The following is a 238,230-nucleotide window of genomic DNA, read 5'->3' as shown; positions in this document are numbered from 1 at the left end:
CCCAGACTCTTTCATTCTTCCTTCTCTGCTGTGTGAGATCACCTAAGCTGTCGCCGGGCCGCCATGACAGGCCCCACCGTGCCTGGAGGCCAGGGGACCAGGGGGCCAGGTTTGTCCCAGTCTTTACCCCCACGTGCCTCTTCTTCCTTCCACTCCGCAGCTAAACACACGGGCGTGGGGAAGGGGTGGACGGGGACCAGGGAGTACAATCAGTGTAGAAAACTACTGAGATGTTTGAGGATTCTTAGTAAGGTATGAGTAAACCTGACGTTATCTTGGGAATTAGAAAAATTATTAATTTTCTTCTGATAAGAGTAGCTCTCATTTGCTGAGTCCCCACTCTGCCTAGTACTGCTCCACCTCACAACAGCCTTATAAATTAGATGTTTACCCCATTTTACAGTCAAGGAAATTGGGGCTCAGTGTCATGGAGTACCTGGTACAACATAGGGCTAGTAATAGTGCAGTCAGGCTTCCAACCCAGAAGATTCCATCCTCACCATCCAGACTGTTTGAAGTGGTAATTACATTAGGCTCACCCTCTGAGGTAAGGCAACCCTACTCTGAATTCTTGGGTAGTAATTCTGTTTCTGCTCTTCTGGAAGTGCCCCCATACCACTGCACTATTTGGGATTTTCACGTGTTTCACACACTCTTTGTTCTTTGACCAAATTAGGTTAACATTCTGTCCCTGGCATCTGTTACACCAGGTTTTCTTAACCTTCACAACCTCTGCCCAGGGAAAGGCAAACACTGCCTCCTGAAGAAACTGGCAAAATCCCCTCCTCCATATCTGTGTGTTCACACACACACACACACACACACGCCCCTTGGCACCAACCACTGCTGACACCCAGGGTTTCCTCACCCCCAGCCTGTGAGAAACCTGGAGTACTCCACTGAGGCAGGAAATCTTTGAGTCAAAGAGCTTACAGAATCCAAGTTCTTCATTTTTCTGACGTCAAAATTAAGACCCAATAAAGAGCAGTACTGGCCTGGGTCACACATTGGGTGTGGTCTGCAGGACACTTTATACAATGCAATGGCTAAGCCCAGTAGTTCCCCTGAGGGCTAAAATCAGTACTACTAATCATTATAGCTAACATATTGATGTTGTGTGCCAGGCAAAGCCCTCATTCCCATCCCATTCCCTGAAGTATGGTCTGGATTCCGTATGTGGGTTTTAAGAGAGTTTAATGTAAAAGCATACAGATATGTTGAGGTCATTCCAGCAAAATAAAAAAGAGTCATGTATTTGCAGATAACTTGAGCTAAAGACATAAAGAAGTATACTTTCATCATCATGATCATCATCAATCATTCCTATTTTCATCCAAAAGTCCTGCAGGCAACCATTGCTCCTTTCTAAAAATGATATAGTTTGAGCATTCTAACAGGAAAGTGAATCAGTGGCTGGTGTTTATCCCCTCTCTCTTCTCAACAACTCTTTCTCCTTCTGTCTCTCATACACACACACACACACACACACACACACACACACACACACACACAGGGGGGGGGGGGAGAGCAGACAGTCTTTTTTGCCAGAGAAAAAGGGTAGGTGGAAACTGTATCTTTGGAATCACTGGGAATACTATTGCCCAGTAGTATTCCACTTCCCAGCATAAAGTTTTAACCTCGATAAAGAGTATTCATTGGTTAGAATGAAATCTCATTTGTGTCTCCCCTCTCTGGGCATTTTCTCATTTAGTGGAAATCCAGGGAGTATCCACTTGCAGGCTTTATGCTCCTTCTCTAACTTCCATGGGTAAAAATTGTTATACCTGTGGTAACTGGGGACAAAAAGAAAAAGAACAAATCTCTGAAGAATGAGAACCTAAATAATTTTGTCTTGTAGATTGACGTTAAGATTGAGTTTACTCCCAGACACCTTGAAGATCTATACCAAGAATGATAGAATTCCCTCATTCACATTTTTGAAGCAAGCCAACAAAAAAACTAGCTTTTGTATCCAGGAGGTCTACAAAAAAATGATTCTAAATAAAGAATTATGCAATATAAAAGGTGCAGAATACTACCAGACCTGGTACAACCTAAGAGAATACAGAGGCCTTTTTCTGTCAAAAGGAAGTTAAAAAGAGATTTTCCTTCCCATAACGAAGATATCTGAAACAATAAGGCAGATATCTTGGCACCAAAGAGCGAGTCCTCCCCTAGTGGCCCTTGTCCCTTTTGATTTGAGCCTGTAAAATGGCAAAGGAAGCAGTTTGATACAAAAATATCATCATAAAAAGATAAATTTGGCTATATTATATTAAGAACTTCTGTTTATCAAAAGATACCATTAAGAGATCTAAGATGTAAGACATAGAATGGGAGAATAGATTTACAAGACATAACATAAGGTAGGGCCTTCCTACCCCTAAGAAAAATATGTCCTCCTTGCTTTATTCTCTCCCTTTCTCATCAAATCAAATGGCTTAACCCTTTATACTGGGAAAGATAACACATGTACAGAAAAGAAGTTCACAAACAAAATTGTGTGATGAATTATCACAAGGGAAACACCGATGTCAGATCATGAAATGTATTATTGTCAGTCCTCCAAAAGTCCCGCCCTCCAATCCAGATTTTCAGAGTAATCAACTCATAGTTTAACCCATCCGTACTCACAATAGAGTAGGTTGTCTGGTTTGGAACTTTAAATGGATTCATGCAGTATGATCCTTTCGTGCTTGACTTGGTTCCCTTTACACGTTATTTACCATATTTTTCCATGTTTTTACAAGTATCTGTAGTTTTTCTAACTCTCCTATTGTACGTAAATACCACAATTCATGTATCCATTCTACTACTGATAAACATCTGAGCTATTTCCAGATTTGGACTGTTATTAGTATTGTTGCAGTGAACATTTTGCACCCTTCTCTTGGTGCACATATGCATGCATTTCTTCATGGCATGTATGCAGGAGTTGGCATTGTGAGGTCATGGTGTGTCTACGCTCATCTCCTGTAGATTCTGCCTGTTTCTCAGATTAATTGTACCAATTTTCACGACCACCAGCAATGCATACCTTTCCCCAGTTCTTCACATCCTTGACAATTGGAATATTATTAGAATTTTTACAAGAGATATTCTGGTGCACGTACAGAGATACCTCATGGTGGAATTTGACTTTTCTTGATGACTCATGAGGTTGAGCACTTTTTCACGTGATTATTTGCCATTTGGACATTCTCTTTTGCTAAGTACCAATTCTCCTGCCCATTTTATGATGAGTTGTCTGTCTTTTTTCTTATTTGTTTTATATTCAAGTTACTAGCTATTTTTTAGTTATGTCTTGTAAATCTATTCTCCCATTCTATGTCTTACATCTTAGACCTCTTAATGGTATCTTTTGATAAACAGAAGTTCTTAATATAATATAGCCAAATTTATCTTTTTATGATGATATTTTTGTATACTGCTTAGAAATTTTCCCTATATATTGCAGAAATTTATCGTTTTGCTTTTCACATTTAAATCTGTGATCCACCTGATTTTTTTTTCTAATAGTATGAAAGTGTGAAAATATAGAGGTTGTTTTATTTTTGTCCCCATAAATAGGTAATTGTTACAGGCTCATTCATTGAAAGGGTTATTCTTTCCTCACAACTTTACAGTGCCTCTTTTGTCTAATTCAGTTGTTCATCTATCCATGGGTCTTTTCTGGGCTCTTTCTTCTATTCCATTGGTTTATTTATCAGTATTTATGCCAATATCACATTGCCTTGATTACTATGATTTATAAAAGGTCTTAATATTCAGTAAAACAAGACTTTTCATTTTATTCTTCTTCAGTCTATTAGTTTTAGAATTAGATTCACAAGTTCTGCAAAGACCTGCAGGGATTTTGACTGGATTATATTAAATCTATAAATCAGTCTGGGGAGAAGTAATATTTTTAAAAAGGCACAATCCATGAAATTGCTATGTCTTTTCACTTGATTATATCTTTAATTTGTTGCAACGATGCTTCATGGTTTTGTTCATAGATACCTTACACATATATTGTTAAACATGTTCTTAGATATCTGATATTTTTACACTACTTTGGACACCTTTTTAAAATTTGATTTTCTATCATTTGTTGTTGATGAGAAAAACAACTGATTTCTGTGTATTGATCTTTTTTTACCACATAATTACTTTCACACATTAATTCTAGAAATTTTACTGAAAACATTCTTAGGTTTTCAATGTACATGACCATATTATCTGTGAATTATGACAGTTTTAATCATCGTCCTAATTTTTATATCTTTTATGTCTTTTTTTTAGTTTTACTACACTGCTTAGGAATTTGAGAACAATGTTGAATATGAATGTTGGTAGCACAGATTCCAGTCTTATTCCCCATCTCAAATGGATAGATACTAAATGTAATATTGTCATACCCTTATCATAAGGAAGGAGGGTTCCCTCATATTCCTTGTTTGCTAAGAATTTTTATCATGAGTGTATATTGAATATTATTAAACAGCATTTCTGCAACTACTGAGTTGATTATATGGTTTTCCTCCTTCATTCTATTGAAGTAATGAGTTATGTTGATTTTTTTTAATGGTAAACTAAACTTGCATTCATAGAATAAACCCTACTCATTCTTTCTTACATTTTTTTATGTTTGCTGATAATTGTTTATAATTTTTGCATCTATGTTCATGGATGAGATTGGCCTGTAATTTTTCTTTCTCATAATATTCTTATGAGGTTGGTATAAGGTTATGATGGCCTTATTATAGATGAGGAGTGTCCCTCTTTTTATCTTTCCTTAAAGAATGTATATATAACATTGGTGCTCTTTGTTCCTTAATAGTTAATACAATTTACTTATAAAGTAATTTGGCACCGTGGTTTTCTTTGCAGGAAAGTTTTTAATAAATGACTTAATATTTTTAATCATTATAGGACTACTCTAATATTCTTATTTCTTCTAGTGTCGATTTGACAAGTAGCATTTTATAGGAATTCATCTCTTTCATCTAAATTTTCAAATGTTTTAGCAGAAAATTATTCATATTTTCTTCTTAACTTTTTAATACCTAAAGAATTTATTGTGTTGGCCTGTTCCTTATTCCTAACATTGGATATTTGTGCCTTCTCTTTTTTTTCTTGATTATATTCACCATGAATTTTAAAGCTTTTCAGGAATGACCTTATTGTCTGTTTGTGTTTGGTCTTGTTTATGTCTATTCTTATCTTTTCTATTTCCCTCCTTGCACTTTCTTTGGGTTTATTTGCTATTCTTTTTCTTTCCCTAAATTTTTCATGTGGATGCTTATAGCTCATTGATATTTAGCTTTTCATATTTTCTAATATTCACATTTAAAGACATGTATTTCCTCTCAGGTATGACCATAGCTGTATCTCTCAAGCTTTAATGAGCTGTATTTTGATTATTATTCAGTTCAATGTGTTTTCCATTATGATAGAGTTTTTCTAGCTGTCTTTTTGTTTTGTTCTTTTTTTTTTTTTTTTGCGGTACGTGGGCCTCTCACTGTTGTGGTCTCTCCCGTTGCGGAGCACAGGCTCCGGATGCACAGGCTCAGCGGCTATGGCTCATGGGCCCAGCCGCTCCGCGGCATGTGGGATCCTCCCGGACCGGGGCACGAACCCGTGTCCCCTGCACCGGCAGGCAGACTCTCAACCACTGCGCCACCAGGGAAGCCCTCTTTTTTTAATATATAGTTTAATTTCCTTGTTGTCACAGAATATATATGATTTCAGTTCTTTGAAATTTGTTGAAACTTGCTTTTTGGCCCAGCATATGATCAACATTTATAATAGTATGTGTGTGCTTGAAATGAAGGTATTTTCTGTGGTTGTTGGATTTATTGTTTTACATATATATATAAAACATGTCAATTAGGTCAAATGTGTCAACCATGTTGTTTAAATTCTCTGTATTCATAATGATTTTTTATTTGTTTATTCTACCATATTCTGAGAAATGTTATATTAAAATCCCCCAGTATGATTGTGGATTTTTTTTTTTACTGTATACGTTCTATTTTGCTTTATAGGTGTTAAAGCTATATTTTTAGAAGTTAATTTTAGTATATTATTTTACAAATTTAGGATTAGTAGGTCTTCTTGGTAAATTGAAGCAGTGAGCATTTTGAGGTGTTCACCTTTATCTCTAGTAACTTTTCTGCCTTCACGTTTTTGTCTGATATTAATACAGTTTGGCTGATGTTTTATGGTACATCTTTTGTCCATACTTTGTGTCAACATTTTTTTTATCTCCATTTTTAGAAGTGTCTTTTGTAAATGACATATGATTAAGTCTCTTTGGTCATTTGGTTTTTATCCAAGTAGATGATCATTGCTTTCAATTGAAGAACATTTTGGGTTAAATCTCTATCCCAAGAAGTGCTATCTCCTTATCTAACCATTTCTGTCTTCCTTTTCCCCTTCTTTCGTATCTTCTCTTGGATTATTTTGTATTATTTCATGTTTTCCCCTCTGCTTATTCATTTGTCCCATCTGACTCATTCATTTTCCATCCTTTTCCACCTTGCCCTGGGACCCAGGAAGGTCAACTTTAGGGATGACATCAAAGAGCTTCCTTGCTTTCTGATTTCTGGTTGGCCTTGTTCAATGGAAGACACCAGTAAGAGATTGAAAAGTGGGAAGAATATGAAGTTGGGATATTTATTCTCTTTTTTCCCTGTCAGATGGCATGGTTCCTCTCCTGCAATGCAATCTACTACATGTGTAAGTGTTACCTGACCTCTTTATGTAACCCTATGGGAATTTCAGGCTCAGAGAACTGCACAAATGCTGATACTCTGGCTACTACTATTACTGTGAATGACAAACTCTCCTTTGTCTCTGACCCAGGAGTTTTGTGTCTTTTGCCAGCATCCTTGAAACTACAGCAGGATAATTTGTCAGCTTGCAAGCTGAGCAAAATCTCAGACAGTTCTTGACACAGTGGAGTTCTGCACTATCTCCTTTTGTTATATTTTATTTTGTTTTGTTTAAACTTGGTCACATCTTTATAAAGAGCTCCTTTATTAAGCTCTCTTGAAATTACCCAGCTTGAATGTGCCATCTGTTTCCTTCATTATTAACTTGGGACTGATGCACATTTTTACTATTCTTTTCGTGATTATATCAGTGATCACAGCATATATTCTTGACTTATCAAATTATATTTACTTAATTTTACCATCTTTCCAGATAACGCAAGGATATTAGAGCACTTTTGTATGAAATGTCCAGAATAAGCAAATCTATAGAGACAGAAAGTAGATTATTGGTTACCTAGGGCTGCATGGGTTGGGGTAAAATGGAGAGTGATTGCTAACGGGTTTGGGTTTCTTTTGGGGGCAATGAAAATGTTCTAAAATTAATTGTAATGTTGGTTGTACAAATCTGTGCATAAATTAATAGCTATTGGATTGTGCATTTTAAGTGGTGAATTATATGTTATGTGAACTATATCTCAACATAGTTGGATGCTCCCTGGTGAGAGCTTCATTCACCTAGCATAAGTTTTCAAGGTTCATACATGTTGTAGCACGTGTAAGTACTTCATTCCTTTTTTACTGAGGAAAAATGGTCTATCGTATGTGTATACATTTTGTTTATCCATTCATCATTTGATGGGTATTTGGATTTTTTCCACTTTTTGGCTATTGTGTATAGTGCCACAATGAACATTTGCATACAAGGTTTTGTGCAGACATATGTTTTCACTTCTATTTGGAATTGCAGAGCTATATGGTAGCTCTATGTTTAATCATTTAAGGAACTTCCAGAATATCTTCCAAGGTGTCTGCGTCACTTTGTTTTCCAACCAGCAATATAAAAGAGTTCTGATTTCTCCACATTTTGACTAACACTTATTGTCTCTCTTTTGAATATAGCCATTCCAGTAGGTGCCAAGTGGTTTCTCGTTATGGTTTTGATTTGCATTTCCCAAATGGCTAACAATGTTGAACATCTTTTATGTGGCCATTGGCCATTTGTATATCTTCTTTGGAGATACATCTATTCATTTATTTAGGTCTTCTCTGGCTTCTTTCAACAACGTTTTCTAGTTTTCGGATTATAAATGTTGTACTACTTTTTAAAAATGTATTACTAAGTACTTTATCTTTTTATGCTAATGTAAATGGAATTGTTTTCTTAATTTCATTTTTTGGATTATTCATTTCTACTTTATATAAATCAGATTGATTTTTGTATATTGATCCTGTATCCTGCAACCTTGCCAAACTCACTTATTAGTTCTAATAGGTTTTTAGGTGTTTTTTTGTGTGTGTGTATGATTTCTTAGAATTTTTCACACACAAGATCAGGTCATTTGCAAATAGAGACTATTTTAGTTCTTCGTTTCCAGTCTGGATACCTTTTATTTTGTTTTTCTTTTTTCTTTTTTTTCTTTTTGTCTAACTGCCTGACTAGAACCTCCAGTTCAATGTTGAATAGAAGTAGTGAGAACAGATATCCTTGTCTTGATTCTTATCATAGGGGGGAAAATTCAATCTTTCAGCATTAAGTATGGTGTTAGCTGTGTGTTTTCATAGACTTGGCTTTTATCAAGTTGAAAAAGTTAACTTCTATTCTTAGTTTTGAGTGTTTTTATTATGAAGACATATAGGATTTTGTTAAATGTTCTTTTCTGCTCAGCTTCATATTTAAATGTTCTTTTCTGCTCAGCTTCATATCCAGTTCAATGTTGAATAGAAGTAGTGAGAACAGATATCCTTGTCTTGATTCTTATCATAGGGGGGAAAATTCAATCTTTCAGCATTAAGTATGGTGTTAGCTGTGTGTTTTCATAGACTTGGCTTTTATCAAGTTGAAAAAGTTAACTTCTATTCTTAGTTTTGAGTGTTTTTATTATGAAGACATATAGGATTTTGTTAAATGTTCTTTTCTGCTCAGCTTCATATTTAAAGGATCTTTTACTACCTATAGAATTCTTGGTTGGCACTACTTTCTTTCAACACTTTGAATATATTCTTCCATTGCTCTGGCTTACTTGTTTATATTGAGAAATCAACTCAGTCTAATTGTCATTTATTTTGAAAGTAATTTGAGTCCTATTTACCTCCCCTTACTCTAAGGTTTCCTTTTACTTTGATTTTCAGCAATTGTTTTGTGTTGTACCTAGGTGAGGATTTCTTTTTACTTATTATTCTTGCAGTCTGTAAGTGCTCTTGAATCTGTGACATAACATTTTTTGTCAATTTGGAAATGTTTTTAGCCATTATCTCTTCAAATAGTGCTCTTTCCCCTTTCTCTGTTTTCTCCCTTTCTGGGATTCTAATTACATATATCTTAGACCTTATCACTGTGCCTTCCTTGTCTTTTACTCTTTCTCATGTGTTACCAAATTTTTTTTCATACTTTATCCTAGACATTTTTTTCCTGACATATCTTTCTTTAGCTGTGTCCAAGATATTAATAGATCCATTCATTCATACATAAATTCATGTAAAATTATCCTATTTTTAGTATCTAAATACCTGTTAAAACTCGCAATCTTGTTTCTTATCTCCTTGAAAGTAATAAGTGTTATTTAGAAGATGTGTCTGATAATGCCAATCTTTGAACCCCCCATGTGTCTATTATCTGCTATTCTTGTTATATTTGATTCATGTCTTATTGTCTCTTTAAACTCCTGGTTATTTATTTATTTTTGTTTACCTGACATTGATTTGCAAAATAACTTTTAGAAATAATTGGAGGCCTAGGACGATGCTAGCTTCCTTTTGAAAAGATTGTAATTGCTTCCGCCTGCTTCCAGGAAGCACTAGCACTCTGGAATTATCTCATCTGCTGATGATTCAAAACTGAGCTCTAGGTCCTCTAAAGACTTACTACTTCTGATTCACCATTACTGCTAGAGTTCATCCTTTTGGTGACCCATCCCAAATCAAGGGGTGTTAACCAGTATTCCTTTCTCTACCTTAATAGTGCTCTATTGTCATAGCTCTCACAAGAGTATAAAAAATTGCTCAGCCTTTCAGCTATCCTCTAGAACTGACAAATGAAGTTTCATCATCAAATCTTAGCCTATTCTATATTTTATTCCTTTAAAATAGGACTTTTGTAGCCCCTCTCCCCGCCGCCCCAACTGCTTACAGCTAGCTGTGCTAGCAAAGCAATTAGTAATTGTGGGAAAAGCTTAAGCATCTTCTCTCTGATCTAGGAGCCATACATTTTTTTCAGTAGCTTTTAGAAGAAAAAGTCTACCCCTGAGTAATATAAAGCACAGGAGAATAATAGTAACAATTTAAGTTCTTCTAAGATAGGAGGGTGGCACCATGGCCAGCCAGTGCAGGAACCTATTTTACAGGAGCACAGTCTACTGGAGATCCCATTATCTTCTGTTAAGAGGCCCTTTGCCATGAATGGCCATTTTGAATAATCTTTGTGCCTAATTAAAAATGAAACTTCTAGGAGCAATAATTGACTTAATATGCAAAGCTACCTTCACTTCTTATTAATGTATTCATTTATCTCTTACCAGAGCCTTCAAATGCTCAACCTGATTCATGTAAAATTTTTGGCATGCTTATAAGTTCCTATAATGCCCCAGTTAAGTCCCATTACTAAAAATGTTTCAGCAAATTTGTAATATTCCTGCCTGTGTTGCTCTTGCTTTGCAGAAAGAAATTTGGGGCTGCAAAACTACCAGTCTGACACTTTTATGTGCTACATTCCATACAGTATCATTTTTTTAAAATTTTTATTTATTTTATTATTTATTTGGTTGAGCTGGGTCTTAGTTGCAGCAAGCCAGCTCTTTAGTTGCAGCACATGAGCTCCTTAGTTGTGGCATGCAAACTGTTAGTTGCTGCATGCATGTGGGATCTAGTTCCCTGACCAGGAATCGAACCCAGGCCCCCTGCATTGGGAGCGTGGAGTCTTAACCACTGCACCACAAGGGAAGTCCCACAATATCATTTTTTTAAGTGGAAAAGAAAACCACAACAATACTCCAGGGAGCATACTTTTTTTTCCAGTCCTGGAAACATGACGTTTAGTGAGTGCCTACCAGCACACCTGTGCGTGCCTGCCTTCATTAGATCAAAAATATGCATGCTCTCAAACTCCTGAGCTCCAGATGGCTCACAGAGATTCTGCCAACTTTTTCTATGAACATATAAAGTATTTTATATTTCGATTTTTATTACTTTCAGTGGCTCAGTATAGTTCCCTTGTCATTAATTTTTTAAAAAATATAAACAAATTAGGTATTCTTATTTAAATAGCAATGCCAGCAAAGTGAAAGACTAGCCTCTGAATGAATGTCTTAAGCGAATACCAAGATTAGATTTTTAAAGGGGGGAAGGAAGGAAGGAAGGAAGGAAGGAGGGAGGGAGGGAGGGAAGGAGGGAGGGAGAAGGGAAGGAGGGAAAGAAGGAAGAAAGGGCAAAAAGATTGAGATAGTGGCAAGATAAAGTAGAAATGAAAATTCACTTAAGGAGCATTTTACAGGAATTGAAATCTCACGTAGTGGTTTTTAAACCAGCAGTGCACTGTGGGTTTAGACCTAATAAAATCTGACAGTATACCCTGAAGAAAGGCTAATATACTCTTCTTTCCCTAAAGATTCTTTTTGCTCATGTTCTAGAGAACTTGGATTTTCCAAGAAAATCAGAATATACCTGTGACATTCAAATGCTTGTGTAAGAAAGCTCAGTGTCACTATTATAGTCCATTTATAGCAGGTATACAGATCCCAAAGCCTGCATTCTCTGTATGAGCACTACCCATGGTTGTAGCTTATTTTCCTTTCCTTATGTTCAGCATTGACTTTGACTTCCTTCTGTATATTTTGGTTATTGCTGTTATATTTATTGTTATCTTGCTGTGTGTGTGCTAGCCACCTCAAATACCAATAGTTTTTGGAATGAACCTGGAGATGGGTAGATAGATAAATAATAATAATTAACAGTTTATTATGATTACTATGCACTCCACAGTTTGGTGAGGGGCTAAAAGTCCTGCAGAATGGGTGTAGACAAACCTCAGAAAAATGTTTTTTTGTTAAGGCTGTTTTGACTCTATATTTTCCATTTTATCATGCCCAGCCAATATGTCTTGGGGATCTCTCTTTTAACGGACACTCAAATATCAGAGGGATACAGGGAAGCTAGAGATAAGATTTCAACCTTCCTTCTGGTGCCAACCTAGTACTACTTAAGTCTCATGCCATCTAAAGCCTACTTCAATGTCCTCTTCCAATCACCAAAGATCTCTCTCATGAGCGGGTTTACCCAATGTGCAGATGATCCCTAGATTATATGTATGCCCTTTGTTTAAGGATAAGATGGGTCATTCATTCCTTTCTTAAGTATTGATGCAGAGCATATTATCTGTTGGGTATGGTGTTCTAATAGAAAGCCAAACCAGGCCTTGTATCAGCCTTCAAGAAATTGAGATAACACATAATTTTATAGGAGTACAATAACGACTTTTTTTTGGCTTGAGATTGAAATCTAATCTTTGACCCTGAGCTGCTATTTTGCCTAATGGCAGATACTCAGTTGAGTTCATCCTTGAGTTCATCATCCAGTGATTTCTCTTTGCCTTGTCCTCACATTCATAAGTTCTGCTCAGAATTTAGTTCAGAGTTCTATCCACTTCTCTCAGCATAACCCCCAGCTTCACCATAAGATAATACTTTTTGCAGAGATCTATGGCGAGCATTTTCATCCCTACCTTTAAGATCCATAGGAATATTTGGGAACCTTTTCTGCAAATTCTTTAGGAAATGAGGAAGGTAGGAGAGGTGTATTGTTTTGTAGCCTCTCTTGGACTTGATATGCCAGGTGTCATCTCTTAATACACATGTATTAAGAAAGAAAGTCCATCTTCCTGTTTTAGAGATTGGCCCATCTGGCCATCAGAACCCAAGCCCATGAAATATTTGAATCTTTTCCCCTTCTCATTCTGATTCCATAGCTAACTGGTTAGACCACGTTGAGGGGTCAGTTTGTTTGACAGTTACATATTCAGTATAAATAAGAAATTGTTTATTCTGGTTTCACATATCAGTGTTAAGCAAGTATCATATGCATTAATCTAATCAATTCCAGGTCATTTCTGAGTCTGAAAAGTAGAGGACTAGACTCTGGGCTGAGGTGAATTCAGACTATTAGCTCTGTGAAGGCAGAGACTGTGTTTATCTTCATCATCACCCTTTATTTTAAAGTGCCTAGTTCTTAGTTGGTATTTGATATATCTTTTATACATATATTAATTAATTAATTTATGTATTTATTTTTGGCTGTGTTGGGTCTTTGTGGCTGCACGTGGGCTTTCTCTAGTTGCCGCGAGTGGGGGCTACTCTTCATTGCGGTGCGCGGGCTTCTCTTGTTGCAGAGCACGGGCTCTAGGCGCACGGGCTTCAGTAGTTGTGGCTCGGGGGCTCTAGAGCGCAGGCTCAGTAGTTGTGGTGCACAGAATTAGTTGCTTCGCGGCATGTGGGATCTTCCCGGACCAGGGCTTGAACCCGTTCCCCTGCATTGGCAGGCGGATTCTTAACCACGGAGCCACCAGGGAAATCCCAAGTATTTGATATATCTTAATGAAGAAAAATTTTACCTTCTTAGGCTTACTGGTAGCCAGCTACTCAACTGGACTCCTTCTGGTGACATCAATCATACCACACAGGATTTCTTTTGAACTTCTTGCTAAGTTGTATTATTCTCATTTTATATATATGTTAAAACCAAGACTTAGTTAGATGACTTTCCTGTTGTCACAAAGCTAACAGAATGACTTTGGAACCTAGATGTAGAGAATTCCAAAGCCCATACCCTTTCCATTGCATCATGGTGCCTGTAGGAACAAATCAACAGAGATCCCAGCTAGCTAGAGTTATCAGGTAAAGCATCTTGGAAAATATTTAATTTGAACTAGGTTTTGAAGGTTGTGCAGCAGCACAACATCAGCCAAGGTGAAAGGGCAAGATATTGCATGTTATATTGGGAAAATATTAAGCAATAAAGTTCAACTTAAGTGTATAAGCTGTAAATTATATGATCATGGACAATGAATCTAGAAAGGTAGAACAGATCATGAAATTCTTGAATGGCAGACTGAGGAATTTGAACATTCTTTTATAAGTAAATAGGAAGCAAACACAGGTTTTTAAAGAAGATATGAAACACAATTAAACACACAAACACAATCATCAGTTAGAATGATGATTCAAGTTGACATGTTCCTCAGAAGTAAGGAGACTAGTTAAGATGTTATTGAAAATAGTGCAAGTAATGATAGTAAGGATGGAACAGTAAGGGAGAAGGCAAATAATTTAAAGAGCTTCGAGTCTCAAGGCAACATGGGTAGGGGAATGAAGCACTAACAGAAACAGAGGAGTTAAATTGATGATGTAGGAAGATGATGCTTTTAGTTTTGTAGACATTAGGTTTGTACTGCTTGTAGTATATCCAAATGTAGATGACCAGCAGGAAGTTGGGATATGAGACTATAGCTTGAAAATTTTCTGCTGGAGTCACCTTTTTGGGATTCTTCTGCCGGGAGGCAATAATTGAAATCATGGGGTAAATGAGATTATCAGAGGCAAGGGTCTGAAAAGCAAAAAGTAAAAACTTGAACAAACCTCAGGCAGGAACATTTAGGGGACAGAAGGAGGAAGAAGCAGCCTCAAAGTAGACAGAGAAGGTGCGGTCAAAGAGGTAGGTAGTTATTACTTCCCTCAGGAGGTTATTTCTGCTAGTTTCAAGACTGAGAACTACTGTCTTAGTTTAATGATAGAAAATGATGGAAATAGCTAGGAGGAAGTAAGTTGGTAAATATGGATTAGACCAAGGCAAATTTGATGAGCTGAATAGAATTTTTTTTTGCGGCCATTTACTTTTAAAGTTTTTTTTTTTACAATGCTACTTCAAAACTGGCTTATTTTCCCAGGCATTCCCTCCCCACCACCACCATTTTGAATAAAAGTAATAGGCAATACTAATGGATAAAGGATTCCTGGTAAATTCTTAAAACATTCAGGAATATTCTTCTAAGCCAAGTTTTCGACTTGATTTAAATATGAATTGAATTACTAGCAATTGATGTTATAGTCGGCTTTGAATTGAAAATAGTCAATTAATTGAATGACTTTATCCCAGCTATTAATGTACTCTTTTCTATTTCTAATATTTTGTCTCTGAAATACTAATCCCTGTTTGCCCTCTGGTTTCCAATCTTTGGTAAGTTAGATAATGTCATTTTACTTTTTTAAAAATTCCAACTTGACATAAGTAACATTTGCTTCTCTAACCTTTAATAATGCTAAAGCCACAGAAATACTGTTCTATATTTAGATTTTTGGGGGGGTTGATAAACACACAGCATATTTCTATTGTATAAGTATGTGATACTCATACAGAAAGCAGACAAAATGTGAAAAAATAACTATTGCTCAAGATCAAAATTTGTTTGCTCAGTCTTTTTTTTTGAAGTATACTTGATTTACAATATTACACTAGTTTCATGTGTACAACATAGTGACTCTATATTTTTATAGATTATATACCATACAAAGTTATTATAAAGTATTGATTATATTCCCTGTGTTTGCTCAGTCATAATAAGAATATGCATATTTCATAGCTTTCTGAATATTTTTTGCTGATGTAAGCTTTTTCTTTCTGAATAATGAACAGAGGCTTTGGAAAATTGCTTTTTAATCGGAGAAAGGAGTTTTTTCTTCAATTTATCTCTATTATTAATTTCAGCTGATATGAGAAACCCCAAAAAGAATCCTAGTAAATGCACGGACTGTTTAGAAATTGTCAGTAATCTCTGTATTTATTTGTTATTGTTACTTTTAAAGAACATTTTGATTGGCAAAAATTACAAAAAGGAACTGATGTCATAGTAAATATGTTAGGAGAAGACAACTAGAATAAAAAATTTTTTAAAGATGAGAAACACCCAATGGCAATTTTACAGAATGTTCTTCAAAGACAAATAATCCATGATAGTGCAAGATGAAAACATCAAATATATTTATTTCTTGCCTAAAAAAAAGTAGAAAAGAAATTCAGCTGTACTAATCATTAATATAGATATTGACACTGGCACCTCACTTGCTGTATGTATCAGGAGGTCATGGATCATACAATGAGGGCAAGGTACATGGAAAGCACACTGTGACAGCCAGCACTGCTCCACCCCTCCTGGGTTCCCTTTCAGCATTTTGCCATGTATTGCAATTTCCTTGTCCCACCAAGTGAATTTGAAAATGTATTATTTTAAGTATTACAACCTTTAAATACTTTGTAATGAGAAAGACAGTGACCACAAAATTGTGTACTACAAAGACATTCACTAGTTATCTTGTTGAAATACTTGAAGTGGTGGTTGAAATAAAAATTGAGTCATACATTTTTCTTTTACAAATTAGATAAGTGCTTCAAAGTTGCTGCACTTTTCTGCACTGGTAGGTGGGTCTCACCAGAATGCTACCTTGTAGATATTTTTTTGAAAAAAGACATGTTTTCATCCAGCGCATCAAAATAAAGTGGGTGTTTTAACAATGAGTGATTAGTAATTGTTTTTGAAACTCATTGATATAGAGAAAATATTTTTGAAAATATATGATTTTGCTTCATTTTAACAGCAGATGTAAATATGCCAACTATAAATACTCTCATGACTGCTCTTTATTTTAAAAAATAATTTTACAATCTGTTTAACAATCTTCTGAAGATTTCAGTGGATCTTGCTAAAAGTGTAACAATGCAACAACTTCTGATTAGGTGTCAGAAACAAGTGGCTTTTACTCAAGAAGACACCAAGTTGCTGAATTTCAAAAAATGTTTGTGTAATTGGTAGATGGAATTGAAAAATGGGTATCATGATTTCCTAAGTATTTCCCTTGATGTACTCATTTCATTGGAATATAACATTTTTTGTAAGTATCTTCTTCAGTTTTGTTAGCCTTTAAAACCAAGTTTAAAAAGTTGAACCTTTAACTTGACTTTCATATTACTAAATGTTAAAATAAAACTTTCATAGAATTTCAGCATGTTCAATTATATGGTTTTCACTAAAAATAATTATCAATAACTTTATGAGCAAAGATTTTATGTATCATTAGTAACTTGAAAATTATTTAAACATTATTTCACCTTTAATCTAGACTTTAAAAACTTTAAAATCTTCTATTTATATACTTATAACTATATGTTATATTTCATACAATATAACAGTACAGTAGTAGATAATATATATATTATAAATAAATGTACACCTATGGGATACACAAAATTTTTTCACTGTTACGGGTTTACTATTCAAAGAGTTTAGAGTCTATTAAATGATTAAACTAGAATGAACAAAATAAAATGTTTTTCTGTGCAAACAATAATTGTATTGAAGACTAAACAGTACGTTGGTATTTATTATCACATAAGCACCAACAAGGGCTGCATTGGACCCTAGACGCTTTGCCTTCATGGGCCTCTTCTTCCATAAAAATATTTTAAATTATATTTTATGATTGCATTGGCATAAAAATAAATATATTAATATTACTTGTATTCTCTAAGGTAAAAATTCATTTATTTCTTCTGATTTTTTAAATATATTGAAACATTTTTATGTTTTAAATAGAGTATTGTGGGCCTTAGGCACTGTGCCACATGGATAATTTGGCCCTGGCACCAACACCATAAGAGATGAAATGCAGCTTCTCACATTCAGATTTTAGTGCCATAACTAGTACACCATTTGTTGCAGAATAACCACACATGAGGACCAAGTATACTTTGTAAGGAAAGACTCATGCAAAACACAGGGTATGTGTTTTCTCCAAATAATCAGTCAAAGACATTAAGTCCTTCTGTTTGAAAGATGATGGAGTCCTTGGAACAGCAGCTAGGACAAGAGAAAGGAGAGAACACGGACCTGAAACTACAACGTAGGAGCAGGTGGAATATGATCAGGTACTACTAGCATCAGTAAAACAGTAGTGAGGGGTCCGATCTTTAATTAAACTAAAGCCCAACTCTTCCCCATGGCCTACAGGTCTGACCCATCCGCTTCATTCCTGTGTCCTTCACCAGGCTCCTATCACACTGGCCTGCCTTCTGTTCCTCAGACAAAAACATACTAAGCTCAGTGCAGCCTAAAGGGCTTTGCTGGGACACTCTTCCCCCACATTAAGGCAGCGCAGCTCCCCTGTGTCATTTAGGCCTCTGCTTACATGTCACCTCTCCAGACAGTCTTTCTTCGTCAACAATTCCCTCACTCTATTACAACACGCTGTTTTATTTTCTTCATAGCATCAATCACTGTCTGAATCTGTCTTTATCATTAATTCATTTATTGATTGTCTATCACCCCAAATGGAACATAAGCACCATGGTTGCAGAGGGTGTCTGTCTTGTTCACCTGTAGCTCCTCAGTGTGTGGAACAGTACCTGGCATATAAGAGATACTTTTGAAATGAATAAACTGAGGTCAATGTAACAGCTACTTCAATCCTTCCTTCCTCTGCTTCTACTCAAACCCCTCAGTTCATGGCTCTGTCTACCATGTGACCTTTCCTTTTTAGGAATGTGAAATCTAGTTCAACACCTGGTTTAACATAATATACCTGAAAACTACTTTCATAACAGGATACAGGATAGTACAGTACAACTAGGCAGCTGAGAAAAACCTGCCCAAACATCTTAAATATTTATTAGTATTTATTGGTGCTAATACACTTCACATAAGTATGTATCACAACATTATTAACTAACTGACACTCCATTGTTACATAAAACATCTTTGTGCTGTATCCATAACTTAGATGACAGTTTGGGTAAAATGAAATAGCACATACAGTATAGCCACTGATCATGTATCTACTTCCCAAAAGTGGAGATGACAGCGGAGAATGCAATGTCTAATGTTTAACATGGGAACAGTATCATTTTCAGGGCCTCTTTCTCTAGCCACCAGAGCTATTCCAAAGCAGGAAAGTTTTTGAAGTGCTTTATCGCCTGCTTTCATTTTCTGTGAGGCAGTTATCCTACTGCTCACTGTCCAATGGTCACTAATTGTTAATACTCAGCTTTAAACGGCTGCAGAGGATGATGTTCAAGCCCTCCACACACCCGTAGACACTAATTCTGACTTCTGTCACAAGTCCTTCTGTTGGAACCTCTTCAATTTTCTATCATTCTTCCTCAAACTGCATTACCCAACCATCTCCACATGCACTTACAAACCAATCAACCAAGAAGTATTTATTTACTGCTGATGGTGTGCTCAGTACTGTACCAGAGCTTTGAGGAGGTGGAGGTGAACTGTAAAAAACCATTCCTGTTCTTGAGAACCCATAGTTCGGATAAGAGACAAAATTACTAGCCATGCAAAGTATTGATGAATGTTAACTAAACTTATCGTGGTGATCATTTTGCAATATGTACATATATTGTGTTGTACACCTGACACTAATATAATGTTATATTTCAATTATATCTCAATTTTTTTAAAAGGTAAAATAAAAGCAAATCAATAAATTTTTTAAAAGCATTGAATCTTAGAGGACAGAATACAATTACAGGAAGCAGACCTAGAGTCCATTCTCCAAGTAAGAGAAAAGAGCATTTCAGGCAAATGGATAAAGGCATAAAGGAAGCATGAATATGGCTTGTTTGTGGACTCTGAGGAGACGATGAAAATGGAGTCTATGTTGGAAAAAAAAAAGTGGGAAATGCGGTTAGTTAGCAAATGAGAACATATCATCAAGACGTTGAATGCTAGGCAGGCGCATTTAGATTTGTTTGAGTGGAAAACTTGGAATTATATTTACTCTCATCTTTCTCCCCATGTCCCAGATTTGTAGAGAAAATAAAAGACTTCTTTTTGTTGAATAATGCCTTCCTGGAAGTCTTCTATTTGTAGTAATGACAGTCAAACCCTCTGAAGGTATGTTAAGAATAGTTGCCGAAACCTCAAGCTGGGATTTTTAGCATTTATATGTTTTTTCATAAGGTTCTTTTGCTATTTTTGACCTTAAATAATTTGGTTTGGAAGAATGAAAGAAATGATCTTTAATGAGAGGTGACTTTTTTCTGACAGCGAATGGATTTTTCATTTCAGCTGGTCTTAGGGCATAGTGACTTTCTCAACTATCATAAGCTGCTTTTGGTTTGTCTCAGAACCTGGAATAAGAATATATTACATGCAGCTGGGAAATTCATGCCCTAAATTTTATTTTTTTTTTTAATTTAAAGCTTATTTCTATCACCCTGTGCCCTATATTATTGTCAAAGGAGAGAAGAAAATTTGTGGAGCATGTATTATGGACCAGTGTATTAGTCAGGATAGACTAAGATCCAGGACAGGTAAAAGAACCAGATTCTGGTGGACATTAGTAAGGTCTGCCAGGACCAGGCATCAGCCCAGTGTGCTTCATAAGTTTTATTTAATCTTCACAAAAGCTTTAAGGAGTAATATTATCTTCATTTTTGCACATGAAGAAACCAAAGTGGTGTAGTGATGTAGAAAGACGTTTGGGTAAGAGATCCTGGGTTGGGATCTCAGTTCTGTTACATACTTAGTTGTGAGACAAATCAGCTGATATGTCACTCCTATACAATTAAATTGTGCACATCACAACTGGATGATTTTTCTGATCTCTCGTTGGTTTTAGGTGCCCCTCCTCTGTCTTCCCATAGCAATCTGTGCTACTTTCCCATCATCACCATTATTGTATTATAACTATTGTGGTAATGGTAAGTTTCTTAAGGAAAGAGCTGTTCTTATTCATAGTTTTATCCCTTGTACCTAGTCCGATATCTGGTACCTGGTAAGCGTTTAATATTTACTGAGGGAATAAATTCAAATACTTAACTTTCTAGTCATCTATTTGGCTGAAACATCAGATGAAAATAGAGATGCTGATAATGGTATGAAATAACTTGCCATATTCCAGAAAAGCATAGCCAAAAATATGTATTTTTACAAGTTCCTAGGGTTTTGTATCTGTAAGAAAATCACTTGATATTACAGAGTGGCAAATTATATATAAAACTCACAGTGCGTTTATTTACTATTCTATTAGGTTCCTAGGGCTGTTGTAACAAAGCAACACAAATTATGTGGCTTAATACAACAGAAATTTACTATCTTGTGCTTCTGGAGGCTAGAAGTCAACAAGATTGGTTCCTCTGAGGGCTGTGAGGGAAAATCTGTCCCATGCCTCCCATCCTGGCTTCTGGTGACAACCAGCAATCCTTGCTTTTCCTTGGTTTGTAGATGCATCATTACAATAACTGCCTTCTTCATATGGCCTTTTCCCTGTGTATTTCTCCCGTCTCTTTTTTTTTTTTTCTCTTTTTCATTGAGGAATAGTTGTTTTACAATGTTGTGTTAGTTTCTACTGTACAGCGAAGTGGAGTTCCCTGTGCTATACAGCAGGTTCTTATTAGTTATCTACTTTATACATATTAGTGTATATATGTCAGTCCCAATCTCCCAATTCATCCCACCACCACCCCCCACCCCCCACTGCTTTCCCACTTGGTGTCCATGCATTTGTTCTCTACATCTGTGTCTCTATTTCTGCCTAGCAAAACGGTTCATCTGTACCATTTTTCTAGGTTGCACATGTATGCGTTAATATACGATATTTGTTTTTCTCTTTCTGACTTACTCTCTATGACAGTCTCTAGGTCCATCCACGTCTCTACAAATGACCAAATTTCGTTCCTTTTTATGGCTGAGTAATATTCCACTGTATATATATACCACATCATCTTTATCTATTCATTTGTCGATGGGCATTTAGGTTGCTTCCATGACCTGGCTATTGTAAATAGTGCTGCAATGAACATTGGGGTGCATGTATCTTTTTGAATTATGATTTTCTCTGGGTATATGCCCAGTAGTGGGATTGCTGGGTCATATGATAATTCTATTTTTAGTTTTTTAAGGAAACTCCAAACTGTTCTCCATAGTGGCTGTATCAGTTTATATTCCCACCACAGTGCAAGAGAGTTCCCTTTTCTCCACACCCTCTCCAGCATTTTTTGTTGGTAGATTTTCTGATGATGCCCATTCTAACTGGTGTGAGGTGATACCTCATTGTAGTTTTGATCTGCATTTCTCTAATAATTAGTGATATTGAGCATCTTTTCATGTGCCTCTTGGTCATCTGTATGTCTTCTTTGGAAAAATGTCTAGGTCTTCTGCCCATTTTTGGATTGGGGTTTTTTTTTGATATTGAGCTGCATGAGCAGCTCATATATTTATGAGCAGTTTATATATTTTGGAGATTAATCCTTTGTTAGTCAATTCTTTTGCAAATATATTCTCCCATTCTGAGGGTTGTCTTTTCGTCTTGTTTATGGTTTCCTTTGCTGTGCAAAAGCTTTTAAGTTTCATGAGGTCCAATTTGTTTATTTTTGTTTTTATCTCTATTACTCTAGGAGGTGGATCAAAAAAGATCGTGCTGTGATTTATTTCATAGAGTGTTCTGCCTATGTTTTCTTCTAAGAGTTTTAAAGTGTCCAGTCTTACATTTAGGTCTTTAATCCATTTTGGGTTTATTTTTGTGTATGCTGTTAGGGAGTGTTCTAATTTCATTCTTTTACATGTAGCTGTCCAGTTTTCCCAGCACCACTTATTGAAGAGACTGTCTTCTCCATTGTATATCCTTGCCTCCTTTGTCATAGATTAGTTGACCATAGGTGCGTGGGTTTATCTCTGGGCTTTCTATCCTGTTCCTTTGATCTATATTTCTGTTTTTGTGCCAGTACCATAGTGTCTTGATTACTGTAGCTTTGTAGTATAGTCTGAAGTCAGGGAGTTTGATTCTTCCAGCTCTGTTTTTTTTCCCTCAAGACTGCTTTGGCTATTCGGGGTCTTTTGTGTCTCCATACAAATTTTAAGATTTTTTGTTCTAGTTCTGTAAAAAATGCCATTGGTAATTTGATAGGGTTTGCATTGAATCTGTAGATTGCTTTGGGTAGTATAGTCATTTTCACAGTATTGATTCTTCCAATCCAAGAACATGGTATATCTCTCCATCTGTTTGTGTCATCTTTGATTTCTTTCATTGGTGTCCCATACTTTTCTGAGTACAGGTCTTTTACCTCCTTTAGGTAGGTTTATTCCTAAGTATTTTATTCTTCTTGTTGCAATGGTTAATGGGATTGTTTCCTTAATTTCTCTTTCTGATCTTTTGTTGTTAGTGTATAGGAATGCAAGAGATTTCTGTGCATTAATTTTGTATCCCTCAACTTTACCAAATTCATTGATTAGCTCTAGTAGTTTTCTGGTGGCATCTTTAGGATTATCTATGTATAGTATCATGTCATCTGCAAACAGTGACAGTTTTACTTCTTCTTTTCCAATTTGGATTCCTTTTATTTCCTTTCCTTCTCTGATTGCCATGGCTAGGACTTCCAAAACTATGTTGAATAATAGTGGCGAGAGTGGACATCCTTTTCTTGTTCCTGATCTTAGAGGACATGCTTTCAGTTTTTCACCATTGAGAATGATGTTTGCTGTGGGTTTGTTGTATATGGCCTTTATTATGTTGAGGTAGGTTCCCTCTATGCCCACTTTCTGGAGAGTTTTTATCATAAATTGGTGTTGAATTTTGTCAAAAGCTTTTTCTGCATCTATTGAGATGATCATATGGTTTTTGTTCTTCAGTTTGTTAATATGATGTATCACACTGATTGGTTTGTGTATATTGAAGAATCCTTGCATCCCTGGGATAAATCCCACTGATCATGGTGTATGATCCTTTTAATGTGTTGTTGGATTCTGTTTGCTAGTATTTTGTTGAGGACTTTTACCTCTGTGTTCATCAGTGTTATTGGTCTGTAATTTTCTTTTTTTGTAGTATCTTTGTCCGGTTTTGGTATCAGGGTGATGGTGGCCTCATAGAATGAGTTTGGGAGTGTTCCTTCCTCTGCAATTTTTTGGAAGAGTTTGAGAAGGATGGGTGTTAGCTCTTCTCTAAATGTTTGGTAGAATTCACCTGTGAAGCCTTCTGGTCCTAGACTTTTTTTTTTTTTTGCAAAGAAAAGTTTATTAAAGCACACTTAAACTCTCAGAGGGAGAGCGGGCTGTTTCTGCGAAGTGAAACCAGCCCTGGTCCTAGACTTTTGTTTGTTGGAAGATTTTTAATCCAGTTTCAACTTCATTACTTGTGATTGGTCTGTTCATATTTTCTATTTCTTCCTGGTTTGGTCTTGGAAGGTTATACCTTTCTAAGAATTTGTCCATTTCTTCCAGGTTGTCCATTTTATTGGCATAGATTTGCTTGTAGTAGTCTCTTAGGATGCTTTGTATTTCTGCAATGTCCATTGTAACTTCTCTGTTTTCATTTCTAATTTTATTGACTTGAGTCCTCTCCCTCTTTTTCTTGAAGAGTCTAGCTAAAGGTTTATCAATTTTGTTTATCTTCTCAAAGAACCAGCCTTTAGTTTTATTGATCTTTGTATTGTTTTGTTTCATTTTCATATATTTTTGCCCTGATCTTTATGATTTCTTTCCTTCTACCAACTTTGGGTTTTGTTTGTTCTTCTTTCTCTAGTTCCTTTAAGTGTAAGTTTAGATTGTTTATTTGAGATTTTTCTTGTTTCTTAAGGTAGGATTGTATTGCTATAAGCTTTCCTCTTAGAACTGCTTTTGCTGCATCCCATAGGTTTTGGATCATTGTGTTTTCGTTGTCATTTGTCTCTAGGTATTTTTTGATTTCCTCTTTGATTTCTTCAGTGATCTCTTGGTTATTTAGTAGCATATTGTTTAGCCTCCATGTGTTTGTATTTTTTACGTTTTTTTTCCCCTGTAATTTATTTCTAATCTTATAGCATTGTGGTCAGAAAAGATCGCTGATATGATTTCAATTTTCTTAAATTTACCAAGGCTTGATTTGTGACTGAAGATGTGGTCTATCCTGCAGAATGTTCTGTATGCACTTGAGAAGAAAGTGTAATCTGCTGTTTTTGGATGGAATGTCCTAAAAATATCAATTAAATCTATCTGGTCTACTGTGTCATTTAAAGCTTGTGTTTCCTTATTAATTTTCTGTCTGGATGATCTGTCCATTGGTGTAAGTGAGGTGTTAAAGTCCCCCACTATTATTGTGTTACTATCGATTTCCTCTTTTATAGCTGTTAGCATTTGCCTTATGTATTGAGGTGCTCCTATGTTGGGTGCATATATATTTATAATTGTTATATCTTCTTCTTGGATTGATCCCTTGATCATTATGTAATGTCCTTCTTTGTCTCTTGTAACATTCTTTATTTTAAAGTCTATTTTATCTGATATGGATATTGCTACTCCAGCTTTCTTTTGATTTCCATTTGCATGGAATATCTTTTTCCATACCCTCACTTTCAGTCTCTATGTATCCCTAGGTCTGAAGTGGGTCTCTTGGAGACAGCATGTATATGGCTCTTGTTTTTGTATCTATTCAGCAAGCCTGTGTCTTTTGTTTGGAGCATTTAATCCATTCACATTTAAGGTAATTATTGATATGTATGTTCCTATTACCATTTTCTTAATTGTTTTGGGTTTGTTTTCATAGGTCCTTTTCTTTTCTTGTGTTTGCCACTTAGAGAAGTTCCTTTAGCATTTTTTGTAGAGCTGGTTTAGTGGTGCTGAATTCTCTTAGCTTTTGCTTGTCTGTAAAGCTTTTGATTTCTCTGTCAAATCTGAATGAGATCCTTGCCAGGTAGACTAATCTTGGTTGTATGTTCTTTCCTTTCAACACTTTAAACATATCGTGCCACTCCCTCTGGCTTGTAGAATTTCTGCTGAGAAATCAGCTGTTAACCTTATGGGAGTTCCCTTGTATGTTATTTGTTGTTTTTCCCTTGCTGCTTTTAATAATTTTTCTTTGTCTTTAATTTTTGTCAATTTGATTACTATGTGTCTTGGATTGTTTCTCCTGGGGTTTATCCTGCCTGGGACTCTCTGCACTTCCTGGACTTGGGTGGCTATTTCCTTTCCCATGTTAAGGAATTTTTCGACTATAATCTCTTCAAATATTTTCCCGGGTCCTTCCTCTCTCTCCTCTCATTCTGAGACCCCTATAATGCGAATGTTGGTGCATTTAATGTTGTCCTAGAGGTCTTTTAGGCTGTCTTCATTTCTTTTCATTCTTCTTTCTTTTTTCTGTTCTGCAGCAGTGAATTCCACCATTCTGTCTTCCAGGTCACTTATCCCTTCTTCTGCCTCAGTTATTCTGATATTGATTCCTTCTAGTGTAGTTTTCATTTCAGTTATTGTATTGTTCATCTCTGTTTGTTTGTTCTTTAATTCTTCTAGGTCTTTGTTAAACATTTCTTGCATCTTCTCGATCCTTGCCTCCATTCTTTTTCTGAGGTCCTGGATCATCTTCACTATCGTTATTCTCAATTCTTTTTCTGGACGGTTGCCTATCTCCACTTCATTTAGTTGTTTTTCTGGGGTTTTATCTTGTTCCTTCATCTGGTATATAGTCCTCTGCCTTTTAATTTTGTCTATCTTTCTGTGAATGTGGTTTTCATTCTGCAGGCTGCAGGATTGTAGTTCTTCTTCCCCCCTTTCTCTTCTTATAAGGACAGCAGTCATACAGTATTAGGGTTCACCCTAATGACCTTATCTTAACTGATTACATCTGTATAGACCCTATTTTGAAATAAGGTCACATCCACAGGCACTGGAGTGAAGAATTCAACATATCTTTTTAGTTGACAGATCAAACCATAACAACTATGAATAGTATTTTTTTAAATATTTGAGCCAATATCAATAAGGTCTGTAGACTTCAAATAAAAATCTAGATTTCTACTTCTCTTGAAAAATTTAAAGATCTTGAAAGAGAAAACTAGGTTTTGAAGGTTGTGCAGCAACACAATATCGGCAAAGGTGAAGGGGAAAGATATTTCATGCTATACTGGGGAAATATTAAGTAATAAATTTCAACTTTAGTATATAAGCTATGTTATAGGACTACTGAAGAGAATTTACTCAGGACAGATTATTTCAGAATGACTTATTTTAAAAGTCTGAAGTATAATCAGATAAAGGCCATGAGAAATAAAAAGGTAATGTCAAAGGAGAAAATAAAGTCAATAATCACTTTTCAACAAAAACAGCTGAAACAATGCAGAAACAATTAAGAGGAAGAGACACAGACAATGAATTGTATTATATGACCCACCCATGGGCAAGATAAAAAAATGTTGTATTGAGAAAAAAAAAATAATACTATTAAAAGTCATAATAGTCAACTTCTAAGGATACACAAAGAGAATTTATAAGTGAGAAAAGAAAATCCCTAAAGGGATTCCTGAGATGACTGTACAATGTTAATTCGTTCTCAAAGATGTTTTATTTATTGCTAAATAGAAAGTAGTAACTCTGTGCATCATTCAAGGACAATGGATTTAAGAAAAGGGAGCAACAGTGGATCTTTACAGCTAAATGGCCATGAATTTCTGTCTCCCAATCATTAAATTTTATGTGTTCAAAACTCACTTCATCTTCACTTTTCACTTCCCCCACCAAATCCAAACCTGCTTCTTCTGTTAAATTCCTGAGTTAAAAATAACCCTGTTTTTCAGTCACCTGATGCAAACATCCCTGCAAACATCCCTGCATGCCTCATCCTTTACCCTCAACCACATTCAATCAGAAATCTGGTCCTGTTATTTTTTACCTCATAAATATATTGGGAGAAATCTGTTTCATTTTCATCCTCACTATCCCCACCTTCATGAGGCCCTCTTCACCACACCCCATTTTCAAAACTGAGCTATGAATAATCAGATGAAAGAATTAAGGTAATTTAGGTCCTCATCATCCCCCACGTGGACTATTGCACTTCCTGGAAATTGGTCTCCCTGCCACATTCCTCCACCAATTTGCTATCTTTTCTTCAACACCCACGTCATGGCCATTCACACTTCTGTGTCCTTTATAAAATATTCCCTCTACTCATATGCATATAATGCCTCCCTTTTCAGTGGAGCCTTCCTGGTTGAGTTAGTTTCCTTTCTTCTGTGCTCCTTTAGCATCTCTCTGTTTATATCCCAATGAACTTGCTCCTCAAACTGTGGTCCATTGGTCCACAGTCTCTGTGCCTAGGAACCTGTGAAAAATATAGAATCTCAGGTTCTACCCCAGACCTACTGAATCACAGTCTGCATTTTAAGGAAATCCACTGGTGATTCTTATGCACATAAATGTTTGGGGTGTGTGACTAGAGATGATATTATCAGAGATCTGGATCTCTGTCTTTTACACTGAACTCTGAGCTACTCTAGATGAGAACCATGTATTTTATTTCTGAATCCCCTAACAAAGTGTCAGTATATGCTGAGCGCTTACAGTATGTAAATGAGTGAAAGAGAAAATGAAAACAGGTGGTTCAGTGGTCACCCAAGTATTAGTGGCAAAACCAGGACTCCCCAGGCATGTACCTATCAGAGACTTTCTACCACCCATGCTGTGCCACTTACAACATGTCTTTCTCTTCCATATCTAAACCTCAGAGATGTTGAATGACACACAGTCACAAGGCTATTTTAAGTGGCAAAGAGGGCACTAGAATACAAGGTTTTCTCTTGACACTTAGTTGAGGATCTTTCCACTGTGTCATTTGGCCTCTCTGTGTCAGAAGAACAAGTGAAAAACATATTAATTGAACTTCTGTTCTCACAATTCAAGTTTCAAAGAGCATCTGTCATGATGAATAAAAATATATTTGTATTTCCCCAGTGTGCTTCAACTCAGTCAGTCCTGGGTTACAGTCCAGTAAGCCAAGCTCAGTGAACATGTTGATCTCAAAGTTAAAGGAGAAACCCTAACTGAAAAACAAAAAGAAGTAAGAAATAATTATAAATAGAAATATAATTGGCCAATTTGATTTTTTCTATCTGGTTCAGTAATTTACAGCTTGTAACATTAAGTGTATTTTTATAGTACATTTTAAAAGTGCTTGATATATAATGATTAGAAACTTTCACTTAAGACATATTTATATGCCAAATGCCACATTTACTTATGTATTTCCAGTGTGCTTGAATATTTTGGGAAGGAAACAAATAGCACTTTTATATAATTGCCCCCAATATGCTTTGCTTTGTTTCACTTTTGAAGTAACAACTGTATTATGCAATCCTATTCACTCATGAAGGCAGCAAATATTTATTATAGGTGCATTATGTGCCAGGCACGGTCATAGGCTCTGCCCTCAGAAAATTCTGCCTCCAAGAATCTTATGGATAAATGGGGAGAAAGCCAAAGAAGCAAGCAGTTACAGTGAATTTTTAGGAAGGCAGGTGAATACACAGGGCATCTAGGCAGAAAGAGCAGCTGGTCCAGGCATGGGAGACCAGAAAAGTCTTTGCAAAGATGACCATGAAGCTATGTTCTAAAAAAGAATAGAATTTAATTAGGCAAATTACGCAAGATGGGACTTTCCAGATAGAGCAGCTACATGTGCAAAGACCCTAATCCAAGAGAAAGAATGGAAGGTTCAAAATAGCTGCAAGTAGTTCAATATAGCTCAAGCAGAGCTTAGCTGGTGCAAAGGAGGGAATGGTGTGGAGAGTGAAGAGGGTTAATGCTGGACAGAAGAGCAAGGGCAAGATCGTGAGGGGTGCTGAATACCCTACAAAGGAATTTGGATGCCATTCTCAATAATAAGAGTAACACGTAATGCATTTCTGCAAGTTTCAATTACAGAAATGTGGGCTCCTCATTGTTCTAAACTTATCTCACTTTGTCTTTGGAACTGGTATATACTCTAGGTACTGTTACTACTCCTGATTTTATATTGATAGATAATGAAAGTGTGGCAAGGAAACGTAAAAGTATATTAGCAAACTTGTGCAGCTGGGTGTTAATTGGAGCTGGGCTTTTAAAAGTGATGGGAAGGGGCATGAGGTAATTTTTGTTTTGTAAAGATCATTCTGGCTTCAGAGTGAAGAGAGAATTTGTGAAGATATTTCAGTAATCCAAGTGAAATAAGACAAAGACCTGAACTAAGTTGAGGCAACAGGGAGGAAAGAAATAGATGCGTAGAGAGATGTTTCAGGGGCTAGGACAGGACTTAGTGTTGGGTCGTTAAGGTGTGAGGCCAAGTATGTGACCAGATGGACTTCTCCAAACAGGCTTGAGTACCGGATTTGAGGACGTACACAACCAAATATGCATTTTCCATGACCATATTTTTCATTAAAATGACTAAAATAAACATCAACTAATCTCTAATTGATGACACATAATTTGAATAGTGACATACTTTAAATGAATAAATTGAAAGACCTAGGTTTCACTTTATAAAAAGTATGTACTCTAACTACGGTGTCGTTTCATTCTTATCTTATGTTGTTTAGAGTACAGCTCTCTCTCTCTCTCTCTCTTCTTTTCCTGCCATTCTAATTCCTCTGGAGAAGAACCTCATCTGTGACTATTCTCCCAATGCTGGTAGGAACTCAAAATTCAGGTTGTTCCCTGCAAGTTTCAATCTCTCTTTGATAGATGACTCAGATTCCAGGTTGTGAATATCTTCCTTGATCCCATTCCTCTTTCTACCTTGTCTCTAGTTTTCCTACTTCGTGTGCCAGTTTCTACACTTGGGCTTTTCACCATGCAATGCCTGCCATTCACATACATTTGAACCTTGGCCTCTCTAGCTAAGGATCCATATTACCAGCTGCCAAGCCAGTGTTATCAGCTCATTAACTTGTTCATACTTAGTGATCTTTTCTCTTCTGCTCTGAGGGTTTTTTGTGTTCTTTTGTAATATTGATAATGTTATGAGAAAACAAACATTTTTCAGACACTATGTTGTTTATGAATCTTACCCATAATCTGTATTAAAATGTCAACTAATTAGTATTCTTTAGTTTTGACCAGTGGCCTAGTCCATTTCTAAAAGACACCTTTGAACTTTTAGAACTTTTGTCACTTATTCTCGTGATGTGCCTGTCCTTTTTCCCTGGATGTATGGCCAACTTTGAACTCTCCTTCAATATCACATCTTCACCTCCTTATCATTAAAACAATTATCCTTGTGTGTTTCTATTTCAGGTCTTCACCCAGCTTTTAATCCTGCCTGTACTTTTGGTTCTGGTCTTCCATATTCTGACCAGTTCCACAAGGGCCAGTGTTCAGGGCCAATGTTATTAATAGCTATTAATCCCCATTTTAGATTACATCATTATTAGAATAGCCAAAATTATCATAGTACATCAGCATATTTTAAACATAATCTATCAGTAAAAAAAAATTTATATTAATAAGAAGACAGAGGAATACTTACTGCATTTATGAAAACCTAAAAACATACAAAATGACAACTTTCACCAGGACAAGGATCAAGAAGGAGCTAATATATTCTTTGTTATTAATTGTCTCAATAATTGTTATCAATTATTATAAATTAGAAGAATATAGCAAATCAGTGCACGTTTTGAAGAATACAGGATCAAGGGTAAAATGGTTGACCGATAGTAAAAAGAAAAGATAGTGGATTTAGAAAACACTGTAAATTCAGAAAGGGTAACAAAGAAGATGAAAATTCCTAGCAGAGATTAAAAGCAAAAGCAAATATACTAATTAAAATGCCACTATCTTTGTATCTTTATCATTAACTTTTTTTTTTTTAATTTTTGGCTGTGTTGGGTTTTTGTTGCTGCACACGGGCTTTCTCTGGTTGCGACGAGTGGGGGCTACTCTTTGTTGCGGTGCGTGGGCTTCTTATTGCAGTGGCTTCTCTTGTTGCAGAGCACGGGCTCTAGGTGCGCGGGCTCAGTAGTTGTGGCACACGGGCTTAGCTGCTCCACAGCATGTGGGATCTTCCCAGACCAGGGATCGAACCTGTGTACCCTGCATTGGCAGGCAGATTCTTATCCACTGCACCACCAGGGAAGCCCTTTATCATTAACGTTTAAAAAATCATTTCATTGGGAGATTTTTGTTATTCACCAATGTCTGATTTCACTGTTTATTGCAGGGGTTAGCAAACTACAGCCGGAGGGCCCACAATCTAAGAATGCTTTTCACATTTTTAAATGGTTGAAGAAAATCAAAAGAATAATATTATTTTGTGATACGTAAAAATTAAATTCAAAATTCAGTGTCCGTAAAGCTTTGTGGGAACACAGCCGCACTATTTGTATGCTTTTGCATTGCAATGGCAGAGTTGAGGAGCTGCAGCAGAGACCATATGGCCAGGAAAGCCTAAAATATTTACTATCTGACCCTTTACAGAAAAGTTTGCCAACCCCTGATTTTGCAATTAAAATAAGTTTCATCTTACTTGACAAGACCTTTTAACTAACATTATTTTGTAAGTATTCATTCTCCAAAGCACTAGATGCCTGATAATTGTATAATATATAAATATGTAAGTGAATAAAACAACTCACTTCCTATACAGATTATCAGGTCAATTACCAGTCTATATAAAAACGGTGACTTTTTTGGCATATGTGACAGTTGAACAGTCTGTAAAACTTATCTAAAATATTCTATTGCTTGCTTATTAATTCCTGGATGCTTCTCTGGAAAGTTCTTTTTAAGGGACACAATAAGGTTGGTTTGGATATAGGAAATAGGAAATAAAATAGGAAATAAAAATCCTCAGAAATCCTAAAAAGAAACAGAGAATAGTGGCAAATGAATAAAGGGGTCTACATAAAAAGACTGTCATTTTTATAGCACATAAGAATGTCACTTCAGCAATAAATGTGACCCCTAAAAATGACATGTATTTTTGGAACAAGTTTACCATGTTTGGTTGAACTTGATGCCAGTATGTAAAGGCCACTGAAACAGTCCCTTCAGCAAATCTATTGTATTTACATAGGTCATCAATGTACTCTGTCACTTCATTTAACCTTTTAAAAAATACAAGAGATTTTGTTTTTGTTTACATATACTTGGGAATTGACAACTATACAGTATATACATCAAAGGTCAACACAGTTTCATGTATAAAAAGTTAACACAAAGCAAGCTATGTCTATATTAACCAACAGACTTTATTAAAGTTTAGGAAGAATATTTTTGCTAAACTGAATTCGAGACACTAATAAAATAAATTGACAAAATTATAGGAATATAATAGGAATGAAGAGGAGGTTTAAAAAACTCATAATCCGAGGGCTTCCCTGGTGGCGCAGTGGTTGAGAATCTGCCTGCTAATGCAGGGGACACGGGTTCGAGCCCTCGTCTGGGAGGATCCCACATACCGCGGAGCAACTGGGCCCGTGAGCCACAACTACTGAGCCTGCGCGTCTGGAGCCTGTGCTCCGAAACAAGAGAGGCCGCGATAGTGAGAGGCCCGCGCACCGCGATGAAGAGCGGCCCCCGCTTGCCACAACTAGAGAAAGCCCTCGCACAGAAACGAAGACCCAACACAGCAAAAATAAATAAATTAATTAATAAACTCCTACCCCCAACATCTAAAAAAACAAAAAACAAAAAAACGCTCTGAGTACAGAAAGAGCTTTAGGAAAAAAAACCCTCATAATCCAAGAAGGCGTTATGTATTCTATAATTTCTGTGCTTAGTGTATTTATTTATTTTAAAAATATATCTGTTCAGCCTGCATCCATCACAAGCAGAGTAGTGTGGCTAAGCCCATGGGCTGTGGTAAGAAAAGACCTGAGTTCAAACGTCAGCCCATCTCTAACTAACAGGATGTACTTAGGCAATGTAACTTTTTTTTGTACCTCAATTTTTCTCCCTAAAAATAGATGTAATAATATGCCCATGTCGTAAAGTTAACTAACACAAATGTTAGTTCACTGTCATGATCATTTTATGCCAGGCCCTGTGTGAAGAATTTTAACACAGTACAAGTGTGAACATTTACTCTCTTCTTGATTTTTCTATCAGCTCATGAAGTAGATCATTATTACTGGTCCCTTCAGCTGTGATTTTTTTTTTTTTTGTAATGTTGGTGAGAAAATGAAAATGTTCCAAACAACACTGTGTCACTTGTGAAATTTACCCATCATCTGTTCGTATTAAATCTTCAACTAACCAGTAATCTTTGGTTACATCTATGTGATAAAATATAACAGCCATTGTCTGACATAATATGGGGATTTAATATAGCTGGTTGGAAGGCAACTTCTGAATGCATATTCCTGCTGTGCGAGCTTCCCTGTAGCCATGGAGCCAGCGCCACAGCAAGATTGAGGGAGCCAGTCTGACTGTAAGCTTCACTGAATAAGATCCTGTTTTGACCTGGTGCTGGCTTGAGGAGACTGGAGCACACCCAGTGGTCACATCCAGGACCTCACTAGGAATTTCCCTTACACAGACATGACTCAAGTCGGGTAAATAAAACCAAAAGTCCCCAAGTATGGCAACTTCATGTTGCTAGATGAGCAGCCATTTCTGAATGCCTATTCCAATTGTCTGATTTTTCTGTCATAACCCTGTTTGGAAATTTGGATCTATCCTATGGTATAGCAAACTGCAGAATTTTGGCCAGTCCTATTTTTGTCCAAAGTGCAAACATGCTTCTCTGAATTTACAAAACATTGCTCTGTTGTGAGGGATGGACTCTGGGAGCCACCACGAATTAAGTCTTCGAAGATTTGGTCTTGGTTCAGTACAGGCTGCCAAAAGATGGATGAAGGGGGATTCCCTATAAGCTTGAGAGATTCCCTAATAGAATCACTGTGAAAGGGGAAGCCAGACAGTCTGGAGTGTCATCATCTTTTCCTCCGAAGCATATTTGTGATCTTTCCCAAAGAGGATAGAAAAGATTCCGTGTTGTCTTGAAAAGGTTGAATCATCCTCAGAGGTGACATCTAGGCCACTGAAGGAATGACTCAGATGAGAGAATTCAATGGGAAGTACCCAAATTTCCTCATGGAGAACCTTGGAACCAAGTCTCTCATGAAAAGATTTCTATACCGAGAACCCACACTCTTTTGGGAAGGGTGTTTCTTGAATTTGCTGTTTTCCAGGCTATAGGCTATCTCCAGACGCTGAAACTGTGTTGGAGTTCAGAAAACAAAATGAGACCGTGTAAAAAAAAATTTTTTTTAATCCCCAAATTTCTGCACACACAATGGAAAATTGGATGCATAACCATTAAATTTCACAAAGCTTTGTTCAATAATCTTTCATTATATACACACATTAAAACAATCCATTTGTAACTTCAAAAAAATTAGCCAACTTGGTGTACTAAGAGTTTTCTTAATATTATAAAGCTAGTGCAGTGGGCACTGCCAAGTCCTAGTAGGCATATGGCTCCACCACGTGGATGAGCCTCTGCAAAGAACACTGACAATCATTTTTAAAAAGAAGTTAGTTCTAATGAAAATCAGAGATCAGAGGCCAAGCCCTCTTATTATAGATGAGAAAAAAGAACTCGAGAGGTTAAATGATTTACCCAGTCACACAGCAACATTAAGGCTAGAAGCTTGGGGCTCTTTTTATTAAAGTAGTTGCTTGAACTAATTAAGTCTTACTGTTAATTCACCCATTCATTCATTTTAATTATTAAATAATAATTATTATTAAATAATCAGATTAAGCATGTTCAATAGGTATATGCTTTATTTTTGCCTGCCCATAATCTAAGCCCCGTTTTTATTTGGTAGGATTCCTGTTGTGTAAGTGTGGTGAGGCAGAGTCCCACTTCCCTCTGGGGAACTAGAAGAAGCATTCATCCCCTCTTCTCACCCCAAGAGCTAAGAAGCAGACATGTCATTAAGTTTGGCTGGCAGGAAGCTCTATATGGGAATGTTGGATCTGTAGAAAGTGACAAAATCAGGGGTAGTTAGGGGTTGTTCTGGAGGTGACTGAACAGTTAAGTCAGTCACAGCGGTGGTAGGTCTTCACGTTAGCAGCAGCAGCCAGGATCCCAGTGGGGGCACTGTTAGTGGAGATGTTCTCTCCAGGCTGATCCTGAGATATGAGCTTAGCTACATTCTCTGCTTCCCAGCCTCTAATTCAGGGCCCTTTTCTGAGCTTGGTTCTTTAGCCCTCTTATGCACTGTCTGAGCCAACCTTTTTTCTTCCAGTGAAGTCCTTTTCTGCTTAGTAGGATCAGAGTCAGTTTCTGCTGTGCAACCAAGACCCCGATTTAAACAGAGATTGTTACTCGTAGTGAGTTGCAGCACAAAATCTTGGTGAAATTGGCAGGATCCAGGGCTTTTATCTGGCTTTGTTGAGGGTGAAGGAATTTAAAATTCTAGTCATTTTAGAGATAGAATTTAGATCTGCCTTATTCTACTATGAAAAAGTGAAACTGCTAATTAACTTATTTCCTGTGGTCACTGGGAGTGAAATACTATCACCCTGTGGCTGTCATGCTATGTGGTTGCCAAGAGAGGCCACATGTAATTACTTCAGTCACCAGTCCTCGTCCTCGAGTCAGCCCAGTGTAGGTACCAGATATGTGAGTGAAGGAGCTTTCAGATGCTTCCAGCCCATAGTCATTGAGTCATCCCCAGACTCAAGACTTCCTAGCTGAGGCAGCAGACATCACAGAGCAAGGGAAAGCCATCCCCAGTGTTCCACCTGAATTCCTTACCTACAGAATCCATGATCATAATAGAATGATTGTTTTAAGCCACTAAATTGTAGGTTAATTTTATATGCAGTAAAGATAATCAGAACAAGAACCTATACCAACTCAGTGATTAATGAACTAGCTGGACGGCCAGACAGTTGGGAAGAGTAGGGTTGGAGATTATGAAGGGAGTTTGGGGAAAGGGTATGTTGAACAGATAAGGTGACCCACTCAGTAAATATAGGTTAACCTCCTTTCTCAGCAATGCCAGCGGATTCATGAACCAAATGTTTATCATAGAGGGAATGAAGATTATCTGCGGTTACAACAACATGGAGTTCTCATCAGTGGCCATCCGGCTACCGTGAACACTCCATTTTCTAGTATCAGTAACTGATCATGGGCTTCTAAAAAGCATTATACCTAGAGAGACCAAAGAACAATTTGATATCAAGTTGTCTACAGGGAATACCTATCATCTTTATGGGATGGGGAGAAGTGAGCAGCAGTTTTTCCTTATTGCAGTAGGTATGTATTCTGAATTTGTTTTTGCTTTCCCTGATCATTCTTCTCTGTCATTATACCATCTGTAGATTAATTGGTTGCCTTATGCAAGGCGATGGTACCCCACACTAAATAGATTCAGTTTAAAGGAACTCATTTTTTTTTAAAGGAATAAGGAAGGCAATGGGTTAATATTCAAGGGATTCATTGATACTACTGCATACCCCATTACTAAAAGGAACTAGTCACTGAGTCAGATAAGCTTAACAGAGAGTCAACAGCGTGGGGGGTTGATGTGTTTTCTTGCAGGATACGGTTTACATTTTGAACAAACGATTGCCACATGGAGTTTTTTTTCCACTTGGTCAGAATATCCAAGTCTAGAATTGTAGGGTTTAAAACTGGAATGGAGGTTCTCAGGATTATATTTACTAACTCACTTGCCAACTGTTTGTTTTCTATCCTTTTGATTTTGGCTTCTGATGGAATAGTAACATGAAGGTTGGAATTCCATTGAATTGGAAGCTAAGGCTGCACCTGATCAGTTTGGGTTCTTCATGCCCTATGGAAGCAGGCAAAAACAAAAAGTAGAGAGAAAAGATTATTACTGTTGTTGCTGTGTTACTATGTTTGTCAGTTCCACTTAAGGGAAAGTAGACTTACTGCCACAGTTGTGGGTGGAAGAAAATGTCAGTGTACTGCAACCTGATTTAAGCAAGGCTACCAGGGGCTCAGATCCCTCACCATATTGGGTAAAGAATCATGACCCACTGAGATTCAAACTGAAGGCAAGGAAAGTGGAGTGGAGGAAGGGAGTCACAAAATCCAGTTAAGGCCTCAGCTGAAGAACCCATGGTTGATTACCTTTGCTGTATCATGTTGCTTTGTTGGTGCTGCTGTTTGTTTGTTTGCAGCCAAGAATTCTGATTGGTACAGTCTCCAGATTTGCCGTTGACTCATTTTTCTGGAAAATGATATAAAAATCATAGTCCAATTTAAGTTTATAACTATTAGAATAATATAAATTTACATCAATTTTAATTATATTACTTTAATTATAGTTCTAGGAAGAATTATTATATTTCAAGTAAACAGGTGTATAAAAATTTCAAAATAGAATTTATTCGATTTAAACATTTATTTGATTTAAACATTTCAGGTAATGAAGGGTAGTGACATGGGAAATTATTAATTTTTAGTATCATAGTATTTTTTATGATTAAAAATATTTATTTCTCAGCTTCATATAAAATCTTTTCTGTATTAACTATAATAATGACATTTCAACTAGTCTCCACCATGAAAATGAGCTCCTTTCTTAAATATTCTTTTCTTTAAATATTTTAAAAATTAATTTATTTTTGGCTTCGTTGGGTCTTCATTACTGCACGCAGGCTTTTTCTAGTTGTGGCGAGCAGGGGCTGCTCTTCGTTGAGGTATGCAGGCCTCTCATTGCAGTGGCTTCTCTTGTTACAGAGCACAGGCTCTAGGCGTGCGGGCTTCAGTATTTTTGGCATGCGGGTTCAGTAGTTGTGGCTCGCAGGCTCTAGAGTGCAGGCTCAGTAGTTGTGGCACACGGGCTTAGTTGCTCCGCGGCATGTAGGATCTTCCTGGACCAGGGCTCAAACTCGTGTCCCCTGCATTGTCAGGCAGATTCTTAACCATTGCACCACAGGGAAGTCCCTTAAATATTCTTAATAATAAAGTAATTGAGTATGAAATAGAGTATCACTACTTTAGTATATTAAATTAAGTAGCTTATTACTGGGGAAAAGAGTGTCAAATTTTTAATTCTAAGCATTTTTCATTACTGAAGAGACTATAGCTCACCATGATCTTTAGTATATTAAAATAACATAGATATTTTGAGTTTTAAAAAATGATAACCAAGCTATGGGATGGAAATAAGTGTTTCATGAATGCTAAAATTATTTGCTACCAGAAAGGAAAATAAATTCCTGAAGGATACAAGCTTAGGATCATACAAAGAAAATAATGATTTGGGGTTGTTGGAGTCTTTCAAAATAAATTGGTAGTTATGTAAGAATATTATTTCAGTGTTTACAGAGTAATTTATCACAGAAAAATGTTCAATTAAGATCCCAGAATGATTTACCACAGACATTTTAGGCATATCCAAACATTTCCACATAAATTAAACATGATGTAATTGAGTGTTACATTAGCAATGCACCAGTGTTGATTCATGTGGAAATCCCAGACGTTTCACTGATTACTATCCTTTCACTGTGTATTAATGTAGATGTCATAGGTATTTTCATGAGGATCATGTGGTAAATCAACTTTAATGTACTATTTTAAAGATTGAAGCAGTTTTCAAGGTGTCATAGTCTATTTATGCAGATTTATATACTGTTTAGAATTTAATTTGCAAATAAGTACTATTAGGATTACTTCAAGTAAAACCATGTATTTAAATAAGTCATTTACCCATGCTAACTCTTTGTGTTTACTAACACGTGACTTATTGTCTGTTAAAAAGTGATGCTTTTTTATGGCTATTCATTTTGGATATTTTAGCATAAACATAACTAAAGCAGTAGGCTATTGCGTAATTCTGGTCTTTTGGGTTTCCTAATGATCACACAAATTATTTAGCCCCTCTTTACTTATTTATATCTAGATGTTCACCCAAAACAATTTAGGGTAGATTATTGAGAGTTTTTTTCACATGTAAAATTTTTTTAACTTTTTAATTAATATGTGTTTTTAAACAAAGTAAATGAAAACTAAGAATGGAAAAATTAGATGGAGCCAGGAGTGAGGTTAATATCTAAAAAGCAGGCACTTGCGAGTGATGAACAGCAAATTTGGCTCCAAGCTCTCCAGCAGCCAGATGTTCCTTAAATAGCTTGGGGCCGTCTTTACACAGAAGCCAAAACCAGTGTGAATGACCTTGAGGCTGCTCAGCCTAGCTTAGTACGGTATAAGGAGATTACAAGTGGACCATGCTTTACACAATAGATTTGTTACCGAGAAACTGTGCAGAAAGGGAAATTTTGTACATGGAATCATGTTATAAATATACTCGTGGAGGGATCATAAATGGTTCCTTTTAAAGAAAACCGACAAATGACTCCTTGTGTAACGTGGAACTAATACACTTAGTTCTCTTATGAGTTTAGGATTTTTAATATTGGATTTTCTGAAGAGTCAGTGTGTAATATCATAAGGCTATCCTCTCATCTCAGTATCATGGTAGTAGAAATATTTAATGTATGCCCTGAATTTTTCAGGGAATGGGTTTAGTCTATGTGTAAAACCCTCTAACTTCTGTTTTGTTGTGTTTTGTTGTATTTACCATGTTTCATTGCTTTTGTTCAATTTTCTGAGTGCATATGGCAACCTACAATTTAAATTCCTTTGTGCAATACACATATATTTGAAAATATAAACACACACATCTATAGTGATATTCAGAGATAACCCTAACATTCACCAGTTATTGTCTACCATGGTAAACTCTAGATATTGAACCAGGTATCACTTAAAATATCTTCATTTTTTTTTAAGTTTTGCTTTTAGTAAAATGGATAATCTTTTATGATCTTTGAAATAAAAACAATCAATTAGAGACTTTACTCCTAAAAGGAGCCTTAAAAAGTATCAGTTTCCTATTTTGCAGGTGAAGAGCACAGGATGCGAAGAGGATACAGTCTTGCTGCCTGTTGTATCCTAGGGCCCCACATTGAGCCTAATACATAGTAGCTTCTCGGTGAGTATTGTTAAGTGAAGGTGAAGGATTTGCATATTATTTCATAATGACACTGCTCAAGTGTCACCTATCATGGTTAAATTAAGCCTCAGAAGTACCCTTACACGTTACTTGTGAAAACAGAGAAACATGACTTACATGTCACCTACGAAAACAGAGAAACAGAAAATGTAACAGTGTTACATTCCCATTTGGAGAAGCGTAAGTTTTTGTAATGATATCTGGTATTTTTAAATGCTAAAAGAACTAAGTTAAGAAAAGAGTCAAATTAGAGTTTTTGCCTATAATAAAAACTTCATAACAAAATGAAAAGTCCAATTTCTACTTATATTTATTAAGTTGAAAAGTGCTTTAGGGCAATGATCCACTTGAACTGAAAATGTTTCAATATGGATAACTCAGAAAATAAATCACTGGTAACACAAAATGATGATATAATCACTGCAAACAGACTAAGCAGCAGATACCTGGCTAGTTTACTCCACACAAATGAAAAATAGAAATACTATTCAACCATATGACAAACTATGTACACTAAGTGACCAAAACTATTTTAAAAACAGATGAAAAAGTATGGTTAATTTCCCCACAAGGCATTTATTTATACTGTATAAATATAAAGAAATTTAAAGCATTGACTCTGTTTACAACAGAATTTGAATAAAAGACAGGAATAATTAGAAGATGTTCTTAATGACGCAAAACCATTAACTTTTAGTTCTTCTGAGAAATTATTTAACCACAACCATAAACTTAGCCATAACCACTTAACCATAAAAGTGCTGTTTAAGAGCTGGAGTCAAGTTAACCTTCATTTATATCCACTACTGAAAATGCAATTATAACTAGTCAGCCAGGGAATCTTTAAAAGAAACACAAAACAGGGTGAGAGTAGAAGTGCACTAGTGGATTAACTGTAAATAACATATAGAAATAAAGGGTAAAATAATTATATAAAGATGGAAGGTAAAGAAAAAAAAGTACTAAAATGTATTGAAAAGGGGGCCTTAAAGCCCTATGATGATCAAGGAAAGAAATTTGTAAGAGGAAGGAGGAGAGGAGCAATATAAATGTCTGCTATATTTGAAGGAAGAAAAGGAAGAGAGGGAGGGAGGGAGGGAGGAAGGGAGGGAGGGAGGAAGGAAGGAAGAGAGGGAGGGAAGGAGGGAGGAAGGGAGGAGGGAGGAAGGAAGGAAGAGAGGGAGGGAGGAAGGGAGGGAGGAAGGAAGAGAGGGAGGGAGGGAGGGAGGGAGGGAGAGAGGAAGGAAGAGAGGGAGGGAGGGAGGAAGGGAGGGAGGAAGGGAGGAAGGAAGGAAGAGAGGGAGGGAGGGAGGAAGGGAGGGAGGAAGGAAGAGAGGGAGGGAGGGAGGGAGAGAGGGAGGAAGGAAGAGAGGGAGGGAGGGAGGGAGGGATAGAGGGAGGGAGGAAGGAAGGAAGAGAGGGAGGGAGGGAGGGAGGAAGGGAGGGAGGAAGGAAGGAAGAGAGGGAGGGAGGGAGAGAGGAAGGAGGCAAGAGAGAGGGAGGGAGGGAGGAAGGAAGAAAGAGAGGGAGGGAGGAAGGAAGGGAGGAAGGAAGGAGGAGGGAGGAAAGGAGGGAGAGAGGAAGGAAGGAAGAGAGGGAGGAAGGGAGGGAGGGAGAGAGGAAGGAAGGAAGAGAGGGAGGAAGAGAGGAAGGGAGGGAGGGAGGGAGAGAGGACGGAAGGAAGAGAGGGAAGAAGGGAGGGAGGAAGGGAAGAAGGGAGGGAGGAAGGGAGGAAGGGAGGAAGAGAGGGAGGAAGGGAGGGAGGGAGGAAGGAAGGAAGAGAGGGAGGGAGGGAGGGAGGGAGGAAGGAAAGGAAAGGAGGGGAGAAGAGTATGATCTCTTGAAGTGAAATCTTATTGCAAATTGAAGACCCTACTCCAGAAGTTTGTTCTTAGTCTCTTTTCTCACCAGAGTGGCTATTTCAGAGATGTAAACTCTAAACATGGCAGCTCTCCTTAAAGGCAAATGGCAAGGAGTTTCGTTTTTGATGTATTTGTTTGGTTGGTTTCTGACACTGGGGGTGGGAAAAGGAAAATCTACCTGCTCTTCTAATGACAAAGAAAACTCTTCATCCATTTATTTATCTTATTTGTCAGTTCTTTTGCCTATCTCAAGCAATATTTAAAGAAATTTAAGAAGAAAAAAATCACCTAGTCCTTATTCCTATTTTAATTCCATTATTCAACATTACCTTCTAGTTTATTCACATCACATAGTATAATCAAAGTAAACAGATCATCTAGTGCCCTACTTTTTAACGTCTTGTTTTTCTATATTATACAGTTCATGATTATAATTACTTCAGGGAACAAAATATTCCATGGATGTTTTACTTATCTATTTGTCTCTTGTTGAACAATCAGTATGTTCCTTAGGTTTTATTTATAATTAATGCTATATTTGACTTCTCTCTCCATTTATGTTTTTTTTCTTTATAATTATTACCTTAGAATAAATTCGCAGGAATAGGGGGAACTGTGCCAAATATTATGAATATTTATAGTGCGCTTCGTAAATGTTGCCAAATTGTTCTCTAAAAGGAATATACAAATTTACGCTTCCATCAGCAATATCTGAACATATCAGTTTTCCCCAAAAGTTGACCGCAATTTCCCTTTATCATTTGACCACACCCATGCTTTGGGATGTTTCTCTCACTATCCAAAAGGGATGAGTAGATGAGCTTGGAAAGCATGGAACTTTTCATTTAACTCAGTTTGGAATGACTGAAGGATCTTGTTTTCATTCAATAGCCACATCCACTCAATGAAATATTATGCAGGAATAAATAAGGATAAACACAAATGCTACACAGTAACATAAAAAACACATTCTGGAATTCAGTTCAAAGGAAAAGGAAGACTTAAAGGGTTTGGCTTGTCCACTTATGTTTCCAAACCCACACCATCTGAGAGACGGCTGTGTATACTCAGCCTTGTTTCATGCCAAAGACTTTCTTGCAACACACTGTTTCCAAGGGTAACACGAATCTATTTTTCCAAGAACACTGCTTGCTGCCTAACCATTTCTAGCTACCTACAAAGTTCAAAAGAAATGGATCGAATATGAGGCCCTGTAATGTTGCTGGATGGGCATAATAAGCCACTTGGGAACATTCTTTCTGAAAGAATAGGGCATCTAATTCTTTCCCTGGTATTTATCTCTGTGGTCCTTTTCTAATTAATTGCATTTAAATTGTTAAAATTTAAGTGCTTTTTAGAATGTTTGACTTAAACTGTACTATTTGCAAAAATATCTGCTCAATATTAAACTCTTCTGTATTTGTTTATGTATGGTCAGGCCTTTCAAGATGGCTGTTCCTCTTGCTCACTGATCAACTAGGCCCTGCTTCAACTAGGCCCTGATCAACTAGGCCCAGCTTCTCTCACATGACTCTCCAATCCTGTTAATTATAGGGCCTAATTAACTGCCTACCTGCTTGCACCATGCCCCAACTGCCGGTGCCCCTAGTAACTGAGCCAACCTGACGTCAATTCCCCTCCTAGATTGTGGCCTCCTCCTGGCTCCCCCCACCCGGGCCCCTCCTCCCGCCCTTGCTCCCGCCCCCAGGTAGCAAAGATGGCTGGCGTTTCCTGCTCAGTGTTTGCCGCGCACAGAACGCAGTGAGGTGTCGCTCCAGGACCTTGCTTCAGGCAGGTAAGATCCCCTCTCCAGTAAACCATTGGTGTCTCTGTCGCTGACTACGAACTTTTTCTTCCGTCTTGAGGCTGGCCGAGTGAGTACAAGGCTTGCAGCCTCACAATTAGTGAGCCAGCCAGGTGGCCGAGGAAACTCCCGTGAGCGCTGAGATGCCGGGAAATCAGGACGGGGAACAGAAAGTTGCGGGGTTAAGGTGGCTGGTCTCTAGCTTGTGGAGCCCCGTGGCAGCTGTTTACCATGAGAGATGTCTTTCTCTCCCCTTATGCTGATGAAATCCTGTTAACCTCAGAGCCTCTTTCCAGTTGAAAAGTAGCAGCCCCATGCTTGTGACTCATCTGAGTGCCCAGGGATGGCTGGTGAATACAGACAAAATGCAAGAACCTGGATTATCAGGTACCTGGCTGTTAGCTAGTTGGGTACGATGAGCAAATCCCTGAGCCACCAGCCCTAAGCAAGACACAGGCTTTAGGGATGTTAACTCAGGGACAGGCTTGTGAATTGGACATGGCCAGTTACTCGGAAGTGTTTGTTAGGGGCCTGTGACAATAGCAAACTAATAAGAGTGCCCTTGGGCCTCAGGTCCCAGCCATGGAAGGGGACGGAACAATGATGTAGTGTGATGGAACACCAGCTAAATGCAGTCTACGATGCGCTACAACAGGTAAAAGACATTACAAGAGGTCTAGCCTAGTCGTGTAGCAACCCCAAAACCATTATTTGGGATCTAGAACAGCTGTGCATGCTATAAGACCCCCCCCCGCCCCCTCCGCCATGGACATTGATAAGAACCAAGGGATCCACCTTCCTGGCCATGAAGTTCAGGAATGGGCCAGTAAAAATGACATCCACTGGCATTTCCACCTGCCTTACAACCCCACTGCTGCCAGGCTACTTAAAACAACCATTAAGGTGGGAGCAAACATCCCAGTGCTTACACCACGTTAACCCAGAGGCAGCTGATCCAACACAATCCGAGTTCGACTGTTGACTACCAAAGGACTGAAGGCCCACTGCCAGTTATTGGCCAGGACCCTAACTTGCTTTTGCCCTTGCCACAGGATCTAGACCCAGAGGAACACCTTATAAAATGGGCCTGGGACTGGCAGGTAAGGCCCTGGTGGTTTGGGTTTACCACCCCGTGGTGAATAGGACTAGAAAGGGACTTAACAGAGCTCACCTGTCTCCTGCCGCGCCCCACCTAGGACTACTAGAGTAGTTAATCCGGGCTCCCTACTGGAGGAAGGCACAATTATATTAACCATGTGGCCTGTTATGCCGCTTCTTCATTATTTAGCACCGGCTATGGGCAGTGAGGATGGACAGGTGGGATCCTGCAGGCCAGGATGAAAACCGCAGGTAGAGACGGTATTATCTCAGAAGGCTGTTACTGCTTGTATTTTGCTTAGTGGTCATGATTTTCCCTGTATTGTGCCTGTTAAACGTCTTATATTTTGTCCTTAGTCTGAGTGGAGGGAATCTGTTTGCGGACTGGGTGACTGTGGTGGCGTCACTGTGCAGTGAGTTTGTTGGGTTGCTGTAGCTAGAGGAGTAAATCATCCTCCTTTGGACTTCCATGAAAAATTGACCTGATAAGCACATGGCCCCCAAAGATTGTCCCTCTCTTGGACTCTTGATTTTCTTTAGCTGCAGTTGTCTATTCGGTATGCGGGGCATTTGATTGTAGTGTACCTCTACCTACCTGACCCCAGGCATATCAGGGAAGAGGGGTGGACCCAGATGGTAAGGGTCGTGTAGGGGTGGAATGCATGGAGGCCATTCAAGATGGCTGTTATCTCTGTACGTCCCCTGCTCAACCAGGCCCTGCTTCTCTCACATGACTATCCAGTCCTCTTAATTATAGGGCCTAATTAACAGCCTGCGTGCTTCCCCCATGCTCCAGGTGCTAGTCTCCCTGGTAACTGAACCAACCTGACATCAATTCCCCCTATAAACGGTAGCCTCCTTTCCCCCTGAGTAGTGAAGACTGTTGCCATGTCCCTCCCACCGTCTGCACACGGTGACGTGTATGACCTTGGATAAGATGGATAAGATCCCCCTGTCCACTAAACCATTGATGTCTCTGTCGCTGACTCTGGGCTCTTTCTGAAGTCTTAAGGCTGGGTAAGTACAGGGCTTGCAGCCCAGCAGTTTACAAGAATGGACTCTGGAACTAGATTGATTGCATTCAAACCCCAGCTTTGTCACTTAGCTGTGAGACTTTGCATATTATTGATACTTAACCCGTCTTTGGCTCAGTTTACTCATCTGTAAAGTTAAGATAGTAATACCACCTGTTTCAGGACTGTTGTGAGGATTAAATCAGTTATAATATCCTAGTGTCTGGAATCACATAGTAAAGCATTCAATAAATTGTCTCTGAGGTTGTTGCATGAGAAACCTTTCTGTACTGTACTGGCTCCAAGAGCTCAAGACAAAACAGCTTGCTAGTGACCTTCATTTCCTCTCCTTGAATTGTCATTTTTCCATTTTAAATAATACACAACAAAGAATAATCACAATGGCTGACATGACTGAATGCTTATTATGTATCATACACAGTACTGAGTGCTTCATGTGCATTATTTCACAAGTCATCACAATAACTCTATGAAGTTGATACCAGTTTTCAGATGCAGTGACAGATGCTTCAAGAAACTAATGCCCAACACCAACTAACTAGGAAGTGGCAGAACTTGAACTTAAAAGCAGTCCTGCTTGTCAGAATATGTGCAGGAAAAGAGAAAATGTACTCAAGTATCAGTGGTTTCTGGATCATAAAATTGGAGTGGTGATTTAAAATGTCTCTATAGCTATCTGTTATGTAATAAGAACATATTTCTCTGACAATAAGGCATTATTTAAATGTATTTCAAACCCTGTAGATATTAGCATTTCTACTTCACAATGAATAATAGTTCCTCTTATTGCTCACTCCTGTGAACTAAAAAGTAGTCTATCTTTGAATCAGTCTTTTTATCCTTTGCACAAAGCAGTTCTATTACGACTTTCTAAAAATGAATATAGTGTTTTAGAATCTGAATTCCAAATACTTGCTCTTAGCACAAACGTAACATGCACAGATTTTTTAAAAATCAAGTTAAAATCCAGCATCGCATTTAACTTGGCATCGTAAGGTCTCCTTGCTCTTACCCTTTATGTCCCTAAGGGAAATCCCCTGATAAGTTAGCATGGGGATCAGCAATAGACGACAGGCCAAATGGAAGCAGAAGCACAGCCTGGTGACAGAGGAGGCAGGTGTGTCCCACACTCAATCACCCTGTCTCGGAACTTTTACGGAATGGGGAAGAGGAAAGAAAGGCAGCATGTAGCAGATCAGATTCATGGTTAGTGGTCAACTAACACTTATGCTACTGCCTGCCAGGTCCTAGGTGCTTTTACCAATATTTTCCCATTTAATATTCCAAGATCAGCGTGAAATAGGTATTAGTAGTTCTTCTTACAGGTAAGGGCAATAAGCCTCAGATGGAGCAGCTTAACCATGCAGATGATAGGTAGCAGACAAGGGATTTGAACCCTGATCCGCAAATGGCCTACACTTGTCGTTATATAACGCCACCAACCCATTCATGATTCCTAATGCCCAGAGGCATAAGAGGCGGTAATCTTATAGAAGCATTATATGTAAGAACGTAACCATAAATTGGAATGCTGTAACAAAATTAGTAAATAAAGAAGTATGGGGCTATTTGCACACCAGTCTGTACTTCCTTTGCCTTTTTATGTAAGAACCTATTCCTTGATTAAATGTTTTAGCTCAGATAGTGTTTGCTAAACCTATGATTCTTGCTATGGAGTGCAAGGCAAAATTTTATTTAGTAATGTATGATAAATAGTAGATCTGATTTATAATAAACAAATACTTGGACCCATAATATTACTGTAACTAGAACCAGAGTCCACAGATGTGCTAATTATTCCCTCCTCTGAGGTCTCTGGGAGGATGATAACCAAGCCTGTGACCCATCTCTAAGGCTCTCATCATCTTCCACATTTCTGTCAGTTTATTATTCTATATATCTGTCAACAGGGAGATTAAACAGAAGAAGAGTGTGGACTTATATTGCTTTCAGAACTTTATGAGGATAAGGACATTTTAGACAATGAAATGTTACCGAAGCGTGTTTTGAAGATTTTATTTTCCAAGAGGCTGAGCTGTCATTTGCCTGGAATGGTTCAGGACAGTTCTGCCTGGAGGCAGGACTATGGACTCATTAACCTTCTAGCCCTGCAACTCTGTCAGTCTCGATTCTCTCCACGGTTTCAATCAGATACAGCTGCCTCTAGCATCATTCTGGTTGGTTCAGTGTGGCTCTGTGCTCTTGCAGTTTTCCATATGGCAGGGGAAAAAAAAGCATCTTCAACATGTGTAGCTGTGCATGAAGCAGTGTGCATGGTGGAACTTTCCTTACTGAAAGGCTCAGCATAAAATATATTGATAGATGAGCACATTGGTATATAGAAGAGCACCGTGTGCCAAATATAGAAGATTCTTATTTCTCTTTGCGTATAGATGAATACACAGCTGTGGTGCTCTCAGGAGGCCTAGGAGTCAACTTGGTCCAAAGGAATGACTGTGCTATTTTTGCACTTTCCCTCACATTATTTCTCAAGGCTTGAGGGAATTTAAATGTGACTTACTTGGCAATGACAAGTCTCTGTCCCCTCGGTACCTCCCAAATGAGATCATTTACACAAGTCACCTCACCATAGCTCATTCTATCTCTTCATAGAGAAACAGTATCACTTAGGTGGAATCTAGATTTCAAGAAAGGATGGGTTTTTTTCCCCTTAAAAATGACTACTTTAAAATGTTAAATTCATAGTACTTCTGTAATTTATTAAAATATATGTTCTCTGGAAGAGGCAAGGGTCATGTCATAGAACCTTAGTATTACTAATGAAGGAATTGAGGCTCTGAGAAATGACTTGGATAAGATCTCCCGGTAAGTTGGGAGCATCACCAGGACAAGAACCCAGCTCTCTGGTGTCCCGGTCCAGAATGCAACCCTTACTGCTTTCCTCAACACTCCTGAATGAAACTGATTTGAACAAAACCAATAAAATCTCTCCTTAGTTAAATATTACTGTACTTTTATCATGAAGTAGAGTTTTGAAACAAGCAAATGTATTTACTAGTACACGTATGTTATTATGATTCTTAAAGAATTTTATTTATGAAACAATGAAATTCACCTATTCCCTTGGAAAAATCTATTCAAATGGAGACAGGTAATAATCATTACAATGAATTTGAATTTGGAGAAAGTGTCTGTTCGAAGTCCTTCTCTATAGAAGGAATAATTAAAGGCCTTGGAAGAGGTGGTGACTTGATTAGAGCCATAGTACTTTAGAGAGTGGGCACCTAATGAGGGTTTTAAAAATCAATTAACTCATTTATAGAAATTTCTAAGTCTGTAAGCCACTTTACAAATACTGTGAAAGATTTCTGTGCCTCCTAATGTATTTGTGTGTATTTCTGGCAGAATATGTTTAAATGGAAATCAAGACAGGTTTAAGCAAATTTAACCTAAATGATCCACATTTTCTTGATGTCTCTTTAGAATTGGAGGGAATTCTACAATAGTTGTATCAGGATTGAAGTTTGGTTATTGTCATTATCATGCTATCAATACAGTTGGCTATAACTATTTTCTTACATTTGTAGGGAGGTGGATCAGTATTTCTAATGAGAGAGAAGAAAAATTTAAATGACCTGTTTCTCACCTCGTCAAGATTTTAAAAAGCAATTTACTGAATTGGTCATTCATTCTTTCAACAAATACTTACATCGCATGCTTAATATGACAGGTAGTATAGAAGAATGAGGACTCAGTGTCAGAGTACCTGGGTTTATGTTCTGGTTTTCTATTTACTAGATATGATCTTGGGTACTTTGTTCCTCAATTTCTTCATTTGTAAGAATGGATGTAATAATACCTGTTGTTGTAGATTAAATGATTAATATCAGTAAAGCATTTAGAAGAGCGAATGGTAAGGGCAAAATGTTAACTGCTGCTATTATTATGTATTATGGACTGTGCATGGAGGATAAACTAGGTATGTTTTTTCCCTCATGGAGAACAAAAGTTAGTAATGGGAAAATAATAAATAATTGGATAAATAACTTTTAAGGGAAGTATAATGTGAATAATATCACATGGATATAACATCTCTCTAAATGTTCATGTGTCACTTTCTTCTATTGCAACCAAGAGAAACCACACTTCACTTTGCTATTCCACACACTCCCTGGTGACTGAGTCTCAAAATCTTTGATATTTTTATGGTAAATCGTACCCTTTCAAGCGAGTAGCAAATGGAATTTCACATTAGGACCATTGTGTTGGACAGACATCCTCGGAATAATTTATTTTTCTACTTCTCTTTTCTTTATGACCACTTAAAGTTTCAAGAAAGCAATCTTGATTTCCAAATGGTTCACTGCATTTCTTAAGGCATAAATCTCTGTGATGCTCCAGAGACCTTTGTCCTAGTAAAGGCAAATTCTTCTGGGAGGAAATGAAAAGACCAACTGCCAGTGTTTGTTGAGGACAAGCCCAGTTGTTCCTCCCATTCTGCAGCAGATGGCATGGACAGCCTGAGTGCCAAAGAGGAAACGCACAACCCCATTCACCCAACCATCTTTGTCTCACTCCACAACTCCACGTCCTAATTACAGTCACTTCTTTTTCTGCTTGTACTCTCAGCCTTCGAGGAGTGAGCTGATTTGGATAACCTGCAACAATATTAACCAGATATCCCTAAATACACCTGGCATTTTGCCCCCACTGAGACATGTGAGGCAGATTTTAAATTCATATTTAAATGAAGGTCAGCTTGCTTCACAGACAGCTCATCTAGATAAGGGTTTAAAAAAGAAAAAGTTGTCAAAGATTCTGCAAGAAGTCAGGCTTTTGTTCAGCTTTTTTTCTTAAAGAATAAAACGATTCTCATAGTAGGATTCCCCAAATCAAGCCTGGACACAGTCAAAAGTCCTAGGATTACTAAAAATGATTTACTTGATCTTTGGCACTTGCATTAAATGTCTTATTTTTAGACAAGGTTTTTGAAGTCTCCTCTAAAATACAGGGTCATCAAAATAATTTACTGCTCTTTTTCTTCTTGCCACAAAATGGGTATTCTTTATGATTGGTAAATAGGAGAATTTAGACTCACCCTTTAAGTTGGAAGACACAGATGACATAAGCACAGGTCGCCTGCTAGGAGGGAAGGTGCAGAACTGCCATGGTTATACAGTGAAGTGTTGAAGCATTTCTGCCCGTGGTACTTGAGTGCACTAAAAATAGGCAACCCTGAACTATATTGCAGTTGAAGGACAAGATAAAAATAGGAAATAAACTTGAAAATAATTGTATAAATAGAGTACTGGGACTAACAACTCAACCCACAGGATTGAATTCGCTAATAAGATTTATTATTTTTATTGAATGTAGGAAATAGGATACCATTTAAATATTTAAGAGAAATGTTGGTTATGAAATTGTGTTCAGGATTTAAGAATGATTGACATTCAAGCAGTGACAACTTATCATTTGGAATAAGGTTTCTTTCAGTTTTTCAGCTGAGAAGTCCCTGTATATCTTTTAATGGTACCCCTCCCATATAGAAACAAAAATACAAAAAAAAACCACCCAAATTTGGATAATATGCATCAGCTAGATAGACATAACTGATTGAACGGATACAGCTAAAACCCAGCGGTGGTTTTGCGGTGTCCCAGCTTTACTCTTGAACTTAATTCCCAGTAAATAGGACTGGGAGAAGCCCAAGAAATGGAGGCATTCAGTTTATTTAGCATAAGTTTAGCCACTGTGGAGACAGCATCAAACAATTTAAAATTCTTCATATCTCCTTAAAAGACTGTATTTAAAATTCAGGCTTCAAAACCTGGAAAATTAACTCTTGGCCTCCTACTTCAGTCCTCTCTTGTTTTGGCCTTCTGTATTTCCACAAAGAATACTATCAATACTTATCCCTGTTTCTCTTCCTTCTGATGCCACTGCCATGACTCCAGGACCAGAATGCCATCAGTTCACAAAGGATCCTTCTGAATTTCTGCTTTTGCCCACTTCTGGCAAATTAACTTAAATGTATAGTTATTTCACTTTTCTGCTCAAAAACTTCAGAAGATGAGAGGATAAATATGAAACTCTTATCCTGGAATTCCAGGCTTCCTAAACCTGCTTTTATGTTTTAACATTAATCAATTATACATTTTTATTTAGCCGATCTATTAATTTTAGCCTCTTAATCCACCATCTAATTCATAACATAGGATGATATTACCAATAACCTACCAATGTCCTCCTTGCCTACCCTAATCTTACCCTTTTCCTCCCTCTTAGAGGTAACCACAGTCTTAAATTTGTTTTTGTCATGTCTCACTTTTAAAAAGTTTCAGCACATATAAATAATCTTCAGTTTTATAAAAAGGTTATCATGCTTTCTATGGCTTGCTTCAAAAATTTTTCCTCAACTTTTGGTTACTGAGACTCATCTGTGTTGCTGCATGTGTTATGGTTAATTTTCACTTTTGTATGATATTAGCTTGTAAATATATCACAATTGGCTTTGAGCCCTTCCCCCGCTTGGTTTTTGGCTTTTTGCTATTACCAAACTGTGCCAAGTCTGTTGCAAACATTCTTGAACATGTCTCCTGGAAAGCATTCCTGCTTTGGTTTCTCTTGGGTATGTGCCTAAGAGTGAAACTGTTAAATTTTAGATGGTACCAGTGAGGGTCCTGGCAGGAACAAGGTCAAATTGTATAACTGAGGAAAGTTAAATAAAGGAACTATTACGGACTAATGAAGCACATTAGCACTAGCAAGGGCAGGGAGCCATAAGCATCCCCATCTCTGAAGAGGCAGGGAGAGGGAGGAATTACTGGAACCTGAAGAGGGCAGCTACAGCTGTAGGAGAGTATTACCCAACAGAGCTCTAGCTTTTAGTAGAACTCAGCCAATCAACAGCCTGGCACAGAGGGAGCTGATCTCACTAAAAACCCTGACCTCACACTCAGCCCTTCTCTCCATTGTTTTGCCGGGGTCTTTCATTAGTTCAACCCAACCCAACCAGAATGCCAGGGAACCCACTGATTAAAGTCTCTAAAGATCAGCTTCCAAAAACACAGAGCAAAGTGGAGAAAGCTAGAGACTGCATCTAGAGAGGTAAAAAGATACATGCAAATGTTAAATATTATGTAATTCCATCCTTTTTTTTCCCCCAAAGTGTTTGTACCAATTTCTACTCCCACCAGAGTATACAAGAGATTCTGTGGGTCCATATTCTCTCTTTAGTATTATTAAACTTCTGAATTTTTGTCCGTAGGTTCAAATAATATCTCCTTGTGGTCATGATTTGCATTCCTTCAATTGCTGATGAAGCTGAGCTATTCTTCATGTTTATTAGCCATCTGGCTAATTAATTAACATTAACTCTTCCGTAAAATTCCCATTCAAGTGTTGCAGAACTTAAGTTTATTCTAAAATTTATATAGAAAAGCAAAGAGCCAAAAATAGCCAAGATATTTCTGAAGGAGAAGAAAAAGGAGTGACTTCCTTTCAATATATAAAGGCTTCTTATAAAGCTGATGTAATGAAGACAGTGTGTTTTTGGTGCAGGAATATACATTTTGACCAATGGAACAGAAAAAATAGACCCAAAATAGACTTATTAATTTAGGAAACTTCAGAAATGGTGGAGATGGTATATTAGGTCATTGGGGGAAAAGTATGGTTATTTAGCAAATAGAGTTGCAAAAAATTGACTCTTCATATAGAGGGCAAAAGGGGAAATAGATTACTATCTCACACCATACAAAAAAAATCAACTTCAAATGCATTCAGACCTTAAATTTAAGAAATGAAACTTTAAATTTTTCAAAATAAAATATCAGTGAATACCCCATTCTGACCTCAAGAGAGGGAAGGATTTCTTAAATATGATACAGAAAAGCTTAACTATAAAAGCAAATATTGATATACTCAATTACTTAACAAGAACTTTTCATTAAAAACACAAATAGGAAACAACAAGCTACAAACATGAAGAGATTTTCAGTGTATGTAACCACCAATGGGCTAGTATCAAAAATATATAAAGAACTCCCAAAAATCAAAAATAAAATGACAAATGACCTGGTAGAAAATCAGGCAACTTAATTTTCTAGTATAGTTTTCTTTATGACCATGTTTCATGAACTCTCGTTAGTTTATAATTCTTAGAGGACGAGAATTGTCTTAGTTGTCTTTGTTTCCTTATCACCCAGTACAGTGCCTGGTGGAAGGAAAATCATCAACATATACATGCTCATTGAGTAAAGGAACAAACTTGCCACTCTAGAATAATGTACACTCTGTTAACAAAACTCACCATAAGCCCACCACCCTCAGAGTCTATGCTCCTCTTCTTGGTGTAAACATTGTTCCTCCTGAAACACCATTGGTACGAATTATGTCAGAGAATGTTTTGCCTATGATTTCTTCTAGGGGTTTTATGGTGTCATGTCTTAGGTTTAAATCTTTAAGCCATCTTGAGTTTATTTTGTGCATGGTGTGATGTATGTTCTAACTTCATTGCTTTACATGCAGCTGTCCAACTTTCTCAGCACCACTTGATGAAGAGTCTTTTTCCCATTTTATATTCTTGCCTCCATTGTCAAAGATTAATTGACCATAGATGTGTGGGTTTATTTCTGGGCTCTCTGTTCTGTTCCATTGATCCATACGTCTGTTTTTGTGCCAATATCACACTGTTTTGATTACTGTAACATTGTAGTATTGTCTGAAGTCTGGGAGGATTATGCCTCCTGCTTTGTTCTTTCTCCTCAGGATTGCTTTGGCAGTTCTGGGTCTTTAATGGTTCCACATAAATTTTAGGATTATTTGTTCTAGTTCTGTGAAAAATGTCATGGGTAATTTGATAGAGATCACGTTAAATCTCCTTTGGGTACTATTGCCATTTTGACAATATTCTTCCAATCCAAGAGCATGGGATATGTTTTCATTTCTTTGAATCATCTTTAATTTCCTTTATTAATATTTTCTAGTTCTCAGCATATAAGTCTTTCATCTCCTTGGTTAGGTTTATTCCTAAGGTTTGGGGGGGTTTTTTGGTGTAATTTTAAAAAGTTTTTTTTACATTCCCTTTCTGTTATTTCATTGTTAGTGTAAAGAAATGAAACTGATTTCTAATATGTTAATCTTGTATCCTGCTACCTTGCTGAATTCATTTATCACTTCTAGTAATTTTTGTGTGGAGTCTTTAGCATTTTCTATATATAGTATTATGTCATCTGCATATAATGACAGTTTTACCTCTTCTCTTCCAATTTGGATACCTTTTATTCCTTTTTCTTGTCTGATTGCTGTGGCCAAGACTTCCAATACTATGTTGAATAGAAGAATTGAGAGTGGGAATCCTTGTCTAGTTCCATATTTTTGTGGGAAGGCTTTCAGCTTTTCACTTGAGTATTATATTGCCTGTGGGTTTGTCATAAATAGCTTTTATTACATTGAAATATATTCCCTCTATACCCACTTTGGTAACAGTTTTTATCATGAATGATGTTGAATTTTGTCAAATGCTTTTTCTGCATCTGTTGAGATGATCATGTGGTTTTTGCCTTTTCTTTTGTTGATGTGGTGTATCACATTGATTGATTTTGTGTATGTTGAACCATCCTTGTGAACTTGGGGTAAATCCCACTTGGTCATGGTGTATGATCTTTCTTATGTGTTGTTGGATTTGGCTTGCCAATATTTTGTTGAGAATTTTTACATCTATATTCATCAGAGATATTGGCCTGTAATTTTCTTTTTTTGGTGGTATCTTTGTCTGGCTTTGGTATCAGGGTGATGGTGGCTTTATGGAATGGCTTTGGGAGTGTTCCCTCCTCTTCAATCTTTCGGAGGAGTTTGAAAAGGATTGGTAAAATTTCTTCTTTGTATGTTTGGTAGAATTCACCTGTGAAGCCATCTGGTCCTGGACTTTTGTTTGTAGGGAGATTTTTTTGGTTTTTTGGTTTTTTGGGTTTTTTACAGATTCTACTTCACTTCTGGTGATAGGTCTGTTCAAATTATCTATTTCTTCTTGATTCAGTTTTGGTGGGCTTTATGTTTCTAGAAATTTGTCCATTTCTTCTAGGTTGTCAAATTTGTTGGCATACAATTGTTCGTAGTATTCTCTTATGGTTTTTTGTATTTCTGTGGTATCAGTTGATATTTCTCCTTTTTCATTTCTTATTTTGCTTATTTGGGTTCTCTCTTTTCTTCTTGGTGAGCCTGGTGACTTGGTTTGTCAGTTGTGTTTACCCTTTCAAAGAACCAGCTCTTTGTTTTACTGATTTTTTTCTATTTTTATCACTATTTTGTTTATTTCCTCTTTGATCTTTATTTCTTTCTTTCTGCTGATTTTAGGTTTTGTTTGGTCCTCTTTTTCTAATTCTTTTTGGTGGTAGGTTACGTTGTTTATTTGAGATTTTTCTTGTTTTTTGAGGAAGGCCTGTATCACTATGAACTTCCTTCTCAGAACTGTTTTTGCTGCATTCCATAGATTTTGTTTGGTTGTGTTTTCATTGTTATTTGTCTCAAGATATTTTTTAATTTCCTTTTTGATTTCCTTGTTGACCCATTAGTTTTTTTAGTAGAATGTTTTTTCATTTCCATGTAATCATTTTTTTTTCTCATTTCTTTTTCTTTGGTTGATTTCTAGTTTCATGCTCTTGTGGTCAAGAGAAGATGCTTGAAATAATTTTTATACTCTTGAATTTGTTGAGGTTTGCTTTATGCCCTAGTATGTGGTCAGACCTAGAGAATGTTCCAAGTGCACTGTGAAAAGAATGTGTCTTCTGGTTTTTTTGGATGTAATGTCCTGAAAATAACAATTAAGTCTAACTGTTCTATTGTATCATTTAGGATCTCTGTTGCCTTAATGATTTTCTGTCTAGAAGATCTGTCCATTGATGTGAGTGGGGTGTAAAATCTCCTACTATGATTGTATTCCTGTCAGTTTCTCCCTTTATGTCTGTTAGTATTTGTTTTATGTATTTGGGTGCTCCTATATTGGGTGCATATACATTGATGAGCATAAAATCCTTTTCTTGTACTGATCCTTTTATCATTATATAGTGTCCTTCTTTATCTTTCTTTATGGCCTTTGTTGTAAAGTCTGTTTTGTCTGATATGAGTATTGTGACCCCCACTTTCTTGTCATTTCCATTTGCATGAAATATGTTTTTCCATACCCTCAATCTTTGTGTGTCCTTTGCCCTAAAGTGGGTCTCTTATAGGCAGCATATTGTAGGCTCTTGTTTTTTTATCCAGTCTGCCACTCTATGTCTTCTGATTGAAGCATTTAGTCTGTTGACATTTAAGGTAATTATTGATAAATATGTATTTATTTCCATTTGAACCTTGTTTTCCAGTTGATTCTATGTTTCATCTTTGTTACTTTTTCTTTTGTTTTTCTTTTTGTGGTTTGATGATTGACTTTTATGCTTGTGTTCTCTTTTTGTTTTTTGTGAATCTATTGTATGTGTTTGATTTGTGGTTACACCATTTTTCAAGTATGTTAACCCCTTCCTATGTCTGCTTGCTTTAGACTGATAGTCATATAGGCTCAAACACATTCTTTAAAAAAAAAATCAACATTTTCTTACTCTCTTCCCCCACATTTTATGATTTTGATGTCCTTTTACATCTTTATTCTTTTGCTTGTGTTTATCCTTGTGTTTGTCGCTTCACAAATAATTTTTTTTCTTTTTGTATTTGATCTGTATTTGATCTTTTGATCTGCTTATTTATGTGATTTATTTTCCAGTTGTGATATTCTCTTTCCTATATCTTTTTGCTTCTTTTCTATTTAGAGGAGACCTTTCAATATTTCTTTTAGGATAGGTTTACTATTGCAGTATTCTTTTAGTTTTTGCTTGTCTGAGAAATTCTTTCTCTCTCCTTCTATTCTAAATGATAATTTGCTGGGTACAGTATTCTAGGTTGCAGATGTTTCCCTTTCAAGGCTTTGAATATATTTTGCCACTCCCTTCTGGCCTGAAATGTTTCTGTAGAGAAATCAGCTGATAGCCTTATGGGGGTTCCCTTGTAATTAACTCTTTGTTTTTCTTTTGCTGCCTTTAGAATCCTCTTTATTTTTAACTTTTGCCATTTTGATTATGTCTTGGTGTAGGTCTGTTTGGGTTCATCTAATTTGGCACCCTCTGTGCTTCCTGTATCTAGATATCTGTTTCCTTCTTTAGGTTTGGGAAGTTTTCAGCCATAATTTCTTCAAATACATTTTCAATCCCCTTTTCTCTTTCTTCTCCTTCCGGAATTCCTGTTAGGCATAGATTGGCTGCTTTATATTATCCTACAGGTCTCTTATATTGCTTTCATTTTTTTTCAGTTGGCTTTCTGTCTGCTGTTCTGATTGGGTAATTTCCATTATTCTTGTGTTTCAGTTCACTTATTCGTTCTGCATTATTCATTCTGCTATTCATTGCCTTTAGCTCAGCTTTCATCTTGGCAAACGAATTTCCTAATTTTTTTTGGCTCCTCATAGTTTCTAATTCCTTTTTACAGTAATCTGCATTTCTGTCAATAGCCTTTCTTAATTTCTTCAGTATTTTCATTACCTCCTTTTTGAACTCTGTATCTATTAGACTGAAGAAGTCTGTTTCATTGTTCCTTCAGTAGAATTCTCTTGGTCTTTTAACTGGGAGTGGTTCCTCTGATTCTTCAATTTACTTATATTTCTCTTACTCTGTGAGTTTAGGAGAAACAATTATCTACTGTAGTCTTGGAAGGCTATTTATATGCAGGAGCGTCCCTGTGTAGCTTGTGTGGGTTTAATATTTTTGGTGAGGGCTGTGTTTTAGTTTGGATGCCTTCCACATCTTTCTTCAGCATGTGCTGTTATCCCCTTGAAGGGCATGTACTGATGCGGTGGCCCATGTGCACTCCCAGGGCCTGTGCTTGTGGAGGCAGCGGCTGGCACCTGCTCATGGGTCTCTCAGCAGCAGTGGTGGCCCGCACCCGCCTCTAGAGCCCACGATGGCAGTGGCGGCTTGCACCTGCCCCTGGAGCTCATGTAGGTGGTGTCCTGTTGCCTGAGAGCACACACACAGGGAAAGAGGCACCTATAGGTCCCACCCCTCTCCTCACTTGCCCACCAACAATGGTGCCTTGCCTCTCTGGCAGGCCCAGGCTTCTTCGCGTACATCCTCAGTTGTAGTTGCAACACACTCCAGCCCCTTCAGGCTGTCTCCACGCGGCCAACCCCAGTCCTCTCTCTGGATCTGACCTCTGAAGCCCAAGCTTCCTCACCCAGCCCCTGCCCATACCAGCAGATGCACATCTCAGGCTGGGGAGTGCAGGGTGCCTGTACCAACTGTCTGTGCATGTCTCTCTCTGTTTTGCCTTCCACAAACCAGTTGCTGCACTCCCACCCCAACCCACCATCCCGGCTGATCTCCGTGACAGTGAGGGGACTTCAAAAGTGTGGGAACATTTTTCCTTTCACAGCTCCCTCCCAGGGGTGTATGTCCCCTCCCGATTCCTTTCTCTCTTTTTTTTTTTCTTTTTCCTTTTGTCCTACCTGACTATGTGGAGATCTTCTTGCACTTTCAGTAGTCTGAGGTCTTCTGCCAGGATTCAGTAGATGTTCTGTGAGAATCCTTTCAAATGTAGATTTTTTTGTTTGTTTGTTTGTTTGTTTGTTTTGCGGTACACGGGCCTCTACTGTTGTGGCCTCTCCCGTTGCGGAGCACAGGCTCCGGACACACAGGCTCAGCAGCCATGGCTCACGGGCCCAGCTGCTCCGCAGCACGTGGGATCTTCCCGGACCGGGGCACGAACCCATGTCCCCTGCATCAGCAGGCGGACTCTCAACCACTGCGCCACCAGGGAAGCCCTGTAGATATATTTTTGATGTATTTGTGGGAGGAGGTGTGCTCCATGTCCTACTCCTCTACCATCTTCATCACTCTCCCTTTTAAATTTTATTTTTCTTATTTCTGTCCTTCCTGTTACAAATAATGATGTCTTCAGTCAGATCTTGAAGTGTATGTTTTTTAGTTGAGACCTAGCAATAAAACCCTTCGAGAAACTTTGCCAACAGCAAGTTGCTTTTGCCAAATTAATACTTGCATCACAACATCCCCCCTGACTTGCCTAAAATTCTTCATTGGTAGAAGGGAAACAAATGACCATAAATTAAATCTCTCCCTCCCCACACGTGTATAGTGCAGCTGGTCACTATAATAGGAGTGTCTTAATAACTTATTTCCCAACTATATTATGAATAATTTTAAACATGCAGGGAAGTTTAAAAAATCATGTGTAATTATAACCCACATACCTCCTACCTAGATTTAGCAATTGTTATAATAGTTATCATAAAAATGATACTGAGGTTAATGAGGACATTAGCAGAATTTCTTTGTTTAGTTTTTTTAATTGAATAAAAGATTCTTTAAATTCTATAGTGCTTTTAAGCAATTTTCAAAACAGTTTTTCAAAACAATTTTCAAAAGTATCACACACATGATTTCATATAATCCCATAATAACCCTTTTTCCCTATATTGCCCTTCCCCCCTCTCTCTCCCCATGGGTAAACACTAGTTTGTTCTCTATATCTGTGAGTCTGTTTCTTTTTTGTTATATTCACTAGGTTGTTGTATTTTTTAGATTCCACATATAAGTGATATCATACACTATTTGTCTTTCTCTGTCTGACTTATTTCACTTAACATATTCATGTTGCTACAAATGGCAAAATTTTATTCTTTTTTATGGATGAGTAATATTCCATTTTATATATATACACCACATCTTTATCCATCATCAGTTGATGGATACAGGTTTTCTCCATGTCTCGGCAATCGTAAATACTGCTGTAAATGTTAACATGAACATCAGGGTGCATGTATCTTTTCAAATTAGTGTTTTTGTTTTTTTGGATACATACCAAGTAGTGAAGTTGCTGGATCGTATGCTAGTTCTGTTTTTAGTTTTTTGAGAAACCTCCATACTGTTTTCCACAGTGGCTGCACAGATGTACATTCCCACCAACAGTGTACGAGTGTTCTATTTTCTTTTTACTTTAATTTTTATTTTATGTTAGAGTATAGTTGATTTATAATATTGTGTTAGTTTCAGGTGTACAGCAAAGTGATTCAGTTATATATGTACATATATCCATTCTTTTCCAGATTCTTTTCCCATGTAGGTTATTACAGAATACTGAATAGAGTTCCCTGTGCTATACAGTATGTCCTTGTTGATTATCTATGTAATATATAGTAGTGTGTATATGTTCCAAACTCCTAATGTATCACTCCCCCACCTTTCCCCTTTGGTAACTATAAGTTTGTTTTCGAAGTCTGTGTGTCTGTTTCTTTTTTATAAATAAGTTCATTTGTTTCATTTTTTTAGATTCCACGTATAAGTGATATCATATGATATTTGTATTTCTCTGACTTACTTCACTTACTATGATAATCTCTGGATCCATTCATGTTGCTGCAAATGGCATTATTTCATTCTTTTTTATGGCTGAGTAATATTCCATTGTATATATGTACCACATTTTCTTTATCTCTTCCTCTGTTGATGAACATTTATATTGTTTCCATGTTTTGGCTATTGTAAATAGTGCTTCAGTGAACATTGAGGTGCATGTTATCTTTTTGAATTATGTTTTTCTCTAGATATATGCCCAGGAGTGGGATTGCTGGATTATATGGTAGTTCTATTTGTAGTTTTTCAAGGAACCTCCATACCGTTCTCCATAGTGGCTGTAACAAGTTACATTCCCACCAACAGTGTAGGAAGACTCCCTTTTCTCCACACCCTCTCCAGCATTTATTGTCTGTAGACTTTTTAATGATGGCCATTCTGATTGGTGTGAGGTGATACCTCATTGTAGTTTTGATTTGCATTTCTCTAATAATTAGTGATGTTGAGCATCTTTTATGGGCCTCTTGGCCCTCTGTATGGCTTCTTTGGAGAAATGCCCATTTTTTGATTGGTTTGTTTGTTTTTTTGATATTGAGCTGCAGGAACTGTTTGTATATTTTGGAGATTAATCCCTTGTTTGTCACTTCATTTGCAGATATTTTCTCCCATTCTGTGGATTGTCCTTTTGTTTTATTTATGGTTTCCTTTGCTGTGCAAAAGCTTTTAAGTTTAATTAGGTCCTATTTTTTATTATTTTTATTTTCATTAATCTAGGAGGTGGACATTGCTACAACTTATGTCAAAGAGTGTTCTGCCTATGTTTTCCTCTTAGAGTTTTATAGTATCCGGTCTTACATTTAGGTCTTTAATCCATTTTGAGTTTAATTTGTGTATGGTGTTAGGGAGTGTTCTAGTTTCAATCTTTTACATGTAGCTGTCCAGTTTTCCCAGCACCACTTATTGAAGAGACTGTCTTTTCTCCATTGTATATTCTTGCCTCCTTTGTCATAGATTAACTGACCCTAAGTTTGTGAGTTTATTTCTGGACTCTCTATTCTGTTTCATTAATCTATGTGTCTGTTTTTGTGCCAGTACCATACTATTTTGATTACTGACTTTGTAATACAGTGTGAAGTCAGAGTGTGTGGTTCCTCCAACTCTGTTCTTCTTTCTCAAGATTATTTTGGTTATTCAGGGTCTTTCATATTTCCACACAAATTTTGAAGTTATTTGTTCCAGTTCTGTGGAAAATGTCATTGGTATTTTGATAGGGATTGCTCTGAATCTAGATTGCCTTGGTTATTATATTAATTTTAACAGTGTTGATTCTTCCAGTCCAGGAACATGTTATGTCTTTCCATCTGTTTGTGTTGTCTTCAGTTTTTTCATCAGTGTCATAGTTTTCTGAGGACAGGTCTTTTGCCTCCGTAGGTATTTTATTCTTTTTCATGCAATGGTAAATGGGATTGTTTCTTCAGTTTCCCTTTCTCCTAGTTCATTGTTAATGCATAGAAATTCAACAGATTTCTGTATATTTATGTTTTATCCTGCAACTTTACTGAATTAGTTGATGAGCTCCAATAGTTTTCTGGTAGAGTCTTTAGGATTTTCTATGTATAGTATCATATGATTCACAAACAGTGACAGTTTTATTTACTTTTTCCTTTCCAAGTTGGATTCCTGTTATTTCTTTTTCTTCTCTAATTGGTGCAGAACTTCCTAAAATATGTTGAATAAAAGTGGCAAGAGTGGGCATCCTTCTCTTGTTCCTGATCTTAGAGGAAATGCTTTCAGCTTTTAACTGTTGAGTATGTTGTTAGCTGTGTGTTTGTGACATACGGCCTTTATTATGTTGAGGTGTGTTCCCTCCAGGCCCACTTCCTGTAAAGTTTTATCCTAAGTGTGTGTTAAATTTTATCAGAAGCTTTTTCTGCATCTGTTGATATGATCATATGGTTTTTATTCTTCAGTTTGTTAATGTGATATATCACATTGATTGATTTATGGGTATTGAAAAATCCTTGCATACCTGGGATAGATCCCACTTGATCATGGGGTATGATCCTTTTAATGTATTGTTGGGTTCAGTTTGCTAGTATTTTGTTGAGGATTTTTGCAGGTATGTTCATCAGTGATACTGGCCTGTAATTTTTTTGTGTGTGATATCTGTGTCATGTTTTGGTATCAGGGTGATGCTGGTCTCACAGAATAAGTTCAGAAGTGTTCCTTCTGCAATTTTTTGGAACAATTTGAGAAGGATAGGTGTTATCTCTTCTCTAAATGTTTGGTAGAATTCACCTATGAATCCATCTGGCCCTGGACTTTTGTTGGTTGGGAGTTTTTAAATTACTGATTCATTTTCATTACTGGTAATTGATCTGTTCATATTTTCTATTTATTTCTGGTTCAGTCTTGAGAGATCATACCTTTCTAAGAATTTGTCCATTTCTTCTAGGTTTTTCATTTTATTGGCATATAGTTGTTCATAGTAGTCTCTTATGATCCTTTGTATTTCTGTGGTGTCAGTTGTAAGTTCTTTATTATTTCTAATTTTATTGATTTGAGCCCTCTCCCTTTTCTTCTTGATAAGTCTGGCTAAAGATTTATTAATTTTATTTTTTCAGAGAACCAGCTTTTATTTTCATTGATCTTTTCTATTGTTTTTTATTCTCTCACTTATTTCTGCTCTGACCTTTATGATTCTTTCCTTCTACTAACTTTGGGTTTTGTTTGTTCTTCTTTCTCTAGTTGCTTTAGGTGTATGGTTAGATTGTCTATTTGAAATTTTTCTTGTTTCCTGAGGTAAGCTTGTATCACTATTAACTTCCCTCTTAGAAGTATTTTTGCTACATCACATAGGTTTTGGATCTTTGTATTTATTTGCCTATAGGTTTTTTTTTTTTTTTTTTTGGCTGTGCTGTGTCTTCGTTGCTGCACGCGGGTTTTTTTGGCTGTGCTGTGTCTTCGTTGCTGCGTGTGGGCTTTTCTCTAGTTGCAGCGAGCAGGGTCTACTCTTCGTTGCGGTGCACAGGCTTCTCATTGCGGTGGCTTCTCTTGTTGTGGAGCACAGGCTCTAGGCACGCGGGCTTCAGTAGTTGTAGTTTGTGGGCTCTAGAGCGCAGGCTCAGTAGTTGTGGTGCATGGGCTTAGTTGCTCCACAGCATATGGGATCTTCCCAGACCAGGGATCAACTCTGTGTCCCCTGCATTGGCAAGCGGATTCTTATTCACTGTGCCACCAGGGAAGCTCCTGTCTATAGGTATATTTTATCAATCATTTCCTCTTAGATTTCTTCAGTGCTCCATTGGTTGTTTAGTAGCATACTGTTTAGCCTCCACGTGTTTGTGGTGGGTTTTGGGGGTTTTTTTGCAGTTTTTTCTTGTAGTTGATTTCTAATCTCATAATATTGTGGTCGGAAAAGATGCTTGATAAAATTTCACTTTTTTTTTTACTGAGGCTTGTTTTGCGGCCTCAGTGATCTATCCTGAAGAACGTTCCATGTGCACTTTAAAAGAATGTGTATTCCAGTTTCAGATGGAGTGCTCTATATATCAATTAAGTCCATTTGGTCTAATGTATCATTTAAGGCCAGTGTTTCCTTATTGATGTTCTGTCTGGATGATCTGTCCATTGGTGTAAGTAGCATGTTAAAATCCCCCACCATTACTGTGTTACTGTCAGTTTATCCTTCTATGTCAGTTAATATGTGCCCTTATAAATTTACTTGCTCCTATGTTGGGTGCATATATATTGAGTTGGCCAAAAAGTTCATTTGGGTTTTTCCATAAGATGTTATGGAAAAACCTGAACGAACTTCTTGGCCAACCCAATATTTCCAATTGTTATATCTTCCTCTTGGATTTATCCCTTGATCATTATGTAGTGTCCTTCTTTGTCTCTTGTAACAGTCTTATTTCAAAGTCTGTTTTTTCTGATATAAGTATTACTCTGGATTTCTTTTGATTTCCGTTTGCATGGAATACCTTTTTCCATCCCCTCGCTTTCAGTTTGTGTGCGTCTCTAGATCAAGTATCTTGTAGGCAGCATATATACTGGGTCTAGTTTTTGTATCCATCAGCCATTCTATGTCTTTTGGTTGGAGTATTTCATCCATTTACATTTAAGGTAATTATCGATATGTATGTTCTTATTACCATTTTTTAAATTGCTTTGGATTTGTTTTTGTAGGTCTTTTTTCCCCCTTTCTTCTTCTTTTTGTTCTGTTCTCTGTGATTTGATGACTATCTTTAGTGGTATGTTTGGACTGCCTTTTCTTTTTTGTATGTATATCTATTATAGATTTTTGGTTTGTAGTTACCATGGGGTTTTTGTACAGCAGTCTATATATATACTTGATTGTTTTAAGTTGTTGATCTCTTAATTTTAAATACATTTTTAAAATTTTGCATTTGTATTCTCCTCTCCTCATGATTACTGTTTTTGGTATCATATTTTACATCTAATTATTTTGTGTATCCCTTAACTGCTTATTGTGGATATACAGAATCTTACTGCTTTTTTCTTTTACCCTCCGTACTAACCTTGTGTGTGGATGATTTCCTACTTTTACTGTAGGTTTTCCTTTACTGGTTAAAATTTTCATTTTCTAATTTTCTTGTTTCTAGTTGTGGCCTTTTCTTTTATGCCTAAAGGAGTTCCTTTAACATTTGTTATAAAGCTGGTTTAGTGGTGCTGAACTCTTTTAGCTTTTGTCTGTGTGTAAAGCTTTTGATTTCTCCATGAAATCTGAAGGAGAACCTTGCTGGGTAGAGTATTCTTGGTTGTAGCTTTTTCCCTTTCATTGCTTTAAGTATATTGTGCCAGTCCCTTCTGGCCTGTAGAGTTGATGCTGATAAATCAACTGATAGCCTTATGGGAGTTCTCTTGTAAGTTATTTGTTGCTTTTTCCTTGTTGCTTAATATTCTTTAACTTTTGTCATTTTCATTACAGTGTCTTGGTGTATTCCTCTTTGGGTTAATCCCGTATGGGACTCTCTGTGCTTCCTGGACTTGGGTGACTGTTTCCTTTCCCAGGTTAGGGAAGTTTTCAGCTATTATGTCTTCAAATATGTTCTCTATGTCCTTTTCTCTCTCTCTTCTCCTTCTGGGACCTCTATAATGCAAATATTCCTGCACTTGGTGTTGTCCCAGGGGTCTTTTAAACTGTCCTCACTTTTCATTTTCTTTTCTTTTCTTTTTACTCTTCAGTGGTAGTGATCTCCACTACTCCATTTTCCAGCTCACTGACCCGTTCCTCTGTATCATTTAGTCTACTGTGGATTCCTTCTAGTGTATTTTTCATTGCAGTTGCTATATTTTTTCATCTGTTTGCTTGTTCCTTATATTTTCTCTTTGTTGAAAACTTCTAACTTCTTGCTCTGTGGATCCTTTCTTCATCGAAGTTCTTTGATCATCTTTACGATCATTACTCTGAACTCTTTTTCGGGTAGATTGCCTATCTCCACTTCACTTAGTTCTTCTTCTGCAGTGTTATCTTGTTCCTTTGTCTGGAACATGTTCCTCTGCTGCCCCATTTTGTCTAAGTTGCTATTTGGATATTTATGTATGTGGAAGGTTATTAAATTTCTCGACATTGGAGAAGTGGCCCTCTGTAGGAGACATCCTGTGTGTCCCAGCAGCACACTCCCCTCTCATCACCCAAGCTATATGCTCTAGGGGTTCCCCCTAAGAGGGCTGCGTGGTTCCTTCTTTTGTAGTGGTCTGATTATGTGGGTGGTCTGGTAGGCTTGGTTGGCCTGTAGCCCAGTTGGTTGCCAGTTCCTGCCTGTTCCTGTGCAGATGCTGCTGGCTGCTAGTTAGTGGGGCCAAGTCATGAGACAGTTTGCTGCAGAACCCTAGGGGACCCCAGGCTAGTGCTGACTAGCTGGTTGGTGGAGTCAGGGTTCAGAAGACTCCAGGGCTGTTGCCTGCCCACTGTAGGGTGAAGCCAGATCATGGGTTAGTGCTGGACTACTGGCTGGCAGAGCCAGGTCCTAGAATCTGGCTGCAGGGCCCAGGGATCCCAGAGCTGGTATGTTAGATCATTGGTGGGGGAACAGAGGAACCAGTTCTTGACACAATTAGGTATGGGGTCTGGGGTGTCCTGAAGCTTATGTTGGCCTGCTAGTGGGCAGTGCTGGGACCCAGCTGGTCCCTGGGTAGGAGCTGGCCTGCTATAGGCTGGCTGGGTCTGCAGGCCACAGGATTACGGTTTTCTTATGTCTGGTTTCTGCCCCCTGGTTGGTGAGGCTGGTCTAGAGGCTAGTGCGTGCTTCCTGGAGGGCAGGGCCAGCACCTGCCCACTGCTGGGTGGAGTTGGTTTTTGGTCCTCTGGTGGGCAGGACCATGTCTAGAGGGATGTCTAGAGGTGACTTGGGCTCAAGAAGTCTTTAGGCAGCCTGTCTGCTGATGGGCAGAGTTGTGGCCTTGCCCAGTTAGTTGTCTGGCCTGAGGTGTCCCAGCCTATAGGATGTTGGGTGGGGTCAGGTCTTGGTGCTAATGAACTAGAGGGAGGGTTCCAAGATGGTCCCAAGATGGTCCCTAGCAGCAGTGTCCAAACTCCCAAATATGGCTCCTGTCTATGTCCCCAGGGTGATCCATAGCCACCCCCACCTCTCCAGGACACTCTCCAAGACCAGTAGGTAGGTCTGGCCCAGGCGCCTATCGAATTACTGCTTTTGCCCTGGGTCCCAGTGCACGTGAGATTTTGTCAGCACCCTTTAAAAATGAAGTCTCTTTTTCCCCCAGTCCTCTGGGGCTTCCAAAATTAAGCCCTGCTAGCCTTCAAAGGCAAATGCAATGGGGGCTTGTCTTCCCAGTGCAGGATGCCCAGGCTGGGGAGCCTGGTGTAGGGCTCAGAACTCTCATCCCTGTGGGAGAATCTCTGCAATATAATTATTCTCCAGCTTGTGGGTCACCCACCCAGGCGTATGGGACTCTATTGTATTGTGAGTCTGCTCCTCCTGCCTGTCTTGCCTTCTTTATGTCTTTAATTACATAAGGTCTTTCCTGGTAGGTTCTGGTTTTTTTAATTCATGGTTATTCTGCAAATAGTTATGATTTTGGTGTGCTTGTGAGAAGAGGTGAGCTTAGTGTCTTTCTACTCTGCCATCTTGGCCAATCTCTAGCAGAATTTCTTGAGTATATTATTTCCTGATGACTTGAAGGTATCTAAAACCCACCAACAGAAGTCATCCACAGGGTTTCTTCACTGTGAACTCTTCCATGAACCTTTTCCTATTCATTACATGAGGTTTTCTCTGATGGTGAACTATCAAAGAGAACAAAGGTTCCACTCTTTTCTGTAATGCCACTTTCTGGTTTCTTGATGTACCTGGGCCTGCTCTCTCCTTTTTCCCCCACATGTTGGATGCTGCTTCTTGCTTCATTTCCTCCTTCCAGATTTTCCTGAAATAGTAGGATTGCCAGATTTGGCAAAGAAAAATATAGGATGTCCAGTTAAATTTAAATTTCAGATCAATGATTATTTTTTTAGTGTATACATACGTACATATATATATATATATATATCCTAAATATTCCATGGGACATACCTACACTAAAAAGTAATTCATTGTTTATCTTTGAAATTCAAATTTAGCTGGGAAATCTGTATTTTATCTGGCAACTCTACGAAATAGACAAGTCCAAAGAGCTTTTAAGGGGGCTGTGGATCTCTTTGATATTTGGGCTCTCGTGTTCCCAGTTCTGAACATAAAACGAGAGAGGAGAAAGGGAAAGAAGATATTTCTGCACCACAAATAATAAAGGGATTATTACGTTAGAATTTTTTTTTTTTTTTGAGATAGCTGGGAGCTAGACAGAGAATCTGAAGTGTATTTGTGTTGGATTTAGTAAATAGTCTGTGGAACTATGGGGGAAATAGGGTATGTGGATCTGAACCAATTGAATGAATTTATAATTTGGGTTAGAGTCATATGTATATGAGTTTAAGAGGGTGTATTGCATCTGTTGCCACATTAATGCTGTATAACAATCAACCATGAAACCTCAGGGGCATTGCTAGTGGGTAAGCATTGATTGCTCTTACACCAGGGTCAGCTTCGGTTGGCTATTTGGCCCTGCTGATCTTGACTGAACTTGCTCATGTCTAGGGATCTGATTGTTAAATGCTCTAGGCTGACCTCAGTTGGGAGCCCTGCTCCATGCATCTCTCGTCCTTTTTTAAGGACTATTCAGCCATCCCAGAGATGTCTTTCTCACAGCAGCATTTCAGGCACAGGGAGAGCAAGCAAAAACATGCAAACTTTGAGATCTAGTCTCAGAATTGGCACTGTGTCATTTCATCTCATTCTGTTAGTCACAAAACCTGTTCCTGTGGGTGGGGAAATGGGTTCTGTTTCTTTAGTGAGAGGAAATGCAAAGTCATGTGGAAAAAGGTGTGGATGCAGGTGAGGTAAAGAATCAGGGCCATCACTATCGTCTACCACAAGGCGTGGGTAGGAACATAATAAGTTGGTAGGTAAAGAAATTTCTTGGTTTGAAAACTATAAGGTTGGAATTGTAGCACTTTTTCTTCAAGATGAGTAATCTGCAAGACTTCCAGATGAATTTCTCCAGTTTGTGACGCAGAAATGCCAACAGTGCTATACAGATTACCAGAATGTTTCACAATTTCTCTTGAAATACCTGTCAGAAAAGTTCTTTTGAGAGAGCACATGGTGGCATTTTTTCTTGCCATAAACAAAATACATCTACCCATATGAAGAGTCTGAGGTGTTAAGGATGAAAACTTGCAGGAAAGTGGTAACATTTAAGAGAAAAGCAAGACAGACTGAAGATCCAGAACAAGTAGGTTACTATTTAAGTGTCCCTTGAAATCTAGCACCATTTTCTCCATCATTTGCAAAGTTTGGCCAGGCAAAAGAGCAAACTAGAAATCAGATGTGGGATTCTGCCACTTGTCTGGTTGTGTGACCTTTGTAAAGTAGCAATTTCTTTGTGTACTTTTTTGTTCCACATGTGGATCAAATAATACAAAAGTTCTGTGTAAACTCTAAAACACCAAATAAATTAGCTATTTTTATATGAAAAATAATCTTAAAAAAACGATTCTATCCATGGAAATCTTCACTGTGACCCCCGATTGCAAGTTCCCTTTTCTTTCAAGTCATTTATCAAAGTCAATGGATAGTAAAAACTAGTGAGTTTGATTCTTAGCTCTTTTGTGTTTTTGTCTCTACCGGTAGTGGGTAGGAAAAGAACTGGCACTAGACAATAATTGTATCAATTGGGATTCTTTAAGTTTCAAGTACAAGCAACATTAGGTCTCAGGAAAATGACTGGTCTCATTCAAGGAATTGGGTCAAGTAGCAGAGTGTGGATTCTGTTATCTCAGGCCGAATTCTGTGAAAAATGCCAGTGGTAGTTTGTTAGGGATTGCATTGAATCTGTAGATTGCTTTGGGTAGTATAGTCATTTTCACAAGATCTGGTCTTAAAATGGGAGGGAAGGTCACTCTTCAGAAGGATGGGAAGTATATTAGATAAATAATGCCTGTTCACTAATAGTAGTATTAAAAATAGGTAGCTTTGTAAAATGAATTGTGCCAAACACTTTTAAAATTCATTTAATCCTCACAACCATCACCATAAGTATGTTAATTCAATTTTTCAAAGGTGAAAATGAGGTACAGATAAAATAATTTGCCCAAGATCCCATGACTTGTAAGTGGCAGACCTATGATTTGAACCCAAGTATCTTGACTCTAGGCATAACTGTGTACCACAAGAATGAAATTAATAATAGGAGAACAACAAACTGAAACATGATAAGGTTGATCTTTATGTTCAAGAAGGAACATTGCTGGTGCAAAGGCAAGTTGCTAAATAGTATTAGAGTGTGACTTTTTTTAATCTTAAAAACAACAGTAAAAACAAATCTGCAAAAATACAAAAGCCGAAAACAAACCTATAAATATGTATTGGATATAAATACATCTATATAGGGATTAATATCAAAACATTAACATTGGTTATCTCTGAAAAGGGGATTGGGATTGGGAGACAGAAAAGAGGGTAATTTCAAACCCTATAATTTACATAGAATCTGGATAATTTAAAAATAGGTATCATAAAGAAATGATGGGGAAAAAAAGGAAAAGCAAAATGCCTAGATGCCAAAAATTAAATATGAAAATTGAGAGTTGGTTCTAAATCATTCCTGTATCTTCATTTTGCTGTCACTTAAGGATATGACTAGTTTTCCTATCCTCTCCCAATTGGGTAGAGAGTGTAGCACATGCTTTTCTCCTAAAGTAATGTGGACAAGGCAACTTTTTCAGATTGTATGTGTACTAATGGTTCATATATATATCCCCCTAAGTCCTGTGTGATCTTTAAAAAAAATAACTACAAACTATTTCAAGTTTGCTAAAACCTGGAGTAAAACTTGTTTTCAAACACAATTGATGCTTCCTATAAATCTTCCCAATCCGATCTTCATTTCTTGATTCCCACCAGCAAACCTGTGTATTTTATTTTTTCTATATTTATAGCCATAATACATAGTATCACTTTGCATATTTTATTATTTTATATAAGCATCATAAAATAAGCATTGTTCCATTGTTTTCTTCCTTATTATTTTTGAGATGTATCCATGTGATATGCATAACTCTAATTTGTTCATTTTGACTGTTGTACAAAAGTCTATTATATGAATATACTATCAATGTTTAGCGCTGGTTAGGACTCCTTTCTGCTGTTTATATACAAGGCTGCCATGAACATTTTTACCCCTCCTTAAGCACACACATAAGTACTTCTTTAAGGTAACATGATAGAAGATCTTTAATTTTACTGGATATTGCAAATTCGATGGTTGTGCCAGGGTATTTTCCCACCACAGTAAAAGAGTTCCCATTGTTTCACTGCCCTTGACAACACTTGCTATTTTGAAACTTACATTTTTACTAATTTGATGGGTGTGATGTGGTACACTTCCTCGTGTTCTTGTGTTTCCTTGATTATTACTGAAGAGTATTTTTTTCCATGTTTGTTAGCCTTTCAGATTTCCTCTTGTAAGAAATACCCTTTGTTTTTTCAGTGTGTGCATATTTCTATTCAGTAGTCTTTTCATGAGTCTTAGAAATGTTTACATTTTATAAATTAACGCTTATATATATTAAAAACTTCTCGTGGCTTATTTTTTCATTTTTATAGTACTTAATGTACATATAAGTTTTAAATTTTAATATTTGTAAATGTATCATATCTTTTATGACTGTGCCTTTGTCTTATTTAAGTAATTTTCCTATGCTGAGGTCTGAAAAATGTTGAATATATTCATCTAAGTTTTAAAATACTGCTCTTAAAAGCTGTCTTTAACTCAAATATATTTGTTTATGGTTTGAGTTAGGAATCCAAATGTATTGTTTTCCAAGTGGATAATCAAACACAGTTTTTCAAAAAGTCACTCCTTTCCCTATTGGTTTATAATGACATAACTTAGGTTTCCATACATGAGGGTCTCTTCAAGTCTGATTCAAGGAAATAGCAGCAATATTTAACTTAATGTGTACTTGCCATGTGTCAAGAACTCTGCTAAGCATGTTATGCATTTTGGAGTTAGAATACATGGGCTCATACACACCAGGGAGCCCTGATAAATGGTCGGTCTTACTCTATTACTTATTTGTTTACTGGCTGATGGAGATGTGTTCATCAGGTGAAGTGCACAGATGTGCTGATTGACACAAACTGCATTTTAAAAAGAATCCCAAATATATAACTTGCTTTTATTAAACAGGGGAAAAAGCAACACATTTTCCAAAGAGGCAGATATCCCAGTAGCTTTAGTAAAAACCAACATAACATCAGTTTGTTTGACAAGGCTTTTAGAATAAGTGAGCAGTTAAATTTTTAAAGTAGGAATTGAACATCAACAAGCTCTAGACTCCAGAACAGTTACAAGCCAACAAATTAGACATTGTTTTGCTTAACAATTTTAGCTTTAATGTAAATATATATTACTATTTAGAATATTAGCATCTGAACTACATAATTACTATCACTTTAATTAAAGCCAGGATTTCTGAAACCTTAACGTTTATGTTTAGAGGATGGGGTACCCACCCCATAACATGTTATATCCATCAATGGAATATTTATTATGGGCTTTAATATAACATAAACATTTCCAATTATACTGTAACATTGAGGCAGCAAATGTCAGATCTATCTTTGCCTAGTTATTTATGTGTCATACAAATATAAGTCTATGAATCTTAATTTATCCCTTTGTCTAAGTCACGATTGCAGAGAATGTGTCAATAAGTGAAATCAACAAAAGGTGACTATTTCTCATTTGAGAAAAATGAAAGTCATTAACACCTTGTCTTAAAGTTCTAAAGCAGCATATTCAGTTCTTAAGGCAAAAAAGGCCAAAGATATTATTATAAATTATAAATTCTGGTAATTCTTCTTTTGGCATTAAAAGCCACAGCACAAGTTCTTATGCTTTAATAGATAATATATTAGTGTACATCTGAACATACATTTGCTAACATTCTCCATCAGTATGAAGTCGTTCTGTGCAATAGAGCTGGTGAAGTGTGGCATGGCAGGGCAACACTTAATGGCCATCCTGGGCATCAAGGGACATGGAGCGGCTGAATCTTGACCTTCCATTCACAGATACTGTATTTGATGGAACTGCAACCTAAGAGAAAGAAACACACTTTGCACCCATCAATTTAAAATGGGACAGCTGTCTAATTTTCAATTTTCAACAATTACCACATTTTAACTTCTACTTAATTGTAAATGCTAACATTTAGTATTTATTATTCAATATATTTCAAATAATCAAGAATAAATGTTCAATCTGCCAGGAAATTAAAAATGAGTTATTTCCACAACAAACAAGTAAAATAATCCGTTAACACACCTTAGTCTTTACAAAACTACCAAATCAACTCAAAGGACAAGAGCATAAGCAGACTGCAGGCCAAGTTGTTATTAAAGCGCATTTTTAGCTAGATTAATTCTGGCTCCCCCAAAGTACCTTGGCGAATGTAGAAAAATAAAGCAAATTCCACAAAGCAATGAATTCTATAATTTTCATATTGATGATATATATTAACTTGAAATTATTCTCCCAGGTACCCCTCATTTATAAGAAAAACTAGCTTTGGTTTTTAAAATGCCTTCATTTGAAGGGCTAAAAAAGTCAAACCTATGACTGTTTTGCCAAAACAAATGCAGAATGAAAAGGAGTTTATTCACTAGGGAATAAACTCCTAAGTTCCAAAATTCTATGGCAAAGTTTCCTATTTATAAACTGTAAGGGAATAAAACACACTAAAACAAAATTTCCTAAATAGCTTGAAATTCCAACGTTACTTACAGGAATGTAGAAGAAAGTTATCTGGATTCTGAATAGTAGGTATAATATTTTGAAATATTACATATAAAATATGACATTTTAAGAAAAATAGTTCATCTCTTGATTGTAATTTGACCAGTTCAGCTTTATAACCAAACATTATCCTCTTTTCATAAGAAGAGAACTGAAGTACAAAAGGCCACAGATTCTGCCTAGCAACAGAGTAAGTTAGTGAAAAGGAAAATAAAGTTGGCAAATTTAGGTTGGCTTTGGTTTCCTGGTGCTTCATTTCTTGCCTTTTACTAAACAAAGATAGATCATCTAAACTAATCAATTTTCTTGACTGTCTTATGAACACAGGATGGAGTAGAGTGGTTGACACCATCCACCTGAAATGAAATAGCTAAGCAGAAAAGTTGCCACCAAGGGAAGGAACACTTACTTATCTGCACCCTATTCAGTACTCATGTGGGGCTACTTTCCAAGTACAGCCAACAAACAGACAGGTAATGCAGGTAATGGCTTTTTGTTATGTAATCTTGGTCTGAAAAGTCTCTCTGTGTGTGAGGGGTTATTTTTGTAATTCTTGCCAAAATTGCAGTTCTCATATTCTTTGTAAAGTAAAAGAGAAAATTTGGTTTAAGCATTTAAAAAAACATACTAATGGTTCTAAATGTCTACAAGTAAAAGATGTTAATTGTAACATCATTTATAGAGTGAAAAACTAGAATCCAGTTAAATGTCTACCAGTAAGGAGCAAATAAGCTATGGTTCATTCATACAGTCAAATACTATGTTGTCTTTTTTTTTTTTTTTTTGGCCGCGCCACACAACATGTGGGATCTTAGTTCCCTGACCAGGGATTGAACCTGGGCCCTTGGCAGTGAGAGCTCAGAGTCCTAACCACTGGACCACCAGGGAATTACAAATACTACATAGTCTTAAAAGAACAGCATAGATATGTATGTAACAAAAGGGAAAGCTTCAAGAGATAGATATATATTTAACAGTGTTTTACAGAGGATTCCATTTTTGTTAGAAAAAATAAATGTTTATATATGACAAAAGTGGTCTGAAAGGTTACACTGTACTCTATCCAGAGCAGTTACTCTGGGGGGAAATGGTATTTTGTTATTTAAAAATTTGTTTACTTAAACTTCAAACATGAGAAGATATCATTAGAATACTATTCTATGAATTTTTAGGTCAGAGACCTTGTCTATTTTAATGCCACTTCATACCTACTTCACACTCATAGTTATTTTAGTGCCTGGTCAGTGTAACTCGATGACTATTTCTTAGATGAAATATGGTAACTTTTTACAAACATTTATGAAGTATAAAAGTATTGCTTGAAGTTTTTGAACAGTGACCACAGGACACTAGTAATAAAGATATCTTTAAAAAGTAACTTTAAGAATTTACTGATGTGTAAGCATCTACTAGTTGACTGTCTACCCTTGAAGTTCAAGAAATTTTCAGGAATATTCACATAGCTTTCTTACTGTGAAACCATCATTCATTTTTACTTTTAAAATACATGGAAAGAGGGCTTCCCTGGTGGCGCAGTGGTTGAGAGTCCGCCTGCCAATGCAGGGGACACGGGTTCGTGCCCCGGTCCGGGAAGATCCCACATGCCGCGGAGCGGCTGGGCCCGTGAGCCATGGCCGCTGAGCCTGCGCGTCCGGAGCCTGTGCTCCGCGACGGGAGAGGCCACAGCAGTGAGAGGGCCCGCGTACAGCAAAAAAAAAAAAAAAAAAAAAAAAAAAAAAAAAAATACATGGAAAGAGCTGCCAACCTGAAACACTTGGACTGTTCAAATTCAAACCAAGGAAATATGAATGAAAAGCAGACTAATTAAACAAAATAAGCCAGGAAGATCCTGGGTGACTTACCCAGGTTTTCTCTTCCCTCCAGATTTCTATCTAGCTAACGATAAGTTTTATTTTCTGAGGAAACACTTACTACCAAGCACTAAATATCATTCATCAGTTTATTTTCAGACTTTTATATTTACAAACCTATATTCTCCTTATAATAGTGTAATAACCTTAGTAAGTCGAGGCACCAACAAGAACCAAAAGCAGCCAAAGTTCTTGTGTCAACACAAGTCAATAATAATAGATGACTTAATCTCTTATTCTCTGAAAACAATTTGCTGTCATACATACATCTTAACATCAAACACATTTTATAAAATACTGTGCTAGATCTATTAATGCTTTATATGAAGACAAGACAAATCGCTTTGACTATATGTGGGTTGACTTGGGGGTAAGGCATGGGAAAAAAGCCTTAAGAAACATGAAAATTCACGACTACATTTACACTAGGGCAATCAACTAGATAATTGTTCTAATGTGAACCAACTACTTAATGAAGGTTAATTGCTCAAGTATGAACAAGAGCCATAAGGCAGGTTGGTACCTGGAGTAAAAGTGAACATTTGGGTGCCAAAACACGGAGCCAACTTTCTGATGAACAATCTAAACCCACTGTCAAAATCACTGGAGATTTTATTTGGCACTATAACTGTTGTTCTATAAAAGAAATGTTAGCATGTAAAACAAACCAGAAGAAATGTTCAGAACAGGACAGAAATATGGGACTTAAGCAAAGATCACAAGAAATTAGAGCCTTCTTTTGTCTATTTTTACCACCTTCTGCAATTTTTTGAAATATAATACATGTACAGAGGAGTGCACTGAACAGCCCAATGAAAACAAACACAGACATATATGTAGCCCACCACTCAGGTCAAGAGAATACTCCCTACTCCAGCTCCCTACTGATCTTGTTTTTATTTAAAATTTTGACTTTATCATGGATTTTTGCATTAATTTGTATATTTTTAAATATTGCGTTAAGATAATATTTATCTTGATTAATTTTTTTAGTTCCCTCTTAAATTGTGTGCCCGTCTTGCTCTCATACACCCCCAACAGCACTTCTTCTTCCCCTCTGGAAGTAACCCTATTGTGATTTTTGTAATTACTTCCTCACTTTTAAAAATAATTGCCACCTATGCACGCATCACTGAGTAATATAATTTAGTTTTGCATGCTGTCAACTTTACATATCTTTTTATGTCTCTATCTACATTGTTCTGTTGTGTGTATTTTATCCAATTTATTGCCATGCTTTGAATCTACCACTAGTCTACCATTTTTGGATATTAAGGTTATATGTATTTGGAGCTATTACAAACAATGTTCTTCTGAGTCTTGGTATATAAAAACACATTTTTAGCATATATAAGTAGAAGTGAAGGTGCTGATCATGGAGTGTAGATATCATGAACTCTACTAGACCCTGTGTCTTTCTTCAGAGGGAAGAAAAAGGATTATGTAAGGAATTTTCATTAAACAGAGTTTAGGAGCTGACACTATAGGGAGTCAGAGCTGTCAGTAACCTCCTACTGAGAGAGAGAATTTAGACTCAATAGAACCTAAAGTAATGAGTTATAAACAGGATACAATTATAGGATCATCATTTAGGGCCTGCTTTCCGTGTTGATTCACATCCAGCTCATTCTGGAAGCAATGAGAATTTTATACGTGAAGAGACTGCCAAATCGGAGCCCATGAGATACCAAGTATACAGCTGCCTGCCTGTAAAATTCTGTTGGCCTAGAAGGCATTTCCAACTTAATGCACTGTTTTCTGCAATTAGTTTACTGAAACTGATTAATATATCCACTGACTTAGTACAAAGGCACTGCGGTTATTTTCTGTTCTCCCATGAGCCTGAGGTACCACTGTTTCTCAGTTCCAGGCTATGAACACCCAGAAGGCAGAGGCTTCGTTTTATTCAATTTTGTATCCCCAGTATCTGTACAATGTTTGGTATTTTTCTGCTTTAAAAAAATATTTATCAAATTTATTGAATTGAGAACTTTGAAATTCATCCTTAATTTACAAGATTAGAAACAGAATTAGAAATAGAATTATTTTCATAAATAAGAATGTACAGTTTATTTACAGGGACATATTCCCGACCCCACAAAATATAGATGTCATGACCTGTGAAATACCAATTTCAATGTTCCTTTTGGTTTCTTTTGTTTTTTTTTGCTGCCTGGCACCTTAATTTAAACTCTACAAATAATCTACAAAATTCAAACCTTCTCCCCTGAATTATTCCTTCATGTTTCCTTCACTTCTGACAGCACACAATATTTTGCCTTGTCACCATGTGTGCCCAGATGGGCGCGCCAAGTCCTCTGTGGGAACGGCCGTCACCCAGGGCTCCAATGAAACCCATCCAGGAAGCTGGCTGACACAGGCAAAGCTGGCTGTGTAGACATGCGAGGATGCCTCCCCCTTTTTCTATCTTTGCAGCATTCCTGTTCCTTGGCAGATTTCGTTTTTGTTGAGTTCAGTGTTTTGCTCAACAAGTCTCTTACTCTTCTCTAAATAGCTTCTAAAATGATTAGAGAAGGAATTCACAAAATGAAATGCCTAGGGAGTCAGTGAAATAATGAGTACTTGTCTTGTCTTGGGTGTTGAGGAACTTGCAACCAAGATGACTAAGGGAAGAACAAGAAAGACATTTAGGGAAACTACAGCCTCTGGGAGGTCCAAGTGAGGATGCCAGGCTCAAGGCTGCACCACATCCTCTTTCAGCGGATGAAGGCAACAAAGGGAGGAAACTCATCTGCACATAATTCCCTGTGATGCTTTTTGGTGTTTGCCCAAGAAGGGGGCACACCTCCTTGCTCTCCTACATCCAGGAGAAGCTAGACTCTGGCAGGGCATTATTAAGATTGGAATTTCTGCATTAGTTCTCATCTAAATTCTCTAGATTTTCCCTACATTATTTTGGTTTAGCCTATAAAACTCCTCCCCCCGCCCAACCACCCAATCCCACGTATGGTAGTAACTGATTGCTGTAGGAGCGATGACTGAAAACTTGCAGGCTTCTACAACAGTGCAGCTTTTCTGGAATAAAGGAGGGACTTTCTTTCCAAAAGACTCTTTCTTGCTGTGCTAACACAATTTTTTTAAAATAAGAGTCCAAGGCACTTTCTATATATAGATACATAATAATGAGCAAAACTAGTGTTCTGCACCTGGCCCATGTTTAGGAAAACAGACCTGACATATTTTTAAGTACTCTCTCAGCTTATACTTCAAAAATGACCCCTGACATAAAAGAGTAACTTCTGGCATCTTCCCTATTCAGACTTAAAAGCCAGAAAACAATTTCCCCTAAGTATGAGTTTGACAATGTTGAAAATAAACCCACTGTCACCCATCTGATAAAGAAAACTTACCCTTTTCAACTTGGCAGCAGCCTCTCCAGAACGAATTGCAGTCAGCAGACTCTGTCGGATCTGTTCTGGGTCAGAGCTTTGGAATGTTGAAGAACTTTGTCTCTTAAGGGTGAATGATGGGCCGTCAGTCAGAGATGGCGTTTGGGGATTCTGTTCATTATGTGCAGAGTTATTTTCCTATAAAAATAAATGTGAAATATTTATATGAATACCACGTGAAGAATGGGCCATTATGCAAAACATTTTCATCATCAGTAGCTCTTTAAGAACCACCATTTGCCTCACTGGTGTTTTAGACTCAGCTCTGTTTCCTCATCCACTGAGTTATCTCTGCTGCCAGAGCTCAGCTGGAAGATGAGGGCATTACTTTCCCTCATCTTGAACTCAGGAGGCTAAGGAAGGAAAGTGATACCTCTTTTTGTTTCACAAATGCAGTGGTAATTTTACCGCCCTTGAGTAAATAGAATAATGCCGATTTCTCCAGTGGAGTTGGCTAGAAGAGCCAAAGTAAATAAAAATCCCACAGACAAAAAAAAAAAAAAAAAAATTTTCATAGTTCCAATATATTAGTGTTGTGAAATTATTTTTGATGGTACAAATGGACAAATGTTGGTAATTTCATACTTGTTGAACCTAATGTATCTTCTAATAAAGGAATATTAGTGACTAACAGCTTATTTTGTGTTTCTGGAAGTCACAGGGGCTAACTGATGGCCATGTTTTCTTTATTTTTCTCATGAGACTAAAAATAAATATTAGAAATTTCCAAATTTAAGAATCAAAAATTTAATTAAACTTCTTAGGAAGGAATATTTAGTAACTGACTGACTTAACTGGCAACTGTATTCAAACAATCTTAAAAATGTCTTTTTCAAACTGCCAGATAAGTATCTTTATAAAAGATGAGCTAAACAGAACTCAGGCAATGGCTCAAAAACTGTATTATATAAATCAAGCTTCTGTTGTTTAGAAATGGTATTCCATTCTAAGAAAAAAACTCAGGCTTTATTCCCAAGTAAAGAATTAATCTCTGCATCATATATCTCTTCCTGATATTATATCAAAGTAATAAACATAAATGTGAAAATATATGAAGAAATATTTTTCAAGGTAAATATTGCTTTAAAATTATGGAAAAGTCTTTACTTGGCAATATGGTTAATGTTCTTTTACTCTGGGAGTGTTTGAAAAAATAGTATAAAATGCTTCTGGAACAGTCATACAAATATGAAAGTATTCTTTAAACACTATGAGAGTAAAAGTACACAATGTATTTTTTAAAAATTGCATGGGGATTATCATAATTCATACTGTGAATTTCTTCCTGACTATACTACTTGAATCTAGCAAATTATATCATTAGTTGATCAAACATGAAGTCAACAAATCCCTTTTTTGTACACCATTAAGGTTAGATGGTGGTTAAGTGATATTTTGCTCAACATACGTATAACTGGAAAGTTGACACTGAATTAACAAAATGGGAAATTAAGAAAATTACCTATTTAAACTCTGGTTTTAATTTAAATTACATATAACAATGTTTGGTAAGCTCAGGTTGAGTGTATATGATAGAAAATACAGAGCTGAGAGATGTTTGGTTATTTTATCTGGTCTTTGATACTGCTTTTGTTTTTATGTAATTAAAACTTTTGCCATTATGGAGAATCGGAAAAGAAAATAAAGTCAACCAGACCATCCAGAAAAGTTATAAACAAATTGAGGTAAGCAAAACACAGAAAACTAGAGAGTCAGAACTATAAACTATTACACTATACAAATGTAGGAGCAAAGAGGCTTTAAATTTAAATATTTCCTAATGATACAATTATATGAGGATGATCTTATAGTAATATCTGATCAAGTTATATGAATTATAATAACTCTGAGAATAAATAATCAGATTCTGTGTATTACTACTCTTTTCTTCCTACAGTAGCTTGATAGTAGATTATGAATTCAGAGTTAAGTAACACACAAACAAACCGACATGCTTTGTTAACCCCATTGAAACCATGTTGTATAAGAATCCCTTACTTTTAAAAAGGTTACATTTACCTTATCTTTCACACCTGGTTGTGGGATGTCCACAAACGTATTTACGGAAGGAATCTTCCCTCCCTCTGTGTCAGTTGGAGCTCGGGCAGATGCACCTCTGACCTCCTCACTGCGTGACCCTGTACGACCTTTGCTGAAAGACTGTGACCGTTTCACCACAGCGAGGGCAAACGGTGAAGGAGCAGAGCTGGAATATGGTCGAGGGGCACCAAAAGTTTTCAGAGTCTTCAGGTTAAGTGTTGCTAACTGACTCTTGGGAAGAGGAACAGGTTTGGGGGCTATGGGAGGGGGAGAGGTTTCAGCAGGCTTCTGATTGCTGTCATCATCAGTGTTTTGAATGTGTGGCTGTGGAGGAGAGTGAGTTGTTTTACTTAAGGGAGAAGGAGCTGGCTCTGGAGGAGGTATTGTATCCCTTTCCACCTCTTTCTTTATTAGTTCCTTTGGAGTAGGATTAGGGGCAGCCTGAACACTCTTGGCAGCTGCAGATGTCACATAATGACCTGAAACTCTTTTTTGCATCTGCAAGAAAAAAGAACTTGGTTTGGAGTGGGGATTTGAAACCCGAGATTTAAGTTTTGACTCCAAAATACTGTTTATATCTTCCAAATTTGGCACAAAAGGAGCTGTGCCAGTGTCTCTCGTCATTTTGGGAGTAGGTTTCAGAGGATTCGACATTGTGCTGTGGGTAAGACTCTCCTCACTTTGCACCTGATGCTCTGTTCTCAGGGTAGGCTTTGGTTTCAGGTCTCCTTCTGGCTCCTTTGGGCTTTCAGAAATAACAGGATCTTCTGTCTGGATTGCAGTTACTTTCACATTCTCACGAGTGTCCTTTTCTCCTAAAGTATTTATCTCCTGATCATTTTTATACCCTATGGTTTCCAATTCCCAATCTTTCAATATTTCTAGGGATCTGGGAGGCACTATTTTGTAAGTAGTCATCCCAATTTTGGGTATGTACTCTCTTGTAATTTCATTTGAAGGTTTTGGCTTGGGATTATAGTCTTGTCTGTAAAATGGATAAGTCTTTATATAAGAAGCTGTTGAATTTTTATCAGTCCCATCTACAGGAGGCAAAAGATCATCATTACTGTGTGCACAAATTGGATCTTTTATGGTGAGTTGCTCTTCTGTATACGTAATTAGGGGGCCCTGACTCCCAAATTCTCTTGAGGTATCTAAAGAATCTTGTGGGCTTAAAGATGAGTGTTGAGTTGATTTGTTGTTGCTTGAAGTTTGCACACTTTCATCAACTTTGACATCAGACAAATTATGATCTTGGTGATTCCCATCAAAACTGTCACAGGAAGGGATTGTCTGAATTGCTGCATCTTGCATTTTTGTCTTTTCTGCACTAGGTTGAATCAGTTTTTGATCTGGTGCTGATGAAGCAGCAAGATGATTTTCCTTGTAACTTCTAGCAGTATCAGTTTTATATGCCTGATCATTTGATAGTCTGTCAACTTCCACATCCACATTGTTACTTTTGGCAACACCTGCTACACTGATTTCTGTTCTCCTCATTCCATTTTTCATACTGTCTTCTGTGTTTGTTGGAATGACAATTATTTCATTTTGATCTACTGAGAGAAAAAATATCATAAAGTATATGAAAAAAATAGGAAACCTCAAGTTTTCAATGCCTGCCTCCCCCAAACTGAAACAGATTGATTTGAATTCTATAGATAATTTTCAGCTACCAATTATACAAAAATTATACAGGTAGTGGCATACAGAGAAAACAGCATGGGCTTTGATATCATAGAGACCTGAATCTGGAATCAGCTTGACTAATTACAACCTGTATGGCCACATCATATTACTTACCCTTTTTGAGCCTCAGTTTGCTCAGATGTAAAAAAAAAACATGTATTATATATATCATTTATGTAACATGCTTATTAGGATAGTGTATTGCCCAAAACAAGTACTCATAGAAGATACCTATGATTTTTCTTTTAAATAAAGACTATATTTCAGTCATTGTTAAGAATGACAAGACATTGACAAATTTAAAAAATGTTTTTATTCTCTAATTTTTTTCCATTTTGACTCTCTGTCTTTTCTATAATCCCTAGTATATTTAAATTTTATACCTAACGTTAAAAGGGAAACAATCCCAGCAAATGCTATCAGTTTTAATTAAGGAAGACAACAAAACCTTACCTTTAAGAGTTGAAGTAAAAACAGAACCTAAGTTGATTGTCTTATTAATTAGGTGTCCTTGCTAAATACTTTTAGAGGACTTTGTTTTCAGTCAAAATATGGGTGATTTCAACTACATAAAAACGATCATGTGGGTTTTGATTTTTCTCTGTGAGAAAAAATAACTATTTTTCTCATGTCTGAATCCAGGTAGAGAAAACAACTTCCCTGTCCCCAGCACTACCTTTCCTCTTAATTTTAATTCAGACCTCCTGAAAACAAAAATCATTTTCCAGTGTCTAGGTTAACAAAGCAACAGTTGCCAGCCAACAGCATGATGACAAAGAGTTGGAATGAGGCATCTGGAAGAAAACACAGGCTTATGAATGTGTACCACGTGTCTTGTACTAAGCCAAGTGATTTATATACTGTGCTCCTCCAGTCAAATGCCATGAAGAGTCATTTCTTCTGAATAACCAGCTAGCCCTCATCTTCAAAACCCTCAGTGGCCTCTCCTTTCAGATATGATTGTTTGCACAGCACAAGTGAAATGTGAGCCTTGGAAGTCAAATTGTAAAAGGATGTCAAGTATTTCTCTGTAGTTTTATAATCACTCACTTTCATCTATAAGATAAAGTTCACTGCCTAAAATATATCATGAGCTATTTAAAATGGGTCCTCTGTGAAAAAAGAAAAAAAGAGAAAAGAAAAAAGAAAGATATGCATGCATGCAAAAAAAAAATCATGTTGCCAGGTAAATTTGGATAGTTTTGTTTTAAAATCTTTATATTTTTAAACCCTGCCTAACTGCACAATTATTTGATCATGGTGGTTATATTTTCTATTATGTTGCAAGGTTCCTATATTACATATATAATTTAAAAATGGAATTAATATTTATTCTTCCCACATAAAATGCAACTAGTTATTCGAATACATATTGTCCATTCAAGTGATTTCTTTTCTCAGTGACTAATAATTATTAACTTTTGTGATTTATAAAATTAAGGACACGTGATTAGGAACCACAGAAGAGACACATCTCTGCCTGTGTTCTTATTTACTTGGTTCTTAAGTGTTTTTAATATCTATATGAAAAGTGGTACTCTCAATGCTGATATGAGCACAAAAGAATTTAAGAAATGGTCCTGGCACCAGAAAATGAGCCTAAATGTATTTCCTTTTCTCTTTCTAATTTTTCATTTTCCACTGAATATAGGTATATCCCAGTTGCAGAATGGAAACATTTTCCAAAAGAAGGTAAATCAACATAAAAAATATATTTTAAATTAAATCCTCTCTAACCCTAATTTACTGGTTTTAGAACTCTAAGTTTCTATTTTTCACATTTTCTGTGGGTTACACCTACTTCACCATTATCTAACTGAATTTCTCATCAAAATTTCACAATTTCAAAATTTTCAATGATTGTCAGGCCTGGAAACCTAGAATCAGTCCTGAATTCATTAGCTGGTCCATCCTCCTACATATCGATGATACTGCCAATGAAATGCCAATGAATGGACAGGCCATTTTTCTAGAATAGCCAGTAGAGGGGGAAGGTTTATTTTGTACTATACTGTACTTCCCCCAACTCAACACTGACACCAACATCAACAACCTGATGAAAGGATGATTTAGATAAGTATACAGGGTAGGTTAAAAAAAAAAAAGAGAGAAAAGGAGAATAAAACTAGTTTAAGGATAACAAATTATTTTAAAAATCACCTAGAGTTGACAAGGGTCATTGTAAATCAAGTGCAAATCAAAATAAAGGTATTACGGAAATGTACTTGTGACCCTAGCACTAATATGATGCCAAAATCTTAGCAAAAATGATTTAATTTGACTATGATTTTTAAAAGAAGTAAACAGCTTTTAAATCATGACTTCTCAATAGAAATGCTTTTGCCGTCATAGCGTATGTTATAAAAAACTGAGTCAAGAAGAAAAAAGGGGGAAATCATATACAAGTATATAAGTTGTACACTTGTATCTCAGGATGGTACTGACCATGAGGAAAATGAGTCAGACATATATATTCAAATTAACCAACACATACCACAAATATAAAATGACATTATCTATATCTATCCATCTGTCCATCTTGTTTGTGACATTGGGATAATCCATGTATATATATATATATATATATATATATATCTCCCTATGTTTTCTATGAATCTTAACCTAGTTTTATATATTAACATAATAGATTGGACTATGAGAGTAAGCACTTTCTTCATACCCCCTTAAAATTCCCTGGTGGCGCAGTGGGAAGATCCCACATGCCGCGGAGTGGCTGGGCCCGTGAGCCATGGCCGCTGAGCCTGCGTGTCCATAGCCTGTGCTCCACAACGGGAGAGGCCACAGCAGTGAGAGGCCCGTGGACCGCAAAAAGAAAAAAAAAAAAAACTAAAAAAACCATTGTGTATTCCTTGCATCTTCTATTTGTATAGTATCATTTTTCTGAAATTCAATCCTAAATATATATTTTAACCATATCTCAGTATTCTCCTATAAGGAATTCAAACAAAGTAGCAGATATAATTTCTATGATCAAAGACTGTCCAATCCAATTGAGTAGTCGAGAACAGAAAACTACATGGCTTCTAGTAATCAAGTAACAGAATAAGTAAAGTGGCAGGATTTGGATAATAGTTGAATGAGTGAAGATAGGTGGAAAATTATTTTCCAGGCAAAGATAAAAATGAGCATAGGCCTAATGATAGAACTGAGTGAAATATATCATGAGAAAGAGAATAAACTGTCTTGATTGGGGGGCGGGGAGTGGGAAATACTGGTAAGCACTATTACATAATTAGATGGTTTGGGCCTGAAAAATCAAGCAGACAAGTTTCACCTTTGGTATAGCAACCCGACTATGAAATAAAACAGGCTTGGGTTAGGGAGTCAGCAGAAGGAAAAAAGAGAAGTAGATCATAAGTATACACAGAGTATACATCTTCAAGATCCAAGATCTAGGTGAGATAACCTCTAAGATTTAACAACAACAACATTAGAACACATGGTAGGTAGAAGCACATTTTGGAATCAACACGTATTGAACACATACTGCCTGAGTTCAAATTTGAGGTTCACCACTTACTAACTGTGGGACCTCAGGTGAGTTACATAATGTCTTTGTGGCTCTATTATCCGTAAGATGGGACTAAAGTAATAATACCCATAAATGAGTTAATATACAAGATTAAATGAGTTAATATATATAAAGTGTTTAAGAAAGGTCCTTGGCACATAGCAAGTGCTATGAAAGTGTTGGCTATTAGTGTTTATAGAACTCACCATTCTCCTGGTTTGGGCCCGGTGACCTCAGGTTTCTTACACTGTCAACCACCCTCGCTTTGTTGCTTGAATTACACACCATAATGTGTGGTCCTCTGTAAAATATGATATTGTATGTTATATATTGATACTATTGAAACACACACACACATACACGATGATAAAAGGCAATAATTTCCAAAGACAGATGGACTGGAATAATCATCTTTTTCTGCCAAATACTAGAAATTTAATAGCAAAGAAAGAATACAACTGAGAGGAAATGCTGCTGTGAAACATTAGCTTTCATATGGTGACCCTGTTACAAAGAAAGATGTAAGAAGCTTGGTAAAATGGACACTTTCCCCAAGACAGTGTCTTTTTGTTATTATCAATTATTATCTTTTAAAGAAAAAGGAACTAAATGAAATGTACTCTCATAGACATTTTCCTTGCATCTGGCAAGGTTACCTTGTGGCAAGTCAGGATGTGAACTGACTTCATTGGGGGGTTTATTGGTGATACAAGAGATTAATTTGGAGACAATACCATGCAAATTACAATAAAACTTTGATAAAATGGTTTATTTTGCCTACTTGATTTCATCTTTATTCATAGTGTGGCATTTCTAACAGAATGTAAGTATACTTTACTATAACTTTCGATTCCTAGGACCAAGGGGAAGGTAGGTGCATTCTCTGCTTCATAAAGTTGACTATAAAAATAATATTAGTGATTTAACATCATATTCTAAGAGGCAGAATTGTTTTATATAGCAGTTAGTAAAAATTCTTCAGGAGCATTTGGTGAAAATTGAAAATTAAATATTCCATTTAGGCCAAATAGGTAATAGGCAAAACAAATGCAACACAAACAAAAATGCTAATCTTCATACAAAATAACTACGTCATGGTTGGTCTGCCACAGGGATACCAGAACTGTTGGATTTGATTTTATTTAAAAACAATCACGTGTAAATTGATACTTTATGAATAAACATTTTTTTAAATGGTTGTAAAAGGGATAAAGTATAAGCTAAAGAAATGACTCTACTTGTGTTTAAAATATCAGTTCTACATTTCAGAAGACTAGTATCAATTAAACAAACCACCACCACCACGTCTGGCATACAGACTACTTACTGTCCATCTGTGTTTCTAGTTCCTTGTTTTTCTTCTTTGGAGTTTTGTGAGGACTCTCCAGTATCACTGCCAAGGGCTGAGTCAGGATCACTTTTCAGTGTATTTATTATATCAGTAGATACAGTAGGAATGTCTTGCGACTTCAGAGAAGTATTTTCAGCCTCATCTTTAGGCACTTCACTCAGTTCTTGCTTTTCATCTACCTCTTCAAGGCTGTAATCAGAGCTTATTCCAGCTACAAAGAAATGAAGATATAATCCTAAATATTAATTTGCCTCATTCATCCTGGGCAATCCTGGCAAGGAAGGAATTTTTAAAATAATAATTAGTTGGACTCTTTTAACTTCTGATTCAAAGCTAATAGTAAAATACTTTTCTCATGGTGAATAATTATGTTAACATATAATCAGATTATCTCAGACATACATTTCTAAAAATAATATGCTGTCTCTCTCAGTTTTATTCATGGTAGAAAAAAAGAGGTTATTTAAGCTCATAAACTTCAAGTTATATATTTCATTTAAGAATGTATCTTTCAATTTAAATGATTTTTACCTTGATGCAATGGCTTTAAATGTAAACAAAAAGAACACGAGATTTTTAGATTGGCTCCAAGTGTACTTATAAAATTGACTCGGTAATTATCAGTACTAACTATGATTGAGAATTATCTGAGCATCTTTTAAAAATACTGATGCTCACCTCTAATTCACATCTGTTAAATCAGAATCTCTGAAGGGAGGGACCAAGAATTTTTTTAAGGTTCTTTCAGGTGATTCTAGTGTGCAACCAAGGTGAGAAGCCATTTACTTAGATGCTTAATATAATTTTTAATATACAAATAGAATAAGTATTATGCAATGAAAATTAATTTTAACTCCTACTCAGTTTGATTCTCAGAGGCAACTTCCCTTAACAGTTTTTTTCCTCTATATTATCAGAAAGTATAATGAGCATATACCGTTTAAGCAGATATACATACATTTCCTTCTTTCTCTCACTTCTTGGTTTATTTAATATAAATGGAAGCATAATATACCTGATGTTTTTCACTAACTTTTTTTTCCTCCACTTAACTATGTCTTAAAGGTCTTCCCATATCAGTATGTGTGTGTGTATGACTCTCTTCAATAGCTGTGGTTAATATTTCATTGAATGAAATTGTTTTATTATAATTTCTTAGCACTAACACCAAATGGCCAACAGGGTAAAAGAGGAGACATCCTAAGCAACTGGTTTCCACACTAGCTGTGAAAGTAAATTTAAACCAAAGAATGAGGTTCTGGATTTTTGCTTATTTTAATACAATTCAGGGCTTCCCTGGTGGTGCAGTGGTTAAGAATCCGCCTGTCAGTGCAGAGGACATGGGTTTGAGCCCTGGTCCGGGAAGATCCCACATGCCGCGGAGCAGCTAAGCCCGTGTGCCACCACTACTGAGCCTGTGCTCTAGAGCCCGTGAGCCACAAATACTGAGCCCACGTGCTACAACTACTGAAGCCCACGCACTTAGCTCCACAACAAGAGAAGCCGCCGCAATGAGAAGCCCATGCACCACAATGAAGAGTAGCCCCCTGCTCGCTGCAACTAGAGAAAAGCCCGCGCGCAGCAACGAAGACCCAACGCAGCCAAAAATAAATAAATAATAAATTTATAAAAATAAATATAATTCAACATTTCCACTTACATAACAGCAGCTGAACAAAGTTTAATTTTACCACAATAGAGGGGTAAAAAGGGTAGTATAGCACTGGATGATAGTAATCAGCACATCTACAAAATTTAACAAAAAAATTTAACGTATTTGAAGAATATGTGAAATACTTAAAATGTATTTCTTTAATTGTATCTTTAAGCATATAGACAGAAAAGTATGCTATTTGTGCTTTTTAATAAATACGGGGAATTTTAATGACATTTTTATTGTAAATTAAAAAACAGATTACTTAGAAAAAACATTAAAGAATTTGACTTTAAGGGCTCCCTGGTGGCACAGTGGTTAAGAATCCACCTGCCAATGCCGGGGACATGGGTTTGAGCCCTGGTCTGGGAAGATCCCACATGCCGCGGAGCAACTAAGCCCATGTGCTGCAACTACTGAGCCTGCACTCGAGCCCACGTGCCACAACTACTGAGCCCACGTACCTAGAGCCTGTGCTCCACGACAAGAGACGCCGCTGCAATGAGAAGCCCAAACGCCACAACGAAGAGTAGCCCCCGCTCGACGCAACTAAAGAAAGCCCATGTGCAGCAACGAGGACCCAACGTAGCCAAAAATAATTTATTAAAAAAAAAAGAATTTGACTTTAAGTAAATTTATATATAAAAATATATGTAGGGCTTCCCTGGTGGCGCAGTGGTTGAGAGTCCGCCTGCCGATGCAGGGGACATGGGTTCGTGCCCCGGTCCAGGAAGATCCCACATGCCGCAGAGCGGCTGGACCCGTGAGCCATGGCCGCTGAGCCTGCGCGTCCGGAGCCTGTGCTCCGCAACGGGAGAGGCCACAACAGTGAGAGGCCCGCGTACCGCAAAAAAATATATATATATATATATTATATATATATATGTATATATGTGTATATATATATATACTTATATATATAAATCATGCTTTATCATGACATGAAATAGTTATTTTGATGCCAATGTACAATATTATGCCTTTACAATAGTATATTACATCTATACAGTAAGCGTATATTTACATAATTTGAAAACTGTGTATCAAGGAAAAATGAAAGGCCATTATGGTTTAGATGCAAGTATGTTTTATAGATGGCTCCTTGGTATATATTAAGCTCTTTTGGAAATTATATTAACTGAGGTAACATTTAGCAAATTATTGATCTTTCTCCCTATTTCTCTCTTTACCATCACATGTGTTTTATATAGATACACAACTTTTCTTTAAAAAGTCGAGGTCTTCAACTTTCTTTAAGTATGAGGTCCTCACTGAGAAACTGGTCTCAAAGTATGAAGAATGAGTCACATGTTTCAGAAATCTTTTCAAATTATTTTTTCTGGGGTTTTATAACTTAGTAGTTATAAGCATCATACAGGTTTTCTTAAATATATATATTTGAACTGCATTCCTGTCATTAAAAGTCTTAGAAAAGGCTGTGATTCTTCTTAAAAATTCTAACCAAGAGCACTTTCACACTTTGTTGTTTGACTAGTACAGATTTTTTCCAAGCTTTAAAAAATATTAAATCAAGTTTGTTTTGTATGTGTTAACAGACTTATACTATGGCCAAATTTTAGAACTACAGCAATAACAACAAAACGAAGTGGGGGCTGTGAACAGTGAATAATTTTCACAAATGTTAGATCACAACTATCATATTTCAGCTTCACATGTTCTAAGGGAAGAGAATTCACTTTCAAAGAACAGAGTATCCAAAACTTTAGTGTAGCTGTAAGATATAACAACTTCCACAATATGTTTAGAAAATTATAAAAAATCATTTGAAATTGTAATTGTTGAAATTTCTTTTACACTTACTTAGCTTTCTAATTTGAATATATTTATCTTAATATTTTCAGTCCTTCTAAAGATTTGCAAAATTGACTGAGACAAAAAATTAAATTATTTTAAATTCACGAAATATAATATGTGTAAAAGAAATTTAAATAATTAAACTTAGTTTGTAGCATCTTATAAGTTATTAAAGCTTAAAATTTCACTAAGCCTTTTGGGACATCTTGTGTATTTTTCCTGGAGATGGTCAAAGGGCAGAATTGTTTGACAGATACTACTCTTTGCTAAAACAGAACTGTATTAGATTAAATCTATTCTGGTGAACTTTTTTAAAAAAAATCATTTATTCAAAAAAGTGTTCACTGTGTCAGACACTGCTGTAATTTCCGACAGAGTTGTTTTCTCTTTCATTTTTAAAAACTGAGGTATAATTTCAGTAAGATTCATCATTTTTGGAATACATTTTGGAATGTCCAGTTTTGAAATCTATCTATCTTTCTGTGACCACCACCACAATCAAGATGTAGAACAATTCCATCAGCTTCCAAAATCCCCCAGGCTCCTTAGTAATCAACTCCTCTCTCTAACCCCAGCCCCTGGCAGCAATTATCCCTATAGTTATGCCTTTGCAAGAATGTCATATAAATGAAATCATACAGCATCTAGCCATTTAAGTCTAGCTTCCTTCATTTAACAATGTATTTAAGATTTAGCCATGTTGTTGCATGTATTAGTTATTTGTTCCTTCTTCTGGCTAGGTTGTAGTATTCCAACATACGGACAAACTATATTTTGTTTATCCATTCCTCAGTTTAGGGACATTGGGTTGTTTCCCATTTTTTGACAATTACATAAATTCTATAATAATTCACGTGCAGGTTTTTGTATGCACATTTGTTTTCACTTTTCTTGAGAAGTCTTAGGAGTGGGATTTCTGGGTCATATAGAAAATGAATCCTTATTTTTACTTAAAAAAAAAAAAAAACCTGCTAAAGTATTTCCCAAACTGGCCACACAATTTTTCATTCCTTTAACGAGTATATGATAGTATACTGATTTTAAACAACTGGTTTGAGGTGATAAGGGCTTTTTCTGAGTCACTGAAAAATGGAGTAAAATTATTTATGATAGAATTCAAATATTACCTAACTATGAAGTTTTGCCATATGGTAACAAAAAAATTTTGATCACTTAAAAATAAAAATCCCAATCAAAAGCAATACTATAGAAAATAAGCCATGCCTAGATAACAACAAAAGAGTAGTTCAATAAAGAAAAAATATATATGTATTCTTTTATATTTATATAGTTATATGTTGAAAATAATAAAGTTCAGACAGTTTTGCCAAAAAGCAGAAAGCTAAATAGAAGAGAAGCTGAAATCCTTCAGAGCCACTGATTTTATCATCTTACATGTTGCCATATTCATTCACTATGTGATTAGGGAAAACATCAAACTCCAAGAATTTCAAGTGACAAGGCAGAAACTACTATTTTTTTTATGAGACATTTTTACACAAGGAATCAACAAGTAACCAAATCTAAATGTGATGACATCTCAATCTGTCTTAAACAAAGCAGCAGGCAGGAAAGGCCAGGTCACCTACATGGGAGAGATGCGGCAGCTACCTCGGGCGTTCCAGGGCACTCCGAGAGAGGGGCTTCGGCCGGCAGCTGGGGCACAGCGCACTGTTCGTGATCGGGGAGCCCAGAGCCAAGGGAGGATTCTGCCAAAGAAGTAAAATCTGTGGAAATGGCACTTAGAAAACAGAATTAAGCAAGCAGAGACCAAGAAGCATTTCACAAGAAATTAGATATGTTAACTCACAATTAGCCATGCATTAAACAAGAAGAGGTAAAAGGGGAAAAAAAGGAAGAAAAACAGCTATCAAGCAAAGTTTGAATAGCAGCCACTTTTCTCTAATACTTCCGAAATCTTCTCATTTCATTTACATAGTTCGATATTATTTAATAAATTTCCTTTGTGAAACAGAATGGTATCATTGATATTATTCTGGGTAAGACTTGAGAAAAATCATTACTAGTTACCTAATGATAGTGTTTTTAATCACAGAGGAAAGGAGAATTCTATATCAAAATCTTAAATTCCTAAATATCACCTAAGGATTAAAAGATTCAGGAGCATTTGGGTGCTTCTGAGTCTTTCTGTATTTGTGAATGTGAATTATAAAAATGAGGTAGTTATATTAAGCAATTTTTATACCTATCAAATTATTTCCATGCTAAAGTACTGACATAGTAATATTCTATTTTTGATTAAACATTATTAGTCTGTCATGTTCATTTACACCTAACTTTAAGCCTAACAATTAAGAAATTTTATCATACTTATAGCTACTAAATAGCTATTATTAAAAATATTAAGGAACAGTATTAGATTTTTACTGAAACTTCACTTATTTGGAGAGAATCCAAAATAAAACTATATAATAGAAAACATTTCATAATAAATTTTTACCATCAGATTAGGACAATATGAATTCACACCTACAACAGTTGCATAAAGAATGATGCTTAACACCTTCATGTAAGTTTTCTTCTGAACACACCAAGGTACATTCCTAACTAAGATGTGTCATTCCTCTTGGGGAGAAGATTAATAAATGGCAACCTGACATTGCATAAGGAAAAGCAGGAGACCTAGTAGGAAAAGCACTCAAGGTACCATCGCAGAACTAAAATTTTGATTTCTGTGTTTCACGCTCTGAACTCAGGGAAGGGAATATTTTTCATTTCATACTATATAATGTGGGAGATGAAGACAAAGCATCTGTATCTCCTTCATATACAGAGCATTACAACTAGATTCATTCCTCAACTGTCCTGGAAGTTCTTTCTCAGTGGTTACGTGATATGGAACAGAGGTGTCAGACCTGGGCTGGACAGGCCCTCAGAAGAGTTTGCTTCTAAAACACTGTCTGTAGGAATTGCAGGTACCAACTGCAGGGCTAGAAGACAGAAGAAACACAACTTCTGAGCAAGTCACATTCACCAATGAAACAATTCCTTAGTACCTTAAGTCATTTTTATATAATTCAGAAAAAGATAGCCCTAACCTTATTAGAAGCCACTGTACTTGTCTAGCTGTGATACAGCTAAAATCTATTTTGATTCCCAGTCCTACATGTAGTCAATCCTGGAAAGGCAGTATCTTTCTGAATAGACTCACAAATTATAACATGCTCATTTTCGGATAATGGAGCTGTACAGTTTTAAATTTTGTTATGCAGATTTTTCAAAGGTAGTGAGAATAATCAGGGACTATCTAAGCACTACTATTAAAATCAATTAATTAAAAGCCTAAGTTTAAGTACTAATATTATTTAATAAAAAGATGTGATTTATAACCTATATCATTTCTATTGTCTATGTTAAAGAAAACACAACACTAATGTTAATGGGAAAAGTAACATTACCAGTCACGTGACTATTTTCATCACTTTGTTGCAGGGCTGTTTTGGAGGGTGGGGAAGGTGCTTTTCGCTTTGTCCTTTTCAAAGATGAATTCCCACTGGATGTGCTACCGAGCTGCAGAGAGCCTGTCCTCACTCTGCCTGCTCCAGAGGAACGCTATGGAAAACAAAGTGACCAAATAGAATCTCTATTCAGAAATGAACAGCAAACTTCAGGAAGACACTGACGTTTACATCAAACACATCATATGCCAATATGGAACATAATGGTCATTCATTCAAAAAGCATTTACGGAGTATCTGCCACGTGTCAGAGACGGATATGTAAAGAAAAGTATAATATGATGCTTCTCAGTAAGGTTAGGCTAGAATGGGAGGCCGGCATGTAAACAACTAATGAAAATGTAGAACACTCATAGGCAACGCAGTTAAAAACTAGCTTTCAAAGGAAAATCTAGAGAAAATACTGGATGTAAAGTAAGAAGTGAAAAAGGGAAGAATATCTGTACATTAAGACTGGCTTGATTAATCTTTCTTTTTGGCACAATACATCAATGACAAACATTTCAAAAATCTATATGTCTACCAAAGGCGAGGTCATTTGAGGTCCTCGACTCTATACACAGCTAATGCTCACACTCCCAGCATGTGACTGTCAGCAGGCTGGCCGGTTCCTCCTGGCCCATTGCCACGTCATCTTGCTCTTTCCCCTTACAACAAACCTGCTTAAAAGTGTCATTCATAGTTTTTTTCCTCCAATTTCTCATCTCCCACTTGAACCCCTCCAATCAGATTTTTCTCAACCTTTGATCCATTAAAACTATTCCTATCTGTGAGATAATAGAGAATATATAATGGTCTTTGCCCACATTCCTGGCACAGAGCTCCTAAAACCCTTGAACTTTCCTAAGTGACAAGAACACTAGTAGCATCTCTTGTTCTAATATTGGTCTTGGGCCCCAGTTCCTGACACAGAGCTCCTGAAACTTTGTAATTTCCTGGATGATAGGAGTACCTTTTGTTGTAATGAGGCAACTCTGGATGGGCTCCTGGATGAGGGCCTGTCATGGGAAAGTCATGATTAGAAGCCTGGAATTTTCAGCCCTGCCCTCATTCTCTTGAGAAGGGAGAAGGGTTGAAAATGGAGTTAATGACTGATCATGCCTATGTGATGAGGCTGCCATAAAATCACAAAAGTATGGAGTTCAGAGAGCTTCCAGGTCAGTGCACACGTGGAGGTGCTGGGAGAGCGGCATACCTGGACAGGTAGTGCAAGCCCCATGCCCCTCCCCACATACCTTGCCCTACACATCTCTTCCATCTAGATGTTCATCTATGTACTTTATCATATCCCTTAGGAAACTGGTAAATGTAAGCAAGTGTTTCCCTGAATTCTGTGAGCCATTCTAGCAAATTAATCAAACCTGAGGAGGGAGTCGAAGGAACCTCTGATTTATAGCCAGTTGGTCAGAAGTATAGGTAACAACCTGGACTTGTGGTTGGCATCTGAAGTCCAAGAAGGGGGTCACTGGAATCTCTAATCAATAGCTGGTTGGTCAGGAGCAGAGGTGATAACTTGGGCTTGTGACTGGTGCCTGTAGTGTGTGTAGGAAAGGGAGGGCCGTCTTGTGGGACTGAGCCCTTATCCTGTGGAATCTGATGTTGTCTCTAGGTAGATGGTGTCAGAATTGAGCTGAATGCTGGTATCTAAAAATTGCCTGGCGTTGTGGGGAAAACCTCCACACGTTTGTTGAACAGAAGTGAAATGTTTTGTGTGAGTAGCAAAGGAGACTCACAGGGAAGAAACACACAGTAGGAAAGAACTGGGTTTTTCCCTACATGGGTAGAAAACTGAGTTTTTCCTTTACACTATCAAAGTCATCAATGACCTCCCTCATGACTAAATCAGTGGTTACTTCTTAGAACTCACTTGTTTGCCGTATTAGCAGCATTAAACAGTTGACCACCCTCTAAAATCTTCTTTTTCTTATACCCAGAATACTATTTCCTTACTCTGTAAAGATCTCAACTCTGTTTTCTGTGTTGGTTCCTTTTCATCTAGTCCTTGGACATCTTCTCTTTAGAATCTATACTCATTCTTGGTAATGTCTGCTATCTCTGGGTTTTATGTATTATTTATATGTTGATGATTTCCAAATTATGTCTCCATCCTGGACCTCTGTCTGATCTTCATCTAATGTTGAAGCCCATTTCAAACTCAGCATATCTAAAACTAAGATCCTGCTAATCCTCCTTTCATCTCCCCCATTAAAAATAACCCTGTTCTCACAGTCTTCCCTGTTTCAATAAAAACAGCAAGTCATTATTCCATTTGTTCATGCCAGAAACTTTGGAGTCACCCTCCCATGTCCCTTCTCTCTCACACTCCATATCAAGTCCATCCTATTGGCTCATCCAGCTCAACTGCTACCAGAGTGAGCCATTACTAAGAACCTTCTAATTGGATTGCTTCTTCCACATTGCTTCCCTAGAGTCCTTCCTCAATACAGCAGCAAAGGATCCTGTTAAAACAAAAATCAGGTGAAGGCACTTTGTTCAATACCCACTAAGAATTCCCCAATTGGTACAGAAAAGCTAAAGTCCTTGAAATGAGTTCTAAGGCCATTGGCGACCTGGCCCCTAGATCTCTCTGACCACCTCCTTCTCCAGGTGTGGAGCAGAGTGAGCCACACTGGCCTTCACACTGCTCCTCAAATGTGCCAGGAGTGTCCCCACCTCAGAGTGGTTGCCCCTGCTGTCCCTGTCCCTGGAATGCTCTTCTGATAACTTAATGTCTTACCCCATCATCTTCTTCAGGTCGTTTCTCAAATGTCACCTTTTCAGTGAGCTCCTCCTTGACTTCCCCCCCGCCCCGCCCCCGCTGCCTCAACAATTCCTATCCGTCTTCCCAGCTTGATCGTATGATCAGCATTTAATCACTCTCTAACATACCACCGAGTTGGCCTCTTTACCTTGTTTATTGTTGCTTCCACCAGGTTTGACTCTAAGGGCAAGGATATTTTTTCCTCCTATTTTGCTCACTTCCGTGTCTCCAGAACAAAGTCTGTCTCACAGAAGTTTCTCAATAGATTCGTGTTGAGTGAATGAAAGAAATGAACCAAATACCGCCTTCCTCATTTGCAAATAAAAGGCCTTGATAAACTTGGACTAGGAGAGTATGTAAAGCTTGGGCCATTCCAATCTTAAGAGACAATGTTAAGTACAACTAAGGGAAGTGGCCTGGTTCTTAAGATGTTTATCAGTCATTATGTCTTGCTATATACCACAAAAAAGTTAGCAAAGTTACTATTTTGTAATGTTATGATATTTCTGCCAGAGAAGAAAGGAAGCCTGCTCTCACAGAGAAAAGGTTGAGTTAGCTGTCATCACTGCCAGTCCTGTTAGGGACAAAAGCGGAAGGCAGCTCATCTCGCACGGGCAGCAGCAGAGTCAGGTCCATATGGCAGGCACTTGGTGGAACACACCTCTCACTAAAGTTAACTCATGTTAACAAGGGGGTCAGACAGGGTGGCACCAGGCTGACCTTATCGGTAATCAGAACATTAAACTTCTTCCATTACCAGTTGGTAAACAGCTGCAGCCATCAATCTCCTCTCCTCTCATTGCCCTGGTCCTCCTACAGAACTCTTCAGACGTCTCCATAATCCAGCATGAAAAGAGTCAAAGCCTGCCACCCAAACCCAGATTTTGATTCAGAGTCACTGAAGCCAATTTTGATTAAATCAGAGGGTCACCCCCACCCCAACCCCGTGGGTGGGCCCTCAACTGCTGCTTGGACCTCTGAAATAATTAGGAGAAGGGCCCTCGGTGACAAAGAGCTGAGAAAGAAACGTAGTGATAGACCAGCAATATTTAAATATCGTTTTGAATAGGACATAAAGTTTAAATTAAAATCTTCTTATTGATGATATGTCTCTGTGTTCGGAAACCTTCACTTGCTGTCTTATAAAAGTAAGAAATTTAGGGATTGTTAGGGAGACGGCCAAACATTCTCCTAAAACAATATGACACTTCATTTTTTAAAATATTGATCTAAAACATCAAAAGCAGTAGAACACGTCATTTTATTTCTTGATGAGTTTACTTCTGTCAAGCCCTATTCAAGCATGCCTCATTCCTATCACAGACCTAGTTTCATCAGTAGGTGAACATTAAGTAATTGGTGAATGCATGAAGTCATGGCAGCATTTGATTTTCCTTCTAATTCCACGCTGAAAACGTGTTTCTTATGTTTGGACCGATTGCTTTCATGTAGTCTGATAACAACCCGTGTTCCCCTTTAGGTCAGGTTCCCAGCCACTGTCAGTTATTGGTCTGTTACCTGATAAAAGCAGTCACAACATGAATTTCTCAGACAGTAGTATCTGTTTAGGAGTTAGAGCTCTTAAATTCTGGTTATAATATAGTAAAGCAAATAGCACAGAGATAAAAAAAGGGAGGAATGTATATACAGAGGCTCACAAATTTATATGGACCTAATAACTCAAAGACAGAATAAAATTAAACTCATATATTTCATTTATCACCCTAGAGGTCTTAAAATAAGCTAACTTTTTTTTTGTACAGGATATTTATATTTCTATGGATAAAGAATTTAAAATTTGTCCAAATACACATATTTCAGTGTTACAAATGCTAAAACAGTTCTAATAGCATTTGTGAAGACAGTTGAGGGAATGCACGTTAGATGGGCAAAGCCATGAACGTCTCGGGGGAGCACATGCTTTATAACCTTATTCCGTAAGATTTACCCCCTTCCTCTATTGTACGGGCATGTCATGAAAGCAAATGGACTTATGTTTCCAGACCAGCAACTGGATCATAGGGACTGAGAACGAAGACCTTTGAAGAGAACATGATTGTCACTGCATGTGACCAGGTCAACTTATGTTACCTGCATCACTAGATTCAATGCTATAATCAATGGTAAGAGCTTACTAGCTTGGTGACAAAAATGTAAATTTAACAACTTAGAAAAGAATTTCAATCAGCTAAGCAGCAGCCAAAAGAAAATCAAACTTGGGAGTTATTTTGTGTTAACTAAAACATTGCTAATAAGACTAAAATGGAAGAACCCCAGGATCCTATGTCTACGGAAAACATCCTTCTCTTGGGTAAAAGCCTGCAAGAAAGAAGGGGCATTTGAGGTAGAAGATCTAGGTGTTCCTAAATAGATTGTAGCCAAGAAAACTGGCGTGTACCGTGGGATATGTGTAGAATATACGGATCCAGCACACAAGCTTGCTAAGAAGTAGACGTACTAAACTACTGCAGTTATTTAAGTAAACACGTCATGAGCTCCCATATAAAATGTTGAAAGAAAGAAGGGCAAGGAAGGCCACCACGCATTCTGAAGCCCCGTTTTGTTCTGTGCACTTCAGGAATATGCTCCTTAATAGGCTCCCAATAGCTCTACTCTTGCATTTCTCAGGATTGAGCTACCCAGGATTTTGAGTGTGACTTTGTCTAATTGGCGAGAAGCTTACAGAGGGTTTGCAAGTTGGAAGGCAGCCAGTGTAATGGTTACCAAACACATGAGCTTTGGAGTCGATGCCAGGGCTTGAATGGGGAACGTGGCATTTACTGTCCCTGCAACCTTCTGCCTCCTTCTCCACAAACTGGGAAAACAGTACCTGCTTCCTGGGGGCTGGGTGCTCACGTGAAATGACCTGTGTCAGGCACTTAGTGCTGCACCTAGTATACAGTACATGCTCCATAAGTAGTAGCTAATGTTATTACATGAAATTTGTCTATTTTCAAGTATGTGAAAGTGTAAAAAAATAAGCAAATGATAGTAGTAGTGTAGAGGTTAGAGTAAAAAGTGTGGATAAAAGGAGGTACTTAGGGCTTCCCTGGTGGCGCAGTGGTTGAGAGTCCACTTGTCGATGCAGGGGACACGGGTTTGTGCCCCGGTCCGGGAAGATCCCACATGCCGCAGAGCGGCTGGGCCTGTGAGCCATGGCCGCTGAGCCTGCGCGTCCGGAGCCTGTGCTCCGCAACGGGAGAGGCCACAACAGTGAGAGGCCCGCGTACCACAAAAAAAAAAAAAAAAAAAAGAGGTACTTATTCTAAGACTGTACTTTCATTAGTGATGGCAGTGGTGGGAGTCCTGTTAGGGTGAGTCTCAGTTATAATCAACCTTAAACAACTTAGGAACTTGTGCTTAGACCACTGCACAAGCTAAATCCACTGTGTGTAAAACTCCACCTTTAAGTCACCTCAGGCAGCTTCACCATACCTTAAAGGAGTTTAATAAAAGCTAAATATTTAACACCAGTTTGTTAATTCTTAGTGAGGGGTACAGGGAAGTGAATTATAGTATATAAATCTGAAATATTTCATACATTTAATGTGAACAATTAAAACGAAAGAAATGCTTAGAACTGTCTTTAGCTTTTACCACCTAGCCAAGGTACATTTCCTTTGGTCAAATTATGACTGAAAATTTTTAAAAGGAGTTGATATCAAATTATATTTAAGTCCAAAGGATTTACAACACAAGAAAACAGACAGGTTTCTTCTTACTATGGGAAAAGCACTTTGGTTAATAATTAGAGCTATTCAATTATTTACTTTAGTTAGAGTCACTAAGTCTGCCTACCTTCAGCAAAAACTGCACCTCTAACAGGAATGTACATCACTGAATTTTACAGTCTGTGAAAAGAAAAATACTGCACATAGAAACAGAATTCACTAATGAAAATGGCAAGGTCAAGTTGAAAGCCATGCCAGATAGTTAATCCTTCATAATTCACATCCAGATCAGAATTCACTGGTTCAAAATGGAACTAAATTTAGCTGAAGAACATAGAATTGAATGGTATTCAATAGATTTACTTAGTACTAGCTCTGTACTTGTCATTAGATCCCTTATTAATCACAGTTGAATTATAAGATGTGGGTCACTGAAATCAATATATTCTGATTAAGAGTGAAGAATACAAATAGGAAAATAATAAAAAGAAGATTGAATCAAAGGATGGAAATACAGTGGCCCAACTTCAATCAATGACATCGTTAAATGTTTCTATTTTTGTTTTGGCTGCGTTGGGTCTTTGTTGCTGCAGGCAGGCTTTCTCTAGTGGTGAGCAGGGGCTATTCTTTGTTGCGGTGTGTGGGCTTATTGCGGTGGCTTCTCTTGTTGTGGAGCGTGGGCTCTAGGAGCGCAGGCTTCAGTAGTTCTGGCACTCGGGCTCAGTAGTTGTGGCTCCCAGGCTCTAGAGCACAGACTCAGTAGGTTTGGCCCACAGGCTTAGCTGCTCTGCGGGATCTTCCCGGACTAGGGATCAAACCCATGTCCCCTGCATTGGCTGGCGGATTCTTAACCACTGCACCACCAGGGAAGTCCTGTTAAATGTTTCTATTAGAAGCTTTTGGATTCTAGTTTGTTTATAATACGATTTCCCGTGTGAGGAGGAGTTGGGTTAAAGAGAGCTTAAGCGATTTCATAAAATTGTCTTAAAACTCATATAATATTCTTTTCTTTTTAAGGGACAGACTCCCATTATCTTTCTCCAATGCAGACATTCTCAATAAATGCTATAAAATATTATAAAATACCTTATAATTGACATTAGGGTTTCCTAATTTACTATGAATTAGTCATTAGTATCCTAATGACTGAACTTTTTCACATAACTAAAGGTCAAGCTTTAACTCTTAACTCTTGATAGAAGAATTCTAAAATAATTTTATAACTTAAACAACAAATCAATTTCCTTAAATGTCAAAACATATAATTATTATACCATAGTGAATGTAATATAGAAGTATAAGATATTCTACTGAATTTCAAAATAGGCAAAGCTCTGAAGGTAAGTTTTTCTTACTACAGTGAAATCAGTTTTATTATTAATTTGATCATAAAATTAGCACAATCTCCTATGAGATGCAAACAGTGCATACAATGATGAGGAAAAAAAGAAAAGAAAAATTACTGTAAATCTCAGCTAATACAGGTCACCTCATAGAAGTTTTGGTGTCCAGCCTTTTACCTTATACCTGTATACACACACACACACACACACACACAAATGCACGTGTTGTGACTTGTATTGGATGAAAGCATACATGCCAGTTTCTTTCTTTCTTTTTAATGTTTTTTTCACGCAACATGTTATCTTTTGGTGGGTCCAGAGCAAGTTTATTTTGCTGCCTTGAATCTCCTTGTTCTACACCATTTTGCCCCTTGGACAGCACTTCCTCCAGACTCCTAAAGATCTAGGACTTATATATTCTATTTTCTTATTCTGTCTATAAACCTGTTTTAACATCCTTCATTTATAGCACTGAAAGTCTTGCTTAGGTCAACTTAGACTTTAAAAAGTCATCAGTGAAGGGGTGTAAGAAGTAGGGGTTAGATGATTGTAATTAGAGAAAGAAGAAATAGGGCAGCAGTATCAGAGCCTGGAGCTCTTAAATCCACACTATGTAAGCAGGCAACTGTTCTGCCAATTTTCAGGGTGTTTATCAATCTGCTGAAATAAATTCTACGAGAGGAAGCAATGAGATTAGAGCTGGATTCACTTACAGGTATCTAAATAACCACCACCACTCTTCACTTGCGACTTTTTGAATTACTAACAAAAAATTAAATCTCTTCAGAGGATTCTGAGTGGCTGCACTTGCCTCTAGGTTTCTCTCAAAATCATCTAGTTTTAAACTCACGATTAGTCAATGATAACATCTGTATTCTCTGGTTAACAAACTCATTAACCTGAGCATATCTTCCTCAAATTTTCTGTCTTCAACATCTTCTAAGTGATGCCCAAAACACTTGTACTGACTTTGGTGTTACAGTTAGGAGTTCAGGAAGAAAGATCTCAGTTAGTCAATGTTTCATTTTGCTATTGTTCTTTAGGGTTCAAAAATCTTTAGAGGAGTAATACCAAGACTAGATACCACTGTCTAGTAACACTGATCAAACCAAAGGTCCCTGCAGCAGAGCACTTTCACCTGTTAAAGGCCAATTTTAAATGACAACAACAACTTTTATTAAAAAAGATTTTATAACACCAGAGTTGAAAAGAGTTCTGGAAATTTAATTACAAAACGTTATTCTACAGAGGAGAAACCCAAACCATAAAGAAGTTCAATGGCTTGTTCTTCAAGGTAGAAGATGAAGAAGACAAAAGATGACCAAAAGCAAAGAAGAATAGGCGTATTACAGATCCAAGACTCTCTCTCAAACCAGACTAGGGTTTCTTCTGCCACAATATCATTCTTTCCAGCCCTTCTCCACGCATATCAGAATAAAACCAAAACACGAATTTTACAACCTTTGTTACACCTATCTTTGCAAGCGTTTTACATTCTCTCCCTGAGGCAATCTGCTTTCATTTCATCAACCCTCCAATACTTTGAGAAACCGTGTAACCAAGTCTTATTAGTGGCAATCCCTTATAACATTTTTTAAATGCCCAAAGATGAGGGCCTGAGTAGTATATCTTGAATGAAAAAAGACAAAATGAACCAGGAAAAAGCAGAGTTCAGAATCAAGTTAAAAAGAGGATGGTGGGGCTTCCCTGGTGGCGCAGTGGTTGAGAATCTGACTGCTAATGCAGGGGACACGGGTTCGAGCCCTGGTCTGGGAGGATCCCACATGCCACAAAGCAACTAGGCCCGTGAGCCACAACTACTGAGCCTGTGCATCTGGATCCTGTGCTCCGCAACAAGAGAGGCTGTGATAGTGAGAGGCCCGCGCACAGCGATGAAGAGTGGCCCCCACTTGCCACAACTAGAGAAAGCCCTCACACAGAAACGAACACCCAACACAGCAAAAATAAATTAATTAATAAACTCCTACCCCCAACATCATCTTTAAAAAAAAAAAAAAGAGGATGGTGGTGGGTTTCCCTGGTGGCACAGTGGTTAAGAATCTGACTGCCAATGCAGGGGACATGGGTTCAAGCCCTGGTCCGGGAAGATCCCACATGCCGCAGAGCAACTAAGCCTGTGCACCACAACTACTGAGCCTGCTCTCTAGAGCCCGTGCGCCACAACTAGTGAAGCCTGCATGCCTAGAGCCCATGCTCTGCAACAAAGACAAGGCACCGCAATGAGAAGCCCACGTAACCATGGTTCTCTGCAGTCATAGTGATCAAACAGAGGGGTGTCTAGGAGCAGGGCAGGAGAATACTCAACATCTATAGGTAACTGATTTAGGGCCTCAATGAGAGTAAAGGAGAAATCAAGGGAACAAGCTGGGGCCAACTCAGTTCATCCCAGAAAGAGTGAAGGCTGTATGGCAGGCATTATCCAAGTGACCTCACCATTTTATCACTGTGGCTCCAGGAAAGGGGCCAGCTTCTTTCCACCCTGACCTCTGTTAACATGCTGGTTACCAGAGAAAGGCATGTCTTTGAAACCATGAGGTCCCAAATGTCACAGTGGTAGAAAGGCTAAGTAAAATTCGTACTATGAGAACTTGTAAAGGAAAACCCTAACACTGATTATTTTCAATGATATTTTATTAACTCAGTATACGTATTTCAGAGAGGAAAGCTAGATAAGGAAGATAAATCCACACAAATTCCACAAATGACCTATTGTTCTTTGAATAGTACTGTTCTTTAAAATTTAGCAACTTTATAATGAGCATAGCTCTTTACATTTAGGTCAGAGGTAAAGCGGGCAGAAACCTAAACAGTAATTGTTCAGAGGATTTCCGTGAGCATTAAACGAGCAACGTGGTTGAGCCTTGTCTGAAATATTAGTAAGTGATATATAAGCATTAGTCATTACTTCTGCTCTTGTGTGATTATGACCCTTTGAAAATCTGATGAAAACCACAATAGAAAGTATGTCTTATATCTGGGGAAGCCTTAAAAGAGGAAGAATATTAAATATTATACTGCGCTGGTGCATTTCTCTACTGAATGAAACAAGTCATATTTTTGGAAGTACAGACAGCTGTATCCCGTATATCAAGCTGAAAATGCCATGACAACCACTGTTCCTAGGCAATTGGAGAATTATGTGTGTGGTCCACTTTCTATATAATATAAGTGGAGAGTGGAGGTAAAAAAAAAAAAAATCAAATGTTATGAGATAACCTGGAGAAAAAAACTAAAAAGGGGTATATTTCTTAAAAATTATAAATGCTCTATTACAACAACCTTAATGACTGCATAAAATGACTAGATTAAACTCATTAAGTGAAGCTAAGACCAAATAGACTTGCACATTTCAAAATCATATAACAATCTATCATTTTATCTGCTTGTAAAGCATGATAAACATTAAAAGATGAAATTGGGTAAAAGATGAAAAATGTCAAATATTTTTAAAGAAACAAATCAGCTGTTAAAAAACTAACACTCTAAGTATTAAATTTCACTTGCATAAGAGTATATGGCAAAGAATTTCAATTTCTCAACATTTGAGTGTTTGCAGCAGAATACAAAATGAGACCAAGTGAAGTGCCCAATCAAGAGCATTCCTTATTGTGTTCCCAGCCGAAAGCCAATATCCTAAAGAAAACGAGGTGCCATGCTAGTAGCCCGGGAAAAACAATTCACTGTTGTGTACTCACATAACCAAGCAGCAAAGCCATACCAAATATGAAAAAATGAAGAATTCTCCAAAAGGTTCTGTGAATTCAATGGGTCAAGATTACCTACAGCTTCTGTCCAACTCTTCTTCCTCTTCTTCAAATGTAAAATAGGCATAAAAGGTTAATTTGTCAATAATACTAGGACATCCTTTGGCCACTGATTTCATTTAATGTGCTCTTCACAGATACTTGGTCAGCAGACACGGGACGGAAACTGCATTTCTGAACTTAGTTTCAATCCCAGAATTCTAAGTCACTTTTAATTTAAGTCAATGCCACGGCATTTCTGACTTCTGTCATGTATGAAGTAAATGACAATCTTATGTTAATAACTATATGCATTTTATGCAGTAATACATGTGATCTACTCCATGTAAATGACAGCATGAGCCAGCTCTTACATATGTTGTTGTGCAAATGGCATTTCACATCTTCAGGCAGAATCATGTTCACAAAGTGCTTAAAGAGTACCAGGAAAAACTGCCAGAAATTTTCTAATTGGAGAGTTTTCTCTTCCAAATGAACATTTCCATAGAAGACAATGTATTTCACCTTTACAAAGAAAATGACACGAGACCTGAAACCATGTGAAAAGAGTACAGGGAGATTCAGGGACATGCAAAGGACACTGTAGCAATGACAGCAAACTATGTAGTCTTTAAAATATATTCTTTAGGTGGATAGAAGTTTAGATGCAGAAATGTTCCCCAAAAAGGTTAAGATAAATTATCTTACTAACTGGGATCATCACTGAATCCTCTTTGGAAACTGCACAATCGGTTGCCAAAATTAGCTCAGAAAATCAACAGCCTTTTATGTGAATATTTTCAGTTGATGCTCCAAAATCACTATCCGAATACCTTAATTTGCCAGTATTGAGAAATGCCTTAGAGGAAAGAGGCAAATTATTAAATATAGACAGCCAAAAAGCATAAAATAGATGTGGTTGATAATATTTTTTCCAAGCTACAGATAGACTGACTTATCTGTAAGCCTAAGGCAAATATAATATCAATGATTACTTAAAAGAAAATTAAGATAAAAGCTCAAAATGAATAAAACTGTGCTAATTATAAATCACTTTGTTATGCATTACTGTTATTTATCTCTCCAGCTCTGTTTTCAGGCACTTCACCCACAAGAGATAAGCATTTGCTATTTCTAATATAATGTAACTATTTCCAATATTTTCTTTCTGCTTTATTCAAAGGACTCTTTGGGGGAAAAAAAAATTGGAAAAATCAAAATGCGGTAGTTCTGTTAAACAGCGCACCCTTGTGGTTTATCTTACCACCTAAACAATAAAAATTACAGGATAAAGATATATCCAAAATTCTTCATGGACTTGGAAATGATTTTGCCGTGGTTTTTTCCAGTAATTTCTTTCCCAGCTTGGCATTACTTTTAATCAGTAAAAATAGTGCCTTTTTAAAATTTCAAATTCAAAATGAAATTGTTAAAATAGATATAAAATGTCTATAGTGATAATGACTCTTTGATTTTAAATTTAAAAGAAGCAAACAGTAAAATAAGTAAAATTCATCTATAAACTTATGTTTTGCTGAGTTTCCTGAATATTTTCATCTAACACTATAAAAAATTTCAATTCGGGGCTCAATTTTATTTATATGCCTTATGTAATGCACACTACCTTTTAGTTATTAGTCCTTAAGCTTTCAATACAACCTTGCCAAAATTCTGGCTTTTTTGTAAAAGCTTAAGAAGAATATTGCCAAGAATTACTTGGGCCAATTACTATAAAAGTAAATGTAAGCAATTTTTAAGTTATCCAAGTACTTCTGAAAATTTACCAGATCTACACATGAAATACTAAAATTTTATTGGACAGACATTCTCATTGTATATATCAATACTATACCTGACTGTGTGAAAGCTGTGGTTAAAAGTTTACTTATCAATTCTCTTGAACACCTACTATGTTACAGAATTTCTCTGTGAAACACAATTCCCACCCTCTGGTTTGGAAGAAAAAAAGGGGGGAAATTTAACCATGCTATAAGCTTTAAACAATAAAATAACCTTAATGTTTATGTTTAGAGGATGGGGTACCCACCCCATAACATGTTATATCCATCAATGGAATATTTATTGTGCAGCTTTTAAAAAGGGAAGCCCTTTATGTACTGATATCAAAAATATATCATTCAGTATCAAAAAGTGAGGTATAACGTAATGCATGTAACATGTGACCATCTGAGAAAAAATCATGTGTAGGTTGAATATTGGCTTGAGTATATACAGATTATGTCTGGAAGAATATACAAGAAACTGTTAGTGGTTGCCTCTGGGCATAAGAATTTGGCTAGCGGCAGGGTAGGAAAGGAGAATTTTCACTGTATTTTCCTTTTTATCTTTAGAAATATATATCATATGAATATACTATCTGCACATATACATAAATTAAAACAAAATAAAAAGGCACAAGAGAGACAAATTCAGAGAAAGTACGATCACTCCATCTGATAAGGGGCTAATATCCAAAATATATAAAGAACTCACACAACTCAATAGCCAAAAAAAAAAAAAAAATGCAATTAAAAAATGGGCAGAGGAACTGAATAAATATTTTTCCAAAGAAGATTTACAAATGGTCAATAGGTACATGAAATGGTGTTTAACATCATTAATCATCAGGGAAGCACAAATCAAAATTACATTAAGATACCACCTCATACCTGTTAGAATGGCTGTCATCAAGAATATAAGAGCTACGGAAAAAAAAAGAATATAAGAGCTTCGTGCTGGCAGAATGTGGAGAAAAGGGGATCCCTGTGCACTCTTGGTGGGGATGTAAATTGGTGCAGCCACTATGGAAAACAGTATGGAGGTCCATCAAATAATTAAAAATAGAGCTACCACATGATCCAGGAATTGCGCTTCTGGGTATGTATCCAAAGGAAATAAAAATAGGATACTGAAAAGATACCTGCACTCCCATGTTTGCTGAACCATTATTCACAATAGCCAAGATATAGAAACAACCAAAGTGTCCATGTATGGATGAATGGACAAAGAAGATGTGATATGTTAAAAAAATAAATATATGTGATACACACGTGTGCACACACTCACACACAGAGGAATATCATTCATCCATGAGAAGGAAGGAAATCCTGCCCTTTGTGACAACATGGATGGACCCTGAAGGCATTACACTAAATGAAATAAGCCAGACAAAGAATGGCAAATACTGCATGGTATCACTTATATGTGGAATCTAAAAAAATCAAACTCATAGAAACAGAGAGTAGAAAAGGTGGCCTGGGGCTAGGCGGTAGGGGAAATAGCAATTGGTAAAAGAGGACAAACTTTCAGCTATAAGATGAATAAGGTCTGAGGATCTAATGTAAAACATAGTGGCTATAGTTGACAACATTGTATTATATAATTGAAATTCGCTAAGAGAGTAGAACTTTAATATTCTTACCAAAAAAAAAAGATAATATGTGAAGTGATGGATATGTTAATTAAATAGATAGTGGGAATTTTTTCACAATGTATTTCAAATTACCACAATGTGTACTTCAAATAGCTTACAATTTTATTTGTCAATTATATGTAAATACAGCTAGAAATAAAGAGAGAAAGGGAGGGGAGGAGGGAGGGAGAGAGGGAGGGAGGGGGGAAGGAAGGGGGGAAGGAAGGAAGGAAGGAAGGAAGAAAGAGAGAAAGGAAGGAAGGGAGGAAGGGAGGAAGGGAGGAAAGCACAGCCCTTCATACCCACCAAATTGTTATGCTGGTAGAGGACCTTGAATGCCTAGAAAATAACAGCCAGCTATGCAAAGTTTCTGAACTGGGAAGTGACAATTATGAAATATAAATGTGGCAGCTTGCCACATTCTTTGTCTTCTGAAGACAAGAAGGGGCAAGACAAGTTAAGTCCTGACCTTCTCCTTACCCTCCGGGCCCTGGATTTCCCTGAGGCATGTTTTTAGCAGAGGGAATGGAAGAAAGGGACAAGGAGATATTGTGAAGGGAGACTGAATGAAGGGTTGGTCACTAATTGGATGTGAAAAGAAAAATAAAGAACATCAAAGATGATCTTGAGCTTTTCAATCTGAGAGTGAGGTTGATTTTAAATACGTTGATTTCCAGGTAGTGATGAGTCAATAAGCAACGTGAGTTCAAACTGCAAGGGGAACAATATTGGGGCTGGAATACAAAGCTGACGTATTCATTTCATAGGGCTGCTGTAACAAATCGCCATGACTGGGCAACTTCAAACAACAGAAGTTTATTCCACCATAGTTCTGGAAGCTAGTAGCCTGAAATCAAGGTGTCAGCAGGGCCATAGCCCTCAGAAGGCACTGGGGGAGAATCCTTCCTTGCCTCCTCCAGCTTCTGGTGGCTCCTGGCATTCTTTGGCTTGTGGCAGCACTACTGCAGTCTCCGTCTCTGTCATCACATGGCCTACTCCTTTGTGTCTTTGTGCCCATGTCTCCCCTCTTATACCAACACCAGTCATTGGATTTGAGCCCAACTTAAGTCCAGGATTATCTCATCTCTAGATCCTTGACTTGGATGTATCTTTTGGGGGGACACTATTCAAAACACTACAACAAAAAACTCAACAAAGAATAGATGTTTTCTCTGAAAGAGTAAATAGAGGCTAATACCGTGGATTCAGGTACCTCCAAATTCAGAAAATGGGTAAAGGAGGTGGTGGCAAAAAAAAAAATAGAAGAGAGCTGAGATATAAGAAGAGAATTAGGACCAAGGAAGAGAGAAAGGACTTCCCTGGTGGTCCACTGGTTAAGACTCCATGCTTCTACTGTAGGTTCGATCCCTGGTCAGGGAACTAAGATCCCATATGCCACATGGCACAGGCCCCCCCTGCACCAAAAAAAAAAAAAAAAAAAGGAAGAAAGAAAAATCAAGACCGAAGGGTGATCTATTCCATCAAATATGGCAAAGAACTTAAGAAAATAAGTGCTGGGATGCCCGGGAAGGGAAGAATTCATATGAGCATACACATGTACATGTACACATACCCACAAACACACAATCACAAACAGAACCACAGCTTGTTAAGAATTTTTTTAATGAATAAATTTTAAAAAGTGGTTCTTCAGCTTCACTAGGGAAAAACAAATAATTCCAGGGTCCTACTAAATAATACATCAAAGAACTATCCACATGTCCAGATCAAAGGAAAAAATAACTAGAAAATTATATAAAGATGTCTAGTTTGCCAAAGGCAACATACTAAAAAAAAAAAAAAATTAGTCCTTAACACGGGGGCATCAACTGGTCATAGAGCAGAGAGTGGGAATCAAAAGAAATGGCTTTTGTCGAGGTCACCAGTAGCATGGCCTAGAATTTTAAGAAGCTGACTGTTAGAAAGACAACGTAGACCTCTTCAGGCTCCCAACACAAAGGACATTTACTGGAATAGATTGGATGAAGTCATCTGGAATAAAGGTTTGTGAGCAGGGGCTAAGATGTATTTCTATATAAAGAAGAAGACAGACTTTGGTAACCACTCATGAGTATGATAAGTTATACTCTTACAGTACGGTTTTATGGTAATTAAAAATATAAAACAATCCTGAAAGTGCTACCTTTTAAATGATTCACTATGAAGAAATGCAAACTAGTTATGGCCACAAAATGAGGTCTCTGGGACCCTGATTTGGTCCCTGCCTCTCTCCTCGCTCAAGCTCTGTTTCTTGCGCATGCCCAGACTTGCCACAGCCCTGACACTCACCGCATCTTTCAACGGGATTCCTCTTGCCTGACTACAGCACTCCCACATGCTTTTTAAGGCTGAATCCAACCACCAAGCAGTTACCCTGGAAAATTCTGTAGTAAATGATTCTATCATTTGAAAAAATAACTATCCTCCTGATGGGCAAGGTGAGATTTTATACCACAACCATTAGACAAGAGACCCTTACAGAAATAAGAAGACAGTTTAATAGACGATTTTCCAAATAACTACCGAGTTCCAACATTTTTTATGCTCATTTCTATCTAATCCAGTTGCTGCTTTCTAAAGACACATATGAGAGCTTATCAATTACAATTAAAAACTATAGTTAAAATTTTTCTAAGGTTAAGGAAGTACAGAAATGTTTATTAGTTGGTTGAGAAGTGTTCATTTACTTGAGCATTGAATTTACTAAGCTTCCAAGGGGGAAATAAAACCCTTCAACTAGATACAAGAAAACTTCTCGGTTTCTCAAATACCTCAAAATAAAATTTGCTCTCACAGTTACTTAAATCATTTGATCACAAGCAACAAAATGTACGGTCTCATGTTCAATCACATTTACTTAAAACTTCGCTTGTAATTCACCTGAATAAAGCAAGGAATGTACAGACTTCATAGGCATGAAAACTTGTTCGCAAATGGATTTCTACAAAACAGCATGCTGCAGGAAAATTTGGGATTAAAGAGAGCAATAGTGAGAATGTTTAAGAAAAAGGTACACCTAGAACAGTGCCTTGAACATAAAAGTATATGATAGTAACTACAATATATGCTATATAAAGACTATTTTTTATTATAGAGTATTTATGTATCAGGTAGACACAAGGATTTCTCCCCTGAGAATCTCAGAGTCTGGTCAAGACCTGACTATATCTAGTTAGAAACCCACGAATGCAACATAAAAATTTGTTGCTGTTTAAAAAAAAAAACTGTTCAAAAATATGTATTTCGGGCTTCCCTGGTGGCGCAGTGGTTGAGAGTCCGCCTGCTGATGCAGGGGACACAGGTTCGTGCCCCGGTCCGGGAAGATCCCACATTCCGCGGAGCGGCTGGGCCCATGAGCCATGGCCGCTGAGCCTGCGCGTCCGGAGCCTGTGCTCCGCAGCGGGAGAGGCCACAACAGTGAGAGGCCCGCGTACAGAAAAAAAAAAGAAAAAAAAAAAGTATTTCCATTCCTAATACATGCATCATGCAAGAACCTCCAGTTGGGCCTTAATAAACCACGGCTTTAAGGTTTATGGATGATTTATTTGCTTGTATATAAAAGCTACTTAAAACTGACATATTTATTCTTTAGTGCACTGCAGAACTCTACATATAGAATCTCTTCACAGTACCAATGTTATTAGTAACTAGTTGTTCATCTTATTACAGATTAGTAACTGTTACTGTTAGCAGCCTATGTGGGAAAGGACAAGTTAGTTAAGAGGAAAAATGGATGGTCCCCTGCCCCATCCTAAAAATAAAAAACAAAACCAATTTACGTACCTCCTCTGTTTCATCCAGACTTGTGGATTTCACCACACAAGAAGCTGGCCTCTCCTGGATGTGAGCAAGGTCCTGGGGGGCTCTCTGAGACCCTGGCATTGGAGGCAGTGGAGCACGCCTCTTCTTGGGTGCATCCGATGGCAGGGTGTTTGAAATATACTGTTTGGTCATGGTATTGCTCCTCGTAAAAGCTGAACGATGCTTACTTACTAGAGGAGTTGCAGGGGCACTGGCGGTCTAATAAAGAATGAAAAAGCAAAATCTACAGGTAATTCCAAGACGAAAAGCACGTGCACTTAAAAACAGAGTAGAAGAATCTTACAAAATGCTACATAAGAAAATACGTACTTGCTCCCGCTTTTTCTTACTGCGTTGAAAAAGGCTGAAAAACCCTTTATTTTCTTTATCCTTCATAAGGTCTAGGTTTTGTGATATTTGGCAGGTCTCTAAAATAGAAGAAAAGCACCTTACTTTTGCTTGAGGGGTTATATGTTCACCTCCGAGGTGAACTATCCCTCAATTACTTTCCCTTGATAACTTTATCTAATGATAAAAGCTACTAATTATGCTCTACTATGAACCATGCACTCTGCTCAGCACCTCATATTTTAATTAATTCTCAAAGCAACCAGCAAATTTAGTATTATTGTTCCTGTTCCACAGCAGAGGAAACTGAAGCGACTCAAGAGTCTGTGTTTTATCCATAACTACCAACATTTCAGAAGTAAAAAGGACACTTCGAATTAAATGAGATGTGAAGTTGCTATCATACAGTTTGTCCCTTTGTTGATTTTGAATTATATATTTTGTCTCAGAGCTAAACTATTCTGAAATATTTAATTCTCCAAAACATGATTCATTATAATTACTCAGCACTCTGTTAAATGTTTTAAAAACTTTACTTCTTTAATACAGTGGTTCTGAACTGGTGGTGATTTTGCGCGCACACACACGCACATCCCGCCAAAGACGTTTAACAAAACCTAGGGACAATTTCGGTTGTCACAACTGGAGGAAGGGTGAAGAGAATGTGCTACTGGCATATACTGGGTACAGGCTAGTGATGCTGCTAAACAAACTACAATGCACAAGACAGCCCCCCGGAACAAAGAATTATCTGGCCCAAAATGTCAATAGTGCCGAAATTAAACCACAATTTAAGCAGAATGGCAAACGTCAAACCTCAAAGTTGTATAGGTAATATTTCATTTTCTAAAAAGTGTTTCCTAATGTCAACTGAAAGGGCCAAAAACAATGACAAACCCAGTAGTGCTGAGTCACCCTTGCCCAGACTGTCTCTAAATACCATTTCCCACTAAAAGGGACCATCTCAGGAGCCGACGTGATATGGTTTCTCCTGGCCAAAGTCAGGACAATTTGGGCATCATAAGAATATCTCAATAAATTAAAACATAGCACATATGTTTAACTTCATGAATTCATAATGATGCTTAAAAAAAAAAACCTGATTCTCACTGTCCATTGTTTTAAAAATTGATTAAGGGAAAGAATCACACTTTTATCCTCTCTTTTCTGAATGAACTCTATCTAGGTAGACAAATAGCTGACATAGGGAAATCTTCTTTTTTAGAAATATCTCAACTGATAATTAAAGGAATATTTGTAACAGATTATATTTATTTTCTAACTCCTAATTAACCAAGACATTGGCACTGATGTTCTCAGCAGCACTATTCACAATATCCAAAAGATGCAAACATCTTAAATGTCCATCAACAGATGAACGGATAAAGAAGATGTGGTACATATATACAATGGAATACTACTCGACCATAAAAAGAATGAAACAATGCCATTTGCAGCAACATGGATGGACCTAGAGATTATAATACTAAGTGAAGTAAGTGAGGAAGAGAGAGACAAATACCATATGATATCACTTATATGTGGAATCTAAAATATGACACAAATGAATCCACCTATGAAACAGAAGCAGCCTCACAGACATAGAGAACAGACTTGTGGTTGCTAAGATGGGGGTGGGGAAGGGGAGGGATGGACTGGGAGTTTGGAGTCAGTAGATGCAAACTATTATATATAAAATGGATAAACAACAAGGTCCTACTGTATAGCACAGGGAACTATATTTAATATCTTGTGATAAACCATAATGGAAAAGAATATAAAAAAGAATGTATGTATACGTATAACTGAATCACTTTGCTGTACAGCAGATATTAACACAACATTGTAAATCAACTACAGTTAAAAAAAAAGACATAAGCAAAGATTATTGATGGCTAACATCAAAAAAAGATAACTTGTTATTACAGGTCTGTTAATGGAAATACACAATACCATCCATGAAATATTCTTACCAAAAATATCTCACCCAAATCTGATCAAGTCTCTAAATTTAACAATCAATTTACAGGAAGCAGAGGATAAAGAAACATGTTAAGTGGCACCACAGGATGCAATCAGCAAAATTCTGAATGTGGGAAACACCATAAGACAAATGACCTGGTTTCTTCAACAGATAAGTTGCAAATTTTAAAGAGAGAGAGACACACAGGAGTAGGGATTTATAAATTTTGAAAAGATTTCTCCTATGAAACACATATGGGTTTTATGGTAAACCACAGTATAATTTCAGTGACACTGGAGACAAAGTACTATATATTGACATTTGTGGGATATATCTGTAGCAGAACTTACAGCTCAATGTAAAGTCTCAAATACATAGCCCTTTCTTAGGAGTAAATGTATAGTCTTTTTATTTAAAGGAAATGTTTAAAAAATTAAATAAATTATGACAAAGTAGGAGTTATTCCATGGAAGCAAACATAGTTAACACCAATAAATACATTAATGCAATTTTCCTCAATAAGACACTAAAGGAGAACTATATTTCACAGATTATAACTTCATAAATCTGACGCTTCAAATATTAAATAAGCACTACGCATGCTATACAATGCTGACAATGCTAACAACTAATAGTAATAGACATGTGGACAGCACTTTGTGGTTAAAGATTTTTTCACAAGCCTAACTCACTCTTTAGAACAATCCTGTGAGGTAGGTGTCACAAGTTATTATTCTGATTTCTTTTTATAAGTTAGGGAATGTAAAGAATTGGAAGTAGATGGTACTATCTCATTACACATCTGAGACCTTAGTGATGGTGACTAGAAAGTCTGAATAACTTGCACCAAGAAAAACAGACATTAAATAGTAGAACTGAATCCAGTATCCATTTAAAGATGATGTGTAATACCTCTGACTTTTTTTTTTTAAGAAATGCTACTATTTCATTTTAAGATAGACTCCTCCACTAATTGAATGTAGATATACAATTAAATTTAGTTGGAACAGTAAACAGAAAGTTCACATGGTGGTGCAGTACAATAACTATAACCAGAGTACTCATGTAGTTATTTTTGGTAAAGCAATTTCCAGGCATCTGGGCATCCTCTACTCTGGTTAACTCCTAAGTCTTCACCTAAAGCTCACTTTCAGGGATCACTACAAGTCAGAGTTAAACACTAAGACAAGGAGTTGAGCTTACTTAGAAAAGCAACTCAAATACTGTAGTTTCCTATTTCCCAAAGAGAGGCTGTAAATAATTGCACACAAAGTTCTAAGCCTTCTGATAATATCGGACAAAAAAAGGAGGCAGGAGCATTTACAACATTTGGATTGACCCTGTAGATTTTGACACTGTAAAAGGAGCTTTTTTTACATTTTCCTGTTACAATCTCTTAAGATTATGTTCACAACATTTAATACTCTGCATAAACCACATACTTTCTTTTAGCTGGAGCGGATATTAGAAATCAATGCATTCAACACCTTCAAACTGAGGCCAACAAGATTATGGAATTTGCTTTCGGTTATGTATGTAGAGACTGGCAAAGTTAGAAGCAAAAGCCAAGTACAAGTAACAGAATGCTGTTGCTGGAAGAACCAGAGGACACTTTTTCCTACCTCTAGATTATTATAGAAGTGGAAGGTGAGATCCACACAAATAAAGCATTTGCCCTATCAGTTTGCCAATGAGCTTGAAAGCTAATGTAGTGTCAGAATTAACATGCCTATCTTCTGATTATTAGCCGGTATATACTTTGCAAACATAAGAATTTTCAACTCCTTTGATTAGGCTAGTCTTCATGACAGCCGCTAAAAATAATCACACTATTACTTATGTGGGCTTAATTCTTGGAATTGCGAGGCTCATTGTGTTATAAAAAAAATTGGAAGTGGTAAAAAAAGAAGATTCCAATAATCCAATAATGTATACTGTGTACACTTTATTTTTTTTTTAGTAGGGGGTAATTATTATAGTAATCAATTATCTGAGCCTATCCTTTTTTAATGGGGAAACAGATTTCCAGACTTTATTATTAATGGCTAATTTTTAATAAAGTTTTCCTCTATGAAAGTAATACATTTCCATTAAAAAATTCTATAATATAAAGAAAAGAAGGATATATATAAAATAGACCTACTGTATAGCACAGGGAACTACACTCAATACTCTGTAATGACCTATATGGGAAAAGAATCTAAAAAAGAGTGGATATATGTATAACTGATTCACTTTGCTGTACACCTGAAACTAACACAACCTTGTAAATCAAAAATTTTTTTAAATAAAATAAACTTTAAAAAAAATAAAGAAAAGGAGGATGAAAAAAATTCACCCACAGCCCTACCACCTAAAGGTATCAACTCTTAAATTTTTTTTGTATTTCTTTTCAGAAATTTCATGTAAAAGCTTTTTTTAAAACATACTGTATTAAACATTTAAAAAGCTTTAAAAGCTGATTTTAGCATAAGCACTTTCCATGTTATTACAAAATATTCACAAACAATTTAATGGTTGCAAACATTTCCTATGATGAATATACCCTTATAATTCTGAATAACTGTTTCAAAAGAAATAATCTGAAACTCTTCCATGGAACCACCAAGTTATCAGTATATGTACACAATAAAGATCGTAGCAACATCATTTTCTGTCTGAGAGTCAAGAATATGTTTTTGTTATTCTTAAGATGATATTAATTTTCAAACAATTATTGAAATGTAATTACTGAAATTAAATTCAGAAATCAAGGTAGGGGGCTTTAAACTATTTTTCAGGAAATAAAACCCAAAGACTTTCTAAATTAAAATCTTTTACAGAATGTACATATTAGTAATGATAAGAAAACAGGTAAAATTAGCAGCTTGTTTTCAATTTACCCAATAGAAATAGAGATTTCATATTATAATCTTGTTTTCAATTTACCCAATAGAAATAGAGATTTCATATTATAATCTGTTTCTACTGATTCATGTGTCTTACCTTGGAAAGATGACTTATTGAAGGCAGTAACAGAAGTGGCTACAGAAGGAGGGGGTAAAAGAGGGTAAATTGGCTGAAAAGATAATGTTTGTTCAAGTATAAAACATCACTGAGTTGAAATAGTCATTTATGGATTATTTAAAGCCACAATCTCAGGATAAAGTTTGATAAAGTTCTCTATACACAGCGGATGTAAGTAATCATTCTTCACTAAACTTTTATTTCTACTAATAACACAGATTTGTGTTGAATAAACTTTCATTTACCTATCAGACATCATAGAAACCAACATTATCTAAAATCTCCAAATTTTAATACATTATTTCTATAGATTTACACTCTAAGCTATTCCTATTTAGAAGGTTTTTGTAAGCAGACTGATTCATTTTATAAGCCAGTTGATTTTGGGTGCTGAACTTAGAAAAAAATTTGTCAAGAAACTCCCAAATTTGAAAGATAATTAAGACTCAGACGAATCCATGGTGAGTCTATTGTAATTCACACTTCTTTAGAACAACGACTTTACATGTAAACTTTAATTTTCTGTTTAAATCTTAAAACCACAAAGAATTAAGTTAAATTACAGCCCAAATATTCATAGGTAGATGGAAAGGTGTAAGATGTGGATGACAGCTAAGAAAGACGTGTTTTTATTCCAATTTGAATAACTGAACTCAAGTTAAATTTTACTACATTTAGTTTTCTCTTCTTATTCCCAGTGACATGTATTGACTTTACTACAGGATCCATTAACGTGCCATTATGAACTTGAGAACACTTACACATAAACACAAAACATGCACATATATGCACCAAATGAATAACATGAAAAGTCTACTTACCTCTGCTGACATCCATGGCATATAATTCTCTTAGTCCCAGCTCATTAAGAGATTTTGTCAAGTCGAGGGACTCCTGAGACTGATAGTCCTTCAATAATAGTGTATGTAATGGATCAAACTCACATTTGCTGCATATAACAGGGGCAAGTTCTTCAAGTGGTGCATGTGGGCTAACTCTCACTATTGTCTTCTGCGTTTTCTTAAAATTGATCACTACTCTCACAGTTTTCTGAAACACAGATTAAAGCCAGAGTTATACCATGATTTACTGAAACAAACTTTCTACAATGACATCTAGAACAATGAGATAATCTACAATTATATATTGGTATGATAAACAGTGTTTTTCTACTTTGTTGTAAAATTTTCTTTTTGATTAATGTTACTTCCTAAATCCAAACCAGATTCTTAGAAATAGTTTGCTTATTAAGTAATCTAGATTAAATTCATAACTCTTGTAAAGTATTAAGTAGATTTAAATCCAAAAAGAAACATAAAAGCCTCATATCTAGTCCTACAGATGTTTTTGCTTTATTCCATATAATATTTACTTTATAATTAGCAAACAGGGCTTCCCTGGTGGCGCAGTGGTTGAGAGTCCGCCTGCCGATGGAGGGGACACGGGTTCGTGCCCCGGTCCGGGAAGATCCCACATGCCGCGGAGCGGCTGGGCCTGTGAGCCATGGCCGCTGAGCCTGCGCGTCCGGAGCCTGTGCTCCGCAACGGGAGAGGCCACAACAGTGAGAGGCCCGCGAACCCAAAAAAAAAAACCAAAACAAACAAACAAAAAAAATTAGCAAACATACATAATAATAGAATTATATATGTTTTATTCTATTTTTTTTAGTTGAGAAATATTTATCTTTCTAATGGTCAGTTGTCTCAATGAAAAAAACAGGGATATTTTAATTAAGACATTAACATTTTTGAACTTCTCTTATTTGAGGTAAGATAAACGAGTTAATCCATTATAAAGAGCTTAACACAGTGTCTGGCACATTGTAAATTATCAATAAGTAAACATTAACTATTGTGACTACCTATCGTTGTTGTCACTATTATTATTACTACTTTGGTTAATTTTAATATATTAGTAAAGAATATTATAATAGTCCTCATTTAAATATTTAATACTGCTAATTCAAAATTATTGAGAAGATTTTAAGCATCTCCACATTTTAATGTAACTGAATTAAATTCTATATGTAAATGGAATTTAGAAACGTGACCATCTTAAGTGAAACCTACAGATTGCAGATCTTCAAAGTTTAACATGTATTCATAAAACTAAAATACCATATATAGTCCCATGTTATAGCATAAATAATACTATTTCCATTTAGATAAGTAGCATGTATATCTTGCTAGAAAATAGCCCAATATCCTGGTGAATATTTAATATTCATATTTTATAGAAAGCAAATGTTTTAGTATTGTCCAAAAAAGTTAATTTTTTGAAGAAAATATGAGAATGTATTACTCAAGTCATATGTAAATGACTACTAATTTAATATGTAAACCTTTATATATTTTGTGAAGTTAAAAATGGTTAATATCATTCCTAATGAAAGAGTATTTCTAGAAACCCATAAACTTCTACCCCTGTTGCTTACAGAAAAAGAACAATTTTATAAAGGAGAATTGATATTAGAATCACTGTGGTTAAAAATTTTTGCTTAAAATTCATACATCACAGAAAACTGAGCCATCATGTAGCTCAAATTAACAATAATTTAAATAAATTACAACTACGGCTTACCAAGTACAGAGAAGCCAAAAAATTATTTTAATAAATTCTTAAAGGAATTTGTATTAAAAGAGTATAAAACCTTTTTTTAATATAAACTTTTTAAAAGAGTAGCTTAAAATATAGTCATAATTGTCAGATTCTGATACTATCATATAGGTCACTTTAGAGCATCTAAAATCTGAAGTATTCCCCAAATTCTAGTTAATCCAAGGATAAACAACTAAGTGAATTGTAAACAAAGTGGCCCAGGAAAACACAATAGCCACATTTACATCGAATTTGACCAGGAAAGGCAATTTTGTTTCATTTGCAATGAGCTGCAGATAATGACTAAAAAAATCAACTTAGTATTTTAGCTGTAAGACACCAAATTTACAGTGAAAATCTTACCTCTGGTATTATAGGTGTAGGTTTTTTCTTATCCAAAATTTTTGGCTTTAAAATTACTTTTTCTACCTCCAACATTCCTATTGGTGTGTTTGGCTTAAATTTAATGGGGTTCTTTTCAGCTGACAGCAGATCAATTGTGTGACTTGATGGATTTAAGTGATACTGTGCACAGAGGAATATCAACAAGTCCATCACAGGTTTACTGTAAAACAAGAGTAATGCTGATCATAGAACAATTTCATTAACTGTTACATTTATTGTTTCAAGCATTTTTCCTAGGGCCTCTTGTCCTCAGTAGATAAAACAAGGCTGCAAAATACTATTTGTGAAAGCAGCTTAAAAATCTAACTACAAGATATTTAAGCAGACAAAATTATAATAGTTTAAAACTTCTGAATAGTATTCAAGAGAGCTTGGATCCTTGTGTTGGTTTAAAAATTCTGTATATTTTATCTGCCAACTTGTCTTCATATCATAGATTTCAGTAGAAGGAAAAGCCCTTCCTTATCCGATGCTTCTTTACAATGTCATTTGGAATATGAGCAATCTTTAGCTTATAAACTGGTTCTCATAAGCATAAAGTATTCTCACCCTTTGGGCTTTAGAAAGCATAGAAAGAATCTACATGAGGAAGCCCACAAACCCTAAAGAAGAGTGTCGTACAGATTTCTTAATTCATTCAAACAGCATTTAATATTTTCTAGGCACTGGAGACATGGTACAACTGTTATGGCATACCTTCTCTCATAGATCTAATACTCTGCTAGATGGACTAGACCAAATGTCAGCAAACCACAGTCTGCAGGTCAAAGTGGGCCCACAGCCTGTTTTTTGTAAATAAAGGTTTACTGGCACACAGCTGTGCTCATTTGTTGACATAATATCTAGGGCTTCTTTTGTGTTACAACGGCAGATTCGAGTAGATGTGACTGAAACTTTACGGCCCACAAAACCTAATATTTTTACTATCTGGGTCTTGACAGAAAAAGTTTATGGACTCTTGTGCTAGACAATGAAAAAATAACCAAGTAAATGTATGAGATAATTTTAAATAGTGATTAAGTGTTAAACACTAATGGTAATACATAACCTATCTCTATAGGGAATTGTTAATCCAACCTGAGATTCAGAGACACTTCTTAATTTTTTGCTTCCCTTTCCACAGACGCCAACTGTTGACACAGACTTTTGTTTCCATTCACAGCATCAACAGAACAGTGTGGTCTCCAATTCTTTTTCTTTTCTTTTTTTTTTTTAACATCTTTATTGTAGTATAATTGCTTTACAATGGGGTGTTAGTTTCTGCTCCAATTCTTTCTTAACTGTCAGCCTTTAAGGAAAGCACGCCAAAAAATCTTTTGTATTATGTGCTTTCCTCAAACATCTGGAGATCCTAAGCTATTAGATTGTATTTAAGACTGAGGCACTAAAACACTGTGTAAAAGTCCTATTTTCATGAACTGAGGTATATAGGTTGATGGGCTTCATTTGAGGGTAATCAGGCGGCCAGCTATTTTTTTTTTTCCAATGGGAGGTATAACTATCAATAAAAAATAATTCTCCAATTTCTTGAGTAGATATATGAACCCAGCTACCAGTTTTTTAGAAAGTTGACAGAGGCTAAAAATCTCACTGTTCAGCATGCTATTTTTAATTTAGTAATCTGTTTTCATATGCACCTCATTCCCAGTCTCCTAAGTGGAACTCCCAGGTAGGTAGCCTGTCTGGTTCAACATTCAGACAGGCAGTGTCCTGCTGGGGAAGGATTAGTTGTCTGGCACTGTGTGGTCTTGAGGTCAAACACTTTATATAGATTTTCAAACCATCCCCTGGATTCAGACCCTACCTCACCCTCACCTTCTACGGTTGTTGCCCATTCTTAAGCCATTCCAGTTGATTTCGGAAAAAGAGGTATGTTTCATAATAGTACACTCACCTCCCTTCTCTCTCCCACATACAAGCTGTACCCATTATACATATACCAAGAAAAATAAATAAATAAAAGACTAAGTCCCTCAGTAAAAAAAATGTTCTCTGGAATATGTTTCAATACCCAAAATACATATCCCATATCTTTATTAAATGCTTGCACAGTAATATTTAGGAGTTTTATGTCCTTCTCTTGAGCTATCTAGTATGTTCATACATAAATTTTCTATAATTTCCCAAATTTTGGCTTTGGATAGTACATATTTAATTTCATTGAGAGAAAAACTAACATAATGGTATTGTTGAAGTTCATTTTTTCGTAACATAGTACTCTATGATAGCAATTTGATTCCACGTACCGATTCTAGATTTGGAAAATGGTACTTCTTTCCCTGATAGTAAATAAACTTAAGAAGGATTAGGTAATGCCTAGAAAAATACAATATAATTACAAATACAGTTAAGCTGGAAGAGGAGAGAATTTTCACTGCCAACTAAATGGAGAGCTGTCCACTGTGGTCTATGAGTAAATGGTGCTACGTTCAGATTATATTTCTCTTTCTCTCTATATATAAACGTGCCAACTAATTCATGGAAAAATTCTAAACTTTACACTTCAAACATCTTTTACTTTCTTAAATGTACAGTTCTTTAGAGTCTCTGCCGGAAATATACGCTAAAAGTTAACAAGACAAAAATAGTGATTAGTTTAAAGTTTTGTTTTGTTAATCCCTATTTTTGTGCTACAATTTTTCATCCCTTTATGTACAAACATATAAACCTTTAAGGAAAAAGATACTTAAAAATTTTTTAAAGATAATAGCAATTTGACACTCTTATTTAAACCTTCTGATATGCCTTAATGAATTACTGTATTTCTATCTGTGATATATAAATTTTCTAATTTAATAAAGGTGATGGATAATGGGCCAGGAATATTATAATTATGGCCTATTCCTTTAGTCAATATGGTCATCTATAATCTTTGCACACTATAGTATATATAGTATACTATACTATACTTTTTTTGTAGCCAAAACGTTGCATGCTGACTAGAACCTTTGAACTCACTGCCTAAATGTCTTCTAATAAACGACTCTTGGAAAGGCAAGTAAAAGTTACAGATCTTCTTTATAACCTTATTCTCTCATTCTATAATTACAGGTTCAACTTTTTATTCAATAATTCCAGAAGCCAATTTTGTCTGGAAAATATTCCTATTCCCAGGCAGATAAATGCAAAAGACCAGAAAGTTCTCTAACAGAAAAAAATACAGATGGGGACTTAATACTGCCTATGATAATGATATTTCAAATTTCTGGGGAAAGAACTGAACGTTCAGTAACTGGCATTGGGAAAAATCTGATGGAAAAAAAAGCTATGTATCTACCTTATTCCTTACACTAAAGTAAGCCCAAGTGGACCAGCTATATAAATATGAGAATATAATTCTGGGCAGGGGGAAGCGGGGGAACCAAAAAGAAATCCATCTTCATGTAGTTTATGTTCTAGAGCAGGGCTGTCCAACAGAACTTTCTGCAATGATAGAAATGCTCTGTATCTGTCCTGTCCAACACTGTGGCCACTCACTGCATGTAGCTACTGAGCATCTGAAATACACTGAGCTAGTGGACTAACAAACTGAATTTTTCATTTCACTTAAATTTAAATAGTTTAAACACACATGTGGTGAGTGGCCACCGTATTGGACAGAGTAGCTCTAGTGCACTGATTCTCAAGTGTGATTCACAAATCAGCAGCATCAGTGTTGCTGGGAACTTGTTAGAATTGCAAATTCTCAAGCCCCAGTCCAGATCATTGAATCGGAGACTCTGGGGTTGAGGCACGGGAATACGTGCTTTGACAAGCACTCCAGCTGATTCTGACACATACTATAGTTTTCAAACCAGTGATCTGGAGAGAAGAGGATAAAGAAACAAGTAAATTATATAGTATACCAGATAATGATAAATGCCATGATGAAAGTAAGATAAGGAAGGAGATTAGAAAATGTCCTAACTGAAAAAATGACATTGGAAAAGAGACCTGAATGGAATGGGATACTGGGGAAACAGTGTTCCAGGCATAGTTGACAACTGCAAAGGCCCTGAGGCAAAAGTGTGCTCCACATGTTTAAAGAAAAACAGAAACCAGCCTGCTGGGGTAAAAACAGTAGACATGATATTAGAGTGATTTTCTTATAGATCTGGAAGGCCTGGTGAAGACTTGGGATTTTATGAAGTGAGGTAGAAAACCACAAAAGGGTTCTGAGCAGTGATGGGATCTATTTTACATTTTTAAAGGATAATATTCTGATTGCTGTATTCACAGTAGCCTGAGGTTACAAAGCTATTGCAAAAATTTAGGTGAGAGAAGGTGATAGCTTAGACTAGTCAGGTTCCAGATATATTTCATAAGGAGGTGATAGGATTAAATCGAATGCGGGAAGAAAAGGGTAAGATGACACAAGAGACAGAAAAGAGGAGCCAGCCAATGGGAAGAGGCCAGGATTGCAGGGACACTATCAAGTGGCAGCGTTGCTAAAAGGACTCCATAGAAGGCCTAAAATGCTCATTTAAGTTATTTGGTATGTGATATACTTACTAACCTCTCCCTGGTGACCCGCAAACCATCGCTATGGTCCTGGTAGCTTTGAGAGGGGTTAAATCAAGGAGAGAAAGGACATTTCAAAAAGTAGAGACTGGAAAATAAGAATCCAAAAAAAGGATATAAAGTCCAAGCCAGAGGTGGCTCCAAGAACATAAACCCTTGGGAATTTACAATAATATTATAAAGGGTATTTATGGAACAGGGTTCAGGTCAATCTTCCAGAGACCTCAAAGAGCAGAATGACCTAAAGATGTTATCTGGGTTCCATTTATACCTAGATGTGAACTCCTCTCTAGCAGGACCACCTCTTAGCAGACTTTCTTCCCAGGACCTAATACAATGTAGGTCAGGGTCATTGCATGTGAATTTATAGGAACCAATGATTATTTATCTCTTAGGTAATTTTGCTTAAACATCCACGAGTTCAAACACATAGCAGATAATATGCATTTGAGATTTCTGTTCAGTGTCTGATGCACGAAAAGATGAAATTGTTGAAAGGAGATTCACATGCTTTAAAAAAACCCACATAGGTGAGAAAGCCGTTTTGCTTTTTGTTTTTTAATTAACAAACTTGACTAGTAGCACTGTTGTGTCTTAAAGCCAGTACATCTTTACACAGAAGTGGGATATAAGCATTAAGTTGGGCTAAGACCTTATCCGAAAACAGCCTCAGACCAGTTCAATTGCTTGAAATATTTAATTGAAAGCTCAGCATTTGGCACCAAAAGCACAGAAGAGATGACCCTGACCTTGCGGATTCTGAGGGTGGGAATTACTGACTGGCTCTACCATAAAGGAGCTGTAACACTATAAAGGCAGGACATTAACTTTTAAGCAGGCCCTGCATGCAATGGGGCTGCTTTGGGGGATTAACTAGTCACAAAGTGCTCCCACAGAATACGAAACCATCTCTTGAGTGTAGTTTAGAATTATCCACCTGAATGCCAAGTTACTTCTACCAAAAACAGCAATTTTGGTTTGAGGATAATTATCCTAAGCTGATGCACCTAACAGCAGTTGGCAAAAAGGTTTAAGCACGTGATCACCACAGGAAGGATGCTTGTTCTCCTGTTTGCTGAGGTAGGAGCACATGCCAGCAGTCTACCTGAAGCCCGAGCCAGATAATTAAAAGTTGAAAAGGATTGGCTGAATTTGTTCATTACTTCCTCATTCAAATAAGAAACAGTCTTTTCTTCCTCTATACTACCACATTACTTTCAATTTTGGTTTATTATTTAAGAGTCTGCTTTGCATTATTTACAGATTTTTTTCTCTTATGACTGCCTAGAGGGCCGATTTAAAAAAAAAAACAACTCTTTAGAAACTCTTCTTTGAAATGGAAGAAATCCCTATGAGATTTCCCACTCCTTGTAGAAACAAACGATCCCTTGCATTAACTTCATACCTATTATCTCATTTGAGCTCACAACCACCACAAAAGCTACTCCCACTTTACGAATGAAAAAATTGTCGTTAGAGAAGTTACATAAACAGATTATGAGAAGCATAAATAGAATTAGGGTGCAGTCAGGATCAAAATGTCCTGAGTCCTAATCCAGCCACATTTTAGCCTCATGATCCCATGAATCAGGATTCAGGAGAGGGTGGATGGTTTGCAACAGGCTATCTGCTATCTGCTGCAGTTTTACTTCATAGATTGATGGCATCACAAAATTACCCCCTAAAATCCTCCAGTGACCCTTCCTGCATTCATGACACATATTAAGGGTAATCTTGTCCTAGTTTTACTACCTGCTAGATAAGACAAGACTTCCCATTTTTGTGTTTTTAAGATCCACCTGGATATCAAAAATGAAAGTCATGATTCGCCAAAGAGCTTTCAGATCAGCTCCAACAACTATGTAGGTGAATTTCCAAACCCTAGAGGTGCTTAAACAAAGTCACTTACCAATAGGGTTGCAATGAAATTTATCATCCAATCTGGACACCTGAGATCGAAAGAGGGGCACTATTAGTAATTACTCTGGGATAATAGGTACAAACAGGGACTGTCATAGGAAAACGAAGATGATGATGATAAGTCTTTTTTATGACTAGATGGATTTCAAGCATCTGATAAGGGGTTGAACCCGAATGAGTAAGATTCTGCCTTAGTATGATTCTTTAAATCTACCCCAGTATCTAATAAGGTATTTTACCCATTCTCGATCCATGCTCAAAACTGAGTTGAGTTGAATTGGTTCCAGCTGTCCCTTACACATGCATACCAACAACCCAATTAAACTTACCAATAACAGTATAGGAACTTTTAAAACATTCTCCATTGTTACTGATGTTTATTTATCTTAAGCTAACCCACCTCGTTTAGTAATGAGTTCAGAAATGAAGCTAACCCACCTAATTCGGAATGAGTTCAGGAATGCTAACTATGCTTGTGTGCATGAGATGAAGTGGATCAGGTAGATAAAACAAATAAACCTAATCTCAAAGTTGAGCGTGCTTACTGAATTATGCAATAGGAAACATTTTGAAGAAAGTAACACACAATTTAAATTCGAAGACAATAATAGATCAGGGTAGTATTCAATTGATAAAAGGTCATATCAAATACTAGAAACAGATATTTCTCAAAGCAAAAAAAAAAAAGGTGAAATTCTCCACTTTAAACTCTCCTTGATCATTTATTTTGGATATTACATTTGAATCTAATTATAAACAATTACCTTTATAAAAACTGTGATTTAGGAACATACCTATTAAACATACATACATACCCCTTATAAAAAGAGAAATACCACAAATATATCTCACTGCAATTGGGACAACTCAAATATGGGCAAAGGATAAGATAAAATGTCATTGACATGAAAGTTAGAAATTATTAACAGAAAAAAAAGGCAAGTTACAAGATAGCATGTACAGTATGATGTCATATTGGCAAAAGAGGAAAAGGTTCCTATATAGGTATATGTGTAGATATACAATTGTGAGTGTGTGTGGTGTATGTCTATGTATATGTCTGTGTGAGTAAAAGGTTATATACCACAATGTTAGTAACTGTAATCTTTCTCCTTAATAATGACATGGTGTTTTAAGTATTTTTTCTGGCTTATCTGTCTTTTCCTACTTTCTGTAAGGCCCAACCATTGCATTTATAGTCATAAAAAATTAAAAGTAAAATTAGAAGGGTCATTGTTATAAGGTGTAGATGCCAGGGAAGGAAAGGGATGAGGGTGGCCCTCCTAGGACTTGGAGGGCATTTGTTAGTATTCTTTCACTGTTTCTCAAACCAGGAGAGCGATCAGCCAACAGAGGCTTACGTGCTGCCTGGCTCAGGGCAGCGGGGGAGTGCCAAAGCCTGGAGTACAGGATTCCAACTAGGTAGAAACTCAGGCAGGACTGTTACACTTAAATAACTTAACAGCTAAAATTCCAACTTTTATTTTAAGCAGGTACAATTGAAAAAGTATCTAAACCAAAATTTAAAGCATCCTTATGGAGTTCAATGTGATTATGCCATGCAACAGATTTTTAGCAGTATGTTTTTGAAATCTATTACCCTATTATATGATGTATTCATCACACATCTGTCATTTGACATTTTTCAATAAATATAAGAATGATACGAAATTCTGAAACTCTTCTGCAATCCATACCATTCGTTGTATTACTGGTTTGTTTTTTTTTTTTTTGGAGAAGGGTGAGTTAAAATTGACCCACATTGATCCAGTAATTTCTTGTTGTTTTTCATAGTCTACTTTTTTCCAATAGGTGGCACTGTAGTCCATGTAAAACTCTCCTGAGCTAGTTCTCTGACCCACCCAGTGCCCTTCAAAACTCTGGTCTTAAAGGCCAGAGATGTGAGGTGACTTGCTTGACATCACATAGCAAGTTATGTAATAAACCGTAGAGCCTGAGATTTCTAACTTCAAGTTCTATGCTTTCTTTGTGTTTTCATTCCTGGTATTCTAAAATTTGCTCATATCAAAGCAAATTCCTATTTATGGTATTCAGGTCATAAAATATCGTAAGTAACAGGAGAGAGAGGATGCTAATATACCCATAGAATGCTCTCCCTATAGGCTAACAAAGAGGGTTAATGTCAATCTTTTATCAAATTCCCAAATGAAAACTGCTTTTAATGTGTCCCCAGAGAAAGAGGAAAAAGGAAAAATACTTATTCAGTGAGAATGACACCTGACTATAAGGTAAGGACCTACAGTGATGTACAAACATACCTACATACTTCCTTTTTCTCTGTAGTGTCTATGCCAGTTTAGCCTATAAACTCATTTTCATTAAAAATTAACTTTTCCCAAGTACTGGTAGACACTACCACTTAGGCTATTGCATAGTGTGGTACTTTCTGAGGAGCACAGCCCCTAGGCAGCTTGCCTCTAACAGTACTATTCTTTAATGCTCACTTTTAATAAGGCACAGAGCTGCTTTGCCTGGTGAAAAAAGTTGTTTACTTGACCAGCACACAGATACAAACACAAACACACACACACACACACACACACAGATATATATACACATATACCTGTACTTCTTCCTTCAATCCAATCATTCGTAATAACAGGACACACAGAAATACCCAAGAGTTTTCAGGCTGCCACTCAGCCATCTTCAATGTAAGTCAAGGATCCCAAAGGCAAGATAACAGACATCGGGTGACTTTTGGTCACTAAAGAGGCAATATCACTAAGCTCTGGTACCAAAAGATTGGTAAGCCTGCAGAAGGCTCCTAACCTGATTCAGGATAACAAGTTTTTAGTTTGCCCCTGAGCATAAAGTCTATTACCACCTCCAATCTTACTGTGTTCCTTAATCCGAACAAGCTCTTTGGTGAAAAATCAATGTACAAACAAGTGCATTCTTCTGAAAATAATGCTGTGTGTTACATTCTTGAAAATGAAACATTCTGAGCATATCTCTGCATGAATTGTATAAGAAGAGAGGGGAGGGCTTCCCTGGTGGCGCAGTGGTTGAGAGTCTGCCTGCCGATGCAGGGGACACAGGTTCGAGCTCTGGTCCGGGAAGATCCCACATGCCGTGGAGCAACTGGGCCCGTGAGCCACAACTACTGAGCCTGCGCGTCTGGAGCCTGTGCTCCGCAGCAAGAGTGGCCGTGACAGTGAGAGGCCTGTGCACGGCGATGAAGAGTGGCCCCCACTTGCCACAACTAGATCTTTTTAAAAATCTTTCCCAAGAATACATTTTGAGAAGCAAAACTTTTCTGAACAGTTAAATGAAGCATATGATAAGTTTCTAAATATTTATTTCAGGCTCATATTGATATTATTCTCCAAAGGAGATATATATATATATAATACTATCAAAATAAATATAAGATACAAAGAATATTTAGACAAATTAAGAAGAGATGGTCTCAAAAAATTAAATTAGAGATCCTTCACAGTAACATACGGAACTCTGATTTAGCTAAGAAAACCTTATGCCCTTAAACTTATTTAAAATGATTCTTCTGTAGTCCCCCACTAAATTCCTGTATCATTTTGTTGAAAATTTTCCTATTCCATTTATGGTAACAAAGCCCAGAAGAATTAAATTATCTATATCATGGGTCTTCACATAGGTAGCTAACATTTTTCAGAAATAGAATAAATTTTTCTATTTGTACATTTTTGTTTTTGTTGTTATTGTTAAACGTTAGTTTTTGGTTTTGTTTTTTTAAATAACGGGGCAACAGTTGCTGCAACCTTCAAGATACCCCAAATCACACTCTTAAGATATCCTGAACCGCCTTCTAAAATATCTGGAATCACTCCTGAGATATCCAGAATCACACTCCTGAAATATTCCGAATCACACAACCACTTGTAATTATAAACATTTAATATTAAAAAAAAATTAGTCATAGTGTCTACAACTTGAGTCATTCCTGAGTGATAAAACTATTAGGAACAAAGTCTCAAAATCAAATCCCCCAGTAAAAACACTGATATAAAACAAATTCTACTCTCAGAAAAGTTTTTCAGCCCCAAAATTTAAAGTTTTGTTTAAATTTTTCAAACAAAATTTAAAAAGCAATCAGAATTTGGGGCATTCTTGCCTTACTCTCTACCTGAGGAAATATATTTAAGAGATTCTGGGAAAGCTACTGGGACCCATCCAAATGCCTCTTCAAGACACACCATATAAGTTGCTACCTCCATCAACATATAAGATTTAGGGAGACAATATGCTGAATTTACTAAATGGTAAATACTACATTGCAAGAAACTGTAAAAAAAAAAAAAAAAGAAAAAGAAAGAAAGAAAATGTGCTAAGCACCAAGAAGAAAAGTCATGAGACCTGCATGGATCTTATGGTTTATTTAAGAAGATAAGATACACATATAAATTATAGCATAGGACAAGGTATGACTGTCCTATCAATGGTATAAAGTGTCAGAAGAGTTTGGAAGTCAGAGGTAATAGTTCATTCTGGGGAGATCAGGGAGCCTTTAAATCAAAACTGTCACTTGAGCTACATTAACTGGATAAAATGTGGCTGGTAAGGTACTCAAGATGGAATGGCTTTCCAAAAAAAGTGTGGAGGTGGAAAAAGTAGAGTATCTGTAGAATCAAAGAGTCATGCGGCTGAAGCTTAAGCTATTTAAAGGGGAGTAGTGAAGGAAAGACTGCTTAACTCCAGAGGAAAAGAGAAGAAGGTGGCCCAGTGTCCAGGCTTGTTAGCTTGGACTTCCTTACTTTGTTGAATTGCCATCCCTACAGTCTTTTATCAAAGCGAGTGCCACAAACAGAGGGATGTTTTAGTCAGATTAACCTGAGGGTGGGGAATGAAAGGAGAGCGCCCAGGGTTAAGGAAAACAGTTCTCAGAAGAGAATGGTGGAAGTCACTATGTGCCAGGCACTGATAAGTATTTCATTTAATCCCAACAACAATTCAGTTATAAAACATTTTTTATAGATAAGAAAACTGAAGCAATTCAACAACAGTTGGTGGCCCAGAAACAAAAAGCTGACTGATGGAAAATTACTCCAGTTTAGGAACCTGGAAGGCAAACATGCTGGAAGGTCAAAAGGATGGGGAAAATCTAGGGTCCTTGTAAGTACAAATGTGGTAGAAATGACTGATGCAGAATCCAGGTCAAATATGAAGAAAAATGCAGCAACAGGAAGAGAAATCATCAATTAGACTTCATAAGGAGGATGAAGAACAAATCCAATTAAGAAAGAGAAAGTGGATAAGCTAGACTCAAAAAAGTTGTGTCAAAGAGAGAACCTAAGATCTCAGTATTGGATCAGCTTCAAAGTGGTAAGATATCACGGTCCAGGTGGACCGGGGATGTACACTATGGATGTATTTTCCCAGAGTCAAGGAAACAGAAGAAAAGTTAGCTCAGGGTAGCATGTGGAAAAGTTTAAAGTAATTATGATGGGTGACAGGATAGAGGGGAAACCCGTGATTCTAATACTGAAGTCCCTGAGGTTTAAAAACAAACAAACAAACAAAAGAACCCAGAAGGCTGATAGTAGAGAAGATGGCAATATAAACAGATGACTGGTATATTCAAGATGAAATTTTGAGGAGTACTGATAATGAAACCATTGTTACCTGTCAGCATCAGTGAAGAACAAGGAAAAAATACTGACTTTTAAAAAAAATTACCTTGAATTCAGGGAACATAAGAGGAATTGCCTTTATTACCCCAGCCACATCCATTACCATTATTATTATTACCATTATTAAAACCAGGGTAATGGTGTGATTTCAAGGATTGAAGATGATGCGATGGCCACTGTGTCTAACTTACAAGATGCCTTCCTCCCTCAGAAGAGGCAAAACCCACCTGCATCTAAGGTGGACACCCACCAAGGTCAGTCACAGGGTTCTCAACCTCCTAAATATGGTTCAATGGGTCATCTCCAAAACTACTTCCAATACCAAATAAATGGCAAAGTGCAACTGACTTAAATTTAATGAGAATTTAATACACAATACTATGTATTGTTTGCTAATGCTGAACTTTTTTATTTTCATGAACTTTCAATAATTCATAAAGTTGTACATAATCTTAAGAATAAATCTCAAGATTAAGGTTATCTTGAATAAATTTCATCTAGGTAAAACCACATTGCAAAAATGCAGTACTCAATATGTTGCCTGCTTATTCTTTCGTTCTACACACACATATATACATACACATACACATGCAATACTCAGGTCAAAATAGCTTAAATTTCTAAATCAGGACTCTGGATAACAAACGGGTAGTTGAAGGTGAAAGGTGGAACAAGACCCAGTATACAACTCATGTAACTTTCCACTTCAAAATGAAATGGAAAATTACACTTGGCTTTATTCCATTTTTCCAATTTTTATTCAGGTTTTAAAAATATCAGTCTCCTGGGCTTCCCTGGTGGCACAGTGGTTGAGAGTCTGCCTGCCGATGCAGGGGACACGGGTTCGTGCCCCGGTCCGGGAAGAACCCACATGCCGCGGAGCGGCTGGGCCCCTGAGCCATGGCCGGTCGGAGCCTGTGCTCCGCAACGGGAGAGGCCACAACAGTGAGAGGCCCTCGTACTGGGCGGGGGAAAAAAAAAAAAAAAAATCAGTCTCCTAAATCACATATTCCCTTCTCGCTGGATTAAAGTTTAATTCTATGTTTCTATTAAATTTATCCACATTTTAAATAACTTTATTAAATCATTCAATGATGTGAAAAATCCTGCTAGTTTTACAGATTTATCTGTTTTGATAAATAAAAGAGTATTACCTTTTAAGAGTAGTTAATAACTTCTGCAAAGTCAAATTTGGAGAAGCAGCTTAAAAGAGAAAGAATAATTTGGAAGGGAAGGGAAAGAGTTTTCTTATGGGTCCCTGGCTTGCTTTGTAAGTTTGAATTAGAAAATCAATAAAACTGATGACTGTTCCTCTGGAAAAGGCTATTAAAAAAAATTTTTTTTTAAATGACTAACAAAATGTAAAATAGTTCCAAATTCCAAGAGTCACTTCACTGGGATTGTGGAATTCATAGATTTGATATTTAAAGCATTGTTATAAAAATTTTAATACCTTTTAGCATTTACTTTTTTAATAGATAAGTAAACTGAGTGATGAATAAAGTATCTGCCAAAGAAAAAAATCAAGAAGTCTACAACAGAGGGTTTCAATTACAGAAGAAGAAAGGGAAGTCCTGGTATTTCCTTCACTCCATCGTACCTGCCATGAACAGTAGTAGATTTGATAATATCCCCAGGTAGAACGACCAAGAGTTCAATATCTTTATCTATCGTGTTTTCTTTCTGTTCCATGATAAAAGCAGAAGATTCTACAGAATCATCAACTGAAGAGGCATCAAGGTATTTGGTCTCAGCTGGAGGAAGCGGTGCCTTGGCTTTTGGTTTTCTCCTAAAACAAAAACAAAACAGAGAATAAAATATACGTATTTTAAAAATAATTTGCTAATAGGATCTCATTTAATAAAAATACAAAATGTGTGTATGTATGTTTTTCACACCTAGGGAAAAAAATGCACTAAAATGTTAACTGTTAGCTTACTAGGGATGATGGAATTAAGTAAACTTTTTTTCTGCCTTTTAAAAATCAGCATATTTGTTTGTTTTCAACAATATGCTTGCATTACTTGGCAGTACAAAGAAACATGGTAACAAAAGAGATCTGAGGGCTTCCCTGGTGGCGCAGTGGTTGAGAGTCCGCCTGCCGATGCAGGGGACACGGGTTCGTGCCCTGGTCCGGAAAGATCCCACATGCCGCGGAGCGGCTGGGCCCGTGAGCCATGGCCGCTGAGCCTGCGCGTCCAGAGCCTGTGCTCCGCAACGGGAGAGGCCACAACAGTGAGAGGCCCACATACTGCAAAAAAAAAAAAAAAAGGAGATCTGATATCGGCCTTCATTAAATTCAATTAATGTGTGTTCACTACAGCAAAGCAAAAGTACTGCATTTTCTTTGGTGGAACAAATTATAAAAATTCTTACTGTCCTAGGATGGAAATCAGTATCTCATTTCCACACCTCCTAATACCTCTTACCTTTGTGCCTCTCATTCTATTTGTTTCCAATCTAGTGTATTCTGCCTCTCTAACCAGATTAAACTCTACCTATGCTTCAAAATCTAGCTGAAAACACCCTCCTACCACCCCCCCTATATCAAGTGTCTCTCTATAAGGCACATACAACAGATTCCACAAATGTAACATTTTTCCCATTTTTTTTCTCCTGGGTACCAGTTTCATCTCTCTGCCTACATTTATCACTCCCTGTAAGAAAGAAGCATGCTGTATTTCCCACCGTGCTTAGCAATGAACAGTGAACTGTGATTGGTTATTTGATAAAGTATATTTCTATTTCAATAAAAAATGTTACAAATAATTATTCTAATAAATATGTTTCAGTGTCACTTACTAGTACAACCCCTTAACTGATTTATAACAGAAACAGTAGTAGACATTCTACACATGGCCAATTCAATGCTTTGATGATTCCTAGGCAAAAATAAAAACCATGCAAAATAAAAGGCCTTCTTTGGAAGTAAATACGTAACATCCAGCCATTAAGTATTTTCAAAATTTAAGGTCTTACAAATCCAAGCACGTTTGTGCACTCAGCATCATGAAAAAACAGAAACAAGGTTCCTACATTAATTTTCTAAAATAATAGGCCTTTAATTTTTAGGAGTATAACTGCAAAGTTATATTACACTTTAGAAAATATTTCTTTTACAATAGTGATAAAAATGAATTTTTAGAAGTGTTTCAATAAATATAACAAGTGTATAAAATCTATATGAAGAAAAACGTTATCCAATTTCCAAATGTTTTTAATCTGCCCAAATCGACTACTCATCTATTCAACAAACATTTATCCTGTAACAGACAACCATGTAGCAGATTCAGCTAAACACTGGGGATGTAAAGACAGTAAGACCCAGTTCTCCTTCCCCAAAAGGACTGAAAGATATATACAAAATTAGAATAAATTTTGATGATTGTTCTGATACAGGTACAGCTGCAGATGGTACAGCTGCAGCTCATAGGAAGAGAAACTTTCCTAGGAATCCAGAAATGTTTGACAAGATGGGAAACATGAGTTGGGTTTGGGGGAATGAATAGAAACTCACAGGAAAAGACAAGAAATAATTGATATTTTAGGCAAAGGAAAGCAAATCAAGCCATGAAAGAAAGTGGTACTTCTCAGAATTGAAGAGTTTGGTAAAATTCCACAGAAAAGTCAAAGGAGAAGAGAAATCAGTGAATCTGTGAAAAAGCTTTTATAAATTAAGAGAATTCAGCAAGGTGGCTTGGCACAAAATGATACATGCCGGCATCAATAGCCTATGTAACCATAAGCAAAACCTAGTCAAAGTATAATGAAAGAAAACACTTCTTTTACAGTAGCAACCAAAATAAATTTTAAAAAATTATTACAATAAATACAACAAGAATTTTGCAAAATGTATATGAAGAAAATCTTAAATGCCAAATAGTCAGCTTGGATCTCCTCTCCCTTAGACTCCAGATTTATAAATTCAATGCCTACTTGACATCTGGACTCAGATGACTAACTGGAATCTCCAACTAAACTTCCAATTCCTCTTCCCATCTCCTCCAAACCAAATGTTTTCCTCTCCAAGTCTTCCCATCTCAGTAAATCTCAATTCTTTTTTCTTTTTGCGGTACACGGGCCTCTCACTGTTGTGGTCTCTCCCGTTGCGGAGCACAGGCTCCGGACGCGCAGGCTCAGCGGCCATGGCTCACGGGCCCAGCCGCTCCACGGCATGTGGGATCCTCCCGGACCAGGGCACGAACCCGTGTCCCCTGCATCGGCAGGCGGAATCTCAACCACGGCGCCACCAGGGAAGCCCTAGTAAATCTCAATTCTTTCAGGTGCTTGGGCCAAAAATCTCCTCTCTCACACACATACAATCCAATCCCTTGACAGATTCTGCCAGCTCTATATTATAAATAGACCCAGAATCCATCAACAACCTTGATTACCAAACACCTCTGTTCAAGCTGCTAAGTGGTCTTCCTGCTCCCAACCTTGTCACTTTACACTTTATTCTCAACATAGCAGCTGGAGTGATGCTCTTAAAATGTTAAGTTTGATCACAGAACTTCCTTTCCCACCCTCCGACGGCTTCCGACCTCAGCCAAAATAAGATCTGGAGTTTGGTAATCTGTCGTCCCTTACTTCTAGCCTCTCCAAGCTCCCCTGTCCCACTTTCGCCCTAGGCTCACTGCACTCCGATCCTATGCCTCTTGCCTTTTCCTTGAACACACTTAGGACAATTCCTACTCAGGTTCCTCTGCAGAGTCCGTTCCTGACCTTAAGATTAACACCTCTACTTCTCTGCCTTACTTTTGTCCGAGGGCTTGTCAGGGCAACTAACATACTTTTTTATCCTGTCTCCTTCCATTAGAGTAATTAATCCCATGAGTATAGGTTCTTGTCTCCACCGCCTGGTGTCACACATACTTGCTAATGTGTAAAATCTCTAGAATAATGTCTGCCACATGGTAGGCACTCATATTTACTGAATGAATGCATTCAGTGAATACTTCCCACAAAGATGAGGTACCTAAGCACGTAACTGGGAAGGAAAAAAGGTCTTACCACCAAGGTACTCAGAATTAGCTGTGTCAGGTTTTAGAAACTGATTATGTTTTATTTTTAAGAAGATGAGTGTTGAAAACTATACACTGGACTTACTAGCAAGGAATAACTGGGAACCTTAGGGCTTTAGAAGAGTTTCACAAGGAAGGTCAGAAGACGAGCCCAGCCACCACGCGCAGGTAGGTAAAGCATCAAGAACAACCTTGCCCACAAAATGGACTTGGCTTTCAAGAGAAGTGGTACCTGGGCTTCCCTGGTGGTGCAGTGGTTGAGAGTCCGCCTACTGATGCAGGGGACACGGGTTTGTGCCCCGGTCCGGGAAGATCCCACATGCCGCGGAGAGGCTAGGCCCGTGAGCCATGGCCGCTGAGCCTGCGCGTCCGGAGCCTGTGCTCCGCAACGGGAGAGGCCACAACAGTGAGAGGCCCGCGTACCCCAAAAAAAAAAAAAAAAAAGAGAAGTGGTACCATAGAAGGTCTGATAGGCACCTCCTGCTGCTACCATCACCTCCTCATCCCCTGCTTTCATCATTGAAGGCACCTTTCCATCTCCAAGTTTTGCTCCCCCAAGTCACCGTTTGAATGCCCTTCCCATTCTCTCTGCCTTTACCTGTATTATCTATCCTTCGAGGTTCATATTGAATCACAATTCCTTGGTACATTTTCCCTGTCTATTGCACACCGCAATGAACTCTAACAGTTTTAATGTGCTTATATGTATGACTGTCTTATTTCCTAAGGTACTTTGAGTCTTATGATGAAAATCCATCTTATAAGTTTATTTATTTATGGCTGCATTTGGGTCTTCGTTGCTGTGCGCGGGCTTTCTCTAGTTGTGGCGAGTGGGGGCTACTCTTCATTGCGGTACGCAGGCTTCTCACTGTGGTGGCTTCCCTTGTTGCGGAGCACAGGCTCTAGGCACACGGGCCTAGAGTAGTTGTGGCACACGGGCTCAGTAGTTGTGGTTCGTGGGCTCTAGAGCTCAGGCTCAGTAGTTGTGGCGCACGGGCTTAGTTGCTCCGCGGCATGTGGGATCTTCCCGGACCAGGGCTCAAACCCGTGTCCCCTGCATTGGCAAGCGGGTTCTTAACCACTGTGCCACTAGGGAAGCCCCCAAAACCCATCTTAAATTACTAAAGGTAAACCAACTTAAAAAAAAGGAAAGCAGAACAAAGCATTTGCTGAAATATTACTTACATGGAACTTCTATTAAGAACATCTTAGTGTTCTCTATTATTATAATAAAGCATTTGTCACCTTTGGTCCTGAAAATTGGAAAGCATATTGGGAATCAAACCAAGATCCTTCCACAGTGAATTAGAAATCCAACAGGGAAGATGCAATATGTAAGTAATTAAACAACATATACAAAGCAAAAAAACGAAGTGTCATAAAACAGATGGGTAACCTTGAAGACTCAGAGCAATGAGAGCAAGCTAAAATGAGCTCTGTGGGGATGGGAAGGCAGGTATTAAGGTAACTTCAAAGAAAAAAGGGACTCAGTTCTTGAAAGAATAGTAGTATTCAGGAGGAAGAGCCTGTAGGATCATTTATATGTTGGTTCCCGACTGCGATCCATTTACATTAAATTCAGGAATGTGTCTATCCAGTTAAAGTTTGCTCACTACATGGTATAGTCTAGTGAAAAGAATACCAGGCAGAGGCCTGGATTTGGCCTGAATCCTAAGTAGATTTAAGACTTTGTTAACTTACTTGATCTCTTACTCACCAGCAAAAGCTTTAAAATACCTTCTACCTACTCATCTCTCCCAATGTTTTACATTTCTTAGTTGAGATGCTTGGAAATGATAACAAAATTAAATTAAATGTCCCCCAAAGCCAAAAGTACAGTGAAAATAATCAAAGCTTTTAACATAATCTAAGCATAGGAAATTCTGGTAAAGCAGAGTAATACATCAACATGCAATAACAAGTTTACGGCTTAGACGAATGCTAGTTTTCATTAATATATTAAAAATGCAGTAACTGCCATTGAAGTCCCCCCAGCCTTTTAAATGGGAATGATGTTTGGGCCAGTTTCCTGCTCAAGGGATTTCCACATAAGCTCCTCAGAGGCCACTACCTTCAACAGTTACAGCAACAAATTTTACACAAGGGTGGTGGAGAGAAGGTTATACGGAAAAGATATTTGAGATAGAAAACTTTTCTGTGTCAACACAAAAATTCACTAATCAAGCCCTAAAAATAACAAGCCACAGTAAATTATCATTTAGGTAAAGCGTTGTTTTATTCATGAAAATTATCTCAATATTATATTCAACGTTCATAATGAAAATTAAGGTACGATTTCCACGTTATGCAATAACTGATCTTTAAAATAGCCAAACTTAATTTTAACAGAGAATTCAAATTACCATTTGAATGGTATCCTGCTACCACTACTGATTGATTTTTTTATCACTTGATCTGCAAAGCACTTCAAAATCATGTGTCCACTGTAATCATCACTCCACCCCTGTCAATATTAATATCCTTAAAATAAATGAAAAGGAATAAAAGAGACGCTCAGCAAAACAACAGAAATCTACTCAAATACCTCAAATCTTTCAATTGTATATGAGACATATCAATACTTGCATCCTTAATAAGCTACAAGTCCAATGGGCTCTCATCTGTTTGCTTTATTTATATAGTATCCTCATAGATTCAGAGAAATACTATACAAAAATACAGCTTTGATATTAAAGACAAAATAAAAGAATGGAATTATAAGTCTTAAAACAATAGGTTTTTAAAGTATCACATTCTAATGACCAAAAAGAAATTTAACAGCCACCCTCTCTCAGTACAGAGGGCTATCAAACATTAGATGCATCATGGTAAGTGTTGACAAGACAGTCCTTAGAAGTACAGTATCTGGCAATGTTTTGATGGGTCCTACCTTACGCATTTCAAGTATAAAGTGGAGATCAGTTCTTCAAAACAATTTCTTAGTGTGTCTCTCTGGGTTTAATGAGACAAGAGATTATATTAAACAAAAATCTGTCCCAATGGTGGGCATAACATTGTGCTATGTGCTTGAGGGAATGCAATTAAGAACAAAAGGTCCCTTTTCTTGATGAGCCTTATATTTAATCAAAGTAAATATATCTAAGTGGCTTTAAAAGATAAGCAGTGACAAAAGGCAACAAGGGGAGTTCCAAGGCATTATATGACTCTTAACAGACATTTCTCTTGTCAAGGTCACCAATCATCTATGTGTGTTCAAATCTAATAGATAATTATATATCTCATCTCACACTGAGTAAGCGCCTAAATTCCAATAAGGACACACTTCACAGCTGCTCAAGCCCTCTGCTTGGGATTCTCTTCCCTTGGCTTTGTGTGACAATACAACCTACTGTTTTCCTCCTTCTTTACTGCCAACTCCTCAGTCTCAATGCCCTTATCTCTTTGTCTGATTTCTAAGTGTCGAGGCCACCCCAGGGCTCCTTGTCTGCCCCCTTCTCTTCTCTTCTACAATCCTCAGGCCCAAGTAATTTCATGAAATTCCATGGCTTTAAATACCATCTGCAAGTTGATAACTCTCTAATTCACATCTCCAACCCTGACCTGTTTATTGAGTTCTGACTTATATGCCCAATAATCTCATGGTCTTTGCCATTTGAATGTCCCATAGGTATCTCAGAATCAAAACTCTTGTGTCTCCTCTCTACCCCCAATTCTCATCCAAGCGTCCCCCCAGTCCCCCCCCATCCCTGGGAATGGCTCCACACTAACCACCTTGTTAACTCAAGCAAAAATTCTAGGCATATTTTAATTCCTCTCTATGCCTATCTCCTATTTCCAATTCATTTTCAAGTCTTGTGGGCTTTTAGCTCTAAAACACATCCTGAACCTGTATACTTTTCACCAGTTCCTCTGCTACCACCCTGGCAATTAAGCTATCAGCTCTTGATTGGACTGTTCCAACAGCCTCCTGACTTGTCTCCCCGCTTTCGGCTCTTGTCCCTTAAAATGTATTATTCTCTGCAGTAGTCAAGAGTGATCTTTTTTTTTTTTAATATATTTATTTTTACTTATTTATTTTTGGCTGCACTGGGTCTTCAGTGCTGCACGTGGATTTTCTCTAGTTGTGACAACCGGGGGCTACTCTTCATTGTGGTGCACGGGCTTCTCACTGCGGTGGCTTCTCTTGTTGCAGAGCACGGGCTCTAGGCACGCAGGCTCTAGTAGTTGTGGCGCATGGGCTCAGCAGTTGTGATTCACGGGCTCTAGAGCGCAGGCTCAGAAGTTGTGGCGCACGGGCTTAGTTGCTCCGCGGCACGTGGGATCTTCCTGGAGCGGGGCTTGAACCCGTGTCTCCTGCACTGGCAGGCAGATTCTTAACCACTGAGCCACCAGGGAAGCCCAAGAGTGATCTTTTAAATATGTAAATCAGACCACGTCACATCTCTGACCCTTCACTGGTCTCCCAATACATCGAGAATAAAACCAAATTCCTGTTCTTGGTTTGCAAAGCCCTAGATGAGCCAGCCTGGTGGTTCTCAAAGTGTGATTTCAGAGCACCACCTGGGACCTTGTTAGAAATGCAAATTCTCAGGCCCTATCCCGGACCTAAATAATAAGAAACACAGAGGGTAAAGCCCTGCAATGCACCTTCAACAAAATTCTCCAAGAGCTTCTGATGCATGCTAACGTCTAAGAAATCACTGAGCCAGCCCCTGCCAACCTCCCTTCTATTTACACAGTTGCAACTCCCTATATAATTCACACTGGCCTTCCTTCCCTTCCTTCACATCTGAGGGACTTGCAGAGCTGCTCCCTCTGCCCCAAATGTTTTCACCACAGAATTTCAAACTGCCTGCTCCTTCAGCTCATCCAGACAGCAGATCAAATGTGTCCTCCTTGTATAGTGGTTCTCCGACCACTGAAAAGGGGGGGCCAACACCTAGCCCCACCCATCTCAGCCCACGCTTCACCCAGTGGTGCTCAAATTTGGCTACACAATGGACTCACCTGAGGACTTTCATAAAATGCTGAGGTTCAGGCCCCACACCCGGAAATTCTGATTTACTGGCTATGGGAATTTTAAAATCTCCCCAAGCAATTCTAAAGTGCAGCCAAGTTTGAGAACCACTAGTCTAGTACAACGCCTGACAGATAGTAGGTATTCAATGAGAGTTAATGATTTACTTTCCTAAGAACTCTGTAATGTCTGAAACACTGCCAGAAGGTTGCTACTTAGGTCAATCAAGTTCGTGTAAATTCAGAAAGTTCTCAGAATCGCTCAATGTAACAATCTTAAAAGTAGTCCCAAAGTATAATAATAACTTTTCCAAATTTAAATTCCCATTATATATATTTTTTTACATCCCAACTTAGCTTTATATGGTTAGCATTTTTACAAACATCGCATTGCTTCTTTTTTTAAATTTTATTTATCTCTTTATAAGCAGGTTCTTATTAATCTATTTTATACATATTAGTGTGTATATGTCAACCCGAATCTCCCAATTCATCCCACCCCGCCCCCCACTTCCCCCCCTTGTTGTCCATACGTTTGTTCTCTACATCTCTTGTCTCTATTTCTGCCTTGCAAACCAGTTCAACTGTACCATTTTTCTAGATTCCACATATATGTGTTAATATACGATATCTGTTTCTCTCTTTCTGACTTACTTCACTCTGTATGACAGTCTCTAGGTCCATCAACATTTCTAAAAATGACCCAATTGCGTTCCTTTTTATGGCAGAGTAATATTCCATTAAATATATGTACCATTTCTTCTTTATTCATTCATCTTTTGATCGGCATTTACGTTGCTTCCATGACCTGGCTACTGTAAATAGTGCTGCAATGAACATTGGGGTGCATGTGTCTTTTTGAACTATGGCTTTCTCTGGGTATATGCCCAGTAGTGGGATTACTGGGCCATATTTTTAGTTTTTTAAGGAATCTCCGTACTGTTCTCCATAGTGGCTGTATCAATTTACATTCCCACCAACAGCGCAAGAGGGTTCACTTTTCTCCACACCCTCTCCAGCATTTGTTGTTTGTAGATTTTCTGATAATGCCCATTCTAACTGGTGTGAGGTGGTACCTCATTGTAGTTTTGATCTGCATTTCTCTAATAATTAGTGATGTTGAGCAGCTTTTCATGTGCTTCTTGGTCATCTGTATGTCTTCTTTGGAGAAATGTCTGTTTAGATCTTCTGCCCATTTTTTGATTGGGTTGTTTGTTTTTTTAATATTGAGCTGCATGAGCTATTTATATATTTTGGAGATTAATCCTTTGTCCGTTGATTTGTTTGCAAATATCTTCTCCCGTTCTGAGGGTGGTCTTTTTGTCTTGTTTATAATCTCCTTTGCTGTGCAAAAGCTTTCAAGTTTCATTAGGTCCCATTTGTTTATTTTTGGTTTTATTTCCATTACTCTAGGAAGTGGGTCAAAAAAGATCTTGTTGTGATTTATGTCCAAGAGTGTTCTTCGTATGTTTTCCTCTAAGAGTTTTAGAGTGTCCAGTCTTATATTTAGGTCTCTAATCCATTTTGAGTTTATTTTTGTGTATGGTGTTAGGGAGTGTTCTAATCTCATATTTTTACATGTACCTGTCCAGTTTTCCCAGCACCACTTATTGAAGAGGCTGTCTTTTCTCCATTGTATATCCTTGCTTCCTTTGTCATAGATTATTTGACTATAGGTGCATGGGTTTGTCTCTGGGCTTTCTATCCTGCTCCATTGATCTATATGTCTGTTTTTGTGCCAGTACCATAGTGTCTTGATGACTGTAGCTTTGTAGTAGAGTCTGAAGTCAGGGAGTCTGATTCCTCCAGCTCCGTTTTTTTCCCTCAAGACTGCTTTGGCTACTCAGGGTCTCTTGGGTCTCCATACAAATTTTAAGATTTTTTGTTCTAGTTCTGTAAAAAATGCTACTGGTAATTAGATAGGGATTGCATTGAATCTGTAGATTGCTTTGGATAGTATAGTCATTTTCACAATATTGATTCTTCCAATACAAGAACATGGTATATCTCTCCATCTGTTTGTGTCATCTTTGATTTCTTTCATCAGTGTCTTATAGTTTTCTGAGTACCGGTCTTTTACCTCCTTAGGTAGGTTTATTCCTAGGTATTTTATTCTTTTTGTTGCAACGGTGAATGGGATTGTTTTCTTAATTTCTTTCTGATCTTTTGCTGTTAGTGTATAGGAATGCAAGAGATTTCAGTGCATTAATTTTGTATCCTGCAACTTTACCAAATTCATTGATTAGCTCTAATAGTTTTCTGGTGGCATCTTCAGGATTATCTGTGTAAAATATCATGTCACCTGCAAACAGTAACAGTTTTACTTCTTCTTCTCCAATTTTGATTCCTTTTATTTTTCTTCTCTGATTGCCGTGGCTAGGACTTCCAAAACTATGTTAAATAATAGTGGTGAGAGTGGACATCCTTGTCCTCTTCCTGATCTTAGAGGAAATGCTTTCAGTTTTTCACCTTTGAGAATGATGTTGGCTGTGGGTTTGTCATATATGGCCTTTATTATGTCGAGGTAGGTTCCCTCTATGCCCACTTTCTGGAGTTTTTATCATAAATGGGTGCTGAACTTTGTCAGAAGCTTTTTCTGCATCTATTGAGATGATCACATGAGTTTTATTCTTCAATTTGTTAATATTGTGTATCACATTTGGATTCTGCTTGCTAGTATTTTGTTGAGGATTTTTGCATCTATATTCATCACTGATATTGATCTGTAATTTTCTTTTTTTGCAATATCTTTGTCTAGTTTTGGTATCAGGGTGATGGTGGCCTCGTAGAATGAGTTTGGAAGTGTTCCTTCCTCCGCAATTTTTTGGAAGAGTTTGAGAAGGATGGGTGTTAGCCCTTCTCTAAATGTTTGATAGAATTCACCTGTGAAGCCATCTGGTCCTGGACTTTTGTTTGTTGGAAGATTTTTAATCACAGTTTCAATTTCATTACTTGTGATTGGTCTGTTCATATTTTCTATTTCTTCCTGGTTCAGTCTTGGAATGTTATACCTTTCTAAGCATTTGTCCATTTCTTCTAGGTTGTCCAATTTATTGGCATAGAGTTTCTTGTAGTAGTCTCTTACGATGTTTTCTATTTCTGTGGTGTCCTTTGTAACTTCTCCTTTTTCATTTCTAATTTTATTGATTTGAGTCCTCTCTCTTTTTCTTGATGAATCTGGCTAATGGTTTATCAATTTTGATTATCTTCTCAAAGAACCAGCTTTTAGTTTTATTGATCTTTGCTATTGTTTTGTTTCTATTTCATTTATTTCTGCTCTGATCTTCATGATTTCTTTCCTTCTACTAACTTTGGGTTTTGTTCGTCTTTCTCTAGTTCCTTTAGGTGTAAGGTTAGATTGTTTGAGATTTTTCTTGTTTCTTGAGGTAGGCTTGTATTGCTATAAACTTCCCTCTTAGAACTGCTTTTGCTGCATTCCATAGGTTTTGGATCGTCATGTTTTCATTGTCATTTGTCTCCAGGTATTTTTTGATTTCCTCTTTGATTTCTTCAGTGATCTCTTGGTTATATAGTAACTTACTGTTTAGCCTCCATGTGTTTATGTTTTTTACCGGTTTTCCCCTGTAATTGATTTCTAATCTCACAGCATTGTGGTTGGAAAAGATGCCTGATAGGATTTCAATTTTCATAAATATACCAAGGCTTGATTTGTGACCCAAGATGTGATCTATCCTGGGCTTTCCCACGTGGTGCCGCCTCCTGCTTGGCCCTGCTGTTGGCTTCCTCCTCCCCAGTCTTCCCTCAGCCCGCACACCAGCCAGCTCCGTTATGGTGACCCACAGCCCCAGCATCGTGATTAGTGATGATGAACCAGGTTATGACCTAGATTTATTTTGTATACCTAATCATTATGCTGAGGACTTGGAAAAGGTGTTTATTCCTCATGGACTAATTATGGACAGGACCAAATGGCTGGCTCAAGATGTGATGAAGGAGATGGGAGGCCATCACATCATGGCCCTCTGTGTGCTCAAGGGGGGCTATAAATTCTTTGCTGACCTGCTGGATTACATCAAAGCACTAAACAGAAATAGTGATAGATCTATACCTATAACTGTAGATTTTATCAGACTGAAGAGCTATTGTAATGACCAGTCAACAGGTGACATAAAAGTAATTGGTGAAGATGATCTCTCAACTTTCACTGGAAAGAATGTCTTGATTGTTGAAGATATAATTGACACTGGCAAAACAGTGCAAACCTTGCTTTCCTTGGTCAAGCAGCATAATCCAAAGCTGGTCAAGGTTGCAAGCTGGCTGGTGAAAAGGACCCCTCAAAGTGTTGGATATAAACCAGACTTTGCTGGATTTGAAATTCCAGACAAGTTTGTTGTAGGATATGCCCTTGACTGTAATGAATACTTCAGGGATTTGAATCATGTTTGTGTCATTAGCAAAACTGGAAAAGCAAAATACAAAGCCTAAGATGAGAGTTCAAGTTGAGTTTGGAAATATCTGTAGTCCCATTGAAATCACCAGGAAAATGATCAGATGTTCTAGTTCTGTGACCAGCTGCTTAGTAGAGCTTATTGCATGTATCTTCTAAGAATTTTATCCGTTTTGTATTTTAGAAAGGCCAGTTGCTGCATTCCTGAACTCTTTATTTGCACTAGGAGCCTGTAGACTATCAGTTCCCTTTGGGTGGATTGTTGTTTGACGTGTGAATGAAAAATCTCTTAAACCACACCACTACTGAATGAAAATATTGAAATTGTACCTGTAAGAAACATTGACAGAGAAGAATATATTAGTTTTTTAACTGGTATTTTAATTTTTATATATTCAGGAAAGAAGTGACTGAATATTGTTAATTAAACCACTGTGTGTTTAGAAAAGAAGCAGTCAGTTTCATGTCAGTGACAGCATTGAGAGGTATCCTTATGTTGGATAAACCATATGTCCTGGAGTTATTTTAGTAGGTTTCAGTAGTATTAACTGCATTTTCCCACTTGTTCAGATTATTTCTGGCAAATCTTTGTCAACAGTTCCTTTTAAATACAGGTAAATAAGTTCTAAAAACCTACCACTTTTTGAAGTCTTCAATGTAAAAATCCTTAAATAAAGGCTGTCTCTTTATTTTTTTTTTAATTAATTAAGTTATTTATTTTTGGCTGTGTTGGGTCTCCGTTTCTGTGAGAGGGCTTTCTCTAGTTGCGGCGAGCGGAGGCCACTCTTCATCGCGGTGCGCGGGCCTCTCACTGTCGTGGCCTCTCTTGCTGCGGAGCACAAGCTCCAGACGCACAGGCTCAGCAGTTGTGGCTCACGGGCCCAGTTGCTCCGCAGCATGTGGGATCCTCCCAGACCAGGGCTCGAACCCGTGTCCCCTGCATTGGCAGGCAGGTTCTCAACCACTGAGCCACCAGGGAAGCCCAAGGCTGTCTCTTTAAAAGATAAAAAAGAAAGATGTGATCTCTCCTGGAGACTGTTCCATGTGCATTTGAGAAGAAAGTGTAATCTGCTGTTTTTGGATGGAATGTCCTATAAATATCAATTAAATCTATCTGGTCTATTGTGTCATTTAAAGCTTGTGTTTCCTTATTAATTTTCTGTCTGGATGATCTGTCCATTGGTGTGAGGTGTTAAAGTCCCCCACTGTTATTGTGTTACTGTCAATTTCCTCTTTTAGAGCTGTTAGCATTTGCCTTATGTATTGAGGTGCTCCTATATTAGGTGCATATATATTTATAATTGTTATATCTTCTTCTTGAATTGATCACTTGATCATTATGTAGTGTCCTTCTTTGTCTCTTGTAACGTTCTTTATTTTAAAGTCTATTTTATCTGATATGAGTATTGCTACTCCAGCTTTCTTTTGATTTCCATTTTCATGGCCTATCTTTTTCCATCCCCTCAATTTCAGTCTATATGTGTCCCAAGGTCTGAAGTGGGTCTCTTGTAGACAGCATATATAGCAGTCTTGTTTTTGTATACATTCAACCAGCCTGTGTCTTTTGGTTGGAGCATTTAATCCATTCATGTTTACGGTAATTATCGATACATATGTTCCTATTACCATTTTCTTAATTGTTTTGGGTTTGTTTTTGTAGGTCCTTTTCTTCTCTTGTGTTTCCCACTTACGAGAAGTTCCTTTAGCATTTGTTGTAGAGCTGGTTTGGTGGTGCTGAATTCTCTTAGCTTTGCTTGTCTGTAAAGCTTTTGATTTCTCCATCAAATCTGAATGAGATCCTTGCCGGGTAGAATAATCTTGGTTGTAGATTCTTCCCTTTCATCACTTTAAATATATCATGCCACTCCCTTCTGGCTTGTAAAATTTCTGCTGAGAAATCAGTTGTTAATGTTATGGGAGTTCCCTTGTATGTTATTTGTCGTTTTTCCCTTGCTAGTTTTAATAATTTTTCTTTGTCTTTAATTTCTGTCAATTTGATTACTACGTGTCTCGGCATGTTTCTCCTTGGGTTTATCCTGCCTGGGACTGTCTGTGCTTCCTGGACTTGGGTGGCTATTTCCTTTCCCATGTTAGGGAAGTTTTCAACTATAATCTCTTCAAATATTTTCTCGGGTCCTTTCTCTCTCTGTCTTCTCTTTCTGGGACCCCTATAATGCGAATGTTGGTGTGCTTAATGTTGTCCCAGAGGTCTCTTAGGCTGTCTTCATTTCTTTTCATTCTTTTTTCTGTTCCACGGCAGTAAATTCCACCATTCTGTCTTCCAGGTCACTTATCCATTCTTCTGCCTCAGTTATTCTGCTATTGATTCCTTCTAGTGTATTTTTCATTTCAGTTATTGTATTGTTCATCTCTGAACAATTAATTCTTCTAGGTCTTTGTTAAACATTTCTTGCATCTTCTCGATCTTTGCCTCCATTCTTTTTCCAAGGTCCTGGATCATCTCCACTATCATTATTCTGAATTCTTTTTCTGGAAGGTTGCAAATCTCCACTTCATTTAGTTGTTTTTCTGTGGTTTTATCTTGTTCCTTCATCTGCTACATAGCCTTCTGCCTTTTCATTTTGTCTGTTTTTCTGTGAATGTAGTTTTTGTTCCACAGGCTGCAGGATTGTAGGTCTTCTTGCTTTTGCTGTCTGTCCTCTGGTGGATGAGGTTATCTAAGAGGCTTGTGCAAGTTTCCTGATGGGATGGACGGGTGGTGGGTAGAGCTGGGTGTTGCTCTGGTGCCCAGAGCTCAGTAAAACTTTAATCTGCTTGTCTGCTGATGGGTGGGCCTGACTTCTCTCCCTATTGGTTGTTTGGCCTGAGGCGACCCAGCACTGGAGGCTACAGGCTCTTTGGTGGGGCTAATGGCGGACTCTGGGAGGGCTCACGCCAAGGAATACTTCCCAGAACTTCTGCTGCCAGTGTCCTTGTCCCCAGCTCCCACCTCTGCAGGAGACCTTCCAACACTAACAGGTAGGTCTGGTTCAGTCTCCTATGGGGTCACTGCTCCTTCCCCTGGGTCCCGATGCACACACTACTTTGTGCGTGCCCTCCAAGAATAGAGTCTCTGTTTCCCTCAGTCCTGTCAAAGTCCTGCAAACTAATCCCACTAGCCTTCAAGTGGTGATTCTCTGGGAACTCCTCCTCCCATTGCCAGACCCGCAGGTTGGGAAGCCTGATGTGGGGCTCAGAACCTTCACTCCAGTGGGTGAACTTCTGTGGTATAATTGTTCTCCAGTTTGTGAGTCACCCACTCAGAGGTTATGGGATTTGATTTTACTGTGATTGCGCCCCTCCTACAGTCTCATTGCAGTCTCTTTGTCTTTGGATGTAGGGTATCTTTTTTGGTGAGTTCCAGTGTCTTCCTGTGGATGATGGTTCAGCAGTTAGCTGTGATTCTGGTGCTCTCACAAGAGGGAGTGAGCGCATGTCCTTCTATTCCGCCATCTTGAGCCACCCCATTATATTTTTGCTTCCTTTTCTCTAAGAAGGAAGGTCCTTATGGAAGGAAGGAAAACATAAATTTCTCTTGATATTTTTCACTGAGTTACAATTTATACACAGAAAAATGTACAAATATAAGTGAATACATTTTCACATATATATACACACTCGAGGAAACCCCACACAAAGATATAGAGTAGGAAAGTGTATCTATACATTAAAAATTAAATATTAAATTTCTCATATCTGTCCCATAAATGTTGCTGCAATTTCAGCTTGTCTCAGGGTTTTCCTAAATATCTTATGTGGGATGTTTATTTTACGCACAGTTAAGAAAGTCAAACATCAACAAGAAGAGAGATGAGAAAAGCCTTCAGTAGAAAAAGGCGTATCAAGGAGGAGATAAAAACTTCATCAAAACAAATAAGCAAAGTTGAAAAACAGGCTTGAAAGCAATGTAAACAATGAGTCACAAGACAGTCAACCATATTATTGGGCACCCACTGTGTTCTCAGTGCTATAGAAAGAATCTGGGTAGATTAAAGAAATACCACATGAGGTCCTCTAATACCAGTAGCTTAAAAATGAAATAAGTCCAACCAAACAATTTCAAAGATATCCTAAATGGACCCTACAAAAACTAACTTAACTGAATGCCTATCTAGTTCCAGGAACTGTGCAAGTGTTTTACATAGATAATCCCCTAACAAGTGTTATCCTTTTTTAAAAAAATTAGTATCTTATTAAATTCTTAAACATTTATAGAGATTAGCAAGTAATTTTTCTCTAAAACAAACTGGAACTTCAAAACCATGACCCAGTGCTCACTTGATGCCCCATTCACTCTGTGCATAGGCTTCTGCTCAGTAGGTAATACATGTCAGTAGCAACTGGGCTCAGCATCATCTACTGAAAGCTTCCTTTGAACTTCATATTTGTTGCCTTGCAGGCAATGTACTGATATATGGAAGAGTTAGTGCCGTTTATGGAAGTTAGTCTGAAAAGGTAAATAAAAAATGTGCTTGACACTACAATTTAAAAATTCAAAAATGATTAAAAAAACATGGGGAGAGAGGACTATGCCAAACTTTTTGGGCTTCTTTTTTCTTTGCCATATAAAAATTAAGTATAAAAAGCCCTATAAAGTTATATTTCCACTTTTTCAAAAGAGGTTAAATACTTATGAAATTTAAGATGAAAAAATCATCCACAATAGACTTGTTTTACTTATTATGTTCTCTGAAACAACAAAATAGTAAATGTAAAAAAAGAAATTTTCTTCTCTAAAAGGAAGTTAAAATGTTCTTAGTTTGCAACCTAGATGTCCTTCAGTAGGCCAATGGACAAATAAACTATGGTATGTTCAGACAATGGAATATTATCCCATTATTTCCATTTTTTCCACTAAAAAAGAAATGAGCTGTTGTCATTAAAAAACATGGAGGAGTCTTAATTTCATATTACTAAATGCAAAGAGCCAGTCTGAAAAGGCTGCATATTGTATAATTCCAACTATATTACATTCTGGAAATGGCAAAAATATGGAGACAATAAAAAAGACGAGTGGTTGCCAGGAGTTGTGGGGAGAGATGAACAGGTGGAGCACAGAGCATTTTTAGAGCAGTGAAAATACCCTACATGATACTATAAAGATGAATACATGTCATTATGTTTTTGTCAAAACCTGTAGAATGTACATCAAGAGTGATTACTAATGTGAACTATAGACTTCGGGTGATTATGATGTGTCAGTGTAGGTTCAGCTGTGACAACTGTACCACTCTGGTGAGGAATACTGACAATGGGGGAGGCTGTGCATGTGTGGGGACAGGGGTCTATGGGAAACCTGTATCTTCTGCTGAGTTCTAATGTGAACCTAAAACTGCTCTACAAACACTGACTTTAAAAAAAAAAAAGTTCTTAGTTGGAATGTTTTTTCAATTTTCAAAAGCACGCTAGGTAAGGAACTGAAATGTGGATGTTATAATTATTAAAATATATGCACATATGCATGTTAAACAGTGGGAATGTATATGTCAGCCAAGCAAGCACACTGGTAGATTAACCAACCATAAAATGAAAGCAGAAGTTGCTTTCAAGTCACAATCTCAATAATCTACTCTGAAATATGTACTTTGGTAAATACTAAACAGCATTTAGTCATCAGTCTCTGTTAAAGTTTTAAATCTATGTTGAGGAGTAGTGTGTGTTGGCATAAACCGTATTCAAAGGCATAACATTCACTGCATACTGATAAAGAAAAGTCCTTGGAATGGATTTTCCAAGTTAAGTTTCCCAGCTACAAGTTTTGTCAAACACTGGCTAGAAAAACTACTTGGAAATAGTGTCTCACAGTTTAGAAATATTAAAAGCTAAAGTAGCACCTTATACAAAAATTAACCTAAAGTTGATCTAAATGTAGAACATAAAATTATAAAATGTTTAGATCAAAATGTAGGAGAAAATCCTTGGGACTAAGGCTTAGGCAAACGAATCTCAGACATGACATCAAAGACACAATCCGTAAGATTTTTAAAATATCAAGAAACTAAACTTCATCAAAAAGTAAAATTTTGGCTCTGTGAAAGACCCAGTTATGAACCTAAAAAGACAAGCCACAGACTGGGAGAAAATATTTGTAAGTCACATAGCCAACAAAAAGACTTATATCCAGAATATAGACAGAGCTCTCGAAACGTGACAGTAAGAAAACAAAGAATCCAATCATAAAATGGGCAAAGGTTTGAACACTTTACCAAAGAGGATGTGAGAAAGAAGCACATGAAAAGATTCTCAACATTATTATCCATTTAGGGAAATGCAAATTAAAGCTATGATGAAATACCACTGTGCACCTAAATTAAAACTACTGAAAATATCAAGTACAGACAAGAATGTGGAGAAACTAGATCTCTCATAGGTGACTTGAACAAGGTGAGTGCAAAATGGCACAGCCACTTCGGGAAATGGTTTGGCAGTGTAATATGAAGCTACATACTCATACCATATGACCCAGCAATCTATTCCTAGGTATTTACATGAGAGAAACAAAGACTTAGTTTGCATAAAACCTGTATGTCAATGTTTATTGCAGCTCTCCTCATAACAAACCCAAACAGGGAACAGCCCAAATGTACTCCAAGGTGAGAATGAATAAACAAACTGTGATGCATCCATACAATGGAATACTACTCAGCAATAAAAAAGCAAGCCTTGATACACTCAACATCTTGGATAATCTCAAGGGCATTATGCTGAGTGAAAAAGCCAGTGAGTCCCAAAGTGACACTTATGGTCATAGAAAACAGATCACTGGCTGCCAGGATTGGAGGCAAGGTGTAACTATTAAGAGTAACATAAGGGGGCTTCCCTGGTGGTGCAGTGGTTAAGAACCTGCCTGCCAATGCAGGGGACACGAGTTCGAGCCCTGGTCCAGGAAGATCCCACATGCTATGGAGCAACTAAGCCCATGCGTCACAACTACTGAGCCTGTGCTCCAGAGCCCGTGAGCCACAACTACTGAGCCCGCATGCCACAACTACTGAAGCCCTCGCGCCTAGAGCCCATGCTCCGCATCAAGAAAAGCCACTGCAATGAGAAGCCCATGCACCACAACGAAGAGGAGCCCCCGCTCGCCGCAACTAGAGAAAGCCCACGCGCAGCAGTGAAGACCCAACACAGCCAAAAATAAAATAAATAAATAAATTTATTTTTTTTAAAAAAAAAAGAGTAACGTGAGGGAGTTCCTTTATGGTGATGCAACAGTTCTGTATTCTGATTGTGGAATGTCATGCGAATCTACACATGTAATAAAATTTCATAGAATTATAAATCAAGACAAATTTTTAAAAATAATAAAGAATGCATGTAAAAGCTGATGAAATCTAAATAAGGTCTGTACCTAAGTTAACAGTATTGTACCAAAGTCACTTCCCTGGTTTTGATAAGGTACTATGGTTATGTAAGACATTATTATTGGGAAAAGCTTGGAGGAAGGCACAGGGAAACCTCTGCACTATTTCTGCAATTTCTTCCAAGTCAAACTATTTAAAAGTAAAACACAATAAAAATATTTCTAAGGTAGTGATTCTCAAAATTCAATGAGCATTAGAATCAGCTATGGAACTTGTTTCTAATACAGATCTGCTTGGGTGGCCCCATGTTGTACCTTTTTAAATAGAATCTGCATATGGGGTCCAGGTGATATATACTAGTGGTCCAGCACATTACAGTTTGAGACCCACTGGACTAAAATAAAGGCAAAGGTATTAGAATGATGATCTCCACAATGATCTCCACCCATGATTTCCATCAATATGTACTGTTCTATTTAATGGCTAATAATAAAGAAGTCCTACCTACACAGAACCTCATTCACAGACTATCTTACTGAACCAAGAGGTTCTCATTTATAGACTCAGTGAAAGACATACAAATGATCTATTTTAAAAACACAAATACCATTATTCGTAACACAAACCTGTTATATCAATACAGAAGTGAAAATGCTGATATTTTAAAAAAAACATGTTATTAAAACAAAGGCATGTAGGGAAAACATATTCTCAATAAGAAAAAAGGTCACATTTTTAAATGTCTATAAAAGGTCCTTACCTATGCTTCTAGGTAAAATCACTACTGTTGGCAAACTACACACACATATATAAGCATTAAGGCATTTGATCTAAAAGTTTCTTTTGTTGGAGAATAAAGCATTAAAAGATCAACCTAGACATTACTTCATATACAACAAAATAAGAATTAAAACCCAAGAATTCTGCCAAGACTTCCTTCAATTATTCCCTCACTAAGTGGCACAACTTTCAAACTCCGGACCCATGGTTTTTGCTTTTACGTTGCGGGGGGGGGGGTTCTTTGTGCCAACCACCTGTTAGGCCCCTTTCACCTTCCTCAGGGAGAATGATTCACAGTTTCCCACTGTCTTCCATCCATCTTATTACCAGGAGAAATGTAGCAATATAACAGAATAAATCAAGTCTTAGAACACCTAAGGCTGCTAATTTCTGAAAGACTGCTGATTTCTATCTTAAACAATTGCTACAGGCTCCTAAATGCTAGCTTACTTGCTCTCAGCTCTGTGGAAAATTAATTCTTTTGGATGAAGAATTAGTCATTTTCTGATTATGCTCAAATAGTTCAACTGTTTAATAATTACCAAACATAATAATTAGCAGAATCTAGAATGTGGATAGTCTACAATCCAGTTTCTCTAACAAATTGAAAATGTGGGGAAAAAGATGGGGGCGGGGGTAAGAACTGATATAGAATGAGAGATTTAAGTGACAAAACCACCAAAGTAATGTGTGAAACTCAATCCAATTTGGACAAAGAGACTGTTAGAGAAATTTAAATAAAAACTGGGTGTTGGATGACATGCAAAAGGAACTATTAATTCTGTTAGGTACAATAATAGCACAGAAGATATATTTAAAAACAAAAGTCCTTATTACTTCTTCCACTCTACTATTCCTAGTAAGTGCTTCGGGTACGCAAAGATCATCATTTTTCTTTCTAATATCTTTGCCCTCACTCTAACCCATCTCAAGCCCTAGGCAATCACTAATCAACTTTCTGTCTCTATATAGTTGCCTTTTTGGATACTTCATATAAATGGAATCATACAATATGTGTCCTTTTGTGTCTGACTTCTTTCACTGACTATAATTCTTTTGAGGTTCATTCATGTTGTACCATGTATCTGTACTTTGTTACTTCTTGTTACCAAACAGAATTCCATTGTATGAATATACAACATTTTACTTCTTCATTCACCAATTGATGGACATTGGGTTGTTTCTACTTTTTGGCTATTGTAAATAATGCTGCTATGAACATTTACAGGCAAGTCTATACACACCCCTTCTTGGTACATCATTCATGTGAAGACTTCACAACAAAACCAATATAGCCTCTCCCTAGTACTCAGTGTAATAATTCCTCCCAATTCCCACCAGGCACAAGAAAATAGTTTAAAGTCATGATTCCTCAAAGTTATTTGAAGTCACTGGCATTTAAAATGATCACATATTAAGGAAAGACCAATAGATATTCAAGAATTATAAGCCACATGTAGACTGTACCAAACAGAGCTTCAGACACAAATGGATTATCCAAGAAACATTTTGATTATAATTAAAACAGCTCAAGGACCATAAGATTCTGCTTTTCCATTAAGCCATTCTTCTTTCAACTACAGGTCAATGGGTTAGTATAAATATTAAATATACAATAAATATAATGAATAATATAATTAAACATATTTAAGACAAGATACAAAGTAACAATCATTGAATAGACTAACATATCTAACAAAGGAAGAGGTAGTTGGTGTAATGGAAACACAGCATAACTGCATTTAACTTATATACTAGCTTCCTACCTAAACCCAGAAAAGATAAGATTCCCCCATAAGTATTGCTTATACAACAAAGTGTAGTTCCAAACTGTACTTTTAAACTCACACATAAAACTGCATAAATGTATTCTGTATTTTTCTTATATATTTAAAATTTTCACTTGGAGAAAAAAAATCTATCGACTTTTTAAATATATAAATAGAATAGATATTAATGTTATCTTACAGAAAACAGTTTGAGAATAGACATTTAGGAAAATGATAAAAAAGGAATGCAAATATAACAAAAATCCTTTAACATTTCTAATCAAGTTACTTTAAAAACCACTTAAAGTGGGAAATCAAAGTTCAAGTAAACCTTAGCCATTTTAACTTAAAATACACAGATAAATTATTCATTGATGTCGAGTGAAATGTTTGTATTTGCAGCTGTGCCCACTGACTAAATTTTCACCTTGTACTTCTTGTATAATTAGCACATAAAGGCTTGCCTTCCGCTTCTAACTTTTTTAAGTAAGCCAAGGATTTCAAGACACCTGCAAGCAATTCGAATGCAAATTCCTTGATTTTAGCATTTTATTTCATTCTTTCAGTTGTCTCATTCACATAGAATTCAATAGTACCTTTTTTTTGGAGGGGCAGGGTAGCTGGCTCACCAGATTCTTTCTGAAGTATTTAACTTCGCTTTTATAGGACAACTCTCTTAATGAATTCAGATCATGTGTTTATAATATTTAGGTTAATTACATTATTACAATAAGTAACTGGAAAAACAGGCCTTAACAGGTTAGGAAACAGTCAAAACAAGTTTTTGATAAAACAGAACAAGAGGCATGTACAGGCAATCTAGAAAGTAGCTTACTGCTTTGGGGGTTCATTGTGCCAGGAGAGCCATTCGGCATGTTTTACTAAGGGAATCGAAATCTTACCTGACCCAGTGACTGAGCTGACTAAAATTGAAGAGCTTCTACAGTATTACTAGACGTAAGATTCCTGGAAAACTCTGATCCATTCAGTGACAAATCTTTTAAGAAACTGTGACCCAAAACTCAATTTAGTTAGTTCATCCAAACACCTGCAGTCCAAGCAAAAATCACACCAGCTGTCTCTTAATTTCCGCTGAATTTTATAAGACAGATAGTAAAAAATTAGAACACTATGGGTCAGATCAAACATGTCAGAAATGGTACTAATTTTTCTCTCAATAGAATAATAATCTAAACAGTAGTGAGATATAAACACATAAGTATAACTCTCCAGAAACTATCATTTTTAACCTTCTGTAGAAATAATCCCTTTTATCCAAGGAAGAATTACCTAAAACAATTTATTTCTCTTTCCACCCCCGCTTTCTTATTGAAGTATAGTTGACCCACAGTGCTTCAGGTGTACAGCAAAGTGACTCAGCCATACACACCACACACAGGTCATTCTTCAGATTCCCCTCCACTACAGGCCACCACAAGACACTGAATATTGTTCTCTGTGCTACACAGCAGGTCCCGGCAGTCCATCTATTTTATACAGAGCAGTATGTATCTGTTAATCCCAAATTCCCAATTTATCCCTCCCCCAGAAACAATTCATTCCTATTAATTAAATGCTTTCATGACTATTTTCAATCCCCAAGTAAATAAAATAATTTAGTAAAGGGAAGTAAAAAATCTATTAAAAATCTTATTTGTGCCATCATAACTAAAAAATCACAACGAAACTGAAAACCAAATAATATTTATTGACAAAGAATATTGACAGAGATAAAGATCTCTGTGAAAGAGCTGGCCTTCCTATTTCCTTAATCATCTTTAGGTATTTCTTTCTTTATTGCAAGCACATAATGGTATACTAAGCAAAGAGATCCCAGTTTACATACTCTATACTTTTCATACAATGACAGTAATGTTCCAATGCCTTACTTTAAATGGTCACAATTCTGACTAGTGATTAGTTCAGATTAGTGAATTCTGATTAGTGAATGAAAGCTCACTGAGTCCAGGCACTTCTACTCTCTGGTTTAGTGCTATATCCTGAAGGATCTAGAATATTTTGGGCACAAAGAAGGTGCTTAATAAAATATTGTTGAATGAATGAATTCTCTCTTTCAGATAGATACACACACACACATAGAGTCAGGTCCTCAAATGTTTTCCCAATTAAAAAAAAAAACCTTATTTCTTAGAAACACACTAGGATAGAACATTTGATATATTTGGTATGAAATGACAGTTTCCTTTCACCATTTGACCCTGATTCTCAGAAAACAAGGAAAACTTGTACAAGGACTAAATTATTCCCAATCGTACTAAAATCTGATTGTCTTTAAAGCAATGTATAAAAATAATCTAACAGGGCTTCCCTGGTGGCGCAGTGGTTGAGAGTCCGCCTGCCGATGCAGGGGACACGGGTTCGTGCCCCAGTTCGGGAAGATCCCGCAGGCCGCGGAGCGGCTGGGCCTGTGAGCCATGGCCGCTGAGCCTGCGCGTCCGGAGCCTGTGCTCCACAACCAGAGAGGCCACGACAGTGAGAGGCCCGCGTACCACAAAAAAAAAAAATCAAACAACCACTAGGATTCCTAACATCTATAGCCCTTTAAAACAGTTTTCTCTTCCTCCTCCCGTCTAACATAAAGTCATTTACCTTTTACTAATATTTTCTTACATTGTTAGTCAACTCTTCCAAAGAAATTATTTTATATATATTCTCCTGCAATCATCGGCAAGTAAGAATGTACTTTATATCTCAGTTTGTGAAAAAGGTGAAATTATAGATTAATTAAAATGAGCTCCCTTAATGGAGTAATCATACAGAGTTAAAGGTTATGATACATGAGAAAGAACTCTGCACCAGGAGGTAAAGAAACACTAGTTTCCCACACACACACTCTCATACAACAAGCATTTATTCAGCACCTACACTAGCTTTGGGTACAGAAAAAAATACATCAGTTCCTGTACTCAAAAAATTAATAGTTTATTATTGTCCCATTTTACTCAACTACACATAAAAAGTCCCAAATGTTACCTTGTTCTTCCTTTCTCTTTAGGTGTCTTTAGTTTGATCAATCAATGAGCACTGGTAAAGCACCCATTAATAACATCAACAGTGCAATCTATTAAGATACAATGGGCGGGAAGCTATGTATGCATTACGGTTAATTCTTAACAACAACCTTGTGAGTAGCTGTTATCTGTATTTTACAGCATAAGGAACAAATCCCCAAGAGGAGAATTGACTTGTCCTCAGTCACAGTGAGTGAACTGCAGATCTAGGTTTAACCCAGGGTAGTTCATTTCCAAGCCCATCTCCTTTCTCCCATGCCATTCTGTTGCTCAGTCTCCTACTGTGTGCATCCAGCTCTGATGAAACAACAATCGGAGATCTTAAAGTTCTATTTGGAGTGACAGATTGGAAAGAAAAAAACCAACATTGTGTGAACCTATCCAATAAATACAATTTATTGTTACTTTCTTGGGGACAACATCTGAAAGAAGCACTGACTCACCTGAAGAAAACCATGAGACGTGTATGCTAAAGACGAATTCATCAGAACCATGCCTTTGTGCTGTATAAAACCACAGTCCTTTCAAATAAAGGAAATCACCCACATTCTAAAAAGTAAATTTTGTGTCATCTGCCTGATTTAAGCAACCCAGAATACTATTCCAGGCCCTCAAAACTACCATATGTTTCATTTCCACAGAAAGGTAGCTAATGTAGTGTAGAAATACTGTAAAATCCATTGCAACTCTTCCTCCTGAGAAACAACAGAAGGAAATGACAAAGAAATATACAGTAGTCTCATTTATATAAACTTTCCCTGAGGAAATAGGTGGAACTAGAAACAAAGGCATATATAACATGCCAAGTACTGGTGGTCAATACAGCACAAAGTCTTAGCAAACATTTTGTTCAAAAATAGCTTTTAGAATATCAAAGCCATTAACAACTTTTTTTTAACACAAGAATTCTGGTATAATAGGTGTGGTCCTGTTATTATAAATGCCAAGATAAAAGAGCTAAAATAATAACAACACATTCACTTTTTGATCCTAAAATAAAAACTAATTGGATATATTTATTGCAGTGATCTCACAAAAAGACCATTACATTCTCCTTTTTGTCCCCCAAATTTCTTAAGCACCATTCCCATGTTATTTTTACATTTAGGAAAACTATAAAAGTAAAAAAAAATAAAAACTAGAAAAGATAAAGAATGTTATTTATATTTTATCTCAAAAGCAAAACGACATCCTTTTACTATTTCTCTTCGATAGACTATTGCATATTTTCATGAATTAGATGAGATCTCTTTTAATGTATTGATATCTGCCCTTCAAGAAATGACAGGTAACTTTGACCAACAACCTTTTTTCCAATTCACTATGAAAACTGGTAAATCATCTTTATGTGATTCCACAAGAGTAATTCTCAAACAAAAAAACCAAGAAACCCTCAATCAAATGTAACCAGTCATCAATTTAATACTCCATCCAATTTTTTTGTTTGTTTAAACAACAGTTTTACATTGTTTTCCAAAGAGTTTCTCTTTGGGGGGGGGGAAGAAGAGGTTCGGTAGGTACATTTTTTACAAAGTGAAAACTGTTAACAAACAAGTTACCTTGACAAATAGAATTACCAGGGACTTTCCATATGACTTGAGAGTTCAATGACATAATTGACAATAGGCTGAAGTTCAAAAAAAAAAAAAGGAAAGGGGGGAAAGAGAGTCATTACCAGGGACAGCACTGTGGGAAGGTTGAAACTGTGGGGTTTAGAAAAAATGAGTTTCTAGTTGTACATCTCCATATATATATATAGACTAACCACTGCAATCTGTCTTTGTACAAATAACTCTCCTCTTTCTTTTGACAAGGTTAATGAGTGATAAGAAGGCATCCACACAATCCATTTAAAGTCATAACTATATAACTCCAAGATTCTGCAGAAAATACCCAAATTTAATTCTAAAGATTAATGCATAATCATTTCAAACATGAACATGGAATATAATTATGCTCTTAATGTTGAATGTATAATGACTTTGTGTTAAATAATTCTATTACTCACCTTAGTTTTTCCTATTCCATCTGATTCAGTAATTTGCTTTCTAAAGAACATATGCTTAGTGGAAGTAAACAAGACACTGGAGAAGTACATTCTCCTCTTCCTTATTAATGGCATCATTAAATCTGCTTATTTATAGACTCAACTATCTGACCTCATGGCCTACATGGATAAATGGATTTGTTTAGTTTTTAATCCTCAGTGTGTGTTTAGCAGCAGTTAACCAGAGGGAGAAAATAACAATAACAAATAAGGGAGATAAAATATGATATTGCATTTTTTGTTATTTTGACTTATGTGAACCTTAAGTATGATAAGGTTTCTTTGTGAGTGAAATTGGAAAAATATAAATCTCATGTATTTATTTCCATGGGAAAACTAAATTTGAATTATGCAAGTCAGATTTCTACAAGGTATTTAGAAACATAGCCCTTGTTAAAAAAAATATATATATATATAAACACTTTGATTCTATCACACAAATTATTTTCCAGATTTAAGATATATTTTATAATAGCAAGTTGATTTATAATTTGAAACATGTAAAATCTTTCCTAGGTACAAATAATTGTTACTTCTTCTCTACTCTCTAAGGTGTTTATAATCTTATCATTTCTAAGAAGACTTCTTTAAATATTAAACATCTATGTTATAAGTAATACTTTTATGCACTGTTGGTGGAAAGGTAAATTGGTGCAGCCACTATGGAAAACAGTATGGATCTTCCTCAGAAAATTCAAAACAGAACTACCATATGATCTAGCATACGACTTCCGGGTATATCCAAAGGAAATAAAAAGAGGATATCAAAGAAATATCTGCACTTGCATGTTCATTTAAACATTATTCACAATAGCTAAGATATGGAAACAACCTAAATGTCTATCAATGGATGAATGGATAAAGAAGATGTGACACAGATAGATAGATATAGATATATTTATAGATATAACCTATTACATATATATAACAGAATACAGTTCAGCTAGGAGAAAAAGGGAAATCCTGTCATTTGTGGCTACATGACTGGACCTTGAGGGCATTATGCTAAGTGAAATAAATCAGACAGAGAAAGACAAATACTGTATGATACCATTTACATGTGGAATCTAAAACAGCTGAACTCAGAGAAACAGACACTAAATGGTGTTAACCATGGCTAAGGAGTAGAGAAAATAGGAGATGTTGGTCAAAGAGTACAAACTTCCAGTTATAAGATGAATAAGTTCTGGAAATCTAACGTACAACATGGTGACTATAGCCAATAATAATCTATCACATACTTGAAAGGTTTTAAGAGAGTAGATCTTAAATGTTCTCACCATAAGGAAAAGAAATGGTAATGGTGTTAGTTAAAGCTACGGTGGTAATCGTTTTGCAATAAATAAGGGTATCAAATCAACATGCTGTACACCTTAAACTTACACAATGTTATATGTCAATTATATCTCAATAAAGCAAGAAAAAAATTGTTTCCACCACAAGACAATGCTAGCTCACATTTTTCATCTTATTTTTTTAAGTCACCAAATCTCCACAGATATTCTACCCCCAAATTTTATCATATACAAAAAGACTCATTTTCACATTTCATCTAAGATTATATAATGCCAGGCTCTATTTAAGGGATGAGGTTAGTATGGCCCTTATTTTATTTTTATTTTTTTAACATCTTTATCGGGATTAGTATGGCCTTTAAAAAGAGAATAAATATTTTCAAAGGAAAATATTAGACCATTTTTAAAAGCAGATGATTAGAAAATGTGAAATTATTTTAAAAGTTTTACAAATCATATTTTCACATTTTTACAAAAGAAGTACAGTACTCTAAGTGAAGTGATGAGTCAAGCCGTGTTCTTTGGTTAGTTAAGCAAGCAAGGTTATATGTAATCAAGGACCAGCGAAGTCAGAATTTCCACTAGCAACTTTCTTATTCCCATTACATGCTGACAGAGTTAATATTACATTCAGGGTCTGCTCTAAGAGTAATGTGTTAACCATTGGGTTTTTTGCGTGCGTTTTTTTTTAATTCAGGTAAATTTTACTAAATGCTGTTTTTACTCACTACCTAAAGGGGTGTTAATACAGAGAGGTCCCATGCCAGGACGGTATAAGGGAAAGAGCCCAAATCTAGGGATCAAAATGCTTCATTCTAGTTTGAATTTCTCTGTTAAGTAACTTCACACCTCTGAATCTCAGCTTTCTTGTTTACTGATGTTGAATGAAGAAAACATCCAAAGTCTGCTTTACAGGGTTCTTGTGAGTATTAAAAAAGAAAGTGATTAGTACTTTGTAAAAGTGAAAACCCTAGGTAAGTATAATTATCATACTGCTTACTGAAATGTTCATGATAATTTGAAGAAATTTTACCACATCTTAAGGCTCGAAAGTTATCAAGAACAGAAATGAACAGCAGTAATTAATTTTATATATACATGGAGTTTAATGAATTATTATATAATTTTTTTCTTCTCAAACAAGCATAAGTCACATCATTGCCCATACATTTAAATGTGTCAAGGAAAAGAAATCAGGTAATTTAGTCTCCAAAACATCAATTCAAAAACCCAAAAAATCTTCAGCCTTTTCTATAAAAATTCTGATGGTTCTCACACACGTTAAAAATTTTTGAGTAATAATAGTTCAAAGGAAAATATTAGACCATTTTTAAAAGCAGATGATTAGAAAATGTGAAATTACTATAAAAGTTTTACAAATCATATATACTTACAATTCTTTCAGAAAGTCTCTATGAAACAGTACTGCTCCTTTGACTATTTACACTTTGAGAATGTTAAACCGACTTTCCTGTCCTGTTACTGACTCTTCTGTTTATCATGTGTGTTAAGTGCCAGGCACTCCTTACCTCTGGCAAATATGTAAAAGAAGGAATTCACTGGTCTTACAAAATCATTCCGGGAATGATCGTGTAACATTTTCACAGGTCCTTTTTCTGAAGAGAATGTGTTTTGCACGGTAGTTTTAAAAGTAACTCCTTACCAAGCAATTTTAAAACCGGAGAACTCAATGTTTTTGTCTCCTTTATAAAGTTATAAATACTTGCAGATTCTCAACATAGGCAATTTTTTTAAAAATTTAAGCAACAACTTACTAGATAATTTAATCATTAGATGGTAGTGTTAAGAAACACATCCATATAATAGTAATGAAAAAATTATTTGTAGATAGTGTGAAGAAATCAGATTCAAGAAAAGATCAGTCATTTAATTTTGTAAAAAGGAAAAAGAAACAGGTAAATTCCCTGCAGATGCTCCAGTTGGTTCAAGACAAGCACCATTTTCTACATGGAAACCCCGATACAGTTAATGGAAGCTGACACTTGAGTTACACGGCTTCACCCCACTAATCCAGAACGATATGAGCCCTGATGTGAATCAAGTGTAATCTGAAAGGGTAAGTTTTATAGTCAGTCCTTTTTTAAATCAAAGTTCATCTTTGCAACAATTCAGATCTTTCTAGGATATTCAAAATCAAATACAGATTATTCAAATAAAAACAAAAGAAACTTTGATCCAAAATTACATGTCCCATTATTTTCACTAATAGAAGCATTATTTTCACTAATAGAAGCATTAGTTCTTCTTCCATATGTGCAATATTGAATCTCACGCAGCTGTAGCCTAAAATAAAACTGAGAACTTCCACTGGGAAGTTCTGGGACTTCCTTTCGGGTTTTGATGAGACTCAGTGTTCTGAGTCTCTAGATATTTTTCGCCAACATCCCTGGCCACAACAAAACCTCTTTAAAAGAGTAACTGTAGTTTCCATCTCTATTTTCTTACCTTGTATCCACTCAGAAGTCCACACCCATCTGGCTGCCACCCCCTAACCCCACTAAGATAAGGCTGTCCTATGCTTTTATCATCACGAGTGATGCTCGTTATTTTGGTGGATATTGAAGAAGAGGCCTCTTCTCCATTCTTATCTCCCTTGACTTCTTCGTAGTATTCTAAACATCTGATACTGTCAGTCCTGAAATCTTTGCCTGGAAGCAGATTCCTACATGTCATACATTCCACTTTGCCAAGACAGTCCTGATTTGCCTTTGTTGTCCCAGCTTTAGTATTTAAAATCCAAATCCCACTCCACCCTCCTTTCACTCTCAAAGGTGTCCCCGGCTGCACAATCAATTGCAGGGTCACCCTACCTGGGTACTGCTACCCATTTTCTTTACATCTCCCAGTCGCTATCTAATTAGGCATCCTAAACTTGACAATGACAAAAGTGAAATCTTTGTCTCTCCTCCCTGAGTCTTTCCCATCTCAATAAACAGCCCCACTCAAGCCAAAAACCTAAGAATTAAACTCGAGTCCTCTCTTTCCCTCATTGCCCACATTTAGTCCGAAATAGATGCTGCATCCATATACTCAATCTCCACTACAACCATCCCAGGTCCACCCACCACCCCCTCCCACCGGCAACGCCACTACAGTCTCCCTGCCTCTGCGCTCACGCCACAATCCAATCTCTTCCAAAAACTTCCACAGTGATCATTTTAAAACATAAACTATCAATTCATTCCCTGTTTTAAATCCTCCAAAGGCTTCCTACGGCTCTAAGAATGAATCCCAAAAGCCTCATCCTTGAATGAAGCCCAACAAGACTGGCCCTCTCAGGCCCTTACAGCGCTTTCATAGCCCCCTGTGCCCCAGCAGGCTTGGCTTTCTTGTAGGCCTATTATCCATAAGCCTTCCCAGTCTTAACAGCCTTGCCTTTGCTGTTCCCAAGACCTGGGATGCTTTTCCCTTTGAACTTTCCTCATCACTGAGATCTCAGCTTGTTGTAGACTTTCAAGGATCTCATCTACAGTAGCAAAGCAGTTGCTATCACATCACCCTATTTTAATTCTCTTCAAAACACATATCACTGTCATTTTTCTTTGTATGTTTTGTTGGTCTGGCTGTCCCCCGCAAAACCAGCTCCCTTCAGAATCTAAATTCTGACAAGAGATACCTTGTCAGTCTTTTCACTGCAGGACATCTCCCAGCCTCCCACAGACACTCAGGCCCAGGCAGGGCTGTGTCCTCAGAGCAGGAGAGTCCCCTGCGAGCACCTCTGCCAACAAGGCCCTTCAGCTCCTGCAACAGAGACCGTACATACCAGGGCTCCTCCACCAGCCACTGTCCCAGTAATTCAGTCTAGGAGGAAAGAAGAAGAGTTTTGGGGATTGAGCTCCACTAGTTTAGATGCAAAACTAAAAGCAAAGTAAGAGATGTGCAGGTGGGAAATGTGGGTCAGGCCTCCATCTGTGGAAAGTTCTCCTGTTGTACTGCTCCTGAGGTGTGAGGCCTGTTGAGAACAAAGCTTGCCTCATGCACTTTTCATATTTTATGGGGTAAAGTTATGATAACTTTTATTCCTTTTTTAGTTTAGGTACATAATTACAGCATCACTCCCCTGTCCTACAATCCAAGCAAAGTGCTACTTTTGCTAAATGTGGGGCAGTCTATCAAGATAGAGCTGACCACCTAGGCTGATTCCCATTCTAGTCACTAAGTGGCTGTGTGATCCAGGGCAAGTTACTTATCCTCACTCTATCTTAGGTCCTCATCTGTGAAATGGGGTGGTAGTAATGTGTACTCAGGAGTAATATAGAGAAAGTCCTCAGCACACTGCCTGCAGCACTGAAATGGCAAACACTTATTGAGATTTCTAATGCCCCAAAGAGAACATAAGCAGACCTTTGTAGTAAACAATTTAGAAAGTAATTCTATTCAATTCCCCCTTTAAAAAAGAGGTAAATCAGTTTAAAATTTTTTAATTTATAAGTTAGTAGTCAATTTAAACTTAAAGATACACACACACACACACACACATATATATATATGTGTGTATATATATATATATATATATTTTTTTTTTAAGGGATTCTGAGTGAGTCACATGGAAAAGTTTTGAGATTTTTCATGAGGGCTTTTCCTAGACCAACTTTTTTAGTGTGGCTTCCTCTTGGAAAATAATTAATAATTAAACATTAGTTGAAGAATTAAATATTATTTTCCTTGACTGCCAGGATACTGGGTTATGAGCTCTACAAAGACATCATCACCACAAAGTATGGACAGGAGCTGCAGGACTATTTATTTAGCAACCACTCCACTTTTGTGTATTTTCAGCTTTGTGCCTGATTTAGAAACCTAAATACTGTTTGCCCTGGGCGGTGCTGCCAGTGTCTCCGCCAGGCTAAGTGGAAATCCAAAGGCAGGGTAAGCAAAGACATAGTGGAGATGTTGTGTTTTCAAGAAGATACGTTGTCACCTTGTGAGGTCTCTGGGCAAGGGGTAAATATAATTTCCAGTTCATAATGTGTTCTTCCACTTCGTCAAACTCTAGAACAGACACCCTTTAAGAATACCTTGCCTGTGATGTGCATATTTTCCCCTTGGTGTTTCTTTCATCTTGGGAGAATTTTAAATACACATACACCCCTTCAGAATTTCACCAGCGGTGAGTAATATGTTCTCCTCTGTAATATTCTGAACTGCACAATGTTGCATTTTAATTGTAAAAGTAATTTTCACGACTTTAAAATCAGAAACATGAAAACAAGATTCAACACCTTATACGTAGATCACAATGAATAATGCATAGAAAATAGCCATTTATCTACTTTGTGTTAAATGATTAGACTTTTTTTTAATCAGAAAGTCTTATTTTTTAGGTGCCTCATATCTATATGACAAAAACATCACAATAACGGCCCATGTCCAAAGAAAAGAAGTATGTGGATACTTAAGGAGAGGGGTTGGAACAGTTTTGTGAAAGGGTGCTGAAAATAAAGTTGCTCCTAATGAGTTGTACAAATGTTGGACTAACATTTTAATTTTTAGATAAAGAATGCTTTGACATCATCATGGGGCTAAGGAGCGGCTCACACCCACTGGACACTTACTGCACAGCAGGCTCTTTGTAGAATGCTCCTCAGGCCCCGTTTCACTCTCCTCACAACAACCCACAAACAGGCACTCTGCCTGTTTGCAAGATACTTAAGGATAAGAACTACTTAGAGAGTCTTGTCAATGAAGTAGTACAACTGAGGGGCAAGATTTGAACCCAAGCAGTCTGACTCTAGACCTGCACTCTTGCCCGCTAAACTTAAAGTCAAATTTAATTCCAAATGTGCTCCAAATTAAATCTTCCCACCTGATTTTGTTTCAAAGGGCTTCACTGTGAAGGAGTATATCTATAAGCACTCTGTGCTCAAAACGTTTTTTTTTAGAAGGCATAAAGGAACTACACACACAGAGAAAACCAATAAAACAGATACTTTTCAACAGATATCAAGAGCATAACTAGGTATTCAAATGTCACTACTGCTTTTTAAGGAAAAAGTAAAAATGCTTTTCTAAATAAATTGATAATATCATGTATTATCAATGCATATAATTTTTAAACCTGAACAAACTCATATATTATTTTATAATGGTATTTTTTCTTTAGCCTCAGAGAAGACTATACAGTACAGAAAAAGGGAATTTTTATCCTTGTAATTTAGGACATTTTTTCATTTAGATGATACTTTTAATTCATCTGTTACTCTGCATTGCCTTTCACTTTTTTTTTTTTTTTTTTTTTTTTTTTTTGCAGTACGCGGGCCTCTCACTGCTGTGGCCTCTCCCACTGCAGAGCACAGGCTCCGGTCACGCAGGCCCAGCGGCCATGGCTCACGGGCCCAGCCACTCCGCGGCATGTGGGATCTTCCCGGACCGGGCCACGAACCCGCGTCCACTGCATCGGCAGGCGGACTCTCAACCACTGCGCCACCAGGGAAGCCCTGCATCGCCTTTTACTTTTATGTTTTACAGTTTTAGATTTCCACAGATTACAAAAGTGTGAATAACCTTGATGGCTAGCACAGTTATAGTCGTTCATTCTCAGTATTATAAAAGTTTAAGAAAATGCCTGACCTACTTATTTCCAATTCTGTGAGCTTGTTTTACTCCATTAATAGAATTACTTATGTTTTAATATTATAGAAAATTTCTAAAATAGAGCTGCTTATCCTTAAATAAACTCTCTATGATGGTTAATGTTTTTTGGGTTTTGGTGTTTTTTGGTTTTGTGGGGTTTTTTGGCTGTGCCGCATGGCTTGTGGGATCTTAGTTCCCCGACCAGGGATCAAACCCACGCCCTCGGCAATGAAAGTATGGAGTCCTAACCACTGGACCACCAGGGAATTCCCGTTAATATATTTTTTAAAAAAATACTCACCTGATCAGAAAATCAGTCTAACAAACTGAAAAGTTTTATTATACCACTATATAAACTGAGCAATAAGGATCAAACCAGAGTACTTCCATTATTTTGCAAGCTATGACAAAGAAGTATATACATCAAAAACCAAACAGAAAACAGATTAGTGGTTGCCGGGAGCTGGGGAGGGAGGATGTGGAGTGACTGCTTAATGGGTATGGGTTTCCTTTTGGGGGTGATGATGAATGTTCTGGAACTGGATAGTTGTGGTTGCACAACACTGTACATGTATTAAATGCTACTATATTATACACATTAAAATAGTTAAAATGGTAAATTTTATGTTATGTGTATTCTATCACAATTAAAAAAAACAGCCAGATATTTTAAGACTGCTATTAACATAACAAGTAGATTTCTGATGAAAGATTTACACTTCATAACAGCAATTAGGATATAAAGGTAACATGTCTATTAATATACCACTTAATCATAATGTTTAACAAAAGTTGAACATATTAGAATGTTTGAAATAGTAAGAAAATCTATTGCAAGTATAAGTTTTATCTCCTAGAAAATTATAACTTCCCAAAGAAAGTTATATATAAAATAAAATGGCTAGGTTTAAAACGTTATCGATAGTTGGGCTTCCCTGGTGGCGCAGTGGTTGAGAATCTGCCTGCCAATGCAGGGGACACGGGTTCGATCCCTGGTCCGGGAAGATCCCACAAGCCACGGAGCAACTAAGCTCGTGCACCACAACTACTGAGCCTGTGCTCTAGAACCCGCACTCCGCAACAAGAGAAGCCACCGCAATGAGAAGCCCGCGCACCGCAATGAATAGTAGCCCCCACTCACCCCAACTAGAGAAAGCCTGCACACAGTAACGAAGACCCAATGCAGCCAAAACTAAAGTAAATAAAATAAATATATTTTTAAAAAGTTATCAATAGTTCAGTAAACTGTCACTTTCCAACATTTTTTTCTTATATTATACAAAGATAAGATTAGTATGTGAGTATGACGACTAAGTATTTTTGGACTTCCACAGCAATAATCCAACAATAGATGCCAACATTCCACAGGTCTCTCAGAAAGGCAGGGTGCATACCTCTCAGGTTGTGGGCCGTGGCCCTGAAAAAGGCCATCCAGTTAATCAGTGTCAGAAACACGTGCCCTGGCTGGGCTGGCCAGAACCAAACACTAAAATCTCTTCCTCCATCCCAGACATTCCAAACACATCAAAGATTAAGAGATAATGGCATCAGACATTCTAATCTTGCAGCAAGAGGTAAGAATGAAGTTCAAACCATCAAACACTACTGATGGGAGTGGATATTGTTACACTCTTTCTAGGCGCCAGACTAGGCCATGAAGAAGAGAAGCAGCAGGTCCAAGTGGACCACTGTAACCTTCTCAGGATTCTTTTCTCTCCTCAACTCATGATGGTTTCTCTCATTTCATAGTGTTCACAGCACTGATCTCTAATTTCATTCATATTAATTTTATGGACTGACTAAATGCTAAAGTTTCATTTATGTGTGTTTTATATTCCCAAATACACTTTAAGACCCTTGAAGAAGGGAGTGCTATCCCCACAGGCACAGATGCAGAAGCCACACCATAAACACTTGACAATACTTATAATCCTAGATTGTCTTACTGTTCTATTTTCAGGTCTGTATTTTGTATCTCTAACTAAATTGTAAGTTCCATTCTTTCAAAATAATTCATAGATATCTCTTTAGTCCTCCCAAGTTCCTTACACACTGCTAAAGCATATAGAAGGTGTTCACATATATAATTATTTTGCACGGCTGCTTCCATGAATTCCTTTGGTGATGTGTGCACATCCATTGTCCAAAGCACTGCTTCTCTCTAAAAGGCCAGTCTTTTTTTTTTTTTGCCACATCGTGCAGCATGCAGGATCTTAGTTCCCTGACCAGGGATGGAACTCATACCCCCTGCAGTGGAAGCGTGGGGTCTTAACCACTGGACCGCCAGGAAAGTCCCTAACAAGCCAGTTCTAATGTTAATCCCTCTGAGAAGACACCCCTAACCCATCCCCCTTCCTCCCAGTGGAACATTCTAGCCCCCTGCCCTGTGTTCACTAAGCACTTAGCAGAGGCCATTCACAAGTAATCAGAGTGCAAAAGCTCTATATGATACTTATGAAGCATTTATCTGTTTCCCTTCCTACACTGTGGATTCCTTTAGGGCAGGAAATTTGTCGTTTTCATTTTTCAATTTCATTGGTACCAGAAGGGTCAATAAATGATTTTTTAAATGATGAATATAAAAAGTAAATGGATATAAAAATAAGGGTATTTGGACAGTCATGAGAAAACTTCTAGAGACCCTCATGAATGAACTGAAGTAGTCAAAGATTTAGAGTTGGGTTTTTTTGTTTGTGTTTTTGTTTGTTTTGTTTTCTTAAAGGAAAAAAAACAATAGCTCTTTATGATGAAACAGGGAGAGAGCCACAACTTCCAGCAGGGGAAGTTACACCAAACGTTTTCCTGTGTGCTAGGAGATCCAAAAGTGAGAGGCAATGCAATTGCTAGTAGTTGCTATGGTAGCAAAAATAAACCTTGTACAGAATTTCCAGTCATCGTTTAACTATGCTATCTACTCGCTGGGGTGTTTTCAGTGGTGTCTGAGCCCAAGAAAGGAAAAATAACATCTGAGGCTTATTCTCCAGGAAGAAAATAGGAAGCTGATATATGGGCAACAGCTGAAGTCTTCCTCAATTAAAACATAGCTAGAGGGGCTTCCCTGGTGTCGCAGTGGTTGAGAGTCCGCCTGCCGATGCAAGGCACACGGGTTCGTGCCCCGATCCAGGAAGATCCCACACGCCGCGGAGCGGCTGGGCCCGTGAGCCATGGCCGCTGAGCCTGCGAGTCCGGAGCCTGTGCTCCGCGACGGGAGAGGCCGCGGCGGTGAGAGGCCCATGTACCGCAAATAATAATAATAATAATAAATAAATAAAAACAAAGCTAGAGGAACTCCTAACCCCCTCTCCCCAAAAGGCGGACTTTTTACACCAGCCATGTATAAAATAGGAAGCTAATGGTAATAAAGGGACTGAAATGAAGCAGTGACATTTAAAAGATAATACATCTAAATTTTCAGATGAATATTATGTCTTAAGTTCAATTTACAGTTTTCCTAAGTATAAAAATAATTCTAGTTAACAAAGTTGTCCTTGCTGCATGGAGAAATAAATCAAGAGTATTTGAACACATGGGCTTCCCTGGTGGTGCAGTGGTTAAGAATCCACCTACCAATGCAGGGAGCACGGGTTTGAGCCACAGTCCGGGAAGATACTACATGCTGCGGAGCAACTAAGCTGCTGTGCCACAACTACGGAGCCTGCGCTCTACAGCCCATGAGCCACAGCTACTGAGCCCAAGTGCCACAACTACTGAAGCCCATGAGCCTAGAGCCTGTGCTCTGCAACAAGAGAAGCCACCCAATGAGAAGCCCACGCACCGCAACAAAGAGTAGCTCCCGCTCGCCGCAACTAGAAAAAGCCCACGCGCAGCAACAAAGACCCAAGGCAGCCAAAAATAAAAATAAATAAATTTAAAAAAAAAAAAAACTTTCCCTAGACCCATATGAGGCTTCTAGAGAAAGTAAACCCCACAAAATTGCTCTATAATTGATTTCAGATGTTCCTCTCTTATGATTTAGTCTTAATTTCTGTAACAAAATCTGAAATAAACTATTAGAATTTGAAAGTGTAAGAAGCCCTTTCGTTATAGGGAATAAAAATAACAGCCACCATAATAGACTCTTGTCAGTTGCTTCCTCAATATCTATTTCATACCTCTTGTACAGTTTAGCAGTTCTGGTGACTAGGGGGGATTGATTTCCATAAGCTAGCCACATAAGTGGGCCCTAATGGCCTAAAATAAGCGGCAAAAATCTCACAACCTTACTACTGTGATTGACAATAATTCAAGCCCAAACCAATTGGAGGCTGGCATTACTCTGGTCATAGGAATTGCTATGAAGACCATGGCTTAAAGCTGACCCAGAGTGAAGCCCAGGAGTCTTTTTTGACAATCAGGGGAAGAGAGACTTTCTTCCCCAAGAAAGACTGATGTGCAGACGTGACATTTGGAACTACTGCATCTATTGAACTATTGTGCATCAGAAGGCCTGGATTCAAATCAACTTGGCATCTTCTTCTTCTTCTTTTTTTCTTTTTTTTTTAAATGTAGAAAAAGATGATAACAGTAACTTCCATGGAGGTTCAGAAAATTACATGCGATATATGCAGAGAATCTGCCACCAGGTTATCCAGGCCCACTTTCTCCCTCCAGTAGCACCCACTAGCTGGAGGACTGAAAAGGGGGATATTATAATTTCGGCTGATTCAGGTTTACGGTTGGTGGCATGTTGAGCCAAAGTTTGTCTAGGGAGAAAAGAAAACTTGAAACTGAGCTGGCTGTTGAAGGCAGTTTAAATGACTGACCTGGGAGGTTAGACAGAACAAAGAAATAAATGCATAAGAAGCCAGATAACTAAAAACATATAAGAAGAGATGTAAAGAGTAGTAGAATGGGTTTAGTAGGAAAGAGAGGATAAGACTCTGTAGAGGACTTCCCTGGTGGCGCAGTGGTTAAGAATCCGCCTGTCGGGCTTCCCTGGTGGCGCAGTGGTTGAGAGTCCGCCTGCTGATGCAGGGGACACGGGTTCGTGCCCCGGTGTGGGAAGATCCCACATGCCGCAGAGCGGCTGGGCCTGTGAGCCATGGCCGCGAAGCCTGCGTGTCCAGAGCCTGTGCTCCGCAGCGGTAGAGGCCACGACAGTGAGAGGCCCACGTACCGCAAAAAAAAAAAAAAAAAAAAGAATCCGCCTGCCAATGCAGGGGACACGGGTTCGAGCCCTGGTCCAGGAAGATCCCACATGCCGCGGAGCAACTAAGCCCGTGTGCCACAGCTACCGAGCCTGAGCTCTAGAGCCTGCGAGCCACAACTACTGAAGCCCACGCACCTAGAGCCCGTGCTCCACAACAACAGAGAAGCCACTGCAGTGAGAGGCCCACACACCACAACGAAGGGTAGCCCCCGCTCACCACAACTAGAGAAAGCTCGTGCACAGCAATGAAGACCCAATGCAGCCAAAAATAAATAAACAAATGAATAAAAATTTAAAAAGAAAAAAAAGAATCTGTAGAGTGAGTGAAATTTCTGACTTTATCATTTCAGAGGTATGCTAATTCCAGTAGCAACAAGGGAGATAGTTGGCAGGACCACAAGAGAGGGGGCTTTTGTTTTTGTTTTTAAAATTAAAAAAAAAAAACACACACACACAAAACATTAAGATAGAATACTCCATCTTAATAGAGACCATGATGACAGTTTAGAGCGACTGAGAAAAAACTGGCAGGGGAAGGGCAGCTATTTTTCTGTTAACTTATAAACTGGTATCTTATTATTTTACTAACTAAGCATAAAAACTTTTAAGAAGGTAAGTAAAGAAAAAAGATGGAAAGACTACACAAGGAACTCCAGAAAAGAAAACATGGTTTACATGGCCAAGAGTGTTTGGCCAGACAGTATCAATCTCCAAAGTAGTGAGAATTGGTATCACTCTCTAAGGCAGTAAGATTCTTGATTTTTTATATCCCCTCTGGCAAGAGTACAGAATATAAAGCAAAAACAGGGCACAGGGAAAAGCTAGTATTGGTATTACCTCTGTTCTTAGGAGAATGACTATCTTCCAAAGGAAACACAATGTTCTTGAAGGGCATGAATAACGTGGACAAGCAGAGGGAGGTGTGTAATGTGTTTATCCCTGAGTAGAGAGGTTCAGAGGGTACAGCTGAATACTTAGCCAATCCCTTAATTCTCAAAAGTCTCTATATTTTTAGCATTGTATTATTTCTATTCAGATTTCAGAATAGGTGAGAAGATTAATTTAATTACTACTTAAATATCTACCTGAAAACCTATAATCAGCAAGCCTATTTCTCACATCAAAATCTAGATTGTAATTGCAGATATTCTCTCTGCAATTACCCCTTTTACAGGACGTTTTCCAAAATAAGTAATAATTGAGTGTAACTGGATAATGCTCAGCTAAGATTACTACTTACTTTCCTGCCCTTAAGTTGATGGACGTTTTATACATATTGGGCCAATTACATAACCATGAACACTTCCAAAACAGCCAGCTGGTTTTTTTAGCTTACCAGTTGTGCTTTTTTTCTTTTTTTTCTTATACTCAAATGCATTGAGAGGAAACAGATGAAGGCGATAAAAATACAAATATCAAGATAAAAATATGAATACAAATTCTCTATAATTAAACATGAACCAAAGACTCCTTCCTCAATTTTTTCTCTTAGCTTAGAAACTGGTATCTTATATTTGCTCACTAAGCATAAAAACTTTTAAGAAGATCAGTAAAGAAAAAACTGGGAAGACTACACAAGGAACTCCAGAAAAGGAAACATGGTTTACATAACACAGCAACGGTCACTGAGGGAAAGTTCTGGAGGACACTATTTCTCTCTAGAAGCCAATTCAGCTTTTGACAGTTTTAGGCACCTGAACTAAAAACAATGCCAAAAGACACAATTTTAGCTTAGAAATAACTTCCTTCCTTTCCACACTTTTGCATAACTTGAACTATTGCCTTATAATGTGCTCGCCAAAAGATAACTCTCATCAGAAATGTCCAGGAAAATCCACATCTAAATTACTTTCCATCCAGAAATAAGGTATATATAAATACATAAGTTTATATTGTACACACACACTTTATTCTCTGCAGCTTACCTTTGAAAAAGTACTCTGCTGAATACTCTCCCAGAGTTATATCACTAACTACTTTTTTCTGGTACTTTGGGATTAAGAACTAGAGTTTAGCTCTAGCATCCCTTGCTCCATTTGCTATAATATCCAACCTCCTAAAAATGTTTTTTTAAAAAAGTATAACTGCACATATTAATCAAATATTTATTTTAAAAGTATTTATTCACCAAAAAATTCCCGAATGGCATGGTTAAAAAAAAAATCTTTGTGGTTACCAGAGGCAGGGGTGGGGAGGGGCAGAATAAAGGTGGTCAAAAGGTACAAACTTCCAGTTATACGATAAAAAAGTACTAGGGATGTGATGTACAGTATGATCAGTATAATTAAGACTGCTCTATGTTATATATGAAAGTTGAGATCAAATCCCAAGTGTTCTCACCACAAGGAAATAAATGTTTTTTAAATGAGATTACTGGATGCTCACTAAACTTACGGTGGTCATCATTTCGTGATGTATGTAAGTCAAATCATTACGCTGTACACCTTAAACTTATAAAGTGCTACATGTCAACTGTATCTCAATAAAACTGGAAGGAAAAAAAAAGAACACTCATCCTAACAGCAAACAGATCATATCTAGAAGCTGCTAACATATCATGATGGCAGTTTCTCAGAAATTAAATTATTGTTAGAAAAAAAAAAAATCTTGTCAACTATATATGTACTCCCTCAAAACACTGGAAAAATTGGAAAATCTTCCACAGGACATAGGACCAGAAAGCCCCAAGGTGATATTTTAATGAGGGTCAGAGGTGAGGAAGGTCAGGAAATGTGGTCATGGAAAACAAAGCCAGGTCTCCTCTATCGCCATGATTCTTTTTTAATGGTATTAATGGTAGGATGGACATAGTGGACTGGAGCTCAACCTCCATACCAATGTCCTTCCTGTGTACCTTCCTGTATGACAGAGGCCAAAACCCTACACGTTTCTTTTTCCAGGCTCCCTTGCAACCACGGGTCTACAAATTAGATATGCAGGCACGAGATTAGGAAGAAGAAAGTGAGCTAAGCAAGGCTGTGAGACGCTGGGTTTTGCTGCCACAGCACTCCTTTGTCCAGTAACTAATCTCATGGGTATAAAAAAGCAAAGCATGGATGGGACACTTTTTTTCTTTCTGCATCACAGTGATACTCTAAGGGCAGCTTCTCCACCTTCCTGACTGTAGCAGAAGCAGCAGTGCCCCTGCCAGGCCAGATAAAAGGCGTTAACACACCTAACAGCCTAGCCTAGGTCCTGCTGCTCTTAACTGCCAACACTTTTATCAATATCATTCCCTTCTTTTCTATTTAAAACAGCTAGGTTTTCTTTTATGTTCTGAAACTGAAAACTGATACTACACATTTGTATTAAGATATTTAAAAAGATAAGTGCTGTGCATGGGTTTGGATTTATGGCAGGCCCATCCCCCTGGGCCTCACATAGTGTCCCATGCTGGAGCAAACTGGCTCAGAACCATTGCCCGGCTTCTGCCTGTAGGCTGCAGGCACTGAAGCGGGTTGCACAGTGGGGAAAAATATATATATAAGTGCTCAATTATTTTATTTTGTTAATCCAAATCCTCCTTTGATAAACGCATAAGAGAGGCTACCTTAAGTAAGGAGTAGATCCACTTCCCAAACCAATTTCCCATTTGCTCCTGAAAGAAGAGTTAGGGTCTTGGTTATCTCATAACTGAAAATGGTCAGCTTTTTACAAAGCATCATGACTAAGAAACATATAACACAAGTTAATACCTAGGGCCGAATTCAGGCTCCTTTACTCACTATGTGACCTTGGGCCTCAGTTTCCTCAATGTTCAAACAGCTCAGTACCAACCACACAGAAACACTGCTAAACACTATGTATTAAAATTGCATATGTAAAGTAACTTAACAAGCACTAGATGCCATAAGGGGGGAAAAATTCCATTTTTAAGTCACTTAAAAGTTCTTTTGGCTCAATAAGACTTCTAGGAATACTTAAAGTTTTGAAACATCCTTTTTTTTTTTTTTTTTTACTAATGCTGTGTATATGGAGACAACACTTTTAAGCACATACTCTTTATCTGTGAAGATCCTACCCTTCAAAAACTCCTGCCCGAAAATCAGTATTGGGGAAGATTAAGTGACCTACTGCTGCCCCACCCCAGGGTTAATCCCTTCCATGGCCTACAATACTCCAGACCTCTCCTTGGAGTGGACATTCCATGGGAAGACACACCCTGTAGTTCCCACCCATAAACATTCTTACCACGAAACTCCACTGAATTTCCAATCAGGGATCACTACTCAGCCTAGGGTAAAAAGAATCACCACCTTTATCTTGTGCCCCTTAATTCCAAAAGCAGTCCAGAGATAATATGCTCCTAGACGCGCCCCCCACCCCAGCAGCAAAGGGCAGAAACTCTTAAATTTACCCTTGTGAGCCAGACCTACCCCCAAGTAGATTATGATTCAGGTCTCTGAAATACCCAGTATATCCCTTTCTGGGGTGACTTGCACACTATTTATATTGTAGAAATAAACGGAAAATTTTTTTCAGCTGGAAGAAAACCCTGATACATGATAGTGGTTTATAAAAGAAAGGTTTTGGCCTTTTCTTTAAAATATAAAACTAAGAAAGAAGGGATTTACACCATCTTAGATTTCCAGCACTATCAAAACTGAATCTTTTACAAATGTGATATATTTTAGCTAACAAGACTTAATTTCAAGTATTTTTGCATGTAATTTTGACATACATTTTATTTTGCCAGAAAATTCTAGAGGAAAACAAATGAGAGACTTTTATGATAATGTTTTACCCTAATTAATCTTTGTTTTTGCATGGATCCTTATGACTCAAATCACTAGTGACCAGGAAACATGCTGTACTTTGAAAGATTTTTGTTTTTATAGCTTCCATGTTAAGTTCTACGTGAAATTCCCTTCCAATATTAATGGGTGTACATGTGATGAGAAATAAAAAGGAAAAAAGAATCCTAGTATTTCATAGAATAAGAAAGACATTTGTACGAGAAACCATTCAGCAATTCAAAACCAAGTACAGTGCCTATTTATAGCAGGCTGAGGTTAGTACCATTTTACTCATCAGAAAAATCAATAAGACCGTAAGTATTTTCCTTTATAAAGCACGAAGTATGAACATCATTAGGGTCATTCATTATAAAGGCAGTTTTCAATTACAAATTAAAGATTTGTGTGTGTGTGTGTTTTAAAATTCATATTATGAAAAGTTTTACATGATAGTTAAACAATTTTACATAAGTTATTTAATTACTCAATCATAGTTAGGCCCCCCAAATCATATGGTTTTCTATTTATAATCACCAGGTCACATATACTTAGAAGAGGAAGAATGAATTTGAAGGAAGTAACAGCAGAACTCTTTGTTAAGCAAAAGAATTGTCTGCCTTTTTAAGGTGCCAACTGCTTAAAAGGAAAAATCCAAACCTCAAAACTGAAGTTGAGCCACAGCCTTGTCATCTGTATCCTGGCAATAGCGGTACCTAAATCATTCCATAGATGTAAGATAAAAGAAAATTGCACTCATCTAAATGCTACGTATGAAGAGTAGAAGGAATGTCTTCGAGTTTGAGAGGCATCTTACACCTGGGGGCAGTCTTGGTAAGAATTTTCAGAAGTATACATATACCAGTTCATTTAAGGTGATTTGGGGGAGGGCATGGGGTGAGGTGGGTAGGGAAGACAAAAATCAGGTGAGGGAAATGCAGACGTCCTTAAAAATCGTACAATGCCATACTTAGAATTCTGACATTTCAGTGACCCTTTACTCAGGCACAGTGATGACCCAGCAAATTTCATACCATTTGGCAAATTCCATTGTTCAGTCAGGGGCACACCCCTGAACAATGCAGTCAGAGACGAAGGGAGGAGAAAGAATAGGACTAAGTGGGGCTCAGTACATACACGGCACAGGTACTTAAACTGCCCAGGAATCACAAGGGAACTTCATCTCCCTACACAAAGTGTGATGGTTCAAATACATCCCCTTGCACCCCAGCCCTTTCTCCACCCTCCCTGCCTTGGGTTGCTCTAGTGTTTTCTTCTTAAGTCAATACCATTTATACGTAAAAGCAAAAGACATTGTTAAACTCACAAATCCTTTCCCCACCCAACGAGTACTAGTATTTAAGACCTGGTATTGTTCAGAAAAGCCAAGAATATGAATTTTTGAGCCTCCTAAGTCAATGCCAACAGCAAGAGCCAATACAAACAAAAGTGAATTGTGAGAAATACTTATCACAGTTACCAGTCTTCACTAAGCCCACTTCCTTCTAGGACTCTTCTCATCTTCATCTCTAGGGAAAAGTTGCTTCCACATATCAAGTAATCAAATATGTTTATTTTGAAAGGGAAACTACCCTAGATGCTTCTTTTAAAGTTACTCCTTTATAACAGCATGCTAAAAGGAGAACTTTAATTTTTTTTTAAAGTGACACAGTACTTTGAAGCACTCACAAGGCTAAAAGGATACACACCGAAAAGTCTTCAACAGGAGAGGAATATTATGCATATTATACACATACACAGAGAGAAAGAGAAAAAGAGGCAGACGGAGACAGAGAGAAGAAATTATAATAGAAAAAGGATATTTTTTACTTCTGATAAAAAATATGCAATTCCCTCAGGGTTTAGCAAATTAAAGTGAATTGAATGCCACTTAAATTTCTTCATGGTATTTTACTACTCATCATTTCCATTGACTCACTGTATTTTATTAAACTTACCATGCAAATACCTTCCAAACCCTTCTTGTACCTGGAGTGGATAAATTGCCCAATTACCACCTCCCAGTTAAATTAACTCTCTCTAGGTTTGTACTCTAAGAAAATTGAGGCTGAGCTTGTGCCTCCTAATGTGACATGTTATGAAATATATGATGCCATCTACAGTATATTCTAGTCAAACACCATTTAACTTCAGTCCATGTTGCCTAGATCTAACTGTTCCATATAGAGGGATTTAAGAACAAGCTAACACCACCATAAGGAAACAACAGAAAAATCCAGAAAATGCAATATTTTGTAGGACAAATGGCCTGGTCCTTTCAAAAGTCAGCATCATGACTTGGGAAGTTTACAGGACATAACCAGATGCACAGCAAAGCCCCAGAGTAGATCCTAATTAGAACAAAGTACCTATAAATGTGTTAGAGCCAACTGAGCCAATGTGAGAATGGACTGGGTGTTACATAAAATGAAAATCTATTGACATGGAAAGGTGAAGAGCATTAACAGAGCAAAAGAAAAAAAAAAGCAGTTGATAAACCAGCATGAACAGCATTTCATTTGGGTAAAAACAAATGTGTGTGGGCATAAACAGATCTTGAATTCTACACCTTGAAGGGTAAATAAAGATAATCTCTGGGTAACAGAATGTCACTTTACCTTACTTTTGCTTATTAATATCTTCTAGCTTTCTAGAATGGATATTTCTAATAAAGTAATATTAACATAAACTTATTATAATTAATAAAAACCTTAAAAAGAGGTTGGGTGTCTGCCCAGGTAACCAATCTCATAAAATTTTACGGTGAGTGATGACAGATGGAGTGGCTGGCCTTCCAAAAAGAAGAGAAGGTGTTTAGTTAATAAAACTGTCTGACGGAAAAAAAATTAATTGAAATCCTTTCACATCTAGAATTGCCCATAAACGTTCTAAAAGTCAATGCTATTCACAAGGCTAGAAGGAAAATGAGGCATTGCTTCTAGGAATTTTGCTGATGTCATCAGTCACAGGTAAAATATCAATGTAACTGAAAGTCCTTTCATGTGCAGGCATTACCAAGCTAGGCAATGCTGGGTGCCTGCGGGCTGAAATCTGCCAGGCAAGCTGGGAGAGGGGGTGATAAGGGGTATCAGAGAGGGAAAGATGGACCCGCAAACTTCTACCCTTAAACTACAGCCCGAAACACCCTCTACGAACAAGACAACCACGATTAAGTTGAGACCAGCTGATGCAAACTAAACAACTTCCTGAAGATTTAAGGGATGTTATGATCAAAGTTCAGCAAGTCTTTCATATACCATTGGTATGATTTCAGTTGTTGTAAGTTTTATAATTCATTCCTTCAGAAGATAGGAAATTGCATGCAAGGCCAAATGAGTACCCAAGTTCACATTCTGCATAATTTCTAGATTTGATATGTTGGCATAACCCCTCACAACAGATGCTGTGTCAGTTAACAGTTTACTGTCTCTCAGTTCCAAATGCTTCAATGCAGGCCTTGAGCTAAACAACGGAATTCCTTTACGCATCCCTCCTTTAAAGTAGGCATGATGTTAAGCTTTCGTATGGAGGGCACTGGGACATTGAAGAGGAAAGGGCTTCCTGGAATTCCTGGCCTGGGCTGGGGTGGGGGTGGGGGTTGGGGGAGTCCACAGGGAGAGACATCTGGTAGACCCTGCCCCAGCCAGGGGCACAGAACATCATCCCCCATGATCTTGCTGCCTCTTCCTGCAGCAACTTCTTATCAGTCTAAAACCTTCATGAGCTCACCTGAGAGACAAAAATGTCCAAATAAATCCTCGGTGGAATCTTTCTGATCCCGGAGTTTATGCTCTTTCATTTCATCATGACCATCTTCCCCTTCCTCCCTTCGGATGTCTATCCTTCATCAAAATGAAGCATTTTGTCAGCTTGTGTTTTCAAGACACTCTGATTATATTTTTTTGAACTAAGATACATTTTTCTTCCAAGAAAAACGGGAGGAAATATGGAGGACACTGTGCCCACTTTTGAAAAAGCCAGTGAGTACCTTCTTCCTCTACGAAAGAAGTGAACTTTTTGTTTGTTTGTTTTTGTTTTTTGCGGTGCGCGGGCCTCTCACTGTTGTGGCCTCTCCCGTTGCGGAGCACAGGCTCCGGACGCGCAGGCTCAGCGGCCATGGCCCACGGGCCCAGCCGCTCCGCGGCATGTGGGATCTTCCCGGACCGGGGCACGAACACGTGTTCCCTGCATCGGCAGGCGGACTCTCAACGACTGCGCCACCAGGGAAGCCCGTGACCTCTCTTTTGTTACCTTTTTCGCCAAGCAAGAGGTCTTCTAACAGATACAAATGTTACTAAATAGTTTCAATTTGCGGGGAAACCAGATTGAAACTGAAACTACATAATTTTACTACTAAATGATTATGCTTGGCTACAGAATTATTAAAATTTACATTGAAAGGATCAGTTATTACTGGAGATAAGGTCAGAAATCTATGGTTATATTGGCTTGTGCTTAGTATACCTAAAGCAAACTTTAAACACGGAAGTGGTCAACGAATTTAAAAGAAAATGTATTTGCCCTAATTTCAAGACAAAAATTGTCAAGGCTCTCACTACTGAATTTCTGAGTGGATAAATCAGCAGTGAATAAAAAAACAAAATCTGAGACTCCTAGGCAAATTAAGGAAGTTTATTCCCTCTTTAAAATACCCGCCTCTACATCTCATCATCATTTGTATAAAATTTTTAAATGTGTAACAGATTTCCCACGATTTGTTTCATACACACAGATTTGTTTTTTAAATAGCAATTCTCCAATCCTCTCTACAGTTTGCCAAGGCTGGCAGCAGAATCAGTCTTAAATAGCTCAAACATAATTTTTCATGACTTCTCTTCTTTAAGGAAAATTGTCATAAATGTTACTCTGACATCACATATTCAACTCCAATTACTCAAACCAAAAATTATTATTTTCCTTTAATAAATACTTTAAGACTATAAATAGGAGTTGGGTATTCAGAGTTGAGAAAAGAGTTGTACTGTAATTTTCCTGACAGGGAGTAGACAAGGGAGAAATGTTACAAGATCTCAACACATATGTGGATTGCCTGATAATAACAAACAAAATTTTTAAAATAAATTTCTATCCTTTTTAAAAATTTTATTTTATTTTTGGCTGCATTGGGTCTTCATTGCTGCACGTGGGCTTTCTCTAGTTGTAGTGAGCGGGAGCTACTCTTAGTTATGGTGTGCGGGCTTCTCATTGCGATGGCTTCTCTTGTTGCAGAGCATGGGCTCTAGGAGCACAGGCTTCAGTAGTTGTGGCACTTGGGCTTAGTTGCTCCGCGGCATGTGGGATCTTCCCGGCCAGGGCTCGAACCCGTGTCCCCTGCATTGGCAGGTGGATTCTTAACCACTGTGCCACCAGGGAAGCCCAACAAACAAAATTTGATATGTGATTAGAAAGACTTAGTTACAGTCACTGCAAAAGAGATTGTTCTTGGTTCTAGGTGCAGGAAAGATGAGGTAAGCACACACTACCCTGTCTCTCGAATAGAATACAGATATAAAGCTTAGATGGAATGCATGAAGCAACAATTTGAGGACCCAGAGTAAACTGGAGCAAGTGGACTGAAGAAGACCAAAATTCAAAGTACCACTGAACTGGTGATGAATTAACCATTTTTTTCCCTTCAGTATACCCCAGCCAGGACTCAAGGCAGCCCAAAACTCAGAAGCAGACAACAGATGCAAAGAGAAGCCCAGTAGTTCAGAGTCAAGGAGCAGGAAAGTGGTCTCTTAATGCACAGAAATAAAAAGTAAAATAACTTTTAAAATTTCCTTTCATAGAGAAAAACAAATACCGTATGCTAACACACATATATGAAATCTAAAAAAAAAAAAGGTCATGAAGAACCTACGGGCAAGACGGGAATAAAGTAAAGACACAGACCTACTAGAGAATGGACTTGAGGATATGGGGAGGGGGAAGGGTAAGCTGTAAGAAAGTGAGAGAGTGGCATGGACATATATACACTACCAAACGTAAAATAGATAGCTAGTGGGAAGCAGCTGCATAGCACAGGGAGATCAGCTTGGTGCTTTGTGACCACCTAGAGGGGTGGGATAGGGAGGGTGGGAGGGAGGGAGACGCAAGAGGAAAGAAATATGGGCATATATGTATATGTATAACTGATTCAGTTTGTTATAAAGCAGAAACTAACACACCATTGTGAAGCGATTATACTCCAATAAAGTTGTTAAAAAAATTTCCTCTCATAAAAATCAACAATATTTCTACATAATAGCCAAGAAAAAATTTAAAATACCACAAAAATGAACTATGTGGATATAACTTCATCAAAATGTATACAGAATCTATATTCTGAAACCTACATGACACTGATAAAAGAAATCAGAGAAGACCTAACTAAATGGAGAGGCATACAATGTTCATGGATTAGAAGACTCAACACAGTAAAAAGGTCCATTCTTCCCAAATTGATCCATATATTTAACACAATTCCAGTCAAAACTCCAGCAGATTGGCAATATACACTAATATGTATAAAATGGATAACTAATAAGAATCTGCTATATAAGAAAATAAATAAAATTCAAAAAAAAAAAACCTCCAGCAGAATTTTTGCAGCTATAGACAAGCTGATTGTAAAATACATAGTAAGGCAAAGGACTGAGAATAGAAACAATTTGAAAAAGAAGAGAAAGCTAGAGAACCCACACTACTCGATTTCAATCTTACTATAAAGCTAATCAAAACAGTGTGGTATTGACAAATGGATAGACACATAGATTAACAAAACACAATAGAGAGCCTAGAAAGAAAGTCACACAAATATAAAGAACTTATTTTTGACATAGGTTAAAATTCAATAGACAGAGGATAGTCTTTTCAACAAATGATGTTTGAATAATTGGACAAATGTATGCTAAAAAACAAACAAACAAAACACTCTATACCTTTAACAAAACTTAACTCAGGGTAAATAATAGCTCTAATTACAAAGGAAAGCTGTAAGGCTTACAAAACACACAAAACATACACAGGAGAATATCTTCATGATCTGGGGTTAGGCAACAACTTCTTAGATAAGACACCAAGGAACAATCCATAAAAGAAAAAAATTGACAAATTGGACCTTATTGAAATAAGAAACTTTTGACCTATAAAATACACCCTTAAGAGAATGAAAGGACAAACTATAGTCAGGGAGAAAATATCTGCAACTCACATTAGACAAAGAATTTATATCCAGAATATATAAATAACTGAATATTCAACAATAAGAAAACAAATAAGCCTGTTTAAAAAATCAACAAAGGGCTTAAACAGACAGTTCACTAAAGAGGATCAACAAAAGGCAAATAAGTACACCAGAAGGTCTATCAACACCCAGCACCACTAGGGAAATGTAGATTAAAAACAAAATGAGGGCTTCCCTGGTGGCACAGTGGTTGAGAGTCCGCCTGCCGATGCAGGGGACACAGGTTCGTGTCCCGGTCCGGGAAGATCCCACATGCCACGAAGCGGCTGGGCCAGTGAGCCATGGCTGCTGAGCCTGTGTGTCCAGAGCCTGTGCTCCACAACGGGAGAGGCCACAACAGTGAGAGGCCCACATATCGCAAAAAAAAAAAAAAAAAAAAAAAAAAAAGAGATCACTACACACCTATTAGAATGGCTAAAATAGATATGGATAATACCAAGTGTTGATGAGGATGCAGAGCAAACAAAACTGATGCATTGTTGGTAGAATGCAAAATGGTAGAGTCACTCTGGAAAATGGTTTGGAAGTTTCTCATGAAGTTAAACACACACTTACCGCATGACCCAGCAATCGCTTTCTTAGACACAGAGAAATGAAAACTTAGTGCTTACACAAAAACCTGTACGTGAATGTTCTACTCATAATGACTCATAACTGGAAGCAACCCAAATGGCATTCAATGGGTGAATGGATAAACACACTGTAGTACATCCATACTATGTAATACTACACTAAGTAATAAAAAAAGAACTACTGATACACATAAATAGTGAATGAATCTCAAAGGCAGTATGTTAAGTGAAAGCAGATGGTCTCAAAAGTTTATGATTCCATTTTTATGACATTCTTAAAAAGTCAAACTATAGCAAAAGACAGATCAGTAGTCACCAAGGGTCAGTGATGGGGGAGGATGTAACTACAAAGAAGAGTTTCTCTAGAAGGACAGAACTGTTCTGTGTCCTGACTGTGGCAGAGTTTTCATGAATCTGTGCATAAGCCAAAATTCCTGGACACCCAATTAATGTGAAGTGTACCTATGTTAATCAAAAAAAATGTTAGAGAATGGACATTTATTTCCAGACGGCCACATAATTTTTGACTTGTTCCTTTCTCCATGCCATTTTAAAGTAAAAATATCCATGACAGGAGAAGGAAATTGCACAAGTAAATAACACATTTATTTCCATTATCTGTGAACACGCAATACATTTCTAACAAAAAAATGGGCTCTAGAGGCTGAAGGGAGATCGGGCTACAGTATAAACTCCCACAGACACTGCTAGTCATCTGAACCACATTTTATTTCTTGAGCATTCAAAAGGAAAAATAAAAACATAATAATAATGTATTTTCCTGATTCTTTGTAGTTACACTTGAAGTAAGTGTGAAAGTTCATTTGAGCTTAGAATCTAGCAATACAGAGTTTAGCAACTAAATAACAGGAGATTAACATTCACAAATGGATGCCATTAACCATCCAATCAAAAAAGAAAAGCATATCTGTGGGGAAATTAAAGTTAAGAATCTAAAAAAAAAAAAAAAGTAAAAGACTTGTATTTTTTGTAGACCTCACAGTGCTCAACACAGTACCTGGCATGTGGGGAACACTCATCATAATTCCATAAAGTATCATCTAATAAAAAGGAATATCCAACATAAATCCCACAGACCAAACATGTACCTCTACATCGAAGGCTAAGCTCTAACAATTCACGCATGCAAACATGTGGGAGCATCTGCCAGTAATAAACGTGGGGGCTGGGAATGATTTAAATGTGGAAAGACTGAGTTCACTTGGGTCAGCACAGCAGGAAAAGGCAAGGGATGGGGGTTATTGAAGTCAAGGGGAGGGTGTATGCTCAGCTTCCTCTGCACCATTCACCCGACAACACTGACTTACTTTCCAAGTAAGGTCCGTTAGATGACATGAGGGAGGGCGTTAGAGCATGAATATGTTCAGGGATTTAGGCTATGGGAAACTTGCAACAAATTAAAGTAAAATTCTGAAATAGTTTTAATACTAACAGGTTTCATTCTCGAAATACCAGTATTTTGATATATAAGTATTTTGAAAAGTCTCTACAATTCTCTTGAGAAACATCCAGTTACATTTACTATCAACAAGTTGGGAATAACATTTAAAAATCAAACTCAAAATAAGAGAGTCAGGAAGGAAAGGAGAAAGGGAAGCAAACAGAGAAATGATTAAGGGAAGATATGATAGATGTTGTCCAAAATCAAACAATAATCAGACAATATAATAGTGCTAAATGATCCATCCCTTTCTGAAGAACAGAAATCGCCACTTCAATCAATGACTAAAGGTTGCAATATTGTAGGGAGGGGGATTCGTTCCCCATGATAAACTTTATCTTGAAGAAGGGAGGAAAGGGCTTCCCTGGTGGCGCAGTGGTTGAGAGTCCGCCTGCCGATGCAGGGGACACCGGTTCATGCCCCAGTCCGGGAAGATCCCACTGTGCCGCGTAACGGCTGGGCCCGTGAGCCATGGCCGCTGAGCCTGCGCGTCCGGAGCCTGTGCTCCGCAACGGGAGAGGCCACAACAGTGAGAGGCCCGCGTACCTCAAAAAAAAAAAAAAAAAAAAAGAAGGGAGTTAGGGTAATATCCAAAGGATCAGGAGACATGCACCATGATCACTAAAACTGAAAAGTAATCGCATGGAAAGCGATCCCCGAACAATTAAAAAACTATCGCCACGCCTCCCCACCCCACATACTACTGGGATCCTGACCTCTACTAATATTTAGTTTTATGAGCAAACAGATTTCTAACTGAGGCAGCAGAAACTCAACTCCACAGTCCAAGTGTCCTCAAAGAATGGAATTAAAGAAGCTCCTACCGCTGCAAGTTTCTGCCAAGAGCTCCAAGAAGCACCAGGCACAAAAACACAGGATCTTAAGTTAGGCCCCACCTCCATACCCAAAAGAGTGCTTTCCTGAAAAGATCAAGGTATGGAAAAGGGGTTTGGAAAAGAGGGAGAAACGTCCACCTCTTTGTCCATTTGTCCGTCCCTCTTTGTAGAACCCAGAAAATAACCTGCCCTCCAAAACCCCATACTTAAATTGCAATATGAAAGGTAATAACCACATGAGGCTGGCAAGGTGGCCCCCAGCTCAGCGAGCGCACCCTCTCTTCCCACAGCATGACTCCAACACCACACACAGAGTCTCTGACCCACAAACTGAGTGTTGTCCTCAGTGCCTATCCACATTTTAAACACCAATAAAAATTAACTTCTGTTTCTTTTAAAATTACATATTAACAATGTTCTAATACTTTCTTTCTCACACCAGTGAGTCATTTCCTACTCCCCCCCTCCTCCAGAGATTCCACTGATTTGGAAGATGATGATGCACTAAAATGGCTAAGAGGCAAAGATGCAGATTTTTCCATATTAAATTTTTTAATAAAGACTTGTATATAGAACAATTTTAGGTTTATAGAAATATTGATCAGACAGGTCAAAGAGTTCCCATATACGCTGTGCCCCTCCCCTCTCCCATATTCCCATTATTTACATCTTGCATTAGTGTGGTACAGTTGTTACAACTGATGAACCAATACTGATAATTATTAATTAAAGTCTGTAGTTTACTTTAGGGTTCACTCTTTATGTTGTACAGTTCAATGGGTTTCAAAAAATTTAATGACATGTTTCCATCATTACTACATCATACAGAATAGTTTCACTGCCCTGAAAATCCCATGTTCCACTTATTCGTTCCTTCTTCCCCCGTCCCTGACATCTAGCAACTGATTTTTTTTTTTTCTGTCTCCATTGTTTTGCCTTTTTCAGAATGTTGTGTAGTTGGAATAATACAGTGTGTATTTTCAGGCTGGCTTCTCTCACTTAGCAATTTACATTTAAGTTTCCTCCATGTCTGTTCATGGCTTGATAACTCATTTATTTTCATCCTTGAATAAAGTTTCATTGTATGGGTATACCAGTTTGTTTATCCATTCACCTGTTGAAAGAAATCTTGTTTGCTTCCAAGTTTTGGCATTTATGAATAAAGCTGATACGAACAATCAATGTGAATGTTTTTGTGTAGATATAAGGTTTCAATTCATTTTGAAACTTATATATACCAAGGAGTGTGATGACTGGATTGTATAGTTAAGAATATGTTTCGTTTTGTAAGAAACTGCCCACCTGTCTTCCAAAGTGGCTGTACTATTTTGCATTCCCACCAGCAATGAATGAGAGTTCCTATTGCTCTATATCCTTGCCAGCATTTGGTGCTGTCAGTGTTTTGAATTTTAATGGTTCTAACCGGTGTATGTATATTAACTTGCACATCCAGACAACTTTCTAAACCTTTTCATTGGTTTTAAATGTTTTCCCTTGATTATCTTAGGTGTTAGATAGCTTACTTACCAAAGGGGGGGGGTGGAGAAAGAAAAAAGGGAGGGGGTAAAAAGTACACTCCTTTGAAATTTGTATACCTCTCATTGCCATATCTGATTTAATGGCACTATCTAGAACTTTCAGGGAAAAAGTTGATGATGTATATAGTATTGATGACGACAGGCATCTTTGACTCATTCTTGATTTCAGTGATAAAGCTAATATTTCATCATTAACTAGAATGTTTTCTATTAGCTTAACATACATATTGTTTAATCTATATCCCTCCATTTCTAGGTTTCTAAGTTTTTAATTTTACATCATCTTTTGAGAAGAGCTATTCAGTGGCGGAAGGGCCAGAGTCAATGCTTTATCTCTTTAGAGGACATAATTATATATAACTATATACATCTATAAAGCATAAGTTATAAAGGTACACACTTCACTTCCATAAAGAATATTATTCTGTCTGAGCTGTCCAATTATACTATCTAATCTTTCCCAATATTTATTTTCTTTCAAGGTTTTCACCATATTAGTATAATATTAATGTTTTATTTATATATTTTACTCAATTTAACTTCTTTTATTTTAAGCAATAACATATCAAACTCATGAACTGATAGGTATTATTTTCTAATATAGAATAAAAATGACCATTAAAAGGAAAAAATCACATCCTCTCAAAAACAGTTTGTTACAGTATGGAGAAGTACTGATAGACCAGGCACCTTTCCAGTCAGGAGCCCTCTTACTGACCGTTGTCCCCCTAGATTCTAACACAGTGGCTGGTCCTGAGCATGAGCTCAGTAAACATTCACAGGATGAATGGACAACCATGAGGTCAAGGACATTCACTGGCTCAGAAGGATGTGCACCTCTTGCCTTGGAGTTATTTTAGCATGAGAGAGAAGATAAAACTGGGAGACAAGGCAAGGGAGATGACCTCCAAGAAGTCTAAGATAAGCACTTCAGTTTGTAAGGAGAAATAAGAGTGAGTTCCCAGGGATGGGTAATGACCAGCTAACTTTTGCACCACAAAACTGAGTTTGACACAGAGGTCTGCCACTTATAAACTATGCAACCTTGAACATGGTTTTCCCTTGATTTATTGGTGTGAGATATAGCTTTATACTAGTAAGCCATTTTTGAATTCCGGTAATAATCATACTTAGTGACAGATAAATTTATCTTATTAAATATTATTTTATTTTGCATCTTTACAGCTATACTCATAAGAGAGGTTTCTTTCATTCTGTGGGATTTCTTTGTAAAATGTTAGTCGAGATGTGTTCACTACATAAAAATAAACTCAGAAACTTCATAGTTTTTTCTATGCTCTGTAAATCTTTAAAGACTGTTATCTCTTCCTTAGAAGACCAAATAAGCTTGCCTCCCTGACTAACCCCAGAGCCTTTTGGAGGATAGCCCTCTGATAACATTTTTCATATTTTTCTCTACAACAGTTTGATTCAACAGCTCTAATTCTTGATTAAAAATTTACATATTTTCTAGATAGTCATCCATTTCACCTGGAATTTCTAAACTACTACCATATCTATTATATGTAACTTAAAAACTCTTGGAATCTATTATAACATTTTTGTTCTTTTCATTAAATTTGCAGGAGAGCTGTGTCACCCTCCCCCCACACACACACAAAAAAACCTACATAGTTTTTCAATTCTGTGTTTCTTAAATCATTAATTCCTACTTATTTATGCATTTACTTCCTCCTGCTTTCATTTGTTCTGTTTTAGCATCATGAGTTAAAGTTCTTACTTCATGTTCTCACATTTTCCAGTTTAATAATGAAAATACAGTATGAAAATACATATGTGTTTGCTTCTGAATATAGCTTACTATTATATTAGCATTGTTTTCTTAATAGTCTATAGTTGTTATTTTGATTTCTTCTTTGTTACCCTAAGAGCTTAGGAGAATCTTATTATTATTTCCATGTGGTTAAGCGGTCTTTGAGCTTTAAATAATATCTTTAGGTTGAAGAATGTCTCTGTACAGCTCATACTTATGGAAATAAACTAGGTTTTCCTTCTGGCCCAGTCTATAATTAGTTTTACAACCTTCTTAAATGTAAAAAGCACATTTTATAATACCTTAGTTTGATGCCTTATGGTCTCTCTTAACTTAGTAAATATTATTTTCGATGCTCTATGCTTCCTGGATTACGTAACACTTTAGGGGCTTACCAATATGGATGGGCCCTCATGGTAAGGTCTGCAGAGTCCTTGAATCTAGTTCTAATAGTTTTTCTGCCTCTTTCTTTCAGTCATCACAACTTGCTGTTAGTGTGTCACACTTGTAGCAGTCTATCGCCACAATTCTAAATCACTACTTCTAGCATCTGCCTTTGCTTTTGAAATTAAATAGTACCATCTGCCCTTTGAGAAAAATGCCCGACCTTTGTGACATGCTTTAGTTACTCTGACCTTATGTTATTTACTTACTTCCTTGTTCTCAGTTTAGTTTCCAAAGTACAGTGTAAGTTTAACCAATATTTAAAGATTAGTATAATACTTTAAAGTATTTATGTACTTTATTGTTAAGGATTTTTAAAGTACTTAAATACATTGAAACAATAAAATACTACCCACTATTTTTTTTTAATTTGTGTTAAGTATAGAGCACAAAAGTCCACAGGATTTTTAAAGTGTAGTGTTTTCTATATCACCACCTTTGAAAGAGACTATCACTAAGTGAAACTGTTTCAACCAGAAATAGTTGGTTTGTCTGAAAGAGACTATCACCAAGTGAAATTGTTTCAACCAGAAATAGTTGGTTTGTTGCCCCACTCATATAGTCTTAAAAAGAAAGAACAATGTTTCTTTTTATAGCTAAACAATGTGGTACTTTCTACAATGTTCACTAAATAGTCTCAGTGTACCTACTTTAGAGAACAGCACTACACCATACTTATAATTCTTTAGTCATCAGACTACATCATCCTCAAAAAATAATACATTAAGTAGCTCATATTCTCATCTTGTCTAAAACAGTGTTTTGTTGACATAGTGAATAAATTCCATCATTTCAATTGGATCTGAATAAAACTTACACTTGATGAATTTCAAGAAAAGAACCTTCAGCAATCTCCGCCCACATTCCTATAGAAACCACAAAGTTGAAAGATATATGCAGTTTATGTATTTTAATATTCTGGTAGGTATGTTTAAGAACATTCATATAAACCATGTGGTATAAAAACCCATGTACAAAGGAAATAAATATTTACTGTTAAATAACAAATCTGATGATGAATTATTCCTACATTATATAAGAAAATTTCCCTAGACAGCAAAATTCTTGCTCCTGAGAAGGTCATGCTGGGGATCCCTATTCTTCACCCGTATGATCAGAAGATTAATATAAAACTAATTTTGTGGTCTAAAATTCTAAGGGATTAGTTGCCCAAAGTAAATGTAAAATACTTTAAAATTACAGAATTGTTCTTTCAAAAATTAATAGCCAATTCTCAGAGTATTGAGAAATGACAAGATGACATTTGACCTCTAAGTTATCAATTACTAAGGACTTTATCAATTAGTAAATTTCATATTTGGGGCTTTAAAGAACATAAATAGTGGCAAAACAAACTTGCAACTCTTTCATTCAGAGATCTGTCACTTATTATCAACTTTATACAGTAATGTACTGATGTATTTATAATAGAGAAGACACAGCATATTCCTAGATTGCTATATGATTGAACTTCAATGATATATACAATTTTTTAAGTATCTGAATAACTCATCCAATTAAAGACTATCATAATCATTCTCATTAAATATAACACAAAATTATTTATTACTTTTGAAATGCCTCGAGTCAGCATCTTTCTAGAACTATGAGTTGCTCTGATCATGATATACAAACTTTCAAACATAGGTACCTTTACACACTTCAGCTCAAAATTTCATGCAATAAATATATTCACATGACATTCATATCATACATAATTCTAGCAACATTCACTTAAACTCTCTAGTAAACAATGTTAACAAAAAAGTTGAGTCTTTAAAATAAATGCCAAATATTTCATTAAAAATCATCTATCTCGGGCTTCCCTGGTGGCGCAGTGGTTGAGAGTCCGCCTGCCGAAGCGGGGGACACGGGTTCGTGCTCCGGTCTGGGAGGATCCCACATGCCGCGTTGCGGCTGGGCCCGTGAGCCATGGCCGCTGAGCGTGCGCGTCCGGAGCCTGTGCTCCGCAACGGGAGAGGCCACAACAGTGAGAGGCACGAGTACCGCCAAAAAAAAAAAAAAAAAAATCATCTATCTCATTTTACTTTGAGATGTTCAGAAAATTTTAGTTATCTCAGAAAAAGTAAAATAATCAAATTCATATCACTAGATATAGCTTCCCATGTACAAAAGATAAAAATATGGTTGGATATGGAAAATGAATTACTCATTTTTATAGATTTCAACATAAATCTATGTCACCTTCTAATCAGAAGTTTTTTGTTACCTATACTTCTAATGAAAATAAACATATTTTTGGATGCTTCCCTATGAAATATTTTCCTTTTCTGATATTTGAGATGGATTCGATTCGAGATCTTCTTTCTGAAGAGATCTGAAAATTGAATTTGGGGTGGGGAGCAGTTAATGTTCCAAAAACGTAAGAATGTCATATATCATATTTCCAGAGCAAATATTTATCAGGAAAATTTGTTTTTAAAAAAGCTTGATTTCTGAAAATCCAAGTTATATCATCTAAAAGCAATTATGTAAAGAAGCATGTGCCATATAAGAGTTAAATAATGACACAGCAATGCAACTAAATATGATGTAGATATTAAAATTTTGATGAAGACTGTAGCAATATAGAAGTATTTATGACTGTCATAAAAATACAGAATCTAGAATTTTAAAGCAATTAAAGGAAACACCTAAAATCAAAATATTTGACTTTTTGGATGGTAACATTGAAGTTAATTTTTTTATTGTTATCTATGCCATGAACAGATTTTAAAAATTAATAATTCTCCAAATCACCAAAGCTCAAAATTCTTATTGTTGAATTTTATTCAGGTTCCTAAATGGAATTCAGATATCAGAGATGTGGTTCACAGTGGGAGCTTTAAAAAAATAAAACTATCCTAAACAAAAGTTATTTGAAAAGAAATATAAAGAAAAATAAAGAAATATGTGAAAAGCATATACCAATTAAGTAAAATATAAAAGCATTCAATATATTGCTTATAATTATATAAGTATAAAAATTAGATCAGAAATACACCATTATGTGGTATTGGTCACTTCTAGAAGGTGACTAGAACAGGAGTGGTGGTTAAAGGGGATTTTAGCTTTATCTGTAATGTCTTCTGTCTTAAAAAAATGATAAAATTTAAAAATGCTAAATGATTTCTGGGTGGTGAAAATTTGAATATGTTTTGTAACTTCTAAAGTTCATCTGTGCTTAACTATTCAAAACAAAATACAGAGAGCAAAACAACATAAAATCCTTTAAACATTTGAACAGTATTATGTTAAAGTCACTTATTGAATCAGGAAGCTGCCATGACTTGAGGAAGGAATTACCAAGCGTATATTTCATGTCAATGTCAAACTCATGGACTTTCCTGTCATACCACAACATTTATGTGCCGGGACCACAGAATTTCACAAGATGATAAAGATGCTTAGAAGTCTCAAGAGTTATCAACCATACATTTTGGGACAATACGTTTAATTTCATACAAAGGAAGAAAGTGTGGAGAAAAGAGAATAATATTTTTTCAATTCTAAAGAAGAGAAGCAAATATGTCAAATTTTTATGCAAGTATTCATTAGTTGTAACAATTCTCTGAAGTTGGTATCATCATCATCCCATTTCTCAGATGAGAAAAAAATGAGACAGGGAATGCAAATAACTTCCAGAGTCACAGGTTTATAAGCACAGAACGAGAATGCAAACAACCCATCTGTCTGACCACCAAGCCAATAAGTTTGCTACCACACCAACCTCCTGTTAGATCAAAACATCTCTCCCAGGGGTATTATGAAAAGATCTTCAAGCTAGCAGATAGAAACCCAGTGCCTGGCTTCAGCTTTGCTCCCAAAGAGCTCTATGACCCTAAACTAATCATTGTGTACCTTAATTTCCTCACACATAAAAATGTGTAATGGTCGACATAAAACCCTATGTTGTCAATTCTAATCCACACTTTTTTTCACCTTTTAACCAGTGTGAACTGTAGTTGTGTCTTATACGAATTGGCATCTTAAACTTGCTGTTGGCCAGGTGACAGTCATGATGCAGGAACGTCCACATGTGGTTCCAGGTATCCATGCTGCCATCAACCCCAGGGAATTATGTGCACTGTTGCGGCTACACATTTGGTACTGCCAAACAAGCAAAACAACAGGAGGAAAAGAAACTACCAAAGCTCTTGGAGAAGATGAAGATATTTGAAAGTAACAAACAGCTGATGAGACCAATGACTTAATGCATCCAACAAGACTAACATACAGTCTTCAAGCATCAATTTGTGAGAAAGTTCCTACTGACTTTGAACAGAAGTTGCTTAACTTCCAGTGACAGTATACTCAATTGAGGAAAAAACAAAACCTAGAGTTAGTCAAATAAGAAAATGGTAGCTGTGGGGACCTCCCTGGTGGCACAGTGGTTAAGACTCCCCGCTTCCCAAGGTGGGAGGGCCTGGGTTCAATCCCTTGTCAGGGAACTAGATCCCACATGCATGCCGCAACTAAGAGTTCACATGCCGCAACCAAGGAGCCCGCCTGCCTCAACTAAGACCCGGCGCAACCAAATAAATAAATAAATATTTTTTTAAAAAAAAAAGAAAGAAAGAAAAAGAAAATGGTAGCCAAAACTTATGTAACAGACAATAATCAACTTGAAAGAAAATCCCAGGAGCAACAGAACATATTTCCAGAAGTGCCGTATCATCTTCCATGCTCTTGACTGCAGAGGACAAGACTAAGTAAAATAATAGTCACTGACAAATCTGAGTCCAAAAGAAGAATCAGACTCAGAATATGAATAAGTTTAAGAAAAAAATGTTTAATTCTTTTGTTTATATGTTCCTTTTTATGATTGCACAAAAATAATATAATTAAATGTGTCAAATTTAAAATCCCTTTCAACTTCAGTAAATATAATATAAAAACTAAGCAATACATTGTGTAAGGAATTTTTCTATATTTCAGTTTTTTTTTTGTTTTTTTTTTGGGTTTTTTTTGCGGTACGCGGGTCTCTCACTGTTGTGGCCTCTCCCGTTGCGGAGCACAGGCTCCGGACGCGCAGGCTCAGCGGCCATGGCTCACGGGCCCAGCCGCTCCGCGGCATGTGGGATCTTCCCAGACCGGGGCACGAACCCGTGTCCCCTGCATCGGCAGGCAGACTCTCAACCACTGCGCCCCCAGGGAAGCCCTATATTTCAGTTTTGATGGTGGTTGGGATGGTGTGTTATGACTGCCTTTGTTTGTCAAAACTTGCAGCACTAAACATTAAACTAAGTAAATTTTACCATACGTAAATTATGCCTCAATAAAAAAAATTTAAGAACAGTGTACTAGTTTAATTAGCAGTGTTTTTCTTTTACTGGTACATAAAATAATGGTGAATCTAAAATCTGATGGCACCTTAGATTCAATGAAATACAATATATCTAAAGAATGACTATTAGAGGGCTAGAATCCATCATGTGTGACCACTGTCTATATCAGGTTAGACTTTCCCTACCTCAATGCAAATATGTGCACCAGTTTCTCTCTCAATTTCCTTGCCTCTGTGATGACTGGTTTTAAAAAGATATTCTGAAAAATATATATATATATATATATTCTAGAAAAAAATCAAAGTAATATTTTTTAAAAATCCTTATCTGAAAGACATTAAGGATGAAATCAACTAGAGGTAAGTTTAAAAAATGGCACAGACAAAAAGCAAGTCCAGGTTTCTGTCATCAAGTTAAGGCTAAGAATAAATCAAGAATCTGAACAAAAGTTCAGGAAAAACTTTCTACAAAAGTTCAGGGAAAAAAAAGGTTTCATTTATATCCTCCAAGTCAAACTCTAGACATCTACTCACAACTATTAATATAAATTTATAATCCTCTGTGGTAGCATTTTTATAAGACATCACAACTATCTAGAGGTATTTTGAGACTTATTTTCACCAGCATCCAGCACCACAAATGAAAGAGAATAAAACCATTATAATCTGTGACACTCGTTGTATTATATAAGAAACTAGATCAGTAATCAAGAACACCAAATGCCTTTATGGTGAATGCCTGTTTTACAGACAAAATTTAAATCATTATGCATGTATAATTTTTTTTCATATCACTATGCTACAAAAATGTATTTTAATTGATTGAATTTTAAAAATGAATTAACTGGCCTACTGTGTGCTAGGCATTTGTGATTTATGTAGGGAAGTAAGTAAGGCATACTTGTCCCTGTATTCCTAAAGTTTTGTAATCTACTTAGTTCACATCTACTATTTGTTTATATTCTAGAATAAAAATGATAAATTTCATTTACACAGGAAAAAAACCTTCATAAAAAGGGGAACACGGGCTTCCCTGGTGGCGCAGTGGTTGAGAGTCCGCCTGCCGATGCAGGGGACACCGGTTCGTGCCCTGGTCCGGGAAGATCCCACATGCTGTGCCTGTGCGTCCGTCCGGAGCCTGTGCTCCGCAACGGCAGAGGCCACAACAGTGAGAGGTCCGCATATCGTTAAAAAAAAAAAAAAAAAAAAAAAAGGGGAATACGTTTGTAATACTAGAGAAGCCTAGTTAGACTAGTGGTTAAGTGAATGTGAGCAGGTCCACACTGCTGCTCCCACCACCTTCTAGGTCTTCAGCCTTGACAAGGTCTCACCTTTCTCTTCCTGAATTCCTCCAGCTGTTAAACAAGCATCTTAGCACTCATTTGTGAGATGCTACAAAAATAAAATATATGTTAAACTCTTGGTGCAATGCCTGGCTTATAGTAAGTAAGCACTTGATAACTGTTTGCTGGGTTCTATGTTCAAAAAAGTAGGTCCCTGATTTATTTTAATATAGTATGGACTTTATTTTTTTTAAAGTCATTAAATTTTATTACGCAATTGCAACCCATTGAGTAAAGAGATAGTCTTTTGTATTTTCCCCATAAATATGGCATAACCCAATAAAGTTCATTTATGCAAACTCAAATAAATTAGGGCTTGACTATTCACCTCACCAAAAATTTCACACTGATTCCTTTAAGTAACAACTTCTTTCAGTACATATAAGACCAAAAATTAAATTTCCAAAAAAAAAAAAAAAACTTTTTAAACTTTTCCAGAATTATATTTTAGAAAGTGACATATGCTTCTAGTTATGATTCATATAGGTATATTGTCAAATAGATTGATGTACATGGAAACATTAAATTAATACAGTATTACACATTTTCACTGTAGTCAGTTGTTACTTTAAATCTAGTTTTTCAGCACAGCTAAATGCAACAATACCTAAAGAAAATCCACACTGTCATATGACATCCTTGTTTAATCAACAACAAAGATTTTGTAGGCATGCATTTACTTTAACCACTGTATAAACAACCATGTAACCTTCAAAAGACCTCATGGGGGTAACCAAATGTTACGAAATTATAAAGTCAAACTGGGCACTCAAAAAGCTTATCTGTGAGGAAAGATTTTATCTAGAATCACCGTTGTTTAGTTTAGCTTAAGAGATAAAAACAGCATTATTCCCATTATATAACTGACTCCCATCATCCAAATGGAACATCGAGGGTGTGTTATTGCAGAGTTGGTAGCCCTTTCAAGTACCAACAGGTAGTAAAAGTCATCAGGTAATTATTAAATGAAAGCATTTCCACCCCTCTTAAAATAAGAAGTGGACAACAAAGTAGCAAACTAAACACAGGACTTCCAATTTCGGGTCCAGTGTTTACTTTCCACCCTCAACTGAACTTACTAGGCTGCTGGAACTCCTCAAGTTGTTTGCAAGAAAACTGCAAGCTACAAAATTCAGTACTATCTTTTTTATACGGTTTCATGATTGTTTTGAGTCATTTTTTGGAAAAGTGAAAGAGAAAAAGGAATGGGAACTAAGATTTTAGGGTCCTACTACTATGTGCTTTACACACACGAAAATGTGTTTTAATCCCCATTTTATGAGCAAGGGAACAGAGGCTCTGAGAGGTTAAGTAACTTGCCCAAGGTTACCCAATAAGAAAATGGCACATCTTCAATTCAGACCCAAGTCCATGTGACAAAGTCAGAACAGGCAGACGGAAAGTTTTTTTTTTTTCCTTTTTTTTTCTTTTTTTTTTTTTGGCGGTACGCGGGCGTCTCACTGCTGTGGCCTCCCCCGCTGCGGAGCACAGGGTCCGGACGCGCAGGCTCCGCGGCATGTGGGATCCTCCCGGACCGAGGCACGAACCCATGTCCCCTGCATCGGCAGGCGGACTCAACCACTGCGCCACCAGGGAAGCCCCGGAAAGTTATTTTTTAAGAAGGTTTGGGAAAGTAATCTCTAAAGAAAATCTTTCACATGATACATACTAAAATCACATATACTTTGAATAGATGGATCAAAGCAATAAGGTACCAAGCATGATCTTGGAGAAGGTGCTTTCTCTCTCATTGTCTCAAGTTTTGTTTTGTTTTTTCACCTGATAAATAAGGACAAAGATAGTAGTATCTCACACAATGTTGTTAAAAAGACAAATACTCTAATATATTTAACATTCTTAACATAAGACCCAGCATCTAATAAGGTCTTAATAAATGTTGGTCAATTTTTGTACATTACTCTTGCTGTCATGTATAAAATTAAAGAGTCTTTACTCTCTGCTAGGTCATCAATTGTGAGGTCTCTGAAGAAGTCACTGGGTCTGTCCTATTCTCTGTCTTGAAAGAGAATTGAGTAAGTGCTCAACAGTCTTTGAATAAATAAATCTAATAATTTCCCATTCACTTTTATCTCAATGCATAATTATTGATTTAAACGCCTTGATTCAAACGTTCTGTGAGGGCAAATGATCCTTCATAGGAAGTCCTACTTGCTTAAAAAGAAAACAAACAAACAAACCCAGAACCTCCATACATCATATAAAGAAAAACTAGGCAGACATACATGCAAAAAACCCCCTCAATTCACAGCTTTTTCTTCTCCATTTGAAAGTAATCACCCCGAACTCTAGAAAAATATATAAATTCTCATCATCTTCTGAAATCTTCTACCACCCTCTAACAGGATCTTATTACCAGTCCTCTAATCATACAGCAAGGAAAGAAGAGCTAAAAATCAATATTTTTATGTCTGTCCACTCGACTCTATATAAATGTCTTTGAATATTTACATTTTTAACTTATTGTCTTTATAATTCTATCAGATAGGTTACTTTACCTGTTGACACCTTAAGCATCTACAAGTTGATAAGCACTAGTTTGGGGAAGGGCACACACTGAAATCACTTCTTCCACTGCCAGCTGATCTCAAAGGTGAACTAGATTGGATCTCTGCAGCAGGAAGGTGGGGTCAGAAATGTGTACTTTTCAAATGTTCAGGTAAAGGACAGCACAGTGATGAAGAACATAGGCTTTGGAATCAGACAGACTTGACATGAAAACCTGGTTCCATCCCTTCCTTAATCTCAGTTACGAAAACTGTATGAGCCTCAGTGTCCTTCTGTGTAAAAAGGGATGAAACATGAACTTCACAGGGTTGTTGGGAGGACTAGGGGAGCCAGTGCATGTGCAAGTGCTGCCATAGTACTTGGTTTTAATAATATCAATGACCTATTTTCAAGCAACTTTCAAAGAAAGCATTACAATCACCTTAATTAGTTAAAGGTCCATGGGGAGCGTTCCTTCCCAAGCCATTCCTTTTACAGCCTCAAGCATTCACCCAGATTCCTCTATCTGACATGTATAAGAAGGAGAAAAGGCAAAGAACAGGCTAAAAGATAACAGCAACTATTGGAAAAACACGAATTCTTCCACCACATCCCTCTTTGCAAAAAAGTTTCTTAAACCAGCAAAATCCTAATGTGGACAAAGCAATAATTGAAAACTCACTGTGAACAAAATAACGTGAGCCAGTGCTACTGTGAATAAAAAGATGAATAAATCCAGGGGCTTCCCTGGTGGCGCAGTGGTTGAGAGTCCGCCTGCCGATGCAGGGGACACGGGTTCGTGCCCCGGTCCGGGAGGATCCCACATGCCGCGGAGCGGCTGGGCCCGTGACCCATGGCTGCTGAGCCTGTGCGTCTGGAGCCTGTGCTCCGCAATGGGAGAGGCCACAACGGTGAGAGGCCCGCGTACCGCAAAAAAAAAAAAAGATGAATAAATCTTGCTCTTAAGAAGCTTACAACTTAGTGAGAAACAAGTTATAAATAAAACAAAAATAAAAGACAGCCAGTAGTACATGCTCTGACAGAGTTAGTCAAAGTACCATGAAAGCAAAAGGGAAAAAGAAATATATCTGGTTCAAGGATCTATACAAGCTTCAAGGAGAAGGTGGAATTTGCAACTGGGCCTTGAAAAAATGCGTGGATTCCTCTGGGCAGTGAGATGGGCCAGTAGAATTCCACACTGGAAAACACTAGACAAAAGCAAGGAGGTTGAAACTTCCCAGTATTCAGGAGATGCCATAGTCTGTCTCTCAGGTCTGAAAAGAATGTGAATAGAAAGAGATTATGGGAGACAAAGCCAGAAAGGAAAGTTGGGACCAGGCATCCGTGCATTCCCAGTGCCTACTACAGTCTGGCCTTTACTGTTCAGGCAGCAAGGGAGCTTGATAAGAACCAACTCATGATTTGGAAATATTCCTATAATTACATTAAATCCTAAAAAATAAAAACTCAGAGCAAGAAGGGGCTATCAAAATAGCCCAGGCTTAAACGAGGACATCAAGAAATGGAAATTAAAAAGGACATTATAAGAGTCCATAAGATTCAGCAATTTCTAATCCTTATAAGGTAGAAATACATTTCTTCCACTCAGGATAAAAGTTAATAGTGGGGGCTTTCCTGGTGGTGCAGTGGTTGAGAGTCCACCTGCCGATGCAGGGGACATAGGTTCGTGCCCCGGTCCGGGAAGATCCCACATGCCGCGGAGCAGCTAGGCCCGTGAGCCATGGCCGCTGAGCCTGCACGTTCGGAGTCTGTGCTCCACAACGGGAGAGGCCACAACAGTGAGAGGCCCGCGTACCGCAAAAAAAAAGTTAATAGTGGGCTAAGTGGAGCTGGGATAAGAGAGGCTGACCAGCATGTCAGAGCAAAAGTCAAAATAATCCCCCAAAGTTGCTAGCCATAGGTTCAGTATTGGTTATAAGGGGTGTCTATACTATAATAAAGGGGTATCAGTTGGTAGATGAAACAGAATAGCCAAGGTCTCAAGGCACTTTTGGTATGTGTAGAAGTCAGTCTGGGGATGTGGTCAAGGTTCTTGGTGGGTCTCTCTGGTTCACGGCAGGCTCACAGCTAGTTACTGAGGCCACAGAAATCCAGACCGCAAGAGGAAAAGACTAGCTAGCCAGGGAGACAGGGCCCAGTCAAATGGCCTGAAGTTCAAGGCAGGACTCTAGTGAGGCATAAGAAACATCCAAAGGCTCAGTGGGGAAGCCCTGGGTATATAGATGTTGACAGCACACTTAACAGTGGAGCTTGAGGTAGCAGGAATAATTCTAGACCACACCCACGGGTGGAAGAGGCTTTGTCTGAATTAACTAATCAACTTTTGAACCCACAAGTTGAAAGTCTTTAATACTGAGAAAGGCCGAATAGGACCCAAACTAAGATTGCTGTATGAACATGAACTTGTAACACAAATGTTTTTCTGAACTCCTAACCTAAATTCCTTATGTGATATGAGTGTAATGGTATAGATTACCAAAACAGAAAAAGAAAAAGATTAAGACCTAGTACCCACTGACATAAAATACATTTATCCAAAAACAAGACAAAGTATTAAAACAAAAAGTCTTTCAGTCCATCGTAACCTTAGGAGAACTTGCACACCTGGGCCCAGCTTTGCCTGTAGCCTCACCTGTCCCTGCCCAGCCCATATGCTCTATTCACAATGGACTACACCACATTCTCCAATATTCAGGGCATTCTGGTGTTCGTATGCCTCCATTTACAGTATCCATCTTCCTTTTCCGGCTTGGCAACTTGCATGCATCCTTTAAGTCACCTCCAATGTAAGAACTCTGGTACCATCAACCAGAACTAATCATTGGGTGATTTCTTACAGCATTTTCTACATACCTCTCCTGGAGTAGGATCTACTTGTCTTTCAAGATCAGCTCAAGAGTTATCTCTTCCAGGAAGCCTCAGGTCTCTCACAGCCATCCACATGTGCCTTATTCCTAGCCTTGCCACCAATAGTATCACATCAATTGGCTGTTTCTACCATCCAATTATGAATCATTCATAAGCTATATCTAAATTCTAATCACTATTTTATGTCCACCACCTAGCTGTTTCTGGCATAAAGTAATTCTTTCATATGTTGAATAAATTAACATTTTTTCCATTTTCCGAATAACTGATAAGGTTTCATGTATTTATTTACTTTTGTATCATATTAACCTTTACTCTTTGAATGAAGATATTAATCCTTATTTCACTTGTATATTCTAGTTATCCTTCCATCAATTTCTTAGAAATTTGCTACAATAGATTTTTTAAAACTAAAAATATGACAGAAGTTTTTATTTCATTTAATGTAACAGTTGAACTGTACTAATTTAATCCTACACATATTGTTAAGGTGGAATTCAGGGATGTCAATAATAGTAGGCTATTGTGTCTGCCCACTTAAAGGGCACCAACCCTGCATAAGACTGAAAGTGTTTATCCTCCCCGCCCCACACCAGGAATTTTTATGCCCTTGCTGGCATCACCCATTATCTAGAACCCATCAAAACCAGCAACAGCCCCTGCTTTCCAGACCTTTGCCTCCATTCCCCAAGACACCACCACAACTATCTAACACATATTGTGCACTAGAAAGCAATCTGATAACAATAATAGCTACTCAGCATCTATACCCTTTGCTTATGGATACATGTAATTCTCAAAGCAGCCCATATTACAGATGAGGATATGTAGACTTAAATATGTAAGTAATTTACTCAAATTTCACTGTAGTAAAGGGCTAAACTAGGAATTTATATTACAGTTGACCCTTGAACAACATGGGGGCAGGGGCACTGACCCTCCACAAAGTTGAAAATGTGAGTATAACTTTACAGCCGGCTCTCTGTAGCCTGGGTTCTGCATCCACAGATTCAACCAGCAAGGATCCCGTGTTACTATAGTATCTATTTAATGAAAAATAACCACGTAAGTGGACCCACGCAGTTCAAACATGTGTTATTCAAGGGTCAACTGTATGACTCCAACACTATGCTTTATCCATTACAGGGTTCTCAACCTTTCCCTTCAGCTAGAATCACTGGGAGGGCTTATTAAAACAGACTACTGGGCTCCACCCTCAGACTTTCTGATTAAGCAGGTCTGAGAATCCACATTTCTATCAGGTGTCCAGTTTACTGACACTGCTGATCGGGCACCACACTTTGAAAACCACTGCACTATACCATAATGATAAAGTTGATCGGGGACCACACTTTGAAAACCACTACACTATACCATAACGATAAAGTTAAGTTACTTAATTGTAGACATCTCGTTAATTCAGTAGCCCTCAAGATGATTTGCTCTTGATAGAGGGCACCTAAGAAGGCATACCTTCCCAACGATAAAATCTGCTGTTCTTAACAAAGAGGTGAGACATCAGGGGAAGAAAACAGTGCTGGGGACATGTTCCCAAATGAGAAATTCAATATAGTGACAATACCAAGTCCCTAAAAATTTGTATGGAAACTAAATGCAAGTAATCAATTCTCATTCCCAATTCTAAATTCAACATGGAAAAACAAATGCCTGAGAGCAGCCAGGAGAATTTCTAAAAAGAAAACTGACCATTATGACTTACCATACTAGATCATTTAAACATACTAAAGAGACACTTAACACATTTAAGTAAAACATTTTAGGTTGACAGAAAGGCAGGAAAATCAACAGAGCTGAATAGAAAGCCCATTAACAAACACAGATAGAAAAATAAATTTAATATATAATAAAGGTGCCATTTCACATCAGTGGGAAAAGATCACTTGTTCAATAGATAATGTTGAGACAATTACTTTTTAAATTTAGACCCTATTTCATATGGCAAAAGAATAAACTTCAGTTTGTTTCTGTCAAACATTTAATCTATCATACATTTAAGGGAATATTTTAAAGACATAATGCATTTCTAAGCAAGTACATGCATTTCTGAGTAAGACAAAACACATGAACTGTCTCTCAAATCATAAGAAACTAGAATGCTAAAAATGCTTCTATAAACAAAGCTGCATGATAAGTGATAAAACTGGGGAAATATTTAGAACATAAGAAATAAAAGGTCAATACTTTTTCCATATGAAGAGCAAACTACATATTAAGAGAAAGATAAATATAGAAAAGTAAATGAGATAAAGGGTATGAAGTAGATTTTTAAGAGAAAAATGAATGAAAATTAAACATTTTAAGAGTTCCTCAATCACCACAAACGATCTAAGAAATACAAATTTACAACAATCATAATCATTTTCCCTTATTAGACTGGAAATCATTTTCCCCTACTAAATCAAACTGAAAAATGGAAAAAATAAAAAAAGTGAAGGCTCAGTGGTATCAGGAAGGATGCCAAATTGTCAACCACAAAGTGAATATTAAGTAGAGAAGGAAACAACTGCTCAGAAACTTGATATGTGTCTACTGTTTATAATCTTGAGGCCAGGTTTCCACTGACTCTCATTTAAAGTGTGCCCTTGACTCTAAAACATGAAGGATTTCTAAAGGTTTTTGTTTAGTTATTTCAGAAGGGGGGGTGGTGGAAAGGAACAGCTAGTTTTGTCCCTTGATTTTTTTTGTTTATTAAAGTATAGTTGATTTACAATATTGTTAGTTTCAGGTGTACAACATAGTGATTCAATATCTTTATAGATTATACTCCATTTAAGTTGACTAGTTTTTTTTTAACTTCATGAATTCTTTCTCTTTTTGGAATAGTTTAGTGCAAAGAGTAAGATGCTGTTGTTTTCATAAAATATGTAAGTACCGTCAGGAAACTCAGTGACGCTTGACAAATCTTTAAGAATGCCTGCTTCTCTGGAATCGCAAACTAGTAATGTGTGACTAGTGTTCATACCATTCAAATAACAGCCAGTTTCAATAAGAATGCTTGCTTTTTGTGTGTGTGTGTGTGGTACGCGGGCCTCTCACTGCTGTGGCCCCTCCCGCCGCGGAGCACAGGCTCCGGACGTGCAGGCTCAGCGGCCACGGCTCACGGGCCCAGCCGCTCCGCGGCATGCGGGGTCTCCCCTGACCAGGGCAGGAACCCGCGTCCCCTGCATTGGCAGGCGGACTTTCAACCACTGCGCCACCAGGGAAGCCCAGAATGCTTGCATTTTTAAGAAAACACACCAGTTCAAAATGTGAACACACTATAGTGTGCTATCCTCTTCCATGATCATCCCTTCTTTCTTCATGACCTTCATGACCTAGAAAATTGGGTTCTCACCAATTTTCTACAGTTTATGACCAGTGGTAACCTGGTTGTGATACCTTAATGAGAAAAAAATGCAGCTGTTCATTTTATGACCAAAGTAATAATCTGCCTTCCTTCAGAAATGGCATTTGACAATTTTTAACTGAATGAGTATCCATGTGGAAATGAAACTGGCAGGACATGAAGATAGATAGCACCAACAATCCCGATGAAAAAGAACACCTTCATGCAGATGTCACCTCATGCTCCACACCCAAGAGAATCTGTGCTGTCAAGAGAACTAACCTCATCAAGAATTTAGGAAGGAAACGCATAACCCATTCAACCAAATCACTTCATTTAAAGACATGTATCATCAACAAACAATTCGTAAGTGGTTCCCATCTTACATATCATTTTTAATGTAAAGGGATTATTTATAGTTTACAGATGTGGAAAGTATGTGACCACCATATAAGAGGTTCCCAGCCTGTATTCTGCTCCTGCAGCTTCCTGAAAAAAGGATGGAACCTGAGCAGTGGATATGGAAGGTCCAAAATAAAAATCTAGTCTTCTTATACATGAGAGAACCATCTTGGAGTCTCAAAGATAAGCTCTTTTCCTTAGGAAACACTGTCAACAATAAAGCCCAGTGAAAGAACATATTTGGTTAGTTGGTTATTTTCTTTCTTAGAGGAAAAAGGAATAAAGGTTTACAATATACACATTGTGTGCTCACTATCTCCACATCTTACCAGGTAGAGGCTTTTCTAATGATTGTAACGAGCCAGAAAACCTGTTTACAGAGAATCGCATTCCATGAACTAATGAATTACAAGATAGCATGATATGTATTGGGGAAACGATGATCCTTAACCAAATATCAAATACTAATTTACTTATTAGAAACCAAGAGTCAGAAGCTTAAACCAATCTTGTGAACTTTTCATATGGCTGATGTTCAAAAACTTTAATAATTTAGCTAAAGAGATTTAATTGTGAAATTTAAATCATAGTCAATGAGTTTTATTACTCTGTCAATATTTCATGATTCCACATATGAATACTTCCAATTAATCCCAGGCTTGAACCTATGAGATAGGTATCTTCATTTGCAGATATAAAGAAGAAAAAAAGAAAGAAAACAGATGCAAAGAGGTGAGATAATTTGTCCAAAATTTCCTAACTGTTCAGTGGCTGAGCCAGGGTACAATAACAGGTCTCCCTGAAATGCCAAGACTATTCCCAGTGCTTCTTGACCGTCACTTCACATAGATAAGTCACAAGTTTAAGGCTACAAAGGTGGCTGCTGGAGTCCGGTCAGATGAAGAATAACCTCTATGTTGCCTGATGTCATTACTGGCAGCTCTGCCCCTATGCCTGCTGAGCTAGGGGCCCTGGGAGCCCCAGGAAGGGAAGGAACAGGCCACAGCCAACCACCTCTTGCTGCCATAGCAACGATCCTCAGGCCTCCTGGGCTGTTGGATATTCCCTTTAGGAATTTTCCCTTTGGCACCTCACTGGACCTTGCGATCCACTGCCCCAGTGCGGGCAGCATTCTCCAGTCTTGCCATTAACAATCCCAGGCTGAGAAAGACAGTTTTGATACTCAGTTCTGACTAAGAAAAGTCAATGCTAACAACTTCCCAGAGTTCAGTGAGAAGAACTAATCTCAGGGAGAAATTTCATGGAGGTAGGGAGAGGGCACATACACATTTACAAGTTCTATATTCAAGAAAAGGTTCATCTGAGGAACCAGACATAATGTTAACCAAGGCAAAAAAAAGTATTTGAAATTGCACAGTAACTGGCATTTCAGAGATTTGGACTTTCCTTATTTTAAAACAGAGAGAGTATTGTTTACACTGCCTTGGAGGTTGTTCAAAGATGTGTATTTTTAATAAGATTGAATCACATTTTCATTCCAGCCAAAGTAATTCTATTCCATGAATATAACTTCCATGTACTGCACATTTTCAATACAATTAGCTGCCAATGCCCAGCCCAATACCTGACACATAGTTAGCCTTCAATAAGTATCTGTTGAATGGAAAAAAAAAAAAATCAGTGAACTGTTGATTCTTTCAGGGAGATTTCTTGTATTGTTGTTGTTAAAATGGGTTATCTATTAAGAAGCTTCAAACCCAAACCTCCCCAATTAATCCAAGTTTAAAACTACCCTTCTCAAAATCCAAGAGGTGGATTTTCGAAACTGGGGATCCAGTTTTGTCACCCCTCAGTGGAGCCTGAGACTCCCAGCCCTCTCACCCTCCTTGACCCAGCAAAGATTAATACCCCGAACTCCCCATGTGTCCTCCCCAGTACTGCTGGGAGGAGACCAAGCCTAGCCTGGGGACCACACAGGCTTCATAGGAAGCAATGCATTCTTCCAAACCAAGTGGATAATTACACAGAGACACCTAATTTCCCAGCCCATTCTAATAACTGACTACTCCTATTTTCCCCCTAAGCATGTCCTTTCCTTGGCATGTCTCTCTTGGATGGCAAGTCACAGGGCCATCCCACACAGATTTCTCTGAAACTTGTAATGGCTTTCACAGTTTCTAGCTGAGCTGGTTTCCTCACTACTGAATACTTTGCAGTCTTTCAGTTCTGGAATCACATTTACTCAAATCTGAAACTCATACCCTATCAAGGTTAATGATTTCATTGGAAATGTTTAACAACAGATGAAAGATCTAAAAAAAAAAAAAGCAAACACACACACAGACCCATATATGGTTTGCTATACAACTATTTCAAAAAGCATTTTTAAAAGAGTTTTAAATAAATGAAATAACCTATAATACAATCCTGGAGAAAAGAAATATAAAAATAGTATTTGTAGTTAAAAGTCTAAATGCTTATTTAAAAGTCTAGAAGGATGCATTCTATCTAAACTATATCTGAAAGTACACTGGTTTCAAGATGCAAATACTGATACATATTTATTTATACATATTTATCAGTATTCTTCTGATAAATAAATTTGGAAAATATTGCTTTCCATATTTCCATTTTGGAAGCCCATTACACATATTAGCATAGTAAAGTTTCCAAGAAGACCTTTAGGGAAGAAAACAGTTTAATTTTGTTTAAACCCAGACTTTCCCAAAATTATTTGACTATATAAGTTGTTTTTACAGAAAACGTTAACTTGTGTCTTATTCAGAAAGCACCTTGGGAAATGCTAAAATGTAAATCATGTTAACAGTGGTTATCTCCAGGTGGCCTAGATAATGATTATTTTTCTTTACATATATTCCTATTGCTTTCAAACATTCTGTGATAAGCACGTCATTTAATAATCAGAATAAAAATACAAAAAAAAATGTTTAGTCCCACTTTACGTCACTCCTACTATTAGTTATTATATTGGCTTTGCCACCCCTGGCAGTTCTGGGGAGGGAGGGGAGAGAGAGGAGGTAGGAAGCAGAATGCAAAGTAGCTGTCAAATCAATGCGTCCCACACTCAGAACTGCCACTGCATAGCCATGTGACCCTGGACAGGACGCTCAGCTTCCTCTTTTGCACAACCTGGATAACAACTACATCAACTTTATAGAATGGTTGTTGACTGTTAAATGCAGTAGCACGTGTCATGCATTTAACACAGAACCTGGTGAGTAGTCAGTGTTCCATTAATGCTTATTGGTTGTATGACCAGAGTCACTCAAGCCATCATCATCCACTGTTCCTAAACAACTGTGATGCTGATCCTTTTAATTAGTAGAAATTTGAATGAATTTACAAATATTCATTCAGCCTCTGAAGCAATTAAGACTCCATATGATTTTACATACTATCTTGTAAAACATATTATTTAGAAGTTAATTTACAAGGAACACGTTATTGCTCAAGAAACTTTCCAGGTGCAGTCTGTGCGTGGGTATAATTTATTCTGCCTGAAATTTTTCATTAAACTTACTAAGGAAAAGTGGATCTTAATTATGTTAAGAAATTTTGAATTAGTCTTTCCGCTTTGACATTAAAACTCACCTCCAAGAATACAGAAAATATTCCTATATTACGTAAAAAAGCAAATCCAGGAAAACAAGTAAATAAGGCTAATTTAACTGTATTTTCTCTACTACAGGCTTTCAGTCAAGGGTGTGCTGGGTTAATTTTCAGACTATACCATCATGCTGCCACCAGAACCTCAAGAGGTACAATTTTACACTAGCTGGACAAATGTGCCCACCCACCTCCTCTGTACTAAAGGATACAGTCACAGCATCCCTAAGGGTGAAAGAGTCAGCAATTGGAGAGTCCTCTTCTCTTATCAATAACTAAAGTTAGTTTCTAGATTGCCACTTCATTCTACAGCATTTGTGGTAAAGAATAATGGCTCAATTTCTTGTTTATAGGAGGTGAAAGATCTTATTTTAATCTATGTGTAAAAAAAAGTTCTCTTCAGTATATGACAGCCTATGATTAGAATGGTGTCTCATGTCCCAACTCCCTCTTTTAAATAATGATGTTCTTGTGTATGATATTACAATTGAAAATTTTCAGTCACTGCATATCAGTCCTAACAAAATCAAAGAAATGCAGTTAGAGTTACTCTAATCTTATATCAGAGAAAAGTGAAATATTAAAAGGTAAGGCAATTCCCACAATAGTGAAGCGAGGAAACAGAATTACAATCACCTTGGTAGCATATTCCAAATCTCAGAGGGGGCATTTTTCTCCTTCAAAAGGGAATGTGATTTTCATTAAGATTAGTACCCATTTTGTATTCAACGTTCCAAGAACAACTTCGCTGCATCTGGCATGGGGACCTTCACAGGGGACTCAGGAAGAAAACCAACCCCATCACCCACTTCCTGGGAGAGGAAAATAAGAACAGGGTCCACCTCCTCACTCCATGTTTTCCAATTAGTGTAATAATGATGCCAGCATTACAAAAGGTTGTTTCCAACAAAGTAGGTAATATTTAAAATTTAAAAAAAAAGAAAAAGAAATGCCTAGCATGCGCTGGTGTTACTTCCATACTTTCATTCTGTGCTATCATCTTCTTCCACCAGGGAGAAAACTGAGGGCCAGTGAAAGGAAAGAAAGTGCCTAAGCCAGTGAGTGGCAGAGCAGAGATTCGGTTTTCCATTCCAGGTCTTCTGCTTCCAACTCCCTTCTACAACAGCTGCCTGTCAAGTGCTTATTCTGACTTCTGACTGGACTAGTTTTATTTGAAACCAAAACCAAATGCTGTTAAATGCCAGAGAGCCAAAATAAATGTTAAATGTACTGGTTCGCTGCATCAGACAACAGTAAGGTAGGCTGCTGAGTTAAATGGAGAGTATCAGAGTCGCTTAAAATGCTTTATGGAATGCTCTATCACCTGCCCATGCATTAAATGATCACTTTTTAGAGTTTTTTTTCAGATGAATTCTGGCTTAGAATTTCATCCTATTTTGGAACAGTGTAAAATGCCAACTTGTTGCCAAAAGCATTCTTAGAAAAAAAAAAATGGATGAACTTGTTTTCCACTATGATATTCACAGTTTTGGACCCATTTTGAAGTGTAACTCTCAAAAACACTGGGAGAAGGAGTACTCATACTGATTTTTCTTTCCTAGGTGCCTATTTGATGATGTAATTTCTTTCATTCACGATACCTCTAAATTCTCAGCCTCTTCGTTCATGAGCTGGAAGAATACACCCTGTATTTTTTTATCTTACTCTTCAGCTATTACTGTTCACGTCAAAAGGCTAATTTCTTCTACCGATAGAAGAACTGAATCAAAATAGCAAGGCTCTTGACAATTTAGATTTCAGTGTGTTGACACAAATAAGGAGAATTCTTATGTACTAATTAATCATATAATTAATGATTAATTGCTTTACTCCCAAAACCTGTAACTTATTCTATAAATCAAATGTCACTCAGCTATCATTATTCAAATAGGACTATTTAGGCTGCAAATAAAATACAGCACTTATGTCCTGTTATTCAATTCTACACACGAAGGCCAAAGTTTTTCTTTGCTGCAAGTTTGAGATGGAAGTGTCATTACTCAGAATTTTCACTTGAACTACTAACAAAACACATATTTCTTTCATAAATACTACTGCAGGGATTAACGCTGAAAGAGAATCTCAAACCAAGAATAGTTTTACAGCAGAATACTGAGAGATTTACAAAAGCACTTTTAAGGGTGTAGCCATTTGATGGGGTCTTAGCAATAATTCATTGATTGATGGCTGCAAAAATGAGTGTTAACTAGACTGTACACCTGTAACTTACATAATATTGTACATCAACTATATTTCAATTAAAAATATCATTGGAGGATTTCAAATAAAAGATGAATGTTAAGTACTCAGTTTTTGTGTAACTAAGCTTATACCACTCTAGTAGACAAATAATTTGCTGGTCTACATTCCCAACACTGACCTCTTGTTCAGGGTCACACAAATAATTCAAATAATACCCATCCATCCAATAACTGATCATTATGTGTCTAGGTATGTTCATGCATTAAACCCAGCAGTACACCCAAGAACAATATTTAAGAATATGGTTTCACAAAGGAAACCATCTCCAAGACAAAAAGACAACCTACTGAATGGGAGAAAATATTTGCCAATGATATGACCAATAAGAGGTTAATATCCCACATGTATAAACAGTTCACACAACTCAACATCAAAAAAAAAAAAAACCCAAACAACACAATTTAAAAAATGGGCGGGAGACTTGAATAGACATTTTTCCAAAAAAGACATACAGATGGTCAACAGGCACATGAAAAGATGCTCAACATCATTAATCATCACAGAAATGCAAATCAAAGCTGCAATGAGCTATCACCTCACACCTGCCAGAATGGCTATCATCAAAAAGACCATGAATAACAAACGTTTGTGAGGATGTGGAGAAAAGGGAACCCTTGTACACTGTTGGTGGGAATATAAATTGATGCAGCCACTGTGTAAAATAGTATGAAGTGTCCTTAAAACACTAAAAATAGAACTACCATATGATCCAGCAGTTCCACTCCTGGGTATGTAACAGAAGAAAATGAAAACATTAATTTGAAAAGATATATGCACCCCAATGTTCATAGAAGCGTTATTTACAATTGCTAAGATATGGAAGCAACCCAAGCGTCCATCAACAGATGAATGGATAAAGATGTGGTGTATATTTATATGTATATATATACATACACACACACACACACACACACACAAAATGGAATATTACTCAGCCATTAAAAAAATGAAATTTTGCTATTTGCAACAACATGGATGGACTTAGAAGCTACTATGCTTAGTGAAATAAGTCATATGGAGAAAGACAAATACTGTATGATATCACTTATGTGGAATCTAAAAAATAAAACTAGTGAATATAACAAAAAAAAAACAGACTCACAGATATAGAGAATAAACTAGTAGTTACCAGTGCGGAGAAGAAAGAGGGGGAGAGACAAGATAGGGGTAGGGGATTAAGAGGTACAAACTACTAAGCATAAAATAAATAAGGATATGTTGTACAGCACAGGGAATATAGCCAATATTTTATAATAACTATAAACGGAGTATAACCTTTAAAAATTGTGAATCACTAAGTTGTACACCTGAAACATATGATACTGTAAATCAACTATACCTCAATTTTTTAAAAAGGTTAAAAAAAGGGAAAAAAAAGAGGCAAACCAAGAGGAAAAGGAAATGGATAAAGTGCTATATGTTTTATGTCACATACAAGAATAATAGCATCCGCAAGGAACTCTACGGTCCAATATTTTCAGTAAGATTGAAATAATGTCGCAGTACATGATTAGTTAGTAATTTATCTTCAGTCATTTAGTGATCATCAAGTGTGTGCTAAGAACCACATGGAATTAAGAAGTGGGGGGGGACAGGGGAGAGAGAGAGAGAGAGAGAGAGAGAGATGAGGTTAACTCCAAGTTACTCAACCAGAAGTGAATCTTTATGCCCATGAAAACACATGTACAAAATTGTTCATAGCAGCTTTGATCCTAAGAGCTAAAAACTGTAAAAGGCCCGAATGTCTATAAATATAATAAAAAATATACTTATATAATGGAATATTACACAGCAGTGAAAAAGAATGAACTACTGTCAACTTTAAAAAAATGGATGAATCTCACAAGCATAATGTTGAACAAAGGAAACTAGACATAAAAGAATGATTTGATTCCATTTATATGAAGTTTAAGTATAAGAACAACTAATCTATTGTGATGGAGGTCACAATAGTGATTACCTTTGGGAAGTACTGCTGAAGAGAGCAAGAGGGGGGACTCTAAGCTGCTAGAAGTATTCCATATTTTGATCTGATTGGTGATTACATGTTTACATATGTATTAATACAAATTCATTGAGCTGTTTGATTTCTGCACTTTATGGTATCCAATTTTTTTAGTCCTATAAAATTTTAAAAAAATAATATGATCTCCACTTTTTAGGGTTTCACAATCTAGTTAATTTGATCAAACATATCGGGAATGAGTATTAGTACAATAGATTGTACACTGCTTAAAGGATACTAAAATGCCCTCGCACATATGGTCACCTTATCTTTGATAAAGGAGACAGGAATGTACAGTGGAGAAAGGATAGCCTCTTCAATAAGTGGTGCTGGGAAAACTGGACAGGTACATGTAAAAGTATGAGATTAGATCACTCCCTAACACCATACACAAAAATAAGCTCAAAATGGATTAAAGACCTAAATGTAAGGCCAGAAACTATCAAACTCTTAGAGGAAAACCTAGGCAGAACACTCAGTGACATAAATCACAGCAAGATCCTTTTTGACCCACCTCCTAGAGAAATGGAAACAAAAATAAACAAATGGAACCTAATGAAACTTCAAAGCTTTTGCACAGCAAAGGAAACCATAAACAAGACCAAAAGACAACCCTCAGAATGGGAGAAAATATTTGCAAATGAAGCAACTGACAAAGGATTGATCTCCAAACTTTATAAGCAGCTCATGCCGCTCAATAACAAAAAAACAAACAACCCAATCCAAAAATGGGCAGAAGACATAAATAGACATTTCTCCAAAGAAGATATACAGACTGCCAACAAACACAGGAAAGAATGCTCAACATCATTAATCATTAGAGAAATGCAAATCAAAACTACAATGAGATATCATCTCACACCAGTCAGAATGGCCATCATCAAAAAATCTAGAAACAATAAATGCCAGAGAGGGTGTGGAGAAAAGGGAACACTCTTGCACTGCTGGTGGGAATGTGAATTGGTACAGCCACTATGGAGAACAGTATGGAGGTTCCTTAAAAAACTACAAATAGAACTACCATATGACCCAGCAATCCCACTACTGGGCATATACCCTGAGAAAACCATAATTCAAAAAGAGTCATGTACCAAAAAGTTCATTGCAGCTCTATTTATAATAGCCCGGAGATGGAAACAACCTAAGTGTCCATCATCGGATGAATGGATAAAGAAGATGTGGCACATATATACAATGGAATACTACTCAGCCATAAAAAGAAACGAAATTGAGCTATTTGTAATGAGGTGGATAGACCTAGAGTCTGTCATACAGAGTGAAGTAAGTCAGAAAGAGAAAGACAAATACTGTATGCTAACACATATATATGGAATTTAAAAAAAAAAAATGTCATGAAGGACCTAGGGGTAAGACAGGAATAAAGACACAGACCTACTAGAGAATGGACTTGAGGATATGGGGAGGGGGAAGGGTAAGCTGTGACAAAGCGAGAGAGAGGCATGGACATATATACAGTACCAAACGTAAGGTAGTTAGCTAGTGGGAAGCAGCTGCATAGCACAGGGAGATCAGCTTGGTGCTTTGTGACCACCTAGAGGGGTGGGAGGGAGGGAGACGCAAGAGGGAAGACATATGGGAACATATGTATATGTATAACTGATTCACTTTGTTATAAAGCAGAAACTAACACACCATTGTAAAGCAATTATACTCCAATTAAAAAAAGAAAAAGGATACTAAAATGATCACTTAATAACAGCAAAGGGGAAGGAGAGGGAGAAATAAATCCAAGTATCCATCGATAAGGGACTGGTTATATAAATTATGTTCATCCCTACAAAGACATAATACACAGCTATGAGGGAAAAATAGAGCCCATTATGTAGTAAAATGGAATAAAAACCAAGTTATATTATTAAGGGAAAAACAAGGTACAAAGTACCACCAACTGTGTATAAAAGAGTAAGAAGCAATATGCATCCACACACCCATTTGCTCCTGACTGTAAGGAGATGCTCTGTCCAGTGGAGTAGCCACCAGCCACATGAGGCTTCTCAGCACTGGAGATGTGGCTGATGTGACTAAGAAAATAAAATTTAAATTTTACATAATTTATTTAAATTTCAAATCTGACAGTGGAAAATATTTTTGCTGGTAAAGACAACTTCATTGTTTTGTAGAATTAGAAGCATGTTAACCACTGCATCATATAATATATCATTTAAATTGAATTTTTTTTCTTTTTTTTTTTTTTTTGCGGTACGCGGGCTTCTCACTGTTGTGGCCTCTCTCCCGTTGCGGAGCACAGGCTCCGGACGCGCAGGCTCAGCGGCCATGGCTCACGGGCCCAGCCGCTCCGCGGCATGTGGGATCTTCGCGGACCAGGGCACGAGCCCGTGTCCCCTGCATCGGCAGGCGGACTCTCAACCACTGCGCCATCAGGGAAGCCCTTAAATTGAATTTTTAAATCTAGCTCCTAGAAAATTTAAAATTACATTTGTGGCTCACATTATATTTCCATTAGACAGCACTGGTACAGGGTATCCTATAAGGATTTGTAAGGACCGTAACATTTGATTGCCTCTGGGGAGAAAACCTGGTGAATAGAAAGCAAGGGGTATAGGGGGGAGATCTCTCACTATTTTGTCATTTTTCTCTTTTGAATTCTGTGCCATTTGAATATATTGCCTATTAGAAAAATAATGAATAAAATGATGTGACCTATAAAGAGAATAATTGTCATTGGCATAACTATCAATTCACTTTGGATGGAATCTCTCCCCTCAAAAAACATACATGGTACTTTTGAAGAGGTTATATACAGTTTGGGGCACAAAATGCTTTCTAATAACCTAAGATCACAGAAGTGCTTCACAAACTAATGGTACCAGAGTTACCAACTGAACATAAGAGATAAAGACTTCAAACCTCAAACTGCTAGTTTAGTGCCAGCACAGTCCAGCCATTTTGCACCACTGCCTCTTCCTCTGCAATCAGAGACTGTTCGTTCTGCTTTTCATTTTTCCATCATTGAATATATTTTGCCTGTTTTCCTGTTCCTTTCTTCACCTACATCCCCAAATAATAAAATTGTAATTATCTCTACATTTCCATTTAACTCAGCATGCATCTACTTGGCTAACCAAAGAAGGAAAAATGCCAGGAAAATTCTCCCCTTCACACCCATGAAATTTAATTTTTTTCCATAAAACAATAGTGTAAAAACATAAGCAGATCACAAAGGGCTCAAGGAAAAGGAGTAATGAGTATTATATACACAACTGAGATACACTTAATGTATTTAAATATAAAATTAAAAAATCCAAATTGCATACAAGATATTACCATTTCTCCCAAATTTTCCCATTTTAAAAATAAACACTTTGAACATTTTTTCTGCATTGACATAGCCAATTTTAGAACTTTAAATGCATATGGCAATGAAAACTGTCTCGTTAGCAGTGTTCATTTTAAGCTGGTTGGTTCTCTAGGGTTCAAGGAAGAAAAAAGCCTCCATTCTCAACTCCTAAAGGCTCCCCTCCTTTTCTCACATGCTCTCCTTCCACTTCCACAAGAATGTCTGACACAGGGCTGCATTGGTGAGTATCATTCTGAGGAAATGCCCCCAGGGTCACAGAGATAATGTGTGCAACTTCAGGCCCTGAGACAGGCCCTCACCAGTCACACAAATCACGTGCCGGAATGAACAATGATCACCAAAAACAGGGGCTTTGACTAGGTTTGAGAGCATGGCATTCTAGATAACCTTTAACTAGTAAAAGAAAATGGCTAAGTGCCAGAATTTTAAAAAATTGTTTATTAAAAAAAAATTGTTTCTTGACCGGAAATCTTATGATATCCCCTGTGAAGAACGGTAAGGGGTAAACATGTCGACAATGAAATTAAATAGCTACCACTGTACTACTCCCTGCCTCCTACACTGTGTGGGCCTTCAGCCATAGCCCATCACTTCTGAGTGCTCCAAGGCTGCTCCTTTAAAACCAATGGTACTTGGTATATTTTTGTGTTCAAACCATTACAATTATCTGTGGAGTTCCAGAAACTTGGTCTCTACCTTGCCTAGGTTTTACAGTGATACAAGGAAACTGGGAATACCCCAAATCCATGATATTCAAATATCCAATACTGCCAACTTCAACTTTGGACGTGCTTAATACCTGGAAGAATACGAAAATGATAGCGAATATTCATTCAACACCTTCAGGTAACTTTTAGAACTGCCACTAAATCGAGCTTGCATAATCTGCTTAGTGTCTGAATTATGAGTTAACTTAGTAACTATGAGTCCCACAAAAATAAAAGTCCCAGAGTGTTGCACACCAAATATATATATATATATATATGTATATATATGTATATATACATATGAAATGCTGAATTTGATTAGGAAACTCTAAAAATGCCTGTAAGTGTGTACATTCTGGGCTATACCGCTTATAAGCACTAAATTAGTTGGAAACACATTCCTTGGCTTCACAAAGTTACCACCACAAACTTCGGGACTACATTTTCTTAGCATCATCTAAGAGTGAATTTCCTATGTATTTCTACATACATACAGGATCACAAACAGATGAACAGATGATATGAACTACTCTTAGACATTACTCCTTTCAGACCAGACTGTATTTCAAAAATAATATATGGTAAACTAGAGTAAATTACAGGTTGGAATAGGTTCTAGATACAAAATTTGTCCTATTTAAATGTAAGGGAAAAAATCAGTATTATTTCCCCTTTCAGGTCACTAGTGTTAAATATTTTTTATTGAAACGAAGTCACACCTAACTTTCCTAGGTGGGGGGAAGTTCATAGGTAATAAACTAACACAGTCAAACTTACCCTCTTTTAGAGGAAGAGAAACTGAAGAAAGAAGACTGGTAGCCTAGGATCACAACCCAAAGTGTAAAAATTAGTTTCTTTCCACATGCCAACATTCTTTGCCACTTTCAGCTTTGCTCTCCTGAAGCAGAGCAAAAACAATTTTTGCTTTAAATTGAAGCATCTAATTGCTCTCTGGGAATGGGCACCTTATGTAGAAACAAAAGATAGGAAGAAACCACTCTCATAACCTGGTAGGACACTTCGCTCGGTAGTTTTGTGGCCAATGACTAACCGAATCATGAACACCTGAGAATAATGAAACTGTCTCAGACCACGAAACACAGATGCTGTCCTGTAAGACAGGGGCCCTGTCTCTTTCCTAATTCTCCTAGAGCAGGGATACCTGACTATCAGGCATAAAAAGAAGAGACAAAGAAAGGGCTGCTCCTCTCTCTGCCACTTCTACTTTGTGTATAACATGCATCCACTTTAGCACAAAGAAGATAAATCAATTCAATGGCTCTTATAATTATCTTGACTGTGGACTCAATTGGCCTAGAAACTACAGCACATACATCAGACATGGGAATGGCAAGGTGGCAGTCACTTTCAGATTTAGCAACTCAATTTCCTGTCCTTCCAGCACAACTGAACTGATAGATGACTGTAGCAGCTGTTAAAACTGGCTATTCCCCTTGGGGTTATCTAATACTCTTCACTTCCGTTTTTCCAGGGACAACAGCATGTGTGAATGTGCATGTAATAGCAGGTGTGCAGGTTAGAGAGACGAAAGTCCTCAAGGACTGGTGATAAATGGCCCACCTAGATTTGAGCATCTTAACTCTATTTCCTTACAAATATATATTGGTGTAAGAAGAGATGCTGCAATGGTAGGCTCAAAAGTGAAATGGGGGCTTCCCTGGTGGCACAGTGGTTAAGAATCCGCCTGCCAATGCAGGGGACACGGGTTCGAGCCCTGGTGGGGGAAGATCCCACATGCCACGGAGCAACTAAGCCCGTGCGCCGCAACTGCTGAGCCTGCGCTCTAGAGCCTGTGAGCCACAACTACTGAAGACCACGCGCCTAGAGCCCGAGCTCTGCAACAAGAGAAGCCACCGCAATGAGAAGCCCGTGAACTGCAGCGAAGAGTGGCCCCCGCTCGCCGCAACTAGAGAAAGCCGCGCGCAGCAACAAACAGCCAAAAAAAGAAATAATAATAAAAAAATTAAAAAGTGAAATGGTGTATTTAATTTTTAAAAATACAACAACATGTTGGGCTTCCCTGGTGGCGCAGTGGTTGAGAGTCCGCCTGCCGATGCAGGGGACACGGGTTCGTGCCCCAGTCCAGGAAGATCCTACATGCCGCGGGGCGGCTGGGCCCGTGAGCCATTGCTGCTGAGCCTGCGCGTCCGGAGCCTGTGCTCCGCAGCGGGAGAGGCCACAACACTGAGAGGCCCGCGTACCGCAAAAAAAAAAAAACAAAAAAAAACCATGCACACAAAGTAGTTTTAATCTCTCAAATTAATTACAATGAGAAACAATGCACTTTTTCCAATATATTATCGTTTAAAAAACATACTCTGATTCCTTTGGCATTCAACCCTATTTAAAATCAAGCTACAGCCCACACAAGAAAATCAGAATCATTATTTTAAAAGCACAACCACATTTTGGACCCAAACTATTGTATCTCAGGTTCTTTTTCAACCCCACTTCAGAGGCTTGCCTCTGAACCACTTTGGTTATTTTGCAAAATCAAATCCCACCAAATATGGATGGCATTTTCACTCTTTTAATTCCATCCAAAGTAATTTTCTACAAGCCTGAGGCAATTACAAAGGAAAACCTCTGTCCTATTAACCCATACTCTCTTTTATAAAGTGATTATTTATATTATCTCTAAAGTTCTGCTTTCAATGGAGGAGGGCATTCAATATGAAGGGAACAAGAATACCTAAAGGAAATGAAAATGAGGCATTCAGAGGTCATTTTTTTTTTAAAAGAAGATGTTGGGGGTAGGAGTTTATTAATTAATTTATTTATTTTTGCTGTGTTGCATCTTCGTTTCTGTGCGAGGGCTTTCTCTAGTTGTGGCAAGCGGAGGCCACTCTTCATCGCGGTGCACGGGCCTCTCACTATGGCGGCCTCTCTTGTTGCGGAGCACAGGCTCCAGACGCACAGGCTCAGTAGTTGTGGCTCACGGGCCTAGTTGCTCTGCGGCATGTGGGATCCTCCCAGACCAGGGCTCAAACCCGTGTCCCCTGCATTAGCAGACAGATTCTCAACCACTGCGCCACCAGGGAAGCCCCAGAGGTCATTCTTCTTCCTGCTCACCTAGCACCTCCATCCTCACTACCTCACAACCACAAACCTGAAAGTTTTGATGGGGCTACATTTTTTTCCTAGAGAGTAGAGGTTAAGAAAACAACTCAGTTCTGTAGTGTACTGTGCTTCCCACCAAATTCCTGAAGGCCTGCCTCTGAACTGTAAGCCTGAGCTAAGCTATACAGCACGAAAACGCACAGATATAATCAGGATATTGCCCAATACAGGGCACCACACATACAGGAAACCCAAATATCTTCATTTATTCCCTATGAAACTTGGAAATTATGAACTTTGTAAAGATGTATAACTATTTAAAATATGGTAAAAGTTACAAATAAGCTTTCTATGAGTTGAGCTTAAACTACTTCTCTTGCCATTGCATTCTTTGCTGTCGTAATGAGATGACCATCTCAATTAAAGCACTTTCTTTGTCAAACTACTCCACGATTCAACTACGCAGGTTTTTTTAATGTACAAAGTCAATAAATAGTTTTAACTTACTTAAATTTATAAACAGCAATGTGAACTTAAAGTATACGGGGGACAAAAACAAGCTCACTCTAGCATTTTTCTAAAGACTAGTCAGTCTTTGAGAGTCTTTTCTAAGGGATTCATTCCTCAGATACGAAGTTTGTATGCAAAACTGAAGACATTTGGCCCTTTATAAATAGTCATGGGAAACTTCTTTCTCCCATACTTTTAGTTTGTTTTTACTGTAACAGATGGGAAAAAAATTTAGCAAAGTCATAAAAAAAAGGTCTTCTAATAACTGTCACCCTAATGTTAGAGCACTAAAAGCTTAAGGATATGAAATATCTTTAAGAGCAACAACAAAAACTCTTGCTGAAAATTATAAAGACAGTTTGCTTAACTCATAAAATAGGTATAGGCCGAAAAAAACTAGATAGAAATTCCTTCTACCTTTGGTCCAGCTTCTCTCCCAGGCACATTTAGTTCTAAACACCTTAATCATATAATGACCAAATGACCAAAAATGACCTCAGTCATTTTTCATGAAAGTGTCTCCAGCACAAGTTTAGAACTTCTCTTTAAAATATATTCTGGGGGCTTCCCTGGTGGCGCAGTGGTTGAGAGTCCGCCTGCCGATGCAGGGGACACGGGTTCGTGCCCCGGTCCGGGAAGATCCCACATGCCGCGGAGTGGCTGGGCCCGTGAGCCACGGCCTCTGAGCCTGCGCATCTGGAGCCTGTGCTCCGCAACGGGAGAGGCCACAACAGTGAGAGGTCCGCGTACTGCAAAAAATAAATAAATAAATAAATAAAATATATTCTGATATCAAATCAATGTTAAAATTCTACACGGCTTGCCAACAAGCCAAGCCTAAGTCTTCACCTGGGGAATAAAAAACGACCACTAATCAGCATTCTGCAAAATCTCCTGCTATAAGAAATATCTTGCTTTATGCAAACAAAATATCATTTTGTTCTAATTTATATTGAAGTTCAATACTTATATGCCCCTCCCTGCAGTAAATAGATTTTGAGTTAAATAATCACTACTTCATTTACGAATTTCCTAAGTTGGCCCATGGGATCAGCAAACTTGTATATGGACAGACGGCAAATATTTTTAGCTTACAGGCCATAATATCTCTGCCTGGACTACTCAACTATAATATGAAAGCAGCCATAAACAATATGCAAATGAGTGGGTATGGCTGTGTGCCAATAAAACCCTTTACAAAGACAGGTAGAGGATAAGGGGTTAATATCCAGAATATGAAGAAAATTCCTAAAACTCAACAACCAAAAAAAGCAAACCCAATTGAAACATAGGGAAAGGACTTGAATGGACATTTCTCAAAAGAAGATATATAAATGGCCAATAAGCACATGATCTGATGCTCAACATCACTAATCATTAGGGAAATGCAAATCAAAACTACAATGAGATACCACCTCACACATATTAGGATGGCTGCGGTAAAAAAAAAAAAAAATAACAAGTGTTGGCACAGATGTGGAGAAACCAGAAGCCTTGTGCACTGTTTTGGGGAATGTAAAATGGTACAGCTGCTATGGAAAACAGTATGGCAGTCCTCAAAAAAATTAAAAATAGGATGACCATATGATCCAGCAATTCTACTTCAAAAGAATTGAAAGCAGGGTCCCAAAGAGATATGTGAACACCCATGTTCCTAGCAGCATTATTCACAACAGCTAAAATACAGGAAGCAACCTGTGTCCATTGACAGATAAATGGATAAGCAAAATGTGGAATGCTACTCAGCCTCAAACAGGAAGTAAATTCTGATATATGATACAACATGGATGAACTTTGTGGATATTATAATAAATGAAATAATCCAGTCACAAAAAGACAAACACTGTTTGATTCCACTTATATGAGGTAACCAGAGTGGTCAAAAATCATACAGATCAAAAGTAGAACAGTGGATGCCAGGGGCTGGGGGGAAAGGAGAATGGGAGTTAGTGTTCAATGAGTACAGAGTTTCAGTTACACAAGATGAAAAGAGTTCTGGAGACGGATGGTGATGACAGTTGCACAACAATGTTAATGTACTTAATACCACTGAACTATACACTTAAAAATGGTTAGCATGTTAAATTTTATGTAAATTATACCACAATTTAAAAAATTGGAGAAAAGAATAAAAGACAAACAGGTAGAGGGTCCATTTCAACCTTCTGGACATAGTTTGCTCAGCCTAAGTTTGCTGACCAATGAGCTAGGATACTGCATTTTAAGTCCTAAGCATATCCATAATATGCTTTTAAAGTTAATACCAAAGTACCACTTCTACACTAACAGCACCTTCCCTCCTTTTTCTTCCTGCATAGTTACAGATAGTTTTTTAAAATAAAGCTCTTAAGATCAGAATTTCTAGGCAATCTCCCAGTGCCTAGAAAAACGTGTTTTATATAAAATAAGGGCTCACAAGTTTTGACTAATTAATTACATAAGAGCAGTTGTCTCAGTAACATAAAGCTTGGCATTTATTATTATATAAATACAATTGGCACTTCAATAATAAGGTTAGGTGATAATGTTATTAAATTATCCTCTAACACATTCAAAGGACATTAGACTTTGAACAGAATATCTAGCACTGTCTTAATAAACAATTTCATTTTTCTTATTTGGTCAAAAATCCTACTTTTGAAATTAAGCTATAATAAATTTAATAGCTGCCTAAGAGCAAAAATAAGTACAGCTATGTCATAATGTCATCTGACAAAATGGCTGTCAGTTTACTATGTTAAATTAAATCAACCTAAACACATGAAAATGTTAATTATGACTTTAAAGAAATAATTAAGTTCCTTTTAAATGCTAGGCATTGGGGTTTTTTTATATGCATTTGATTTTGTAGGAGTTTTTTTAATACACTATAAATATAATTTTAAGAAGAATCAAGACAATGCATCTATAAAGCCTCTTTAAATAATCCATTCAGTATAATCCATGGTAGCAAACATCCTGGGTAACAGGCCTAGTGATGAAGAGCACAGGTTTGGGTATCAGACCTTGTTTCTATTATTCTTGCATCCCTTAGTGTTGTATGGCCTTGAGTGTGTTAATTAAGCTCTCTGAGCCTCAGTTCCAAAATCATAAAATGGAGTTAACATACTTCCTCAAAAAGGAGTAAAAAAAAAAAATTTTTTTTTAAACAGTACCGTAGAGCACCTAAATGGAATCTTTCAAAAGGCAAAATAAAGCTGAAAGTTAGTCTTGAGTTTCCTAAAAATGTTAAATAGCAGCCTCCATTCCATTTATGGCTTCATCTCCTTCTCAGCTGGTGATACCGACTTAATCAATGGTTCTCAGATCTGGCTGCATATGAGAATCACCTAGCAGCATTTTAAAATTCTCCATGCCCTTGTCCCCTACCAGGCCAATTAAAATTAGAATAGGTAGGAGTGTGAGAGCATGGGTATTTGTTTTAAAAGATACTCAGGTGATTATGTTAAAACCTCAGCTAAGGCATTCAACTTCTAAGTAGCCAGTAAATGTTAGCTAACAAGAACTCAGTTTATACAATCAGTACAACTTTAGAACCAATAATGTATCCAAATAAAAGCTTAAGAAAGCAGCTGCTAAATCATTTCTTAATTTTTACTATGCCTTCAATTAACTCCATAGTTACAATTCTGCAAAATTATAAAGAAATAGGCTTTTATACCTGAACCATGCCTGATAATTTGTTTCAGAATCAAAACACTAAGGTGCCTCAAAGCAAGGTCAACTACACTTTTGACATTTAAATTTCAAAGAGTTAAAAATATACATCTCGGGACTTCCCTGATGGCTCAGTGGTTAAGAATCCACCTGCCAATGCAGGGGACACGTTTGATCCCTGGTCGGGAAGACCCCACATGCCCCGGAGCAACTAAGCCCATGTGCCACAACTACTGAAGCCCGCACGCCCTAGATCCCATGCTCTGCAACGAGAAGCCACCGCAATGAGAAGCCCGTGCACCTCAATGAACAGGAGCCCCATTTCGCCGCAACTAGAGAAAGCCTGCGCGAAGCAACGAAGACCCAACGCGGCCAAAAAAAAAAAATTCTACCATTAAAAAAATATATGTGTGCGTGTGTTTTGGCAAGTAAAAACACCAGCACTAGTAGTTCTAAAGATAATGTACTCAGCTGAAATTTATCATATTGTGGTCTGGAAAAGATTAAAAGCAATTAGTGCAATGAACTCGGCAACTAACATCCTGGGTTTTCCTTCAGGTTTTGCCACTAATTTGCTCTGGGCCTTCTGTAAAAATCACTGTGTCTGTGCTTCAGATTCTCATTTGTAAAATAAGGAGTTGCACTAAATTTCTTTAAAATGACATGTTACAAGGATGTAAAAGTTGGAAAATTACATACAGACGGGTTCTTTAGAGCAGTAATATCCAAGGATAAGGTCTAAAGTAGGCCTCATAGGCTATTAATGAGTCATGATTTAATTAGTTTTATAGTAAAGAATTTACTTTCCAAACCTAACATTTTATTATAACATATTGATTGGGACTGCTCCCTGCCACCTCCCAAAACCTTATATCTAGGATAATTCTTGTTTCCCACAATTAAAACCTTTTTAATGTTCTGGGGTTTTGAGAAAAAGAACAACAGTAATGTTGAATAATGAATATTCAACAAATATAATAGGCACTTGGGATATGCCAAAGGGACAAGACAGACAAGTGAAAGAAGACAAAGTAGAGAAGTAATTTTTTATGTTTATACCTTTCAGATATTGTTAACGTCTCTGAATAATGCAAAGTAAAATGATACGGGGGGGTTATTTCAGATAAGATGTTGAAGCATTTTTCCACGTCTCTCCTTAAATTTGGAGAGGGAAGAGCAAATTTCTAAAAAGTATTTTCCTCATATTTGAGAAATTAGATAAAGCAGTTTTGTACATTCTTTTGAAGCAAAGAATTTCGGTTTAACCTTTAAATCCTCAAAAGTAAAATCCAAAGCGTCTTACTATAGTTGTGCTTATCACTAGAAAGCTCTTTCCGTTTCCTTCATGTCAGAGCCATCTGTTCTCACCTATTTTACTCACAAGTATTATATGATTTCTAAACACTCAAGTGTATTCGTGTATTTTGTGTATGTGCATATGCTGGGTTCTTTTTCTTTTCTTTTCAAATAGTACCTAATCTAATCCATTTTTAAATCCACCAGTCTAATACTATCTTATTTGGGGGTACCTGAGTACATTTCAGTATTCCTGCAGCTCCATTTAGAGGTCCATGCTTTTATAATTAATATCTTCCTGCCAATGTATTTCTTTCCTCATACATCCTAATGTGATAATATATGAAAGAATATATGATAATATCTAAGTAATGAAAAAACTGGGGAAAGAATAGAAACGGAAGTCAACAGAAATATGGCTATTTGCAGAGGGGAGAAGATAACTAACTGGAACAAAATGAAAGAATTAATTCATACACTACGTGTTTCCTCTACGTAAGCATTATACTAAATATCTTTTATATTAGTCATGTTGCTTTGAGACTTTTCCATGTTTCCTCTAGACATCTGCCAATGTTCGCATGGTCTCTGATGAATAAACATGCTGTGACTTGCTTCTAAAGAAACGTGTGTCATGTTCCAGGGAAAAATGACTTCTCTACTCTCAAATCAGGAAGACTGTACAAATCTCATTCATTAGCTACAAAGTCGCTTTTTCCTTAACGTTTCTTTTCTGAAATGTTCATATTCTCTTGAGTGCATTTCTATGCTTGGATTAACTATCAGAAAAGAAACTGAGTTGGGGGAACACTTGTAGGAAAAAGTTACACTTCACCAAAGGGTTTTCCCACTTCAGGAGCTCAACTAGCGCCCATGTTAAGCCTTCACTGTTTACCAAGACGAAGGTTATTTTCAGGTTCTTCCCATCTCTTGCAGAACTACCTGTTCTCATTACTATTTACCCAAACGCTTAGCAAGGTGATTATTAGCATATCTGGCAGGAAGACGTGCTGCATTTAATATTAACTCACCATGTGACAGCCCCTTCCACTCCAATCTCACCTAAACATGTGAGGATACGGTAATCGTGTGTTGGCGGTCTGACTCTGCACTAGGCTTTGGCACTAGCAATTGGCCACAGACAATCAGAGGCGCGCACCCGGCCGTGTCCCGGAACTGTCATGCGGGCTGACAGCTGTCACACGTTCCTGTCGCCCTCCACCCTCTCGCAGAAAGCCCCTTCCTTACATTCACCTTGACACTCCACCTGCTGGGCCTCATCCACCGGCCAAGAAAACTGTTTTCCCCTTCCCAGGAGCTCACTAACAGGTATCGTCCCGCCGCTCGCCCAGAGCCCCAACAAGGGGCCCTTTGTTACCATTTTTGCTCCCGGACTCCTTACCCAATTCCTGGCATTCAGCTGCCCTTGAGCAACTCGGAGCAGCCCCGGTAGGAAAGCAATCAAAAACTACCCGAGCCCCCATCCCGGGCGGCCTCCTAGGAGGCCGGGAGGAAGCAGCCTCGTCGTCCGCGTGTTCTGCGGCGGGTGAATCTGGCCGCCGGCGGGGTGGCGACCTGCCAGCCAGGTGACCGGGTGGAGGCCCGGCTGCCCTCGCCCTCGCCCTCCCCAGTGAGCGGCGGTGGAGCGGCGCTCGAGGCTTACCCTGCGGGGGTCGCCGGCGGGAGCGCCGCCGGGACGTCCTGCGCGCGCTGGGCTCGGCCGTCCATCGCCCTGCGGGGCGCTGCGCGGGCTCCGGCTGCTAGGCGGCGCGTCACTGCTGGAGTGGGAGAGGCCGGCGGGTCAGGGCGGGACGCACGCTTTCCCGAGGCCTGAACGGGGCTGGCCGCGCGTCAAGAGCCCGCCCGAGCCGCCCCTAGCCCTGGACCAACCCGCCCGCCTCCCGGGTGCGCTTCCACCTGCGGGCCCGGCTCCCAGCCCGCGGGCAGCGCCGCCGGAGGGTCTACCGGCTGCCGGGAGCCGCGGCGGCTGGAGGCGGCGCTGCAGCCCCCGCCCCGTGGGGTTACTGGGTAGCCATTTGGCGCCTCTTGGGGAGGGAGCGGAGCTACCCAGGCTGGAAGGAGGAGGAGCGGGGCGAGGGGCGAGGCGCACAGGCACAGCCGCCAAGGCGGCAGCGCGATCCCGAGCTTCTCAAACAAAACGCCCTGGGAAAACTTTTCGCAAAGAAAAGTTGGGAGGGCTCCTTTCTCTTTTCCCACCCAGGGCTCCTACTTTCTTTTCAAAAGGAAACAGTGGCTGCCTGTTCTCTCCCGCGGCTTCCTCTCCCACTCTTCCCTCCCCCGGCCCGCGCGCTCGCATTCGGCTCTCAAGCCGGGACTGGGAGGAAGGGGAAAGCGGCAGCCTCTCCGCGAGCTCAGCCCAGCGCCTACCCTACCCCGCGGGCGGGTGCCGGGCGCGATGGAGCCTCTCCCCGGGCCGGCTGACTCACCCTGCCCCATTTCCCTCCCCGGAGCCCGGGAGCTCGCAGCTGTCTCCGCCGGACCTCCACCCAGAAGTGGCGACGGGGCTCGGCGGCATCGGAGCGAGACAGGCAGCGAGCCGGAGAGAGAAACGGGGCGGGGGTGGGCGAGTGGTAATTTCCTTCCCCCGGGGCTTCGGGGCTTTGGGGTCTAGCTGGGGAAGCCGAACCGAAAGGAGGCTCCCGCGCAGGAGCCTCCTTTGTGTCCTCCCATTCCCACCGCTAGGGCGTCGCTTCGGGAAGCCCGGCGCTCCCCAGCCGTACAGGTGGGGAGAAAGGGAGGGTACCTGCCCTGCGAGGAGCGGAGAGGAGGACCCGGGCTCCGCGGAAGTGCCGGGAGAAACTGGCGGAACAGGGCCTGCAGCTTGCCCTCCCTGCAGTCTGACTTTCCCCGTCCAGGGTGCTTCCCCTCCCCCAACCTGACCTCTAAGGTTGCTATTCTGCTAAAAGCACACCTGTGACACTGTGATCTTTCTAATTGATGGCAGGTTTAAGGTTGCCCTGTCTTCAGGCGTATATGTCTTTCTTTCTTTCTTTCTTTTAAGCCTGTAACAGCTGTGACCGGACAATATTATGTCTGATGACAATCTGTAAACTAGGAATCGAATGATAGGTTTTATACACCTCTTGAAAGTTTTACGGGAAGAAAGGAATCCCTTAGACAACCGTGTACTTGTTTATACATTTTAGTTCCCACGTGCATGCTCTTTACGTGATTCTTTACACCTGACAAACAGGTATATTTGCATACCTTTATGTTATTATACGTGCCAATTGTTGTAAGGTGCAAGCCATTTTTGACGGGTCTAAAAGCTTGCGTTCAGAAAAAATAACGTGAAATTAATTAAGAAATTAACTTTACGGTTTAAAAATTAAAATATTTCAATAAACTGTAGTAGAGAGGTTAAGTGAAAGAGCGTCCTAAAAGAGGCTCTACTGTGGTATTAGCATCATGTAACACATCTGTGTTAGCCCCTTCAACCAGTTGATAGAATAATATTTGGTAGGTGGTAAAAATTAAATTGTTACTTAGGACCAATGCTTGACTAAATGCTCTTTAAGGTATATATCCATTGTAACAACCAAAAAGATTGCTGAAACGAAGTAACATACTAAATACTTAGTAATATGCCGTTTGTCTCTTATGGACAGACATCAGTATTTATTCCTTCCTGTGCATAATATATGCCTTTCAGTGTATCTCTACATATGAAAAGAAAAAAAAAGTAGCTTATTTGGATTACAATATCAGAACCATATATGAAAAAGTTGCTTTTTAATATTTTACTTAATATTAATCAAATCAGTTCATTTAAATCCATCTGGATTTTAGTCTAAACACAGTTTAAACAATTTCATGAATCAGTTATGCCTCTGAATGACTAGCTTTTACAGTTGCTCACACAGACAATAATGTAAACATTGAGTAATAGTGAAACTACTTAAAGTCTGTAGCTTTCAATCACCAGATGAAGATTAAACTTTAGTTTCAGCCTTAATTTATGGCATGCTAGTAATTTTATTAACTCCATTAGTCTAATCTGACCATAAAACCCTAGCATAACATTTCATAACTGCTGAAGGCTTTTGGAGTGTTTACCCATTTTTTTCTGTCCTCTTTCTGGTTTTAGGTGTAGGGGAGGATTATACTCTCCACCCCACTGAAATTAGGTATCATGATGTAAATTTGCTTTAGTAAGTAAATGTGAGCAGACATGAAATGTTTCATTTCCTGGTAGAATCACTTAAGGGCCAGTGCTGGATTTTCTATGCTCTCTTCCCTTGCTGCTGCAATCATGGAAGTTTATATTAAGATGGAGGTGGCATAGGACTGAAGGATCCTGGCATGCTGTACAATCCTGAGCACAGCTGTCCTGGAGAGCCCAGAACCTACAACAGAATCTGCATAAAGCAAGAAATAAACTTGTGTTGGGGTAAGCTTCTAAAATATTGCAGTGATTTGTTGTCCAGCATTACTTAGCCTACCTTAGATATAATTATATTTGACAACTTTCAGAATCCCTAATAGGCTAGGCTTGATGTTCTCATATGGAAGACACTAAACTATCCCCCCTGTAGTCTGCTGGTTACATAGTTCATTAGCAAAGTTAATGTAATCAAAGTTGCTATAAATCTTTGTACGTGATAGTGGAAAACTATCCCCCCCCCCGACATCCATCCTTCCCTCTCCTTGTGATGACCTATTGCAAAATTGTCCAAGTTTCCAAGATTCTGCTCAATTTCTCTCTATTCGGAAATCTCCCTTGCCCACTCCATCAAATCATTTTTAATTCATGTGCTTAAGTGTTATATCCTCTGGAAGACTTTCTGGACTGCACATGGAGAATTAGCCCTTCCTTTTCTTAGCCCCCTTTAGATTCTGCCAGGTGGGACCAGGCCCCATGACACTTTGTTTCAGTTACTCATTTACACAAGCAAAGAGTTGGAGTGCTTAAGGGGCCACATTTTATCCTTTGTGTCCTGCAAGGACAGCGCAGAATACAGGAAGCTCTCCGCATATATATGTGGAATGAATTATGGAGTAAGGGAATCTTTAAGGATTCCACTCCTAGGGTACTTGTAAGAGGTGAGTGGGACCTCAAGTCGCAGAAAGACTTTTCAATTCAGAGGGACCAGTAGACCATTGTAAACAGAACAGAATAAAGTTGAGTTTGTTCTAGGAGGGAGAGAAGACTTATTTTCCACAAGGTAACCTGATGGAGTTAAGTTTCAAAATCACTACTGTCTATAAAGTAAAAATATAAATTACACTTTTCATGGCTCTATGTTTGGATTTATAATTGTATTATCAAGTTATACCTTTTATTTTTATAATCAAACATTCTAGAGATTAAAAGTACAGAAATAGTGCTTTCTGGTCAATTTCAATGAGCTTTAAACTCATCAGATTTTATACTTTGAAACTTGGACAATCATTGAACTTTTCTTCATAACAGACTTTTCAAGTAGATTATATATTTATGAATTAAATTTTATTTCAATAAAGGGAATATTTATTGAATGTCTGCAATACGAAGCACTGTGCTAGGGAAACAAAAGATGGCAAAGATATTGCCTCTGCCCTAGAGGGGCTCCCAGACCACTGGGATCATCAGTAATATTTTTGTGGCACTCAACCAAATGAAAGTTAAAGGAAACTGGTCAATAACCTGTAGGAGTCTCTACTTCTCTCCCAAAGGATAAAGTTAAATGTATTTTCAGTCCTATTTATCAAAAGAAGAAATGCCTGAGTTTAATATGCTATGTCTCTTATAAATGGCACTATATTTCTATATCATCATATACATTTCT

At 37.4% G+C, this 238,230-nt stretch overlaps 2 protein-coding genes, 1 long non-coding RNA gene and 1 other non-coding gene across 9 annotated transcripts; 2 read left to right on the top strand and 2 right to left on the bottom strand.

Moving 5' to 3' along the window:
- Positions 1-35,082: 35,082 nt before the first annotated feature.
- Positions 35,083-51,697, bottom strand: LOC132522342 (uncharacterized). Its single transcript, XR_009541172.1, has 3 exons — positions 51,612-51,697; positions 37,862-37,961; positions 35,083-37,559 (listed from the first exon to the last, which is right to left on the bottom strand). It is a non-coding gene; the product is annotated as an uncharacterized LOC132522342 (long non-coding RNA).
- A 21,951-nt stretch (positions 51,698-73,648) lies between these two features.
- On the bottom strand, positions 73,649-234,352 carry COBLL1 (cordon-bleu WH2 repeat protein like 1). Of its 6 annotated transcripts, none has more exons than XM_060152751.1 (15): positions 234,105-234,352; positions 136,858-137,046; positions 123,163-123,364; positions 121,023-121,251; positions 120,181-120,219; positions 115,215-115,312; positions 114,867-115,103; positions 96,073-96,226; positions 95,530-95,604; positions 94,243-94,362; positions 89,161-89,395; positions 88,040-88,134; positions 82,592-84,171; positions 80,534-80,710; positions 73,649-74,592 (listed from the first exon to the last, which is right to left on the bottom strand). In XM_060152751.1, the coding sequence occupies exons 1-15, from the start codon at positions 234,167-234,169 to the stop codon at positions 74,506-74,508; spliced, it is 3,582 nt and encodes a 1,193-aa protein (XP_060008734.1). In that variant the 5' UTR covers positions 234,170-234,352; the 3' UTR covers positions 73,649-74,505. The 6 variants fall into 6 exon arrangements, with proteins under 6 accessions (XP_060008734.1, XP_060008733.1, XP_060008736.1 ...); XM_060152750.1 differs by having other exon boundaries at positions 82,592-84,168; positions 234,105-234,219; XM_060152753.1 differs by lacking the exon at positions 234,105-234,352 and adding an exon at positions 233,844-233,872.
- On the top strand, positions 149,032-149,954 carry LOC132521797 (hypoxanthine-guanine phosphoribosyltransferase-like). The gene has a single exon (XM_060151471.1). It carries the CDS (start codon positions 149,048-149,050, stop codon positions 149,702-149,704), a length of 657 nt encoding a protein of 218 aa, XP_060007454.1. The 5' UTR covers positions 149,032-149,047; the 3' UTR covers positions 149,705-149,954.
- On the top strand, positions 180,973-181,104 carry LOC132522501 (small nucleolar RNA SNORA42/SNORA80 family). The gene has a single exon (XR_009541243.1). It is a non-coding gene; the product is annotated as a small nucleolar RNA SNORA42/SNORA80 family (small nucleolar RNA).
- Positions 234,353-238,230: the final 3,878 nt, after the last annotated feature.

Source organism: Lagenorhynchus albirostris, chromosome 6 (genome assembly GCF_949774975.1).
Source record: "Lagenorhynchus albirostris chromosome 6, mLagAlb1.1, whole genome shotgun sequence".
Classification (NCBI taxonomy): domain Eukaryota; kingdom Metazoa; phylum Chordata; class Mammalia; order Artiodactyla; family Delphinidae; genus Lagenorhynchus; species Lagenorhynchus albirostris.
This window is presented reverse-complemented; position numbering and strand designations above follow the sequence as displayed.

Bases quoted from the DNA above. Each gene is read 5' to 3' on its own strand.
- LOC132521797 (XM_060151471.1), top strand. From the start codon at position 149,048: ATGGTGACCCACAGCCCCAGCATCGTGATTAGTGATGATGAACCAGGT.
- COBLL1 (XM_060152751.1), bottom strand. From the start codon at position 234,169: ATGGACGGCCGAGCCCAGCGCGCGCAGGACGTCCCGGCGGCGCTCCCG. The intron at 120,220-121,022 runs GTAAGTAGACTT...CTCCTTCTGTAG, and splicing joins TGCCATGGATGTCAGCAGAG to CCACTTCTGTTACTGCCTTC. The intron at 88,135-89,160 runs GTAAGTAGTCTG...CATATTTTACAG, and splicing joins ACTAGAAACACAGATGGACA to AGGACCACACATTATGGTGT.